The following is a 238,374-nucleotide window of genomic DNA, read 5'->3' as shown; positions in this document are numbered from 1 at the left end:
CTGAAATGTGCTTTTCCCCTAGGAAGAATTGTGGACTTATTTACCCCGTTCAGGGGGGGAAAAGAACAGTGCAGTTATTTTTCGTGAACCTTTATCTTGATTTACTTTATTATTTATTATGTAACAGGATGATCTTGTTTGCTAAACTGGCACCATGCAATATTCAGCAGTCAAACAAAGCACATTACAACTGAACCTGACAAACATGAAAATAACCATAACCAATATTTAGAGAAACGACCTTCCTCATAAAGGAAGATGTACATGTTTGAATGTTATATACAAAGCATTTCAAACTGAACGTTGTCCTAAAGTGTATGATATGAAAAAGCATATTTTAGGAGCACAGAGACTCCAGGGACAGTTGGTAATTGGAGAACATTGTGCTGGGAAGGCAGAGAAACTACCAAGAATTTGAAGATGAAAGGAACATACTGTATTAACCTTCAGCTCGATGTTAACACTGTGACTGAGGTCTAATTTTGACTTGTCTGGTTTTTTGAGGAAAGTTAGTTGCTGGTCTTTGTGACATGTCATGTTAGATTAGGGTTTGTATGTTTTGTAACGAGGATGGTTTATGAGTTATAACAAATAAAAGAGGGAAATTAAAACTCAGGGAGAATAATAAATAATGATGGAAACCAGGATAGTGGGGGGGGGGGGGGGGGGGTGGTTCTAAATTGACCATGTAAACACGTAAATAAAAGGATTTAGATTTATTATCAGTTGTTGAGCTAATGGAGAAATTGACCAATTGTTTCAGCTCTTGTTTGGACAATTGTGAACTATATTTCCTATGTTTACTTGAGCTGCACCTGAGTATGCAGAGCTTCCCTTTTTACTATTTTCAGATTACAAAACCCTATTCTGGGATTTGCATAATTTCTGTTACACTATCCTGACAGTCGTTTTAGAAGAAGACAAAGAAAGGCAAAAACTGTTTTTTATGTGGTGATTATTCGGTTATGACGTGATTAGAGGCCCATTAAACCGGAAATAAAGTATGTTGCTTGTCTGATATTTTATTGTTATACTTTGTCGAGTGAATTCTAGTAATTGTGCTTTTCCCCATCTTGGTAATAAGATTAAACCGGGCAAGTTTTCTGGAAACAGTAAGTATACAGCATTCATTTGGTTTCAGAAAAACCTCTATCTTTGTTCAGGTGCAGCAGCACAATGCATTGTGTATCACTGCAGAGATATTGAGGCTTCAGAAAGATTGTGTGTTGTTGAAGGCTACATACAGCAAAAACCATTGGAATTCTCTTGCAGCTAAAAAAGCACGGATAATATACAGAAAAAGCAAATCATTTGTGTTCCTATAACAACAATTTAATATTGTTACTTGTGTTCAAAATCTAGTAATTCACATTTTTTGGTTTTCATTGTTCGTATATGAAGATATTTTGTCTGAACAGTGATGTCGACTAAACCCTACCTAATAAAATATTCCTCAAAAGATTTAGAAAAATAGTTTGGGTTGTTCAAGAAATTCCTGAAGCTTACTCAATTTTTTAACATATCGAGAATGTTCTAAGAATTGATAAGATGTTTGAGACACAAAGGAATAACTGTTTGTCTCTTCCAACATGGAGCGAAAAAAGGGCCTTTATCCAGAGTATTTCTGAGAAAAGCTTTAATGGCCTGGAATCAGCAACATAAATCCATCTGCTGGTTATTGAGAGAAAACTTTATTCATCAGCAGAGCTTTGTTCACGGGGATCAGAACAAAAGGCTTGTTGTCGTCCAACAATTGTAACTATAATTTGGTTACTTTCATTTGTAAATAAATGTGATAACGACAGTATACTACACAATGAACAATAAACAGATTGACAGTGGTATTTTTGCCCTAGTTGCAGCTTTGCTCTAGGAGGTGATAGCAATGGAAATTAGTTTGTCCATCACTTTATTCCAGATTGAAACATTTGAACTAATATTGGGTTGTTAAAAGTTATGAAAGCTAGTAGTAAAAGTCATCATCCCTAAAGATGTATTTAACAGCTTTTTGTGTTATCCTTACTTTACATACAGAACAACCATGAAGCCAAAAGTTGACTATGTCCATTATTTTAGTTTATAAAATCAGTATTAATCAAATGAAACTCATCGGCCTGTATTAGTGCCTGTAGCAGTTGTGTTCAGTGCTAATTATCAAATCATAAACTATAGGCGGTTGACCTGGTAGTTATAATGCCTGATCATAACGTGATTGTGAGCATGTGAGCACCCCTCAAAATAAAAGCATATACACATCTAATCAGCTTAAGATTTCTTAGTCAACCAAGAGCCTTTATGACCAATTAGTTGACTAACAGCCTGAGAGAGCCTCCCCTCTGCTCTGTGTGCACTCATTAGTGGCAGACTACAAGAGTGTGTCCAGTTCCTCAGAGGTTTTGCAGAAGCATGTTGAAGAAGTATGCAGCATCTACACCGATTGTGAAGATTTAAAAAAAACAAATTGAAAAAGAGTGTCTGCATTAAAAGAGCCCTGAAAAGTGATTTTGTAACTATTGACCTTTCGTCGTTTGACACGGGCAGAGTTGCGCATTGTTTTTGTATTCTGAGGCCACATTAGCCAGAACTCCTGCTGATGTTGTTAAATCAACACGGTGCAGCGTTTCAAAGACTGCAGTCTCACTGCCATGACCAGAGGGCTGTCCCCTTGGTGGCTCACGACTGTTCGTCTAATTTAAAACTCCTATTCTTTGAGATTTAGGCCACAAACAACACAAAGTCCATGGATTAACCCTTGTGCCTTTCTTGGAATAGTTACGGCTTTTTAATTTTACAATAATGTTGGCCAAGTTAATGCATTAGGTTTCCATGTTTCTAATGTGGCTTCAGTTTTTGTGCAAAAACAGCCACAGCAACCACAGCTCCAATAAGTCTATAATGAACTGTGAAGCTAAATACACTCCGGGACTAAGGACAGAAATGTCCCGTTAAAAAAGACATTTGTTGACCATGCCATTACAGCATGTACCTATGCACTTGTATGTATTTCAATATAGAGCACTGGCTTCAAAATGGTATTTTAAAACGGCTTTATCATGTTTTCCCTGTGGGAAAAACAAATGATTTTGTTCATGGTTTCCACCTATTGCTGCTGTATAATGTCAGTGTTGTTGCTATCCGTGGCAATATGTAAACAAAATAGAACTTAAAGGGTTCAAATGTGAAAACGAAAAATATACATCTGTTTGTTATGATCAAGACAGATGTTAGTTTAAAGATTTAACTCAGTGTTATATATATATATATATATATATATATATATATATATATATATTTATATATATTTAGGGTTAAACATTGCATGCTGAATAATAACACACACATTTGTATCAAGAAGGTCTAATATCACAGTATAAACAACATTTATTTGGAATTTCCTTTCATATTCTCATACAAACATTGCTGATACAAAACTTGTAATCTGTATGTTGTAAACGGCAGAAATCAATTTTTGACGTATGAAAGAACCAGACAGATTAGCTATACAACAACAAGCTAATCTGTCAGTGTGTAGCCTGATTGTTTTTTTATTAGGGATTTGAGTCATGTTTTCTTACACATGTTATCTATAGTTTGTCTTTATAAGACTTGATATGTCTGTGGGAGAGACATATATTTGACCATTATTGTATCATCAAAAACATATTTATAAAGCACAAGTGTTGTACACAAGCAGCAGAGGAAGTCCACCACTGTGCTCGTTCCTCTGGGCCTATGGGTGTTAGCGGGTCTGGGGACTATGGGGAGGAAGGGGTCCGCCTCTAACTGTTCTGTAGGGTGCCTCCTGTCCCCTTAATGAGGCGCTTGTGTCCCCTTTTTCCTGCCGGGCCGCGGGGCTTAGCGAAGGCCTGTTTGTGAGCATGCTGCTTGGGATGGACCTCGTCATACAGGAAGTCCTCAGTCAGTTCGTCTCCGTCATCGATCTCCAACTGCACAAGAGGCAGAACAATGGAAACAAGCATGCAGGTGAATGAGTACTCAGTGTTTAGTATGAACATCAATTACATTTAAAGGTAGTGAATACAACCAGGACTGAAACCAGGATTTAAGAAATGCTGAGGTCATGGTTTCTAATCCCCTAATGCAACCATCCCCTCCTTATTTGTTTTATTATTTATATATCAACAATTCAGTTCAACTGTAAATTCTGTCTTCAAATCTGAGTGTCTTTCAAAGCCTTTCACAGGGCTAAGACAACAACTCTGGAGGAGAAACACTGAATATCTTTTTTTCATTTCGTTTTTTAATGAAAATATTTCAGAGAACATGACCAGACTGTTATAATGGATACTACAACCATGCATTAAACTGTCTTAAATGATCGTTGTATCCCTTTGTTACCTTTTTAGCAACTTCCAAATGGTAATCTTTCTCCACGTCCTCCAGTAGTCGACTCTTGCAGCTTGAATACAACATCCGCTCCTTAATGCTACAGCTGTATCCTGGCATGGAGTATATGAACACTGCATGCAGGAAAAAAAGACAAAATATTTTTGAATATGTTATGTTGATGTGGATCAGGGAACAAACACCCAAAAGAGGTACCTAAGATCTGCATGGTTTAAAATGAATTTATTTTACATCAAATGTGTCCCTAAAGTCTGGTTTTATTCTTGTAAATACAGACTATTTCACCTCCCAAGGCCTACACAAATTCATCAAGGTAAATAAATAGAGCAGGAAAAATCGATATTCAGTTGAAATGCTCACAGCAGCTATTTTCTGTCATGCAATTTACAAGTAACTGTTGCTTTATTTTAAGGCGTCAACTAGGCAAAACAGTTGGGAACCACTGATGCGGATGAAGGCATGTACTCTTGCACTCTCTCTGAGCATCTGCAGTCCAGGTGTACATAACCTAATCGTGCCTGCGTGTACATATTGAAACAGATGTGAATAGCAGAGGATTTTCAGGAAATCAGTGACATACCAACAGATTCCAGGTAGTCTCCTTCGTGAGAGTGCTTATAAAGGAAGAAGTGATATCTGGGAGTGTCTTTGGGAACTCTGTGGGGCAATTCACGAGTTTCTGTCGGGTTGGAGTGGACCAGCTCGATTGTCTCCTTCTGTACATCCAACCTCTGGAACACATAAATAATGCACAGTGTACAGGATGTGTTTCTTAGAATACAACCACAGAAGCACGGGGGAATTAATTGCTCCTGATGATAACTTTTTTTTAAACTGGAAAAATGCCACTGGCTTTTTTACGAGGTAGCTCATTTTCATACTCTTGAACTAATCCCTACGGCTCACCAGTTGAATGTAGTTGATGCGTTTTTGGGAAAGTTGCTGCAGGGCTCTTTTGGCAGTCTCCTGCAGAGGGAAAACTAGACCCTGAAGTGTCTGGTGCTTACTCTCCACGCTGATCTCTGTCTTCACCTGCAGGGGGCAGCAAACACACACACGCACACACACAAAATAGTTGACTATCTCTTCAAGCGTCTTAATTAAGCAAATATTTCATTGGATAACATAGCCTCACATTTCCTTTATGACTTACCTTATAGTATATATCGTATATAAATTGACCACTTATCACAAACAATGGATATGTTCTCTTTGTCTTTCCCCATCCAGCTCAAATGTGAATTTATAACACTGTATCAACATACCTGTTTAACCCGGCACTGAAAAGAATAAAATCACATCAAAGTGTTACACTTCAAAGAAAGGAGGATGTATTACGAACACAAGGCATGTGAAACAATGCCAACACTGCAGAGAGTATGGCGACCTCTCACCTCTGTGATTTTAATCCTCTGCAGCTCTTGTTCAGCAAGTGTGAGCGGGGCAGGACCTGAGCAGGAGGACACATGGCGCTGGTATCCCAGCAAACAAATGTCCTCCTAGTGTTGAAAACACAACAAGAAACAAACAAGAGTCAAACACCACACATCATTAGGCTACACTTTTAAAAAACAATCTGTCACAGTAGATCAGGAAGAATTTCAAATACTTCTGACCTCGGTTGTGCCAAACATCTCGTACTTCACATGGCCACCTCCAAACTCCTTCTTTACTGTGGCACGGGTGGCAGCATACAACATCTTCTGTTTCACCTGCAGCCAAAGGAGGAGAAAAGATATGCACTGTGTGTATACTGTGTGTTGCTGGTGAGTGTTGCTTTCAAATGGTTTGCACTAAGGGAAAAGACAAAATTGCTCAATTAATTGCTAAAGATTACTCAGGGGTGGATGAAGTATCCAGATAGCATAAGGTAGGATAGGTGTAAACATACTCTGTCACAAGTAAAAGTCCAGCATATCAAAATCTTACTTAGTGAAAGAACTAAAGTATCAATATAACAAAAGTATAAGTATTTATTTTGCAGCATGGGCTAATTTGAAATAATATAAGTAATATTTCTGGAATATAATTAGGGATGCATTATTTTGTGTCCATCAGTTTTTATTTTCAACTGTTAAATATAGAGCTAACTCAGCACTGCTCAGCAGGTGGGTATCTACAGTAATACACCATAGTTGGTTGGATGATTTATATTTTGTATTAATGATCAAAATCTGCAAACAAACGAATAACTTGGTCTAAAATAATGCTAGGGAATAAAAGTGAACATTTTACTCCTGAATTTGGTTTAGTATGAAATATTGAAGTAAACTACTTCAAAGTACATTAAAGGTCCCCTATCATACTGTTTTTCATCAATATATTAGAGGTCTCAGATATATACAAAACATGTCTCTGAAGTGTTTGGCTAGAAATACCAAACAGATCACCCATTGTAGCATCCCATAATCCCCTCTGTTTCAGCCCTGTTTCAAAAGTGCTGATTCTCTGTCTGTTACTTTAGATGAAAAATAAGGAGCCACTCCCCACGCCACCAATGTGATAAACCAATGGTGCTCTAGGAGGAGATTCAGGTGATAAGGTGTGGGGGGGGGGGTTACCTTGGTTGGTGATTGGCTAATGGTTACACAAGATCGACAACCGTCTCAGCACAGCTTGACTGAGGTGCTGTTCTATAGAACTATTTCCTTAAAGTGTGTATATCTGTGGCTTTCTTTATCAACAGCAATGTATGCATGCATCTTTAGTATTTAGTGCAGAATTAAAAATATGCTCAACGACATACTGGAGACTGATCAGGAGACCACGATATGAAGATCCACTCGTAGCCCTGTGCATTCTGGGAGTCGAGGCGGTACAGGATGTAGCAGGGCTCCTGGTCGTAAAGGAGAGAAAGCAGGAAGTGGTCATAGTCCTGCTCCCAGCTCTTTTCCGGCTCTCTGCAGGCCCCCAGCACCAGCTGCTCTGAAAATCAGACCACAACGTATCACATACCTCACCCCCCCATATGGAGCATGCCCTGTGCACATTGACACAGACAGTACAGCCACAGACGATAATCATTTACATGTAGGAGGATAATTAAATATGTAGCCATTTAATATATAATTTCAGACAGAATGTCATTGTTATTTGTCATTGTTTGTTGAACATGTACATTCATACTAACTTGGTCAAATACAATTAAAAATCTTTAATTAAGTCATTTACTTTTGATAATAAACATAATCTCAACAAACCATATACTTTTTTAGTGAAGTATTCATATTTTAGAGTAACCAACTTAAGCATATATTAATGTGATGGTATTCAAATACAATAACAAACTCTCAAAACTGTCTACGTAGCCCTTGTCAATCTTTATCCTTTTATTTAGGAAAAAAACAGAACTGCAACCAAAAATGATTTTGATTCATGATTAAATTGCAGATTATGTTTCTTATAAATAGATGAATGGCTTATTCTATAAATTGTCAAAATGCTCACTTTTCAAAGTCAAAGGTGATACTTTCAAATATCATTTTTATGTCGGACCAAAATTCCAGTTTACAGTGTTCAGTACACTGTGCCATAACACTGACAAAAGCACATCTTCACATTAGAGGAGCTGGAACCTGAAACAAGTTTGGCATTTTTGGTTGATTATGAACATATTTTCGGACTGACTGTTTCAGCCCCCTGTTCCATCAGAAACAAACACGTATCATTTGTCACTACCTCAAGTCTAAACTGATAACATCTGAAAACCTGCTGAGAGTCCACATTGTTATTTCATGTGGTGACCCTCACCCTGTGGTGGAATAAGGTCACTGATCAATGTCTGACTGCTTTGTCAGGATGAGTTTTTAACATGAACTCTAGGCTTGGAAATCACGAATCATACACCTAAATGCTGTCCTTGTGGGGTGCGGGGGGATTTCCTGACTGTCTCTTGGGGCTCATTTCTATTCTGAGCCACAACACATTCCTGCTCAGCCATACGCTCAATCTTTATTGGTCCATGTCAGTATTTAACTGAATGTAAACACATGACTTGTGAAGTGTTTCTAACTTCAAGTTTAAAACAAGGTTATACAGTCATAAGCTATCAGAGGACTTTTTGTCCGAGTCGCGTACCAGCTGTGATAAAAATCAACCAGATGGACCTTGTTTCTCTTTTAAAAGTGGAACGAACATGAGTGTCAGCTGGCAGCAGCAAGCAACCAAGTTACGTCACGTGTCGCTCAAAATAGTCGAGTGACGCCTGGAAAGATCCCAGTGCTTCAGTAAGAAAGTGAAGGAGGCCTGTCACTCTTTTTGCCACGAGACGGGCTGTCTCTATAGCAGCAAACTCATATCTGTTGACATCAATACTTCAAAATATGAGGACACATATTTGATATGGGAGGCACAGTCCACAAAGATAGCCCCAGAATGTGTCTGCCATGAATCAGATTACAGTGTCACATACCAAAACAAGATATAAACATCTCACGAACATATCAGTCCTCATCCATAAGCTGCCATGAGACCTATTGCCTCAATGATCATTTCTCACTGCTCAGCTGACACTCTGAATGTCTGTTTTCACACGCCTCCACTATTCTCCTACCAGTTAGATACGGTCTGTAACTCCGGTTAAGCAACTTTGTTTTTGTTTCGTGACCTCATTTATATGAAGCCATACATACATTGGATACCTTCATTCCATCTTTACATAAACAAAATATAACAGTTATAAAATGATTCTTAGGCTTCTCATGATTTGCATGATAATAAAGATGTTTGACCGATAGGTTACATTAGTCAATACAGATGTTAAATATGTTTTTTTCTTTTTGGGAACCATAGGTCTATAGTTTAAGAAAAGTTTGCAGCTCATGAAAAAGGGAAAACTTGACTTTGCCTTTTGAGCCACTCGAGGTCACTACAGACATGTTTTAATTTATAGTATAAAGTTGTTGGTGGGACCCCTGAAGGGTCCCAAGAAAATCTGAGGGGTCACCAAATTATCAAAGGGATAACAGAGTAAAACCAATGTGTGTATTACTCTTACATAAAACTATGTTTACATTTTCATGCTGTCTTTGCTTTTTGTCCACACAGAGGCAACAATGTGTGATAAGTTGACACGAGCAGATATTTCTAGAAATTGCAAGACAAATGGTTAATGATATTAATTAACAATGAATTTAACTGTCCTTCTTTTAGTTTTTTGTATTGTTGTTTCTTAAATCGTTGTGACATGTTTTTAGATTCTGGGATTGTGTGATTTGTTGTGTCTTCTTTGTCTGCTAACATCTTGGGACCATGATGAGTGTTAATGTAACATGTTATCCTTTGACCACCTTAGTTTCTTCGTCTGATAATAACTAAAAGCAATCAATCATGGACAATCACTACTTGCATAAATAACTTCTTTTTCCAGATGACAGTGATTTGTTGAGTGTCAATTTGTAATTTGAAAGCTCTGGAAAGTTGCTCAGCACATTGTGTCACATGTTTTTTTTCACAGTTTCAAAGTAATCCACCTACAAGAAATCAAAAAAATCTTTCCAAAACAAAAAAAACTACCACCATGAATGACCTATCTGCTATCTCACTCTTCACACTGAGGGTCAACTCATCTCCATGTCGCCTGCTGCTCTGAGACTCACTCACCGTCTTGGATGCACACCTTGAGGAGGCGGAGTGCTCCACCTCTCGCTCTGGTCAGAAACTCCCTCAGCTCTGGCGTCACCACTAGTGCGAGGAACATCTCGGGTCAGCGGTGTCTTCCTCCCACCAAGCACTAGAGTACGGGTGTTGAAAGACGGGTGAGGAAAAAGCAACTCAAAGGACTGGAGCTCCACAGCACCAGGCCCAAATATTCAGTCCAGTCAAGAGACACTGAACTCCAAAAAGGGAAGCCTGTTAAAAAAAGTTATTTACTTCAGATGATCAGACTAAATTCCGTTCTGAAAAAGAGGTTCGCCGAGTGTGTCTGCTCTTGTTGAGAGTGTGTTTGTGTGAGAAGGGGCATCGCTCAAGTAAGTAGGACGGTATCATGTGCACAGACCTGGAACCTGATCACCTCTCTCCCAAATTTAGCTCCCAATGACTGAGTGTCCAGCCCCGGGTCCTAGTCTGTGACACTCACACCCATCCCCCACTCAGCAGGACCTGTAGGAAGTCACTTTGACCTGCAGACCTAATTACCTCCGTGCCAAGAAGTATTATCACGAGCAAGTGTTTGGTAAGATAGTACTTGTTGGGGAAATATTTCCCAAGGCCCATAACTTTGACCCAGTTTATCAGTTCTGACCTGACTGAGCACACGCACCTGTAACCTTGGCTGCTGTGCTCAGTGTTTTGTCTCCCTGTTCCTGCCTGTTGGCGTCAGCTGATAGAGGTGTTATGATTCTATCTTGTTATGCACACAATGTTGATGATTCTCTCTGAACTAGCTAAATACATGGGTCTGGGGTAGAGTTCTTCAGAATTTACCTGGCAACTCTACCGTGAAGTCAGATCCTCTAGCTCTTGTTTTGTGAATTCTCCGGCCGAAGCTCCTAAATAAACCATCAGTGTTTGACATCAAAGCTCCAGCTTTCCCCGTGTCTCCTTCCTGAGTCGGTGACTCCGGCATTGCTACACAGAAGTTTCCCCCACAGTACGTGTTATGTCGGAGGCTTTCTGTGGTTTATGATTTAGAAATCACAATGATTTAGGATGAGAAGGAAAACATCTAAAAGAGGAGATGCTTGGTTTTATTTCAAGAGGAGCATACTGTTTTGGAAAGTTTACCCAACATATTTACCTTTGTCAATCTCAGTTTACTATACGCATAGCAACCTTGATAGTCAACAGATTGTGTAAGATGTTTTTCCGGTGTAAATCATGTGAACATGGTGACAGTTTTTTACAATCTCTGATCCACAAATCTAAAACTAACTTCCTAGTAACTCCTAGAAAAATAAGGCTATACACATTAACTGTGAACTCAAGCTGAAAAAAAAGTAATCTCACAACTGGAACTCATAAGACTTATCAAACAAACAGATTTAATGCTTGAATAAATATTTTACGAAAGAAAAAACAATATGTACTTTTCAAAAGTGTTGTAAGATTGTAATTTAAATAGCATCGACATTTATAGTAATTCACTATTTCCTGTTCATGTGTCAACCATTTTTTTTTTTTTTAATCTGACTATCTAAACCGATACCAAAGTGAATCAGGACAAAAATACAAAACATATTTAATTACATTTTCTTTTCTTTGAGTCAGTGGCTCAATAAGATCAATTACTTCTGGTAACACTGGACTCTCTCTGACCTGTGTAACACACACACCACAACAACAACAACACAGCAATGAAAAAGACAAACCCAAAATCTTACAAAGAAACAGTTTAATGTTAAATATAAAATATAAAAAAAAGAATAGACAACTGATCTATTTCTGTGAACTTATTTACAAATTGTATTGAACAGACAGCACTTCCTGTGAAATGTACACCGTGCTGGCTGTGCTGACCCCTGCTGCTCGCTCGGTCTCTGGCCTCCAACAGAAGCCTTCACTTTGCCTTCATCAGTCATCGATGGTCGGGAGCCAGAACGCCTGAAAGAAGAAAACGTTTTTAAAATGTATCGTCACATCAGAACCGCTTTGTGTTTGCTGGTGATTTTATGTGGCGAATCAAAAAATACGAGGTTTCTCAGTTTTCCAAAAAAGTATTTAGCTCTCTCCATTTTCCTGAGACAAAGATTGAAAGTCATGACGCTCTCAAAGTCACACAGTTCTATCACGCGTGTACAGATTTAGTTTGGAGGTCAAGTTTTATTAGTCATATGTAGGTTCAGAGGGTCAGCGGTAATGAAAGCACCAGTTGCCGGTGGGAGTACTAATCGTAAAAAGATGAAATCATTTTAAATGACACAAGGATAAAATGACACTATTCAAATTGAAAGAGAATGATAAAGTGACAGTTACAAAATAAAAAGGTGAAAGCAAACATTATATAGTACTGAATACATTTGTTTTATGTACACAACAGTAATTATGAGCTTTAAGGATGTTACAAAACATAAGTACATTTTATATTAATGTTACTAAGAACAAGATGATTAAGTCCATGAGATGCTCAGTGTAGTGACACCATTTTATATTGACTACATTCTCCATGTATTGCATCTACAAAGGTTCTGGAATCTTCAACAGTTACACTCTTTCCTCCACACTCACTCACCATGTTGGAGCAGGCACTTGCAAACGTCATGAACTTTGGGTTGAACTGCAGGCAGGTGATGGGCCCCGTGTGCTTCCCGTCTAATAAAGCCACCTTCATGCCGCTCTCTGCATTCCACACGTGGATCTTTCCGTCCTCAGAGCCTAAAAATATATATGAACAAAAGAAAAATATATTTTATGAAAACGTGACCACAGCCCACAGTATTTCTTTGGGGTACTTTCCTCTCCTGAGGCTTTTTATGATTGTTATAATGCTATTTGACCTTGTCCAGAGGAAATGGGGAACTTACCAATCATTACAAACTGAGAATCCGGCGTGAACGATGCCTCCAGCGCTACACATTTATTGTTGTTGTAGCCCTGTGGGTGAACGAACATTCATCTATTAGAAATGATTATGTGCACATCAGAACAGCAAACAACTGGTAGGAAGTTTAATGATCCTCATCATTTCTTAAAAACATAAACGGTCAGTAATGTATGTGATTGACCATGTGAGGGTTTTCCAGATGCTTTGAATTTAAAAACAGACACACTGTGCAAGTGTGTGATTGAGATGTGGATTCTGTTTACATTTTTTTTTTACTTTTAAGTGGTAAGTGTTTTCAGACACTATGTGTATCAATGAGATGTGTCTTACCCCAAAGGAATGTATAATAGCACCCTTAAAAGCATCTAAGACACGAAGAGCTCCACCATTTGTAGAAAGAAGAATGAGTTTCCCGTCATTGCTAAATTTGAGTCCCGTCCACTCGCACGTTCGGTCATACTGAAGCTTGAAGGTTGCAAAAGGACCCTGTGGACAAGAGATATCATAAATATGTTTAGCTCCTTTAAAAATAAAGCTAAATATCAAGTATTACATTATGGTAAGTCTCTGTCACACAAACACTTCTTACCTTGTCAAACGACCGCAGATCATAAAGTTTAACCATCTCTGAATTTATTCCGGCAGCAAAAATAAGACCCTCTGGATCAAACGAGCACACTGGCTTCCCCTGGAGGTGCATCAGGCCCTGAAATTAAAAGATGAAAAGAGCAGGTCAATATCAACTTTTTCCAGCCTAAACAATTTAATATTACATATTAGTTGAACAGGGTGGATGCTACAATAAAAAGATTCTCACCTGGCAGTTAGGTGACCGCAAATCCCACAGTCTGATTGTTTTATCTAACGAACCAGAAATAAATGTGTCGTCCACAGGAGACATGGAGAGCGAGGTCACTCTGGTTACACACAAGAAAAGAGAAACACGTGAGAAAAGAGGAAATTCAAACTCCTAACATCAATTCAACACATCTTTGTAAATCTAGTCCTCACCTTTTGTTATGCCCAGGAAAGTAGCGGATGTATTTGTTGTCATGAAGGGACAGGTACCGGATTGTATCTTAACAAATATTAACACAAGTTAAAAATGACAATGCAAACATCCAACTTGACCAACAGCCGCAACAATTAGGCCGTGATCCAAACAGGAAGTGGGTTACAGGCTCTGAGGATGATGAGTAGACTCAACCGTGGGCAAGGCAGTCAGTTGTACAGTTAGCTCCTGTATGGGGCAGAATCACAGACCCTCAAACTGTACAAACAACTACCTCAGACCAAAGTGAGTAGGGTGGCACGCGGGTGGTTGTTTGCAATAACCGCAGAGCGATGATAGGTCCAAAAGTCAAATGTATTCGAATAGGAAAGACATGATCATTTCCAAAATGTTTTATGCAACACAATACTCTGTTTTAATCAGCATTTCATGATGGTTAGCTTTTCAAAAACAACATTTCCGGTGTAGTCAACAAAACAGTTTCCCCAGTAGTTATGAACACACATTTCACATTATAACTAGAGTACAATAATTCATTTAGTATTTGCAAAACAGAAACGTTTGGCATTCTTCAATTACAGCAACAATATCACATGACACAACATAACAGATACTCATGCTACAAAAACTACAAACAAGTCCTCGAGGCTTGAGCATCAACATACCATCAATTTTGTTGGAACTGTAGACCACAGTGTTTGCAGCATGTGTGTATCTGATCAAATCCACTCCATATTTTTTGCTGTAGAGGGTCCTCTTGGGTCTGCCATAAATCAGAGATGAGAGTAAAAAAGAAAGCATTAGATCATTGACTGGTATTAAATGAATCCTTGCAGATGCAGCACATCAAAGTTCCAGCCCAAATTCAAAGACAGTCGTTTTTTTTGGACTGCTGATCAACATTCTTGACCCCACTTAATGATTATTGTAAATACTAATAGATAAGTAAAGCTCCAAATGTGGGTGTCAATTTATTTTTCTGGGCATCAACTCATTGATTCAGAAATATTAAGCTCATTACTCAATTTAACTGATAATTCGTGTAAGTAAATAATATGTTAGAAGCAGCCCATATCAACCAATAGGGATTGCAATAAACTCAAACGGGTCAAGATTGCTACTCTATGCAACGTAACGGCACGTAATTTAAAAATTAATTCGTAGCCTTTTTCAACAATACGATGGCTTGATATCATATAAATATTAACTAAATAATAACCCTAATAAATAGGTTACCGATCAGAATCAATTTAGGATTTCAAACTGCATGCAAATACAGACATTTAACATGTTGTCTTCACAACATCGCTGCGGAGCATTATCGTACCAGGCCCGCTAGCTAGCTAGCTTAGCATGTACCTCACGTCAAAAACAATAGAGCAAAAATAAAGAGAAACGGCTCTTACTTTCCCTCTTGGCAGTCGTACAAGACTAGGGAATCGTCGTCGCTGCTGGAAATAATCGTTTCTCCGTTTGAACTGAAGTCGAAACAATTAATTTTGTCTGAGTTTTCTCGGAACACCTTAGCCACCCTGAAGCTCCGCAGCACATTGTCCGTCAGCTTCATGATGGCCTCTACTGCTGAGAGGAAGCAGGCCCTCGTTCTACTGTAAATCGGTTTACGATTGTCAGTTATTAGAATTCGGATATATATATGTGAACTGCAATGGCGCTAACAGTTATTTTTACAAGTATAATAGTTCAAAAACAACTACAAAAGCCCGCCTGTAATACTGGTGATCCTCGGAATAGGAGGGAGGGAAAAGACGCACCGCCTTCATTCCACACGTCGGGGACGCGCATCACCTGACGCGCGCATTGTCCGGAAACTACGATAGATATCGCGATAGTTGCATTATGAAGACCTAAAAAATAATCCATGTTCCGTAAATTCCTCCATAAAGTAGCCATGAAAGAACCCGAATAAAGTGACAATAACTTGCTCACACAGCCAATTAAGAATACAATTATATCTTACAGTTTATTCCTCTCTTTGCCTGTCTGGTGAATGGACGTATAAGGTCTGTGTTGTGTCAACAGTCTGGTCCAGCACTTTCGGCCAATTTTGTTTGCCTGCTCTAAAACAGAGTTTATTGTCTGTTCTCTTTTCTATCAACTTCTAGGTTTTGCCCTTGGTAGCGAAATGGACACAGGAGAAGTGAGGAAGAAAACAACACCAGGGGATTTGTTCTCACAAACAAGACATTGTGAGGTAGGAATCCATTTTACCTTATCCGTTAGCAGCCCGTGTATTTGTCATAATGTCAAAAGTGCGAAGATTTACACAGGTGCATAGATATATTAGAGGTTCCTAAAAAACAACAACATGGGACAGTGTAAAATGTCGACGGCGATCATGGTAACGTACAAACTCGTGCTCGAGAACTCCTCAGGTTCAGTTCTCTTTCACCAACATCTGTGACCCATAAGGGAATTGTATTTTATTTATTGTACTCTTATCTCATACAATGACATACGTAGTTTGTTGAATTAGTAGTGCATTCATTAAATACTAAAGAGCATCTTGTGGTTAATCGGTTACACAGTCTATGGTTCAATCAGTGCGAGTCACTGTGTGTGTGTGTTTTTCTTAAGGGATAAATAATTTGTCATGGCCTATAATAAACTACACTAACACATGTATTTAATATGCTTATTTGTGACTTTACCAATTGTGCCTGTAGGGTATATTGATACAATCAGTTATAATATACGTTATGTCAAAAAACAATTCCTGGCAAACTTAGAGACAACAAGACTTGTCACCAGCATGAACATGAATTCAGTGCAAACTAGTTATACTGTAGGTTTTGTAATCTTTGAACTAGTATGAATGGCTCCAAAGTCTACTCAGTGAGATACTACTCTTTCTCGTTCGCCTGGTCCTGAGGGACAGAAATAAACAACTACAGGGACTGATGCACAGCTGGGTGGTCAGGGGTCTGATGGGTCCTGTGGTCTATTAAGTCAATCATTACCCACAGGGTAAACAACTCCAGTAAGTCTCTGGTCATATTTCCGTACGCTGCCTGACTGCTGAGCTGGAGTCTACAATACAGGCTTCAACAGAAATCCACAGGCTTTATATCCCATTTACAACCTTTGCAGGTAGGCCGTCTCATGAATCTTTGGAAAGCTTATTCCGGGAAATGTGTTACTGGCTTATGATGATAACAGCTATTATCTATGTAGGGTTTTGTTTGAAGGTTCTGAAAACCTTATTTTCAGCCTTTTAGTAAGCTGACAAGCAACACATAAATAAATGATACATGTATGTGAGTAGAATAGGTACCACACTTATCATGAATTCTTTAGATTTAACCATGGGTAATATTTAATAAAGCCAGAAGTCAGTGGACTCTGCAACATGATATTTCAATTTGTAAGTGACCACTCGCCTTAAATGTATTACTTTACTGTTGAGTTCTGAGCCAATTATTCCAGTTATAACTGCAGAAATAGTAGTTCTATGGGTTAGGGTGCACAATGTTGAAAACTCAGCAGGTTCACTGTAAATAAACAATTGCCCTGTTATTTTCAATATTTACTTGAGTTAAAAGTGGCCACAATTTTTTTTGTTGTGAAAAACTAAATATCTGACATTTCCCTCTCTGCACATTGCTAAATTCTATGTGGCATTTTAAAATAAAATATTTTGTGGGAACCGTCTTTGTAACTGTTATTTTTTTATTTCCATAGGCAATTACTGCTCAGAGTAAGTGAACTCTCCATGGCCCGTGTTCTTTCCCTGTTTCGGCATCAGCCTTTTCGGGTTCACGTGGGCAGGCGAAAACCTGCGTTGTGCAAAATGTCAATGGACTCCAGGGCACGCATGGTGTTTGCAGCTGCAGTGGAAGCTGTGCAGCCAGACACAGTGGTCCGACAGAGTATAGAGCGCAAGCAGGACTCGGTCATTATCAATGGTCACACATTTACACTCAAACACAACCTGCATTTGGTGGGCTTCGGAAAAGCTGTACTGGGTATGGCTGCAGAGGCAGAGAGGATTTTGGGGGATCATTTAGTCAAAGGAGTAGTAAGCGTGCCACATGGGATTCAGCAGACATTGCAGCAGAACGGAAAAGAGTAAGCAAAAACCATAGGATGTAAATAACAACGATTCTACAAAAATAGGAGTAATCAGAATATTAAAATGTATCCCTTCTATCCCAGCCACCTGTTGTTAAAAGAAAACAGTCGCATCAGAGTCATGGAGGGAGCTAAACACAACTTGCCTGATACTGATGCCCAGAAGGCCGCTGAAGTAATCAAGCAATTAGCCAGTGAACTGACGGAGGAAGACCTGCTACTTGTACTGATATCAGGCAAGAATTAGATATTTTAGTTGCTTTTTCTTTACAAAATGAGACCTTGTAATGTAAATCACTGATGCAAAGTGTCAAAACTGTGTCTAGGTGGAGGTTCAGCGCTATTACCTGCACCCATCCCACCAATCTCGTTGCAAGAGAAACAGGATGTTACCCGCAAACTTGCAGGTGCTGGTGCCACTATTCAAGAGCTGAACACTGTGCGACGCGCCCTGTCTTTGTTGAAGGGTGGAAGACTTGCGCATTATGCTCACCCTGCCCAGGTAATACACCTTTCTTTAATCCACTTTTTATCATACGGAACTCATTCTCCACTTTAAACATCACTTCTCTAATTACTTCTTCACAGGTAGTTTCACTGATACTGTCAGATGTTATAGGGGACCCTCTGGACTTCATTGCCAGCGGCCCCACAGTACCAAGTGAGGTGTGGCCTGAAGAAGTTTTATCAGTCCTTGAACATTACAAGCTGTTGAACTCGCTTCCAGCCTCAGTAAAGGAGGTCCTTGAGAGACCAAGTCCAAGTAGGAGCCATAAAACAAATGAATCCAGCAGATCGGGGCGTGTTCTCAACACTGTCATTGGATCCAACAGCATTGCCCTCAAGTCGGCAGGTCGCCGTGCTCTAGAGTTAGGTTTCCGCCCTCTTGTGCTGGCACCAGGAGTGTGTGGTGATGTGAGGGCAGTCTCCAAACTCTACGGCCTTCTGGCCCGCTTTGCATGTTCTCGAGAGGAACCTCCTCCAGAGATTGCTGCTGAGCTGCTGAAGCTGGGGCCTGAAGTTGGAGTGGAGAGCTGGGACCTCTGCCGTACCATGCAGGTTCTGGGTGAAGGACGTACAGAAGGATGGGGATCCACGTGTCTGTTAGCCGGAGGTGAGCCCACCGTGGAGCTGACAGGCAAGGGTCGAGGTGGTCGTAACCAGGAGCTGGCTCTGCGAGTGGGACTGGAGCTGAGAGGCATGCAGCTCCCGCCTACCGGCCCCGTCTTCCTGAGCGGTGGAACTGATGGTCAGGATGGACCCACTGATGCAGCGGGGGCCATCACGGACGGGGGGTTGTACGAAGAGGCACAAGCACAGGCGCTGGACGTCAACAACTTCCTCACCAACAATGATTCTTACACGTTTTTTTCACGTCTTTCTGCTGGGCAGCGCTTACTTGTACCTGGCTTAACCTGCACCAATGTGATGGATGTGCACATGCTGCTAATTCCACCAATCCCTATTAACATAGGATAAAGCTCACAAAATAAGAGGATCTAGTTCTAGGGAATACATCAAATAAATAAAGTAATTTACTAGTCTATCTGGCTTGGCTTTGTAGTATCTGTTTCTTCCAAGTCAACTTAGATATTTTACTTGTGAAACTATTAGTTAGTTATTATTAGTATTATCTACCTGAAGGCAAAACTAGTATTGCTGTTTACATTTTAACGGCCACAGAGTGTATACAAAACGTTAAATGAGAGTTGCAATGACGTCAGTATTTTCAAAAACAACACATTTAATATCAACCAAGCATTTACATAAAACTTGCACAGTTGTATTTTCTTCTCAGGAACTTCAAGTTATCTCAAATATGCTGATGATTTTGTAGTTTAGTTCCTTTGACTAGGACTATGCACATCATTAAACATTTCTGTAAATACACACTGCAGTACATTGTCTTATCTTCACCATTATAACAGTATTATAACATCAGTTATAATAGCTGATGGTAAGATGGCTCATTCAATGCACTGTGAAAGTATTCAACTCCCCTTTGAATTTCTCATGTTTTATTATTTTACATTAAATCCCAAGTGGATTTAACTAATCTTTTTGCCACTTAACATAATTTTTTTTCTAAATGGTTGATCACATAGGAAAATGTTTTAATCCTCAGGTAAAGGAAGCACCTTTGGCAGCAATTATGGCTTTGAATCTACTAATTATGGATAGATTTCTTTCAGTTTTGGAAATCTGATGACCAAATTATTATCTAATCTGGACTGAGGTGTGGACTCTGAACTGATCACTAAAGAACTTAAACATTGTTGTTTAAAGCCATTTTGGCTTTGTTTTCAAGCTAAATGCAGCAGTTTTTCCTTCAGGACTTTTCCTGTATTGTGGTTCATTCAGCTGAGCCTCTCCCATCATAAGCCACTAGGGCCTCCTGTACAGAAACATCGATACAACGTGCTGCAATGCTTCGTGGCGGCTGGCACAGCCCAGATCTCACGTATGTTTTTCCTGCTGCAGATGTTATACTAAAACTGGTGAAGTGCAGTACAATGCTGCATTTCTTAACAAAACAGTCAAAGTATTTAATATCAGAATCTAATTTTGATCCGTTGTATCTGATTTGTTGTTTTATTTTGGCACAGGAGTTGGCTGAGTGTTCAATGTTTAATAAATGACATGGAAAAAGTCAAAGAGGGGTAAATACTCTAATCAGGCACTCTGTATCTCACATTAGGTTCACACAATGTTCCTCTCAGGTAATGAGAAACAGTGTTAATTTGCTCTGCGGTAAGTGTGTGCCACCGTGTCCGTGTTCTTAAAGCACCTCAATTCACACACAATCCCATCATTGTAGGACCCATTTGTACTGAAGCCTCTTGAAAAATAAATAAACAACTCAGAGCACTATGTAGTTGATACAGTGGATATCAGTGTGACACTGTTGGTATGCATAGCAGATGTTTCTTCGGGCAGTTGCCAGAATGTGCATGCATCTTGAATGCATTGAAGCAAAGTCTGAGGGTGCATTTAATGTCTCATTACAGGAGTCCAGCTCTCACTTGGAAAAGGTCCGACACCCATGTCTTGTTAATCGCGATGAGTCTTTAGGGTATCTCCTGCTTTGCCTTCCCTGCAAGAACAACATAATGCTTTTGCTAAATCAAAAAAGTATGATAAAAGACCTCAGGCTCTTATACACTTTTTCCCCCACCCCTATTAGTGATCTGTTGGCAATAATGTATTACGTTTAGATTACACTTTATCCTTTCAACATTTTTAACTAGGAAATATATATCCCTTAATTATTAGGTATTCAATAATAATAAAGAGCAAAGATCGTAACTGTTGCACTGATGCTCAGTTCTATATAAACTGAAGCTTTAGAGCAGCAGATACTATAGTGTGAGGAGGATCATCTACCTGTGTGTAGCGACACGGATGCTCGGACACCTACCATCCACTCAGATGAGATGCTGTTTCAGGAGTGCCTCCATTCTGTCCAGTCCCTAAAAATCAACACAAACACACCAGAGATGAAGCCAACCTGGCTAGCGCTAGTTTAGCAACTGATACAGATACGCTCAAAGAAAACGTACCTTGCCGATAATACATGTCGTTGACTGTATTTCCGTACACTTTCCAGGCAAAGTGAATGGCGATAAGACTTACAATTAGCCAGCTGAGTAGGATTTTGAATATGCAAACTCTCATATCGTTGGCGAGCCAGTCGTCAACAAATTCTGAGAGGAACGACAAGCAGCTGTCAGCGATGCGGGACAGAAACTCAAAGTCCCACGGTTCCTCCATAGTGTCCGGTTATTTAGCTTATGTGAAATCAACAAGGTAAACTCTTTATCTGATGGGTAGTTTAAAAAACATCACCTTGGCTAGGTAACGTTAGCGTTTGACATACTGGTCGCCATCTCTTCCCTGTCCCTACCGTTACGTTGTTTGTGTCAGTGGCGAGGATTGGAGAATCGGATATGACGTAGGTTACGTTCATAGACTGATGTTACGTAGTTTAGCCCTGCTAGCTTACAACAACATACATCGTTCAAATAAACGGTGTCTTCTCTAGCCAACTTTGCATTTAATAAATATTATACTGGAGCATGTATATGTCTACAGCACGTCCGGCTGTTTAGTATGTGTTTCAAATTAAATGTAATGCTAAAACCAGCATAAATGTGAGTTTACTTAGCTCGTAGTCACATTTGTGAGCCCAGCACTACCATAGAGTTTGCTTAACCACTAATTTCAGAATCAGAATTATAATTCCTTTAAACGGGGATATTTACAGTGTTGCAGCAAAAGTCGAAGAGCAGTTAAAAAAGGCATGCGATAATAAGTGTGTTAGCTAACTTAATATAGAGAAGAAAAACACACGTTAGTAATAGAATAAAACAAGTTAAAATTAGTAGCCTACCAATTTAAAAAACGAAGGGACATAACATATTAAGGTGTTGAGACATTATTAAAAAGGTTGGGACATTTCTAAAAAAATATTTTGTTCACATAACAAGTGATTATTGTGTATATTGCACATTGCAGGTCACATAAGTAAGGGTATCAAGTAACCCTTACTGTTGCACGTGAAAGTATTGTATCGATCCGGACATACAGGAGACTGTATGTTTATTGTAAAAAATATTGCTAGAGTTCAAACCCACAGATGTATAATACAAACAAATGTTTATCTCTCTAAGATGTTGGTAGGGAACACTGCTGATCACATACTCGTAGGGAGCGCTGATGGCACAATGTGGCTAATGCTGAAATAGCAAGATGGGATTCCTGTTTTAAATGTATAAAGTATAAACTTTAAATATTACGCGCATCCAGCTACAACCATAGACTGTACTGTATGTATAAAGGCTACAACGTACATTGCTCTCATACGCAGTGCATAAGGAACACAGCGTGAGGGGGCGGGGCTAAACCCGCCGCAGAGCAGCCTGATTGGTCAGATTAGCTTGTCATCAGAGATTCCGGATGTCTGCTGTCGTAAGAGGAACATTTGTTTTCTGCTTCTCATTCCTGACAGCTTGTTTGGAGCCGGGCTGTTGATGAAAGTTGATGTAGTGAATTAAATATTCAACTCAACGTTTGGACGGCTCAAAATCGTAAGTATCTTTCTTTTCCTTTATCTGTCTGATTTGAGCTGATCACGATTACTGGCATGCTGATTGTTAAGCCGAGGCCATGAAATTGATCTGTGAGTGTCGCTTGCTAGCAAGCAGTGTTAGCCATGTAACTGCAGAGTGCAGACAGCAACATTTCATTAGTTGCATCGGAATATACAGTGACATATTTATCAGAATGTTAAGGTAGGCTTTCTTGATTGTGAAGGAGTTCGTACACTAAGAAACGTCTGTTCTCTAGTTCTGGCGGTCAAACACCAATTACCGGTACTCCCCGTCCTTTTAACCGACTGCCGTGTGTCTGCAGTGTCACATTAGCCAGGCTGCTAGGAGATTAAATCAGTGTAAAATGTAAGTCTGTTTGGTATCTTGGAGTTGTAACCATTTTTTCTGTTATCATGTGACCTGACCACTGCTCCAGTATGACTGCTCCTATTCATAAGAGATTGAGATGTGCATGCATGCTTTAGCTACAACCACCTTTATACATAAGTTAGCTATACTGCTGTTCATTTCGAATTGTTTTGTTGTAATATAATACATAATAATAATATTGTAATTTATTTTAAATCTCCAGTGACTGGGATGGTATCATGGAGAGAGACAATCATCAAGTAGGAGAGACAGAGGGAGTGAAGATTTGTGATCCGCCCTGTGAGAGCAATCCACCTGGTAAATTATTGTTTCAAGCTATTCACATTTTAAGCTGCCATGTCTTTATCATTCATGACATAAACTAATTGTTGTTGTTTTATTTTAGCTGACACTTTGGCGACTTCTCTCTCCCTCTTGGGGAATCACATGTTTCCTTATCCGTTGGAGACAAAACACAGGAGCGCTGTTAAAGAGGAGCCTGCAGATTCACTGTCAGACGTTACAGCTGAGGAGGAGAGTCTGGATGGAGAGCCCCACTCTCACCAGGTAACACCGCTAGAGACTGAAGAGACCGAAAGCTCTGAGTGTCAGAACAATGTGTCCTCCCAGCAGTTGGACATAGAAAATGAGGATACTGCCACGGACAATGAGCGGAGCGACTCTGGGGAGTTTGTCGTCACAATGCTGGCCAAGGCCAAGCTGGAGGAGCAAGGACTAGGCGTGAAGGGAGGGTCTTCTCCCTTATTGGAGGCAGAAACCCAGGAGCCTCCTGCTTTTATGTCTCATCGTGATGAGGATGTGACAGCTGACAGCTGGAGGCAGCACAGGAAGCATGTTTTTGTTCTGAGTGAAGCAGGCAAACCCATATATTCCCGTTACGGCAGTGAAGAGGCTCTTTCTTCTACAATGGGAGTCATGATGGCGCTGGTTTCCTTTGTGCAAAGTGGAGATAATATCATCCGCTCAATCTATTCAGGTGAGAGCATTTTTTGTTTTCTTTCATATAACATTTGCAACTTTGTTATAGATGCAATTTTCTATTTGTATTCATTAAAGCAAGTGTAACCATTTTTCAGAGGAAGTGGGTACCAAGAGCAGTCGCAGTGACTCTAGCTTGCCAAAGTGGACAAGAAATTATTACCAAAAAAATAATCATGACATGAGCATGGAGACGTTAATATCAACTACACATTTAATCAACTATTTTACATTCATTTTGTAAGTAGCACAGCAATTTATTTTGGAAGTTTATACTACTATTTACACAAGTCCACAACATGTCCAATATCTTTAATTTTAGACATGTGTTTTTTTGTTTACAATGCATTCTTAAAAGACATCTACACGGTTGCAATATGAATATGCATGCACAGTTAAAACAACATAAAATGTAATTGTGTGTGTGTGTGTGTGTGTGTGTGTGTGTGTGTGTGTGTGTGTGTGTGTGTGTGTGTGTGTGTGTGTGTGTGTGTGTGTGTGTGTGTGTGTTGTGTGTGTGTGTGTGTTGTGTGTGTGTGTGTGTGTGTGGTGTGTGTGTGTGTGTGGTGTGTGTGTGTGTGTGTGTGTGTGTGTGTGTGTGTGTGTGTGTGTGTGTGTCGTTGTGTGTGGTGTGTGTGTGTGTGTGTGTGTGTGTGTGTGTGTGTGTGTGTGTGTGTGTGTGTGTGTGTGTGTGTGTGTGTGTGTGTGTGTGTGTGTGTGTGTGTGTGTGTGTGTGTGTGTGTGTGTGTGTGTGTGTGTGTGTGTGTGTGTGTGTGTGTGTGTGTGTGTGTGTGTGTGTGTGTGTGTGTGTGTGTGTGTGTGTGTGTGTGTGTGTAAAAGCCCACAAAAGACACACTTCCTATTATTATTATTATTATACTAAAACTGTTCCATGAGATAAATACAACAATACACAACTATCATATTTGTTTGTAGAATTTACCAGTACTGACATTAACGCTTGGTGATGTCTTTTTTCCTCGTGCATCAGATGGGCACACCGTGGTGTTTTTACAGAAAGGGCCTCTGGTGCTGGTGTGTGTCTCCAGCAGTCGTCAGACGGAGAAGCAGCTGCGTGGAGAGCTCCTCTATGTCTACTATCAGATCATCAGCATGCTCACACAAGCCAGCATATCTCGCATCTTTGAACACAAGAAGAACTACGACCTGAGGAGACTTCTGGCGGGCTCAGAGAAGATTCTGGACGGTCTTCTCAACCTGGTGGACTCTGACCCTAGCTTCCTGCTGGTAGCTGTACAGTGCTTACCCTTGGCCTCCTCTCTCAGGGACAATATCAGCCAGATACTGCAGAAAGCCATCACCCCAAATCTGGTTTTCTCCATCCTCATCGCCAACAACCAGCTGCTCACCATCGTCCAAGAAAAGACAGTCATCGAGGACTCCAGGTTGGAGCCCGCTGACATCCATCTCCTGCTCAACCTCATCGGAGCCTCCTCTGCCTTTCAGGCTGGGGAGATCTGGACTCCCATCTGCCTCCCCCTCTTTAATCCTGACTGTTACTTTTATGCATACATTTCTTACCTGGACCCTCCGGAATGCACTGTTTGCTTGCTGCTGCTCTCGACAGACAAGGAGGCTTTCTACGCTGTAGCTGAGTGCAAGAGGAAGATAGAGGAGGCCATGATGGCGCAGAACTCTCTGAGCCTCATTGCCAAAGTCCAGTCGTACAGCGTGAGCCAGGTGGGCGTCTCAGACCTCAGACACTTCATGTACAAGCCCTTTGACGTGCCAGACACCTACCAGCAGCTCACTCAGTTCACCAGGTGTGTGTGGGTGTGGGTGTGGGTGTGGGTGTGGGTGTGGGTGTGGGTGTGGGTGTGGGTGTGGGTGTGGGTGTGGGTGTGGGTGTGTTTCACTATTATTATCTATGCAACTACAGTGGGGACATACACTATTCTAAACTGGTGCATTATGTTTTACAAATCAATTAATTTGTCTTTTTATGATTGAATGTGTCTGTGATTTTTCAACCAAGAAAATGAATACAACTTAGTGTGGTTAGACGTTAAAAATGAAAGTGTCCTTTTCGAAAATCTAGGAAAATGGAAATTCAGACGGTTCTACTAATCAGGCCAATTCACTCTACTTATCTCCCTAATGAGATTAATTTAAATTAGTAGGTGTTAAATAGAAAAAGCCAATTAAACCTTGATAATAGAAGGAAAATCATTCACATATTAATAATACTTAAGAACTAAAGGACAGTTTTTTTAGACTGCAAGTGTATCTCACCAGGTTTAAGATTCAATTATTTTAGCGATAGAAAAAATAGCCGTTGTATTTTACTGTGTCTTTGTATTTGTAATGCTTTGACTGCTTTTTTGTTGTTAACCTTTACTGTGCAATGTGTTGCTGCATGTAGCCCAGAGATGGAGGCCCCATACAGCAGTGAAGAGGAGAAGATGAGACTGCTGGACCTCTACCGGTATATGCACAGCCGCATCCACAGCACCTCCCGACCCCTCAAGCTCATCTACCACGTGGCTGAGAGGGAGACCCTGCTCGCCTGGGTATGTAGCACTGTCGCCATATACATCTTCTAAATACTGTCTTAGCCAATATTCACTAATGTTGACATGAGGGTGTGAACTGTAGATGTGTTTGAAGGATTACTAAAGGAAACATTTTCATAGATATGTTCATCTGCTTCCTTCAAAAAGATTAGATTAGATAAAACTTTCACTCTTATGTGTCTGTTTAAAATGAAGCTGGAGCCAAGAGACTGTTAGCTTAGCTTAGCATAAAAACAAATGGAAATAAGGGGAACAATTAGCTGTTGTGGTTTTACTGGGGGTTAGGTGTTGTACTTTTTCACGGCTGGACACTGTCACTAATACATATTTGGGATGAACTATATTTATGTGGCCGATAATGGGACAATTACATTATGTTTTATTCTGATACAATACAAAGCCAAATTGCTTTCATTGACTTAAAGCTATCATTTACACATTCTGATACAATTGTTGGTAAAGCTGGTTTAACATCTGCAAATAACCGTTTTTATAGTTTTAGAGGAAGACAATACGATATTGCAATTTTCTTGATGAACTGTACTAGAGGGGAAAAAATGAATATTTGAACTCTATTTCTTTTTTTGGGGTAATACAATTTGAACAATAACACTTTAATAATAAATACCTTGATTTCCTTCAGGTGTGTAGAAAATACAGTTTATAAACTTAACAAAAAAATACAAACATCTGAAAATAGCATTTATCTTATTGATAATTTCTCATGAGAGACAGCAGGTTATAATTGATTTTCTCATAAAACCTGTTAGAGAGCTTTAAAGTTGCTTGTATGTGGATTTGTTGTAATTTGCATTTATGCTAAGCTCAGTTATCTTCTGGTTGTAGCTTTATATTTAAAGAACCTATATATATTTTCTCATTTAATTCAACAAGAAAGTAAAAAGTATTTTAAAAAAAAAAAAAAAAAAAGTCAAAATATTCTCATAATGCAGACCGTGACTTAATTTGTCTTTTTTCTTCGCTGCCGCAGGTCACCAGTAAGTTTGAGCTGTACACCTGCTTCAGTCCTCTGGTGACAAAGGCCTGTGCTATCACTGCTATCACCAAGCTTCTGAGGTGGATTAAGAAGGAGGAGGACCGTCTCTTCATCAGATACCCCCCAAAGTATTCAACCACCCCGAATCCCAGCAAGAGCTCTCGAGGTGGTAAATCTGACCAGCAGGACTCCACAGATAACGGCTTCTTATCTCTTCTATAGGACTCTCTCTCTCAGCGCTCCGCCTCATTCAACAATAGTTTGTACACTGGTTCCAAGATATTTTCGAAGCCTCTTTTGAAACATGTTGGACTAGACAAACATCGACTACTGGAATCAAACACTACAAACGTTTTACAATATTTAAGAAGGAATGAACTCTTTCAATATAGTAGTATTTCTTTACCTGAACAAGAAAGCATGTCATTGCGCCACTGCTTTTGATCAGAAACAGTCAGGGCAAAACAGCATTAGTATGTTTTAAATTGAACTGTGGTAGAAAATAATTGCAATGATATTTAAATGTTTTTATATTGTTTTATTACTGCATTAAGACAAGAAATTCCCTCGCGGACAGTGAATGTATCGCAGATGACAGGCTATTCACAAGTTATAACTATTAATAACAGTAAGTAAAGATGAGGAAGTAAAAACAACTTAAACTACCTTTCGAAAACTCTGTAATAGAGATTTATTTCATGGAACAAAAGCACCCAATGTAACAAAACAGGATATGCAAGGCATGAATGCGTGGCATGTTTTCGGGCTCAGTATAAACTGGAAAAACAACAACTGGCTTCCAGAACAGGGATGGGCCTCCATGTGTCATTCAGGCTGCGTTACGAACAGGCAAATTGCTCTCTGTTGATTTGCACATCCCAGTGATGGAACTTTATATCCCAGTCATTCAAATTTTAAGATGATCAGGTTTCATTCATGTTACATTTTGTGCAGAAAACAAGGAGGAGATTCAGCCTGTTACTTGACAACGTTATTATTTTCAGCTAGTGTTTTCATTGTCATCTAGTCTGGCTAAGAAGATGCCACTGAGCTCATTCAATGATTATCAGTCAACACTCGATGTAGTGACTTCAGGCGACTTTTTTCGATGACAGTTTTGTAAAGATGGTTTATAAACAGTAGCCTCATCCTTGTGGATTTTCTTGTCAATGCAAGTCTTAAGAGTACGTCTATAGTATTATGAAATAAATCCCAGATTGCACAAATCTATACTTGTCCTGATTAAGTAGAGATGTTGTGAACAAGCATAATTTATTACCTAGCAGAAAGACACATTTTCATCGCATTGTAAGTAATGTCTGATTTTCTGTAATATTTTCTGAGACTATCAAAATGTGACACTAAGGCTGTCAGGATATCACATTTCACTACGATTATGGTGGCAAAAAGAATTTGACACCGAAATGTGCGCAATACCTAAATACAATTTGTAAAATGTAATAAATAATGCTAACAAATTCATCTTTAACTTTTTATCATTGTGCACTTTGCATGAATTGGGGTAATTGCGTTGTTTAATCCCAAATAATGCATGTGTCATGTAATGAGTATTATTTACGTTAACGAGGTAAATAGGCAAAAAGAAAAACATGTTTTCCAAAAGAACACCTGCACGGCACCTCCAAGGTGCGCAATATATTATTGCGCAATCTATGCCTGTGAGCGTGCTGCGCAAACCGAGATGATGTGTTATGTGGTGTGCGTTGCGTAGTTGAACCTTTTCATATTTAAGTTTGTAGCAAGTAGAGGGCTGCTGTGTGTGTGTGTGTGTGTGCAGGCCTTAGTTTTAAAGACCCCCATAGAGCTCAGTTTATAACTCGAACCCTGCTTGAAACGATCATTTGACCTAGAGGAAGATGTTGGACAAAACATGTGAAAAGTCAACAGACAACACACAGGAAGTTGTTTCAAACAGCATTTATTCTTGTGTGAGAAAATATTGTCTCAGATTATAGATCCTGCAGAACAGTTCATGTGACATGATCCAAAACGTCCTGCTGTAGACGGTGCGTTCACTGCTGCCTACAGAGCTCTGTGCCTCCTCACTCCTACAGAATATATTCTGACATGTTGGTGAATACCATCACTATTACAAAGAGCTACTTAGCATCATACATAAATCTTTTCAATATTTTACTTTTTAAATAACACTCCTGCCACAAATTATAAATTAAAATCTAAATTTGATTTTCGCATTCCTTAAATTACTTCATGTAAGCCAATATAAACATAGATTTACATATTTACAAAACTATACACATGCACCTTTACTACACTGAGGTTGTATTTATATATGTATATACACTCTCTCACACGCACTGTAATGCCACATACAGTGTATGGCTCCACCAATCCTACACGTTTTTCTTCTTTTTTTTTTTTTAACGAACCGATTGTGCTTTTCAAGTCATTTCAGCCAGATTAGCAGACAACTTGCAGGTTCTCCAGTGAGTGATCGCAGTAGACTTTGTTATGAGCACAAAATAACCAGCTTCACTGTTGTAGTGGCTTCACATCTCACTAACCAAGTAGCTGCACCAGGTACTCCGACATTCTAGTATCATAACACAGTTTCACAATATGGAAAAATAAGTAAAGACCTCTTAAGCCCCACCGACCACACATCTTAGCTGGACAGCAAGTTGAAGAATTGGCAGCCGAATTGTTCTTAACATCCATCTTGTTGTATCTATCGAGCAATTTCGCTAAATGAGTTCACACTCGAATAGGGTCTGTAATTCAACGGAGTGCAGATCACTCAGAAGGAAATGTCTTTGAATTATCTTCCAAAGCCAAACTTGCAGTCCAGATATGACGTGAACATTAATTGGGACTTTCACACCCCATCAAACACAGTGACATTTCAATGGCAAATACAATCTAAATATGTTTTTGAATCAAGACGATCCCTTTGACAATTTCATATTTACACTTTTTTCAGCTAGTCTTGACTCACTTTGCCCTAAAATAAAAACTTTATATGAACACATAGCAATAGTGGTTGTGTAAAATCTTTTACAAAAATTACAGGAATAAATGAACAAATTCATCTAGGAAAATGTCTTCAAGCACTTTTTCTATCCATTTTATAAATCACTTCTATGCAGGAAAAACCTTCAAATACAACCAGCTTCCCCACCTGTTCAAATAGCATTGATAAAGCTTCTATGCATTTAAACTAAAATGTTATATAAAATTGGAGGGAGTGAAGTTAACATTTCCCCTGATGTGATTTAAATGTACCATGGCCCGGTCGTACGCAGTGTGCACAGATTTGCGAACACTGGGTTTCTTGCCTTCCATTAATCGCAGCTTGTCCACGGTGTCGTCAAGCCCCATCTGCAGAAGCTTGTCCCGAGGTAGCCATTGCCTGAAAAGCAGAAGAGACAAAATGACCAAGACTGCTCATGATTGATTTGAAACTCAGTATGAGGTTAAGCCGGCTTGTCTGAATCTTACCAAGTTCTTTTGGTGTCAAAGAAAAGCACCAAGAAGAGCTTTTCCCCTTCTTCTGTTTCTCTCAGTTCTCCCAGTTTGAGCACCTCCACGGGAGGCACTGGAATGGGGATGCCGTTGTGAAGAAGCCCTTCCTGGGGCATGTCTGGGTCAACGATCTGAAACAATGAATGTCAGTTTAAGTTACATGATTATCACGCCCTTCTATAGGAAGCAGGGAGGCTTTTCTCTTTATGTCAGCTTTGAGACTGATGCACCATAACTCCAAGACAACTACATCCTCACCATCGCTGGGTATGATGGGTACCCTCTGCATTTGGCCCAAACTAGGTCCAGGGGTCCGAGCTCGGTCTCACTTTCTGAACACAGAAGTGTAGACTGTCCTGTGAACAGGATATTCCCATACATTCAATTCATTTGTATTCAGGACATCTTAATCTTATTTTCTTTTTTAAACTGTATGGCTCATAGAAAGCGTTTCCATTAGGATCCAATAAACACACAAAAAGCAGAGGCATTTTAAACTACTTAGATGGTTACAGTTTTTAGTTGCATGCCTTATACACACACCAGAGCCACAGATGTCTCCGTTCTCACTGCTTGGAACTTTTGCCAATGCAGGTTTTCCACGACTTCGTTTGGGCGGGGAGACGCTACAGCTGTCAAGAGGAGAATTATGATTAGAAAAATGTATGGTGAGACTATAGCTAGACTTAAATGGCTAAGGATGTCAAAGACAAATGGGCCTCATGCAAGAATAATATGTTTTGAATTTTTGTGCTGAACATTTAAACTTTCTCTTTTTGGATTTGCTTGGACGAGTGTTGGATTCACAAAACTAAACATGTTGTAAATATCTTATGTTAGCGTGATAAATGCAATCTGTTCATGACGAGGTGCTCATTTGTGAGATTCAAGAATATTCAAGAGAAGTCTGAGAGGTTCTTGCATGGGGTCCACTGCCTGTGTGGCTCTGTACTCACTTTAGTTTTTGGTCTTCATCATCATCATCATGATCCACAGAGGTGTGCTTTCCATTTGTCAGGCCTGGCCAAAACACAACTGAATTAGTGACAAAAGTGGACGTCTTAAATTACCTAGCTGTAATTTAGTCAATATTTAGTTCTTACCTTCTTCACTGGGTGGTGTAGGGAGTTTATCAGCATCACTTTCTGAGCTGGGGCCTCTGGACCTCAGGTGGTGTGAGGAGGGGGAGGGGGGTGTGGGGGAGGCGTTGGGGGTGGGAGGTAAGGTGGTGATGTTGGTCACACTGGGGGGTTTTGGGCTGACCGGGGTGCTGTCCATCCCGTTGGTTTTCCCCTCAGATATTTGCCCGTTCTGTTGAGGCGGAGACTTGTTTTTGACCATCCGCGCTCCATTCTTAGCTTTTTTGAACAGAACAGACGTACGGCGACCGACTCCAACCAAAGGCTGAGTCGGGGGGGTTCCCAGCGGAGTGACCTCGTGAACAGCCTCTGTTTGTGAAGACGGTGTTTCACCAACTTCAGCCTCGTCTTCACCTTGGCTTTTGCTTCCGCTGCGGGATGACCTCTGACGCTTGTAGGAGCGCCCAGGAGACCGCCGCCCTCCAGGGGCGATGCCCAGGACGGGGGGTTCCAGAGGAGCCTCGCCAGGAAGAGGTGAGGACACTGGGCAGGTGAGCTCCAGCACAGGTGGAGAGTCATCTGCATCAAAGACAAATGTTATAGAAGAACCATAAATACAGCTAAAACGATTACGTAATAAGTAATTTATTAACTCAAATATCGAGACTTCTCTGGTTGCAGCTTCTGCAATATCAGGATATAGTGCATTTTATTGTATTATTCATAGGGATGTAACGATATACCGAATATCGCGATAAATAAACGTCCCAATACCGTCGTGAGTCCCAATACCGCGATATACATTTTTTTTTAAAAAGCCTTTATTTAACCAGGTGGTCCCATTGAGATCATCAATCTCTTTTTCAAGAGAGACCTGTCCAACATGGCAGCAAGTAGGTTACAACGTGAACATAAAACAACAGAACACAAAAGGACATCGTATTTACACGGCTACATGTACACACCTAGAGACATTGACACGTACCAACAGTATATTTATATCTCGCCCTGTCAATAAGCCTCACCTTCTTGGCAAAAACTGTATTGTTTTTGAAGTGGTGGAGAGACAATGCACAGTTTGACCCACTGCTGTCACCCATGGCCAAATCATATCTCTCTGTCCCACTGAGGTGGCGTTAGACTTTTTTGCTGTCCGTCATTTTGACAGACAGGATCGTAAAATATCCGTCATAATCCCTTATTACCCGTCGGGTCTGAACTCGCCACTAACGTGTCGCGCTGACACGGGGGGGTGGGGGAGAGAGAGAGAGCACGCTCGTGAATTGTCAACGGGGGGGGGGCGGGCGGTGTTATGCCGTGTTATGCATGCCCACCGAGATATGCATGCACCTCGCGGGAGCGCGCACAGCTTAAAGCAAAAACTCCCAGACATTTCAATGATCTGTACGGCAAAGTATGGTTTGGAAACTATATCATTTCCATCATTGGAGGGCATGCATAACACGGCATAACACCAGAGCCTCGCTGCGGGGAAACTTTGGCGCTGTTCCGAATTTGTCAAAATGACAGACTGCTTTCAGATTTTTCCGTCATTGTTAAAAAGAATATTCGGTTAACAGCAACATCAGTACCAAGCGAGAGAGTTTTTTCCACAGCAGGGGATATTGTAAACGCCCAAACATCCCAGCTTCTACCTGGAAATGTGGACATGCTCATATTCCTAAAAACCTGTCTGATGATGCTGAGTGAGTGACTAGTGAGTTTTACTGGTTTTTTTGTTCCAGTCTATCACTTTGTTTTTGACACTTTAAAATACTGCTATCCTACTAAAATGCTGTACAAATCAGATTTATTATTTAATAAAGAACACTTTCCAAGTAAAACATTTTTAAATAATTAAAAAAAAAATTCCTTTTAAAAAAAATGTTTTTCTTCTTTATTATTCAATATCGCGATAAATACCGTACCGTGGACTTGTTACCGCGATATTATCGTACCGTGAGTTTTTGGTATCGTTACATCCCTAATTATTCATGAACAATTTGGTCTTGAACTGTTGATAGGACAAAACAACACATCACACTGGACTTATGAAGTTGCAGCTCGATTTAAATAAGGCATTAACAGAGATAAACGACATGAAAATCATTTTTACCTGATGCAGAGTTTGAGACGGCTGTCAAAGGTCCATTTTTAACATTTGTCTTCTTTTTCTTTTCTTTCTTTTCCTTCTTCTCCTCTTGTTCCTCCTCTTCCTCCTCTTTCACATCCTCCTCCTTGTCGTTACCGTTTACAGACTGAGAGTTTTGCTGCGGCTGGTTCATCTTCTGTCTGAGACTGTTGATCTCTCGCCGCAGCAGTCTGATGCGTTTGGTTCGACCCCCACTGGTGCGCATGGATGCAACCACGTCCAGTTTGTCCAGCAAAGCCTTCAGCTGCTCCTCTGTGGTCAGGTGCAGTCTGTTGTCTGGGTCCAAGAGAGAGTCCACTGTAGGGAGGACAAGAAGACAAAGGAAATAAACACAGAGATGAGGCATGAGGGTGATTATTGCAAAGAACTAGCATGTTCCACACTCAACTCACCATCATCCCAGGTGCAGTTGGAGAAGCCATGTTTGTTTGGAGACTCTGGGAGATGCATGCCAGTGCTGGGGTCCAGGCCGATGCTCTGAGACTGCCTGTGGGCGTGACGGAGAACAGCACCGCCCACCTCCTTGAGTTGTAAGGCTGTCTTGTGAAACATGGTGTCCTTGGAGTTGTACTTGAGGCAGTTGGAGATCATGAGGTTAAAGTCCTTCTCTAGGTCCGCGATGGAGCAATAGGCATGTCCCTCCAGTTTGGTAACCATCATGGAGAAGTCCATGGGTTGGGAAACAAACTCCAGGTAATCTGGGACCTCGGAGGATGATGGGAATAAGACTGTTAGCCGGAGACAAAACAGATGCAATGCTTGGTATGAATTGTGTATTTAAGTAGTTTTCTAACTGCACCAACCTCTGACTGATTGACCGGCTGAGAGAAGATTTTTGCCGTGTCCTTCTCCTGCAGTTGTTCCAAGGTGGATCGCAGAAGCACCAGCGCAGGGGTCAACTTCAACTCAAGAGCAGCCTGCTGAATTTTCATCTAAAGAGTGATGACGCAACACACAGCAGAGAGAAGCGTACACCAAGGTTACTCCACAGGGTCATATTAATAACAAATGCTGAATAGAGCAGAGACTAATGCTGCATCCAAGCACTTTTTCGTTATTGCTTCATCCGCCTTTTAATTTCACTTACATGATTCATAGATGGTAAGATTTTAGAAAATAGACAAAAACAAAATGCGACTACTTCCAAGGTTGCAAGGTTTTCAGATTGAACTGTCCCATCAATCATGGATGGGAAACAATTAGCAAGTATTCACGTTTGAAAAGCTACATTTTATGGCAAAATGGCAGAGTAGTTCTGTAGCTCTGATATATACGTGCTTATTAATGACAATACAGAAGGGTGTAAAAAATACCCCCAAATAATTATAGCTCGTCTACACTTCCTGTTCACCGCACCTGTTCTCTCTTTAGCCTCTCTCTCTTGCGGATGAGTTCCACCAGAAGCCTGGCTCTTTCCAGGTCTTGCCTCAACTTTTGCCAGTATCGTAGCTCCTCTCTTGCAGCACACAGCTTCTCATCAGGCTCCCTCTGAACACAAAAGAAACAAAACCATCAAGCTTTTATTCATCTTTCAAATCCATCACAATCAATCTTTCTTCCAGCTTTGCGTTGGAGAGCAGTGATGAGATTAAAGTGTGCTAAAGGTATCAGACGCCTTTTGAAAAGTGATTGAATTAGTCCCTTAGGTTTCCAGAAAGAAAGAAAATAATAATGATCACATCGCACACTCAAGTCTAAATCCATGCAATGAGGATTTTTATGTTAACAAGTTTAAGTTTGTATAAAAAGCTAACATAGGGACATCAGATAAAAAATGTACGATGTCATACAGATGTATTTTATAAACCTGCGGATACGTTTAGAGAAAATATTTAGTTTAACCTGCATTTTATGACCCTTAAGCAGCTCAAGTCATTCCCTACCATTATAAGAAAATTGGCATTAGATTACAAATAAATATCCATAAATTGTTGCACACCTCTACAGCTGTGAGAGGTCCACAGCAAATATGAGAGAGCTGTGAAGGGTTGTGTGGAAGCCTGCCATGTATTTAAATCAGCCATTGCAAGTGTGATGTCTGGGCTTATGTTTTAATTTCAGTGTGAGAACACAAACATGGTGTGAAGTGCTCAGCTCCTAGTGACTCCACTGACTCAGAGGACTTCATTCGTTCGCTGAAGGTCTGATCATCTAATGACTGTTAATTTGATAATTAAAATTGGTAATGTAGTTATATATTAACTTATAAATCCATATGCAATCAACTGACTTTTTTATCCAGACGGTGGTGTTCTTATACTTAAACGGTGTTTTCGAAGTTAGATACAAAAATTGCTATATGCAATGCCTTACTTACAGCATGGCATTATATTGAATTATTACCCCTGTATGTCATGATACTAATTGTCCTGTTGAGTTACATTACATTTAGCTGACGCTTTTATCCAAAACAACGTACAATAAGTAAATAAGTGAGTTCTTGAAAGCACCCCTAAATTAAATAATAGTTTATTTATATTTTATCAGAGTATTTTTTTCATGTTTTAAACACATAAATACATTATCTCTCTCCTCACCTGCTCTGCAGTCTTGTTGGCCTGTAGATGGGAATGAAGTCGGCGTATTAAAGGCATCCCATTTCGTGACTGTCGTTTCAGCAACCAGTAGTTATGAAGTCTCTGCATGAACTGATTCTTCCTCTGGACTTCCACTCCTGTGCAGATCTTGTTCAGCCTGTGGAGATGGAACAGTTTTACATAAAAGAAAACGGTGCAGCAGTACTGTCAGTGATATGGTTAGGCCATTTAAATATCAATTCATAAATATACATAAAATACTTTTTTAATGCACTGGATCCAAACCTACAACAATACTACTAATACATATTGTAACACAGCAGAAACAACAGTAAATCAATAAGGCATGCTTGGTATGTAAATGTCAACAGTATGCAAATGTCACACCTGTGAGATGGGATCTGAGGCACGAGCAGCACAGGCACGGTTGAGCGGCGTGATGACCGACCCTTCGTATTCTTCTTCTTCTGGCCCTTGGTAGCCTTCTTGTTTGGTGGTGTTGGTGGGGGGCTTTGAGTGTAGGACCTCTGACCCCGATTTCCCCTTCCCCCCACCAGTCTCCCTTCAACCGATTCGTCCCCAGACCCGTCCCGTCGGGACCCCACCGGAGAGTGATGCTCACAGAAAGCAGTTTTCTTCACAGAGAAGGTGGTACCGTTGACCCCAGTCTCCCGGACTGGGTCTATCTTCATAAACAGGCCGGCCTTCTGGGCGCAGGTGACATGAAAGGCTCGGTAACAGTTGGCTTTGTGGCACTGGATGGATGCTCCTCGGCCTTTCTGCTTACACAGGTAGCAGGTGAGCTTCCAGCGAGCAGTAGGGATGTTCTTCACCCCCTCAACAGGCTCCAGAAACACTGTGTTGGCAAAGCACACCTCCGGGATCCATATGGCGCAGACAACATGGGCCCAACGTCCATCACTTGTCTGTTTGAAGGCACCTCCTCGGTTGGGACAGAGCACACAGTCTACAGGACGGGAGGGGGACTGCAGGCAGCAGCGGCACAGCCACTGACCCTCGGGTACGTAGGGCACACCGTAACACTCCTGGTGGACGGCCAGATTACAGATGTCACAGAACAGGATGACATTACTGTTCAGACATTCGTCGTCCAGGCAGACGCAGCAGAAGGCGTCCTCGTCCACGGCGCTCTGGGACAGGGCCTGGTTGCGGGACTCCAGGATGGATTCCCTCTCCAGGCGATCAATCAGCAGCTCAAAAGTGTCTGCCGATACAGAGGCATACCCGTCACACACTCTCTTTTGATTAACCATCTCCAGCCAGGCCAAGTCCTCCTCGTCCATGTCGTACTCAGCCACACTGTCCTGCTCCTCCATTGACTTTTCTATGTATTGATAGTAGGCTGTTGGGAGAGGAGCTGCCTCTGACGGGGTAACGGAACTCAGCACACGAAAGACGGGCTCGGGCAGAGGGATATGGTTAGATGGTGGGTGGAGGGAGTTAGTAGGTCCTGAGTGTTGCTGGGAGCCGGACCGTTGGTTCTGGTGAGATGTATTTTTACCACTCCTCCTACTTTTACAGTTTGAAGGTTTCCTGCATGATCTGGTTTTGCTCTGCGTTTGTTCACTGTTCTCCTTGTTGCTGTTGCACTCAGCAATGTCTTGGGCCATCATCTCGTCCTCGGTAATAACTGGCAGATGATCTGTGATGTTAATCCGATGAAGCCTTCCTTCAAGATCCACTTCCACTATTTTCTGTGCCTGAGCGTACGTCAAAGTCTCCCTGGATGGAGAGAGCTGCAGTCTGTAGGGCGAGGGGGGCCGCAGCTGGCCAGACGATCCCCTGCCCCTTCCTCTCCCTCTGCCTCGGCCCCTACCCATTTTGAGTCCGCTTACAACTGTCTCACATTCCCACCTGCTCACCTTCCGCATGGGAGTTTACACCAGCTCCCTGACAGATACAGAGAATTTTTTTTTAATGATGAATTAAAAATACAAATTAATCATTTATGAATTAATAAAATAGTTACAAACGTATGTAATAATTGCCCTCCGAGATTGTTTATCTGTTATTATTTTGGTGTTCCTATGCATGATAAATCTTACCCTTATTAATCATACTCCTTGAAGAGAGCTTTTATATTTTTGCATTTATTGACTAATGACTAAAAACTCATCTCTTTCGACTCCACTTCGAGCAATACAATTACCAATAAAGCACTTACATACTAATAAAGGGTTATCTAAAGTTAGTTGAGTAGCACTTGAAATGTTTTGGCTCTATGAAACCTGATGTACTTATATGATTCAAGTTTGTATCTTCTTGGTCGAATGCACTAATTGTAAGTCGCTTTGGATAAAAGCGTCAGCTAAATGCAATGTAATTGTAAGCCTTGTTGTGATTCATTATCAATCCTCGTCACAACATTTAATAGGTAAAAAGGGGTCAACTCAGTATGACACCTCAAGTACTCTTACTGCACAAACACAACTACTGTGAGTTGCACTGCTCGCATGTATGCACCTCAGCTGTCTCTCCATTGGTCCAATCTGGTGCCTGATCACTCCCTCATTTCCCTCAGCCCAATCATATGTCAGTATCCTCTATTTTTTTCCTTGTTGCTGTGCGTAGTTAGGTTGAAGAGCGCTAAATACCAACCCGAGTATCTAACATCTGTCAGCCATTTTAAGCGCACAACAGCACAGACAACATTTGGATTGCAAGTTGATTAGCAGCCCAATTATACATGCCAACAGAAACCAGAAAGCAGGCGCACTGTATGCACCGAGCCTGAATTCAAAAATGACTTGCATGTATACATTAGTTCACGTCACTGCAAATATGCAACGTTTCGGCTGCAGCTTTGTACTCCAGACCCCTGCAAAAAGACTATCTCTCGCTGATGTGATAACGTTACTCGGTCGGACAGGACACACTAGAAGTCGTTTAACAAAACGGCAGGTTTCCTAAGCAACGCTGAAAAGGCCGAAAATATCAGAGTGCTTTACCTTACGAAGTCGTCCTCTCCAGTGCGAGTGCCAGACAGAATAATTGCACCTAGCCAAATGTCAGCTAGTGACAGACTACAACCAAGGCGGACATGCTAGCCGTTAGCTTAGCTAGCCGGTAATTCAGGAGCGACAGCGTCATCTTCAGCCCTTCACTTCTCCGCTGTGACTTCGGTCATACACACAAACTCGACCCGGTTTCATAGTTATGTTTTAAACCTTCCAAATGGTGCTTGTTCCCAACTTAAAGGTAGCAAAATGCCGAAGATATCAAATTAATGTTCCTTGGATGGGGCTAAATATTCAGTCAAGATGGCTAGAAAAATACGCCCCTTTGGAAAAAAAACACCTCAGCCAATTGTAGGAAGCCGATTCACCTCGCGCGCAACGCGCATCGTTTTTCGATTGGTTGAAGAGATAAACCGAATTCATCGAAGTCAACAAGTAGATCATAACAGAAATAAGCGATGAGAAAAACAACGAAGCATATATTGCGCGCCTTATATCCTGGTCTTTATTTCCCATAGGTAGGCTTACCTGTTATACACCTGCTATCTCTCGGGATACATTGTAATTTAAACAATCCAATATCGAAGTAATGACCACATAAAATACAAAAATAAACTATATAAAATACGAAAATACTAGCTTATTTTATATGATAATAATGTATTAATCTAGTTAACTATTTAAGCAAAGTGCCTGTACATTCCTTCTATAAATCAGTTAACAAATAATCCAGATCCGAGTCCCCTTTCATGTTTTTTGAGAGTTTCACACCTGAATCACACCGTATTCATAATCAGTGCACTTGATTTCTATGTTTTTTTTCTTTCGTTCATTGGTCTTGACCATAGACTGTATATATAAAGGTCTTGACCTATGGATATTGTAGCTCTATGTGAAGATTTATTTAGACCATTATGTAAATAAAATGAAACATTGCCGAACAGTTAAATGAATAAATATATCCTAATTCAGGTCAAGTTTCACCCCAGGAGCAACATAATTCTATAAAACCATAACCAACTCCAAAAAACATTAACCAACTCATTCACATTCAGTAAATTAATCTCAGGAAATTAAAACACGTGTCATGAGTGAGTGTGACAAGAAGGACTGTTGCAAAATTGGCGCCTATATCAATAAAATGTATTATTATTATTACTATTATTGATTTCGGAGCTACACAAAATACAATTCCTGGCTTCCTTCCTTGTATCCATTCCATGATAAAAGATTATTACTCATTCAACATTTTTACTGAGCCTCTAACACCTTTCAAGGCCGTCTTCCAGCTACAGCACATATATGTTTTGTTTGGTTTCTGCACAAATATGTGAACTCAATATTTATTTTCTCTCTACATTTTTGCAAGACTGAGAAACCTCCATGGCCTCACAAAGTCATCTGCCTTTCAGTCAATTCTGTGGTCGAATTCTTTGCTTTTTAAAGAGGTACTAAAGCTTGTTAACCTTCTCATTCCAAACTTGCACAACACCTCCAAAGAAATGGTTACATATATATTTATACATTTAATCTTAATTAGTTATTCATACGTATTTAATCAATATCAGTAACAGTTCTAAAGAATGAACTTTTTCCTGAACAAAACACCAAGCATGACAGCTGCTTTGATATTCAGGAGCCATAATTATTCAACTTTGTTAACATGCAATAGACATTATAAAAAGAGTGATATTAATTTTCATTGAAATACAATTGTAATGTTACTGTTACAACATGATCATTTTATTATTATAAAATGATTCTTCAAGGTCATATTAAGTATTAAATCCACATGATGATCCACAGTGGGAGCTGTTTATGTGCACCTCCTGCTGCTTCTTCCCACCCCTTCAAAATCCTTCCTATTTCTCCACCCACAAAAACTTTGCTGGCTGTTTCCATAACACATTTGAGTCTGAAAAACTTCAGATCACACTGCATCAGAGTCGAGATCGCCCAGGTCGGTTTGAAGTCTGACGTCCCAATTCAGAAGCCACATCTTGGACTCATCTCAGGTACATCCATCATATTCTCTCCTTAATGATTGTTGGTGGCACTATTTGGTGTCTTGATTTAAGTCACATCTTTTATCTTCTAGGATGCAAATCAAGAGTATCAGGATGCTGTTTGGCTTCTGTGTATTGTCTGTTGGGGTTTTCCTGGACTTGGGAGTGTGCACTGCAGGTAAGGAACTTTATTTATTTTTTATCACTGGTTTTACTTAGGCAGAAATAATTATGATACACCAAATCAAAAGATTTAACACGGCTTGTAAGATAAAACAAATACGTTTTTAACCTTGAACCATGTTGAAATTGACTAAATGGGCTTTTGGTTATACAAGTTGGCTGGATTGACAACATTGGAAAACTTAGGTTTGTCCCTTTTCACCAATATTTCATAGTTTGACCCGGTCACTGCATTTTGTTATTCAGTGTGGTGACAGCTTTCTTTTTATCCCCTGCCAAATTCCTCATGTTTTCACTGCTGGATTTGGTAGAAATTTCTCAGGCTTGAGGAGACATAAATACATAAACAGCCAGCTCGGATCAATATCAAAGTGTAGCAACACATCCTGTCCAACTCTTCTTGAAAAACAGAAAGGGAAGCGAGCCAGTTGTCACTCTCACAAAAAACGGTAATAATTTAACTCTATGGAGCAAACAAAGGCCTTGTGTTTCTGAGTGGCCAAAAAGTCTTGAAGAGCTTGTATACGTGTCATCTTTTGAAAAGGAGGATCTGATGGTTGTCAGGATCACCCTGTGGCGATGGATCCCCGAGGCCTTGGCCTGAATCGAGGGCTTTTGATACTCTTTGACTTCCTTCCCATCTCACAGTGCCATGGCATTGAGAGTCTTTGAATTAAAACAATGCTCTAAACAGATTATGGTGTTCAAACCGTTTTCAAAAGAGGAGAGAGGCCAGATCTCTAGGATACCGGAAAACAGTTGTGACAAGAAGGTCAAAACATGGTCACCCAATGTTAATCTCAGACATCTCTGCATGTTACAGTCAAGTCTAAAGATGGCCAATGCACAAAAGAGACCTCTGATCTTTCCATATTTAGCTGTGATCAACCTTTCCTAGATAACAATATGTATCTACAGTATTTATTCCAATGGTTCCCATGCTTTCTCGCATTTGACCCCCTTAAATTGGAACAGCATGCAATTGTGACCCCATCAAAGTTTGAAATTCAATCAAAGGGTCACTTTTTTTCATCTTGATTTAAAGGATGCCTGAAGAGGTAAACACTTTTTTCTTTCTTATCCCTTTACTCATCTTGTGACTCCTCAGATTATATGTTGAGAACCAATGGGTTTATTCCCCCTCATATCTTGTCTCATTTCCAAGCTTTCATAGAAAAGATTAACATGCTTATGTGTAAGACTTTTTGTACTGACATGTTTCTTACTTTTCACCCTCAACACCAGTGCAATCAGAGCTGAGAATTACAACCATAAAGGTATTTTTATTTTAACCTCCATGAAATGTAAACTATTTAAGATGCAACACGTCACTGATTGTCTTTCGATGTATTTTATTTGTATAGCAAGAGCCATATGCAGTGTCCAAAGGCTCACAACTGGAAGGCTTTTGCATGGACTTGCTCTCTGAAGTAGCCAAGAAACTGGGCCTCAAGTACAAGGTGCACCTGGTGAAGGATTCTGCATACGGCAGACAGGATGAGAGCGGGAACTGGAATGGGATGATTGGAGAGGTGGTGAGAGGGGTGAGTGCATGCATCAACACTGACATTTGGAAAGGTCAAAGGGCAGCCATCCTCTCTGCTGGATTTAGAATGACCCCAGCTGGTGTCTGTGACTCACAACGGATACATTCAAAATCAGTGAATTTGTAAACTTTATCAGCAGGGTTGCTGGTGCATTAAAGTCTCTTAAGCAGTTTCTATAAATTAACAGTAAGTATTTATGCGTTCTCTACAGGAGGCGGACCTCGCTATTGCTCCGCTGACGCTCACTGCAGCCCGGGAGAAAGCGGTGGGGATGACCAAACCATTCATGCAGACAGGAATCAGCATCCTTCTGAGGAAGGATATCTCAGAGGGAATGGGCCTCTTTGATTTCCTGTCTCCCTTTACAGCCAAGACCTGGGTCGGCATACTCATCGCCTACCTCGGGACCGCTGCTTGCATCTTTTTAGCTGCCAGGTTAGTGATTCAAGTATAATCTATTAAAACAGTGATATTAATGATTTATTAGTGGATTTGTATTGATGTGATGTGGATTTGAATATCTTGTCTGTGGATATTTTCACATTTCTGCTGGCAGTGGAATTCCTTTGAGTGCGATCGTATTAATAAGTAATATTTGTATGCAAATGCAGACTCAGCCCATGTGAGTGGAGTCAGCCTCAGAGTGAGAAGAACAGATTCAGCCTTCTCCACAGCCTGTGGTACACAGCTGGAGCTCTGACTCTACAAGGTGACACATTATGTTGTACAATTGTTTCCCCTCAAATTGAGATGGACAACAATATATGTACTTATTGTTTGTGTTCTATAAAATGATCTCCCTCAAATGTTTTTGTCAGGTGCTGGCCCTCACCCCAAAGCTCTTTCAGGACGTGTCATCTGCTGCAGCTGGTGGTTATTCACCATCGTCCTCCTGGCATGTTATTTCTCTAACCTCAGCTCCACTAAGACCTCTGAATCCACTCACCTCACAGTGAAAGGGTTTGAAGACTTGGCCAATCAGGACACCATCGAGTATGGCTGTCTGGGTGGCTCCTCCACCCTTGCCTTCTTCAAGGTAGACTACAGACATTGGATTATTTATGAATCCCCTGTTTCTCTGCTGTTTCTCTTATTCAGTTTTTTCATTCATGCAGAATTCAAACAATCCAGTGTACCGCAGAATCTTTGAACACATGGAGAAAACCAAGAGTTTTGTCTCGTCTATGGACGAAGGGGTCTGGCGTGCAAGAGAAGGAAACTTTGCCTTTATTGGAGAGTCTGTTTCTTTGGACTTGGCAGTAGCACGTCACTGTGAGCTGGTCAGAGCTCATGAAGTGGTTGGAATGAGAGGATACAGCATTGCTGCCAGCCTTGGTGAGCTTAAGCATATTATAAAACTAATAGAAAATGACATTTGAAAGAATTAATAATTAAAATTGTATAATTAACAATAAACCTATACATTTCCTCAAGGCTCACCCATCATAAAGAACCTCAGTGTGGCAATCCTACAGCTGAGCGAGGAAGGGGAGCTGGCTTACCTGCGGAGCAAATGGTGGGCCAGCAGCTGCATCGCAGACAAGGCCAAGTCGTCAGCTGTGCAGCCACACAGCCTTAAGGGGATGTTTCTGATTCTTTCCCTGGGCCTGGGTCTGGGAGCACTGCTGGCTGTCCTGGAGCTCACCTCCAAGAGCCGCAGAAGTGCAGCTGAGCAGAGGGTGAGTGCAAGTGCATTCAAATCACATTACTTCCGTTAGGCGGAAGGAAAAAAAACATCCACAAACAAAACTTCCTAACCTTTCAGAAACTAGACCAAACAGCCTTGTTCTTTGCTCAACAGTGTGTACTTAAATGTATCCAAAAGGGGGTTTGAACGGTTTCATAAGCCTGTAGGTCTGCAGCGTTAACTTAACCATTTGAAAACAACACATATGGTACAGATACAAGCATTAACCAATTGGTTTTCATATCAGCACAACAAGAAAATGCAGACTCTCATTTGTCTGAATAAATCTATCTCATCTAAAAAACGATTGACATTAAATTAAACAACATAGATGAATTATTTGTTTACCTATTGTTTCTGTTTATTTGTCGATCCTACAGAAATCCTGCTGCACCGTGCTGACTGAAGAACTGACTCTGCGCTTGAGGACAAGTAATGCGAACAAACCCCAAGAAAATGTTGTCATAGATAAAGAAAAAGCATAAAAAACATGAACATAGTTTTATTCTTAGGAAATCTGACAATAGTTACTTTTAGCTTTGATAGCTGAGCATTTTCTTAAACATTTGACAGAAGTGTTAACTTAAATGTAGGTCTTGAACTCCCTTGCTTGAATATATATCAGATTCATCAGAAAAAAATAAATAATATTTTACATCGGCATATAAAATAACAGGACTCACATTTTATTCAAATAAGCAATTTATTGATTTTAAAATAGTACTACTAACATTTCAATAAAAAAGCAGACAGATTTTATATGATAAAAACAATCAGTGATCAGTGTTAACAATAAGACTAACAAATATTGCTAGTGTGCTTAGTTTACTGTTACTTTTATATAAGTGCTTTATGCTGTTTTGTACAGTTGGCAATGGCGTCAGATGATTCAACAATGTATTTAAAAAAACTATTTCATGCATACAAACTGTGTTAATTGTAAACATTACAGCGGGCCTATAACAATAAAAAAATATATCTAATTGTGTACATTTCGTGGTATTCTCCTACTGATCTATAAAGAAAATCTCAATTATTTCTTGGAACAACCGTTTGTGGTTGTATTGTTACTCTCTTCATTGTCTTCTGAAGGACCAGTCAAATCTCAGCTTGTTCTAACGTAAAGGGGAAAAAAACAGAAAAAAAAGAAATGCATGATTAATACTGTCAACCAAATTTGTATCTGCAATTCTTTTGATTTACTTACTATGACCATAGAGTGTATATATAGACTATGACACATCATTTCTGACTCACCATTTAGAAATATTGGGGATTTACAGCCAATCTCCCTCATCTTCTGGTCAAAAAGGGCCTTCATCTCCCTCTGCAGGGTGCCTTCACGTGACTCTGCCCCAGCTGGCACACAGGACGGAAGAAACTCCAGGCTGTCTGTGCTGCCGCCGCTGCCGCTGGATGTGCTGTCAGACAGGAGGAGGCCGTTGGGGATTGGTCTCACCTGGTTGCTGTAGCTGCTGTAGTTGTGTGCTCCTTGGGTCTGCCAGGGGACAGCAGGCCTGCGGGTTACCATAGGTGTCTGAGGAGATGCAGTTGATTTTCGAGGGCAACTGCGTGAGCGGGCCTTTGTTCGTATTGGTGTAAACTGTCCAGGTGTGGCTGGAGCCTCTAAAGTCCGTCTCATCCTGGCAGGGGACAGTGGAGCAAAGAATTTTTCTTCGGGCTGAAGCAGATGCTGTCGCTTGTGTCTAGGCAGAGGCTGAGGCCGAGGCAGAGAGAGTGTATCAGGCTGACTTTGAGTGTCTGTTGGTTGCTCAGGTTTAATAGCAATGAACTTGTCTGGGTCTGGTCCTGTTGGTAATTCCTCAAACTGTTCAGGATGCTTTGGCTCAAGCCTCTGAACTGTCTCCTGCTTAGCACAGTGTGACTCTGGCGGTTCAGCAAGTTCATTCTCCCACTCTTCTTGAATTGAGTTTTGGCTGTCAGGAACCTCGCAGGAAGCCTGGGGTGAGGTCTCAAGGTCAAAGCTGTCCTCTTTTGCACAGGGAGCAGCCCCCGTGTGGTAGGAGTCAATGGAGGACACCCGGCTGAAGATTCCCCTCCTTGTCCCCGATGTTTCATGAATTTTAACTCGGTGCGCCCGCCTCAATGGCTCACTCATGGCCCCTTTTAGGATTGCAGTCTTGGCTGTTGGGCCTTGTAACAGAGGAAATATTTCTCCATTCCTGCTGTCCTGGGAAATGGTATCCAGATCCTTGCGGAAGAACAGACCACGTCCGTCTTCTGAGGACTGGACAGAGGAGTCTAGAGAAGGCTGCTTTTGAGGACCCTTCATATGCTTCTGAGCTGCTTTTTGGATGTGTTTTCTGGCCGCATGCACCGCATTTCCAGGTTTCATCTGTGTCATAAAGGACACCAAAGGTTTAAAGACAGAGTTGTCAGATAAAGATGAAATTTGATTTGACTTAATTAAGATAACCTTACCTTTAATGACATGTCATTGACAGCGACATGAACAAAGATGGATGACTCCGCCATCCCCTCCAGGTACACATGCCGATAACCTGCACATTTTACATTACATTTTTTACGTTAAGCCACATTTATTTTATTTTATTTGAATGGTTAATTTACTTTATTGCAGCGTGGTATTGTTTGTCACATCGCAAAAGTCTGCATATCAGATATCCCATCAAGTAATCTACCTGGCATCAAGCTTCTGAGAGCAACAGTTCTCTGTCCGATGAATTCTCGTCCAAGAGGATTATGATCCCACACATGGAAACGCACCAGAGCGATCTGCGGCATTTTGACGTTATAGACAAGGGTCTCCTCCCACATTGGATTGAAACCTGAATGACAGTTAAACAGTTGTCACACAAATAGAAAAACTATTGGGACGATGGTTGTTTATGAAATAATGAGATAAGACTTACCATTATCATCCACCACCTTGGTCTGCTGCTTGGAACAATCCACATTTATACCAACTATCTCAACCTCAACATAGGGATCAATAATCTGCAAGAGGAGAAACATGAGTAAAAGAGCATTTTAGTGATGAGAAATATATTTTTTAATGGTTTGTCCAATTGTCTTAATAGATATTCTTAAAAGAGCAGCATGTTCACCTCTCCTCTGTCCCCAAACATTGAGTCTTTGGGTTTAGGAATCTGCTGTCCGCTGATGATCTTCAGCACTAACTGAATCTTTCTGGTTCCTTGTAGGGGACTTTCTAACATGGGGTTAAAGGCACCTGAGAAAAAAACAAAACTCAATTAACTACCCCACAAAGACAGTTGTCTTTCACTTTAGGCAATCTGTATATGCACATACCTTTACACATGACCTTTGGCCTTAGAATATATCCACAGTTCCCATTGCTTGAGAACTTGGCTCGGTTCAGATCAAGCATCCGGCCCTCTGTTTGATAATTCAGTGCAACTAAAATAAAATACATGAAAACAAATGAAAAACTGCTGCAGGACTTAATACAACCTCTCACTGTAACTTTAAAGTAGGCATCATTGTAGTCTCTGTGACCATCTTACCCATATGGCATCCTGCGTTCCAGTACAGTTGTGGGTTGAAGTTGCTTGAGTCCACTCTGTAGTTGGACGGGTAGACTCTTATAAGTTGGCGTTGGTTGAAGCGGACCAACTCGGCTGCTTTCAGCTGTAAGATCTGGTTCATAACAGTCTCGTTGAGGGATGATACCTGCCAACTGTTTTCAAATGCTAGCAGATAGAATAAACACAGCATCAAACATTCATTGCTTGAATATTTTATTGACTGTAAGATTTGTATGTATGTTTTGATGTTCACATTTTTTAAGACCCTTTACCTTGTGTTTCTATGTCATGCACATGGACCGATTTTGTGTACTTGACCAGGTCCGACAGATGTCGGGACAACCTCATTGTTTTCCTCTTCCTGAAAGTAGAGATATAGACATACGGTAAGTATAACTCACAATATTAAGAAAAGGAAATGACTAAAAGTGTTTAATTCTATGACCAGTCTTACTTGGGATGGTAAACTATTTGTGCCTTCTCCTTGCTGTGGTCTGACTCGCCACCAGGTATTGTCTTGTTTTTCACTCGTAACCTTTTTTTCCTCTGAAAAAATAAACTTTATTTGCAGTATCTGTAGTAGCTGGGAAATTGTAGAATGGGCCATTTAAAAAAGCGTTTAGAGAATAAGCAAGCGGCTGACCTTTCGTTTGAAGCTCGCTATGATCGATTTGTCAAATCGTCTTTTCTTTTTTCTTTGATTGGTAGGGTTAACGATACTACCGTCCCTAAAACAGTCAAACATAATACATTATTTCACCAATCAAGACAGTCTGTCTGTCTGTCTGTCTGTCTGTCTGTGTTTGTCTGTCTGTCTGTCTGTCTGTCTGTCTGTCTGTCTGTCTGTCTGTCTATCTGTCTGTCTGTCTGTCTATCCGTCTGTCTGTCTGTCTATCCATCCATCAATCCATCTTTGCCTGTGAATTATCATCATCATCGTCATCTTCTTCCTCCTCCTCTTCCTCATCACCAGTGTCTTCATCCGACACATCACCCTCCTCTGCACTAGGATCTAGGTTTGCTGGTAGCTTTTTACCCTAGAAAACATAAATGAATTAATGAATATTACCAGTCAGTTTTGTTTGTGTGCTTTGTTTAATACTCCTGAGCAGTATTTGGCTGCAGATGTTGCAAAAACAACTTACCTTGACCAAAACCTTCCCTTTAAGAATCTCAGGGGAAGGCAGCCTCTTGGATTCATGAACGTTGACACCGGACAGATCCAGTTTGTCCTGCAGCACCTCCTTCAGATACTCAGCCATCTTTTTTTGCTGAGGCACAGTGCAGTGGTTCTCTATGGACAAGATCACTGGGTACCTGGAGGGGCGAGGTGATGACACCTGAACCAACATGAAAGATGCTGTTTATTGTGAAAGATTGCAAAAATCAGTACCCCACTTACGGTGATTTTGTGAAGGCATATTTGTTAATTGTCTCAATGACTTCTTTAAATGGAATCTTGGATGTCAAAGTGTAGCCGTGATGAATAATGGGCTCCCCGTCAGGCCCGTCCCAGCAGTCCACTGCAAAGGGAGAAATAAATAAGAGAAGAAGAAATAATGAAGGATGAGTGAGTCACATTGTCTGTAATGTCCTAAAATAACAGTGAAGAGAGCTGCAGTTCTGTTTTTAGGCTCTTACCCTCCACACAGCGACAGCCTGCCTGCAGAACATAGGCGTACATTTCCACTCGAGACTGAGAGAGCAGCTGGTCTCCTGTCAGGTACGTGTTGTGTGAAGTGGCAATGAAGTAGTTGGTCAGCGGCTGCGTCATGTCCTGGTTCACCTGATTGTGCTCAGGGTTGAAGATATCACCTGCCGGACTCCTCATGAAGTTAGTAAAACCTAAAGAAAGGGAGATTCAGTGCAGGTGTATTATTTGTTTGTTCATTGCATGTCAGGTTTAATTGACACATGTGAAATTACTGATGCATTGTTATATAGTTGTAATAAACTATTTACCCATACCATCAATACCCAGCACTGTTCGCTGCAGGTTCTCAGGACATGGCTCAAATTGGGTTACTATGTCAACTAGATACTCTTTGGGCAAACCTCGCATCTGTAAATAAAACATCAGGAAATGTTATTTTTGGCTTACCTCATCTGACATTTTACACGTATGTTAAATACATGTTTTGTGAAGTAGGAAATGTTCTATAATGATCATTTGAGTTATTATGTATCAATCCTTACAAATAATATTTTGTTTGCCATGTTTGGCTTTTAATATATTATTTTGGAACTAAACATTTGTATCCAACAATGAACACTACAATACGGAATGTAACTTCACACCAAAAATACATTGAATGGCTTTAGAGGAAAACCATGAATGTGTAAGTGTCAAGTAGAGTTGAACAACTTTACATGATAACACAAATGTTGTTGGTATACCTTCTGTTCGTTTTCCAGAAAGCGTGCTAGGTCGTGAAGATCCAGGACTTCTTTCTGATTGCTGTAGGAGATCATTATCAGGTAGAGGTCTCTGCGAGTGGAAATCATCTTGTAAAACGCACAGAATTCTTCAAAGCCCAGAGAGCCCTGGTTCTCGTCTGTGTCTGCTTCCTACAGATAACGACAACAAGTATTTTATGAACAAGAAATAACTCACATTTTGTGATTTCAGATAACAACCCTGCCAAAGAAAACATGTACCACTGTAGACTCATCTGAAAGATATATGTATCTCTCTCTCCATCAAACATGATGGAGCTCTTTCACAGAGATTATCATCATTATCAGGAGGAGAGGACAGAGAGCTACTGAACTAAAGCAATACTGCAGTGAAACTAAAGCCATCTGTTCAGCGGAGGCCATATGGCTTTCCTGTGGCACTCTCTTGCAATTTCATGCCAAAATACTGTAATTACATATTTGTTTGCTGGTTTTATCACCATCCTTGTATCTTACCGCGTCTATAAAATCATGTGAAGATCACACAAGAATAGGCTTCTTAGGGAAACATCAAAAACCTTCTACCACTTTACTTTCCGGTTTTACTTTCTGTAGCCAGTTTGTACATTCAGAAAGTGTGTCTGCCCATAAAAAGAGTACATAAAAAAATAATTGCTTTACGGTCCTGTCTTGCAGATGCTGTCTGGGTTTAAGTTATGTTTGAAAGCATTTTCTGTTGGATGCAATTTATTTGCCATCCACAAACCTATTTTTTTATTTTATACTTCGATCCAGACTGAAATATGTAAACAGGTATCAGATGGATTTACACTACATTATGTACAGACATCTATAGTATCTGTAGTCTGTAGTCATCTGTAGTGTAGCCATGAAGCCACAATTGAAAAAAGCTATATTTCCAGTTATGCAATATGCATTCTGAAGATATAAAAGTAGGCTACAGAGATCGCTTTGACTTTGGGTCATGCTCAGTAGATATATGTAACGTAAGTTTGCATAATCAACCTTTGTCTTACTTGAAACATCTGCCTGACTTTCTCCTTGGGTAAATTCACATTGAGTTTGTGGAGCAGCTGGTGAACCTCTCCAATGCTCAAGGTGCCATCTCCGTTTTTGTCGGCCTCAGAGAAAGTCTGCTGTAACCATGTGAGGATGCACTTAAGGAGAACATAACAAAGCCATGATCATGAATCAGTTTATGTCTGCTGTTCTTCTACAAGTGGCTGTGTTTACCTCTATGATAGCCTAGACAAGTAGTGATGTATTTGTAATAATTAATCATTTAAAAACTAAACATGTGCATGAGAAACTGGAAAAAGGATATTGATCACGGGTGCGTTGCCTCCTCGTAAAACTGTCCTCATCACTGATGCCAGCCATGAGGTATTTGAGCCCGGTGATCCAGGTGCGGGCCTCCTCTGCGTTGTTGGAGACCAAGTCCAGGGACTTCACTCGCTCCCCGTAGTAAATACTAAAGCAATAGTTTGGGTCGAAACGGTTGTCTGCGTACCGCCTGAACATCTCTGACTTTTTCCCCTCACATACTTCATGGATGGAATCGATAGTTACTGAAACAGACGATAAAATAAATGTCTTGGTGGTCAATCAACTAAACATCAACATCTCCGAGCTTCCTGGTAAAACTACAAGAAACTGGTTGCTAAGAACATCATCATAACCAAAGAAAAACATAGGCGAAATATGCTAAAACAGAAGTTTAGAGAAGAACATACGTTTTCACGCCATGTGATACACTTTCAATAATTGTAGCCTATCTATAGGTCTAAATCCAAACACCAAACCCACTCAAGACAGCCAGCTGTACTGTATGTTCAGCTCCGCCAAAATAAATATTGAAACTCAGTTTGTTCATGACTCACTTTTAGCCTTGTCATGTTTCCTGGAGGGCCTCCACCGGATGCAGGACTTGTGTTCGTCTAGGTAAAAGAATCGGACAAGTCCTTTCTTCTTCCCCTTCATTTTGGTCATCTGAGTGCCGATCTGCATAGTGCACATACACCTCTCCACTACAAGGACGCACATGGAGACACATTATGTATCGTCTATTAGTTGAGCTTGACTGAAATCCACACGGATCATCACATTCAATCAGTAATACTATGATAAAATGTATTATTGAAACATTTTGCTGAGAGAATTATTGTGATTGAGGCTTCATAACAAACAAGGTAGCAGTGGAGACAAGCAGAGGTTTACCATCAAGCACTTGTTCATGAGATTATAGGCTGCGTCATACAGGGATTTAAGTACAGTTGCAAGAAAAATGTGAACCCTTTGGATTCTCCACACATAGCGTTGTGTGTTCCTTCCAAACAACTCAACTTTGGTTTCATCTGTCCACAGAATATTTTGCCAGTAGTGCTGTGGAACATCCAGGTGCTCTTTTGCAAACTTCAAACGTGCAGCAATGTTTTTTCTGGACAGCAGTGGCTTCCTCCGTGGTGTCCTCCCATGAACTCCATTCTTGTTCAGTGTTTTACGTATCGTAGATTCGTCAACAGAGATGTTAGCATGTGCCAGAGATTTCTTTAAGTCTCTAGCTGACACTCTAGGATTCTTCTTCACCTCATTGAGCATTCTGCGCTGTGCTCTTGCAGTCATCTTTACAGGACGGCCACTCTTAGGGAGAGTAGCAACAGTGCTGAACTTTCTCCATTTATAGACAATTTGTCTTACCGTGGACTGATGAACATCAAGGCTTTTAGAAATACGTTTGTAACCCTTTCCAGCTTTATGCAAGTCAACAATTCTTAATCGTAGGTCTTCTGAGAGCTCTTTCGTGCGAGGCATGGTTCACATCTGGCAATGCTTCTTAAGAATAGTATTAGTAAGTATTTTTTATAGGGCAGGGCAGCTTTAACCAACACCTCCAATCTCGTCTCATTGATTGGACTCCAGGTTGGCTGACTCCTGACTCCAATTAGCTCTTGAAGAAGTCTTTAGCCTAGGGGTTCACATACTTTTTCCACACTGCACTGTGAATGTTTACATGGTGTGTTCAATAAAAACATGAAAACATATAATTGTTTGTGTGGTATTAGTTTAAGCAGACTGTGTTTGTCTATTGTTGTGACTTAGATGAAGATCAGAACACATTTTATGACCAACTTATGCAGAAATCCAGGTAATTCCAAAGGGTTCACATACTTTTTCTTGCAACTGTAGCTGTATGTGTTCATGATAAAAGGGAAAATAAGGGAAAAGATCCACCACCGTAAAATTATCTTTGCCAAAAAAAACAAATCTATTAAGACCCTCACTGTGAATCAAAGTATGTTATACTAACTACAGCTGATATTTCTTGGAACTTTTTAAAGCTAGGGGTACAAAGTGCATCTACTGAAATAACATCTCAGATCAAGCAATTAATTATCATGTAATGCTCAGGCCAATGGGAAAGTGGGGTGTTTGTTTTGTGTGCTGAGAGCAGGTAACCCATGTAATCTGAAGCTCAGATGCATGTGACGCAAACTGGTACTTCAGTTAGGCTAATCCCAAAGGATTGTCTACAGTCCATATGCTCACAGGCTTCCCTGGCCTACTCTGTTATGTTGAGACATGCACTAATTTAAAGGAAAATTGTATTGAAATATCAGGGTTAAAGTTCAAAATGTTTAAAATTTCATATATTGTGTGAACAAAATATTTTTAAAATGCTACTTAACAACCTTTATCTGCAGTATTTTTGTGTTTGAATATTCTTGAGTAATTTACAAGTCTTACCCATCTGACCCAGTCTCCATGTTGGCTGTGCCACCACACTGCCACCAATCCAGAAAAACTCCTCCGCCAGTCTGGAGATGGACGCTTTCTGCCAGAGTTTCGAAGAGGTCATTATGGACGGGTTGGATGAGTTCAAGGCAATCGAAGCCTTTCTTGCCTGATAAGAGGAGCCCTTACTAAGCGAGGGGGACATAACTCCTGATGTCAGAGACCCCAAAGACTGAAAGGTGCTCTTCTTGGGTGACAGAGGCGAGCGTGGTGGGGTGTCACTCGGCCCTGGAGACAGAGGAGCCATCGCTGGGGTGCTGTTCATCCCTGAGCTGTACATTTGAGTCAAACTCTCCTGTCCCATTAACTCACCTCACTCTGCAAGACTCCTCAGGGAAGTTTGTTTATAGCACAGCTTCTCTCACGCAGCATATCCATGTCTTCCTGTTTAAATCTTCCCATATTGGATCAGGGAACAATATTCCCATCCTGAAGGTTCATTCCTCATCATGAAATGACCATTGATCCGGTGTAGCAGCCATATGTTCTTCTGTGTTTATTTTTTGCATTCAGAGGAGGTTCGCAGAGAAAGAGTGTGCAACATGTGTCAGTGACTAAATCTTCCTCAAGCTGTAATCCTGGAGTAGGCTAAGGCTTGTGCGTTGCTTTCATGCAGGGATTTTCACGCAACCAGTAAGCCTCTGAAGAAAGAGAGTGGGGCAGAAAGACTGTTAATATTCATTTAACTACAACAATGGCAGTCCTTATCATTAAATAGTAAAGCAATTGAATTTGATTCAATAGGTGGTTTTCAGGATATACAAAATAATGATTTAGGGATATTTTCACACTGGTGCATTTGACTTAACAAGCACTACATTATCCACCCTTCAATTGTGTGCAATGATCCCCCCTAGAGGAAATGTGTGACATACAATATAATGTATAAAAAGACACGCACATTTTTTATTTCAAGCTTTTTGCTGTACAAACTCATCGTGAAAATTGGCAAAATAAATCAGGCAAAAGTATGACATGCTTGCAATTATTTTAGGATAACAAAAACTAGTTTTCTCTTGTGATAACTGATAAAACCGGATTTTACTTAGGGACCATCAATAAATTACCAATTGGAAGATACAAGATCAATGTTATTTTCAATAACTCCATTCTAACCTGCCCATATCAGGGGAAATTATACAATAACGTGTGATATGTGGCACGCCTTTTTTTTCTTACTTATGTGCTATTGATTTATTTATAAAGATATTTCAAAAGAAAATTTACATTACATTTCATTTAAGATAATTTCAGTATTTTAATAGCTTTCATGTCATGTGAAACAGTAACTTAAAATAGTGACCAGATATTATTATTCACTTGACAAGGAAGACTCAACTCTATGTATTGCGTTTAATTGATTCCTCTATTTCATACAAACGTTGTAAATATTACAAAAATGATGCTGTTTCTTTTTTTCTTGGCCAGTTTAGCCTTTATTGAATAGTGACAGTGTTGAAAGGGAGAGACAGAGGGCAGGACATGCGTAAATGGTGCGAGGTTGGACTTGAACCTGTGTCCTCCGCACGGAAACCGAGTCTCAATACTTGGGCCGCCAGCTGGTGACCCAAATCATGCTGTTTTTTATGGAAAGTATTTTTCTTCAATAGCTTTCATATCATATATATAATATTAGTACGATGCATCTCTTTTTATTGTATTTAAGTCTGTCTTCTGGTTTATATGAAGATATTCATGAACAAATTCAGGAGTGATCTGGTAAAGAGAGGGCTGGGATGTGAGCTAACCATCCTCTGACTTGAGACGGTCTGTGAAACTGAGGAAACAGGCTGGAATGATTTCTGTCAATTACCCAACCTTAACCTTTCTTAACCCGCTGAATGTCTGTAATACATTTCGGCGTTCCAAGTTGCGAGACACAAACATGCACTGTAACACAGTTTCCATCGCAGGCACAATAACAAAAACACTTCTCAGAACGATTTAGGATTGATTTAGATTTTAATGGGTATTATACAAGTTTTCCAAAGGAAAAGAAAACATTTAAACAAGAGGCAAGTGAAACCCCACATCCAAACCAAAACTACAACAGCATCAGCTAACAAAATGGATATTGCTATTACACTGTACCCAACAAATACTGAGCAAGGGTATCATAAGTAATGATAAGACATAAAAGTGTTTCTTGTCTCAAATACACGAGAGCACCTATGGATGAAACCGATAGAAAGTGTCGCTTCTGGTCTATCTGTCGAAGGGAGCTGGAGGTGCAGAGATTTCAAATCCATTTTTCAGTTTTTGGTCTGTAGTGTAATATATACTCTATAATTCATCAAATAATAAAGATCTTTTCAAATAAACAAAATCAAGGGACAAATTATAATAATCTGTTGCTGTGTCAAACCTAGAAAAACTATTGATAGGTTTATGACCTTTGATGGTTTCCTTCTCCTCGTTCAAACCAACAGGTCCATTCATTCTGCTGAATGCCCTGTGATCGCAATGATGCTCAGGGATACAACAACACAATTGCAGTTTTTAAAATCCAAATATAGTCTCTTTTTGGTTTCAAGTAAGAGCAAAAAATAATATTCATAATCAATTTAAGTCTGGAGCAAGCAAACATACCGACAAATATCTTATTTACAATATCATTGTATTTACATCAGAGGAAACTGAGGGAAAGTGTATTTGAATTCAAAGTTTCTTAACTTGTGTTTAAAAATGTAACAGGGAGTACAATGCTCAATGCAAGGTTATTTTCTTTAAAAAGTGCAATTCCTTTTCTTAAAGTAAAAAAATATATATCCATATTTTCGTATAATATGTAGAAATGTTGTTCATATAAACAGCATTTGTTGATTTAAGAGCCCTAAAACCAGTGACTAAAAATGAATGCTTTCTGTTGATAGGCAGCAAATTATTATTATAGAATATAAATTATTTTACAATACTCAATAGAAAATCAGAAGTACCGCATGTCAACGAAAACAGACATCTCTTGAAGTCTTTTTCTTTCTTTTAGGAGGGCATTTGTTGACCTATCTGCACTAAGGTGGGCAAGAATATTTGCTATTTATCACATGGTTTGGTTGCAAAAACTGGAAAACAACGCTCAAACAACAAATAAAGTTGCATTATAATATTAAAAAGTAACACTTCCATAAAATATCTAAGCATAAAACAGTGGTGGACCTGAAGGCAGCCCACGTAACCTCCAATACTTCAGGTTTATAAAATACAAAAGGTAGACAAGCCGGTATACATGCGTACATGTTTGTATATGGATGTTTTTTCTTGCCTGTGGAATAACAGTGCTGCGCAAGCATTATTTCTTAAAAAGTACATCCTCTACACAGTTATAAAAAGCAAGCCGATATTAAAAGTACATAGTGGTAAACTGGTGTCTCTTGTTTCCAGTGGTCTGCAATGACACCTTTGAGTGTACCAATATTTTGTGGCACCAAGAGTTTCATCATCCACTCAACATGTTTCTTCCCTTCATATTCAAGTAGTGTTATGTGGCTATATTTGCACATCATAGAATAGCTTATACCAAAATAAAATCCTTGGACAGCGTTATGTGTCTCTGACGTCACTGGAGAGATGTGGTCATCACTGAAGAAGTCTTTCTTAATTTCACGCTCTACAACATGCTCAGACATCATGCTACTTTCCAGTTCATTTCATAAAATTCATATATTGTCATAATAATATTGATTTGTATCATACCATATTATATATGACTGATTTTTCCTCTCCAAAACTTTGCAGTTTGTTGAGTTCTCTTTTCCCTAACAGGAGGTGCAACAAAGTCCTTTACCATGCTCCTTTGTTATTGAGTCTCTTTCTCCAGTTTTGAATGTGAAACTTTAAGATCCGTTGGTGGGTTGTGTGGTCTGTCTGTGTGCGTCTGTGTTTGCGTCCATGGGCTCTGCAGGAGGGCTGCTGTCGGCCTGCAGGGCCTGCTGGGTTTGCAGGTCTTTAACAACACTCTCCAGGTTCTGCCGAGCTTCTCTCTCCTGCTGAAGCTCTCGTCTCAGCTGCTCACGGTCAGCTTCTGCCTGCTGGAGCTGCACATGCAACTCTTCAATCTGCACAAAACAACAGGTGGCAGTCAGTATACAAATGAAGCAAAGGGATACAAAAAATCACAGATCAACAGAGTATATACAGGTGGTTGTGTTGATTATGTTGCAGACATCTCACCTGAGTGGAGTACTTGACCCGGAGACGTTCAGCCTCGCAGCCTTTGTCACACACTCGCAGCTGTCTCTCCCTCTCCAGCTCTCTTTTCAGCCGCCCACTAGACTCCTCCGCGTCCCTCATCTTCCTCTCCCAATCCACGCGAAGGCGTTCGATCTCCTTTCGCAGGTTTCGCTTGGCTTCGATGGCCTCACGAAGACGGCCTTTCTTTGCCACCCTCACAAACTCCAATTCCTGGTAACAAAGACATCAGAATCATTTCATGTTTAAAACACAGAGATGACTCTCATTCCTGCCACATAGTATTTCACAGGAACAGGATGTCATACCTGCTGAAGGCTTCGTTTCGCTTGCAAAGCAACTGCCAGCTTCTCCTCCTGCTTCACTCTTATCTTGATAATCTCCTGCAGGAGTTTTTCCCGGGCCTCTTTGCTGTCTGTGCCTCCATACAGCATCTGTCTCAGGGTGTCCATCTCTGGACAAACCATCTCCGACTGCCAGCCGGGTGCGTCCTGAGGTGGAGGGACGCTCTGAGGGGTCAGAGTCTGAGACACACTGCTGCAGGCTGATGGGGGAGAAGCCATGGAGGAAGCTGGCACGGGACCTAAGAGAAACATAGTTTTACATTAATAAGAAGACCATACCAAGAATATGGTTGTGTTTACTATTTTCACACTTAATTGCAAACTTGATGTGTTAATGTGTTTCAAGTCGACTCAATGTATGGATACATAACTTTGTATTCATGTATTTTAATTGTAATTTCGACTTTTTAAGGTAAAAGTACCTCCTGGCATAAAAGGTGGAAAGTACTAGCTACTTAGTTATTAGCTAGATCTCAGTTTTAAAACATGGAAAAGTAGAATGTTGGGGTTTGTTTTTTTGGCTAATAACAGCAAGATTAGCATGCAACTTGTATTTTCCCTGTATTTCTTCTACTAAACACCAGGGGGCGGAGTTGTACAGGAATCACCCTGACCTCCTGTCCAGTGGGGCTCACTGTGTAAAACCAGTTGTAACTGTAAAACCTGTGTATAATATCAACTGTATACATCTTGTCATTTGTCAAGTTTTCTGTTTCTTCTGATTATTCCAACTCACGGTCATCACAGTTGTCCACATCGATCTCTCCGTCTGTGTCCATGTCCTCCGGTTGGTTGGCAGGACTGCAGGGAGGCGGTTTTACTTCAGGTTGTGCGTCTCCATTATGCATCTCCTGTGGTGGCCTGGAAATGACTGCTGACCCCCTGCTAGGAGTGTGGCTGTCCCTGGGATTGACTGGAGGGGCCAGGGGAGCCGCTGTCAAAGTCTCGTGAGTCTTTGAGTAGGACCTGTGTAGACAATGAAGATCAATATAAAGATTTCCATGGTTGTAAGTCTGATATTAACAATTATATTGTCTCTTTAAAACTAAAACTACCACAGCTTTCATCAGATGACTCACCTATCCACCTCCTTCTTAGTGGCCGGCTTTTCTTTTTCTCCTGCTTTGGGAGACCAGGGGCGGAAAGCGGAGGGCCTCTGTTTCATTTGGACCTGTTTCAGATCCTGCAACAACAAACCAAACAAACTCACAATAAACTACCACTAGAATATAAAGTAATCTGTGGTGAACACACTCGAAGGCCCCTTTTCATTTAACTAGGCTGAATGTTGAGAGGCCATACATAGGTGATAATGTGATGATTCAAAAAGACAACGGCTTATAAGTTCCCCCTTTGACCTTTGCGGCAAATCCGGTTTTCACACTAGCAATGTGTGCATACAAACCTTGTGTGCAGACTTTGACAGCGATTGTAGCCAGTCGGGTTTCCTGTCTTTGTCAGCTGACGGAGATTGTAATTTGTCAAATTTGGACCTCTTGGCTGGGGCCGGGCTTGGAGACTGGGGAGAGGAAAGAGATTAGACGGTTAATCATTGTGATCCTTACAGAGATAAAGTGCACATATTACATCATGGAGTACAGTGGATATTTCAGGAGCCCACGACTTCTAAAAATGCTACTGTATGACTGTTAATGGCATTATTCATAGGCAGCACACAGATATGTCAGAACATGGAGTGACTTTTTACAGCCAAGAGCAGAGCCTCACAGAAAGCAAGAAAATCCAACCAACAGAGAACAAGTCACAGAGAGACAAGGGGGATAGAAGATGTGTCTGTGTAAGCGTTCAGTCTTGAGCTTGGCATGTCTACATGATTGTGTGTGTGACTGTGTGTGTGTGTGTGTGTGTGTGTGTGTGTGTGTGTGTGTGTGTGTGTGTGTGTGTGTGTGTGTGTGTGTTTGTGTGTGTGTGTGTGTGTGTGTGTGTGTGTGTGTGTGTGTGTGTGTGTGTGTGTGTGTGTGTGTGTGTGAGTGGGAGCAGGGCTTTGAGCTGAGCAGACACTCAAGCTGGTCTGGCTGGCAGCCAGTAGGGCTACATTGCTCCCTGCCAGGCAGAAGAGGCGCCATCAGGTGGAGCAGATCGACTGCCCGAACCACAGAAATATTGCAGTATAGAAACAGAGGGAGACAGAGAAGGAGACAAATTAAAGTAATTGCACTCAGATCTGACAGACGATTGAGTTGAAGTGTTCAGAGAGAGTTCAGGGAGGGCCGCAGAGGCATGAAATGTTCCAGCGAAACTACGCTTAGAAAACCCGGGGAGGGAAGCATCTGCCTTGTTAAGTGCTACAAAATACAGAATCTCCAGAGACCCTGATTGTATATATTGTAGGGTCTGTGTGTGTGGCAAGCTGCAGCCCCGTGTTGAGATAGCTTCTCCTCAGCTCTCAGGTCTGCACTTGTCAGACAGAGGATATGTTTACCTATGCAGGCGCGGAGGCCAGCACAGACCTGCCTGCTGCTCTCTTACTCACTACTATGACATTCTGCCTCCAGGAATGGCAAACACTCCCATCTCCTCGTCTGCCTGTGCGATTCAAGACAAATGATTACTCTGTCTACATTCAAAATCCTCAATGGAAAACACTCCTGCGGGGTTGCGAGTAGTTGTGAAACCTTTATCGCTGCTCCACTGTAATCACCTCAAGATGGAAATTAATGACAAACCTCATTTAGCATTAAGCGAGAAGCCCGGCCGGTAATGATTCACGTCTCACAGCTTTGCTACACAATGCCAGCCGCTGCATGAGTGTGTGTGTGTGTGTGTGTGTGTGTGTGTGTGTGTGTGTGTGTGTGTGTGTGTGTGTGTGTGTGTGTGTGTGTGTGTGTGTGTGTGTGTGTGTGTGTGTGTGTGTGTGTGTGTGTGTGTGCGTGTGTGTGTGTGTGTGTGTGTGTGTGTGTGTGTGTGTGTGTGTGTGTGTGTGTGTGCAGGCAGCTATGAGAATGAGTGGGAGTGGGGGTGCGTGGGGAGTTGGGTGGTTGGTGGGTGTTGACATGCATACAGTATGTGTGTGTGGGAGTGTGTGTGTCTGGTACAGTGTGTTCAAGGGTGGAGGTCTGGCACTGTATACCTGAACTACAGATAGCCAAATTATCTGTAGCGCTGCAACAAAATAACTAAAAGAGTTTCTACAAGAGTTTTATTAATCATTTTAAATAATAGTGTAGGTAATTTATCAAGCAAAAGGAAATCTGAAATGTATTATCTTAGTTAAACGGATAAAACAAGCACTTTGCCTTGAGATCTAGGAAATAGTGATCAATTGGATAAAGGACTGGCTTTTCTAAAGCCAGTTGAGTAGCACTTGAAATGTTTTTGCTCTATGAAACCTGATGTACTTATATGATTCTGTTTTCTTCAAGTTGTATTTTTTGGACGAACGCACTTATTGTAAGTCGCTTTGGATAAAAGCGTCAGATAAATGCAATGTAATTGGTTTCACTTTTGTCTGGTACTTTTTAAACAAATTATAAAATCACTGCTCTTCATTTCATAATCCTAGATCAAATAAAATAAAACTTCATATACTTAAAACATTTTTTGAATTCATATTAGCTTCCAAGTCTCCGAGTGTTGACATATAAACACTTTAAAATCCAAATGTGTCAATTAAACAAGAGAAGAAAATATAAAGCAAAATATAACAAACATTTGTAAAATACAATAATAATAATAATAATATAAATAACTTCTACCAAAACATTTTTTTACAGTTTTAGTTTCTCGTCCGAACATATTGACTGCTTTTAAAAGCCTTATGTTAAAGTAAACTGTTACCAATTACCCCCCCCCCCCCCAAAAAAATATATCCACAATCTGATGACTGATCTCTTTTTTCTAGTTTTACTTCATACAGGTGTTTGTTTCATGACATACACATGACATGTTTGTCTGGACACTCCCCTCTAGTCTCCTTGTCTCACAAATCTGTCTTCCAGTCTAACCTGTAACCACACACAAACACACACACAAACACACAACACACACACACACACACACACACACACACACACACACACACACACACACACACACACACACACACACACACACACATACACACACACACACACACACACACACACACACACACACACACACACACACACACACACACACACAAAAACAGCCTAGTGTTTGTTTTTGCTTCTGTAGGTTAATTATTTGAACCCAGACCTCCAGCTGACTGCATCCCGCTCAGCAGTGATCGTCCACTCACCTGCCTGACTCAAGGCCGGTGGTTTTCTAAGAACTGCTGCCCTGATGTAATCAGACTCTGTAATTACTGGCATGACTGTTGTTTTCCCGACAAAAGGATGTCTGCCTGTCTGGTACTATTTCTACCCTGAGGTTTACAGCTCCAGGAAGACTAGGAGTGCTAGACATAATAGAGTCAGAAAACAGACACTCCCAGACACCACTGGGGACCTGCTGGCTAAATCTGACACTGACCTCACAGGAGAGCAGTCGCACAAGCTTAACTCACCACCACATCATAGACATAGCATGGCCACAGAGTCATAACACCCTCTGCGCACATCCTACTGCCTAGCAGGACCCACTGAGCCAGATGATAGGACATCCCTCTCTCACTGCTAAGAGAGGGAGACTTCCTCTGAGGAGTTTGCTTTGGCCCAGTCCCCTGTGGGAACAGAGTCTTGAGTAGGAGGGGGGTGGGCCAGGGGAGCGGGACCACAGAGGAAGCACTGAGCTGAAGGAATGTATACTTGAAGGCCAAGTACAGCCTCTCCTTTAAGACTCCATTCAAGCATTGCCCTTTTCAACTCGCTATTGTATGATATTTCTTTGAGGCGCTGTAATGAGGGAGCGTTTCAAAGCAAACCTGTAGGCTAAACAGGGTCTAATAGCAGCTGGGCAAGAGTAGACCTGCTTTATTTTTTAATTAGTGCCATATAATAGCATGGTAATACCGGGATAAGCCCCAGCTATTTTCTTGCTGGCATGGCAGATAATCACTGAGAAACACAACACATTGGAAACATATCAATGTCAACGAGCGTTTGACCTGCTTGAAGAATAATTTGTCAATATTGTGCTAACTGGAGCGTGATGGGGATTGTACTGTTTTTTTACTTGAACATGGAGCTAATCAACACTATTTGTTTATTGAACCCTGGTGCAGTTAATCTAGGACCAAACTAGGGCTGCCATTTGTTGTTGAACTGAGAGTGAATTTCACTACAACACTACAGAGAATACTGATTGAAGGGGGCCCTAAATCCAAACCTCTACCATGTGTTGTTGTGAACCCCCCCCACCCCCCAAATTATCAAGAAATACAACATGGGGTAGCACTCATCTGGTGAGACAAAAATAGTTTCCCAGCTGAACTTCCTCGGGCAAGAGTCATACAATACCAACGCATGCTGCATGATAGCATGGCATTAAGAAAAGTGCACAGCAACAAGACACAACAGTTTCAGATTACGGCCTCTTTTCCCGTCCTAAACCCCTGAATGTAATCCCCAGATCGACATGTGCTTAGTGGGGCGCTGTCTCACTCAAGGGCACACCAACTGGCATGGCTCACTCGGGTGACAGCCTTAGTTGGAAGTGAGAGAATACTAGTTTTAGTAATCTGATCCCTGTACAGTGTAGTTTGGTGTGGATGTTCACAAGGATGCCTTGAGCTCTCTATTCAACTCTCACTGCATAAATTGGACCTCTTGATTTATATAAAGCTCTGTGGTAACTTTGTAACAGCTGGGGGAAAATTATTGCTGTCTGCCCAAAATATCCCTGAAACCTCATCCGTGCACCCACACCGATACAACTCAAGCTCCCATTTCCCCTCGCTAAATCTTAGCTTAATTTATCAATTTATTCTGTCTCCACTGCTGTGTCCATTTTTGAGGATATATTGTTTATGTAGCTGAACCGAGCCATGACAGTTTGGACACAAAAAGAGAGCTGTAAAGCTGTAAAGCTTATTGGATTGCCCTAATTGTCTTTAGGATTGAGACTTGATGAGGTCTGAGAGCGACTGCTTCCCAAGGTGGAAAACAAATCATAAGGTCCGCACAGCTTGACGTTTATAGCTTAAAGGCAGTGTTAGAGAACTGCCATGCTTTTGTCGTGCATTAATAAAGTGAGCTGTGTGTGGAAGATTAATGCTACACAAGATCTAGTGACCACAGATGCATAAACGTCCTTATATCGGCATCTCGTTGTAGATTGGTTCCACCTCGGTTACTCTTCCTGAGGTTTTTTTCCTAAGTATATAGAGTTACGTCTGTTGTACATATGTAAAGACTTTTTAAATTATTGTTATCCATCGTTAAGTCCTTAAACCTCAGAAGAATTATTCATGTCTCATAATTTAACCGAATGTAGCAAAATGTACTAAACGTTTTAGAAGTATGCTCTATTGTAAAATTAGATATAATTGCTTAATTTATTATATTGTATTATTATTATAAGCGTCTTGTTGTTGTATTTGGTCGAGTTGGAGCTTATATTTTATGTACACCGTTTGTACAGTATATTTCACAAGTGAATCATATATTTTGGTGTCAATTCCTAAATAGCTATTGAATATTTAGCAAAGTAAAAATTATATTATTTAAAGCGTGCCCAAATATGAATTCACACTATTAAAATAAACCCAACTCTCTATAATACTTTGCTAGCATGTTTCATTTCTACCTTCTGCGTCACGAAATAAATATGTTCCTGATTGAAGTGAGTTCTCTGAAAGACCATCTCCCTGGTGAAAACAAACAAAAAGAAAGATTATACCGTACTCACACGGGCGGGAAATGAATTCCAGTTCAGGTCCAAACATGGCAACCGTAATAACATGGACATGCCTGCCTGCCTTTCTTACAGTATGTTGACAGTAGCATCCCAATCACTCTCTCTGTGAGGATGACCTCGCAGTACAAAGGGCTCATAAGTCATTCAAACAGACATGGACACCCGAGACTAAAACACACGAAACAGATATCGCCGCAGATTATACATTATTAGCATGAGCATGTTTGGTATGGTTGTGAGGCAAAGTTATCTTAGGAAATGAAACGTGCTCTATGACGGGTGTATTTATAGGAGCACATAGCGCCAAATTCAGCAGATAGTTGTCTGAGCCCCCCGCTGTACTATTACAATAAGAGAATTAAACTCCAGAGCACATGATCTGTGAAGACGCAAGGCTGTGTCTGCAAACCAAGAAAGGCACACACACACACATACACATAAACACACACAATGCCTTTATGCTTCTATTCACATCTAGCACACTTATAATGTAGGAGCAGCTGCAGCGCTAACCAGGAGGCTGGAGGGGATGAAGGTTAACGAGAGAGGAAGAGCAAAAACAGACTCGAGTTGACCTACGTTTATTGAATTTCATTTAGTGCTCCTGAAGGGTCAAATGAATTCTTACTCAAAAAGGATTTACGAAACTTTCAGGAACATCATGAATAAAACAAGAAAAAAGACTTCTGCTAAATCGTGAGGAAATTAGATTCAAAAGCCAATTACTACTTTGGTTTTGGTCGATTCTGGGTTCAAAACCTCACACGGAAAAGGAGTAAAGTGATTTTCTTTTTGGGCTTCAAGCCAAACAAATGAAATATTACATGTCATGTAAATATTGTTATTCCTTTTCTTCAATTCTTTGTATCCTCTATTCAACAGTATCCATTGATGACCGTAAAAAAAAACGCTCTGTTAAATTAGCTTTAGCTGCAACTCTACTGGAACACACAGCAGTGATAAAGAGTGTTTTTTTGCTCCTGAATTGAATTAAGGGAAAGCTGTGAGAAAGTCTTTGTCGGGGCCACTAAAATGGTTTCCAGGTAGGCGTGTGCAAGAATACTTCCCACGCCTAAAATAGTGAAATTCTTTCATAATGAATTCCAGCTGTTTTTACCATTGTTACAAAATGTAAAAGTTATCATTATTTATAAAGTATCATGCAGCCGGGTTGCAGAGCGTGTGCGACTGCATCCTGCCTCACATACATGTTTGCGTGCCTTCACAGAACTTGATCTCCGCTGTGCAACAGTGCCAACGCCATCTTTGCCATGCTAGCTTAATCCCTTGGCATTACATAACACTCATCTGTGCCGCTAATGCTTCTCTGTGTATTTAAATAATATATAACTTACATGTATTTAAATGTATCATTGTGACATAATTCTAAATCAAATTGTTAAAAATACGTCATAATATGTTGTAACAATCAGGTTAACATCTGTTAACAACACAGCTTTGGTTCAATAAGTCAAATCTTGGACATCAGTGCCAGTTTTGTGGTCATAGAGGGACAGGCAATTGATTCTAAAAGTAAAATGCCCAGTTTGCTATGAGGAGTTTAGAAAAATCCACAAAAAAAAGTATTAAACCTGCTTTCATTCCAATTATAATTATTGGGATTTAAAATTCCCCAAATCTAATTCATATTAACAAAGAAAAGAATATTTTGGATTTGTTGAAAATACAAGTTATTTTTTCATTATTTTCTTTGCGAATACGGTTCCACTTGTGGGACCACAATTCAATTTCAACAAGGGTCACTTGTTCTTTCTTCTGCAAGAAGTGGAACAGAATGAGTTTCAAATACAGCCAGGATAACATATCTGAGAATATTAAAAATATTTCTTTTAAAGGGGCATTCAAGTTTCACATTCATAATATTGGGAGATGTGCATAACGTTTTTTTTAACAAAATAATCATCTAAGTTTAAGGTCGACATATCCTGATTTTAAGTGCACAGTAAGCACCGAGCTTTAAAATAAATCTGTTATTTCGCATACTGTAATACAATAAAAAACTTTCATCGTCAGTAAAATGCCCTTGGCTGTCTAACTCAATGCCCCGGTTCATAATGCAGGTTTTCGGTCAAATATGAAAGAATTTAGAAAATTCCTCCAGGGCCGCAGAAAACCCTTAAAGACGGTTTTTACGGGCTTAAAAAATGATTCCTTAGACAAATTACAAAAAATTATGTCTGAATAAAAGACAGCATAAACAATGAAAGAGAAAAGTTACAATCTGTGAATTTCTCGCTGAAAAAAACCCCCAACTCTGTCCTTTCTGAGACACTTGGGTGTGTTAAAAAACCATCCTCTCTTTTCAGAGCTCTGATGTCTCCGGACTGGAAACCTTGGTTTGTCACTGATAAGCACACCCCTGCCTGTACGCAGGGGAAGTGTGCGCCGCCGTTCCCGCTGTCAGCACACTCCCTCTGTTCAGTCCAGTCTGACTGGCTTGGTTTTAATCCTGCAGATTAATACTAATGCCACGGCAAAGAAGGCAGAAAGACGATTAAAATGTCACTGGATAACCTCTCCGCAACCCAAACAGTTACAGCTCATAATACACAGACCATTATATCACTCGCAGTACCTGGTACAGCACAACTCCTCTGCACCTCCCTCACAGGGCAGAGACGGTGAAGGAGTCAGGACAGACACAGGTCTGGGAGGGGGATGGAAGGGAGGGGGGGGGCAACTGCATGGGGACTAAATGTTCGGCCTCACCAGGGTCTAGACCTCCACTGAGAGATCCCCATGTTAACAACCGAGGACAGAGTCAAACAGGCCACCAAGAACACACTCTTATGCTAGAGAGTGGTCTTGTTATACTTGATTTATTTATTGTAAATAAATATATACATATAAGAGAATCAAAATCCCTGCTTAGTAATTAGATCATTCATTTTCACATTACAAACACATGTATCCTCATAGGCCTCCACTTTGCTGACTTCTCTAGAGTACCAATACAAATAACCTTTCTCTTCTTCATTAATGTATCTGACAATTCACTTCTTGATTATTCAATCCATTGTAAAATAACCAAACGTGCTGATCACAGTTGCTTGTTTTGTCTCCTAATAGTCCAAAACCCCAAAACAAAATCAGTAAACAACCAGATGAGACAGAAAAGCAGCATTTAAGATTTTTTTTTGGAAGGCTGGAAAAAAAACATTTGTTTAATTTCTATAAACAATTGATCCATTACCACCCAAAACCTTGCAGATATTCTTTTTTGTTTCAGCTCCTTAGTAGTCACTATTTCAGTTTCTTGGTCATAGGCATATATTGCAGACTAAATATACAACATAATAAAGACCCACTGCTTTAAATAATTAAAACAACAATAACCATCAGCGCAGTAACACTCGCTAATTTAGATAAAACACATGTATACGTGCTCCCTGAGCAGCCAGTGGAGAGGAGGGCAGGTGGCAGGTTTATTTGGAAAGATGAAAATGGGATGAATACCAAAGGTTAAGAGGTGTGAGGGGACGGGACGGGCAGAGGGGGATTTAGGGCAGGAGGTCATAAAATCTGTGAGAGGGCGAGGTGAAGTTAGGGTCACTGCTCACTCAGGCTCCCATGTGATGTCATTTCACCAACACAGTATAAGTCCTGAGAACTGCTCAGGAGCTAATTGGTTGAACCAAGGTAATAAATCCTGCTGAAATGTATAGATAGTACCATTCTAGTCATTCTGTTAAAATACTGCCTTCCTGGTCACCAGGTTAGTAAACCTCTTATCAACCACTGTTGTGTCTAAGACAATTTAAACAATAACATACTAACGAAATTAATAATACAGACACAGAATATGTCTTTTAAAGGCATTATTTTGGTTTGATTAACTTTGAACTTCAAATTCAGCTAAAAAGCCTGAGATCCAGGGTTTTTATACTGCACCACCACACAGGAGGTGTTTTACTAAAGCTATAAAGCAAGCAGAGAGCGAAAATATCTAATGGGTCCATTCAAATAGATAGAAAAAAGTAAGAATAAGAGACATTAAATTACAAAGCAATGGGCAACCTTGACGAAGGAAACTAAACAGTTTTACTAAAAATAAGTGTTTGACCAATTAACTGTGAACTGTGAACACATTTAAAAAACTACACCAGGGGTTATTATCTCTGAAAATGTTCACCTCGCTGAATCAAAGGAGGGCCTCACAGTGCGAGTGTGTGTATACAGTAATATTTGAAAAAGATCAAGTAGCATTTCACTTGTTTCCACTTGTTCAAGGAATTGTCTGTAAGGGAAATAGGGGATAAAACACCCACAACATCCGTTCCTTAGATCACACATTCCATCCTTAAACACTGGTTTTGTTTCCCTCCTCCGTTCATAGGAAAACATATCTGCTTACAGAAGTAAATAGGTGAGAGGGCTCGAGCCTCGAAGCTTCCATAAAATGAATACGAGCTCTCTAAAATGGAGGACTGAGAGGGGCGGGTGGTGGACCGCAGCACCTCATGAATTCTGCAATTTGACGTCTGTTTCTTGATTCTGAAAAATTCTTGGAAATGTCTTTTCCTGGATGATTTTTATTGCACAAGAGCCTGTGTTTTTCTCCATGGCAACCACATAACAGTAGAGCCCAACTAAGCTCTGACTCAACAAACAGAACTCCACAAAATACCCATTTCAGCGCCAGGGTTTTCCCCCTTCACCCGAGCTTTCCTGCAAACCCTTCCCGAGACGGCTTTAAACAGAGGCCGAGTGATCGCACTGACCATGAATGAAGACACATGCTTGGATTAATCAGGGCCCACATGTGACAAGCTACAGAAGGTATGTGAGGGAAAATTGACTCCTGGCGAGCCTCAGGTGCTGCATGGCTTTTCGCGAGCCAAAGCCCTGACACGTTTAGTACAGTAGGGCGGGCAGCAGCTGGGTACTGTTAACCTGCAGGAGCCCCACTTTGAGCAACAGCAGGTTCAGAACAAATACACTGGACAGCAGGGGCGGTTCTGGGGGGGGGGGGGGGGCAGTGCCCCCTAACACTGACCTCTGACCCCCCTGTGGCCCCCCTAACAATGAACATCTTTTTTTTTTCTTTTTTTTTAAATGTATATTTTCTGGTACTCGGTTTGCCAAAAACCGCAGGATTTGTTGCTGTAATGTGAGATTGTGCAGACACCCTTATGTAAAGTAGAGATGTAACTGTTCATTGCCTTTATTTTTATATAAATACAGTATCGTGTTAGTGCAAAAATTGCACTATAACTTAAGCTGAAGCTAACAGTAATAACTATAAGATCTATCTGAAATAAATAAGTGTACTGAAACAAATACCAATAACTGTATTGCATTGTTTTCTTATGCGCAATTACTTCATACTGTCTAGTTCTCTTTTTCGTCCTGCATTTTTCGTCCTCAGAAAATAACTGGCCCCCCAGTGGCCCCCCCAGTCAAATTGGTCTAGAACCGCCACTGCCGGACAGAGCATTACATAAAACTCTGTCTCTATATTGGTGGGCTGAGCTGGAAGGACTCAGGCGCTAATGTAGCCGCTAACGGGGAAAGCAGGCAGGCCAGGGATAAGTGTTGCAGGCAGGCACAGACCTGAGAAGGAGGGCATGATGTGTGTAACTATGTAATCTCCATGGCCTTTCCCAGCAAATCTCTTAGACAGGCAGGTTGGACGCTCACAAGATAACCTTCAAGAGACTAATTACACAAGTACTGCAAGAAATGCGAACTAGCTTGTGTTGCAACTAAGAATCTATTGATAATCTTCATTATATCCATGCTTTAAGCTTTCCTTTCAATTCAAAGCCGGCATTTACTGCAAAGACAAAGTTGTTTGAAGGAGACGTCGTCCTCCCACCACCTGTCCTTGAATCATACTCATCACTTAGCACGCCAGGAGAGGATTTAGTTTGCTGATTTCTCATTGGTGAACCGCCAACCTTCTTGTCTTGACTAGTTAAGGCCATTCCTAAGAAAACAGGACATGTCTGCTAAACTGTAACTTAAGACAACAGTGAGCTAGCCCGCAGTTTCAGCTGCTGTCGAGCAGCTGTAAGACTGTTAGCGTGTGTGGTTGCTCTCAGTCTTTTAGAGGCTTCACCCCAGCAAAAACACACAATCAAACTAAATGATCCTTTATTTGTTGCACATAGGGTCATTGCAAAGGGGCATGAGAGGCTGCCAACTTTTCTCTTTGCCTCTCCAGTACTCCCTATATACCTCGTAGTGAGCACAGAGGAGTATGCCGCAGGGAGGGGAGGCCCTACACAGGAACTCAATAATAACTTTCAGCAGTCTAGCCAGGAGGCTGGAAGCCCAGACTGCGGCTGTTCCCTCCTGTCCTCGTTCCTCCCTCCGCACAGCCCCACACTCCTCCCTTAACCCCCCTCCTCCTGCTGGCCTGTGTCTGCTCCACAGGACTGATGCATTCTGCAGACAGGCCAGCGCTCTTAAAGAGACACAGGCCACATTTTTATCCCCTGAATCACTGCAGTGGATGGAGCAAGAGCAGAGTCCTTCATTTCCAGCCTCTCAATCAAGGGCCTGGGCTTTATTTCACTCATTCTCTTAAAGCTTGAGAGTCTTACATTACGTGAATAAACAGGCCGAAGTATGTTGAGAGGCTCTCAGTGGAGATCTGGTTGGATTCTTTCATTGTCGCTGCCTTAAGGCGATCTCTTTGATGCTTTCTTTAAAGTTTGCAAGGGCAATCAATGTTCTTGGCAGTGGAAGTATATGTAATAGTACCATTGTTATGATTTTTTGAGACACTCCAAAATAAACCTAATAATGCTAATGCTGACTCTAAAATGACAATGCTACTACTGAAGTTGCTGCTATAAAAAAATTGCCTCTGGTGTTATCATTTGACTATATATGTCTTTTTTTTTTATCAACAATTAATCTGCAGGTTATATTTTTGCATTCAATTAATTGTTTGATATATAAAGTATATAAAAATCCATCGCAATTTGCAGGACACAAAATGTCTTAAAAATATCCAGTTTACTATAATAATAAAGGGGGACAAGCCGCTAATTGCTCAATTTAAGAACCACAAACCATTAAGCATTTCTGCTTGGAAAAAACAACTCAAACGATAAATGTATTATTATTTTAGTTGTTGATGGTTCAAATAGAGAATCAGGCAATACCTGCTGGGTGTATTTGTGTCTGTCAAGCCTACAAAAGGAAGGGTTGGTCTCCATGTGTTATATGTTGTAGATATATTTTTCGACACAGAGACATTTAGAAAAAGGCCAGGAACATGCTTCAGAAGGTTGCTATGTTTAATGAATGAAAATCTTTATCTTACACTATCTATTCCTCCTTTTTTTACAAGTTGAACCGAGCCTGAGATGCCTAAATAGCGTGTGACTGAGCAAAGCCATGTTGAGCTCTATACCACAGCAAGGAAACAATTAAAAATGTATTAGAGTTGAGTGACACAGAAACCTACAAGGGCGTGCCTGCCAAACACGCTCTCATTATTTTGCCGTCAGCACTTTCTTTCTCTTCATATACAAACTGTACAGAGCGGCAGAGGGTCTTAAGCCCCAACGCAAGACGCAAGGCGAGAGAACTAGGTCAATAACATTTATTCATAAGAAGAAAACATTGGCTTTACTCTTAATGTAATATATAACACAACAAGAATACAAAAACAATGACATGGAAGCGCTCAGTGGGTAAAACAGAACTTCAAATATTCTATTGCCTAAATATCTTAGGGGCTTAAGGGTTAACACATTTCAGCTGCAGCATAACAAAAGATGAAATCTCTATGGGAGGTTTCAGTGCCAGAGTCAGCAAAGCAGCACAGTCCTCTGCAATGATAACCCCATTCTGGAAAACCTATAAGGCTGAGCATCCAGCTTCAGATGGACCAAACAGCTCCAGCTCAGGCTGTTAAAACTGGGAAATAAATCTTCCAGCAGAACATAACTGAGACTCTCAGGAGTGTCTTCATTGCAGAAAATCTTAACGAGAATCTCACTGGCCCCAAACTTCAGTATATTCATGGGTTAACAATGCTGTGATTCCCGCTCAAGGCAGATGTGCAAATAAAGTAAAGCCACCACCTGACTGTTGGGCTGTTTCTGGACAAAAAGAGAGAGAACCTGAATTTGTACAAAACAACTTAATGTTCATTACTCTGTGGTGTGCATGGCGCTTTCGGAGGGTGACGCATACCCAAACAACACCAAGCCATTGAATCACCAGTGTTTACGCAGCTACATAATTCTGCACCATCTGTAGGACTCAGATCTGATCTTCTGCATAGCATAACAAGCTGACGGCTCTGCAAGAACAAGGGGACACACACTCCCTGAGCTACCATCTCCTGAAACACTTTTAAAAGACAGCCATCTCATTATAACACAACAAAGATCTCCTGCCCAGAATATATCTTTATTTGCAACAGTGATAACAGCTTCACGGTGACGTCCTCTCCTTTGCCCTCGAACTCTGAACCAACTGTCACCTCCTTCACCTTACAAGGCAGATGCAGGATGAAAAAAAAGGCAATGAACTTCTGACCTGTCATTCAGACTGCAGAGGAAGCTTTGCAGCTCGGGGGCAACCAAAGTCCACCATCCACTCTGTCTCTCCTCTCCCTCAATGTCTCACCCGACCATCCCATAAACCCCCACTAAAAACCTCCTGCTCCCCCTTTTATGGCTGCCAGATGGTGGGGAGGCCTCCGTGCCTCTGGACTTGCCTCTCCAGTCTAGTAAAACCAGTTGACCTCAGCAACATAAAAACTGCTATTTATGAAAAGGCTTGGAACAAAACACACAAACATCCTGCCACTGAAACAATCAAATGCCATCTCATCTCCTAAAGAGCCCTTTTACAAGATGAGAGCCGGACAGCAGAGACACCAATAGACGTGTACCCTTGCTCTGGTGGTGAAGTCCAGATGTAGCGACTACACCCAGGTACAGTTTTTTTTCTTCTCCTGTGTGAAGGGTTTTTTATTTGCATGCCTTGGGTGTGAGCGCAGGACTTTGGCAGCGTCTACATTTCTCCCTGAGAAACGGAGAAGCAAAACAAACAGAGCTGTCTGCATTCAGGTCGGAACTGAACCGCAGAACCACAGTCTGGCCTGCGGTTCACAACATTCTGTTCCAGCACTGACTTCACCTAAAACAAACACTCTCAAGACCCATCCACCTCAGCCAGAGGGAGAGGAATCTGAGAAAAGGTTTACATTTAAACTCCATTAACAAATCACACTCCTTTTTCCTGCTGCTTCTCTGACTGATGTTTTCACCAAGTGCTGGGCAAATGTTTTCACTCACTTGTCACTTGTGTAGGAGTTGTGCCCTTTGACGGCATGCTTGAACTGCGTCCAAGGTTTGTGACGTTGGGTGAGAAAGAGGGTTAAAAGGCCACAGATCGGCGTGTTATAAAAGAGCAGTCCAATCAATGGCTTATTTTTATTGCAAATCAATTTAAGTGATTATCTGCTCTTCCAATAACAACTTTCTTCCCCCTCTGCTCACCTCAGATGCCCCTCCTTCTTCCAGTTGGAATCTACCATTTATGTCCTGCAATTCAACCTGACCTCCAGGCAACCCCTGGCATGGCTGCCTAAGCCATTAAGGTAGCTGTGACTGTGGGTTATTAGTGTGATAAAAGTTTACTGTCCCTCCAGCCACTCTGCACGGCTGCTGTTCGACGCCTCTGAGGAACAAGTCTATCGGACCTTTCACACAGCAGATTGACCATGAGGGCATTTAGTGAGAAGGCCAGCACTCAAATACACTTAAGAGTGAAATCTTTAATAGAGACGAGAGACACATGCAGCCGGAATATAAGAAGCAAACCGGGCTGCCTCCAAATCAGGATGATGAATCAAAGTAGAGCATCTCCTGTGCTTTGGCTTTGTGGAAATATGTACACTGTAAAATATTACCATGATTTCACAATATTTAGCTGTAATATTTTACAATAAATTACTGTTTTACCACTTTACAGTCTTTACCTGTAATGTTCACAATATAATACTGTAATTTTGAATTTCACAGTGAAATCAATGCAGGCACAGTTAATTACTGTGAATGTACAGGATACATGATTACCAGGATTTCACATGTTACTGTATTATTTCACAGTAAAATACTGTATTCAGACCATCCTCTGTGATAACACAACAAATTAAGTGATTTTCTTGCTTTTATCGCTCTTGCTTGGCTTTAAACACTAATTTATTTCTTTGGTGCAGGTTTTACTTGAATTGAAAGGGGCACCGCTACATGTGCCTTAAAATAAACTATGCAACATATAAATCTATGTAAAATTGAAATTGTTGTCTTGGCTTATTGTTTTCAGGTGCTTCCTGGGCATTAATCCTGAGACGGGCTCGAAAGCCAAAAAGAGGCATGGCAATTTAAACCCCCATGTCAGCACATTCTTCAGAAAATTGTTGACTTCGAGTGGATGTCTGTGTAGACATGTGCTCCCCTCCTTGTTTTCTTTTCTGTCTCCCTGCTGCACAGGTGCACCTGGTCTGCCCCTGGCTCCGCCTCTGCCCAGGTGCGCCAGGGTCTGCCCCTGGCTCCGTCTCTGCCCAGGTGTTCCAAATTCCACTCAGCCGTGTATATAAAGAGAAGCTGGAGGAGAAGGATGTCTCGCCTATCCTAAAGCCGGGAGACACTCTCCTTAGAATACCTCTTTGCCATTTTGAGCTGTAGGCCATATTTTTGCAGATGTGTTTATGTTCAGCCTGGAGGACCTGGTAGTCCAGTTTTCGCGGCTTTATTTTGTTTCCCATAGGGTTTATAATTGATTTCTGGTTAGGGGGGGGAGCTCTGGGTCCTACGGCCCAGTGTGTGGCTGGCTCGGGTTCCCTCCTTCTGTTTGTTCCTTTTGGCCAGTCCTCCAGACCTCTTTTTGTTTCCCGTTTCGCTTGTGTGAGCAAACGGCTGATTATCAATAAATGCTCGTTACCAAGTACCGGTTATTGCGTGTATTCTTTCATGTTGCAGGTCTCAGCACGAGCCACCACCGCGGAGTAGAGGTTGGGGCTGTAACAACATGTCCAAGACACTGTGAAATATACTTTGCACTTCAATGGAGTAATACAAAGTTAAAATGGGCATTTTCTTTGTTTTTCTTTGTTGATTGAGCTGATTGAATTGTGGTAAAATCCCAGTTAACTAGTCAGATTTACAATATAATATCGTATTATTTACATTTTTATATTTACAGTAAATTACTGGCTAATGTGTTGCATTACTTCTACAGTAAAAGTGTGAACATACAAGTAATTACTGTAATTTATGTACAGCAAGGTACCATAATACCACAGCTCTGTACTGCTATATCACAGTAATTCCATGGGCATGGCAACTGTAAAGTCACAGTATTTAGTTGTACTTTTATTCTAATTTACTGTAAAATATCTACAGTAAATTACTGTGAAATATTTACAGTCAATTACTGTGAAATATTTACAGTCAATTACTGTGAAATCCATGCAACTAGTAGCCAGTAATTTACTGTAATTTTACAGCGAAACATTTTACAGTGTAGACAAGAGGGCTTAGGGGGTGGTGGTTGTCTGTGCTATGTTTTTTCCTGTGCGGCAGAAGTTGTGGGCAGCCGAGCTAACTGCAGCCTCAGCACTTCTCTCTATATTCTCCAGTTTCAAGCCAAGAGAGAGAACAAAGGCAGAGAGCTAAGCTGCAGCAGAGGTAATGAGGACAGAGGCATGCAGCACAGGAGTGTGTGCCCTCAATAAAGAGTGCTGCAGCAGTCTATGATGGAGTCCTGTTGGACAGCAGGAATAAAAATCCATGCAGCTGCTGCTAGCAGCCACTCTGCCTGTAGTCTACCCACAGACAGCAGTAACTGACTGACTGCAGCCCACCCCTTTTTACACTGCAGCTCTGTCTACCACAAAATGGAAACCACAGTGTGACTGGAATTTGCTTGGAAACACATTGAGATCCATGAAGTGAGACAGTAAAACAGTTTATTCCATTGAGATACTTAAGCTATACATTATGTGTGGTAAAATGTTTTTTACTCTTTAACTCATTGCAAACAGAACTGTGGTTTGAGTGCATTACAGCGAAAAATATAATACTTTATATAGATGGCTTGAAAGACATGTTACCATAAAATGAAGTCAACGTGACCGAACAATTCATTCATACCAAGCAGATACTAATAATGCACTGTCAAAGAATCAACTAAAACGTGTCAGATGGCGGCGCTGAGTTCTCACAAATGACACAAGCTCGGATTCCTGAGAATGACAAACACTGCGAGCTGTGGTGTGAAGTATTTGAAGGCGCAGCAGGGCATAGAACTGAGGAAATCCACATTATTGCTAAAGGAGAATCCCAATTAAACTTGAGGACACACCCTTTATCCAGAGTGATTGCCAAAATCTCTCCAGCTCGTCAGTTGGAATCAATAATATGATTAACAGGGGAAAAGAGAGTGAAGAATTTTGCAGCAAAAATTAAACTTGGAACGGAGGTATAAAAACTCCAAAAGGAGAAACATTTCTTTCTGGAGTTGCTATTCATTATACACTACATATCCTTCTGTAAGCCTGAACAATGCTTGCTTTTTTTCGCAGTTTCAAAGGGCCATGAAAGGCATGTTCTGCTCTGCTTTGCTGCACCATTAATTATAGGAAAAACACGTTAACATCCAACACGCTTAAAAAAGTAATTATAGTAGCTGTATCTTATGGGTAAATATAATAATTGTAACATTATTTTGCGCAAATGTCTTTCATTTTGAAGTCAGAGGCATTCCACAGAGAGGCTGTTTTGGCAGCTCTGGGCTGTAAAGTTGTGTCAGTGCTGGTCCATGCCAGCCCCACCCCATTAAGGCCGAACCCTGCACATCATGTGTTTCCACTTTACCGATAGGGTGGAAATGACCTCAACGCAGTAAAAGATGACAGGGGTGCTAGCGCTGTTCACCAGATGTGAGCAGAAAAAAGAGAGAGAGAAAGAGGAGGAGGAGGAAGGGGAGAGAAAACCATTCGCCTGAAGAATTTACTGCAAACCCCTGAGGAGCCGTGTGATTGAGGGTTCAAGTCGAGCTCCACAGGTTCCTGGTGTGTCTCAGCGGCACTGGGGGAGAACATACCCTCCTGGACGGGGGAGACGCAGAACTTCATGCACACACACATACATGTGGCCCTGTACGCATACATCCACTGCACCTGCTAGCCACACAAAAGCCACTTCCTCCCACTATGTCCGGGCCAAGCCCCTTTATCCCATTTAGTACAGCCTGCACCACAACAAAGGCAGAGAAATTAGGGAGCTGTGTTGATGATAGGGCGACTAATCTCTTTGGAGGGACTCATTATATCAAAAGCCTGTACAGTTGGGCAGCTGAAAGGCCTGAAATCAATGTGGACATGCAGAGATGGGCGTCTTTGTGAAGATGAATGCACCAACAATGCCCTGCTATTACCTCTGGAATAATTCATACATTCCATATGGGGCAGATGCCCCAAACAGACCATCTTCTTTGCATTTGATTTAAAACTTTGAATTGATGCAAGGTCAGGAGTGAATTGATTATATCCAAAATACTTGCTTGTTTTTGCACCATCAATGTATTTTCTAATCTAAAACTATCATGCAGGCTTCATAATTGTTCTAATCCTCTCTTGAGTAGATCTCGAAAGGACACTTGACCTTAACACATACTCCTGTGCAGCAGCAGCTTAAGACTGTTGGTGCCAAAAGGAAAGGTGATTTTGATGATAATCTGAAAAGCAGCTTTCCGTATTTTTAAAATGATGCGTGTACTGACACCGGCCATACTGTGCTTAAGACACAAGGCTTATAATAGTCCCCTCATTATAGGATAAAGCATTGGCCTGCTCTATTTCAGGCCATGGCTGTCTGTGTCTGCACTCGTCGACTATCTGGAAATAAAGCCACACGCTTGTCAACGCCACAAGCACAAGGGAGGCAGAAAGGCCCTGCTGGCCAGCCTGCTCAGTGAGCACACTGCGGGGCAACCCTGCAACTATTAGACACCTGCAAAAGGGGGTGTGTGAGCAACTGTGGCCAATCTGCACGCCTGTCTTTATAAATGAAGACCCTGCTGTATTGATGCAGAAAGAAAGAGCAAAATGTGAGAGCAAGGTGTGGCTCAAACTTAGAGAAACCAAATATGGATGCATTTGCTGAAATGTAGTCCATTGTGCTTTTCAGTGAAGTAATAAACAAGACTAGCAAGGTCAAATAGAAAAGCCATCTGACTAGATGATGCTGTGGCAAAGAGTGACCATGACGGATCCTGGGGTGCCTGTAAAACTGAATAAATAACTTTTCCCCCCCTTACTGCAATAGAGTCGGTTAGGACAGCTGTGCTGAATTCATTTGATACGGGTGCCTGCTGACAATGCTGCATTGCTCCGTCTCTGCAAGAAAGCATGTCGAGAGGGTCTGAAGAGCACACAGGGGCTCGCAGCTTTTCACCAACACTGAATGATTGTTCTGCTGTACAACCCAAGGCTCTGACCCCTGCGAAACCAAGCTAAGAGAAATAAACCATTTATTAAAGGGGCGGCCCCGGAGCTCTACAGTACGTGCAGATTGTCAGGGAAAATAATCCGAGCTCTAAAATCTGATTTTGAGATGTAATGTTCTGGCGGCAGAGCCGATACGTGAGATGATAGGCGTCTGCAATGGCACACAGCAAAATGTGTCGAAAAATGATGTGGATCCCACTCATTTTAGCATTTAGCGAGCTCTTGAAAGAAGGGAGATACAGGATGGTTCTATCTATCTATCTATCTCAATCAAACACAGACAGATTGCGAGTTTTCATCTCTTCATAAGTAGACGATCAGCCCTCGCCCCTGGAAAAGTACAGTGATACATGTGCGGCGTATGTAGGCCAGTCTGAATACAGACTGATACAGCATGTGCTCACTACAGTGGAGGTGGAGATCTAAGTATAATGCAGTGTGAGGGGGAGTGCAGTAGGAGATCTCAGTGGAGGAGGAGAGCCTGTGTTTGCATGTGTGTGTGTGTTTGTGTGTGTGTCCTACAGGGTCGAGGAGGTGTCAAATGGAGGAGGTGAGTGATGGTGGCGGGGCAGAGGAGGTGTCAGACATGGAGGTCTTGGTGATGGAGAGGGGAGTTTTGTACAGTACTGACCTGTGGGAGAAGTGTGTGTGATGAAGAGACAAGGAGGAGGAGGAGGAGGAGGAGGAGGAGGAGGAGGAGGAGGAGGAGGAGGAGGAGGAGGAGGAGGAGGAGGAGGAGGAGGAGGAGAAAGGAAAGCAGCAGCAGGAAGAGAGATTTTTATTGGAGGTCACAATGAAAGAGGATGGTCGGTGAATGGAGGAGGCTAAGGTCTCTGTACATGTAAGAGGTCTATGCACTGTGTGTTTATACATGCATGTGAGTGTGTTTTTTTTTGTGTTCTGGCGCGCTTCTTTGAGCCCACCAGCCAGAGAGCACGAAGTTCTTATTTAGCACAGGAAGAGCAGCTCTGCTTAGCAACCACAGCCGCCCTCCAATCACAAGCGCACGGAGCAGACTCCAACAGAGGACGAGTCCTTTTTGAGAATGTGTGGAGTCTGACAGAGACCTCTAAATGTTGAGGTCCACACCTGCCCACACTCACACACATACACAAAACCGGTCTGTAATGTGAACTATTTCTCCAGGATTCAACTCAAAACCTTTATGCCGCTGGCAGACGAAGACAAAAGTGCAGTCACACCCCTCTGCGTCTCCCCCGCGTCAGAACTCAGCAGAGAATTCAAAGTTAATCTAAACCATCCTAATCCGAACATTTTAATTATGCATATCCCAAAGAGCAAGGGAGACGTGTAAATCCTTAAAACATTCATTCCGCTTTTCCCGCAGCCACACAAGGCTCCGTGCTGCAACTTGGCACCGCACCAGTTGCAAGTGAACGATAGCAGCCCCGATTGTGATCTGCCAGCCATCAAAACAGGAGGCACGAGCACGATTTGGGCCAAATGCTGTCTGAACACTGAGCAGTCTGTTTGGTTTAGCTGCGTGAGCTAATCCTTATGATAGCTTTGGAGGTGGTCGGTGGGCGGATTGTAGGCGAGAGCAGCATGCCGATTTGTCATATGGCACCAGCAGGGCCTACTTCTGCTCTGGCTGGAGCTCCATTAGCACATCTCCAATGTGGTCTAACAGTTATGTAGCTTAGAGCTTAGGGTCATTAAGGAGAGACAGAGAGAAGATGTAAGGGAATAAATATTGCAATGTGTCTGGCCGCTAAAGTCAGGAAACATGTTGGTTTCTCCATGTTGCGCACTCTCCGCAGTACATCTAATTCATGCTCTAATTAGAAAATTCCACAGGGACTGGTTATAAATTGTGAGGATGCTTAGAGTAGGACGAAGAAGGAGGAGAAAGACCATGGCTAACATTCATTCTGTCTGAGTGTATCCGTGTTCCTGAAGACGCTTTCCAGAGGAGATGACGGTTTTGATGTGCACTGTGGTCTCTGCATTCCAGGGGTTATGTAGGATTATCAGAGTTTAACCCCCCTCCCATGACTACAGCAGCTTAGTAGCTCAGCCAGCAGCAGATGCAGACTCCAGGATTTCCTGTCTCTGCACCAGATGGGCCTGACTCTTAATCACAGAGCTGGAAATCAGGAGGTGATCGAGGAGGAATTGATGATGATTGTGGAATAACACTAACCCATACAGGCATCTGTTCTGCCACTAAAGGACCGACGGACTGTCTGGCTTGTTGACTGCAGTCACAGCCAGGGCTCATCTCCTTCCTCATCTCATCATCGCTGATCAACACTAATCATCCTCCTCCCTCACTCCAAGGGTTACACAAGAAGTCTTTCACACATTAGCACTGTGCTGTGTCATCGAGGTTTAGAGAAGATGGAGCAAAACACTGAAAATGAACTGATCAGAAATAGAGCTGGCCGGGCAACTTCAAAATAAAAACGTACAATATAACTTTGAAAACGTGCATGCATGTATGCATTTATATGGTGTTTCCTTCTGATTTTGTTCTTGCTATTTGACTTTGCAAAGTGCTATATAAATACACTTTTAGTAATATTTTTTAATTAGCTTCTAAATATTCAAATGTTATCTAAATTAATCTTAGTTTATATATGAAAATCTTTAACCTGATTATCAATTTTCAATACATGCAGATTTTACATGAAAAAACAAATGATAAGTAAAAAATACCTTTTTTTGCTTTTCACATGTGATTCTTAAAGTACATGTTAATGTCAATACTTTTACTCAATTAAGATTTGTAATGTATGCCGTTACTATATGTAGTATTTTTATATAGCATTTTTGCAATTTTTACCTTTTTTAAATGGTAAATGGACTGTACTTATATAGCGCTTTATCCAGTCTTTAAGACCCCTCAAAGCGCTTTACATACTACATGTCGTTCACCCATTCACACCCATCCATACAGAGCAGTGTATGTTACTAGGACCTAACATGCATACACACTCACACACCGTTGGCCATGCCATCGGGAGCAACTCAGCAACTGTAGTATTTTTAAAAAGTAGCGTCGCTATTTTTACCTAAGTGAAAAATCTGAACACTTCTTTCAACAGTGCAAACATGTATTAACTTATGGAGGAAGTTGGTAGAAGTATTTTTATTTATTTTTTTATTTGAGCTTTAATACATCTAAAAACAAGGCAGTATGGTTGAAATCAAGATAACATTAAAATATTAGATTATTAATATGAATATTTTCCAATATGGTAATAATACATTATATCATTATATATAATAAATGGGGCATGACTGCTAATGTTTTTAGAATTAAATATAAAATATCAATTTGATGTTCTCTGTTCAAAGCGGCCATAACACATTTGTGTAAAAAAGCTAAATTCCATAACTAAGATTTTAATTAAACATGGCCAGAATCATTGATATGGACACACATTTGTAGGACAATATCATTAAAATATATTATAATTACAGACAATAATATTGAACTATGGCCAGCCTTACTTCTATCAGACATGCAGACACCACTACAGGCTCCAATCTGTCTTTGAGCACCAAACCAGGGCAAACCGTGACAGGGCAAACTCTCAAGCATGGATTTCCCACCCTGGGAGAGGCTGGAGGTTACAGACCAATCCACACAGCATCCAAAGAAACAAGTCACCAACAAAGAGAAATGGCTGCACTTCACAGACTCTGAAAGCTCGGCCCTCAAACAAAGGAGGCGGCAGGTCTTTAGCACACATCACCCATGACAGAACCCCAGCTGACACCCTTTTAACATGGGGTCACCCCTCGCAGAATGAAGGCCACAACCCCTGGGAGAGCCTGACACTCCTTTGCCTTGACATGCCGTCCGTGCTTTGGCCAAAACACTCCATCCAGCAGCCACTGCATAGACGAGGTGATGGTCTATTGGGGGGGTTGGGAGGGGGGGTTGGTCAGTTGGGAGTTCAGAGGGGGTTAGGGGGTTAGGGGGTCAGGCGGCTGAAGTAAGAAGTAAGCAATTGCAACAAACTATCAAGAAAAAATATTGGCTGCAGCAGGAGAAAATTAAGAAACATGCTCAATCTGAGCTAAATGCAAATGACGCCATGTGTATCTGGGTGATGTGGGCGGATTGGTTCTTAGCTGACTGGGTCATCGCTGGGCAGACAGGCCCATCAAGGACCAAAGAGATGCACGCTGTCAGCTTTCAGGGCTTCTCAGAGGTCAGCAGACAGATGGGAATGGAAATGAGCCGACAGAGAGCTCATTTTAATCTGGCCCGCACAGCTGATCCAGTCATTACACTCTCCTGTTTACATGCAAACACAACTCGTATACTCGCTATACCTAAAGATGCACACACTGCACAGGCGCAGATTAACACACAGAAGCCCGATAGAGAGAAAGGTATTTTTCATTCACTTTCTGATAACAGCTAATAATTAAAAAACTGAATTATTTACCTTTCTACACACACATGATTGGTTTGCTTCAGGTTGGAAGCTAATTTTATCGAGTGAGCAGAACAATGGGATGTGAAATGGTATACATTGGCCTCAGTTGAATGACTTTAATATCCATCCCATTAAGAAGGGTCCACATGGTTCTCAAGAGTCCCCTTTTACTCTCCACTAAGTCAGATGATTGATCACACTGCCCACACTTCTTAGGGATTTGTTTTCAGTTAATGCTCAGAAGTATTCGACTTTGAAGGGAAAAAAAACATTTTTATGCATTTCCAATCCTTTTTCTTCAATATTGTCATGCTAATCAGAAAAGTTAACATTTGAATTATTTCATGCAAGGTTCAACACAATGCAAGAAGGAATTTGAATTGGACTCCAAGAAATTTACATTTTTTGTCCGTGTGTCAGCAAAATAATCATCCAGGATTTGATATAAAAAATACTGTAAGGATTTCAAAATGGCTATTTTTTTAATGCAATCAAGCTGCAGATGAGAGTTGTTTTATCAGTCCACTGTATATCCCTCCGTCCTTTATCAGACAGCCATCTGGCCAGTGGACTGGACACAAGGGCATGTGATTGGATGGTGTGAAAAGAATGGGGGAAGGTGGGTCAGTGTCTTTGGGGAAAGGTCAGGGGTCACGGCCCTTTGACAACACATGTCAAGGCCTGGCTCACACACACCCTGCATCCTATGAAAAGAAGGTCTGCAGCCTCCTCTCAGCAATCTGCCCTCATCTGCCCATTAAGCAAAGAGCTCAATGAGCAAATGCTGGATTTGATGCAAAACAGACACAATGGTTCACTGCTCTTATTCCCCCTTCTTATCTGGCTTCTACTTGTGTGAGGAGGCTGGTTATTTTCTCACACCCACAGCCTAGCAATAAAATAAACTATTAAAATAATTGTATATCACACTTAAATCGATAAAACTGAACTTTTAAACTATTCCACAGAAAAAAACACTTGCTTCATCAGCATTAATCTTCTCAGCAGTTTCCTGCACCAGTGCTGTATCTGCACCATTCCCCACATACAGTAGATGAGGTGGGAGTCTAGACAGATGACACAGGCAGAGGAGGCAACCTTCGAGGCTCTTTCTTATTAATAAAACACTCTGACATCAGAGGGAGGCTGAGGCAGGCCGATAACATTGAGTTTTTGTTTCATAGGTAAGCAGAGCCAAGCGTGGTCTGCGAACCCCCCGCCCGGCCTTTCAGCAGCTTGGCCTGTCAGGCTGATGTATGGGGGGGGCGCTGGTGTGCAGCTCCCGGAGGACCGGGCCTGTCTGCTAACTGGGACACGACTGACAGTGAACCACAGCCAGCGCACTGCCCCCTCCGCCTCGCACCCTCCATGATGCTCAGGGCCTGAGTATATCACACACACTGAAAGACTGTCAGCGCAGGACTCACCATTTTCAGAAGATATATAACTCACAGGTGATCCATCAAGTCCTGCTGACTTTAGTTAGGAAGAAATTAGCCACAGGTGCAAGACTTTTTTTTTTACATACATATTTTCTGACTGTACAAAGACTTTGTCAGGAGTCTGTGTTCAATTTGTGGGGAAAACATGCTATAAATCAGCTTTTTACGTCTGTGTGCAGCGTGTAGGACCAATAACCTCCCCCATGTCATTATTTCAGACGTGTTTCTATAAGCCAACAGCATTTTCTTGAGAATGTTTCGAAATGTTTCAAAGAGAGCACTGAGGTTTTCCCTGTGAGACATCTCCTGGCTCCTGCTCAGACTGGAGCAGCTCCATGGTGATGCATACAGAGATGCCCACTCATTAGCAGAGTCCCACACAACAGCTGCTCTGTGACGGAGGAACAGCCACCTCGTCTCCTGGCCCTTTGTCCAAAACTGAACATCTCTGACCCAAGCAACACAAACACATATCTTATCCTATCCTGACCAGCCACAACCCCTATCCTCTCACACACACACATTTCCATATCCCAAACCTCATTAAACTCTTATCCCCTTCCCCACCTCGTGGCACTATAATAGGCTTCCCTGCCCCCCTCTCCCCTCTCACACTAATAAAATATATCATTGAGTCTCCATTTATCATAATGCAGATGCCCTTGGGTGGGGGGTGGTCCGGTGAGTTTTGGAGGATGGGGGGGGGGGGGGTTGCTGAGGGGCTTCAGCTGATGGTTAGAGGCTTCCCTGTCACCTCTTCCAGACATATATGAGGTGAGTGAGGCTTCATATGAGGTGTTTCACAGTGCAGGGTTACACACAGAAAGCTGGGATGTGACATGTGATTTGCATTATAACTCTGCTGGGGGTGCCTAATAAAGTGGAAACAATAAATCAAAGAAGACAGTGACAGGCCTGATGAGAAGGAAGCCTTCTCCGAATTAATGTTAATTAATGCAGATGCTGTAGAATGCCTGGTCCTGTTGAAATATCCACAGATACAAACAACACACCTCAAATAAAAATAAGTGTAAGTTAATAACAAGGTGTAACGAAAAAGACTTACTCTGCACGATTTACTGGACCGCTTGCCCGTAGGGTCATATTTTGATTTTAACTCTTTGAGCAGCTCCTCCAGGTGACTCTTTTCCTCCTTTCCGGTGTAGTCCGGGTCCAAGAGCACATAAGCCCGCCAGTTTGCGGAGTCGAATCCCCAGTGGACCGTCCGGTTCTCTAGTCTCTTGTGACTGTGGACCACAAACTTCTGTGGAGGGAACATGAGTCTGCAATCCATGCACTGGATGCAGGTGGCACTGGGGCCGGTGTACAGTTCCGGGACAAACAAGCCTTTACACCGGCCAAAACATTCATGATATACTTTGAAGCTCTTCTCGGTTCGCTCCAACTCCAGGGAACCCAACTCCTTGTTGCAGTGTGGAGGGAAGGTGCCACCGTAGATGAGAGCGTTGCAGAGGCGCTCAGCATCCGTCTGGGTGATTAGCCCGCAGGACGGAGCAGAGAAGGGCAGGATGCCCACCACTTTGAGGATCTCCAGCTGGTCCGCTGTGCACCTGGAGCAGTAGATGTGCAGGTCGTCGCACACCGAGTTGATCTGCTGGAGCGAGAAATCTCTCAGGACGCTGTTGAGGATCTGCGGCAGGCACAGGCGCTTCTCACCGCCGACCGCGAAGCAGGAGATGGGCTCCCGCTCCAGGACCGTCTCGCACCTCTCCGTGGAGCGGTCGGACGGGATGAAAAGTGGACCTGACATTACCGGAGGCGTCTGAGCCGGCATGGTTAGCATCATCTCGACGGACTTTCCATCTTTACCGAAAAACGAGTCCTGGTGCCACCGAGCGGAGAACGCTGCCGGTCCGCCGAGAGAGCGCATGGAACTCAGATGAAACTGCTTCAGAGTTTGTTGAAGTCCGGGATGGGGCTGAAAGCTCGTACCCTCCATGTTGTCGCCGGTTGGAAAACACAGTTCAAAACTCAAAATGAAAGCTGAAATTGACTAATCGGATCGAGCGTCCTCAGCATCCGGCTACACGCTCAATAACGCGCATTTCCATGTCACCGGAGAAGCTTCCCAGCGCGTCCATTCAGAAAACTGACGGCTGCCGAACACACAGGGGCTGTTCCTGTAGGCAGACGCAATTAAAGTCGACAACTCTGCGACTCAAAACTCGTATTATCCAACGTACAATCACCGGGTACCGTGTTTCTATACGCTCCTGCGGTTTACGCACTCCTAATGTGCGCTCGAAATATGCCTCGTCTGCTCAGTCTGGCGTACTCTCAGTCTGTCTCCCTACTCACTCAATGTGTGTGTGTGTGTGTGTGTCTTCTCTCTCTCTCTTCTCTCTCTCTCTCTCTCTCTCTCTCTCTCTCTCTCTCTCTTCTCTCTCTCTCTCTCTCTCTTCTCTCTCTGTGTCTTCTCTCTCTCTCTCTCTCTCTCTCTCTCTCTCTCTCTCTCTCTCTCGCCCTCTCTGTTTGTTTGTGTCTGGTTCAGTCATTGAATCCCAGCCAGGAATGTGACTGACTCCCCGGGCTGGCTATTCCCTCAGCTAGCTGTTCCTCCCTCTGCTACATGGCAGCTGCACATTAAAAAAAGAAAAAAATCCCTCTGAACCGAGGGGAGGGGCTTAAGAAAGTATAGTGGATGTTGGACATTTAAAAATAAACTTTCTTATTTCATATGTTTAAGCCTTAGGATCAGCAGTTTAGTCATTTTTGGAAACTTTTTTGAACATGTTAATTTAAAAGAGGATCATGATAAGCTCTACTGTATTTTTGTTTATTTGCTTAAGAAGGTCAACCTGAAACTGTAGATGTATGAGCTGCCGGAAGGTAACATAGTGCATTAATAGTCACGTAGGCCTACTGTATTTAAGGATATGTTTAAATAACCCTACTTGAGTTTTTCCATGTTATGCTAATGTACAGTATACTTCAATTCAAGAGTTAGGCCTACTTATAAGCCTACGGTGTTACATGTCATCAAAAGTTATTCTACAGAAAAAAAACGATTTAATATAAAGATCTCAAGAACAACTGTAACAGAATAGTCATACTATACTATACTATAATCTGTAAACAAATATGTCGTAAAATGTCATACTACAGAGGCTGTCATAAGAATGTTCTACACAATTATCTTATGGTAGGCTACTGTATGTCATAAAACAAATCATACAGTTGTATATTATGGAAGAAAAAGTCATAAATAAGTCAAAAAAGTCATACAAATGTCATTGTATAGTATATCTTAAACAGCAATCAAGTCATAGCGAGGTAGGTCCTAAAAAAACATAAAAATGTCATATTACAGTATGTTACAACTATTTCATAAAAAAGTCCAAGTGAAGTATGTCGTCATAAATGTTGAAAATGTTGATAAAAAGTGATAATATAGTGTCTCGTAAAACAATCACACTGCAATATAGTAGTAGATATTAATAAATGTCATGGCATGTCATTAAAAACTTTTAGAAAAGTTGTAGTACTGCATGTCATAAACATGTCAAGCTATAATTATTTTTCAGAGGAAAATTACGTCAGCTATTTTCTCAACTACTTGTGTTTGCCAATTTCCTCAATACCCAGAAGTTATGCATTCAATGCAGGCTTTTACATGTACATGGATCGCGCAAGTAAATAATGTGAATAGTGCTGCCATTAATAAAATAAGTATGAATAGATGGATACTTTTCTTTAAACTGGTGCATCTAAGGGTTAAATATCTCCCTTTAAAACAAATATATGTTTATATATATATATATATATCCTTTATTTAACCAGGTAAATGTGTAATAGACTAATTTACTAATGGTAAATGTTAAATATAAAAGCATTCCAATATAACACCTATAGTATAACTAAAACTGACAGGTTTTAGACTTTACCCTTTTCAACCACTTGAGGGTGCTGAATATTAACCGATGATTATTAAGACATATCGCAGTTGGTGCAAACACAGAAAGTCAAATAAGGAGTTTGTCAATGTGACAAAAAATAAAACAAAGCAAACGTCTACAGTTAGATTTTATTAACAGAAATCACAAGGAAGATATTTATCTCTTTCAAAATAAATACAGCTTTATCAAAGTTGCAGCATGAAAAATCATCAAAAGTGAGTGGCACACATATTTAGAAGACCTACTTACTTCTACTGATCTTGGCATATAAGTGAGTTAATGTTTAAGCAATTAAACGTACAGAAGTATTTCTCAGTGATATTTAACAACAAAAAATATAAAATCTCGACATGATCATGAATAAAATAGAAAAACATTTATTCACCACTTTTTTTTACAAACATCATACAGCATATTTTAAACATTTAAACACTAAAAAAGTCCTGAAAAACAATGCATTGATATCACCCATGCCGTACCAGAATATCCAATGGTTTTTCTCTGGTTAGTGTTACAGTAGATTATAACTGTTTTAAGAATTGTACAGTTCACAGTCACACTACATCATACAGAGGGCGTTTTCATTTTAGGGAAACAGTTTGTTTAAGACAATATACTTAAAAACAAGCGATAACAAACATGGACAATACATTCTACATTTGTGGTCTCAGTGCATTACCAATCACATAAAGGTTGCACACTGTATGATACTTAATAGCAGAATTTTCAGAAATGTTTTTCCCTTCAGCCCTTTTGAATCACAACAATACGGTTTAAACTTCTCAAAACTAATCAGGAGCAACCCACCCGGAATATTTCGTTTTTCTGTCAGATGAAAAACAATTATATGAGTTAACAATATTGTCCATTAAAACACACAAATAGCTATTAAATAAAACTGAAAGGCATGTTTGGCATAAATGATGTCAGGACAAAATCTCAACTTTGACAGCAGAATCTTTAACACAGAGACTTAATTTTGCTTTATAACAGAATAAATATGCTGATCACAAGCGTCAGTAATAAAGACAATGTTCTCATTTCAGGGGTGTCTCTCCTACTGGGCCTCTATCACGCTGTCAGCGAGAGACACTACTCTAATTCTGGCACCTTGTTGTCATACTGCGGTGGCGGGGTGATGGGTTCAATGGTCACTGGATTTTGTGTGGGGGTGCGGATTTGAAGGCGGAAGTGCTTCAGGTGCAGTTTATCTGACTTGATCCTCCTCACCCGGAGGGGCCGCAGTAGACGGCTGGCCCGGCTGGTGCTGCGGGTGGGCAGGCTGGGGTTTGAAGTGAGGCCAGGGGGGTCAGAGGGGGGGTCAGCTGGAGCTTCAGCCAGAGCTGTTGCGGCATCATTCGGAGGAGCGTCTTCAGTGGGGTTGTCAGTGGTCTGTCTACCCTCGTTTTCCACAGCAGCTAGGATGTCCTCGTAGGACGGCAGCTGGGAAGTGCTGCTGCGAAGATTGCTGTGGCGGACGGGGTAGTCATCGCTGCCAACAACCTCCTCGTAGCTTGGCACGTTGAATGTAGTTGGGTCTGCAGCTCTGCAATAGAACGTCAGAGATGAGCCTCAGTAGGAAAGTGCAGTGTAAACAAAATACATAGGAAAATAATTAAAGCTAAAGCTGCTATGCATCGGTTTTTTTGCCACTAAGGGGGCCTCAGAAATAAGCTGCTAATACTACATTTCCAAATGATCCCTTTTTATGCGGATATGATGAGGTGTGGGCAAACCTTTTCAAATGTTCACATCCAGCAGATATAAAGCCACATTATCATGATCTTGTTTGTGTCCATCTATCAAATAAAGGTACATTATTCACTGTTTTTTATGAGTTTGTTGGCCTCTACCATGCTATAGTATTTCACCAGCCATCTGTGTCTTTGTGTGGTCTGGTACTGAGTGGAAGGTGTACAGCTGCCCACTGAGACCAGAAATGATGCTATGAGAGCGGCGAGACTTACCCAAAACAGACTGTGATTAGTACAAATAACTGATGGGCTAAAAGACACTTAAAGCCTCGTGGAGTTGTGCTGAACAGAAGAGTCCAGTCATAATTCTTTCAGACGTTGTTTCTTAGAAACCCTCCCATAATAAATATTTTAGTTGGACTTCAAACTATTAAATTATGTGACAACAATATCGGTCTTATTGAGCACGATAACTAATTTAGCCAGATCACGGTATTGATGAAAATGTAGGATTGTGGCTTTTAATATTGCAGGTAGAAATGTTTCAAGGCCTGGAAGCCTGTATATTTCCAATACAAAGTAGCTTTGTTCACAGTCACACCACCAGATATGAAACGTAAACACAAAGAAAAAGCCACTACTCACTGTCCGGGCACATTGATCATGAGGGGGACTCCTGTTGCCACTGCCTGGCTGCTTGCGTTGCCTCGCCTCCGCTTGTTCCTCACGCCAAGGAAAATGGATAAAAGCAACATGGCGGCACCAACTCCAACCAGCACCATAGCCACTGTAGAGGATTTTGCGTCTTTGTCCTCTTCTTCCGGATCAATGGCGGTAGGGTTACCGGTGGAGTTGCCGGCCGAGTTGGGGATGTCCTCTCCGTCCTTGGGTATCACGGTCCACACGATCATGACAATGCCCAGGGCGATGAGTCCCACTCCCAGGGCACACAGGGCATAGTGGGCCCCTGAGCCGGAGCCCTCTGAGCTGGAGGCTCTGTTGGGACGGTTGTCGTCACCGCATAAACCTCGACTCGAACACATCCCTGCAGGACAAGCTGCAACACAGAGGATCACAGTGAGAAGAGACTACAGATAAAGACTTACACTGTGAAACTGTCATTCTGTAATCATATCAAATGATTCTAGTAATGTGATTTGACAAAGATGTATTTTAACCATGATGAAGTTGTTATGCAAACCCATGTGAGCTTTTTCTTTTTCCAGAATTGAGCCTCCTTGACAAACGTCTTTTTTAGTAGGTTTACAATTGTGGATCAGTCATAACCAGCCATCAGCTATGCCTGAATGGACCCTCGTGGACGCTCAGGCAGGTAGATTTACAGTCACATGAATGGCTCCAACAATCATTATCCAATAAAATACTGATTATTTTCTGAATAATGGATTAATAGAATAATTGTTTCAGCTCTAATCATATGGTTTGTAATCAATCATTGCAATAGTTGGTGTATAACAAGTTCATTGTAAGACAAATGCCTTTCGGCTTTGTCCTGCATCAGGTTCCAGAAATCGATCAGTCACACATTTCCACAAAGGTCCATCTTTAACACTTTGTCATTTACACATTTGATAATCATTGTATCTGTATGCTGGACATTTTTCTCCAAGCGTTTTTCATTCTGCATGTGCAAGTGACAGTCTTCCTGCGGCCTCCACCTTTTCTCCATCATTTTGTTTAGAGCACAGTGTATGCGATGTTCAAAGTGTGACCTTGTCCATTCAAATGTTTTACATCTCAGGATTTATGGGGTTTGTTTCAAGCCTGCTCAGATTTGCTCTGAAAAGCTATTTATTGCTGCATCCAACAATTAGTACAATGTCCTGACTGAATATTTGCATTACGCCTGTGTTTGTCACCGTCACAAATATGCATTTGTGAAAAGATTATGTTTTTTTGAGCAACAAGAGTGAGAGAGAAGGATGAGAAGAAAACAGGTTACATTGAAACAACACATGTGGTAGCTCCACACATGTTTTAACATGAAAAGCGGGAAGACAGTTTCATGGAGCTGAGTGACTCACACTTAAAGAATGGCGACACACAAGAAAAATGGCCTTGGTGATGAAAAGAGCATTATATAATAATATGTGTCAAGGTTTATCATGCCACACACATTATTGGCCATTGAATCATTCCATCAGCCAGTTTAGTTGCATCAGGAAAATCTGCACTTAACAAACGGTCTACAACAAACAAGCAGATAAATTAAAGTACAGATTAAAAGAAAACAGGGTAAAATAAAAGTGCCAAAATCTATGGATCTACAAGGTGTGCATCAGATAGTAAACACGTTCAAACTGCAAACTCATTGTTTGCTGGTCTGAAGTAATGGTTGTTTCCAGTAAAATAAATTCATGGCTGCAGGAGAGAATTACATGTGAACACTTCAGGGCAAATGTTTGAGGTGACATGGATGATAAATGAGTTGACCTTGTGATACAGAGAGTCAGCTGGAAATACAACAAATAGGTTGTTCACAGTAAGTAGCCTATCTCTCTTTTTGCACCTATTGTAAAGTTTAAGAGTTAATCATCCTTACATAAACACGTTTAGGAGTTGCCATGCTTTGAATTTTAGGAACATTCTGTAGATTCTTCCATGCAATAGGTGCGGGAAAAAAAAGTAAAACACATTCTTTACTCAACCTGTCCTGACTTTGGAAACGCCATTTTCAATATTTTGAAACAAATATATAGAAGATAAGTAGCTAGCTAGAAAAGCTTTGGAAATAAAAACATATCAGTGTCTGAGGCACCTATTAAAACTGAACTACCTTTTCATTTCATTTCATTTCAAACCTTTATTTAACCAGATTGGTCCCATTGAGATCATATATCTATTTTTCAAGGGAGACCTGCAGCATATAGGTTCCACATGAAACATAAAACAATAAAGGACATCATACATTATATTTACAGGATACATTTACATAGTTATACATTTACAAGTGGCCATAGTATCAACGAGCATTTCATTTAGCCTAGCTTTAAAAACATGCAGAGGAATGAGATTGCTCAGTTTCAATTCTTGCTGAAGACTGTTCCAAGCAAGTGGAGCTGCTGCGCACATAAAAGCTGTCTTACCTACTGTAAAACAGTCCTTGCTCTTGGCACATCTAACAATACTACATCATGCGATCTCAGACAATAGCTGCTTGCAACTCTCTGTGTTATCAGAGAGCAGATGTAATACGGGAGTTTACCCAACAAAGCTTTATAAATAAACGTGTACCAATGACTGAGCCTCTTTACAGTAAGTGATGGCAGACCTGCCTTGGCATACAGGGTACAGTGATGAGTAAGTGCTTTACAATTTGTGACAAATCTCAGTGCGCTGTGATAGGCGGCATCTAACTTGTTCAGGCAATAGGCAGGTGCATTCATATACAACAAATCACCATAGTCCAGCACAGGTTAAAAGGTCACAGTGACTAGCCTTTTCCTGGCTTCAAAAGAGAAACAGGACTTGTTTCTGAAAAAGAAACCTAGTCTAACCCTCAGCTTTTTAAGCAGGTTATTGACATGAAGTTTAAAAGTAAGACAATCATCAAGCCTGATACCTAGGTATTTATAACTGGTAACCACTTCAAGTACTTGTCCTTGCATAGTAACAATATCCAAAACAGGCTCTGGTGTCTTTTTAGCTTTTGAAAATAGCATTACCTTGGTTTTATCAACATTTAAAATAAGCTTAAGTTCAGAGAGCTGAGTCTGAATAATGTTAAAAACAGCCTGTAATTTAACACCAGCCTCCTTAATGGAGGGACCTGCACAATACATCACGGTATCATCAGCATAAAAATGTAAAGTAGCTTCATCCACATTTTCACCTAAACTGTTGATATATATGGAGAATAAAAGTGGACCTAAAACAGAACCTTGAGGAACACCATTAGCAATGTTTAACCATAACCTTAAGGGTAAGCACAAACAATTACAGGGCTGTATATTTATAGTACAGAATATAATTATTCACAGATCCATCCTAGTGTTCCCCCAAGTGTATTAGCTGTGTGGTGGGATTAGCAATTCTGTAAACTGACAATGTGTCAAATAAAATTGTATAGATCTACTGTATGTACATCATAAATTAAAGTAAGTATTTCCGTTAAAAATTATATCATTATCTGGCCGGCAGCTGCTCTATACTCAGGACAGGATTGACACACAAGTTGGGTTTACACATGAACTGATGGCATTTTGATTTATTATTAAAGAGGAAAGTATTCAAGCAAGTGACCAATTTGCCAAAATGCAAATTAATTAGTCCAACCCTTAGTAAGGATCACACCCTGCAATTAAACTTCCTCTTATTCTGACAAAGAAATGATGGGAAGGGCAGGGAAGCCAGATAAATCTAATATAGGATCCTGAACTATATTGATACACAGGCACCAGAATCACAGTGTATTCACGTGTGATACTGAAGCTGGCGTTAGTTCCTTTCTTGCAGACTATTACATGTCTCATTGATATTGAAATGTCTATAAGATAACATAGGTCTGTGTTGTAAATACTAATAATGTGGTATTTTGTGTACAATATTAAACACATTAACTAAACTATTTTCTTGCTGTGTATGGCCATTTTTTAAATTATTTTAATATTGAGTTGTTTTAATTTAATGTTGTTTTAAAAAGTATTTTAAATGTATTAGATTGTTACATTTATTGGTTGTTGATGTCCCTTTGCCTCAGAGTGATTGAAGTTCCTCCCAGCTGTTGTTTGAGGGGGACAGTTGTTATTGTAACAACAAGGCCTCACCTGAAAACTAAAGTCAGGTGTTAAATGTCCTGCTGTTATTGTTGACTTAAGAAAATGTATTTGAATAGAAGAGTTTATTTTGCATGTGTGAATGTGTCCTATTGTAATATATCATGTTTTGATAATATTGTGATTCTCAAACACACTTTCTGTGGTTATTAATAAAGTACAATACCCGGTGCAACTGCTCTGATCCAATACACTACATTACTACATGGAGAAGTACCGTCTTTATTAAATAGAGCAAATATTAATTCTGAAATGACTACACAATTCTACAATCAGTCACTTTCAGGAAGTCATGGTTCAGGTTTTCAATGACATCCCTTTCCCACGTTTACCATATATAAATGTTTCATGCAAAACAGAGTATGTCTGTAACACAGGAAGTAATGCTATTGATTCAGTATTGTTAGGTTTCTCTACAGTAAATAAGACGAGAGAAAACAGCTGGATCTGTGCAGCCCTTCTTTAGTATGTCTGATCACTGAATAAAACACCAGGATAACTGATGGACTACATGCACTGTTGATGACCTGCATTTCATTTATAACCATAATTGCTGTACAACCTCCATAATAAAGGCAAAACATGGTAACCAGATTGTATGGTGCTGCTGTAGTCTGTCTGTAATTGTGTTAGTTTGCATGCTGACCTTCTGTATCCTTTATACAGTTGTTTTTCTTATCACAAAAAAACTTGATCTTTCCTGCATGTTAATGGCTGGGCGGTGTGCATGGGTGTGTCCTGTTCAACATCAGGACATTGCCAGCATTAAAAGCAGCATATCCTTCTATAATGACAGGCCTGCCGTCTGCTTCTTTTAGGCTTTCAAATGGGTAACATTATTTGCTACAACAAATGAAATATTTCTCGAGTGTTTACGTCGTTCAGCAAGCGGTTTTATTGATTGTGAAGTAGTAAGGGACCTCAGAGGGAGGACACGTCCCCTCAATGGAGCAGCACTAAAAACTAAATGTATCCGCACACAAACAAAACAAAAACATAAAAATAAATTCACATCGCATTTCTTGGCTCTGGTGAATCTGATAGTGTTGATCGTCTAACCTTGTGGAGGAGATCTGGAAGAGGCCTTACCTTTCCGCCGCTCACTGCCCAGAAACTTCACTCCTCACTGGTGAGTTACCTGAAGCACGCAGGTGTTTTCAGGAAGATCTCACGAGAAAAGAGGAAGACGACATAGACGCGAAAAACCGACGCCCTGTTCAACTGAGATTTTAAATAAAAAAGCGCTCTATTCATAAATAAAAAGTTAGCCGCTACAGGTAATAATGTTTTAAGAAGAACTTTGTTCAAATTCCAGTCGTAGTGAAACCTCCCTCCCCTGGTTGTACCGACGGTCTGTCCCCCGCATGGTCCTAGCGCCGCCCCTGAATGTCCTCTGGGGACAGGTGAGTGGGACAAGGACACACCCGGAAACAGAACAATTAAACAATATATTACAACAAAACAAAGATAAGGTAGTTAGTCAACACTTTAATGTTATGTATGACCTAATTTCATTCAGAATATTTCTAAAATAAACAATTATTATTATCTTATTTTTTTTGCAGTGATTTGCAGATATTTATAAATCCATCTATTGCTTTTTTTAATGCAATAGTCCATTATATACAACATATCTAAAATATTCCAGTAGTCTTCAACCAGCTTCTTTTGTTTGACCATATATCATATCAGATACATAAATGCAGCCAATATTATTCAGCTCATATTATTTATAGTATCTTCACGAACATCAAGAGTACACAGCTCACAAAAACAGTAGCTGTGGCTTCACATCAGATCGATGGTTTCACACAATCTTCATCAGCGGATGAAGTTGACACGTTTTTTTGGAGATGAATATGCTCAATCTCCCTTTTTTATTTAATTTCAACATGTACAGTATACAAATTATTGCTTAAAAATGTGTTAACACTAGGCAAACCACATCTGCTGAGAAGGAAGGTAGGATTCTATAAAAAGCTGGATATTAGTAGATTTTTTGTGGTGAGAATGATTTTGTCAATTGCTGTTACCAAATACATCCCATAGAGATCAGGGGACCAAATGGTTTTGGGTTTAATGTCTCAACTGTGGCTGTTAATAATTGAACTATGTTCTGGCTATCATGAGGTTTTTTGTGTGTGCAAAAGGTTCCTTTATATTTGTTTTTGGTCTTGTTTAATTAAAGGTATCCTTGATATGGTTCTCTAAGGTGTGAATGCGTCTCAGACTCACTTAAAGGTTAAACAATCATTCAATCCTATGTGAACAAAATGAAAAACGTATTTTTGATGCAATAATAAAGTCAAAATCTTTTCAAAAAGCTATGTGACTAACATGACTCTTGGTCACTTTCGGCCATGTTTCTGAAATAGCCCTATCTGCACTACAAATCCATGTCACTTCAACATTTTCATAGGATAATGAATCCCTTGGTTAATGTTTATGAGAGACTTAAATGAAGTTGTCTTGAAAAATAACAATGACAGGGCTGTGATAGATAAGTTGACCATCATTTCAGCTTTAATGTCGATGTACATGAAATCTCTGACAGCTGGGGAAGATAAACATCATAGCAAACACCATTTGACTTTCCTTCTGTTTCCATACAGGTTTGAACTGGTCTAATATTCCCGCTTATACAAGTTTGCCCTTGGTTAATAAACCAGTTGCCCAGAAAGTCACAGAAAACCTGTTTTCTATTTGTATATCTCACACGTGAGTTTTCATGCTCAGGAAGAAACGTTACTGTGTGTTGTAAAACATGATTAAACCTTACAAAATATACCATTACATTCTCTCTATTTACTTTATAATATAAGTCACAGAATTCCCTTTCTTCCGTGCTTACTGCTTATACAGTATAAACATGTATCAATTGCTTAAATCTTTACACATTATCACCTTCATAACTCAACATTCAACAGTGTGTTTCATCTATACTGTGGGATGTTCTTTCAATACAAATTTCAAAACATTTACATTCAATGAAAACCAAAAGAAAAGCTGTTCTTTAATTAAATGAAATCATATTGTAACTGTAAGAAAAATATGGATTTTTACCAGTTTTAACTTTCCAAAATATAAAAAATGGACTACTATTTGTTGCAGTATTAATAACATTTATGATTACAGATAACGCCTCAGTGTAGGGCTTCTGACTGCACAGTGCACACAGTTCATGTCTCCTCAAAAGAATAACAGAGGATATGTATCTCTACCGTAAAATGTGTTATGACTTTTTTTCCTACATCTCACGTATTATTTTTAATTTAATGTAAGAAGTAGTTAGAGCAGGACACAACAGTGCTGTGAGACCTGTTTGTATAAGGCATCAAAGAAGAACAACACTGTTTTCAGCTATTTTTGGAGGTTATCAAAATGTAAGCCTTTGTGATGCCCCTGTGGGTTCATCTAGAGAGGGTGTGGCTGTGCTGTCTTGATTGCCTTGATTGCAGTAACTCAGGGCACCTGGGTCTGGTGCCCTGCAGCTATTTAAAGCCTCTGCTCCTCTCTGTTTGCCCTCTGCTTTCTCCTACAGGCACCCGGTTTCGGTTGGGTATGCTATGAGTTTCTTCATTTGATTCACTTCGTGCACTTCAACACTCATACATGTCCATGCAATCCTCACCCTGAATTTACATTACTGATACCACTGACATCCACACCTCATGCTTTACTTGCTTTGCACTTAATTCATTTGGCTAATTTGAACCACTTGCTTTAATAAACATATTTTGTTAAACCGTTGATATGGTGTGTCTCCTCTTTGTTGTGGCCTTTTGAGCCAGGTCACAACAGCCTTCTATAAACTTGTCATAAGAAACTCATCCGGACATTTAGTTGGAAATCTAACAAACTAAATTATCTCCCTCTTCCTTATATTTACAATTATCAGGTCAAAATGATCTTTGTTTCTATTCAAGTTTTGCTTTTATATTGGACAAAATAATAATATATTGGAATTATTAAGGGGTACATCCCTTTTAAGACTTCATCTTTAAAGTCCAACGATGCCGAGTGTAGGTCACTCTCAGTAGAAAACAACTATAATACAATAACAATGTCAACAATGGTAACAGTGTGAGCAATCTGGATGGCTGATCACACGTTGGTGATTTCTACACTCTTGAAGGTGTGCATGGGGCTGCCTCTGGCCCGCGGGACGGCCTGGACCCGGGCCTCTCGGGGCGGGGAGCCGCAGCCACCGTGGAAGCCCAGACCGCGCTCCACAGATTGGCTGCTAGCACGTAACCTCAGCGGACTCTGGGAAAATAAAGGGACATTAAACAAAATGTGGATTTTATTTCTCAAAGTCAGAAATCAAATCAAGAAAATAATCAAATCCACATATTGTCAGTTAAATAGAAGTGAGACTGTCTAAAAACGAACACTACATTGCAGACTACTCACTAATGTGGATAAATAAATACAGTCATGGTCTTTTAATCACTCTACACGTACTTCTTTTATATCCATATTGTTAAATCATGCTGCGACAAACAATTCCCATTTCCTAGATTTGTCACCTTTCCAAACCTTGAAACATTGTTACTTCGCCCCCCTTTTCGAAATCCCATTGTCAACATCAACTCCCATGAGGAAAAACATCCTACATGAGGAAGGAACTTTCTCTAAAACTTAGACTTGCCTTTTTTTCTGTATTCATGCATGTGTTGTTTGGGAGGAAATTGCAGCTGCTAAAGGTGCATTAAAACAAAACTGAACAAATATATATTTGTATATGTATGCACAATATCTGCTCCTATAATATGATTTGATTGTGAAATGAAATGATACCTTGCCTGATCTTCTCATCGACACCCTCTCCTCAGCAAAGCTCTTTACAGCCACAGGTGAGGAAGAAGTGATCACTTCAGTGCCCTGCTCTGCACTGCTGTGAATACAAGGAATTACAAATGAATGTATGTACATGATGTTTAAATGTAATCCTTAGATAATAACATTAATTTCACAGGGTTACAAGATCCTGGTATTTTTGAAGACAACTGGAATGGATATATGTTTTATGGCATAGAACACAATCACATGTTGCTTTAAAGAGTAGAACAAAGAGTAACCATTGTGCACCAACACAGGGTTTTAATCTACCTGTTAGGGACAGCGAGGGATTTCATCTCTTCGTACAGGTGCCGATGCAGCATGTGCTTGTTGCTGGGGATCCCAATAGCTTTTGCCATGGCGTTTGAGTCAAAGGACGGGTCCAGAACCATCACAGCTCCATGAATCCCTTTACCCTGAAGATTGTCTGCAAACTCCTGAGGAGCACATAGAGAACCCACACACAGACGTCAGACTTTACATACAGTCCTGCAGGAAACAATACTGGTAGAAAGGTCACATTATATCGCAAATATCAGCCAACCACAGTCATGGCCGAGCTAAAACAAAACGTTTTGTTTGTTGCCAAGAGCTAAAAGTTAACTAAAAATAAGCTGGTCATAACAAGAAGAATGAGTGTCTAATGATGGGTAAAAAAAAACTCCAAAATGATTTTTTGCTATTTTCTCTATTGTGTTTTCTTCTGTATTGTTTCAGCAGTGATGTGGCAACACAAGAGGGTGGTATCTGCATCCAATCTGCACCAAAAATTTCCGGAGCAATGGGAGATACCGTCCCTGACATACCACCCACCTTGAGGTCTATGTCTCTGATCCACTTCATTACTCTGTGACTCGTCCAAACAATGGGCTCTCGGTCTTGGTCCTCACATTTTGCCCGCTGTGCCTGCAGGGCCTGCAAAAAGACAACATCATTTAATGCCCAAGCTCTTGTGTGGCCGTGTCTGAAGACATACAGAATGAGGTCAGGGTAGGATGAAGGCTGCGGAGATCATGCACTCAAGCTACAGGTCTGGTGGATAATAATGAAAATCATGTGTAGTTTTGTGAGGGTAGTCGAGGAACTATCAATACATTTCTTCTAATCTCATGAGAATTTTGTTGAATAATCTGACCTCTTTATCAAAGTTGAGTATCTGCAAGAGCTGGATAGCCAGGAGGAGACTGGTCAGGTGGAACTGGTCACTGATGTTGAGTAATCTCTCCAGGTCTCTGCGGCTCAGAGAGTTCAGCACCCGGCCGTCCACCAGATGGGTCTGAAAGGTCTGCGAGTACTGAGGCAACCCCACATCATTCAGCCACGATGTGGCAACCCAGTGATGGTCCAACTCAGACGCTTTGGATAGCCTGGAAGATGATTAGACACCACAAATGATGGTAAAACATTTAATATAATGTACTGAAGTGAAAGGAGCAACACAACACTGTGAAAAAACCCTTGACAAGGTTAAGTCGTGAATTACAAATATCATAAACTAAATATAATTACAGTCTCAAACAAGTGCCAATGATGCTTACAAATGGTCTCTGATAATGTTATACTATTAAATATGATATTGATTTTACTAATAATTTAATAATAATAATGGATTTATTTTGTTAGCGCTTTTACAGGTGCTCAAAGTCGCTTTACAGAGATAGTGAAAAGAAAAGAACAACAAATAAATATAGTTGAAGTCAAATTTAAATCAAGCAATATAACAACAATCACAGATTAAAAGCCAGATTGAAGAGGTGAGTTTTTGTAAGTTTTTTGAAGGTGGTGAGGTCAGGGCAGTCTCTGATGGGTTGTGGGAGTGAGTTCCAGAGGGAGGGGGCAGCAGCAGAGAAGGCTCTGTCCCCCCAGGTCCGGTGATTGGTGCGGGTGGGGATGGATAGGAGGTTGGCTTCTGATGAGCGGAGGCAGCGGGAAGGGGCGTGGTGGTGCAGCAGGTCTGTGAGGTAGGGGGGGGGGACCTGGTTGTTGAGGGCTTTGTGAGTAATGAGGAGGACTTTGAAGTCGATTCTTTGACGGACGGGGAGCCAGTGGAGGTTCTGGAGGACGGGAGTGTTGTGGTCTAGGGAGCGGGTGTGGGTGAGGAGGCGGGCAGCAGAGTTCTGGATATGTTGTAGAATTTAAACTATTTTATATGATAAAGTTAGGTTAATTATATTTAAATATCTATTGCACACTAAAGCTGTCAGATAAATCCAATGGAACAAAAAGGACAATATTTAAATCTGGATTGTATTGGAGTAGAAGTATGAAGTAGTATGTAAAGACAATGCTCAAGTCCTTAATTACAGTACTTTATTAAGTCTACTTTAATAAAGAAAACTTTTTATACAACAACTAAATGTTTTTCAGTGTTTCATTTGTTGCAGCTCACCCTTGGTCTCCTTCAGCTCTCCTGTAGTCCTCAATGGCCAGCCTCAGTTTTCTGCGATGAATTGGGTTACCGATACCCAGACCCAGCTCCAAGTCCTCATCTGTCAGGCCTAGCAGCACCTAGAGCACAAATACAGGTCTTCATCAAACAAGAACAGCCTGATACCGCACTCTCAACCACAAAGCAAACAAAAGCCACTTTTACCAAAGGCGTACCTTGCCACTTTTGACGTTTTCAGAGCAGGCTCGGATGTACATGGGCATCCCCATGACAACCTCCAGCCAGGCCTGCACTGCACCTGCCCTCCACTGCGACATGCATGTGCTTCTGGTGAGCTCGGCCTGCTGGAGGCGATCCAGCTGCTCCTCTCCGTCAGACAGGCTCTGCTGTGTGAGGCTGTCAGAGTCTGGATTGGTCAGGAGAAGTTATGGTGTGGCATACAGGAGGGGTTCAGGGTCAGAGGGATATGGAAATCAAAAGAAGTGACTCTTCTGGAGAAGGGTTAACATCAAAATCAGTGGGTGTTTACATAAAACAGACACCCCACTTCAAGGTGTAACGATACAGAGCCGCAAAATCCTTGCTGGAGTAAGATATTAGAATCTCTTGTCCACAGGCATTTGGATTTCTGCCTTCTGCTTGTGTTTATTTATTGATCAGAGTCAGAGTAAACTGGATGAAAAGTAGTTTAAACCGTTTTTAAATGTGTTAAGTGCCACCGAATTGCCACTAGGTGGAGCCAGAATAATTATTTGAAACTTCACTTCCTGTGTCTTTGAATGACGCTTATGTATTTTGAATTAGCTTACCAACTAAGACATCACATAAACAAAACGATATAGTTGTGTCCATCTAAACCTGAAGTCCATATGAAATACAACCCATTTAGATGTTTCATGAGAGCGTAGCGGTCCAGTGAGTTCTATAACAAGTGTAGTGAAGTTGTTAAAATACTATGTAACAAAAGTAACTATCTGATGATTATGAAGAGACTTTAGACCATTCGGAGAATGTATTAGAGACACAGGGATTATTCATATAACATCATGCTCCTGCCCATTAACCACCTTTCTCAACAGCAGGAAAACACTGATTCATACTGAACCAACAAATCCAGGATGAACTCTGCGTGTTTACCTGACTCGTCTCCACATGCTGACAGAAACGCTGCATGCAAAGTCCACCGCTTCTTTTATTTAAAGATAAATTATACGTTTGTAATACATGGATCTTTTTTTTTTTTTAAATGGACCTGAGTGATATGAATAATCCCCAGAGTGCAGAACAGACAGCAGGTATTCACAGATGGGGAGTTACTCACGGGCGGGAGAGAGCTGCCATTAGAAATGGCAGGAGGAGAGGGACAGACACATTAACACAAGAACAAGATTACTCATGGAACAGAAAACTGCCACATAGGATGTATTCAGTTACTAGTTTTATTTTTAAAATAAGATTTCATTTCAATTATAATTCATTTTTGTAAATGCTAAAACCTCCTCGACATCTGGCTGCAACAGCTGCAGCAGATACATATTTGAAGTTACCTCTACTTTTTGTCTTTTAAATAAAATACTTCAATAGATTTAATCTTTTATGCAACATCTCCTAAATTACAAAGCATTTAACATAGAATTATTAGAGCCACATTTGCATAAATGAGGAGGGATTCTACACAAAGCAACAAAAAAAAGGCAAAAGGGACCGTGCATTCATAATGCAAGGAGAGATAACTCAGCTAAGGGGAAAGGTAACACAGGAGCAACACAAGGTTGTGGATATTATTAATTTGATTGGCAATGAATGGACATCTAATCAAAGCAACAAAGAGGGATCATGCAGGTGTGTAATGCACATTCCTTCGTCTTATATTGGCATGTTAGATAGCACTCAGTAAGATATGAGTCAGACATAAACAATGATAGGCTAGTGCTAACAGTGACAGAATGATACGCAGGTCTTCTAAAGATGACTGTTTAACCTTTGGCACTTGCACATGTGTTTCTACTGCAGTGCAGAGCAGAGGTGTGCCTGACTAAGCATCACTGTTCATATTTTGTTTTTGCACTCAGGTCCGGGCAACTATATTTTTTAAGGATGTTTGCCCTTTAAACCCTTGGCCAGTTATTATTTATAGGAACTGATAATATGAAGTTAATCATAAAATTCAAAAAGAAACCTTCATGAAAAAAATCCCTGCCACCCACATATGTTTAAATACTGTGAGCCAGCATTTATAAAAAAAAATCTTGATAGCAACAATGTACCAACAATGCCTCTCAAACTAAGTATTATTTTTCATAAAACCACAGACTTTGGCCAATTATAGCTCCAAGTGATGAATTTCTTTTGAAGCCAATCAGGTAATATATTTTTCATAATAAGAAATAGGCCAAGAGTGGGAATAAGAAGAACATTAGATATCAATGTAGCAAAGCATAAAAAAAGCAACTGTAAAGTAACAAAAGCCAAATGATACTTACATTAAAAACACTAGATTCACAATAACTCCTACAGTATTTACATATGAACAGCAGTCCTTCAAGTCTCCAGTTATAAAAAAACAAAACATTAAAGACATTTGGAAGATAATACAGCATTAACATGTCTACACATAATAGTAACCCCATGTATATATTTATACGCATGTAAACATATATACATATGCATACATGTACATCTATAAATATATATCTAATTTACAAACATACAATTTAAGGGCGATATACTGTACATTTAAGGGGATAGCAGTCTCTTTCAGGCTTCTCTTTTAAAATGTACCCGCCTCCCACCTTCACACACAAACACTCTTTACACACAGTTAAAGCCAGGTGGATATCCACACACATTTAACACACACACACACACACACACACACACACACACACACACACACACACACACACACACACACACACACACACACACACACACACACACACACACACACACACACACACACACACACACACACACACGCAGGCTCACACACTCAGCATCACCAGTCGGCATCCTCCTCTATGTAATAATCAGGGGTGGCTGTACCATCAAACAGGCCGGGTTCCAGTGACTTGCGCTGCTTGCCTCGAGCGAAAACCCGCGACAGAGATCCCAGAGTCATCTTCTCCTTCTTCTTCTTACGCTTCTGGTCCTCCAGATCCTCCATGGACTGAACGGGGCAGAGCACACAGGAAGCTTGAATCTGTCCTCTCATACAGAGTTAAATAAATACTTCGACATTTTGGGAAATGTGCTTATTCATGTTATTACTGGTTGAATAAATGATTACTGTACAGTAAATATGAAGTCAGCAGCTAACAGTGGATTTGCCAGGAGCAGGACAAGCAGGCAATGAGCAGGGTAAGTAATATTAGCTAGGTTGCTATGTCTTACGTTGTTCCATTTGCTTTACGTTCGGCTGTGTATACAAAGTGATCAACTCTCTGTTTTTTTATCTTAAGCAATAAAGAAAATCATGACAAATGCCTTTGACGTTACAGCTGTCCTTATTTAGCTGTATAAGTGTATTGTACTCTGACGCATCGTAAATCACAAAAATCCAATGTCTGTTGCTTTAAGCTCACTGATTTACAAGTAAGTATCTAACACCTAAGTGTAACATCTGTATTTGTGTAACTCTCTAATGCTGGTTTATTTCTATTTCTATTTTGAGATGTTTATATTTTAGAATTGTTTATTTCTACTCTTAACATTTTTGTATTATGTGCAATGCCTTGTTTTGTTGTATGCTGCTCCAACGAAAACATTTCCCAAATTGGGATTAATAAAGTACATCTTATTTTATCTTATTGTAAAAGGAACCATATGTGTATTTCACACTGTTCTGTGCTGGACTGCTTCTTGGCTTTGCACGGTAACTACTTGGAGTCGGGCTGCTGGCTGTCTTCCTCAGCAGGAAGAATTATAAGCATATTTCCCAAAATGTCCATATGTTGCTTTCAAGTGACTTAAATGCAAAATAACATCAGCGCCACCAGCCAGCAGGCAGGCTGACACCCAGCAGGCCGACAGAACAGAGGGACAGACACAAACAGCAGAAGACGAAGAGGAGGGATGTACTTATAGAAAGTGTGGAGGTGTGATTACTTGCTCGAGGGGGCCAGGCAGCTCTTACATTGCAGAGGGAGTGCGTCCGGTGCCGAGGTGAATTGATGTCGCTGGGCGTCGACGAGCGGTCTCCATCGGCTGCCGAGGCGTCGGAGATGACAGAGGGCTGGCGAGAGTGGCAGGGGCTGATCCTGACCACAGCTAGATGTGCCACACACACATATTTTCACACATGTTGAGAAAAAACCCTGTTAGTATGGGAAATCTCCAGGAAAACCCTGTGTTAGTATGTTTAGCCTGTAAAAGCAACACCAAGCAGCATGAAGAAGCAGAGTGGAGAGGAGAGCTCACCCTGTCTGTCAGTGCTGTGTCCGTGGTAGAGGGTCTGTTGACTCTGCCGAATGGCGGCCGTGAGCGGCAGGTCGGCCTGCATCACCCACTCCTGACTGCCGTTCACCACCGGCTCCATAGGGATGGCAACCGAGTGGCGCTTAGGTACGTCTTTCGTCAACGTTGCCAGAGACTGCTTTGCCTGGGAAACACAAGAAACAGAAACTAATACATGAAATTGCTTATATTTTTTGTAGATTAAAAATGTAATTCTATGCATCCAATTAGCCTTTCCTGGATAATAATAAAAATAACAATATTGTAAATTCCCAATAGAGCACCAAATGTGTTTTAATCCGCTGTTAAAAAATTGTTTCCAGCCAATAAATCATCTCCTCCTGGTTTGCCCGTTTCACTTGTCTATAAAGATTAAGGCATCCAACAGAAACAACTTGGCTTGAGGCTAAGAGCCACAGCAGGGAGGGAAATGGAAGGTGTTGAGAAATGGAGCGACACGTTATTGGTTTTGGTCTTTTCATGGGAATGTTGACAACAACAAAATATTGTATATTGAATAACAGCAGCTCTACCCTTTGAAGTTAGCCAACAGGCAATATTCTAATCCTACTTCATGTTTTTCTCAGGATTCTTTTGTGAAAGCTTCTAAATAAAAGCAAAGGAAACATTTGTAAACAACAAGATTATTGTTAGGGATAAAAGAAGTGAAGATGAGGGAACACAATAGAACAAAAGAGGAGAGAAGAGAAGAGTTGGTCGAAAAACATTGTGTGGTTCTGTTTCTTGACAGCGATGCAGCACTGATTTACCAACAAATGTGATCTGTGCTGCAGCTTGATGTGAGGATCTGTGGGTGGCTGTGACTCGCCGAGGGAGGAGAGAGATTAATGACACACAGACTGACAACTGTACCTCCGAGGGACAAGCAACACAGGAAAAGAGCCCGGAGAATACATGCTTTGAGAAAGGGAGGATGATTGCAAACACCTTGTTTACATTCATGAACCAGATATTGATGTTAAAGGGACATTTGTGTGTTTGAATTGTTAATTTAACCACGCTGTTACTGTGTCTATGTGAAGGTGACTCACCATGGTCAGCTCGGCCTCCAGTTCTTTGACCCTGTTCTCCTTCATGTCCATCTGAGAGCGCAAGATGTTGGCCTGCTCCGTGGCTTCTTTGGTCTGCCTCCTCAGGTCCCACTTCTCCCTCTCCAGCATGTCCTTCTCCTTTGCCAGGACTTTCACTGCGTCATCACTCTCCTGCAGAACGAGCACACACAGAGACACACTCAAATTCAAATAAGGGTTTTTAACACATCATGTATTTATGAAGTGTCTTCATGTACGTAACATTTCACAGTAATACATTCTTCAATGAATACATATTTATAATTGAACAACTTTGTTTGTCCTTCTTATTTATACATCTGCCATCTAATCACAAATACTCTATAGTGTGTTATAAACTATTCATGAAACATGTATATAGCTTAAAAAGGTGGACTTTAGGTACTTTATTTGTAGGATAACTAATGTGACGGAGTGTTTCTTAATTCTTCTGCACTTATATATACACCTATAAAAAGTGTAAGCCTAAAATAATGAATGGAGTGGGCTGCTACCTTTCGATGTTGGTCGTAGTTGCGTATGAATTCTCGCAGCTGTTCTTCTCTGCTCTCCAGTGTTGTGTACAGCTGCTGCATCTGACTCATCAAGTCTGACTTCTCCACTTTTAGACGCTTCCGATCACCTTTCATAGCTGCGACACACAACAATAATGCATTCACATCCTGTTAATCATGAAGCATTATAACAAAACAATCTCACTGTCAAATTGAGATGAGATTTGGCTCTTTTAAATCAGAAATAAAGTTTGGCAGATGCAGCAGGGAGCCACTAGATGGCCCTGTGTCTTCTGTTAATGAGAACGATGGGTTGTTTTCAGAGAAAAATATGTAATCACTTCAAAGATACTGTAGGTGGTACATTAGCACTTATTAATTCATACATTGAACTGTTCTGGCTGTCACGTGGAGACTCTTTCCAGAGAAGACCAATTGGATCAGATTGCTTTCAACTTATTGCAGAGAAAACTCAACAGCTATGATACAACTGCTAACGCTAAAAACAACGCTCTGACAGTGTAAAGGCAAGACTGGAACCTGTACTTTCATAGCTGAACACATGTGTCACTCAGGAGGCATTCCTCCAGGCAACGTTCATAATTTGCACTTGACATTCAAACCTGTTTTGCAGCAGTTACACAACCCAGTTTACGAGTTTGAAGATTACCACCTGCAACTCAGAGCAGCGAAGAAATATGCTAAACAGGAGCTGTAAACTAAATCAACCACTGAGTTTCAATCCTAACTTGTATTTTTGTGGCAGGTAATTATCCTTAATGTAGGACTGATTTATTTTTACTCCCCTCCCGACAGAGAAATGTTGGAGAAATCGTTATGGTCGGATTTGTTTTCATACAAGAAATAAAAACAATCCAATACAACACAATCAGCGCCACATTCCATTCCACATCGATACCACATTAATATTTCAGAGTAAAGCCTCTATTGCATGATTGATGGATGTTCATTAAAATTAGGTGAACCTGGAGTCTACTTGGCTGCTCATCAGGGGCGACACCCATCTCTGAGACTGAACAATGTCGAAACACAGGAACACACACAGTATCTCTGGTGAAGCCGCACAAAACCAATGAGATCCAAACATGAAGGATCAGGTTTCTCTTCTGTTGCCACTTGAGTAAACACATTTCTAAACGTTGGCACTTACAAGACACAACTGACTGAGAGATTCACCCTAAAACTGATTTAAAAAGACATTTTCCCACAGTCCAGAGGTTTTTTGGTAAGACTTTTTTTCTTGTTTGATAAAGTTAAGAAAAGTGAGCGGACTGAACCACAATTGTGTGTACATAGCGGGAAATTGTGTGTTAGAGAAAACGGTTTTATTTATTTTATGTAAGCAGAGCAAATATCTTGATGTGCTAATACCACTGGTATTTTGCTACTCAATCCTAAAACTGGAAGCTAGTCAGAAGAATTTGCACTATATATATAGTACATAATTATGTTGATCTTAAAATGGGTTAAAATATCTTCATTAAATTATTATATTTTGTTTGTTTCACATGAATTAAAGAACATCTGATGCTCCAATGAGAACAAGATACTTAAAAAAAAGAATTTTGATCTTGTTAACTTTTGGGGCAAACTGGGTTGAATGAAGCTGACTTATCGGACATATTTGCATCGATTGTTTGGCATCTTTAATATCAAGAAATGTAGCATAACAGTGAGAATGTATACAATTCATTATGAAACATTTAAGTTAGGTAGTTAGTGGGAACACCTAGATGATTAACAAAAAAGTTTGACATCAGGATTCGGCAAATAATGAATTAGACTGATGATGATTTTATTTAATTGTGTTATAATTGTCACAATATGTTTCTTCTGGTTTACGTATTTAAATGTTTTAAATAGCTTTTGTCCATTGCAATTGTGACTGATTTTCTTTTGTTAGATAAAGTGGATTTCATGGCATTACAACATATGCTGGCTTGATGGAATTCAAGTAAGGCTAGCACTTCAAACTGAAAGCTTTGGCAGCTGTATATGCTGTTTTTTTCTAGTAGCTGTTGGAAAGAAGGGACACTAAGGGATGGAGTAGGTGAGATAGATGCTTGTGTGGGCCCCTGACCTTGTAGGGCCTCCTTGGCGCGGTCCAGCTCCTGCTCCCTGTCCCCCAGCTGCACGCGCAGCTCGGTGGCTGAGAGCAGGTTGGCGGAGCAGCCTCCTTGGGTCTCCTCCAGGTCCTTACTCAACATGTCCTTCATCTGCCTTAGCAGGTGGACCTCCTCTTGAAGCTGGACCACCTCCTCACGCAACAACACTGAGGGAAAAGGAAGCAGAGAGAGTTTGGGTATTTAGAGAACGCAGACGAGGAATGAGTTACCTGAGAGGGCTGGATTGCAAATATAAATCAGAAGACAGAGAGATGAGTAATGGAGACATAAGAACAAGCATAGGGAGAGAGTAGAACACAGGAAAAAGTAGGAAAGATGGAGGGAAGAGAGGAAAAGGACACATGAAGGACCAAAATAAGCCAAATGTACAAGAAGTAGGAAATTATAACGTAGTCTTAAACATCTGGAATTAAAGAGAGAAGGTGTTATTATGCAGCAGCAGCACATAAATAACCGCTCGAGACTCAATGCTCCCACTTCAGCTGTGGCCATAGGGGTTTAAGAAATTCAAATAAATGCTGAGTGACAGACGGAAACATGTGAATATTGTGTGTAAGTGAGAGGAAGTAGTCTGATAAGACTACATCGAATATCAGCGATACACTCTTGAGCCGTGCTCGTCAAAGTATTCCATGCACTATGACATTCCTCCCAACACTCGAGGAAAATGTAAAACTGTACTCTGATGATAGATTTGTAATTCAACAGCAAAAACCTATATGATACTCTAAAAAATACAAGACGGAAGAGCAGAGCAAAGAAAAGTAGCAACTTGGATAGCGCAGGAAAGAATACATGATTAATAAAAAGATAGTTGCTCATTAGAAAATGAACTTCTTCAATTAACAAGGATACAATTAATTGATCAACTGCTCAAATAGGCAGATTTGATTCTCCTTGTGACTTGGAAAGCAATAAAGTTGGGTTTTAAAAAATTCGAAATTTTCATTTCAAATTCTGGGAATTTGTGTTTCACTGCATTGTTAAATTGTATAGACAAAACCAATTAATTAATTAACTGAAAGTTGACAAATAAATCAATAATGAAAATAAGGAATCTTAAATAAAATGTTTATACAATGCATCAATTATCCAACTGCTGTAGCTGAGTGTTAACTTGTTCATCTGCGAAAGATTTCATCGCAATCCTTCCTATAGTTATTGAGTTATTTCCGTTTGACCAAATATTGCCATCCCAACATTAAGGATGCTCGTCTGGCTTAAAAAATGAAAAAAAATGAAAAATGAATACAAAAGTGAGCACCTCATTTTATGCAAATCCCTACAAGACTCATGCAGTTATGTAAAATTCAACAGCAAGTGTGCATGCAACAATGTGTGTGTGTGTGTGTGTGTGTGTGTGTGTGTGTGTGTGTGTGTGTGTGTGTGTGTGTGTGTGTGTGTGTGTGTGTGTGTGTGTGTGTGTGTGTGTGTGTGTGTGTGTGTGTGTGTGTCTTTGGAGAAGGAGAGAGGCTGTCTCTGCAGGCGTGCAGCCAGACCTTATGGGGCTGCAGCAGCTCCGATAAGAGAGGAAGGGACAGTCCATCGCTCTCTGTCGACTCAGGACTATGGGAAGACGTGGGGCAGCTCTGCGCTGCGTGTGACAAAAATAGTTTGTTTCCCTGCGAGAGCTATCGTTCACGGCATTCTTGCAGCCTAAATCCGCTTATTCATCTGTTTACCTACAGGCTTCCGCTTTTTTTTCCACTGGACTGAAGTGTGCATTTTTTAGGTGCTTTATTGTGTTTGGCTTAATCTGCAACTCTAAACAGGATGTTTAAATTATCGGCCGCTCTTGCTGTGCTGTGAAGGTCGTTATGCTCTTGTCCTTAGCGGGCAGAGTCGTTGTTTTTAGCAAAGAACCTGTTTATTAGAGTGATTCTCAAATGGTGATTAGCATTTTTATTCATAATATATTAGTATTTCACAAGCAGCATGCACTTGGCTTGTGGGAAATATACTGTAAGTGAATTAAAAATTGAGGAAAATGTACACTAGATTGACTGAAAGTGTGTCTAATAAATAAATCAGTTTCATAACTCTCCTAAATCCAATTTGCAATCATTTCCAGCATCCTCAGTGATAAACACATTAGATGTAAAATCGAGGAACATATCTCGGGAAATCTTCTTCCCCTGAATTAATGGCCGGTTTACATTCAAGAAATGTGTGAAGAGACACACAAGCTGCTCCACTGCACACTGACTTGAATAAAGCTGAACCAAAGGCACTGACAGGCGAAACCCACCTATAGATGAGGAGGATCCACATGCAGTTTCATGCAATCATATAAACCGTCCACTGCACTCCACAGTATCGGATGTTTAGGGCTTGAGAGGTTGTGCAGGATGCTTGGTCAGAATATTATGGTCCTAAGAGAAGCCTACTCTCTCCCTTTGCATTCAGCTGTAACCTATTCCATTTACTTCTCATCCAAGCCTGATGAGAGTGTCCATCAAAGCCAGTCAGGACAAGGCCATCACTCCAAGTCCCCCCGCATAGCAGAGCTGTCACAACGCAACACACACACACACACACACACACACACACACACACACACACACACACACACACACACACACACACACACACACACACACACACACACACACACACACACACACACACACACACACACACACACACACACACACACACACACACACACATACTACTTGTGTGTATTGGCTGTTGGCTTAAGATTAGGTTTGAAAGTAAGCAGAGGTTTTGCTCGCTGCTCGAAGGGGAAGTGGGAGCATGACATGTGTGGATTGGAGGTCAAAGACCTGAACTAGTCTCCCGTATATAAAGCGCCAGCAGGATTAGAGTGGAGCTATTTATATACATGAATGATCAAAGATGCTTAATGTGAGCTGTGCTGGAATATTGAGTTTGCATGAGAAGTTAAATTAAAAGTTAAAGTTCTCATTGCCAAAACCCGTAATTTTTTTAAGGCACTTTCAGATGTACTATTCTCAGTACATCCATATTCATTGGCTCTTACCATAAAGCCATCACTTTCTAACCAGGCAAGTTTAGAGCAAGTGCTTGAAAAACTTCTATCTAATGTTTGATCTGAATCAGACATGTTTCGTAGTTTTAGTTTAGTATTCTGAGCTTCTTTTGACGATGAGGCCTGCAGTCTCATTTCAATTCAGCATAAGAGTCTGTCAGTCAGTTCACCCAAATGACACAACACATTTGCTAATATAATATACTTATTTACTATCCTCCGCCTTTCCACAAAGATCTTTTTTTTTTGGACATGTGTCTGAGGTGTATTCCACCATCCCCATAAAACAGGGCTGAAAGACATTTAGTATGTGTGGCTCTAAACACTGAATATCTTTTGGGCTGCTGCTAATTTACATTTTTGTATTGATTATGTTTTGATATGTGCGAATGACCTTCATGATTAGCCTATACTATTTCAGAACATAGTGAAAATAGGGTCTTGTCAAATCAATAGTCCAAAATAAGGATAGTAAGTCTACAATGACAAAGAAGATCAGTAAAATGAGTCACTTTTAAGAAGCAAGGATATTTTGTTGTAAAATGTTATTTAAAAAATGGCTCAAACGATTAATTAATTATCAAAAAACAATGTCTCTCTTACTGGATAAAAGAGTATAGTTCACATTTTTCGAGTAAAACAAACAGTTGAAATCTGAGACACACATAACTAGAACAACAACAATAAAAACTATCTGCATGCCAAGATACCTCTAAAGGGTAATAGATCAAAAAGAAAACTTCCTTCATTTGGGTGAACTGACCATTCAACTTTACTTAACTGTCCAATCAAACACATTAAAACAGTTTCAATAGACCACACTCTATTTGAAAGCAAACCATGAAACTAAAACGGTATGATTGAGAGGGGTGTCGAAACTCACCTCAGTGACAGCAGCCGACTGATCTGCCCGGAGGAGATATGACATGTTTTTCACCGCCCCCCCCACACACACACCACAACACAGACTATAATAACACCCTTTGCTGTTAAATACTAACCAACTATGTGCAATATGTGCAATATGTGCTATATGTATGTGTAATATATATATATGCCGGTAAAACTGTGCTATATATACCTATATTCCTAAGAACTAACAGGATGTGTATTTTGAAAATGATGTAACTTTTTATTATATCATAACTTAGTACTTTTTAATGCATGTAACATATGTAACATTAAGCTGTCTGTGGCTCTTTTTTTCTGCTGTAACTACATACATTTCCCCTCTGTGGGACTAATAAAGGTATTCTGATTCTGATTCTGATTTACTACCTCCGGTCTCTCTGGCAATTCAAATCTGTGTAACTTTAGTTAGTACAGTGGTATCGCTCAGCTATTTCTGTCCAATATAAAGCCGGAGGCCATGCTGCTGCCTCCTTCTGTCCTCTTGTTTCTCAGGTGCAGAAATCCATGGTTTGATAATAAGGTGGTTCAGTATTTTACAACTTGACTGCTGCAGAAAGACATACACTGCTGACATAACTGTCATGTTAAAACAATCATTTAAATATAAGACTCCTGTGCACAACCAAAGTGTATTAATGCTGTCCTGTTTCACTCTGGAGGAGTTAGGAGCATGAAACACATCTTCCACCTCATTCATCTTCAAATACCTAATAAACATTCATGCATTTAATAAACCATCAAACTGTGGGCTTTTTTTAAATACACTTCTTTCTTACACTGTCAATTCCTAACATGTCTATTTTTTACAGAACCTGTACACAATATATGACACACTCATACTGCTGCTGTGTGTCAAAGGGATGTGTTAACAGCTTGAGCTGCCAGGGAAAGATGAAGTCACTGTTCAACATATGGCTATACAATCAACTGTTTAATTATACTACAGTACTGAGATTTGTTTTGAGCCTGCAGACCTTAAACGGTTTCTTCTCCCCTGTTGGCTCTCAGTATCGGTGCACCGCTCTAATATGCTACCTTTAAGGGGGAGAGGGGTATCTATAAGGGGAGGAGGTTCAGGTGAATGGGAGCTTAATGGCTTTCTACAGAAAGTCTGAGAGGGGGTGCAGCTAAGCACGTCAAAGCACCAATATCAACATTTACTTTAAACAAAATTCAGAGCAAATTGACAAATACTCATTGGGAATGTAAACAGCAACACAACCAAAGCTTTTCTTTAACTCTCTGATACGTGCACACTAAAAACGAAAGCCTTTAAAATGCTTAATCAAAGCCCCATTCGACTTTCATATGCTCATTTATTTATTTATAAGAGAGAATGAAAAATAAAAACATTAGAAGTTGTTACCCAGGACAGAGGCTTCCTGTGAATGAGTAAACATGACGTTGGTGAGTATCTGCAATGCAGGTGATTGTTTTGAACCAAACTGTCAGCCTCCCTGAGGGGAAACAACCCACCATCGTGTTTCTTAACGACTAAGGGACTAAATACAAGTGGGTTACCACTTGAACAAATAAGTGGTTCATGTTTACCTCAATGACAAAATATACCAACGGCTCTCAGAAAAAAATAAGCTCAAGCTTACTCTCTCAGTTCAGTTGACTAAACATAATCTTAGTTAAATGACTACAAGCAACAGGATCCACAGACAAAGAACATCTTCTATCTGTGAGGTTCATCTACATTGTATGATTCTTATTAGGCTGCAATTACACCTGCAGATCTATCTTACTTTTACCTGATGAGTTACATGTCTATCATTCTAATGAAACGAATCAAGGTTAACATTAAACATTTTCTAATTAACACTGAACACTTTTAAATTAATTTCTAATCATTTAATTAATCAAATACAGACAAGCGCTTATAAAATTGAGTGGATAAGGCAGCGAAGAAAAGCTGACCCATTTCACTCCAAAGTCCCATACTACACCAATAGGGCAATCAGTGTTGGCATCATACTGTATATGTAATATTAAGCAGTGAGGAGCATATACTGATCATTACATCACTCTGTGTGGTGAGGTCTTTCCCCCTGTTGCTGCTGGATTACTTGATTTGCATTTGTGTGGGTATGTATGTGTATGAGCGTGTTTGTGAGTGTGTGTTAATGTAATGGCTCTTCCTGCACAGTATTATGAGAGGAGTGTATGTCTGCTGAGCTCTGGCCTACACTAATTACAGTATACAGATCAGTGGAGATTGATCCAGGAGAAGACAGCAGTCTGCTTTAGCTCCTGATTAAACTCTTCATGGAGGTAACACAATAGCCCTGACAAGAAAAATAGAGAGCGAGGATGGACTGAAATAAACCCTGCAGGCTGTGTATTAACCAGAAGCAGGCGAAAAGCCTCATTTTATTAATCTGCGTTGCTTCAGAGTGTTTCCTCATATGTCATAAGAGATTTAAGCTGCACAGGAGAGGATATGTTTAATATAACACAGATAGCACTTGTCAACACATACCATCTTCTGTACTTCAAGGTACGCCCTGATGTCTCAAAAGTTATCTTTAGTTTTAAACCCCTCCAGCGTCATAGCTCTCAGGTTTGCGATATCGTCGATCTGCCCGTCCACCACTTTAGTCAACACCAAAATATGTGTGGCTCAGAAAATAAATCCTCATGACTTTGATGATACTCAGAATTTTTGTCTAGCACCACCATGAGAATCACGTGCAGTTTTAGTTGATTATTCTGGAATATTACATGAAATTTGGTAGGCTATAAACATTCCTATTTCCCTTAAGATACGATATTTTGACGATGGGTTTAAAACAGTGATCGCTGTCGACTAGTGCTGTGAAACCTTAGGCCTAGAATATGGTTAACATTGTACCTCCTAAACATCAGCCTGTTAACATAATCATTGTGAGAAGTATGACATGCTAGCATTAGCGTTTAGCTGAAACCTGCGCTGTGACAAGTTCAGCCTTACATAACTGCTAGCATGGTAGAAGACTAGTACAATTACAAACCAAAGTAAGAAAGGGCAAAACAAAACAACTCATTTTATGAAACTGAAGAGTTTCCTGACATGATGCTGAAAGAAACATAGCATTCTATGATCCTTGAGCTCTCTGTTTACCTAAGCATAATACTTAAGGATTTATGAAAGAAAAGCATCAAATCAGCACGAAAACCAAATCTGAAAAAAGACAGAAGGAGGGAAAAGAAGACTGAGTCTCAAATCCTAGAAAGACTGGGTAGATGTCACAGGAGGCAGCAACTAAAAGTGCTGTCTTTCGTCATGTCACAATAAGGATTTTATTTAGCATTTTCACTGTTAGTTTTAGCTAGTGACAAGAGGAACTTGTGCAATAATGGTACAGATGTTGTATAGACCTGCTTGGGTTGTATAGTTTCAGATTTGACATGCTTAAACTACAAACAGCGGTAAATCCAGTGACAAGTCTCCACTTCCTGATGCTTGTGTGTCCCTTATCCTGAAAAGGCCCTGCATGTAAGGGTCAGGTCAGTTTCCTAGTCAGGGTATTAGTCTGCCTCTCTATAACACATATGGGCATAAATAATTCATGTTGCCTGCTCTCAAACCTACCTGACCAAAGTATTCACCACTTAATGGTAATTCATTGAGGTCTGCAGAGAAAAAACCGTGCTCCACTTCAGTACAGCTATAAAACTTTGATATAGTGGTGATAGCTTTATCTTTTTTCATTTAAAAGAAACCTTGCATACTGTACTTGAAAGCAGATACAAAGTTAAGATGGTTGAAACATACAGTATGTGTCCTGCATATTGATGCATTTGAATACTGTATCTTTGCGTTTCCCAATACACATGTGTACAGTGTATCTGTGCCACAGTATACAGTATCTATTAGAAACAGCTTCTAATAATTAATTGCTTCTGGGTTTACATTACAACAGAGGTCAGTGCAAGAACGCCAAGAGCAGATAGCTGTAATTGATTCACACGTTTATTATGTGCAGATTAGGCCCGCTGCCAAGGATGTGCCACTGGCAGAGCACTGAGAACTTGGACAAAGCTAGATAGATTTCTAATACTGCTGTTGAGAGCTGCATTTTGAAAAACATACCCTCACTGTCACTCGACACCGGCATCATTCACTGTGCTTGGGTTTGGTTAACATGAGGTGAATTAGCCAGTGATTAACCTGGCTGACTCAACGGTTATGAACAGGAAACAGATAATCATTTGATCTGTGCAAGGAAAGCCAAGATAATGAGGTGAGTTTGTACAGTAAATGTAGTATTTATGAGCATTGAATATTCAAGTTTTCAGTGAAGTCAATCAAGATGACCCTTGTCCCTCTTAAGCTCCACCCTCTCATTTCCTACACTTCTCATACTGCAGGTGAGGTGTCTGAGCATGTCTGTTTTGACTCAAATATTACCCTGGTCCCAGTATCCCCCCCTAAAGCCCTAAGTAATAAAACCTCAAACACAGATTTACCTGTGCCAAGTCTCTGATTGCAGAAAAATGTGTCGACTGCAGAATATTTCTGTGAGGTACTTTATGATGTCATGTTATCTGGACAGAGGCTGTTAGGCAGATATTTAGTCTAAAGGACTACTTTAACATCTTGGAAATATTATTATTATTATTATCCTACTGTGCTGTTTTTAGCCTTATTCTAAGCTAAACTAACTGTATTCTGGCTGTAGCTTCATATCTGTACAGACACAGATGTTAATTCCATGTTAATAAGCAAAGTAATACTGTTCAACCAAACATTTGGAAGTCATCATCAAGCCTTCATTAAAGCCCTCTAACTCTTGCTGATTTCACAGAGGGACAGTCCTCAGCCCTCGTGGATTTGTGTGTTAATGTCTGTAAGTCCATGAAAGCAAAAACCGAACTGATTTCAACCAAATTGCATAAGCCAGTAAGGACTAAAATGCCAAAGGCCACATTGTCCCTGTTGAATCTGTAGTGGGGAATTAACATCTGTCAGAAACCGCGGGATCTGTTCTGTGGAGGACTAGAAATCTCCATGATTTGAAAAAGGGCCTCCCCCATGTCCCCAAGCAGAATAACTCCACATCAGGCCAGAAGCTGCCTCTAAAGCTTCTGTATGACACTTTAAAAACCTTACTGAGGAGTTTGAATAATGAAAAAGGGCAATAAATACTTAGCTCATTAATATTCAGCCTAACACAGTGAACATGTCTTTGATTAGCTCATGGAAGCTTGAGCTCAAACAGAGTCTAAATAGAAATGATTCTTGGAAAAATGCAACAACAAAATGATGCTCTACATGGGGATGTGCAACATTTAGTCTCTTATGGTCGTGTTGAAGGACTTTAAAACAACGATCTTAGTTTATAATGACTCTACCATCTGTCTGTTGCACTGCGAATTAGTAAAACTCATTATCTTCTGCAGTTTTGAGTGGTGACCTCAGGGTACATCGGCTGCAGTAGGAGTCACGCAAAACCCAGTGGAATCAAACTCTTCTCATTCATACACCACTTTGACTCAAACAATAGATACACACATATACACAAACAGAACTTCATAACATCTTAATAAAGATAACTAACAGAGGACCCGGGGCTGAACGCTAACTTTTAAAAGAGGTTGCCAGACTCGCAACAAGTCATCAGGTTTTGGTTGCCAAACTGATTATATGGTTGCCATTATAAGTTACTTTATATTTTGAGCAAGTAAGAAAATGTGCAGATTTACATATGCTTATTACTCAGTGAGTAATGTAAAATTGAAGAAGTTAAAAAGAGGATAATCTTCTATTGTTGACTTTACAAGCTGTGTGTTTATTTTTCAGCTTAAAACTCAAAGAGAACCGTTCGAAACAGTTAACATTATATGTTTCCATGGTAACACAGTGACACTTTCCAACTGTCACAAACTGTCACAAGCTGTATACAGTTCCAGTAGTGCAGCTGGTCACGGGTCCCTCAAAAATGAATACAGCAAATCACTGGTTGCTTGATCATCCGGTCTCTCCCTTTCCAAATGTCTTTTTCTAGACCTTTGAGCATATTCCCATTACAGAACCCATTAGCACTTCAGCTTTGAAGTCTTGAATGGTGGGTAACTCAAGTGACACCAACACCAGCGTGTCCATCATCTCTACTTTCAGTGTAGAAATCTGGGCTTGAACCCCCTCTCACGTTCAGATGAAGAGACTGGTAGAGCCAACCACACATTAAAAATAATGATGTTTTATCTATGAGTTTCAGTGGGCCCCTTCTCGCCATCAAGCCCTCTCTTTATATCTTCAATTACCAACAATACACGTACTGGGTAATATGCATTATTCAGAGAATATTGACAACACTAGATCCAATGGATATATTATTTTCCCTCAGTAGTATTTTCCCTTAGTTTCTAAGAGCTTTAGTATTTGTTGGTAAGCCACTAAAATCAGTTACACTGTACATTATCTCACCAAATACCACTATATTCATGTACAATGATTATAAAAGATTAACAGATTATCATGTTATCTATATGAACATGTCATATCTAGGTCAGCATATAGTTCTTATTTTAAGTAAAAACAATACGTAAGTCTCTGCTATGGAATAGATTTAAATAAATCAGCACTTACTGTAAAGGGCTGTGCCAAAGAGTACACACATTAATCATGTTAAATAACCTTCAATATATATTATTGTAAACAAATGAACCATGGTAGAGGCAATGTTTATTTACTTAAACTGCGTGAAAATAAAACATTGTCTGGTATTCAATATATCATTTGGAACATTTTCAGGACATTATTGTTTTATATGGCATGATGTATGTCATTAAGCTTATTTTTTTAGATCGCATTAGAGCAGAAACTCTAGATACATTAATCGATTAATTGATAGTCAGAAAATTGCCAGCTATTCTTCATATAATAGGTTGTTCTCTCAGTCTTCTAGAATAATACATTATTTACATTTTAGGTGGTGGGCTAAGAAACTTTGGATAAGTTTAAAACCTCAGTATGGACTCTGGGAACTTTTTTTTTATAGAATCAACAATATATTGATTAATGAAAGATAAAAGGTAGATTATTATTCAATAACACTTGTAATCATTCCGGCACTACTTCACATACTGTTTACTAGGTACAAAATGTATTATATTAAAAAACTGAGCACATTTAGATGATATCTGATATGTAGTATGGCATAATTTAAGCAGACACATTTGTACACAATTGTACTTGATTAGACTATATATATATATACTATATTACTGAATAAATGTATTCTCCAAGACTGTTTATGTATCATACATTTTTCTCATTCCACTCAAATTCCTCTCATACAATCCAAGCAGGCACCCATACACACCCACATGTGAACTTGAGCTCGCTCACAACGCAAACACAAGCCATTTTTATGGCCTACACAAAAACAACGTCTCTATCTTCTATTCTGTCTGTCACTCACCGGCCTTCCCCTCCTCCTTCTCAGACCTCATGTCCTCTCCAGCACAGGCTCCGCTCGACTCCACTGTCAACTGTGGTTTGAGCTCTCATAGCAGGTAAAAAAAAAGGAAACACACACACGTACTGTATACGTACAGACCGGTGAACGAACGCTCAGAATGCACCACTACAGCCGGCCGCTCCCAGCCTGTGAGGCTCCACCCAGACAGGTTACTAGGAAGTCGTCTCCTGGGAGCCACTCGGCTACATTTCCTGCTCCTTTAGTTTCTTTCTTTCCTCTCTATGTGCCTCTCTTTAGCTCCCACTTTCTATATACCTGTTTAGTGACACGCCCTGTGGCAACCAGGACAACTTTCCCCCCACGCCCACTCCTGCTTTTCATCTTTTCCCCCCTTGTGTACAAACGTAAGCAGTAGGAGGGGGAGGGGAATACAAACTGCACCTTAGGCTTCAGGTAATGAACCAGGTGAGTCCATGGAGCTCTCACTCCACCTGATGGCCAACAGCTAGCAGAGGAAAGTGTGTGGAGTTACACTCTGTGACTGAAAGGAGAACAAAACAGCCCTCAGTGTGAGAGCCCTTTGCTCCCTCTGAGCCCACACTGCCTTTGTAGCCTACATGACTTTACAATACTCACTTCCTGAATGTGAAAGTGTGTTTTGGCCAGAGGAGGTAGGAATGTAAACCCTACATAAAAATGGACCATGACAGCAGTGATGTGATATGAAGTTCATGCTTCTCACCAAACTGCTCTACACACTCAGATTGGATTATTAATAAGAGCTGCCCTATGTTATCTTTAACCCTGCAGGGATTTCTCCATGGACAGCTCTTCTGCCTGTCTGAGGAAGGACAGTCTGTGTCATGTGAGATGGGAACTCAGATGTGTGCAGAGTAAATAAGGTTAAGGCTGGTCCTGTTTGCCTGCCAGGGCTATTTAGGCCTGAACCCTGAGGCAGGTGGTACAACGAAAACAGATAGGGCTGCAACTGAATTAATTCAGCCTGCAGAGCACGGCTGGATATAATCTTATAATGGAATTTTTGGTTTATGAGCTCTTGAGTGCCATAACTAGCATACTAAAGCACGAGTGTATGCATAAAGTGTGTGAGTGTTTGTGCAAAAAAAAGGCGAGTTAAACCTCTGGCACTTGAAGACGTGACAGCAGTTCAGAGCAAGCATGCCATTTATCCTGCCTGTCAGAGGCTGGCGCTCAGTGTTCAGCTCCGTCCACAGATCACATGTGCTCTAACTAGATACTTGTCACATGAGGCAATGGATCTGTCCATCACAGGCTGACACCTGAAGGACTACTGCCAGGCTCGTTTCTCTCTGACTGATCAGAGCTGAGACAAAAGATTGAAATCTATCTCTCTTATCGTGCATACAATCAACTCCCAATTGAAGTTAATCTACATATTGAAGCTATATGTTTTTCTGTCTGGTCATCATTGTAGTATTACAGTTATAATATCAAATGGAGCCAAATTATTAGAACTTGTAGAGATGCTAATTACTCCCACTTATACTTGAGCATGTCTGATTAAAGCTGATTTTAACTTGTCTTAAGAGCTACAGCGTCTAAAATCAGATACAAATTGGTATCAAATGTAGCACTTCATAATTCCAAGGTCACGCTGTAGCCCGCCTCTCAGCCACACTGAATTTTATTCAGAGCTTTGCTTTTATCCTGACAGTTCTTTAGTCTGAAATGTTCCAGCCCTCAGTGTCCTTATTCTCAGGCTTAACTCCCTGTATCACTTTGTCATTAATTTGCTCACATTTAAGCCAGAAGAAATCCTTCTTTTTCTACCCTACACTGTATTGCTCCAGCTTCTCTCAGCTGCACGCGGTTGACCTGTCAGTCTGCATTATCAGTGCTGGGGAGCGTTGATAGAGAGCCGGGGCTGAGTGGTATTAAGATATTAGCTAGCCTTGAGAGAGAAGAAGGTGAAATTAAAAAAAGGAGGAGGGGGACTAAAAGCAGCTATAGGCACTGTGGGAAGAAGAGAATGAGCGACTGAGGTCAACGCTGTCAGCGCCGCCTATTGTTGGTGGAAATGACATTAGGCTTGTCTAATAGCCGCTGAGCAAGCGCTGTCGACTTCAGAGGGATAGATGGGATGAAGAGACTGGAGTTAAAATTATTACAACAATTACACTGCAGACACTCGGGTTTGGCATTGGTGTGAGAACAATAGAGAATAACAGTGGTGATTATCATGAGAGAAAGGAGTGAACAACAAAACAGTTGCGATCGATATACTTTATGATCAATACCTTTTTGCGGTGTGTAATATTACAGGCAGGCCAGTTTGATTACTCCACACGAGAGAGACTATTACCCCGAGCCACACAGGCCTCTTTATAAAGAAATGTGTTGTCCAACTGATGGCGGTAATTGGAGAATATAACTGGCCTTGCTACAATGATGTAATTTGAGATAAAAACCGAGCTCTGGTGCAATAAGCTTCAATAAAGCTCTGTTCAGATTAAAGCAATCTGCAAAGTAAAGTGCTTTTCTGCGGCAAGTAGTCAATCCAGTCTTGTGCATCTGTGCTATGCATTGGTTGACAAAACATGTTATTCAGCTGTGAGCTGTGAGTCACCAGGTACAGGGAGCTGTTATCTGATTGTTCTCACACATTAAGCCTGTGCAGGCCTTTGCTCCAGTGTTAACCTCCCAGTCAAGCTGACAGCTCTGTGTCTTTTAACTGCCATGATGAATCGCTGTGCACACTTCCTGCTGTCACCAAGGCAACAACTTGTATATTTGGAGCCTCACCGTACCTTTGCCTAGCGAGCAGTCCGGGGTGCCAAAGTCCATCAGGCTGGATATCTCTGTCGGGTAGCACATGTCCCTCACCACCGTCTTCTGTCTGTGGTGCATCGATGGATCTGCAGGGGGTAGAAATGAACATTTACACTCAGAACATCCGATCAATCAAATGTTTATTCTATCGTCAAAACGTCTTATTCATATTCTCACAGCCAGGTTGTTGTAATGTGTTGGACTCATACTAATAGTGTGTGGGCAGGGCACAGCCGTGAAGCAGGCCTGTGGTCTTAGATGATTCATTCTGACATGATGTCAATTCGACACGCACTCTTGAGCTTTCAGAGATGTTGCAAATATGAATCTGTCCTACAAATCACTGCAATTGTTTATGGCATTTCAAAGCCATAATGAGGCAAACATTGTATTAGTAATGATCCAGGCTTGTTTCATTATTCAAAAATGCTTGTCCAATTCTTTTTCTCCTTTTCGTCCTTTTCATGATCAATGATTTTTTATATTTCATTCAATTTCCCTTCTCTTTGTCTCTATTTTTCATCTATTTATGTAACTAATATACTCCACTGACCCTTTTCTATACATGCAGCTAAACACACTGACCAAGGACTTCTAAGAGCTCCAGTAACTGAGGTTCAACATTTCCTTTCCTCTCACTCAGTAATTTATTTGCAGAGTTCAAGAAGAAGTGAACAGAACTGGTTAGAAATCATCAAGGTCCATTGCTTTTCCTCCACCTCATTTTCTAAATGTTTCACCTCCATTTTTAACGAATGAAACGCTACAAAAACAACAAGGATTATTGGAGGCAACAATATATAATGATTTTGTAGAACAGATACCGTAGCATTACAACGAAAATGATTTCCTCCTGAAAAGGGTTACAGACGCCGCTATTGATCTGACCGATCTTCTAACCAAAGAAATGTTACAGCTGTTGTGAATCCCTCTAATGCTACAAATGTTGGATTTCATGCCAGATGAAGGTGTGGCAGCACCTACTGGTTAGAGCAAATCGGGCCAGGGGGTTAAGTTTTGGGGCAAATGGCTCCTTCCTTCCCTACTTCTGGCGTCCTTGCTCCAAACTCTCAACTGTACACCTCATCGTCACACGCTGCTGCTGCTGCTAATGAAACAAGTTGATTAGTTTAACCATGAACCTGTCCATGAGTGCAGCAATTTGCGTCTGGCTTCAGGTGCCTTATGAGTAGTGCCATCTGCTCAACCACTCATCCTCAACAATGATCTCATCTTCCCTCTAATCTGCATATTTTGACAGTTTCATTTTCCTGACCGTATCAGTGACCTGCCACTCCCTACTCCCTCCTCCGTCCTCCTGACCTGTCAATAACTGTTAAGGTGTGAGGTGTTGACCTTTCCCTTCAGTGTTTAATATGGAGATTGGACAACGGGCAAGCTCATGCTCGGCCGCTCAAAAGCTGCTTTACTTGGCACAAACAATAATGAGAGAGAGAGAGAGAGAAAGAGAGGGAATAAAGCTGCTGGCGGGCAGACAAATAAACAGGCAATCTATGCTTGCACTTATTTAAATGTATTGATGCTTTGTGCATTTAAAAATAAAAACCTCAATACGTAAATGTATGGTAACCCAGCCTGGTTTGGGAAGGCAAATGTTTTAAAAGAGCATCCTGTCAAATGAGAAAAATAAGCAAAAGGATTCATTTGGATATTTGTCCATCATTTGATGAAAACACATCACCCTGGTGACTTCTACAGAATTTAGTCATGTGAACTTTTCATTGGTTTCAATAACCTCCCATTCCCAAGGGGTCCGTTGCATTTCAAGGGGAAAACACCCTGTCATTGTGTCATTGTCCTTGCTGGAAAGCAAGTGAATGGCCAAAGAGAGGTATATCCTGAGGAGTGCGCAGTATATCTTCCAGCTCTTTTCTGCCTGGATAAACCTCTGCAGTCAGAGGTTAAACGTTATGGAAAGGCTGTGCAGGTCTATCTTTTATCTAACTGACCAACCAAAGCAGAAGAGGAGCACAAACAACAGGACAATGATGCCAGTGCCAAAACAATCTGCTGGATTTTAGGCGTCTTTTAGAGATATTTATTATCTCAAAAGGCCTGTTCTCGGGTATCTTAATCAAATGCGAAGTGCTATAAAGGTGACAAAATAAAGCTTTTTTGCACTCAAAAGTAAGGTCAAAATGTTAACTTATTCATTTACATTATTGAAGGGAATAAAAGGATTTGTGCTGACTGGTCCTGAATTACAGTGATATGTACCATTGTGTTATATGGAAACATCTTTCAAAAATAAGGTGTTCACTTCGATCGATTAGTCCACCTTAAATCAAGACCTATTTTGAAGCATATATTGACAGGTAGTAGCAGCTAGGGTGTATTAAAGTAATGATAGCCTAATTCACTGAAGTAGGGCCATATAGAAAATAAAACTAGGACACTTCAAGGTTAAATTGGTAACTTTTACAAAAAAAAAATGTTTTTATCATATTTGCTGAAAATGCCACAAAATCCCAAAGGAAGCAAGACGGATAATTATGAACATTCAATTCCTCTGCCTCTTCCTCCTCATTAAAACGCTGGCAAGGAAAACAACCAATCAGAACCGACGAGTCTCTAACAGTGTCAATAACAAACACAAATATGTATCCAAAAACATTTTCTGCAAGGAAGTGGGCAACACAGTAACAGAATATTGATTCATTACAATTAGGTGCAAACAGCCTTTTATTAGCAATTTGCAAATAAATTCTCCATCTCGAGATGTTTTCCCAATTACACACTGAATAAAGTATGCACAGATAGTGTCAAACATTATTATGTAAATGTCTCCCTTTTGATTACTGTATGTTTTTTCCTCAAAGGAGCAAAACAAGATATTTCATTTATAAATCGGATCTATTTGTCTGTGGCAAAAATATGCATCTCCATTTATCTGAAAAGTGTGCTTGCCAGCTATTTAATAAATAACAGAAACTTCCTTAAAGACGGCGAGGGAAAAACCCAGCCCTGACAGCATCACGGGGGAAAATACTCACTAGATACTAATGAGAATATGCCGCGGGTGTGTGACTGCAGAAACACCCCTGGGTGTGGAAGAAAGTCAGAGAGGCTATCCAAACATCTGACACAACTTCCCTTCCTCGCCAACACTCAGCAGAGAGACGCAGACGACACCATGGAAAGAGGAGACAAACGCTCAGTGGGAGTTATAGCAGGTATTCAAGCAGAAATGCGAGGAAACTATCATTGGTTGTGCAGACAGCTCATCATTGCCCACCCTCAGCCAACCTTTAATTACAGTGGCATTCAGTCTGTCATGCAGGCAGCAGACACACTCCTTCCTGTATCAGTCATCGCACCGGAAAAAGACAAGAACATCACAGTGATACTGTGGAGGCACAACACGGAAACGCAGTCCTGCTGAGTGCAATAACAGGGCTGTGTGTGTTGATTCTCTCGGAGACAAACATGTTTAGCTACCACTTACAAGAATTTACAATGACTAAAAACATGCTGTAATCAGACTGCGTGTGTTTGTATGTGTGTCAAAGAGTTAGCTTTGCGAGTTGATTGGCTTTTAGCAGACTTGAAGAACAAAAGGTTATGTAATGTTCTGTGTTTCCACATATTAACGTCCACTAAAAGGTTTTTGAGGAAAGGAGAGCTATCGTTTAGTGTTGATTGGGGGTTTGGTGCACATTAAAATAGAGCAATTCAAAGCTTCTACAATGGATTATAGGGAAATATTTAACTTGTGGTATGTACTTAGAAAAGAGATATTAAAAACAGAAGTATCAGAACAAAAGTGGTGGTGAAAAGCTTGAGTAACCCTGGTACAAAAAATATAAGAGTTGAGATGTTTTACAGGACAAATTATATAATTTCTTAATCAGAAAGTGTAAAGCCCTTAATAATGTTACCCTTTTCTCTACTACACAGTAATTATTCCCCATTGTCATGACAATAGCCACAGTGTTTGAATGTCTATTATTTCTTGCTTTGAAATTGGCACAGTTTAATGTGTGAAGAATTTGAAACGCTATCTAAATTAAATTTCACAGCACTGAATACATTAACAATGCTAAATGATGTGATGCCTTTAATGATGCTTCTAAACTTTGGCGCACGACAGAGCCAAAAGAAACCCAGCGTGGTTACATAAGTCAACAGGATGGAGTTTGGTTGCGATATTAAGTGTTTGAACATTGGCAAGGGAAACTGCTCATCCCTGTCCTTGATGTTCACAGGTCTCTTCTGGTATTATCAGGCTCACACACATGGAGCTCAGCCAAATCCCACCGTACAGAGTGCTGACAAGGCGCTCCCACAGCACAACGCATCTCCACTGGTTGGTATCACTAAAACAGGTGGCAACGATAATTTGCTCCTTCAGCTATATATAAAATCACAAAACTCAACAATTGTGCTAAACCAGAAAAACGACAAATTGAAGCTTCCATAAACACAGGCTGTGAATGTGTCAGACCACAGCATTGGAAAGCTTTGTGTGAAAGTTGACTTAGTATTTAACACGCTGTTTACACTGTAAGAAAAGCAACATGTCTCCCGTGGGAAATATTGCATATACTATGTATGGGAGGTCGAGCTGTCACATCTCCATTATACCACCCCAACATGCAGAGCCATAACACTACAGCAAAATGTCCTCCCTCTGATACTTTCCTTTACCCGGAGCTGTAAACTTCCTGTCTATTAATCTGTGCTTATAATCATACATGTCACAGGGAATCAATACTCGCAGTGCTCACAGAACATTAGGCCTGAACGGCTGCTCCAAGGCTGTGTGATCCATAGCCATTGGAGTTGTTGGCGTGCTGCCGTTAAAAGCAAAAGAGCAGCCAGCCCTGAGGAAAAACGTACAGAGAAAAATAAGTCTGTTCAGGGACATAGCTATTACATCAGTGATGAGGAATTGTTGTGGAAGATGAGTGTCCAGCGTCACCGGTGTTATGGCTGCGCTCCACTCTGCGAATATGTTGCATTTCTCTTGCATAAAGGATTTCAGTGTCAAAGGACGAAATAAAGGCAGTGTTATAAAAAGCAACATGTAAAGAGATGGGTTGTGCTGAGAGGCTCTCACTAACCTCCAGAAGTCCTGTTCAGTGTCAGTGTTAAAATGTAGCTGCAGAAGCTTAATTACTAGACTGAGAGATGGGCAATAGGAGAATATATTGTGTAATAAGATGTTTTTATGTAGCTATGGATAATAATAATAATAATAATAATAATAATAATAATAATCCATAATATCTCAGGATGTATGAGGGCATTGTGGCTTACTGTGGACCAGTTGAATGGCACTTTGGATTTTCTAATCGATGTGATAAAGTTTAGTTTAGATTCATTGGTCCAAAGCAACATACACACAAGGTAAAAGTTAATTTTGTAAAAAGAAAAGCAAGGCAGGGCTTTTTATGATTTATTTTAACATTTAATTTGACTTTAAAACCACTTGAAGCCTCCCTTTAATATCTTAATTTCTTATGTTACATTGTCTCACCTGTCTACGTAAATCTCAGTCAAAATAATTTTAACACAGTCCCTTAACTGTTTCTCAGTGGATTTTGCAAGATGCTATGACAATATGCATTGGTATAAAATTGTAATGTGAACATGTTTATTCATATCACATGGTCCTAACAAGTCAATGCAATCATAATACAAATGCAAGAGGAAAATTGCAGAATAATAAGAGTATCAAAGTCTGTGCATGGAATTTTTTTTTAAGCCTGATAGCTGACTAATTGGTAATTTTGGTCTTAGTCAAATAGGACATTTTTTGAATGCTAAGACTGATTATTAAGCAATGTATAAGCACATCTTTGGTATAAAATCTTAAGATTAAATCAACTAATTAAGCAAAAAGCTGAACAACTAGAAAATTACTTTCTGTAGTCGAGGAAAGCTTTACATTGTTTATATTCAAGTAACCAGGGGAACCTTGAATGAGTATCCCTTTAATCAATAGTTAAATGTCACATACCAAATCTGTTCAAAACAATATAATAATGGTACAGAGCTCAACCCTGTGATTACACTGAGCTTTGTGGTGCTGAAAGCAAAACAGCTGAAGGGCTCAAGAGAGCAGAACGCACCTCAGTTGATTATTCATAACCATGCCATCAGGAAAACAAGGTTAAGGTGTATGCACAATCTTGGCGTCACTATGGGAAGGTGTACATAGCTACGGTAGTGATACATCCTCCCATATGACTGGTAGGATGATGTCGGTGGCTGGTGAATAATCACAGAGGGGCTGGCTTGCCAATAGGGAACAGTGAGGGACTACAGCTTAACGACGACTGACACTATGTAAAAAAAAATTACATTATCCTTCAAGATGGCTACTGTATATACGAAGACATGAGCCAGATGTAGGCATCAGGCATTTGTAATCATTATTGTGGCTCAACCAGTGAAAAATGTGGAATCCATTATGGCCTAGATATTAGATGTTTCTGTAACCCCAAAGGATTAACTACCACCGCCCCTACGCTAGTTAATCCAACACAGCCTCCTCGAGGAGAACCACAGTGAGCTCAAGGCTCGGTTGGACTGTGATGATGGAGAACAAATTCAAAACTGCATGTGGGATTTCTTTTACCTTTAAATACTCAGTCAGCATATTTACTGAAGACAGCACTGTACAGTTGCCAAAGAAAAGTAAGATTAACATTAAATAGATGAAACGAAAAATCAACAAAAATTCTGTTATTTCTATGCCATCTCTAAAATGCCATGAATGCTTCGAATTCCTCACACACTGTGACCAAATGTGTGTAGGTGCATGTGTACAAAAAGAGATATAGATAGATAGATGGATAAATACTCTATTGATCCCAATTTCAGAAATTATTTTGTAACAGAAGAAGCATCAGTGTGTTCAGACAAAAAAAAAATACTTAAAAAGTGGAACAGAAAATGTACAACTAAAAATGTAAAGTACAAATATTATATAAAATATAAACAGTATTATTCGCACACACACAGACACATACACTTCAGGACTCATGGTGGATACTGAGGGTCACAGCTGGTCAGAGCAGGGACCGTCTGCCCTGCCGTAACCTACAGGCTTTGCCGGACCAGCAAAGCTACTGTAGATGAGGGCGGATTTAAATTGAAGATTAAGCAGAAAAATCTGCCTGGAAGAAATCCAGCACTGACACAACTAAAACAATTCCTCCAGCTCCTTGTGCCAAGGCCTTTCCTGCTTTTGGCCAAAGTTGTGATGAGGGCAGCAATGGGCCTGGCCTCGGCTCTTTAATATTGTCAGAGTGTGCGGGGACATTTGGAAAATGTGAGACGTTCTGCTGACCTCTATCCCCTTATGGGCATGGGAATTGATTAACAGTCTTTTCACACATGCCAGTCCTGCCACGCCCGCCCCATCTGCCTCGGCAAGATCCAAGCAAGACCCTCTTCTCTCTGGAGAGCAGGGCTGGGACCGAGGGCCGATACTGGGCATCATCTCCCTTGTACTAAAAGATGGCTAGAGGGTGAGGCTTGGCCGCAATAGTTGAAAAGATTGATCTATGCTTTCTAAACTAGCCCATATTTTTCACTCCGGTCTTCACAAACAAAAGGTGGATTAAAATGTTGTTTTATGAGGTAAAGAAGAGTTTGCAAGAAAAAAGAAACAGCTTTAAAAAACGAAATAACATCCCTAAAATGAAAGATTAAAGGGCTCCAGTGGAAGAGATGAGCCCTTTCTCCAGGGGAAACCTTCACTACTCATCAAGTCGAATAATAAAACACAGTAACGCTGCCCTTGGAGTTAGTGGTGGGTGCAAAACATAGAGCAAATTATTTTCTGTTGGGGCTGCTATAGTATAACAGCTAGCTATAGTATTTTAGGCATAGTTAGAAGTGCTGACCATGGGAGAAGCTGGGTAAAGGTGTGAATAATAGAACTAAGACTACCATGTTCACTGGGCCCAGAGAAGCCAGCTGTACTGATTGAAGGACGGGACTCACTCACACAGGAAGCCGCACCGTCAGCTCTACCAGCGTACCACGTCTTCAAATAGAATTTAATATCATCTGCAATGTACAACCGCTAAATGTAGCATAGCTTAACAAGCAGCTATATCTCTGCGGGAGGAAAAATTAAAGTCAAATAAAAAAATGGTACATGATTTATTTATTTTAAAGGATGCTATTGGGGTTTGACATCTTGCTTTTGTTATAAATAGCACTTGCTTGGTAGAGTTGCCACTACTGTCTGTTACACTTGCTAATTGCAGGAGAAAAGCAGAGAGAACACAAAACCATGCTGTGCTTCTGGCATCAAGCAACATATGAAAAAAACCCACAAGTGCTCTTCTGCTGTCTTGGACCCGACAACAAAGTCTTGAGCTATTAGTCAACATTTGTTCTCATGCTGTAACACTTCTCAAACTGGGCAGCACAGAATTAGGTAGAGAGGTGTGAAATAAGTAATTTATGATGAACACATTTTCCTGGCAGGTCTGCAATGTAATCAAATGTGACACAATTTTCCTGTTTACTGATTATTTAATAAGGTAAACTCCTTTAAAATGTATTTAAAAAATCATTTAGATGTTTCTGTTGGCATTAGAACTCCTCAGCTTGAATCATTATAGCAGCAGGGGTGAGGAATACATAAATGTCTGATTCAAATAATTATACATGATATTCCCTGAGGAGAATCTTGGCTTTATTTCAATGTAGGTTATCCCTGATTACAAACAAACATGTGATTAAGTATAAAGCACGAGGTAACTACAAAAGTAATGAACAAGTTTGTACAAAAGTTTATGAAAAAACACACACAGCAGCACTTTCAAGCAATTTAATCTAATCTACTCGATCTCAAAACCCAAGTGTTTTCTCAAGTGGCACTGAAGAAATCTTGCACATCCCCTGCGGTCAGCAACGTCTTATTGTTATTTTAAGTACCTTGACTGCCATGGGAATCAATAAGTGTTTATAGGGATTTAGCTCACACTGAGGTGACCCAAGTGTTTCACCCGTAGGTAAAGGCTGGAATTTAGCTGAACAGGTCTCTCACACCTTAAGTGCAAATTCGACATTATGCCGAGCAATGTCAAATATTTCCCATGTAGAGCGAGCGTCTGTGCTTCTTTATGCAGCTGCAGGAGCCATCGCTGTCCACATATTTGCCATAGTTCAACTTAATTAAACGCTGACCCTAAATAGGTTTACCTCCAAATAGTTGGTCATGACGGGAGGAGAAAGTTAAGCTACAACAATACTGAGAGAGAGAAGGTGGAAAAGTTCAGTTAATATACAAATTCTGCTGATATTTTACAGTTTGATCTTATTGTTAAACCTCTCAGGTACATAATGAGAGAGGAGAAGGACAATACAAGATTAATCTATGTATATTGTGTGTAGCATCCTACTGTAGTTAGCTTTCTGGTGCTAAATCTTTGCTAAAAAATAAACAATCCCGATGTTGTTTCCAAGCTTGGAAGTAAACGGTAGCAAACATTGCAATTAAATATCCATGTTATATTGTTATCCACAGTGCAATTAATGCTGGATTTTAAACATATTATTTAATATAGATATTCTTAGCCACGTGTGGATTTAGGATTTAAGGGAACGTGCCCAGAATGCTCTTCCAGTAGAGAAAAACTTGATTTATTGACCTCTTGGGGGCCTTAAAATGAAGAGAAAGGCTGCTCTACATAGCAGTAAACTCTCTGCACACTGTTGCAACACACATGTAGCAGGTGCCCTTTTTATCTTTCCAAACTAAAACTAAACATAATATGATTAAATCTCAACTTCTTATTTAGAATAGCGAAGGTGGCCTGACAACATGTCCTGAGTGTAAAGGACTTTACAGCATAAAGGTAATCAACAGCAACACACTGTATACCCAGGATAAACAATGCATGGAGAAAATACATAGCTTGATTTAACAAGTGCGTCAGTGTGTCATGACGCCTTTGGGGGCTTGTTAAATACAATCCTGTTGTTAGCAGTCAGTTTGACACTGCAGTAAATGGGACCTGCTCGGTTAAGGAGGAGGTTTTAGAAACATTATAAAAGATCATAGCAGGAGAAGATCCCTCCGGTTACTGCTCATATTACAACATCTGAATTACGTAATAAGCTTTCATAGAGAAGGGACGTTTGAGGGTGAGAAATACAAATAGTCATTTTGTTATCCTTGGAGGAAGAAATATATAACACACAGGATTACATCCCCCTGGTGAGGGGATGAATTACCCATAGTGGTGGCGAGTTTTACAGTAATGGTGAAGGATTCAGCAAATGAAAAATTACCCAGTAAGCAATCCACGCCACCTCACAGCTAGTGTTACAATAGACACTAAAGTATTTAAGGTCATCGCTTGCAATACCTTACAGTTCTATAAGAACCTGAATCAGCTTTTCGCTCAGCAGTATGCGATGCTCAGAATGAATAATGCCTCAGCACGGGCCAATTTTCGAGAAGAGAGTTGACCACTTACTCCTCTCCTACCGCATCAGAGCAGCACAGAGATGAGTTCCTGTGAAGCACAGCAGCCACTTTTAAATCTAATCACCCTCTTCTCTCTGTCAATGCTACAGCCTACACAAGACTGTAATTACTGGGATGGCAGTGGAGGGGCTAATTAGCATCTCAGCTAGGTTTTACGAACTTAACCACAGTGCTTCATGCCCATGTCATACATACATAACACACTCTTCTTAGCACTTCACACATCTACCAATTACTGAAGATTTTCATACCTGCAGCTCCAGCACTAACATTGGTTTTGATTTAATGGTGACCTCTATTCAGGGTCGTTGAGTTTGTTGAAAGAACTTGTTTTCTCTCCTAACAGACCCTTTCATTTTAGAGCAATTCAATATGGAAGATGTCCTGCTTTTATGCAATTATGGCTTGTTAATTTAACGGCAGCTACTTTGTGGAACAAATTGTGAAATGGTAATGTTCTGTGACTCTCTGATCTACTCTTCTTCGTTAAGATGCTGCCATATGGCCGACCAAGGCAGGTCAAGGGAAACGGTGTAACACCTGGGAAGTCAAGTCACCTTTTCTGCCGGGTGTGATTGAAGCCAGTACAGAAGGTCTGGGCATGGCTGGCTTGTTAGAAGTGTTTGTTGTAGTAATAAATTATATGTTAGTTTATTTAGAAGACTGTACAGTTCATCTAGGCGTCTGTGTAGGTCGTGTGCAGGCATGACACATGCATTACATACTAAATTGTTAATGATTGATGCACGGTTATTTTTTTCCAATATAGATATTAAGCAATAATTAGCAAAAATGTAACACGCTACTGTTTTGTTTTATGTGATGTTAACACACATTCTAAATGTTATCAGCAGATGTAAAGGGTGTTATGGGTGGTTATTGCTATCACTAATGCCACTCCCAGTAGGTTTAACATAGTTAAAACAATCATATTAATGATCATGTTCAGTCGTCTCTCTTTCGGTTTTATGAGGTTTTTTCACAACCAATTTTACTGGTTAGAACCGAACACAGATTTATCTTTTGTAATATCAAGGATCATAATAATCATAATATAATATAAGTGGCCTGATTCTCTTTATTACTTCTTTCTTTATCATTAAACATTCAACCCTTTAATTCAGCGTTATTAAAGAAGTACATGTTAAATATTATTTTATGCATTCTTATTTCTTTTTTTATAAATCAGTAAATACTCTTTTATGTAAGCCAATATAATTTAGTCTATAAAACTGTGGAAACCGAAATCTCATTAATGAGAATGGCCGGCCTGAAGCTAACTTTCACTGATAGCAGCGAGACGTTCGGATGAAAGCAAGACCCAGTAAAGGTCATGTGAGATATACATTTGAGGAAGATTGAAGTAATTGAATGTGTATGTTTTATGTCCAAGTTTAAAGTGGTCTTGTCTGATGAAACTATGTCTCAGTGGAAGACTGCACAACTTCCCCTGCAGCTGTCAGTACAGTCTGATGCAACCTGGTGTTGAAGATTTCTGTTCAAAAACCAGATACATCATTGTTGGAGGGATAAAATCACTACAAACTTAATAATTCAACATCTGTAGGATGTAGACATTATGATGTGAAAGAGTTGTTTTGATGTTTTGTTAAAACCCTGATGTCTTTCCCAGGTTCATGCTAGTTTACAGATTATGTTTATTTCCCTACATTCCTGCTTCAGGCTGTAATGAAATACTGATATGAAGCATGATAAGTAGGCAACAGTCCAAAAAGCTCGTCCACCTGTCGAGGAAGCTGACCTTCTGTGGGATGCTGTACATCACAAGTGCAGACAATAGCCAACTGGCTTTGTGGTCCACTGAGTGATTAATGTCATCTCATTAGTTATAGAAGTTGAAACTGCTGAGAGGGACACAGGCACTTTTTCTCCGTCTGTCAGTGTGTACACTCTTTATCCACCCAGCTTTTCTCTATGTCGCCGCCAACAGTGCAATTGTGCAGAGGGCCCAACAGCCTATCGTGTTCCCCACTGCCCTCTCTTTCCCCATCCTCCTTCATCAATCAGCCTCTTCTGGAAGTTTTACAGCCCCCAAATCCCTCAACTCATCTAGCTCTTACTCTCTTAGGATTTGTTTTCCTCATGATTATTAAGATTCCCTTCCTGCCTCTGTGCTGTAGCTCCTGCAGTGATAGTTATTCTCGTCACAGTTTCTTCCTCTCTCTTTAATGTTCCTCCGCCACCTCATCCCTCCAGTTGTTCTGCGTCACTGATCACCATTGCTTCGATCCGCTGGGGCCACTTCCCATGAGAGTAGCTGCAGTAATAAGAGCAGAGAGGCTCTGAGATGCAAACTGCCAGCGCCCTGCTGCAGGACAGCCACTGAGAGCAATGAAGTCACTTAAACACTGAGAACAGAAATTAGGTGAACGTTTTTTTTAAAACTAGACTAGAACACTCTGTCTTCCACAATTCATTATGATACCAATAATTCATCAATATGGCCACTGCAAGGCATCAGCATGGCATCGTTTCCAAATCAAAAACAATGAAACAACAAGTTCCTGTGTGTCCCTGAGGCAGTGCACTCCCCAGGGACAGAGTTAGTGTGACTGGAGAACTTCATCGGTTCCCTCTTCCTCCACAGTGTTGTTTGGTTAATAACGAACAGTCAGCTCAGAGTCTTGAGGCGCCATTTTGTTTCCTATTTGCACCATATTTCTATAGGAAGGCCTCCCAAGACACTCCTGAGCATCTGGCCGACCTCATACAATAACCGATTTTTTTTCTCTTTGAAGAGCTATTGGAAGCTACTGTTTGCACACCGGAGAACAATTTACCATTGAAGTTACTCTGTGAGAGTCTAGAGGAAAGTAAGCTTACTTTTGTGTGCAGAAGAAGATTACTTTATAATTCACAGACAGGAAAATGTGTCTGAAGTTCACAAAGGAAATAAGGAAACTGGAAATATGAAAATGTAATTGTACGGGTCAGTTCTGCCCTGTCTCCTCACGAGTTATATGTATCTCTGTTTAAAGGATATGAGTTCTGAATCTTATACATTCTTAAATATTTATTCTGTTTCATAATGATTCAAGATACCCATATTTAATTCTGACTTTAATGTATGCTCAGAAAGACATATTGAGAAACATGAGTCCTCCTCCCACACAAAGAAACAAACATATGGTTTGGATTGAAGATCATTCAAATGACTGCCTTATCAATCCAACAATTTATGAGTAATTCTGTAATGTGACCTTGTTCTCAAGCCATTAAACCCCCGCGCAATACTAGAGACAAATCTAAGGACATGTTGTCAGTTTCCTCAATCAGAGCTACGGCCCTGACTGCAAATTGTTCCAGGTGGACGGAGCTGCGTATGTGAAAGCAAACTCTGTGTAAACTCTGTAAATACTGTGTATTTGCTGTTGGAACCTGAAGCCGGTCTGCAGAACAACTTTAATTCGTTTCAAATCACCTATTGAGAGCCCAAGATAAATTAAATGGTAGTTTGTTTGGAAGACCTTTATCAATATGCAAGAGATAGTCATTGTTTTCTTACATCGATAGGTCGCTGCACCTTTTGAAAATGTGATTTAGTTAAATCTTATATGTCAATGTTTAAATTGACAACAGTTCAAAAGTGACAGAATAGAGAGAAAATAACTAAATCGCCACGTTTAAGAAACGGGAGCCAGTGAATGTATGGTATATTTTCTTGATTTAACAACTGAGCGAGTATTTGATTATAAAAAAGTTGCCATTCTTCCAATGTATGTATAGTTTCAGTATCTGCAGTATAACTTCAAACGGTAGGTGATTAAGGTTGTAAAATTGATATCAGATGCTGTCTTACTCATTGTAATTTAACGGATCACACTTGGACGTAAACACTATCCTAGAACCAAAATACTTACGTGTTTTCTCTTGGATTGACTGAAAGCTACTGGCAACTTCAAAACAAACAACTTGGAGAGACCCCGACATCCATTGTTACTCCTTGGCATGCAGTCCTAGCAGGGTTGCTTGGTAACAGTCGTACAGGCAACCTTTGGCTTAAACTTTAATCCTTTCTCTGAAGAAAACGTTAGCAAGCCAGAGAAAGTAGAGCCTCTGAATAATACAGCAAAACGATTGATGTGAGGAATGAAAGTCAAAAGTCTTTATGCTGTATATGGTTCAGAAACATCACGGTCATCACAAACAACGCTCATTAAACTGTGTAGTTTAATGTATGCAGTCTAAGCTCTGAAAACATGCCCACCATGATCACAGAATCTTTTTAAATACATTTTCCAGCATTTTAATAAGACATTTTCATAATGTATGGAGTGACACTTTTTGCTTTCTCAGTGCTGACTTGCTATTGCATTTGTGTGCCTCTGCATCAGTTGTTTTTGATGTTTAATACTAGTTGAACATTACATCTTTACATTTGTATGTGTTTTTATATGTTTCTAGTTATTGTGCGTTTTTAATTATTGTTTTATTATTGTACTCCCATTGTGTTATTTTATATTGTAGTTGCCTGTACAGCACTTTGGTCAACTGAAGGTTGGTTTAAATGTGCTATATACATAAATAAAGATTGAGATTGATTCATAGCAGGCTAGCTATCATATTATCCGGTTTTATTTGAAAGTATAGAATATTTATAGAATACATACTGTATATATGGAGTTGATAGAAGCAGGGTTTTAAAGTGTAGGTGGGTATTCTTGGCTGAAATACAGGCCAAACAAATACATTACAGAGGGTGTCGTATTGTCATACTGATATTTTGTACAAACTGTAAAGTCCACTGAGACAAATGTAACATTTGTGATATTGGGCTATATAAATAAACATTGATTGATTGATTACCTTAAACAGAAAAGAGCAAAGGAGCTATTTCACACAGTCGATGCCATATATGTTATGTGTGTGACTTTTTTTTACGGTCTAATATACTAACCACATTAAACATTAGCTAATATGTGTTATGATCTCAGCTAAACAAATATCTCTATATCTAGATTGCCTCTAGTTATAGGTCATGTCGATTGTATAACTGATTTGCTTATACAATAGAAATAACAGAATTAAAAAGGGGAAAAATACATACAAAGCCACATTTACAGATAATTTGAAAAAGTAATTTAAAATACATAAAACTAGCTCTGCTTAATCTCCTCCAGCGAGTCTCTCAAACACCTACTGTAAGTGCTCTGAAATAACGAAGGCAGTGGGTGGCTGGCCTTTCTTAATTTAACCATTCTTCATCTTCATACCTGATGCTGGCCTAGAAATGTCAGAGCAGCTGGCGGCTGTTAGATCAGCAGGACTCGAGCTAAACAGGCTAATTTAGTGCTTAAAAATGTCAGGAAATGACATTGCCACCGAACGCATAAATAAATAGTATTGAAACAGGTTTGGAAAGCTCATTATAACAGGGCAACAGAGCTGACAGAATAAAATACTTCATAGATTAAGTTCTGCTAATTGCTGGATTGAAACATAAAGAAGTTGTGGGATCAACTTAAACAAGACATATTCAGGGAGGGATTCATTCATTCACTTCCTGTTTCACAATGTGTCTGCGCACCCCTGTGAGACAAACATATTCAATCGAAACATATTACCCAATTGTGTGCATTCATCCAAGCACGAACAGACACACAGGCATTGCCCCTTGGCCTCAATATCCAATGGCCACAAATACTAGTCAAAAGGTTAAATTATATGTATGTCCATATTCAATCCTAGCTCATTACAAGTTGAAACACAACCCCATGAATCAAAAGTTACTGCACTGCAGCTGCATGACACCACATAGCAGCTGGTGCATGCAGAGCATCGCTGCATCTCTGAGCCTGGTATGTGCAAAGTAATGCATTGCTGCTGTACCTCCATTAGTCATAGGTCCATGCAGTTCCCATGGTATACAGTACAGCTGGGACGCAACATCTTCTCAGCCCTCAACACAAAGGAAAACATCCATATATTTCCTTCCGGATTGGCATGTTCTCCTTTAGACACTGCATCAGTGTACTGATCGCAGGATCCCAGAAGACGGATTGGGACACAGATTTCCATGGGGATCAATCCACGCCCTCCCATTATTCCCATCCCCCACTTTATCCCCCTTATCAACAATAAAGCTTACCCTGTACCACCCTGTGATGTCCTTGCCAACCCCCTGCTGGTTCTACCAACCCCGAAGACCCCGCTTTGCCATCAATCCAAGTATGGCAGATGGGACATTCCTGTGCAGGCCAAAGACACAATTTCACTGCTGGCTTACAGTCATTCTTAAGCCGGGACCTTCACCCTCCAGCTGTGTAATCAGACAGCTAAAGAAGACTGTATTAGAAAGCTAATATGAGACAGTGACACGGAGACATATGTAAGGCCTGAAACAATCTTGGTGTAATCCTTTGATATCAGCAGTATTAAAGGATCCACTTTGAACATGCAGCAACAATGTCTCCACTTCCTCTAATAGCAAGAGCACATTTGACATGAAAACGAGCCACTCTTTCAGTCACAGTGTGTAATTTAACAGCCACTTCAGTACCTCACACCCTGTCAGAGATATCAAATGAGGTCAATAGGCTGTCTCCCCTGATCGTACTTAACCAGCTCTGAACAAGTGCAGAAATCAGATGAATCAGCCGAATGTGTGCAGAAATACAGTAAACAATGTGACAGACATGCCTGTTTTAACAGTATAGGCAGATTTTTCATATACAAATTAATGTACAGTACAAATATTACAACATTATAACAATACGGTATTCTGTTTTTCACATTTGTTATTTGTTATTTTTTAATCTGTTCGAAATAAAGACTGAAAGAAAGAAGAAGAAAGAAGAATGTGATGTTGTAATTATATCTTTATTTTTAATATTATGGAAATGTAATTTTCTGGGAACCCTCCGACTTCCTTTTTAAAATGATATTTTTTTCCTGGCATTTCAGCTCTTTCTTTTATCGGACACCTTTCAGTGACTTCCCCTCAACAACAACAAATAAAAAATCTATAGCTCACAACTTCCACTGTTCATGCACAATTTACTCCAGCTGCTGTCAGAGCTTACACTTCTGCTGACTCTGCAACTGACACCTTCCTTTGGTTTACACACTTGGGCGGGCACTCATTTCTTTCATGGCTTTCACTTCACCTGAATCTTCCAGCTCAGTTCATTGTCCTCACTCCGACTGAATTTGCAACTCCCTTCAGCACATTCACTTCAAAAGAAACTTTGATATTGTCCTCCAAAGAACGACACTATCAGTTTTTCAGCAAGAGCCCTCAAATTACACCCCGTAAACATTTATAGACTTCTTTTAAAGTTTACGTTCCCTTACTTTACTTATTTATTTCAACTCTAACCTTAACCTTTCCTAAACCTAAGATATCTTTGTGCTTTAATCAAGCAAAAGCATAATCATTATGTTATCACATTATGAAAGAGATACAGTAAGGATAACAAAACACACTTCAATGTTTTCTCCTAGAGGGGTGGACAAACAACATAATATGGAGGACGTTTTGCTTTCACTTAAATTCACAGTTCAACTTCTTTCCCTCCTCCAACTTTAGCTGCCATGTCATCTACTTTCACAATCTCATTAATGTATGAAATCAACATTTTCAGCAGCAAGCACATGTCAATGATGCCAAAAGAAAATGTGTCTTTTTCTAGATAATATTGAAATCTGTCATAATAAGAAAAATAGAAAATATCTTGGCATACATATAGCTCATTTAAGCCTAGTTTATTAATGTAAGCACATTTTCTAAACAAGCACATACAGATCTAAACAGTGAGGGTTGGGGTCTGCAGCAGCCCACCCTGTCGACCACGTTGCCAATGTTTCTGTCAGCTACATGAGGAAAGACAGGAGTCGTGTCTGGAGGAGAAAACCAATTAGTCCACTCCTCTACGGCTTGTCACCTGACAGTGTGCTCATCCACCGCCTGATGGAAGAGCCTCTCCAGCCTGCTCATTCAAACCAATTACGGTCTGGAGGTGTATTACCACACACTCATTACCTGCATCTCACAGGGCTCTGCTGCTCTTCACATCCCTTCCCCGGTCTGTTGACAGTCTAAAAGTTTTTACTTTCCAATCATCTTCTCTGTTTCATATCATCTCTTTTTCTAGATGTCTCAGTTGTCCACTGTGTGCCTTTATCTGTCTACTTCCTTGTCTCTCTCTCTCTGCTAAAAAATATATAGTCCTTGAGAATACAGTAGCATCTGTGCCTGTGAATTTTTATGAATGAGTTTGGCCACAGGTTACAGTTTAAATATAGTTAGCACAGGGACAAGAGATCTTAAAGAGGAGTGTGTTGAAAGATGGAAATACCCTACACGCATAATGAAAACAATGCAGAGACACCCATAAATGCCCAGACGCTGACTAAAGGCCCGCCTTGCAACATTTTCCCTTTCAGTTGGCACACAGAACAATAAAACAAAACACTGATGTTGGGGTACAAAGGGCTGAACTGTTGTCACAGGCAGGGTGTGTGTACTGCATGGTGCTGCTTAAGCTGTCCAAACAGTTTATCCGTGTGAGATGGATGACATATCTGGAACGATTCAAATTTCCACATTCCCTTTTGCAAAACACGCTACAGACCCTGTAACCATAAACCTCTCTGAAACGAGCAGTCATTTTGGAGCACATTTTGACTCAGCAGCACTGAGAGGGTGGGAATTCCCCCACGACTGAAGCGGTGCTGGGAAAAGCAAAGAAAAAGAGATTATTTCACTACAGGCGCTTAAGGGAACAGGAGAGTTTAACAAAAAATGAGTTTTACTTCCACAAGAGCAACCTTATGATCATTTCCATTTGGTAATCAGCATTAACCGTTGCTATAGGTCTGTGAAGTGAAACTAATTACTGTGCAGCTTCCCTGCTCCAGGTACCTTTTCATTTATTCATAAAGGCGGCTCAGTGTGAGTAGAAACCAGTTAAACCCCTACTGGGCCGCTGTTAACTTGTTGAAAGGTCAAAACACAGTTAATAAGAAAAGTTGTATCTATTAAAAGATATTAATGGTCAGTTTAGCTAGGACCTTTAATTGAGTCCAGATGGAGCAGCAAAACACAGTCTGTGGAGAGAGACTACGCAATTAAGTTTTTGTGGCTTTTTATGGATTTTAATTCTAAATTATTTTATTTATCTTTCTCAACTAATAAAGACATATTGTAACCATTAGATGAGAGCCGGGGACAGACTGTACTGGTGTTGTTTATCTGTATTGTTTATGCTCTTAACCAGAAAAAGAGTGGAAATGGAGGATTTAAAACAAACCCTCTTTGAATCAGCACACAAATGTACCAGCAAGGCTCATACAGTGATTTAGTCTCTGCATTTACCCCATCCTTTTATTAGAAGAACAGGGCAGCTGTTGTGGGGTTTTCTTCCAAAACTGAGCTCCTGCTGTTGTAGTAGGTTTTAAACTACTGTATATAATGTATTATTTTAATTATTCTACGATGTCTCAACACTGCTGACAAAACATGTTTGTTTAAACACTGATTAACGGAAATTAAAATGTAAATAAATTGGATTTGGATTGTAAACGAGTGCCTTTGACAACTGTGTGGATCTCTAACACCAGGTGGTTAGTGATGTACAGTAACTAAGTACATTAAGTATTCCCTTTTTTGCTACTTTAAACTTTACTTCAAAGAGTTGTACTTTTTACTGCATGGCAATTATTTAATGAACTAGTTTCTCTTGGGTAGAGCAAAGAAAGCATACGTAGCAGAAAATGAACATGCGTAAAAGAAAAAAACACTCACACTGTACACTCTGAAGGTAGTTGGCTAACAGCAGCGCAACAGAAGAAGTCTGACCACCACCTCTTTGTCTCTTTCTGGAACAGCATTTGTTTTTAACGTACCTGTAAATTACTCCCACATCCCTGCCAGCCTCCCCCTGTCCCAGTCCCTCCCCTCTTCACTAATAACACCATCATGATGCCACTGTTAGTATGCTGAAGCACGGTGCTTTATGGTCTGACCTTAAAAATCAATTCAGCAGCACACAGGGTCTATCAAAGGATCTAGGTCTGAAACTCCCCCTCTCCTCTCTTTTCTCATAATCTCCAATATGTATCCCCTTGCCCCTGCTCACCTGTTCTTTGTTTTTGCTTTAGGACCTCACGATGAACAGTACATTACACACACACACCCAGCTCCTCTTATTCAGACCAGTTCTTTGAAAAATCAGTGGATATTCTGCCGCCCTGTGGCACACATTAACCTCATAAAGGGAAAGTAATAGAGCCTGCCTCTGCTGACACACAATAGCAATGAAAAAATGTATCATAGCAGCAGTGCCTCCCTTAGACCCACAGGTAAACTAGAAGCAGTAAAACTCACAGGTATGGCAGGCGGCTATATCCCTCCACAGCAGATAAATGTAATGGTCCAACTGTGTAAAAGCATGAAATGAACTTCTTTTGTTTTCATTAGTGTCCCTGCTGCACATCATTTACAAATAGGGGGGTTTTGCTGCAGCGATGGAACTGAGGCATACTGGAGGTTAGGAGCACATTCCTGGACACAGAGAGGAGCTGAGTCTCTTTCCATCGTTAATGAGTGGAGTCTGTGGGAAACCCCTGAATTTGAAACCTCCCACCAAAAAAACCACACCACTTCAACTGACGGCGGCCATGTTGAATGGAACTCATTGTGCGGTGGCCAGAACGGAAGATTCCATCACTACGTCCAGTCGTCTGAACTGCCGTCCTCACTATGAGAGGGCCAATAGCAGAGTTAAACCAGATGACAAGGGAGGGAAAAGAAGAAAGTTGATAATTGAAGTACTCACTGGGAGTACAACACAACCTGTGAAAACAACTTATTCTGCTCTAGAGGCTCTGTCAAGTCTAAAATACCCTTAGTGACAAGGCAAAAGGCAAAAATGAGCTGTGCTATTGGCGAGGGTTTCTAAAAAGTTGTTGTGTCTATCCCCACTCTGCCCATTAAGTTGAAACCACACCACTCTACAAACTTCTCAAAAAGGGAGGAAAAACTATTTACTGCTTTTCAGTGGTCCATAAAGGTACATTAATAAATACATTTATCAATAAATAATTTTTCCAATAACTTGATAGAGAATGAAGCTGGGGTTTGTGGGGCCTCTGAGGGTCTGTGGCTCCAGAACAGATGCCCGCACTGCCCGGTTATTTACCAGGCATTTAAGTTGCATTATGCGTAGTGCAAGATCTGCATTATTCATAGCTCAACCAATACTAACAACTAGAAAGCAAGATGTCTCAGCCTATGCTGTTAGAACCAATACTTAACCATTTTAAGTACAAGCATTGGGTGTGTTCAAACATGACTCATAAAACTGTCTGACTCTGTTTTAGTCAGGACTGTCACACATAATAATTTAAAGTCCCGTTGTTGTGGGGGGTGAAACATGTTTTCTCGGCCTGAGATATGAAACAGTGATAGTGAGAAGGAAGGTAATACAAATGTGTTGTCTACAACAAAAAGCATATTGATGTCATTTCCATGACAACCATTAAAAAGGTACTTTAAAATAATGAATGGTATTGAATATAACTTTTTAATCATAAAATCATGTTTGAGAGTGACTCACTAGGATGACATGCCATTCAGTCAATAAAGTGAATCACTGCAGCGTGGAGCCATGCAGATTAATTTGTCTTGTTGCTATGCATGAAACTGAAATCATGTTGATACAAATGGCGAGTCTATATCAGCCTGCTGGGAATATTAACGCAGTTTTCTATATTCTTGGTTTACCCTATTAGTCATAATGGGAAGCAGATACTGTAAAGCTACAGAGAAATGCTGAATAGAATAGAAAGTGCTGATTGTTTCTTTCTCTTCATTCTAATTTGCATAATTCTGATCAAATAGCCCATGGCAATTTCAGTCAGTAGAGTATGCATAGATTTAGAGTAAATTTGGAATTATAGTTCCATCATCTGAAATAGGTTGGCAGGTTTATTTTTGGTTTATTTAAAAGGGAACAAAGAATGTAGTTAATCTGTGGCATATTGGAGATTAACAAGAGGAAGGTAATCAGATCCATTTATGTGGAAAATTGGGGTTGAAAATAGACGTTTTTAGGAGAAAAAAAGCAATCTCTCTGGACATTGAGCCCACTGCTCGCTAGCTGTGAGCAACTTTAAGAGGCCTGGTGATAAAGATGCCTTTCTGAATGGCCTCATCTAAAACAGGAATGCACAAACATGCCTCTAACAATAAACACAAGCTTTAAGAAACACCACCCTGTCTGGCAGGACATTTGGTATGAGATAGATGTATCCAGACCCTTATTGCAAACAAAAAACAAATTGACTGGTATGCATATACACAACCTTCTACGCAGCGCGTTTGTGTGTATATGCCTAAGCACACAGGGTATAGTAATTGGCGACCTGATAAATATTTGTGCAGAACCTCCTTAGCAGGAGAAAACAGAGAGGCATGCTTTCAACACTAATGCCTACAGGCTGCAGACCAAATATAAGTCAGGGATGGAGCCCACTTACATGCTTCATGTCAACATTTCAGGGGGCCTGGGGAGATGATGATGATGATGATGCGTCAACAGAAACATACACATTTAATTTCGAGCTGTTTTGTAATAACTGGTTATGTGATTTTACCTAAGAGAATATGATACATTAATTATATAACTAAAAGAGTGTACAAGAGTTTAATCAGCTTTTGTTAATTGTTCTGAATGAGAATGAGGCGTTTTGCTTGCTGCTATTGCATTGCTAAGAGCCTTACAATTTTCTGAGCTGAAAAAGGAAGAGCAGAAAAACGCTCCACATCATTAGAGTTTTTCTCCATTGTCTAATCTAACGGGAGATTGAGAAGTGGGCCTTATGTGGTGATAAAAAGGTGTTTTTAATAGTAACAGCAAACTGTGCTCGTTCTGAACGAGGCCTTGTACTTATACTGTGGAGATCTTTTCTGGTTTTGGTCGATAATGGGTTCCCATTAAGTGGCTTTAATAATAATAATAATAATAATAATAAATGATATTTATATAGCGCCTTTCAAGGGACCCAAGGTCGCTGTACATGGTGGACAAACAAAACAAACAGACAATCAACGGGCAAACCAAAGAAATAAATAAAGGATGCCGGGGGGCCAGAAAAGGGCTAGGGCCCGAAGGCCAGGGTGAACAGGTGTGTTTTTAGTGATGATTTGAAGATGTCCAGGGAGGCAGCATTACGGATCTCGGCAGGAAGTGCATTCCAGAGGGTGGGGGCTTTAGTCCAGACAGACAGACAGAGCCATCCATCCATCTTCTCCCGCTTATCCGTGGTCGGGTCGCGGGGGTAGCAGTTCCAGCAGAGAGCCCCAAACTTTCTTTTCCCTGGCGACATCAACCAGCTCTGACTGGGGGATCCCAAGGCGCTCCCAGGCCAGCGAAGAGATATAAGCCCTCCACCTGGTCCTAGGTCTACCCCTTGGTCTCTTCCCAGCTGGACGTGCCTGGAACACCTCCCTAGGGAGGCGCCCAGGTGGCATCCTAACTAGGTGCCCGAACCACCTCAACTGGCTCCTTTCGACGCGAAGGAGGAGCGGCTCAACTCCGAGTCCCTCCCTGATGACCGAACTTCTCACCTTATCCCTAAGGGAGACACCAGCCACCCTGCGGAGAAAACCCATCTCGGCCGCTTGTATCAGACAGAGCCAGATAAATGTTATTCTATTTGAACTTTAATGGCGTGCTTTGTCAGCAGCATGTAATCTCATTTGTAATCTCAATCCATGTTCTCCCTAATGATACATTCAAACACTGAATTGATTCATTTCAGAGTAATTGGAAACAACCGGAGCAACGGTGCTCAGTGAAATGCCATCAGAAGGTAAACAGTGACGTGTGTTAGAGTGAGACATCTGTGATTGTCTGCCGCATGGAGACAAAGCCAAGATATATGCAGAGGAACAAGGAAAGTGGACCATAACAGCTACTTTAGATAAAGGGTAGCAACGAAATATTGTTTTTGTGGTCCATTCAACTAGTTTGGTTGCAAACTGTTACAGTTGACTTACAATGAAACATCAATTTCCAAAAGCCAAAAATTACCTATTTAAAAGGGCTTGTTTATAGTAAGACCCTCTTAATTTTCAAGGATGTCACAGCCCAAAAAAGGCAATAATTTGCTCATCATACTAACTGCAACAAGTCATCTATTGCATTTTGCTTGAAATTTTTTTTTTTTATTTAGTCGGAAATACATTTGTAAGTAAATGCACAAACATGAGTGTAATAATAAATGGATGCCTGCAGAGCACTTGAAGTTCAAGCTCAAGTCCTGCAGTATATCTTGACAAATGATTTCAGTTTTATATTAAGAGTAAAATGATAGAGACAGAACTTCTATGATTTGAGAGGAGATAACATTACAGTGCAATGCAAACGATTTGCCATTTATGGTTTGTATGGGTGTTTAAAAGCACACAGTAATGTCCTGATGTTCAGGATGTCCTCATCCCATCAGTCTTTTGTGAGGCCTGCGTGAACCAGATGATTCGTAGCAGTGGCAACGTGTTCTGCTTATCCTCCGCATTGCAGGAATGTCACGCTTTGCGTCTTCTGGGTACAGGGGGTGCTCTGCACTTTCTCAAAACTAATTTTCCTCCATGTGTAGTCCGTTCTCTTCTGGGAATGAATTTACACTGCAGCCAAGGCAACAATATGTACCAACAGCGATAAAAAGTCTCCGCTGCTAAAGCAATGAGGCGTTTTAATAGGATGAGCTGGGACTGTTGTGAAGGCTCCCTCACTGTCTCAACCCCCCCTTCTAAGAGATGCAATTGTTTGGAGTTGGGGCTCAACAGGGATTTGGATGATTTAAGGTGAAAACGAAAGGGTTAGATGTTTATAGTGGAGGCTTGGGACGACATGTTTTTAAAGTCTGATCATTATCTGCACCTCTTGTTGCGAAGCGGCACCACAACACCCAGGCAGTCGCCTTGAAATATCCCACTTGGGAGAATTATACTAAACACTCTGTCAGAGCTCATTTTTTTGTCTCAGCGCAGTACAGCGAATGTCTTTCAGTCATGAGTCCAGTGTCATTAAAGGAAACATACAGTATATCCTGTGCTCTCATTAAGCTAATGACAGGCTTCAGTACTTTAATCAAACCTACACAGCATGATGTGTTTTGTACTACCGTAGACAGAGTGGAGGAAATGATCTTAAATGTTTAGTATTGAAGGGGATTGATTAGCAGAAATTAAATACATAATATTTGCAACTATTATTCCATTAGTGTACAATCACCTTAAACTAAGACACGCTGTATTTCATTACCCTAGAGTGAAGTCCTCTTTCTTGGATTCCGCAACGATGCACCGCCATGTTTCTACAGTAGTTCAGAACATACAAACCAAACCCTGGCTCTAAAGATGTCACCTGAAGGCTACCTTAGTTTTTAGCCGCAGGCTGAATCTTGCTGCTTCTGAAGTAGTATAAGGATTGCCCCCTGAGCGAGGCGAAGGTCTTTACAGATACCACAGTGTTACCACAGTTTTGCAAATGCGGTTAATAACCACAGTCTTGTAAAGGGGGGGGTACTCATTGGGGGCAGTTCGCTGCAATATGCTAGCAAAATGCAAGATGTCGCCAGATCTGACACACTGTTGTGGAGTGAGCTGATCGTTGCAAGTTTCCCAGACCTGGACTTACAGTCTGATCCTTTCCAGATGCATCATGTTGTAGATGAAACATTCCCCGGTAAGTCCATAAAACACAACCAGGAAGCAATGCTTCACCCAATACACAACATGAATTTTCTACTCTGACATATGGTGGTGATAAATACAAGATACCCACTGGAGATATGCACATTTCTTATTTTCTACAGTCCATTTCCCATGAAGAATTCTGAGTATTTTGCTGCATCAAAGTTATAAAGAGGGGCCCACATGAAGGAAATATCTAGTGGAGGGAAATATCTTCATTAGTCAATTCCTCTCTCTATTCCCCAGCCAATCTCATAATGTGCTCTTAACCTCAGCCATGACCTAGACACAGGAAATCCATATAAAACGGCGTCTTCATCAGAAATCCTGTGGGAAACAAGGCTGGTCTGAGCCGGTGGGAAGGAAACAGTTAAACGAGCACTTTTTCTTGCATGAGTCTAGTTAGCATACATAGACATATCAGTCTCACTGATAAGGATAACATCATCTCAGAGGCAGAGTGTCACACCCGAAAGCAGCTCAATGCTTAGTGTCACTTCCAAAGTACTCCTCACTTCTCCTTGAATCGTCTTTCACTGGCTTTCTCTGCAAAGTTTCATTCAGATAAAACTCGCCTGGCAACTAGAAGTGCAGAGGAATGTCTGCTGGAGATGTACGCTGTCTTAGAGTTGGCGTCTTCCTTACAGCTCGCATTTCTGTTTCTGCTCCAATGCCTGTCCCCCTGCCTGCCTTTTTGCTGGTTCATTCTCCCTGAAAGTGGCACTTTACATCAGAGGTAGTGATGCCACTGCGGCCACTTGCCTCCCAAATTGAAGAAATGCCACCGCAGCTGACGCTTCTGTCACCCCTGCTAATAGAGCTGAGACACACAGGGGTCAGCCGTCCTCTGTCAAATCTGACCCTTAACGAATGCAGTGACATGAAATCAGAAGCACTCTGCTGTGCCCTCCTGGTGAACCACAAACTTGGAAATATTTCAGAGTGATTTGAAGAATACAGGCCAGCTTCCTCTGCCCCTGTATGGACATGAAAGTGGATACGTGCCACACAGCTGTCCTGCCGCCTCCCTATGCAGCCAAGTCCAGGAGTGGAAAACCTTTCACAAGTCAAAGTCCACAGTGCTTCAGCTCCCACTGACAACCTGCACTGCTCTGTGAGTTCATTACCTGGGTTTGCATTGCTTTTGAAGCAACACAAAAAAACTAGAGTTGTTAATTATTTAAGGCCATTACCAGCGACTGTAGAACAAAGGGAGCCAATGTGCCGGTAAGTATTTCGAAGCCCTGTTTAGCCATTAAGTGCAGGAATACTCAGGCTTACATTAGAAGAAAATACAGAAGACAAACTTAATCCAACACTGCAATAATGATGGGATGTTGCTTTAAACAAGCCAAATAGCAATGTGTTTATTGGTTTTCTCCTTACAGTGTTTACATCTGTCACATCTCTTTTGGTCAGTTTCAACTTGAGCCTTTTTTTGCTGTTGCAGTTTCTATTACATGTCATTTGTTAGATGCTTTTATCCAAAGCGACTTACATACATTCAGTACTGTGGGCAATCCCCACAGGAGCAATTTGGGGTGAAGGGTCTTGCCCAGGGACACAACGACATGCTGACTGCAATGGGACTCGAACTTGCTACCCCCTGATTTGAAGTCCAGCGCTCCTCCACTGAGCCACAGCCGCCCATTCTATCCAAGTGCATATGCTGTCATACTTTTGTCAGGTTTCCGTGCCTTATTAATGTAGTTGATAATCATTAAATGTTTTGTATTGGTCTATGTTTATTCTAATTCAAAAGTGAGCACTCTAGGCCAAACGTTTACCAGCAATTCAGAGAATAATGACACATTGTGAGACCACTGCCTCTGTCTTTTTGAAACACTACAGTCCTCTAAATCCTCTTTAAATGTAAGCGTAAACCCTCTCACCCCCCTGGTGCCGGTATTCTCATCTGGTTTTGGAGAGTCCTAACTCTGCCATGATTAGTTCTTTACATGAGGGAGTCTAATGTGGAAGAGGAAGAGAGAGGGGTGAAGTGTTAGGGGAGTGAGGGGCTGCCTCTCTCTTGCTATTGTTTGGACACAGTTCCTCTCATGCTGCATTGACCACAGACAGGGCGTGGCTGCGGGAGGCCAGGCAGGAAATATGAGGAGGGGAGGGGGTGAGGTATTCGGGTGGTGATGGATACAGGGGGAAGGTTAGAGCCCATTGCATACTTTCCCTGCATGTGGACAGCGGACAGGAAGGCGGGTGGTCCCCTGTGAGCGTTACAGTGAGAGAAAGAGAAAGAGCTGGAGTGGGTGGGATTCTGCCCCAGTAGTTTGGCGCCCTGTTCCCAGCCCTACTCATGTGCGCGATGAAGTAATGAGAGACTCGGGGCCTCTGACAAACTCAGGCCAGATGGGGAGAGGATTCTTACCCACAATTACTCTGCAGCAAAGAGCATTAGAGTGCAGCTTCTCCTCTACTGAGAAAAGATAATCACTAGTTCTCTTAAGAGAACTCTTAATCAACAAGTTTTTTTCGCATACTGTACAATTTGGAGAATGTCTCAAAGCCTTAAGCTGTGTTATCTCTCTCTTCTGCTGAATTAAATAGACTGCCATGCTCTCCATAGCACCTTTAATAGGGTTGCAGAGTTGCAGAAAGTACTTTTAAACCAATCTGAATTCTCATTGTAATGTTTACTTTAAGGTTATGTCAATGTAAAAACAAATAAGGACAAAACTGGAGGGCATTTTACTTCCTAAACTGTTTTAAATGTTGTTTTAGTCACACTTAGCAAACAATACTGCTTAGAGAGTCATGTCTTTTGCAAATAATAAGGACAAATCCAAGGCACTTTTAGTCCTGATTACCATAAAAAGCACTTCATATTTAATAGCACTAACACTTGATAGCATAGAAACGCTGAGTTTCCTAAATGAATTTAGAATACCATAATGGCTGACCTATCAGTGTTAATTGTTTAAATGTGTTTATCAGAATACAAGAATAATAATGAGCCTCTACCACTGTCACTATGGAGAGGAAGCCGAGCAAGAAACACAACTGTAACAAATAAAATAAATAACGCACACACAACTATGAGTGTTTCATTAGGTTTCTGAAAAGTGCAATCTTTAGCTTCCATGCGCACATCAGAGATTTCTTTCATCTGACTATGTTTTATATTGTGTACCTTTAGCTTTCTATCAGTAAACTAGAGATTTTAAAACACAGGTGCTCATCTTTTGTTTCATCCCCTTTCAAGGCCTGGAAATGCTCCGAATGCAAGTCACCAAACATTGTCTATTTCGAAAATTAAATGTATTCAGATAATCCTGAACATCCAAAATAACTCGCCCTGAGCCCCTTGTTTTACCTTCACTGTGACTGACCCTGATGCTCAGGGACGAGTGAAACTGTGTCATCCATACTCCCCAAGCTGCATGAGTCACCAACGTCTGCCCCTGCTTGTGTTTTAGAAAGGTTTATGGATTAGTATTGGCAGATTCCCATGAGTGTGTGATGAGCCCTTTCTCACCGACAGACCAAGAGTATGTGAGTATAAATAAGGTAATATTCCATAATGAAGCACACATTGATTTTAGAGGACAACATTTTTTCATACAGACTCTGTTTCCTGAGACAAATGAAGTGCAAGCTGGATATGTTTCCGCCACAAGACGGACAATAGATATTGCAGCAATGCAGTCGATGCTGAAACATCCGCGTTGTTTGGGAACGTTAAACACAGCCTCTAAATCAATGTGATGGATTAAGAGGAAGGACTAATAATAAGAGGTGTGTCATCACCCCGACAATGAATACATAATGTCAACGGCTTGAATAAACAGAGGCAGGTCGTTCAGCCAGCTTTCCATTGACTCTAATATACTCGAAAAATAAGACATTAAACAAACACCCTTTTGTAAAACGATATATGCTTTGAGATATTACACAAAATATACAAAAGCAAGTTAAATCCTGATGCAGGGTATAGAGAAAGTTGCATTGACTGTATATAAAGGTGATTTAATCTCTTGTTTCTCATTATTACAGACCGAAGGCCAAAGGGAACAACAGGCTGAAGTGTTGTGTTTAACTTTACAGCCTTATTGGACATCTGTCAGAGACGTTATTGAAGCTCCAGAGGGAAACTGCAAAAATCCTGACATTTTGCCACAACATTAAAAAACCAGGTCTGTGGTGGCTGCTTTGATCCTGCACAGGACAGAGCCAACATTTGGACCAACAAACAGCCTGGCCTTGAGAGGGATGCACACCTAAAGAACATTTAATCTCCCTAAGCCACTGGACGCTGACGCTGGCTCATCTGACACCACACTGCCTAACCCGGCCGACAGATCTCTCAGAATCATCTTAAACTAAAAATCTTTAAAAAAACATCCTTAAGCTAAGCGGTTCCTCGGATCATCCCTCTTTATGCAGGCGAGGTGAGAGCTATGTGTGACTTTGGTGGAGAGGAGGGTGGCGGAGGGCTGAGTGGCTGTGTTTGGTTAAATCAATCACCTGACTGCTGGCCTGGCCTCTGGGAACAGGAAGTATGACATCACTGACATTCAGGAATGTGGGAATGTCAGGCTGCATGTTAACAGCAGAGAGCAGAGAGCGAGCCGGATGAAACGACAGATAACTCACTGCAGCCGAGTTATTCCAACTGTAAAGACTAAAGGCCAAGCTTAGCCCTGTGGTGTAAAAAGGCTACCCCTCATCTGAATGGGACCACTCTGTTGACCCATTGTCATCCAGCAAGTAAATTGACCTGGCTTTGCTATAGCTGAAGCGAAATAAAGGCTAATGCATCGGCCAATCAAATGCATGCAGATGGACATTCCTAATAGTTTACTTGGTAATATGTCTACTTCATCCTACTGAGGTTTACATCTCTCTTTATAAACTGTTTAATATTTGGGCATATATTAACCCTTTAAACACATACATCTATCACTCAACCTGTATTTTCTCAATATGACCTACTAACACAACCATTATTCTGCTGTTTCTTCCTCAGGCCAACAGATAGAGAAAAACTACTTGTGAGTTTTGTTACTCACTTAAAAAAAGCATAGACCACAACTGTGCAGCAGGATGCCTTGTCTGTGGACTATATGTGTACCTAGAGGATTAAAAGTATATTCTCTAGTCAGCAGAGTCAGCCCTGCTCCATTCTTGATTATGTACATTGAAAACTTCCAGTTTGCATACAAAATTCCTCCTCATGATGGTTGCTTTTGTTGATGAGGGCTCAAGAGAAAAAGCAGTAACAACAACGACATTCTTTTTCTCTCCAATAACTTTCAGCTATTGTTGTTGTGGTTTGTTCCCTGTGTGCTGCTGACCTTACACCACATCCTGATTAACTTCCCCCACTCTGCATGTGCTTAAAGGGGTGTAAAATCGAATAGTTTTTCAATCCCATAAACTTGGGGGACTGCAAGACACAATAGAGAAAGAATGCCCAATAACAAAGTCGTAAAGACACACATGGATTTAACCCGAAAATCACTGTGTCGTCGTTCACTCCCCATAATGGCAAAATGCATTCCTACTGTGAGATGACTCATTGTAAAATCAGTGCAGTTCATTTTTACTTGAAGACACACTAATGTTATACATTTTGAGAATGTGAACAAGCAAGACTGAGGAAACGCAGGATACACACACACGCATGCTTAGTGTAGCATACAAACAACCACAACAACACTCTCAAACCACATTTCACACAGATCAGCCTTTAGGGCCAGCAGCAGATATGAGGAGTCACCTGCTGCTAAACTACATATGCCCGACACAGGGAAGCACTTAATGGACAGTGACAGCCAGCTGCCTGGCAGGGTACGATCTCAATAACCTCCAGGCTGCATCACGTATCTGAGTCAAATACAGAGCACAGACACCCAGAGGCAAAAGACTAGCAACGTGAGGCCTTTTTTTATTCAGTTGCCTCTTCTATACTTCAGAAAGCCAAACTTTATGTTCAAGCAGCCAAAGAAAAGATAAATCTGCATCCCATCCCTCAGTGTATTCTGTTGGTAGCGTTAGTCTCTACTCGATATATTGATTTGATCAGACAAAGGGTAAAAGACAAACAAAATCAGATTAACTTCTCCTGTTCACAGTTGTTCCAATCATTACAAAATAAAATCCATCATTAACTAAACCAAAATGTCAGCTGTATAAATAAGCTTAACAGAATTTGTCATACAAAAGTTTATTAGAGACAGCCCAATCGTTTAGCCCAAGCTGAAGCACACATAAAATAACTATAAAAAAGCAACCGTCTTTAGGTCTGCAACAAATAAATACAATACAGTATTTATTAGCAGACTTAGGTTATAACTTAAAGGAGTAAAAGCAGTGCTATTAGAGTATGTAAGTATAACATTTCAGGATATGAAGCCAAAACGTCAACATTCCCATGAATACTTCAGTTTAAAGCTCATTCCACATTCATCACATCTCTTTCCCAGCTGAGTGCCATGGTGTCGGCAGCCCATCAGAGATGTTGGCATACAGTTCCTCTGCCTTAGGCTCAGTTTTAGACTCCTTGCCAGATTCGGGGAGAGCAGAGAGGGGGCCAGAGCTGGAGGGAGAGCAGCCCCAGAGGAGCCCAACTGCAGCCTGGGAAACCAAACCGGGACCGGCTCTGGCCCACGCTCTCTAACCCCAGCCCCTCCCGGCTAATAACAACACTCAGTCTGGCTCTTTTCCACTGTCATTCTGCTGTGGACTTTTGGGAAAAATAAGTCCGCGGTTGAACGGTTGGAATGATATTAGTCTCCCTGCTGCACATTCCTCAAATACTTCCCACTGTTGATTTCCAAACACTCACACATGTTCATGTTCTCACACTCACCGAGAGGCAGGGGATTAGGTGTGAGCGCACACACACTCACTCACATTCATTCACATACATACATGCACATGCTGTGACACTCACCCCGGTAATGGAGGCTGTCATCGTGGTGGTTGTACTGGTGATGGTTTTCTAAAGCGGGGGGGCTGCTGGCACCCAGTTCGGCCAGTCTGCGGCTGGTGGCGGAGAGCTCAGAGCGGAGGTTGGTCACTTCCTGACTGGCGGACTGGATAGCCCCATCAATCCTCTGAGCCAGATGTTTGTTGTCTTCCATCATTTTAAGAATTTTCCCCTGAGGACCAAATCCACACAGAGCAGCATGATGTCAAGTGGAGCATCAGAGGGGGTGAAGCTTCCTCCTCCTCTTATCCACCTCTCCTCCTCCTCCTCTTCCACCTGTGCTTCTTCTCCTACAGTTAACTTTGCACATATAAAGAAGAAAAAAAGCCAAAACGCCAGTCCCTCTTCTTCTGTTCTCCACTGAGCAGCACAGAGATGATGTCTACCTGTTACTGCACAAAGAATAACGTCTGTGTGGCCAAGCACCACACTGTCAGAAACGCATGTGTGTGAGAGATAGAGCGCGGGAAAAGAGAGGAAGAGAGAGCGTAAAGAGAGCAGAGGGAGAGAGAAAAAAGACAGAGGAGAAAGAGAGATTTAGCTCAGCGGGCGGAGGGGAAAGTGAGTGCTCCCGCAGAGGAGAATGTGCTGTGAGCAGCTGCTCTCAGAGAGGACCCAGCACACACTGAGATGACATGCAGCCTTTTAAATGGATTGTACCATGTGCTGGAGGACCAGGGGAGAGGGGGGGGACGCAGTTGGACTGAGCGGCTTTCCAGTAACTCTCTAACTACAGAGAGTGTTGTGTATCACACACCCTATGGAGTCTGTAATGAGTTAGCAATCGAGTCTGTAATCGGGAAAAGAACAGATTGTTTCTCTTTACTTCTTCCTCTCGCCATGTCCCTGCACTCTGAGCTTGGCAGCCGTTTTGAACCCTTTGACAAGAACTCATCAAACCCCGTATATCTTTTCACTCTCCCTTCCTCCCTCTCACTAACACACCCGCTGTCTTTTTGTCTCTCCCACCCCCTCTTTTTTCATCCCATTATATATTCATCTCTTTGTCCTGGGAAAGCTCACCCCCACATCAGTGGAAGGGGAAGGGGGCTGGCTCAAGGCGCCCAAGGGGAAAACATTTCAACTCAGAGAGCAAACTTAGCAGAGGACAGAGGCACAGCCCTCTAATGGGCTAAACAAAGAGGGGAGGCCCGGAGAATTACAATCGAGCTGTGGCGAGAACATAGTACAGCTTTACTACTTTGATCAAAAACTGTTGGAAGGATGCTTATCTGAAGGCACTGAAAACAAACACTACCACTATGAAGTCTTATCTGTAAAGCTGTACAAATTCCATCACACAAACACAAAAAGGTTATAGAGACGGGGTAGGCCGTTCATCTTAACTTAAAACAATTCCAGATATTGCTGAGCCATCACAACTTTGAATCTGCATTTGACATTTCATTTCCTAAAAAAACACATCCTGTCTCTGGCAAGAAACGGAGGCAGATGAGTGATACATCACTGGGAGGCTGTCATCCCGGGCTCGGGTGATAACGGCTCAATGCTCATTGGTATTCACACAATGGCAGGGAGAGACAAACAGAGATGGGACTGCAAGCGTGCGAGACTGACACAATGAGACACACAACTTGTTGGTTACACTGCTGGTCTGTTCACTGCTTTATGATGAAGTCCACACAGTGATGTTGTTACAGATCAGATCACGTCTACAACTATCATACTGGGGCCTGTTAGTGCGGCCCCTTTGGAGAATAATCCAACCTGCATGCCTTAACTTATCAGCTCCCTACAGTACATATTGTAGTGAATAAGGGTTGTGAGATATACTGTAGCAGTGTTGCAGTGAAACATATCTATGAATAATCTCCCAATAACATTTCCGAACCATTACTATACAACAATGTATTTGCTAGAGCGATATAGAAAAATACATATTCTGTCCACGAGAAAGGGAATTGATATCCCCAAAAAGTTTAACAGAGTCCATTATCGTGGCTGCATGGTTCAAACAAGAGCAATACATATCAATCACTCTTTCTCTGAGTCAGACTGTCACACACAGATAAGTGAATAGTACAAGCAAGCAACAATTGGTCCGCTCATTACAGGGAGATAATAATAAAACATATGTTTATAATGGTTTTTTTATATCCAGAATATATGATAAAAAAGTTCTCTGTACATTAAGACCAGGGAAACACAACCTAATTGTATTTTCTAAAATAACAAGTTTTCAAATTAGTAGTCTTGTTATTAGAGATAATTTAAAATCATATAACATTGGAATTTATACAATTCATCAACAATTTGAAGATGTCATCCCTGTTTAATTGTGCTTTAAATGATGTGGACCAAAAATATTATCAAAAAAAGAGTTAAAGATTCATAAACCAACATTGACCTGTTGGTGGCGCTACAAGAAAGATGAGAGAATCCCCAAACTGGAGGGATGACCAAATATCCTGGAAATCCATAGTTGTCCAGATATTTTCAGTCCGCTTGTTTTATCATCTGTCCTCTTCTTGTCTCTATCCTCTCTATTATATAACCTTTCTGTTTATATAATCCCTGCCATTCAACGTAAAACCGATGACAAGCAAACAATTATTTCAGTCACTCGAAAAGACATACTCCAGAAGTGGCATGTTGGATCATCACATGTTAGCAGATCATTATCACCGTCTAGACAGACACGTCCCTGTCCGCGATTAGTGCACTGGCCCTGATTTTAGGCTGATTAGCAAAGGACAAATGTAGCACGATGTGTAGCTCAGGGCGGGGAGGAGGGCCGTCTCCATGTCTCGATTTACACAGAAGGGTCCCGTTATTCCAACTGGTTCTGTTAAACAATGTGACTGTTAAGTGTTCCTTCATGTGAAGCCACAACCACAGTCTGCTGTGAGCTATGCGAGTGCTTTCAAACGCTCAACTGTGGAATGCGAGGAAATGAATGATTTTGGGGTCGAGGGTCAGGACATGTCCCAGATACACATCAATAACTAGATGGATACTTTGACGATGTCAAAGTCCTCTTCTGTCTTCACAACTTCAGTGAAAGTCTGTGTGGACAACAGACCAGTGCAGGAACTTGGTTTACTCTCTTAAATAACCAGTTCTCCCGCCAGTGCTTCAATGGATCTGCTTCACTCTTCCAAACTTAGCCGAGTGTTTGTGTTGTTAGTTTGCTCTCTTGTTTGATGCTTTTAAATGGGAAGTTTAATGAAGTGTGCCAAGGGTGTGCAGTTAAAAAGAGGTATTGATAAACAGTCACCATGACTGTCTGCCTGGGTTAATTGAATATCGACTAATCCTCTACACCAGTGGTCCCCAAACTAAGGCCCGCGGGCCGGGTACGGCCCGCCTCCACATTTGGCCCGGCCCCCTGAACAATACCAGAGACGCATTATGATTTTTATTTTTTTTATTTCTTTTGTATTTCTTTTTTTTCAGTCTGGCCACGCGAATCCTAGACTAGCCCCTGTCAAAATGTTGTGACCTGCTCTATCGAAATCAGTCGCATTGACCCGAAGACACCTTTTGAGTTGTATACACTGCTGGAAAGAGGATATTCCTAGCTATCTAATGATATCAGGATTGTTTTTGTACTTCAAATATTAAGCGAAATATGTCACATTATATAATGACTGTCACCGAGTCATCATTTTGAGAAAAAGGCCTTCAAAGTTGTCTCTTCTCTGGAATCCATCGATCTGATTGATTATTAGCAAATGATCAAAATACTACAGAGGGAAGATATTTTCGTTTGGAGGGGAAGCTCGCGAGTGTGTGTGTATACGTGTGAGTGTGTATGCTTGTGTAATTTTGCGTTTGTGTGTATTGTGTTTGTTTCCCGGGGAAAACACTCACGAGAAACACCGGCTGTTGTTATGCCTGCCGTTCTCCGCTTGTAATTATGCCGAAGCTTCAAAGTTGTATTTATCATCTGAATTTGCCGAAACAATTTTAATATTCTGAAAGCCAAGACTTTATTTAATTGAAATCAGATGAAAACAAACTGTAACGGACCCTGCCGTGTTATCTATGATTACTATACTCTTACATTCATAATTTCAGCGGAGTGAGGGGGGGGGGCGGCGCTGCGGAAGAGCAGATTGCGAGTGAGAAATAAATAAATTGGAAATAAAAGTTTCATATTCTGAAAGCCAAGTCTTTGTTTGTTTAAAATCAAACAAAACACCCGAACCCCGAAAAAATAGTTTTTTTTACGTAAATCCACGTTTATTTTTGAGAGATTCTGCTCTGACAACTAAGCTAAACTTTTACGTGTTAAGATTGTGCACGGCACAACAGAAAGTTACAGTAATTTTCAATGGACTTTTTTTCTGTGAAGAACCCAGAGAGGGTTATTTGGTTGTTATTTATTTCATTAATAGTGTTATTATTTATTTCCTGACTTTTTTTCTGTGAAGATCCCGGAAAGGGTTATTAATATTTGGTTATGTGTGGCTTTCTAGAAAACAATAAATGTTTACGTTTAGACACCCATGCGATCGTCACACTTTTTCTGTTACAAACTGACCCGGCCCCCATCAGAGAAGGGAAAAGTTATGTGGCCCTCACAGGAAAAAGTTTGGGGACCCCTGCTCTACACACTGGAATGCTTTCCATTTTTTCCCAATTGGAAAGTAATTTAGGGCCCTGATCAAGTATTTATACAGGTCCAATGAGGGGCCTGGGGAAAACATCCACTTCACTCTACTAGACTCGTAATGTCCATCAAATCCGATGAGTAAAATAAAGTTAAAATGCCTGTCAGGGTGTGAATATATGTGAGGAGGAGATGTCTCATTAATATCCAGAAAAAATAAATGTGTTAGCAGGTCTATTATGTCACCCCATTGAAAATGAATGAAATAATAGTAAAACGCAGCTATAATAAAATATGTCTTCATAGGAGAAAGATTCATTTCTAAAGAATGATGTGCATGTATAAACACTTTTAAAATACATGTTGTATCTATCATGTAGTGTGTAATAAAAGGGAAAGGAAAAGTGTTTCCATGTAAGGCTCATAAGGACTTCAGAACATACAGTGAGATAGAGTATGTCAAATACTCACAGTTTTTACAGATGTACCAATACCCTACACCTAATTAAAACAATTGTTGTGGATAAGCCTAACAAGCAGTAAAAACAACATTGATTATTATCACCTTATAAAGTTAGTATTGCTAACAGTTGCAATTATGTCTGTAAATGCTCTTGTCCAATAAAATATATTTAATGATTTCTAAATGAAACCTCATTTATGAAATGGAATTATTTGGGGTTCATTCCATGGTCAAATAATAACAGGCCTCTTCGCTTAATTGGCTCCAAGAATGGGAGAAACGCTTCCACTAGGAATGAGGCCCCTTCAACAGCCAAGGAGCATCTCTGGAGGGCTTATATAACATTATGTCTGTTTATGTATCTCAGATAGATACTTGAGAAAGTATGTTGCAGCCTTTACATAAAGTAGAGCTGCTCTCAATCCAAAACGTCACAGGTGGCAGTTCTGAATCTCACAATCTTCAGTGTACTATGGACTGAAGCAAAACAGCAGGTTTCAGGACATTTTATTCTGGAACTGAAATGATCTTGGTACACAACACGCCATCTGCCAACATCAGAGAGAACAAGACTTTTGACTTTTACTTAGGCAGGTACACTTGCACTCTGCATTTAGATTTTACTTGTGTACGTTCACCAGCAGTGTAGTGTGTTTATATGTGTATGAAAACAGAGTAAGAAAATGGAAAAAAGTGCTGCATCAAAAGGACGAGAGGAACAAAGTGTCCTTTTAAAAAGGACCATTTTGCTTTCTTTTGTCCACATTCGTGGCAAACAAGACACTAGTCGGATCGAAAATGGCACCACTATCCCACAGCAATAAGGCAGCACGGACACGGGTGTACATCATCTTCAATGATGGTTGATTATTTTGTTTACTACAATATATGCAGATGTAAGACACAACAAGATCATCAAGCATGCATCAGTTGACAGTGAGTAAACATAAAAAGCTATAGAAAGCTGAGTTACTGTCACTTACAGTTCAATGCTTTGAGTCTTCTCAGCAGATTTATCAAAAGCGAATGTCAGTTGGAGGAAATGGGTATTTATGTCTGTGCAAGTGACGGGGAGAGAAAGCATTTTGCCCCGAGTGGTGACACGCAGGGACAGAGGGCCATTGATGGAGTAAACAGTGAATGGCAGGGAGCAGAAACTAAACTCTTGTCTCTTTGTCTGTGTGTCGCTTTTCCTTTCTGTCTCTTTCTCCAACTCCACCAGCTGACTTATTAGTTAGATAAGAACTTTTTTATGTTGTGGAAAATTTGACGTAATGGACTTTGTGTTTTATAAAGTGCAAATTATTTGTATTAGTTATTGACTAAAACAAATGCTGTTGCATGCTGTTGATGGTTCACCATCACAACCTTTGAAGTGACAAGGCTATAATCTGTGTACTGCCCTATTATTTTATTTAGCTGGAACAATTTGCTGCTTAGGTCTTACTACTTAGTTTGGAAGGTACAGCTCTGGGTGTAAAGTCAAAGTCAACTTTATTGTCAATCTTTCAGTTTGTGTGTACAGACAGAGAGATCGAAATACCGTTTCCCACAATCCCGAATACAAAAAAATACAAATATATATAAAGATATGTATACAAATATGTATATGCCTATATACACACAATCAACAGACACATGAAAGCTTTAGCGCAAGTTCAATAAGGAAGACCTAACACGAGTCCCTTACACGTCACTCTATGGCTCCCTTCCCCCCTCATTAAATATGAGGGCGTCACCCCTCAGCAGCCAATAGCTGCACATGCTAAATGCCTTAAATGGTTAAGTAGTTGCAATACAATACTCCTTCTCGTGAGAAAAACCGTAAGAAACAACTAGCTCAAGATGTCCAACTCGGACAATTCGGAACACGAACCTTCTCTGGAAGTCTCCGATCCCGGTTCGGCTCCCCACAGCGGCTTATCAACAGAGGCAGACTTCCTCATCGCTCGGCTCCTGCAGCAGGGCTTTCCCACAGCCCCAGGCCTCACTCTCTCTCAGCTGCGATAGCTCTCGGACCAGGTCTCCAGCGTAGCTCCCCAGTCCGGCAGCAGCTCCAGTCAGCTCCCCAGAGAGCAGGACGAGGCCGCAGCCGCGGAGGTAAAAAAGGGCAGGAAGTCGAGCCCTCCAGGATCCCGTCCCCCTCCAAAAATCCACCCCTTCTCAGGCTCGCCAGGCAGGGAGTGTCACACCCCTTAGGAGAGTAGCGCGGCCGGCTCCCTGCAATCCCTGGCTAGCTCCATGATAGCTATCGATGCTCGCCTCCAGGCTCTGGAAGACTCCGCCACAGGAGCTTCAACTTCCGTTGCACTCAGGTACTAGTTTTAACGAAAATGTTTGCACTCACCCTTACACAGGGTTGGGTTGTAACGGAATACATGTAACGGTGTTACGTAATCAGAAAAAAAAAAAATCAGTATATTCAGCTGGTGTTACATTTGAAAACGAGTAATCTGAGTGCAGTTACTTTCGTAAACCTGAAGTGAATACTTATTGGAATTATTGGTGGAAAGTTTCCTCACAATGTAATATTCATTACCGGCAGAACCGTGTGCACAGCGCTGCAGCGTATCTGCGAGCAAGAGATGCAGCGTGTCCGTGAGACCCCGCCCCGCACGCAGATGAGAGAGAGAGAGAGTTCTCTTTCAAAACATATTGGAAGGTAGAAACGGAGATGTTTAGATAAAACGTGGAAGATAACGTTTATGTAGCATTTATTTATTGTCGAAATGATGACATTTATAACGGGATCAAATCTAACTGAATGGCCTGCTGCTGCCGAATGCAAAGTTTTAAAAGTTATTACATCGTTTCAGATAATAAATAATAATGATAATGCATTCTATTTAGGGGCGCCTTTCAAAGCACCCAAGGACACCTTACAATGCATAAACTTTTCCAAAGAAAGGTTTTAAGACAGTACAAAGAATGCAGTCCGGGTGAGTTTTTCTTTTTATGTGCGGTGCAGATGAGAGAGCTGTCCAGAATGACACTAAAATGTTGTGTTTGTGCTCTTCATAAGCCATTAAAACAGTAAAATACGTGTCTCCCGTTCACCAAAACATACCCATCTGTTATGGAAAAGAAAGTATTCTAAAGAGAAAGAAAAGATAAAAAAGAAAAGATAAAAAGAAGAGGAGGAAAGAAAAAGAGAAGAAAGTATTCTAAAAGTAATCTGCCACCGGTACCGGCGGGATTGTGGTTAGTTTCTGATGCGCAGAAGAAAAATCTGGCCCACCCTATATTTTTACAGGCCCACCCTAAAGTACATTTCTGCCTACGCTACTGGTCCGCACAGCAGCAACAACCAATCACATGAATCTCTTGCCCCCGACACACAAAGCAATAGCAATGTTAAAACTAAGTAAACTGGAAGAAAAAGAAAAAAAATCCCCAACAGGCGAAAACCTACCAGTTTCACCCACTGTCTCTGCCTCCTCCCTCCATGCCTCGCTCCTCTGGTTTGTATCCCGGTAGATGAACAGAGACTGATCATACAGCACCGGGTGATTCACTACCGCTATAATGAATTTTCCCTCAAATTTTCGGAATATGAGGAATGACCTGCGTAGTCTCTCCCAGCATACACACGGTCTGATTGGCTAGCGCTTGTACTGGCAGATTTGCATAAACGGGATTTCATTGGCTGACGCTCCTGCCGAGGCGCCAAAAGTTGAACATTGCTCAACTTTTTGAAGCGAGCAACGCCAGCAAACGCTCCACGTCGCTTCCCAAAATACAGTTCTGCTAAAAGTGACGTCACCCCATTCAAAGTGAATGGGCAGAAGCGTTTGGAAGCTCTAACGCACGCCATCGTGTGGACGGGCCGTCACAGTGGCTCTGCGCCAGAAACATAAAAAAATAAAAAAATAAACTAAAAACATTCTGGAATATCACCCCTCCACTCCCATTAACATCCCTCAGCTAGCAGCTGCGCTATCTACTCACCCAGATTCCGTGTTTGTTGACTATCTCCTGTCAGGGCTCTCCCAAGGCTTCAGGGTAGGGGTCCTCCCATCTCCCACAGTGACTTTCGTAGCAAGAAACTTACAGTCAGCCGCTAAAGAACCCAACATAGTTTCCCAGCTCATCGACAAAGAACTTCTCAAAGGATATATAATCGGTCCTTTTAGCTCCTCCCCCTTCTCAGTGTTCCGTTCCAATCCCATAGAAATAGCCACACGTAAATAAAAGGCTGATTTTCGATCTGTCCGCTCCCTGCTCCGGCCCATTCTGCAGCGTCAATAGCAACATCCCTCCAGATCAGTTCTCCCTTCACCATGCCTCAGTGGATAATGCAATAAAGATGATCAAGTTCACAGGGCACGGAGCTCGGCTCTCTAAAGCGGACATTACCGATGCCTTCAAACCATCCCCATTCATCCGTCTCAGTGGAACTTGTTCGGTATTAAGTGGGAGTCCAAACTCTATCTTCGCCGTTCGCCTGACCTTCGGGTGCAGAAGCAGCCCCCGCATCTTCAATTCCTTCTCGGAAGCACTCTATTGGATCCTGCTGAACATCGTCAGAATCCCCTCCGTCCTTCACCCACCGGACGACTTCCTCCCCATAGACCCGCCACAGGACAGCTCAGGGATCTCACTGGCCAAGCTTAAACACTGCTTCAGGAGTGAGGTGTCCCTCTCTCCAAAGAGAAAACGTTAGGTCCCGACACACGCTTAGAGTTCTTAGGCATCATCCTCGACTCCATAGACATGAAGGCGTCTCTCCCCTCCGACAAATTGCAGCGCATCCGGGACATCACCAAGTCATACTGCGAGCAACAAGTTATCACAAAACAACAGTTGCTCTCCCTTCTCGGACACCTCAACTTCGCCATGCACGTCATCCCCCAGGGGCGCTCGTTCATCTCCCGCCTCCTGGACGCAGCATCAGCGGTCGACAACCTCCATGACTACGTTTTCTTAGACGAAGGCTGCCGCTCAGACCTACGGTTCTGGTCCCTCCTGCTCGCCCACTGGAACGGAGTTACTTTATTTTACGATGGCCTCGTGCGTTCCTCTGACTCAATGAGGTTCTTCACGGATGCCGCCCATCCATGGGTTTTGGGGGTTTCTTCCAGGGAGAGTGGTTCGCAGGGTCATGGCCCCGTCAATTTCTACCTCAAGCAAGTTCTCATTAAATCCGGCCTATCACCCATATCATACCCGGGGCATTCCTTCAGGATAGGTGCAGCCACCTCCGCTGCTAATCAAGGTCTCTCTACCTCATCCCTACAACAACTAGGACGGTGGTCCTCCTCCGCCTTCACAACCTTCATTCGTCCGGACATCAGCGCCGTACGGGCTTCCCAAAGATCTCTCAGACCCTAACTATGGTAGTTATACATATAACTGGTGGTGGCTCATAAACACATTCACAAGTATACATGTCTCACTAAGGTTCCCGATATTCAAAACTGCATTCCTGTCCTAATTCCGCGGCCCCCGCCTACAGGGAATAATGTCTCGTCTCACGCTGCAACTACATGTAACGGGCTTCATCTCCGGCACACAGGTATTTCATTCCCAGGCCTTGCTCAAACGCATCAGTGTAAAATGTATTTCCTGCAGTCTGCGTGGACTCGGGCCACCGTACACTCCGGTGTCAGTTACAAAACAAAGGAAAATAAAGAAAGAGAAAAGAGTAAAGAAAAAGATATATATATATATATATATATAGCCTGCGAAGTCAGGCGTGGCGGAAGGCCACCGTACACTTCGGTGTCAGTTACAAAACAAAGGAAAGAGAAAGAAAGAGTAAAGAAAAAGATATATATATATATAGCCTGCGAAGTCAGGCGTGGCGGAAGGCCACCGTACACTTCGGTGTCGTAGCTTCGGGCTACCGTACACTTCGGTGTCGTGGACGTTGGGCCACCGTTACAAAACGAAACCGCTCGCTCCTCGGCGTAGTCAAGCCCTGCTGGCCAGGCATGTGACCTGCAGGTCGTTTTCAGGTAAGACCGGCACTGATTTCGGCAGTCAGAGTCTCAGCATGACCCGTAAGCTCCGGCAGTGATTCCGGCACTATGTCGCTCATATACGTGTTAATCTATTATCTTTCCTTCCCAGATCACCAGTCACCCCACAAGGTAAGCAACTCAGTTCATCTCAGTATTCATACTTCACTGGTTTTGGGGATTTCATCGGAGCGGTGCTTTCCCTCCTGAATGATTATCCTGCAAACCGGGGCCTAATCGCCAAACACCATTACATTCTCCTGTTGTATTATCATGGCAATCATTTCATTCATATGACGTGTAAACAATAAATATGTAATTCTTACATCACGTCTCTCCGGTTTGAAATGAAAGCTTTAGCGCAAGTTCAATAAGGAAGACCTAACACGAGTCCCTTACACGTCACTCTATGGCTCCCTTCCCCCCTCATTAAATATGAGGGCGTCACCCCTCAGCAGCCAATAGCTGCACATGCTAAATGCCTTAAATGCCTGCTCTTCCTCCCTGTCAGTTGTCATTTGCAGATGACCGCAACCCGCCTCCACCCCTCTCGCCTCCTGTCTCCTTCAGGACAAAGCTAAACCTTCCTCCTTCAGACTGGTCTCACCTACTCAGCACCACCACCAGTGTCTAGACCCCGGGGATTTCATCGGAGCGGTGCTTTCCCTCCTGAATGATTATCTTGCAAACCGGGGCCTAATCGCCAAACACCATTACATTCTCCTGTTGTATTATCATGGCAATCATTTCATTCATATGACGTGTAAACAATAAATATGTAATTCTTACATCACGTCTCTCCGGTTTGAAATGTATGCATTATGCACACATTAAGACATAAATAAAAGCACAACAATCAATATATACAAAATAACAGTCACTTCAATATCTTTGGGGATTACTTTACAAATGATCTGAATATCTTTATATTTAACTTAATAACACAGCCAAAGAAAAAGACTTTGATTAAGTCATAGCATCTTAAACAAGACACTTGATCATAAGGAGTACTTCTCATCCTTTTAACCTGGTCCATCAAATGCACCCATCAGCTTCTGACCTCGCTATACACTGTGGTCTTTAATCACTGAGAGCTCAAACTATCTGCCGTTTACCATCAACAGGTAGCTAAACAGTAGAAAGCAGCTGATTCACTCCTCTGCGGCTTGAACTCTGGCTGAGGGCTTAACTCTCCTCCCTTGTGCCGGCCTATGGAGACTGAGATAACACCTGCAGAGCAACGCCTATTATCTGCTGTCAAACTCTGCACGTCTGTCCCCCAAAGTCCTCCCTGAGTTCCACTCCAACGCCTTGCAGCCACGTCCTTCTCCCATCTCTGATAGTCTGGTAATAATAAACCGTTTGACATCCTCTCCACTTGACGATAGCAGTCGACAGGGTTGTGGATGAAACGCAGTGCCAGGGGCCTTGATGAGGATCAAGATAAAGGCTCGTCTGCAAGACTCTGAGGGAATGGACGAGAGAGAGGAGGATCTGGCTATAATGAAGTAAAATACCTTAGGGAAGGGAAATATACGTCTGATGTTGGAGAAAAAGAATACAGAAAATGGTATTCCTCCACTGTTTCACACTTTTTGCTTTTCTTCTTGACCCCTCGATCACACTTCTGCTCCCTGCTGGCTGTTTTCTGTCATTGCCTCTTCTCCCAGCGGTCCCCATTATACACTGCCAAACCTCATCCCATTATGTCTTCTCATTTCCACTCTCCCTCCATCATACTTTTGTATTAACCATGCAGACATGAAAGCTGCAGTCACATTATGGCATTCAGATCGTGGCAAGGTAAAAAATAGGGAGGGCATTGATACAAAAAGGTGCATGTTTAGCACGTAGCGTTTCCCATTCAGCCATTTTCCTGATGTCTAATTGAGTTCCTCACCCCTGTCCTTGTTCTCTGCTCTCTTCTGCAGAAGTCGTTATTACACTGTGATGTTGAGGGAATGAGAGATGTACTTATAGCTTGCAAGAGATGGAAAAGATAGCTGACTGTGTTATAATCATCAACATAATTAAAGTGTCATTTAAATTAATCAAAGTAACAAAGAATTGTTGGCGTATCTTTTGTCAGATTTATCACAGTCCTGATACAAAGGAGAACAAAAACAGCTATAACTATTGACCAGCTGTTCAATAAAACAGAAGAGATGTCTCTACACGAGGAAATCTCTCAAGGTAAAATATTTTCTACAACACAAGGAGAGCCTCATTCACTGCCAAACAATCCTCCATCCATCTCTCTCTCTTTCTTTTCAGAGCAGCAGAGTGAGCTTCAGAGGGCAACTGCAGTGGAAATCACCCCGACAGAGCTCTCCCTGTTGATTTACGATATACGTTTAGTTATTTAATGGCTAATCATGGCAGGACGCTGGGAGCAGGTTAGAGTACACCTCCCAAAAAAACTGGGCAAGTCTTGGATAAAGAGATGAAGGGGCAGGACTGCTGTCTGGCTTGTTCTGTAAATAATAAGAGAGTTTGGGATACGCTTGTATTCAAGGCTGACATATTAATCTCATACAAATCGAAGAAAGGAAGCTCATTTAAGGGAGTAAGCCTAATTGAATGTTGATAAAATAATCTAATTTGCTTTCTTGCTGAGGGTTAGATGAGAAGGTTGATACCACTTTCAATTATGTACGGTAACTATGAAGCTATAGCCAGCAGACTGTGACAAAAAACACTAACACAACTAAAGCTAACACAGTGTTTGTTAATATTAAAGTGGCGATAAAAACGTTTGCTTTAACTTATGATTATGAACTTTATGTTAATTGCAATGTGTTATAGCAACCACCAGCACTAAGATAAGCCTTGGTTCACGATCTCCCTATCACAATAAGAGCACAAGACATACAGTATATACACTGCATTTTGTCATTAGGCATATAACAAATAGAAACCACAAGGTATTCTCAGGTAACAAAATAACTACAGTAATGTTTACGATGTAAACTCTACCCTGCAAAAGAGATGCAATGGTGGAGAAGGAAAGGAAGGTGAAGAGGCAAAGGGATAATGGCATTAATTATACTAAGCTACATCAGTAGGTGACAAAACCTGCCGACTTGGGTGTTTTACTCTGCCTTTATCACAGCACTGAGATTGGGTTTTTTAGGTTGAATTGCATTTCTTTCAGTTATTTCAAGCTTTGGAGAGTAGACAGGCTGATAACAGAAGCCATGTTTTTTTAAGTAGATCAATCAGAGTATATCTTCTTGTTATAAGAAAAAACAACTGACGGAATTTTTTTTTGACAATGTTTAGAAACAAAAAGTGTGTCCTGTGTTGTTGATAGCGATATCAAATAGCGAAGTGTATTTACCAAATGTTAAGCAATGGTTTTAAGTGAGCAAAGCTTGTGAGAAGCATACAGTTCCAGATGCCATACAGTCCATCTACAGTGCAGTCTGCAGTGAAAACATTTAAGCTGAGACCAAACAAGAATCTTCTGCACCAAAAAAAGGCTTCTCCCAGGTTTAATGTAGCACTGCAGGCAAATAACTGACTGACAGGGTTAGAGGGAAGAAATCCATGGAGTGCTGAGGAACAGATTAATCCATATCTGACGGAGAGCTGCCTCGGTACAGTGTATTGATAAGGAGCTTATCCCCTTGTCTGTGTGTGTAAAGGCACGTCTGCAGAGCCTATTGATTAAGAAACTCATCTTACTATCATGTGTTCCCACTTCAGAGGACAGCTCCAATGAATAATAACACTAGAGACAAAAATCACTCCATCACTGCTTTATCTGTGTCTTAAAGAGGCTACTTTGTATGCAAACCGATACACTGGACACTTTTTCCAATTTCTTCAGTGACATACCTTCAGTCCCCTTCTTATCAAAAATGCATATTGCATAAGCCTGTCCATTTACTGTCTCAGTTGTGTCTTTATGCACCACATTTTCCCCCAAGATGACAACAAACATCTCAAAGTTTATTAAAATTGACAACATAGAGACAAATTGCTGTTTCATTGTTAACGATACAATAAAAGCCCTGTGGCACCAAGAGAATTTTAAATTGTTCCTAAGAACTACAAGTCGCTATGTGCTGGGAATTAGTTCCATTATTTGCTGAAGCTAATACTACAAGATATGGACGTGTTGGAACAAGTTGAAAAATGAGCAACAAGGGAAGAGGAGAGGAAGATAAATAAGGCAGAGAAATGGAAGGGCACGGTGTGAAAGAGACGAGGATGGAGCCAAAAACATGTGAAGTTGCAAAGTCATTTATTATATTTCAACATTTATCTCTGCGAGAGAGAGAAGAGTTATCAGGGAGACTAAATTGAAAGACATTCAAGCGTGCAGTAGGAGTCAGTAAAGGGAACATTGAAGAGCAGACCGGAGCAAACTCTCTCAGTATTCCAGGCTTAGCATATTGTGCTGCATGGAGTGCCTGTCATGCACATATATGCACTGTGTGCACACACACACACACACACACACACACACACACACACACACACACACACACACACACACACACACACACACACACACACACACACACACACACACACACACACACACACACACACACACACACATACATGTACCCACATACATGTACCCACATACATATGCACAGGCAGGAATGGTTCAAACATTAAAATGCAAAAGCAATTAAAGTGAAGCCACAACAGTGCAGAAGAAGTGCCAACCTGACAGCAGGACTTTGATTGTTTTAATTAGCAATATGGCTGACTCATCCATGAATATAATTGAAGGAAAAGGAGGTTCTTTTTGTCTGCCCATAAACCTGTTTTGAGCATCGACTACAGTAAAAGGGGTACAACTACTTTACATATGCTTTAGTGCAAAAGGGCAAAGCATGTATGCAAATGTATTTGGATAGACAAAGTGTGCTGATGAGATACTTTTGTATTATGTGTTTTATCTATTGGCTCCAACTTATTCTAATTGTAAATGTATGTGATTTAACTGCATGTAATAAGCTGGCTCCTGCAGGAGCTGGGAATTGCATTAATCTGCATGCTAAATTAGTTTGAATCCGAAACTTGTCTGGCTCAGGGAGTTGAGCCTTTGTAAGGGATTATAGCGGGGCATTAATACTAATATCCATGGAAAGAGAAATCCATGAAATGTTTCTTTCTGTTTCTAAATGTGTTGCATGTGGGTAAACTAATTACCAAGGTATCATTTTACATTCAAGCTGAAGAGATAAATATGCTACAGAGTATGTACCCAAACATTTTCCTTGCAGTCATGTCCCTGTGTGTTTATTGTCCTTGGTGTTTAGCGTGTTTGCATCTAATAAGACTTTGTTTGAGTGCTTTGTGTGTGCATGTGTTTGTGTAAATATGTATGCTGCCTCGCTGTTTGTATGTGTAGGTCAAGCAGGAAGGACAAGAATAATATTGGTTTATCCACAACCAAAGGCAGTTTGTTTACCGAGGACTGCAATTTTTCAAGACCTTAAAATCACCTTTCATAACACAAGCATGTGAAATCTTAATGGTCATCCTGCTAATCCCTGAAGGGAAACCCCATGCCTTGACAGAACCACAGATCAGACAGAGAGGCTGCAGAGTGCAGTGCAATTACACTCAAATACATGTCCACACTGTAGGTCCACCTCTGTTTGCAATCGCATAACATTTGATAAATACAAAAAGATTTTCACCCTCTAATCTGCTCAAATGTATACATTGTGTATATGTTTATATATCTATAAATGTTGTAAATAAAGTACATCATGCTGTAAAATGGCATCTATTAAAAATGTGTAAAACTCTGTAAAAATTCATAAATCTTTGAGGTTTTTGTTCCCTGTTATTTCCATAAGGACTTATATGTTCTGCTCTACTCAAATGTCTACCTTGCATTATTCCGTATTCTTCATTATAAACTACTAAATTGTTTTTCTATATATATTGTAGAAATAATTGTCATTGCCTGTGTTATCTTCTTGCAGCGCACAAACTGCAGGGAGGTGGTAGGCGTGGATGGTGGGAGTACAATGTCTCCTCATTATGTTGATAATAAGACTTCAGTAATGTTTGCAGCTTTGTGAGGCTGTACTGAGAAACAGCGATCCTTCAGCTAAATGATCCAAACCTCAGCACGCTAACATGTTTAAAATGACGATGATTACATGCTGATGTTTAGCTGGTCATTTTTAGGAGAGCCTATGATATGATCTTGAGCTGCTAGGATGAATTGATAAATCAATACTTGGAACAACATTTAACTTATATATATATATATATATTTAACTCATATATATAACAGTAAACACTTTATCAGGTTTGGGGCATCCGAGATTGATACAATTCCAACTTTTAAAGCCTAAATATATTTATTAAACATCCATGCTATAAAATGGGTATTCACTTGTAAGTGTACTGACATGCATTAACTTAACTGTTCCAGTTTTTGTAAGTTTGACACAGTTTGATCGAAAAGTAGAGGAAGCCAGAAGACTAAATGAAGCAGCGATTTTAGCCATTTAGAGCTCCTAAATTGTCCCACTAGAGGTCCATTTTCAAAACAGCTCCAAATCAAACATTTCACTTTTCTTTATTGTGAACGATGTGAACTGCTTTAAGCTAGACACAATGGAAACCTGCTGAGTCTCATTTAGCAGGAAAACCTCATGGAACATGAAAAGAAACATTGTAATACAAATGTTAATGTGGAGACTCAAAAGAATGACTTGAGGCTACATGCAAGAATAGAACATCTTAAACTTCTGATGACCTACACAGTGCATTAAGTCGGATCCTATGAGATCAAAATATGTAGATCCTAATTTTGTTTCATTCATCTTTAAATTATAACATTAAAAGTGAATTTAGACCTCAAACCTGATTACGAAGTTCATTCACAGTGGGTGACAGAAATGTCGAGTATCACCTTGCCTCCAAAGAACAATTAGAGCCACTTTTTTAAAAGCACTTGCCTGGCAGTTTATGTTAGGGTTGCAATAGGACAAGTATCCCATTAAAATATCTTCTGCCGAGTTCATTAAAATACCATCTGCTCAACAACAAAATAGCAAAGATTCATGAGAGAGCAGATTGCTCTCCAAGGAATTGTTTAAAAAAAGTTTAGATACAGTAATCTGGCAACAGCTCTGAATGATTATGCATGCTGATGAGCTTTCAGCTGAGATCGCTGGAAACATGTTCTCACTGAAGCAGTCAAACTGCAATAAGCGGAGCATCCAGGCAGAGCAAAGTGCTGCAAACAGCCGGCATCATACGCTTGCAAATTCATACACGAAGAACCGAAAGAGAGCGTAAGAGGATTCAGAGCAGGAGTCGAGGAGAGCAACCGTAATCATGAATACTAACAAGGCTGGAAAAACCAGAATAGCACATTAAGAATATGATTCATTAGCGCACAAGAAGACAAGCACAGCACAATCACACCCACTGATTCATTTTAAATAATAGGCTTATAGAAACATACCGAAATCAGCTTTTTCCATTATGAGCATTTGTGTTTGACATTTTGATCCTATTTCCTGCATTTACACTTTGCCATGTAAATCTTTCCAATGTACTATTTGTGGCCTTGTAGGCATTAAGCCTGATGTTCCGAGAAAGCGATGAGATGAAGCGGAGAGTGCTAATATAAGAGCAAAATGCTACATTGATAGATGACGAATTATATACATAATAATGCATCCAGAGTACTAAGTAAACACACTTAAAAGAACTGAGTTTGAAAGACCAACGTGGAATCCACACCGCAAGTTTAGCTTTTTTAAGCTGTCACTGTGGGGACTCTAAGCTCAGGGATATGATTATGTCTAGGCTTTGCCGGCTGACTGTTGTAGCACTGAATTCATTGTTTTCCTCGAGTAACTTAATTATACAATCGCTCTCACGTTTACTCACGGATATATTGCATTCAGAGCAGAAGAAACTATTTTTTGCATGCTACATGCAATCCTTTTTGAAGGAAATGACGTTTGGGATTCATGCCTTTTTTGTAGTAGTAATAAAGTAAGTACATATCACTTTATCACCTTCCCCTCCGTAACTGATATTCCTTAGATGTCAAACTGCTATAGAAACACGCTTAAGAAATACTTTGATAATAACAATTAGTGTTTCAAAATGATAAAATTATGAAAGCTACAGTATAAATAAACACAACAATACTCAATAAACAAAACTCTAGCAGACAAGAAACACTTTTAGGGATTTGAAGGACACACAATGGGGGATGAGTGAGGACGAGAACAGAGTGTTTTCTTACGACCACCCCGTGGCGTACTCTTCACAGGGCAGCCGTACTGCATCACTGTTTGTGGACCCATGAGTTGGTGTAATGAGGCTAATCCTGCGCACCAGTGCAGAGCTCTGGTGATCCATCGCACTCTGCACCTCCTGAGCCTGATTTACATGGCGGGATTACAACCAGATAGTCTCTCTGGGTAATTGCATTAGTCCAGATAACAAAACCAGATTACAAGATTGTGTTGCGGTAGACTGCGAACCCTGTGTGGGTTCATTAACCAATTGATGTGATTTCATGTTTTTTTTTCTGCGTATTATGTGTTAAATTGCTGGATTTATGTTGTTTTATTATTTCAAAACGTAAAGTAAATCACCAGTGTGATAAAATAAAGATAAAATAAAGTCTTAAAGGTCATTTTGAGTCAAATTCTGTCTCAACCTTGTTCAACCATCAATATTCTTTAAACTTTAGTCAACTGGTGTTGAAAAGAACACACAACATGTCAAACAACATGTACAGTGCCTCCCATAAAATGTTTTATTATTCTCTGCAGTATAAAGAGAATATTGAAAGGAAAACTACAGGTAGTCTTTAAATATAGAATTGTAAACTTAAAACTGATCAATCACACGACCTGTGAATACAAGAGGTGGTGATATCTTAGATGTTTCCTACATTAAAAGATGTAGTCACAACTATACACTACAACTTTTTATGATGAATAAAAGCATCAGGACAGCAGATAGCTTGCACATCTTCCGGCGCAAACTGAAAACTCATCTCTTTCGACTCCACTTCGAGCGTTAGAACTATTAACGAAGCACTTTTATACTAATAAAGGACTGGCTTACCTAAAGCCAGTTGAGTAGTACTTGAAATGTTTGGCTCTATGAAACCTGATGTACTTATATGATTCTGTTTTCTTCAAGGTTGTGTCTTCCTGGTCGAATGTACTTATTGTAAGTCGCTTTGGATAAAAGCGTCAGCTAAATGCAATGTAATGTAATGTAATGTAATTTCACAGTAAAAAGCAAAGAAAAAACCCGAAAACGAATAGAGTTTCATGAAAGGGTAAGTGTCGTGGCCAACTGAAGGTTAGACTGAAGAAGTGTGTATGGGTTTAAAGGAGAAGGTGTGTGTGGAGCAGCTCTGGGCCAGATGCCTGCCTGGCCGACTCCTCAGAGCGATTGCTTCTGGCAGACTATCAGATCGAGGGGAGAGTCATTTATATTTCCTGCACCACCCCACCAGCTGTGGAGGCAGGGAGCATTTAAATCTCTTCTAAGGTCAACAGGGAACTCAATGGCTTTGATAACAAGTATCCCATCTTTGATTCCACACTCTCCTCGTCTCTGCAGAAATTCTGCCTTTGATGAGGGGGCTGAGCAAAAACATTTCAAAGTAAACAAGACAACGGCGTAGAGCAGGCTCATGTGACATGTTTGAGATAAGGAAAACAAAAGGCTTGCCAATGTCACTCCATGTCACATTCATGTCCCTACTCATGTCTGCTGCGTACACAGAGGCTGATTTCTCCTCATGAATTATTCATGTTTCAGTCCTGAGGAGGCGACTCCAGCAGCAGCACTACAAGGAATATCACCTAAGGCTGAATGCTAAATAATGGACTCATATATCGGTGTTATTTCCTCAAAACAGAATAAACTTGATTGTGGGCTCACATATCTGCTGTGAAAATCTCTCCAGGAACTCTGGGCTGTCTGTGGTGCTTGGCAGAGAAAGTCACAGGAGGGTGCGGAGACACCTCAGCACCGACCCTAACCATCCTGCGTAAGAAAGCCAAACCTAGACACTTATCCACATCAGACAGACACAAACAAACCCTGGACAAAAGGGCTCCAAAGAGCACAAACAGTCTGTCACTCAAGGGGAGATTGACAGGGAGAGAGGCTTTTTTATATCACCCAAACTCCCCCTGAAATTGAGGTGAACACCTTTGTTCAGCAGAGAGATGCGTGTAGTGATCCGGATCAGCTTTGTGACAGTTCTGGAGGTTTCCATAGAAACATGCACGCACCGAACACGGCAGACTTAAACATCTTGAATCGCATCAACAGATGGTTTGTGCAGAGGCTGAAGAATGATGAAGTCTCACAATCTGGCATGCATCATTTCATCTGAGTGAGGCCATATTTTCATCTTTAAAATATCCACAGTGAAGGTTTGATGCCTCCTTTATTTACAGAAATACCATGTATTTGATTGGATGAAAGATAACTGTGTGAGGGTATAATCATAAGGTCCTGGTGGTCCAGCTGTCTCGCAGCATTTGGAAAAACAATCTCATTTGTCATATCAGGAAATATAAATCTGCAGTCATAACACAATCACTCAGGTTTACCCCATCATCAGCTTTGACAGACACATTTAAAATCTCTGCAGTTAGCTCCGATATGGCCAGTATGGTTTTAAATTCATGAATCTTTTTTGTTATTACCTGGTGTTTCTGAAGGTGGAAATGTGGGAACTGGTTCTAGTCTAGACAATAAGAAACTGCAGTTGAAATAAGAGCAACCCCAGCTCTTTGAAGTCCAGCCCACTTCAGCTCCCAATGCAACACAAAGGATGTAACGTTAAAATTGATGCAAAGGATTAGGGCTGGACTGATTTCCATACAATAGGGTAAAAAAAAAAAAAACGAGGCATGAGATGAAAGAACAGACAGAACAAAGACAGCTGCACATAAAGAGGATTTCACAAACGATAACCTTCTATTCCTGCAGGCACTGAGACTCAAAATGGCTGAATAGAAATAACAGAAATCATACAACGATTTCAGGATGGGGCTACAGTTTTACTGCAGTCCCTGGTGCACCTTTGTCTTCTTTTCCTCTCACTATTTCTCCATCCCTCTGTGTGAAATAGATTATTAGATTAGTATGCACTAGATCCCAACAGATCTATTTTCTCACTAACAACTGCAGCACAACCCAAATCCTTCTGGATCACTAATCTAGCCTCCAAATCTATTTCACTTTGGACTCAGACTCGTATTGCTCCTTTAATTCCTCTGTGGTCAATAATGAATTAAGGTAGACCTGCCAACGTTGTAATTGAAATGGCTAAACTGGCAGGTTACTGCTCTGCCACAATCAGATATGATTTCTGACTCATAGAAACTTTTAAAGTTTTGTTTCCTGTCAAACGTTGCTGAGCTGTCTTTTGTACCCAGAGACTGAAAATTAGGCCTCTTTGAGGCTGCAAACAGAAGAAGAAGATAAGCTGTCAGGTGTAAGGCGCATTGCAATGCTGAGTGTGTATGTATACATTATAAATGTTAATATAAATAAACAAGGTGGGTTCACTTGACTTAAACTGTGAAAATGAAAGCTTCCAGTAAATGACGATAACAAGACGTCAATTATTACTGTTTATATTATGGTTTTATATTTGTAAAACTTTCGCAGAGCCTAGAAAAGCATTGCAAGGGAGAGAAAACGATATGCATGTGCAGCAGGTAGCCCAAGCAAAGCAGGAAGTGGAAAACATTTCCTGGTTTATGCACTGAGCAAACAATTATTATTCAAGTTAATGGCCGCCATTTTGGATTCTAGTATCCAGTTCTTATAAAACATCTCTAAAGAATCTCCAAAGTAAAAAAAACATTGAATTACAAAATATCACAGCCATCCATGTGGAAGATAAACCGCTGTTGGCACTAGATGTAAAGTTGGGGGTTACCAGATATTGTATTTATTTATCATCTGCCTGAAGTGGATATCTGCACACAGTTAAAAATAAATTCATCCAATATTTGTTTAGATGTTTTAACTATTTATTTAAAGTCAGAGTCTTCTTTTTACCCTGGGAGAGTAGATCAAATCATGACAAAAGGACACTTTTCTGTGCAGTTTTAAAGACCTACTGTATGATGAGCATGTCTCCCCTGTCATGCCATCATCTGGCCACCATTGTCGCCCCGCTGACTCCTTCGACCTAATGCAGTGCAGCATTCCACTACATCAATTCACAGCTTCCACACACTCTGAAATTTGATTAGTCACCACAGCACAGCAACGGGGACATAAATAATTCATCTGTGCAAATGACAAATGAGGCAATCAATCCTGGGACAGCATTCAAAGAGAAGCTATTCAAATCCCCTCTAAATTCATTTTCTGTCTTTTTGTAGTTGTGGAAATTTGAATGCTGAATTCCTCAGATTATGTTTCCACCCTGATTTCCACAAACTACACCATTTTGTTTCAGAAAACGTTTTCCAATTAAAAGACATAAGTCACTATAGTGCCTTTGATAGTTTTCTCCGACCAGCAGTAAAGTCTCATCACACCCAGCGGCACTAAATGCTGGACATCAGAGCCTGAACTGCACAGGGAACAGCCGGCTCTTTGAAACAGGACATTAAAGAATGAATAGAAGATAAGGAGGGCTGGTCTAATTTCATATTCCATCTGACAGCAGATACACTTTCCATTAATGCAAAACCCTTTTGGATTAGCTGAGCTCCTCTATGTGGGATGAGATCACACTTTACTCTGACCTGTGAGACTCAGAGAACAAAGAAATCTGATGTATAATCTGGCCACAATTATTCTGTCCGTCCATGTTAGCCTGAGTGATGATAGGGAGCCTGACAGCTCAATCACAGAGAAGGCAAATTAGGTACAAAGACAAGCACAAATACATCCAAATCTAGTATCAACTACAATGATTGAATATGAATGACTTCAAAACATATTATGTCTGGTTAACATTAGCTGATAACAAAACCCTCTGAACCTGTATCTATACCAACAAGAAAAAGGCTACATTTATACTGTAAGTGTTTGGTGCTGAAAATGTACAATTAACATATTGTTGAGATACTGAATGAAGTTAAAGATTAAGTGGCAGTTGAGTTATAATTACTGAAAGAGTTTGACACAGCGTTTAAATGGAAGGTCTAAAAGAAGCAGAAATGTCAGCCTAAGTGTGTGAGTGCTGAGTGAAGTGGAAACAAACTTTAAATACAAAGACAAAATCGTCTGTTTCTGCATGCTCTCACAGACGCAGGTCACAGATACAGAAGAGATTTCTGACGCCTTTATCAGGAGGCAACATTCATTCTCTGGGCCTTCCAAAATGATAAAAATGAGGGGCAAACACTGCAACATCAAAATATGACAGCACTAGGGTTCATGAAGGTGAGGTTTTGGAACCAAAAAAAAGTGATCTGTTATGGTCAGAGAAACAGAATACATTTATTTGTATGTATATTTCATTTATAAATATTAAAGATGTTTACAACAGCAACATGTTTACATTGAGCTGTTAAGGAATTTCCATTATTGGGCTACTAGTTATCTCTTCAACAGGCAACTATATCCTTACCTCCAACCATGGAGGTATGACACAATGTTTGTGAACAGCACTCATGTGGTAGAAAACATCAACTCAAGATCAACATTGGAAAAAGCTGCCAAATCCATGAGACTCTGTGGAGCACACACAATATCAAACAACAAACATATTTCTATAGCAGCTGTCAGTCCTGTTGTCAAAGCAACAGGCCCCCATTCGACAGAAGCCTCCATCTTGCACTCCTTTGAAGGAAAACACTTGAAGAACATGTAAAGGTGGTGGATGTACCGTCTGACACAAACAAGGCCAACAGGCAGAGAACTCTGTCATGCTGACGTGTCCGAGTGCTTCACTTAACTCTAAACTGCCGGCAAACTTTTATTTTGTCTTGGGGAGATAATCGGCACTCTGTCCGCGGCAGAGGTTCCCGCTCATCCATCATCCCAATGCTGTGTTCCTGACTAACAGGACAAAACTGACTGCGGACTAACAATCTTTCACTCCAGCCTACATACGACTGGACTGAGGTGAAAGCATCGGCCTTTTGCTGAATTACCTTCCCTTTAATCAATGACACCACGTCGGAGAAAATATCTCCAGGAAAGTGGCGGGGGGAATCTGTATCCATCATGCACGTCTGCCATGTTGCTAATAGATGACCTAAATGCATCACTGTGTCAAGAATCATCTGACATTCATCAAGATGTAGAAGGGATATAAATAAAAGGACAAATGAGAGCAACACTATAAACATGAGTTATCATCTCATCTGAAGCAGAGCAGAGAGACGAATAGATTTGAATATATCTTTTTAAAGAAAACTAAAACACACATGCTTTTTACCCTAAAGACAAAGAGTGCATAAATCACCTACATTCAGGTTATTTGACAGAAACAAATCTCACATTGATTGTGAGGATTGACTGAGGAAAAACGCTGTGTTCACTTGTTCATAAAATTACTGATGAGGATGCCAACGTTTTCCCAAAGATAAGATAACTTATAACTGAATTTATGAGGCAATATACCTTCTTTTTTTTTGTATGTGGCCCTCGGTGAAAAAAGTAAATTTGAATGGTAGGTTTATTTTAACAGTGAGAGTAAGAATATCAAAAAGAAAATCCAGAAATGTGCATTATATAAAAGATAAACATTGATTTGCATTTAGCTGTAGATAATAAGTATTTGATTCCCAGTGTTGAAGTGATTGTGCTTATCGCAAACGTTTCATTGTAATTCAGGGATCAACATGCTGTGTCTTCAACCGTGTCGGTACATTTCAAATTAGAGGGCAGAGGCTGTACCTGAGCGTCCATTAGCAGGTGTCTCATCAGAGTCATGGACTTCCTCAAGGTGTCCCTCTCTCCCGGCATGAAGGACTCGTCCTCATGAGCCAGGCTGTAGGGTCTGGTCACCATGAACTGAGCAATCTGGTCGTTCAGGCTGTTGAGAGACTGCACCGCTGCAATGGAGGAGAAGGACAGTTGTAAAACCACAAATGCTAAGACACAGGAACACAGTATTAATGGCAGTCAATTTTTTCCTCTAATGCCATGTGGGCCGAGGAGCTCCAAAGCTTGCTTCATCTCTCTCTAGCGGGACTTCCTTCATCAGCGGCCTCAGTGGAGCAGCAGCCTTCATTGTTCTCCTCTTTAGAATAATCCCTCTTTTGGACATTGGGCATCATTAGCCTCAATCCATTACCAAGACACAGTAACTCGGAATAATTCATCATATAATCCTTTTGGTATGGAGAGAGTCTCAGTGCTAAGGTCTATTGTGTTGGGTTTGTTCAGAGGCTACAGCGACACAATGAGGAGCTCAGAAGTCTCTTTGGTCACAGCCTGTTGGTGATCAAGTACAAAAAAATTAAAACAAGCCATCGTGGGGGACATTTTGTAAGAGACGTATTAACAAATAGAGTAACGAACATACATAAGAGAGTCACTGCCAATGCTGCAGCTGTCAGTTATTTAGATGCACAATTATTTATTGGATTTTCTTTTCAATTAAAAACAAGCAGCTTTCTGATACAGTTATATTAACTCAACACATAGCTCAACAGAGACGTTTATAATAAATATTTTAGATTCACAATTGATTGGTGATTTATTGATTGAAAAAAGCCTCCATTTATGCATTGCTAACTTCCTGAGAGCATGATCACTACTGCAGAAGTAGCTTGCTTAAGGTTGCTTAGGTGTGACGAGAAGTAGTTACATGCAGGTAGATTATATATATTGCTTCAGTTGTTGATGGTATAAATCAGGAAATGAAAGCATCAAATCCTCTTTATTGTGAAACAAAAATTGGCAAATATTTGGCAGGTTTGTGTTCTCAGTATTATTGTTGTTTTAGTAGACCGAAAGTACCAACATAAGTCACCACAGGTAGAGCGTGTTTGCAAGAGGACACTTGCTTCAAGTCAAGCATCACTCTGTTTCTCTCTCACAAACAGACACTAAGAGGCTAAGAGGTCAATTTGAGGCGAGAGTGACGGAGAGACCGAGGCAATGTGACTCACTGACATCATTCAAGGTCGGCTTTTCAACAGAATGATCAAAGATTCATGGCAACACCTTTCAGCGCCTCTCTTGAACTGCAGCAGCATGCAGACAGAGGCATGTTTACGAGCAGACTGAGCCCCGCAGGCAGCGCGGCATACATCAAATCAAGGCAGGGTGTGTCGAGGGGGGGAAATAAAATGTTTACAACGGAAGGACGCCGATTGGATTGTAATTTCGCATTCAACATTTACAAGGTGTACCTCTCTGCTCCCAAAGATGGCCAAACACAGGTAATGGCACATTGCAGCTGCTGGAAATGACATGCTGTCAAACTGTGAGAACAGACACACCTCCTCTCATCTCTGCTCCACTTTCAATTTGTACTGAATGCATTCTGTCACACACTGTGATACATCATGGAGATCGTGAGTGGGTTTCTATGATAACAAAGATACTTTGACTGCCCTGAATGTGTCAACATACAGTACACCACAATCAAAATTCAACAGCTTCATCTCCAAAGAAATAAAGCACCAAAAAGACCACTTGATGCTTAGTTTGTTGAACCCTTTACAAAAACAGATTGCTTCTCACTCGTGACATTACAACCAATACTCAATCTCCAGGCTGCTGACATGACTGATAAGGGTTGGACAGCGTTTAAGCCATGAAAATACATCTGCACATACTTAACACTACCATTTTCACGTTTATTAATATTCTTCTGGTAGAGCAAACCAGATGAGGCGCCAGCGTTGAGATAATTCTCTGCTGAGAATATGTAATTGAGGAAACATCAAACTATGCTTTCACATTGCTGATCACATACACAGTGTATAGTATTCAAAATGGCCGGTCGAAGCTGACCTTATGTGAACTGAGAGATAACTATTCCCTTTAACACTCTGGAGTCCAGGTTCATTTTGGTTGATTGATGGCAATCTTCCACGCATTCATTCTCTACAGGACATATATATGCAGCAATGTTATACTGTATGTTGTATGATTGTCTAAAATGTCTCTCATTGATTTCCCACAATGTTTCATGATTTTAATTATTTCTTAAACCTTTTCTGATGTATAAAAATACTTCATCATCAGATTTCTTCTTTATCTTTTATGTAAAATGTACAATACTTTAAATCAGAGGGATATTGTGTTTTTGTGAAGCGGCCTCCCACACACAGGTGGCCCAGTGCTGCTGGTGACTGTGAGATGTGGACCGCTCATTACAATCTTCACCCACAGGAACAAAACAACATCAACAATGAACTCTAATGAGGCATGTTGGGGTTTTGTCAGACTCCGCAGTACTTGTGAAAGGAGAATATAATGTGCATATAAAAAAAGAAAAATCAGCTCACTCTAAATGCAATCTCTCCTTGGGGAAAAATATCAGTTCCAGTTTCTGTATATGATTGTTTTTAATTTGCGAAATCGTTCAAAATATGAACAAGGGAGGGCTTATGTTTATATTCAGATGCAGTGGAATAAAATAAAATATATTCAAATGAGCTCAGTCAGCTGTCCCACCAGGAAGTGTGATGAGAGAACATATTAAAAAGACTCTTTTGCTTATGCCACGCTTTGGGGACCGACTGTTACAGCCGAAGAGTCACAGCAGCCAGAAATCTTCTGCCAAAGCAATTTCAGGAAGCTCCAAGAACTTCACACTTTGGGCCCGAAAGACCCAGAGTGGGATAAAAGGGTGAGGAAATCTGTGAGAATCTGAGGCAATCCCAAAAGAAAGACAGTGAGGCTACATTTCAATTACAATGATGGCAGATAAATACACAACACAATCTTGTTGAGGGACAAAAGTCTGCAGTGAACCTAGACCAGGGCTGTAACTCCACAGGGAACGTTTCTTTTGAGGCTTTTAAAAACATGCCGCTGTAAACAAAGTTTGTTCAAATGCTGAGATTTGGACGGATCAATTATAGCTTAGCAACGTTTGCTTTGCATAAAAATAAGTGAATCTCTCTGCGTGTCTGACAGCATCAACATAGGCCTGTAATTTTGCTGTTTGCCTCATTGTTCCACTCCACTATCTGCAGCAGGGCCCAACACCCGCTGATGCTTTTCACTATGCAATTCCCCAGATAAATTGGACACTTTTCCCCAAAGCAATACCACTCTATCCTGTACATTACAAGCATGTTACAGCATGTTCCACAAACCTTTTTCTATCTTTATGTCCGGCATACTACACATTTCACTCCAATGTCACGCTTCCACACTTCCTCAAAATACATTTAATCTTATCCCTCTGGCTGGTGTCGACTCATTTCCGATGCAAAGCAGATGGAAGCGCGTGTGTGCGAAGAGCTTTGTCTACCTTTATTGGCAAAACTGGGAATATGTGAACATGGGAGTGCATAATTGTGACAGTGGCTTTAAAGAGATTGACCCCCCGTGAAAAAACACGGCTCTGGGTTTGTTTGTGTCGTCGTGTTCCCCCAGACTGAGAATTTGAGAAATCACAGAATCTGCCCAAAACAATCAGACAGGCAGCATCTGAGGCAGACTGCCAGTCGTCTATCCTCGGTCCCCTGCGAGTGAGAGGATCTCTCGAGGAACCATTTCTCATTTCCACAGTCAACACAACGCAATAGGCATGTTTCGGCTTGTTGAGATGCTCAACTGCATCTGGTCGGATAAGTTCTTCATCCAGACACTTCCAATCCCAACTCAATCCAGGCAGTTCCTGGGAGTAATACCTCACACGCCTATTGTGAATATTTTGAAGCCGGTTGTAGTGCATGTAAGCAAGCGGCATACAGATGTAAGTACAATAGGCTTTTGGTTGCATTTGTGTTGCCAATAGTACAGCTGCTAAGTCAATAAGCTAAAAGCTGTTTTGAGGCTGTAGGGAAGAAATGTGCACATAATGTTAGGTAACATGTGTCACGCCCTGGCTCAAGGACGGACAAAAGAAGGAGACCACACATGATTCATCCAATTGAAGTGCATTTATTTAAAGAAACTAAGTTAACTATGAAGTCAGATAATCAGTAATGTATGTAGTGTGTGGGTGTGTGAACATGCATCAGTATATAAAGCAAAAACAAACACACCAAGGTCCAGTAGAGCCAAGCAACCCAAGAGGAGAGAGAGACTGACTCTCTGCTCAGGCACCCATACTTGTAGCTGAGCAGTCAAAATAAATCAGGTGTCAGCAATCTCTCCTGATTTGGGGGGTGGCTAACCAGGGACCTGAGGCTAAGGCCTAGGGGCCGTCACACATGCTAATATCAGTGATAATATGCACATGTCTTGCAGCTGTAATGTTTAAGATCGGTGTGTTCAAAATTAGTGTTTCCAGATAAATTATCAAGTGTGTCCCAATAAATAGTAAATATATAGTCAAATGCAGTATGCAACCTTTTGCGACTATTCTGACCCACAACCTCCTCCACGGCAAATGTATGAGCAGAGCAAGAGGGTCAAAGTTCAAGGTGCAATGTTATGACAAAGTAGTATGTCTCAATTGATTGCACACTGCATGCGACAGTAGATTTACATTCTTTCTAAGGGCAGCTGCATTATGAAAAGATGTCTAAGATTTGGAACACAGCACATCAATGTCCATACCAAATTTCATCCTAATCTATCCAATAGCTGTTGTGATATTGCCAATTAAACCATAAATGATATCCCATACTGGCACAAGAAGAACATATAAAAGATCTCTACAGTCATTAGGATTCATCCCAAGGGGACCAACAATGTTTGTACACATCTTACATACATGATTCCTTATCAGAAGTTACCTCTATTCATGTATACTATGTGTTGTAAAGAGATATAAGCCGTGTTTCTGTGAATATGACACCCACATCCAGATGTTGTTTAGGAAAATAGCCAGTACAAAAGCAGTACCTTATCTTATCTGCAAATAAAATAATGCTTGAAAAACATTTTTATTGTATCGTTTTTCAATAACCGGTGTCAACACGTAAATATATGTTTACTGTAAGTTTCAACAGCCAATAGTATTTCAATAGAGACATCTTTTCAACTATGAACTAATTGATCCTGGTTTCTATGGAAGAGTGAATTGACTGTTTATGCTAATGAGACAGCTGCTTAAAATAATTACCTAATTTGCCCTCAAACAGGTTATTTATTTTTAATTTCTACTATTCAGTTTATGAACAAGTGAAAGATGTTAAAGGTAAGAAAGTAAGGATGTTGACAGCGGACTGCAGGGCAGGAAAGTGTCTGCTCGCCCCGCAGATCCTCTGCACTGCAGCTTCAGCAGGAGACGGAAAATCTAAATTCAAAATAAAAAGAGAGCGATGAAACCTTCCTTACTTTGTTCATACATCCCAAAACTGATTTTGTCAGCCAAATCTATTTCAAACTAACCTTCCTTTCTCGTCTGTCAACAAATAAACACACAGACATGTATTTTCAAAATTAAAAATGCTAAATCATACTAATAATAATTCAAACAAAACAAAGGAAAACGTTTGATTATTGAAAGTCATTTTAAACCACCATAGGATAATCTGTAGCTTGCTAAACTTACAGACAGTAGCTTGTTGACAATAAACACAAACAGATGAAGAGCAAGATGATGAAGATGATATGATACAAATCTCCTCTCTTGAATGTGGTGGCGAAAAGTATTTTTGACACATGAAATGACACCCATATGTTATTCTGAATATCTCATAGAGGATTTTTAAACCTCACTGCAGAGTTTATGTTCCCATTGAGCCACAATGAGCAGTCATTAGGCCGGACACTGACTACATTTCCTATAATGAACTAAAGCATCATTCACTGGACCTCACTGCCCTGCCATCTGCTATCTTTTTTAAATCCTTTTAACTGCAGTTTGTAATGAAGGCTTTTTGTTCAAACTTCAAAGTCTCTAAGCCAAAACTGAGAAGACAAAGTGAGGGTTATTTGTATTTAGCCTTAAAAAAGCTTCTCCGTAGCTTTAGATTATACAAAGGTGTGCATTTCTGTAGATTTCAGCTTCTGACTAACAGATCAAACACTTCTCTCAAGTTTTCAACAGCCTGCCACATTATCCTTAAACCTTGATATACATTTCTCTTTTACCTGTTCGAGAAACAGTCATCTGAGGTAAATCCCTTTAAGAAACATTGTGATGTAGAGAGCTGCATCTCACTCTGTCAACCCGCTCTGCATCAGAGCATGGAGCTCCAGTGTGGAGACAGAAACTGCAAGAGGGATAGCATTTTGCCCACAGCAACATTGCCACCGCCTGGTAGCTTTGATTCATGCTGCAACCGCATGAAACCAACATGTACCTCTCTCAGACGTCTCACAGACTGGGGCTCACACAGCTGCCAGTGAAGAGGTGACAAAGATGGCTAAATACCCTTTTGTAACATCTGCCACTGCCTTCACTGAGTCAGGTTGACGCTGATGATGATGACCTAATGTTTTATTTACAAGAAAAATGTACGATAGAGGGGGTAGGAGTCGAGGGTTTACATGCCCGCCTCTGATTTCTTATAACTTTGATCAGTGTGCCACCTAGTGAGAAGTACAAGAGATCAGCACAGAACGATCTAGGTTTCCCTTTCTTCCTTTGACTCAAAGACTTTAGAAAAACAAATCTCAGGAGGGTCGATGAGCCATCGGGCGAACATAAAAGCCTCTGAAGGCCCTTTGATAATCTGCCTCAGGCCTCCTCTTCAACAACTAATGAAACCACTCCGAGAGGATTGTGGCTCTCACGGAAATTCTTCCACTCACGCAGGTAATTCATTCACAGATATAAGGAGTTACTCTGTATCTCTGCATCAGGTGTAATGGTTTGTGTAATTGAAACAAAAAGAACAACTAACTGTCAGCTTTTACAAATAGGTCAGGAGTCAGGAGACTGTTTGAATAATTAAGATGGATTGCCAGGGTTAAAGGTAGATTCATGTTATTATCAATTATAGGATTTTACAACAGCTTGATACAATTATTGAACAGTAGCAGTTCTTTGAGCGAAGTAATGATAGTAATCCTTAAACAAATGCATCAATGTATGAGGAAAAAAAATCCACAATAAGGTCGTCTCAGGTTATGTGCAATAATTCTAACGCAAACTGCCTCATCTACTCCCAAGTCTCAATGGGTAATAAGTGTAGGTGGAGATATTTAGCATTAGTGACAGCAGCAGGGAAAGACAGACGTGAGCATTTGCATTCTTTTCATTCAAATCTATTGTTGGAGAGAAACTGAAGCCTTCTCCTCATACAATTACTCTCGCTCTGAATCACCAGCAGATTGCTTAATTCTGTTCTAGCTTTGCTGCAAAAAGCCAACACAATGTCACAGTGTCTACATTTAGCTGGAATATGAAATATACAACTGGACCCAAGAAGGCAAAGGTGCATCACTAATACTGTGGCTGCCAGCAGCAACCACAAAGCATGGAAACGAGCTTCAGGAGAAACTTTGAAGATGCCACTGACAGACAGCAGAGGAGAAATGTCCCTGCATCAGCTGAGATAAGGAGGGGAAATGAGGGTCCTCTCCTCTTCTCACTGAGCCGAGGTAAACACAGCTTGTTAGTAGAGCAGACCTGTGTGAGCTCAAACATGACATTTCAAAATCCGGAGGCTGCTCGCTGAAGTGCCTTTCGAGAGCCGGGGCAACAAGCGACACTGGTGACAAGGTTGCAGCCAATTAGGACTGTTTGTGAGCGGGTGTGTGAACCTGTCTTTCAGGAAGGATGAAAGTGGGTCGAGCCGCAGCGTACCTTTGTACCGGAGCACAACGACAGGTAACACACAACTCACAGACTTCAAATGAGACAGATGGGGATTAAACAGCTGAACTTCAAATCTGCTCTAATATGGGGCGACAGCTCTGAATCCATTATTATTATCAACCACTTTGATGCTCAAAATTCATATTCGGAGCAAGTTTCTGATAGAAGATGAGCCACACTGAGTTCAGGCTGCGGGTATAACCGCATCAACTCAACATATTAGCAAGTGAGACATTACCGTGTGGAGAAAACTGTTGCCTCCATATTTCGTGAGCTTTTTTCCAGAGAGGAGAGAGTGGAGCTGTTTAAGCCCCTGTCACACTGTCCCGAAATTGACACCCGATGGACACACGATAAAGGAAATGTTCAAATTCGGCTGTGATCGTAGCAACATCGGGCCATTCGTGAGGGCATCTTAAGCCATCGTATGACCGCCGGTGGAGTTTCTCAGGCTCCGGCAGCAACTTCGTGAGCGGCAACTTCGTGAGCGGCAACTTCGTGAGCGGCAACTTCGTAAGGCACTCGTGAGGGCATCTTGTCAAGTCGTGTCATCTTCGTGTTATCATCGGTGCCATCGGGAATTCGCCCTCACTCTGATCGGGGCGAATGCCCGATGGCACCGATGATAACAAGATGCCCTAACGATGGCCTTACGAAGGGCAAAATGTACACACAAATTCAACACGAAAATGAACCTTCGCAAGGTCCTTCGGCTATTTTTTGGCATGTCAAAGATTTTGCCACCGCTCACGAAGTTGCTGCCGGAGCCTGAGAAACTCCACCGGCGGTCATACGATGGCTTAAGATGCCCTCACGAATGGCCCGATGTTGCTACGATCACAGCCGAATTTGAACATTTCCTTTATCGTGTGTCCATCGGGTTGTTTTATTGCACAACAAAATCATGCAAACATATTATGTAAATAACCCAATTTGTGTTCTGTGAAACTGAAAAGGATATAATATATTGTTTTGAAGGCGAGTTGACAGGAAGTTGTTGTTGCTATGGAAACAACAACATGACGGAGAAAACGTAATATCTTCTACATATAAAGACGGATAAAGTAAAGAACAAAGTCTGAAAATATCAGTACAGTATCATAGTACTTTAACATAATTGTTTTTGTTACTTTCGTTGCAGTTGTATGTCTTAAATGTAATGTAAATGTTGCCTTCGTGTGTGGTTTGGGGCCATCTTCGTGCGAAATTCACAATTCCATATTCGTGTGTCCATCGGGTGTCAACTTCGGGACAGTGTGACAGGGGCTTTAATGATGGCGAGCGTGTCTCTCCAGGTTCACGTCAGCGGAGGACAGCTCAGAGCTGTGATGCAAAAACCACCTGACATCATTGCATGTAGGATGTGGTTGTGAAATAGGAAGGGGGCCTCTGTCTCTCTGATGTTAACTCTGATCTCAGCTCTGTCCACATGCTTGGTACTACTCGCACACAAGGGTAGACAACATACCACGAGACATGAATGAGAAAGGATTTTATCCTTGCATTAACTAAATCCATGGAGCAAGTTGTGCTATAAAGGTAAGCTATTTTAGCATTCATTTCTCGTATCTGAATACCTTTGGGTTTTGGACCGTTGGTCGGGGGAAACAAACTATTTCCCTGTTTTCTGGTATTTTGAATATCTTTAATATGTAACAGTTAGCAGATTTAACCATCAACTAACTGGCTCATAGTGGAAAAGCACTTCAGCAAATGATAACGTGGGGAGTGGGAAAGGAAAATAAACAAAACATCATAGTAAAGAGCATAAGCATGTATTACTTTCCAAAACATTTTTGACAGATGCACAAGCAATTTAGGAGCAGATGAAGCCTAGTTAGTTATCTTGTAGCTTCTAAAACATCACTTATCAAGACCCTCACTGCCATGCCTAATGACTATAAAAGATGATTTTAATTGAATGTATTTGTTCTACCTTAATTTGTAATGCCATAGTCTTCAGGAGAGATGTTGCTTTTTGTGGCCTGTATAGACTGGCTTTGTTAGCATACTATTAAAACTATTGTGGTATTCTGGTGGTAGGTGCTGCAATACATTAAGAGGTTACACTGAAAATGGTCCACTAGTGAGTTTGAATGCTTTGCATCAGTGTCAGATGGAAGCAATAGGTATGCAACAAGCTTAAAGAGGCCTCCTCACAGCGCTGTACACAAATGTAGGATCCCCCCCGAGACATTTATAGGAGCATTAAGTGTTTGACATTGGACCTCAGTGAGGCGTGGGCTCTGGTGACTCTGGTGTCAGTAACAAATCCCACAAGAAAACTAGCAGCTAACCTAATGTTGTCTGACAAACTAGTGACTTTATACCCGCATTAAGGCGTATTACCTGGGGGCATGAATACAAAGCAGGCATTGAGCCTGATAAATCTGTGGTGGTTTCCTGGTTCCTTAAAACACATAGACACAAAAACAGACATACTGTACACACACACACACACACACACACAGACATTTCAAAATGTTCTTGTAAACTCAATCCTGCAGAATGATGGACTCTCTTCAGTGTGTTTCACAATGAGCCTTTTCTTATGAAGAGCCGTTTATCACAAGCCCGGCTCGATTTGATGCCTTTGTGATGCATCAACTTGAATTCAATTCAGCTCCTCTCTGACATGCACACTCTGTACACATCTTAAGAGCTTCTTGGCATTAAGTATATGCCTTCCTTTGTGGTATAAATTGGTAGCACGTACAGTCAAGCTTCTCAACTTGCAAGCATCAGATTTATAGAGCGTAGGTTCAAACGTAGCTTTGACACTGTCAAAACAACATTGAACTTTTAGATAGCAAACGCGTCATGCTCCTTTTCAGCTATAACAAATAGAAAACCTTTCAGGAGCCTTTTTCTTCTTTCCTATTGCTAATGGAAATTAATTCTAAGTGAAAATAAATGCTTCCATTGTTGTTAGTATTTTCTGGTCAATCCAACTCTCATTCTCTCAATGTAACATTGACGTGCACACAGTGTGCACTGTCACTCCCGTCCGTGCACGGCGTGCCCTGCATGTTAAGGAGAAGCACCTGGGAGAATAGGCTATATTTCATCACCACAGGTGCGCCCACACTAACTACTAATGCAAATGTATACTGACTCAGAGCACAGCAGATTCTCCTCAAGATTGCTTTCTGCATCACAGTGTGTAGTGCAGTGAGGGATGGGAAGTGGGATGTCTGATGAATAAAGGATATTATATACAATCACACTGAGCAGTATAACAAAGCTTACATTTTTCAGCTCAGGTAACCTATGTTTTGCAGATAAGACTATAAAATGTATTTTATACAATTGTTAGTTCTCCTCAATTTGTGTGTTGACGGTTATCTTGTCCGAGCCTCCCTCTCCTCCTTCCCCTCCTCTCTCTGTCTACTCAGTGGTGTATTGTAGCAGATTAACACTGGTGATTGGGAAACAGCTCAGCATGTGTCTGCAGAGGGCTGAGCTGTGTAACTAAGGGGTTTGTGGCAGGTAGAGAGGCAAATAGAGGCCAGCAGTACTGGGCACGGTGAGGCAGATTCGCCGAGTCAGCAGACACTCAGGCAGAGGGTTCAATGACGCAGGAAACACGGCAGGGACGTGGGCTGCAGGCTGGAAGCTGCTCTTTGAATTCATTAAGAACATCTTTCATCAGGGCGAACTGTGTTTTGTCTTTCCGACCTGCAGCTGATTGACAAAGAAAGTGTGTGTTTACACTGGTACTTAAACTTACACCACACTTACTTCATTCACACAACATTACACAAACACCCAGGGATACACACTTGTAAGCATTGAGACGCCAAGATGAGCAGGATTAGCCAGACTGTAAAAGATTATGTCGTTTATACCTTTAAAAATCTCCTGCAGCTCAGGACTATACCCAGCAGATCGAGCAGTGACAAATATAGCCGCTTTAAAGTGGAGATGAGTGACTATTAAATCCGGGAGATGTGTTCGCTGAGCGCACAGTGTTCAGCTTATGTGCATCCACTTCAAATTGTGCAATAATCTCACTTTTGTATGAGTGTGTGTGTCAGAGAGAGATAGAGAAAGAAAGAGCGGGAGATTAAGAGGAAGAGGAGGCACAACAGTTTAAAGTGTGGGAATTACTAGAATCCTTTGAAACAATGCAGCAATGTATGACATGCCTCAGAAATAGCAAAGCACTTCGCCTTCAATAAATCCGGGAGACACAATAAAGCACTTTGAGTTTGGGGGAGTGCTGCAGCAACAAATTGCCTTTTGTGAAACACTCAGGGATAGCATTCGTCAGGTTGAAATGAGTTTTGTAAAAGCAAGTGAAGCATTATGTTGTGCCCCCTGTTCAGAAATGTTACATACATTAATACAGTATTTGACCAAAACAGTAATGCGCTTAAGCTCCAGCACAGACATTTATTGGACCTTGCCTTGTCTTTCTCGCCAATTATCTTTTTGCAACTTCGTTCTAAAATTCCCCTTTGATAATAAAAGGTTGACCATCTTCACCTTGTTTTCTGAACCTAGTGTTCACTTTCATGGTTCACATATATAAATGAATGGGGAGGGAACACTATGATTAATACACTATACAATTTAAACTTCATGTGTGCTTATTATTTCTGACGGTTGAAAATAATTATTAATGCAAGTATATAAGACATGCATCAGAAAGAAAGAAAGGAAGTGGTAGCAGTCCATTCCTGAGGGTTGCTTCCCTTCCCAATGTGTTGGATTTTCCACACCATAAAACCCAGTCAGAGTCTGTTAGGAGCTCCATCATGCAGCACATGTTGCATCATATTCCTCTAGCCAAGTACCTGTCTTCTTGTCCCGCTGTGAGTAACAGATCAGGAGTTCATGAAGCTCAACGCAATACACGTTCTACTGTCAGTGAGGAGACTTGTGTCAGTCAAGAAGTCTGTCGAAGAGCAAGCACGTCGAGTCTGAGAGAAAACACCAAACTAATGCAGTCAGCTTACTCCCATCGGTTTATTGATCACCCCGAGGGAAAGTGTGCTAATGAAGATACATATGATCCCCTGCCATTAAGAACTAGAGGAGCGTTTGCAAATAAATACATATAATTAAAACTTAATCAAATGTAGCACGCTGCTACACATCAAACAGCCCCTACATGTATTCAACCAACATGGAATATAACTTTAACAGATACTCACAGCAGCTATTGTAGACTAACAGAATCAGTTTGACTGACCCGAAACTGTCGTAGCGAGTCGGGGGGAGCTGACTGATGACCGACGGGGTCTGCCACTCTCAGCTCTACTGGGGTTCTTTAATGCAATATGGAGATTAGAGGAAGTGATTTTCAGTGCTGCTGGAGATACCCAGAGACAGGGATCAATAATGTAAGTAAGCATACATAAACCATTGAGGCATTGACTGGGCCAATTGAGCATCGGTCGCATATCTTTTTCTTTTTTTGATGTATTTTATTACTTCTACCAAGAGTGGAAGTTTAATACATTTGGCCAAAATGATGTTAGCTCTTATTAGATTAGATTCAGTAGACACCTGCACTGAAAAAATGACTCAATTAAAGAAGCCCTTTAAAGAGCCTTACTCCCTCCGAATCAAATACTATTAGGTTTGATAGCCGGCAGCTAGGGAGTCTAATAGTGACAAGCACATTGGCCGAAAGCCAACACCTTGACCTCCCTGAGCAGAGACACCAAGATGGCTCGACACGAGAGGGAGAATGGAGCTATTCAGAGTTTAAGCCTCTGTAGACCTCACTGCGGCGGACAAGCTCACACTGCACCCGATCCTCACATTACTTTGGTTCAGTGGAGCAGAAAGGTGACTGAGACAGGATATGGTCATCTGGGCAAGAAGGAGGCCAGTCTGAGCATGCAGAGATTTGTGCAAACGCAGTGCAAATTAAGCTTTTTTTCATGGAGCTTCTAGCCAGTATAAACATCTTTTTTGCTGCAGTTGGTTTAGGGGCAAGAAGTAGGACAACATGTTAGTAAAACTAAAAGCAAAGATAAAGAGGAGAGAATTCTACCAGGGATGAAGAGGAGACAAAAAGAAAGTCAAGATGTAGTTAATAATGCATGGAGTTCTCAGAAACAGCAGCTTTACTTGCCATTCGCCCGGGGGAAAATTATAGAAGAGGCAAAGATCCACTAAGGAAAAAAAGGCTGTTTGGACCAAAGGACTCTCTTGCTTTAGATTTGCTTAATATATGTGTCCATGTAAGAATTAGTCTTAGCACTTATATGGCTCTGCACAGCGGGAAAATAATGTTTTATCTCTAAATGGCTGCAAATCATAGAACACATCTATCATTTCAAGATGCTGCAGTGTTTGTTCACAAAAAGCTCTTTGTTTTCATCAAAACATATTCTCATAAAGACTTCTCCTTTTTTTTTGCAAAACAATGTCACTCACTTAGAATAAAATCTCAGATAAATACATCAAAACACAACAGCAGCCTAACTGGAACTGTGATTTGCTCCTCTTGCTTGTGCGTGCATTCTGACAGCCAAGCCGTTCAATGTGGCCCAATCAAACAGAATTTGCATGAGGCAGATATTGTATACACATCACACTTTCATGTGGCCTTTCATAAAAGAAGAAATAGACACAGTGATCGGAGTGAAAACAGATACTGTATGAATATTTTACAAATAAGTTATTTTGTTTTAAGAGGATACTCAATCTAGGAGGCTAGGCAGCACTTTATATTATTTAGATTTACGTTTTACTTCATCACTAAATAGTTAATACAATATACCAGTTGTAAACCCCAACATACGGGATGCATGATAAGTTCTGAGGGTCCGAAAAACAAATGAACAAACACATTTTTTACTGTAAAAAACGGAATACTAAGATGTTTTAAACGATGCAGTTGCTGCTGCTGTTAAATGCAAAGAATGATACATGTGTTTCTATTATTTATCACAGAACAAAATTATAGAAAGACCGGTCTGTGTAATGACTTACAGACACAACACAAACTGCACCCTTTCAAAATGATACAGAACAAAACCAAACAATATAACGTTTATGTAGGGCGGATTTAAGCAGTGTTGTTTTGTTCTGCATTAGTTTTAGCTAAGTTTACCTAATAAAGTGGCACCTAAGTGTAGTTGATCTTAAGTATATAATCTATTTATTCTCCTGTGTACAGAGGTATTTCAGAATTTTATTTTAAAGGCTAGACAGACTCAGCCATGATGTGATTTGATAAGCATCTTCAACCCTGCCACACCCTACTCTTGTTTTACCTCTCTTGTATACAGTGATGTCCTCTAGATAAACTGACCATACATAAAGCCCTGCACGGCATGCTTTTAGATTAATACAAGGCCAGTATATTTGAAAATCACGACTAATATGTTTGACTTTCCAGCGTCTGAATACAAATGATTTACACATAAATTCTGCCAGGATGGCCCTCCCTGTTCGCGATATAAAACATCAAATACAGATCAGCAGCACTCCAAAAGCACTCAGTTAGCAAAGGTGTTTCCAGGGTTTCACTTGTATAAAGCACAATATCCATTAGGGGCGTGCAACCCCTTAACAGTAATGTGTCCTTATCAACACTGTATTAAGCCAACATAACTAACTGCATTATTTATAAAAAGGGTGCAAAGAGGAGGAAAGGAACATCAGCAAAGACAACAACAATCCACAGCGCAGGATACTCTTGTTCATCCTCTTAAATACCTCTACGTATCAAATGTGAATAATAAATCCCAAAAGATTAAATCCTGCACCACTGATTATTAAGAAACACGTGTGAAAGGAGAATGCATTTTTCCAGCTCAGGATATGACTGACGTGTTTCCATTATTAGCACAAAGCGCTGTCTTGGCTGGGTTATTTCTGATGACACACACTTTGAAACTGCACTCAGACACTTCTCTCTGCAGGTGGTAATGAAGGGAAACACAGGGAAATAAAACCGATGTGGCAAAGCCAATGTATGGGATGCAATTCTAAAGGCAGTTATATTTTGATGTCTGCCCTGGGCTCGCCTCATTAGCCATCATAACACTGTGTGAGATGTGCATACTGTAGGCATCAAAGGCATTGACTAAGTTCTCACAGCACGACTCTATGAGGAGCGATACCAGGTCAGATGAGGGAGGAGGCACCAGACACTTTCATTCTGGAAGCAAGTCAATCACTGCTCCTCTTTCCTCCACAGGGAAATATATATTCTGACCATGTGCATTACATAATAAGATATCAGTCGAAGTATGCTTCTTTGCAGCGCTCCAAGGTTGTGTTCAATGTTCCTGCGGCTCTGACAATCTTGATAGATTTAGTTTTCAATAATTCAGCTATCAGTCTGAGCTCTGAGAGTAGTGTCTCTGCCTGTCAGACTCAACCTCGCTAATACCGTGCACCTGCATTATGAATACATTTCAGCTAGCATCTGTCATACTGTGTATACAACTGACAGTAAAAACATCTGGATTTGCTACTTTCGAATTCAATGAAATTGGTAAATGACATGCAGTGTTCTTTGCTAACAAACCTTTAAAACTGTAAACACAACAACAAATACAGAATTTCTGATTTATCTTTCTTCATCAAGTCCTAAAAAGTGCAATGCGACCCTTAGCCAAGCTTAGCCACAGCCCCAAGTTCAACCTAAAGAAAATCTGAAAAAACATGCCTTTGTAGCTCCCCCCTTAAAATAAAATAGTTGCCTGCACAAGTTCATGTATCCAACCTTTTTCTCAGCAACTTCCAAGCCAACAGAAACATCAACAACAATCACAATAGAAATAAATAATAATGTCTTCTTTCCCTATACATAAGCATGCACATCTTCCCACGAATAACCCAGTTTTTCTGTTTTACCCCCAAAGAAACTCTGTTTTGTCGCAGCAGCAACAGCCCAGAGAGATTTAAAGCTATCATCCTCTTATCTTTTTGTGTACCTTCAAAAGATGTTTGTTGCACCTCAGTATCACACTAAATTAAACTGGCAATAAGATTGGATCAGGAAGAAATGCTGAGGGTGGAGATCAGTTCCGCTGACATGTGGGACACGCAGCAGTCTAATGATTTGTCAGGAGGCACGAGGTGTAATTGCGGCTACTCACTGGCGTGCATGAGCTGTCCCTGGCGTCCAAACACCTGGGAGAAGGTGGCATGGCTGCAGGTGAGGGTGTCCTCCATGGCTGTCCCACTGGCACACGCTGACGAGAGAGGAGGGGGATAAAGGAAGGTCAGCAACACTGCGTCACATCAAGATGGAAAAAGAGCAGAGGATGAGGGAGGAAAAAGAAGAGGGAGAAGAGGGGGGTGGGGCTTGCCTTCAGTTGTAGAAGCTGGTGTGTGATCTCTGGTGATGACTGCTTTCCTCTGGACCCGTCCTGCTGCTGCTGCTGCTGCTGCTGCTGCTGCTGCTGCTGCTGCTGCTGCTGCTGGGGAGCCAAATACAGCCCCTCGCTGCTCACACCAATATGAGCAGAATTGCTCGCCGCACAGATAATGGGAGGGGGTGTGCCTGCCTGCGTGTCAGCATGTGTGTGCGCAACAGAAAGTTCTCTGAATGTGTGTGTGTGTGTGTGTGTGTGTGTGTGTGTGTGTGTGTGTGTGTGTGTGTGTGTGTGTGTGTGTGTGTGTGTGTGTGTGTGTGTGTGTGTGTGTGTGTGTGTGTGTGTGTGTGTGTGTGTGTGTGTGTGTGTGTGTGTGTGTGTGTGTGTGTGTGTGTGTGTGTGTGTGTGTGTGTGTGTGTGTGTGTGGGAGGGAGGGAGAGTAATGTAGTAGAGCAGGCAGCTGGGCTGTAGGCACAGTTTCTGATCTTGTGCTTCGTCTGTGCAGGCTGACAGTCCTCTGCGGCTCCAGACAGGCTGGGTTGAAGGGGAAGAGCAAAGAAGAGGGGAAGACAGGGGTGAGCACAGTGACTATGGAAGGTAAAAGTTAATCGTCCCTCCTCCCCCCTCACTCTGGGTGTGAGTACACAGCAGCATTTGTGCTCTGGGAGCAGGACAGGACTGTTGTTTTCTGGTAGGTGTTACTATGCCCCCTTTTCTCTCCTCCCTCTCTTCAGCCCTCATTTGCAGAGCCTCAGCAGTAACATCTCTCTCTGCCTCTCCTGTTCTCCCTCAGATCTCTTACTCTCTCCACCCCACCCCATGCAAATCCCCTCGATCCATCTTAAGGCTCGGGCCGCTGCTGGGAAACAGATTCTAGCAAACTCGAGTGCTTCATCTTCCCCCTGTGCTGAGGGAAAAAAAGGAGGATGAGAAATTGGAGAGGTTGAATAGAAAGGGAAAAGTAGGGCTGGTAGTACAGCTGGTGGTTTCCAGAGGCTTCGTCTTGAAAAGGAATTGTATTTATAACTGCTGAGTATAAAATAAAACTGAGCTCATACTCAACAGAAAAATAACTCTTGTAAACTGCTACTTGTTTTGCTATGTACCTTAATAGCCACAGTGAAGCAGTAAAAAAAAAGAGACATACTGGCATGTGTGAAAAAAAACTCCACACGGTGCAGCTAAGCGACACACCAAGGTGTAATAAAGGATTAACAGTGACATGAGATCAAATGAGCACATATTACGAGATCCTAAAATACCCTCCCAGGCCTTGGAGGCACAGTTAGTTATATTGTACCCATTGTGCAGCGGTTGGCATGGAGACCTCTTCTACAGACAAAACTCCAACATGTTAGTATCACACTAAAGCCATTGCTGCACTGTCTAGTCTCTCTGCAGTGGGTACACTTGAGTTAAACAGACAATTTCCTACCAAGCAACAACAAGAGAAAACATTGTCAGGAAGCCCATTGTGATAAAGCCATCTCTCACACCACTGCCCTGCAAGGCGAGCACATCAGGGACTCGACCGCAGCACTCACGTCCTCGCATCACATCCTCCTGTTTTGAAAGGAAATGGCAGGAGACTGGGCGGATGGCTCGGTATTTGGCTGACTTAAGCAGGTGGTTCTGCAGGTGAAAAGATAACAGCAATACAGAAAAACCATACCCCCTATGTATTGACAGCATTAAGCAAAAATAACTGACATTGATGTGTTTCACAATGTCCAAAGCAGTTTAAAAAAAGAGCATGACGTAGAATACAAACATGATGAAAAAGCAGAATGCTAAGGTCAAACTGAAGCCAAATGTAACAAGGAGAAGACTTGATACTTCACTTTCAAGTCAGAGAGATGAATGCCCAACAGAATGAATCTCCTCTCTGTCTTCATTAGCTTTAATGACATTCTCTTTGAACAGGAAGTAGAGGCAGAATTAGGTTTTTTTGGAGGCTGTATATTGTCATGTATGAGCAGCTGTCTCTCCCTCCGACTCTGTCTCCCATCACTGGCAGCTATCTTTCTGTAGAAGACAAATAACTTTATAATTTAAAGCCACTGATCAAGTATGATCAAGCTGCCTTTTTCAAATATATATTTTGTTGTAATAAAATAAAACACTAGCTTATTTTCGAGGTGATTCATCGATTAGTTGATAGACAGAAAAAATTATGAGGCATCCATTTTCAATAAATGTGTGAATAATTAAGATAATTTGCAGACCACAATGCCTCCAATCCAGTTTCTTCAACGTAAGAACAATTGAAAATAATCTATTATAAATGATATTGCACCAAGGCTAAATATCCTGTGGTATAATTTAGGGATTTAATGTAATCAAATTAGAAAACAATTTAGCACTGTAAACATTCTTTCACACACACATACGGGTTTTGGGCCGAGGGCGACACCGTACATCCGGCATCAACCATTTCACGCGAGGTGCATACAGAATATCATAGTCGATTGCCTTAATATCAATATAGTCAACTCTAAAATACCACATATATGCATTGGCATGATAATATTATTGTGACAAGTGGGGTATTCACCTGGTGTTTCCAGAAGATAGACGTAGATGCAGCCAAAATCGACCGAAGGCCACTTTTGAGGGTCGTAATTCCATACATTGTACATCCAACAACCCACACAGCTCTAGTTTACGCTGGTAACGACCTAGAGCACACCCCTCAAGTCCAGAGATGTAATCCGAAGACATGCAGCGATTTCTTCGGTCGTTAATTCAGAAAAAAAAACCTAGTGCGCTCTGCCTGGCAACATAAGCTAGCTGTTTATATTAGCATTGCCAGGATTTTTGCACCTCCAGAAAAATGGCGTCTTTATAAAAAAATATATGGCGCGCGTTGCATTGTGGGTAGCTGTGACGTCACTGTGTGTGAAAGAATTACAGCAGCGTGTCACCATGTTAGCTGTTATTAGCATTTAGCTCAACACACTGTTGTGTCTCAGTACAGAGCTGCATGTATGACTGTAAACCGTCATGTTTAGAGACGTCAACTGGGTTGTAATGTTTCATTTAACTTCAGGAGTCACTTACCAATTCGGACTGTCATTATTTTTCAACCTGCTGCATTAAAAAGTCAAGATGAAAACCAGGTGACACTCCTGTTGATGGGTGGGGTTGCAGGTTCAGCAGCAGCACGATGACCCACCTCACCGATCAGTGAGAGACCCCGGATGTAGCCTATAGTGAGACAGGCTGAAAAATGCACAAACCAGAGAGAAAAAAAGCCCTGCTCCTTAACCTGGTGTTGAGTCACTCTTCATGAAGAACAGGTATTTTCCCAACTTGTAGTTAATAGTAGTTGATCCAGCTATTTAACATTTGTAGGTGCATTAGGTTTTCAGTAAACAATATCTTGATAATCAGAAATAAAGTGATGCGCAAAATACAGTCATGTCCAGTGTTGCAATGTAATATTTACTCAAGAACAGTAGCCTACTTAAATAGAAAATGTAGGTAGGCTACCGAGTAGCCTACTTTGGCATAATGCTACACACAACTTTTACTTCACTACATTTTGAATACAATATTGTACCTACTCCACTACATTTATTTGACATAAAGTTACTAGTTACTTTGCAGATGTAGGTTATTAATACAAAATATAAATCAACACACATTATTATATTATTATAGGTTAAGTTGTGTATAAAGTAATTCAGTAATTCAATTCAGTAATTACCGGAAATGTAAGCTCTAATATTACACTAGATAGTAAACTAGAATGCTTTTCAGCCATAAATCTTGAACAATTAAATTCAACGATTCTTTCTTCTAAACCATCAACGTGTATCTTAGACCCGATTCCAACTAAGCTGTTGAAGGAAGTTTTTCCATTAATTAGCACTTCTTTATTAAATATTATGAATATGTCTTTATTATCAGGCTATGTTCCACAATCATTTAAAGTTGCAGTAATAAAACTTCTTCTTAAAAAGCAAAACCTCGATCCAGAGGTTTTAGCCAATTATATAGACCTATTTCTAATCTCCCATTCCTCTCCAAAATAAAGCGGTCGCAAAACAGTTGTGTGATTACTTAAAAAGCAATGATTTATTTGAAGATTTTCAGTCTGGCTTTAGAACACATCATAGCACAGAGACAGCTCTGGTTAAAGTCACAAATGACCTTCTAATAGCCTCTGACAGGGGACTTGTCTCTATTCTTGTTTTGCTCGATCTCAGTGCTGCATTTGATAATATCGACCATGATATCCTATTGCAAAGACTAGAGCACTTAGTTGGCATACAGGGAACTGCTTTAGGCTGGTTTAGGTCCTATCTATCTGAACCCTCTCAGTTTGTGCATGTCAACGATGAATCTTCCATGCAAACCAAAGTTAGCCATGGAGTGCCACAGGGCTCAGTGCTTGGACCTATTTTGTTCACACTATATATGCTTCAGCTAGGCAATATTATAAGGAATCATTCTGTAAATGTCCACTGTTATGCGGATGATACTCAACTATATTTATCCATCAAGCCTGATAAAACCAATCACCTAAATCAAATTCAAGACTGCCTCAAGGACTTAAAAACGTGGATGACCTTAAACTTTTTGATGTTAAACACGACCAAAACTGAAGTTATTGTACTCGGCCCAAAGAATCTACGAAACAAACTATCTAAAGATATACTAGTTATGGATGGCATTAATTTGGCCTCCAGTGAGACTGTAAGGAATCTTGGTGTTATATTTGATCAGGATTTATCCTTTAACGCCCACATAAAATCAATCTCAAGGACCGCCTACTTCCATCTACGCAACATTGCCAAAATTAGGCATATCTTGCCTCAAAACGATGCAGAGAAACTAGTCCATGCATTTGTTACTTCTAGGCTGGATTATTGTAACTCTTTATTATCAGGGTGTACCAAGAAGTCAGTTAAGTCGCTTCAGCTGATTCAAAATGCTGCAGCATGTGTACTAACTAGAGTTAGGAAAAGGGACCACATTACTCCTGTTCTGGCTGCCTTACACTGGCTCCCTATAGAACACAGGATAGAATTTAAAATTCTTCTTCTCGCCTACAAAGCCCTTAATGGGCAGGCGCCATCTTACCTTAAATAACTCATTATACCCTACTGTCCTACTAGGGCATTGCGTTCAAAGAATGCAGGGTTGTTGGTTGTTCCTAGAGTCTCTAAAAGTACAATGGGAGCCAGAGCCTTTTCTTATCAAGCTCCACATTTGTGGAATCAGCTTCCAGTTTGTGTTCGGGCGGCAGACAGCCTATCCGTTTTTAAGAGTACGCTTAAGACCTTCCTTTTTGATAAAGCTTACAGTGATAAAATAAAATAATCTAATAAGAGTGCATTGACGTAGATACGTTGTGCCTCTTTTAGTTCTTACTCTTTCACTTAAATCCTAAAAACTTAGATCTTATATTTAAAACTTTATCCAAAACCTTTCCCCTCTCTGACTTCTCGAGGTTCTAATAGAGGGTAACAGGTTGCAGAGAAGGCCTAGCCCGGCCCGGGAGTGTGGAACGTAGCCACAGACCTACTCCTTACCTCTAACCAATTTCAGGTTCCAGTGGGGACCTCTCTCCCTGTGTGTGCCTCTCCACCTCTGTTTCCTACTTCTTACTTGCTACCCTTTTCCCTCAACCTATCCTAAGGGAGTGCACGTTAGTTTAGCTGCTATAGGCTTGGACTGTTGGGGGGGGCACCTTACTCCGTCTTTCTGGCTGTTTACCTGTGTACTTTCATGTTCCGATTAACCCAGCTTCCCCCAAATCTCTTTTTTGTGTCCATATATACGCCGGGATCCTGAGTCGAGGCTAATCCTGTTGCTGTGGTCGTGTGTCCTGGATCCTCTATCCTGAGTACTGGATCTGAGTCCTGGACTTCGAGTCGTGGCTGAACCTGTCTCTGCGGTCCTGCCAGACTCTCACCATACTACTTCCCTGATGGCTCCCACAAGATTGCTGACATCCTCGTGGATTCATCTTCTTATTATAGACACATGCATTTCCAAACATTTGGTCTACCTATGTTGTAAATGTATTATCTTTTCGATTTACACACGGCATCTATTGCACGTCTGTCCGTCCTGGGAGCGGGATCCCTCCTCTGTTGCTCTCCCTGAGGTTTCTCCCATTTTCCCCTTTAAACTGTGAAAGTTTAAGGTTTTCTCTGGAAGTTTTTCCTTGTACGATGTGAGGGTCAAAGGACAGAGGGTGTCGTATTGTCATACTGATATTCTGTACAAACTGCGAAGACCACTGAGACAAATGTAACATTTGTGATATTGGGCTATATAATTAAACATTGATTGATTGATTGAAATAAACCCAACTTTACCAAGTTCAACAATGAAGTGATGAACACATTAATGCACCAATCATTTAAAAATATCTGGTGCTCAAAATGGCAATTTTGCATAACGCATCCTTTTACTTTTGCTAATTAAAGTATATTCTTGTGCTAATATATTTTTTACTTAAGTACAATTTTGAATGCAGGAATTGTACTTGTAAACTAGTATTTTGTACACTGTAGTATTGCTACTGTTACTTAAGTAAATAATCTGAGTACTTCTTCCACCTCTTGTGATGTCAAATTATGCTGGGGAAAATGGTGTTAGTGCATAGGCTACCAGCCCTACTTGAGTGTATTTTCACATGCTTGTCCTAAACCGTCTGGGTGAGGTAATTGAGCCTCTACTACGCTTTAAATCTGCCTCTCTGGGGTGTCGTAGTTTATTTAGTCAAGCCAGGCACAGAGCTGCATGGAATTGCATTTTTATGAATAGGGCTGAAGCCCCGTACACAGCAATCAAGAGAGAGTGCTGTGTATTTCACCCTGACAGCATGAGTATGGTGCAGCACTCTTCCAAATGCCCAGCCCTCCACACACACAGCTCAACACCCATAAACTACATCCAGCCATAAACCAAACCATCATGGCACTGAGGCAAATAAACACGTCTCCCCATCCCACTGAATAAAGAAAAATCCCGCCTGTGGATCACATCCAACATAGATATTGCATTAAATCCATAACCCCATCCATCAACATGATAACCTCACGTGAAGATCCAGGCCACAAGACATCCCATCTCTGAATTTGTTCCCGATGACAGAGGCACATTCCTGATACACAGCTTCTGTCCGCTGAGCTTGATAGTTCATTAATGTAGGGGAGTGTGATGGATGGTTCTGGACAAAAATAATCTCAGCAGATGCACATATGCCAGATGAGACCCTGAAAGGTATTCACGAATGCAACATCAGAGATTTTGAGATGTTTTGGTCTTCTATCCTGGTTATAAAAACACTTTTTATACTAGGTCGTGTTCCAGAAACAAACAGTATATTTCTAAATGTATTATTTTGTAAGGGAAAAGGTTTATTTGAGCTAAAAAGGTGCATCTCATGAATATTTATCAATTCAGGAGCTTTCTCCAACATAACTTTATTTGGATTTAATTCATAAAAAAAAAGAATTCTGGCATTAATTAATAATCTACTTCTAATAGTTAATTTTCATTTGTGTTATAAAGTAAGATAAGAGTTTCATATTTTTTTATCCAGTACATTTCTTATTTGTTTAAACCAAAATCGGATGCACTTTTCGATATGTGGCTTTACAGGTTGGATGTTGATAGGTTTTCTGTAATTAATTTTATTGTGCTTTTCCTCTGGATTACAAACATTTAATCTGCTGCTGCCATAATAAGGATTGTGTGCACAACACACCATGTTAGTCCTATTGTGATTTATGGCAGTGGCCAATAAGAAACCAAGATAAAGCAATAAGAAACCTAAGTTGTTTTACTACTATGATGCGAGAGAGCCAGGCAATTACACTAAAACTCAAAGTAGCACAATGTTTCGATAAAGGCTGCTCCTTTATATATTATATTCTCATATTTTTGAAAGATAATATCTGTGGATGACAAAATACACCTGCCCATTTGCTGCTTTTTCCCTTTACACAAGTGAAGCTACACAGCAGATGTAAGAATGTAACGTACTGCACGACTCACATATCAACCTCAAGTGCACTGCTCCCAAAATAGATACAGATCTTGCAGCAACTAGCAAGCTGACGATGGCCAGCAGCTCGCCAATCTGCAGCGTAAAGGCAATGACTTAAACTCAGATTTATGTTTAACTACTAAGTTATATCGCATCGCAAAAAATAAGAAACTAAAATTCCTTTTTCATATCTCAGAAGAACCGTGCTTCATCTATTATATTAAAATAAAAGAAGACTCAGTGATTAAATAGCCCTTAGGTGTCCAAGCCAGTTTTTTATACAACCAGTAAACTACATCATAATAATGTACACACTATCATTAACTTCAAAACTCCTTTTACAAAGAGTATGGACATTTAATGAGTGGGATTGGAACTGGATCAATGTTAGAAGACAATTCATACCCATTCAATTTCTATCTGCTTGGATTCAATCTCTTATGCAGATTCAGGTATATGGAAAACCCGTAACAAAAACAATTGAAACCTTTACACAAATTGAAAAACCTTTTTTTATTATATCAATTACAGCAATGTTTTACTTGAGGTCATTCGGGATTGTTGTCTTTGTTCATCCTTAAATACATAATCTTGATGCTGAAAGGCAAACTTGAAGATTTCTCGTGGAAATATAAATTAGCTTCAAATCATATTGTTCAATTTACTTTTTCCATAACATGCTACAAGCGGTTAAGCACTGGCTGTGTGTCTGCCATCTCTGTGGTACTGATTATGAATATGGAAAAGGGTGAGCAATTGTGGTGACTACAGGAGAATATAAATCAAAAATATAAAGCATTTGATTGGTACAGAATTACCAAATAGATTAACTCACAATGATGACTTTATCCTAAAATGAATGAAGGTTTAGTTACATTACGGTGACACGTCTCTTGTAAAGAAAAACAACACATGAAACAACTTTTCACACGTCCAACGGACAAGAAGAATAAAAACACGGCTGCATTCAAGGTATTTGAGGATTTGAGTTTTCGTGCATATGGCATACAAAAAGTTGTTCGTGTCATTTTTTGTGTAAAATTATTACAGGGGCCAAAAACGTTGAGATTCGATTGCTGTTCAAGTTGTATTTGAATTCAGATTAATGATTTGAACCAATTTGGTGCAAATTACCAGGGTCTGCAAAGTGCAACAGACCTGAATACATTCCATTATTCACGCTTAAGTAAGCCAATCGTATTGATCCAGCTAGACATTTTGGCAGGTTGTTTTAAAGTGCTGTGAGAAACACTGGGCTCAATGAGTGATATTAAAAAGTTATTTTCAAGAAGGACAATATTTTAAGGAAACTACAACACAATTCCCATCATTTTACAACTGGAATTAACTGCCAACGTCAGATAAACAAGAGTATGAGACGGCAAGTAAAAACATGAGACAAACTTGAGATTTATCCAAAGGAATAGCTGTCAGGCCACACATCCAACTATAATCATACACATACTTACCACACACATATACAGTGTTCCTGAGGACCAATTGTTGCAGTGATTAACTGCCATTTTCATTTTTGTTTCCCAAACAAAATATGCCAATAAAGATATAATCTACATAATGACTACAGAAATTTAAATCAAAACATACATACTTTGCAAATCATGTATAAACTGAAGTAGGTGCCCATAGGGAGAGACATGGAAATTGGCTTAATCTAGTTTATACTCTATTCTGCACATGCATTAAGAGACTCTGGAAGCATCCAAAAATCTAATCAACAAAAAGGGGAAAATACAGAACAAAAGAATAAACAACTTTCCCCAACCCTAACTGATACATGATTGCCATTTGCAATATATCAGCTTCCCAACATAACGGAGCCCTAATTTTACTGTTTTGGGTCAAGTTATGACACGTATTGTATATATTAACTCATTGTCATTTACAGTTTATTTTTCCTTTTTTTGCAAGGCTGGCTAAAATTGAGGCTCAGTTCAGTTCAGAAGATCGGTGGAAGATAAAGAGTTCCCTCCTTAAATCCAGCAAAGGCAGTTAAGAGAAGCAGACTTCACTTGCTATGAGTGAAAAAGCCCACCACAGAGGTCTCCCTCAGTGCCGTCAGTGCCGTGATTAGTCCAGAGCGTTGCCTGAGAGGTGAGCACCAGTGACCCAGGAAGAGCTTCAAAGTGTCCACAGAGCTCACTTCATCAGCACCTCCTGCAACACAACACAAGTTGATCAACAAAGAGCTATGTAAAGTTGCAATGATAGTACAGACTATCACAGAAAGAAAAAGATACACAATGTATGACACATGGCACGTTAACATGCTTTCAAAATGTGTTCATAAATTCAAAACTCAAATGTCAAAGTGTGAAGATTACAGCTTGACAGGTGAAAAAACATGTTTCTGTGAGACAGCTCCATCCCACTGTTTAACTTTAAAAATGTATTTATTAAAACGTTTCAGTACGGGACTTTAATCAGGCATAACCAAAGTTTAATTTCCAAATATGAACCCATGAGGAACTACTTTATCCACAACCAGCACTAATAATCTATTTATTTTTATATTCTATTTAACTTTGTTAAAGAATTACAGAATGTTGACAAACTGAGCAGGAGATTTTGCATTTAAAAAAATGTGGTGATTGTGATTATTTAGGTAGACAATAGGGCTGCTCAATTAATCTTATTTTAAAATTGCGATTACGACTTGCAACGATTACGAAAACAACGTAATAGAAATAAAACGATTTATTTATTTTTTGGTTTTTCAGTTGAATTATACTTAAAGTTCAGGGTAATAAACTGTTAAAAACATACTGTTCACATATTTTTTCTCCAATAAATGGATGTTTTCAAAGTTAATGAATAATCGCATTTAATTATCGCAATTACAATTATTGACCCAAATAAATCGAGATTATGATTTTTGCCATAATCGAGCAGCCCTAGTAGACAAACTATGTTTTTTTTGTTGTTGGTTTTTAAATGTCAAAGAAATGTGCGATGTCTCACCGGAGTCTCTTTTGGCTCTTGAATTGGTGGCTCTTCTGCTTTCACCTCAGCAGAAGGAGCTGTGTTGACCATCTGTCTCCTGGTGACCGGACCCCCTACTCTTGTTCGAAGGGAGAACCGCTCCTCTTTCTTCGGCTGTGGTGGAGATTTGGCCTCTGATAATCTCTTGGGTGCTGCCTCTTTGCCCATGCGCTGCATCCTCATGGCTGGCCGTTGTGGCGCTGCTTCGCTGGGAGTGTCTGGGTCTGAGGGGGTGGGAGGTAGAGACTGAGCTTGACTCTTTTTTGTTTTCTTGCTGGCAGAAACTGGCACTGGGAAGGAGGCAGGCCTCTTTAGTTTACCCAGCGCAGCCGCAGGTTTTGCCTTGCTTGTCTGAGAGGGTTCGGGGTCCGCTGCCACCGAGCTACGGGCTCTGGTCTTTCCCAGAGGTTTGGGCTCCGGCTCTGCCTGCGGTATTTCACAGTCTGAAGCTTTCTTTCTAAGATTCATGTTTTTATCAACCGCAGACACTGGCTCCTTTTTCACCTCAGCTAGACCTTTCTTGCCTCTTTTAACAACAGGCTTCATGGGACAGCTGACTGCCATATGTTTATTGAGACTTGCAGGATAAGTAAACTCCCGACTGCAGTGGGGGCAAACATTAGAGGCCTGCTCTTCTTCAACCTTAACAATAGCCTTCTTTGCAGTAGTGGCAGCTTTGTTTTTCTGTGAAATTGCCTTCTGGACAAGCTGGTTTTTCTTCTTACTGAGCGCACTCATTTTTGTTTTACCATTATCTTGATTAAAGTTCAGTCTCTTTGGCTGACCCATCCTACGGAAAGGACTCTGGCCTGCGATGGCTGCTGAGGGCGAAACCACTCCGTTGGGACTCTTTACTATTTGCTTGAGGGGGATGGGGTTTTTCTTGGGAGTGTAGCGTTTTTTATCACTAGCAGTGGCACAAGCCAAAATGTGCTTGTGCAGTTCGGGCATGTTGTCGAAGCTGTTGCCACACTTGGTGCAGCGTATGGCAGTGCTGAAAGTTTGTGGTATGTTGTGGGTGGTGAAGTTCGTGGCCGAGGCTACAGAGCCAGCATGGGAACGGCTATGATAAGGAAAGGGTGGGGGTTTATAACTGGGGTAGTGTTGGTTAATGCCGAGGCGAACATCAGGGCCTTTAGGCTTACCTCCTTCTGAGGCCATGATCTTTATTGTAGTGTACAGCTCCTCATTGGGGTCCTCCGCCACCTCTTCTGCATGATTGCCATTAATATCGGGCTCTTCTTTTGCTACATCAGCATCACTGTGTGGAGCAGCTTCATTTGTTGTCTCTGGTGCTGGTGTTGAGGGACTGCTCTCCTCTTTGGCTCTGGATGGATCCGTGTAGTTCTGTGGCCTAAGCTTGCCGCTCTCCACAGTGGTGTGTGAACACGTCTCGCTTGGATGCAGATCTTTTTGGTGCTGCTCGAGGTTAGAGAGAAATGCAAACTCCTTTGAACAAACAGAGCACACACAGATCCTGCCCACTCCGTGTAGTGCCGAGCGGTGAGCCAGCAGGGCCGGGGCGTCTTCAAACAGCTGCACACAGAATTCACACTTGAAGGGCCAATCAGCAGCGTGCTCCGTGATATGTCCACTGAGCTCCTTGATGGAGTTGAACGGCTCCTCGCAGACGTTACACACAAAAGTCTTGCAGTATGCAGAGTCAACCTTTTCTGCCTCCGAGGTTTTATCAGACGGTTTATTGGGAGAGTGAGGTGAAGAGTTGACTTCATCCTGAGGTGCGTGATTCATAACTGGCAGCTCATCTGTGCAGTGCTGAGGCTCTTCTATCTTAATCTGAGGCAGGGCCTGTGAAACCAGTGATGGTGATGGATCATGTGAGGCAGGGGGAGGAGATGATGAGGGAGATGTGGATTCTGGAGAAGCAGGAAGAGATTTCTCTGCTTCCGAGTCTTGGTTTTGGTTAATTTTGTTATTTAACAGACTGTTGCAAGTCAAAGAAATATCCTCCGTAGTGGACAGATCTACTGATGTCGACTCAGGAGGGCTTGATGCCGACGAACTATTGAGAGGATCTTTAAGTGGAGTGTTTGGGGAGTCCAGTGGCTGAGAGATATGGTTATCTTCCTCTTCTTTGTTTTCTTCAGCAAACAAATTCTCCTCCGATTCTGACACGTCTTCAGATGATCTCGGAGACATTTTCGGTGAGAGGACAGGAAGAGGTCTCGCTGCAGGGGAGTCTAAAGGTTGAGAAAGAGGCGAGCTAGGCATAGCCAGTGGAGAAGGTATGGTAGGCAGTAGAGGTGGAGGTGGAGTAGGAGATGTCATACTGGAGTTGCCAGGGGAAGAGGGGTTCATGGTGACAGGGGTCAAAGAGGGTGGGGAGGGGTGGGGCGTTTCTAAAGCAACGTTTGGAGAGCGAGTGGGGAAACAGTTTAAATTGGGTATGGCTGAGGGTCCCTCCTCTCCTGGCAAAGGCAGACCTAAATACTCATTCATCAGCACTTTTTCAAGCATACTGGTGTTTGGCTTTCTCTTTTTTGTCGGGGGCTGTGGAGCTGGACTTCCCTTGGATTCAAGCTCAGCGTTGCTCTTCCGATGAAAGCTTAAATCCAGAGCTGAATCCCCCAGCACCTTCGTCGAGCTGTCCCTCCTCCTACTGACGGAGTTCGACAGATCCAAGGGCTGCTGATTACAAGAATTTCCACCGCTATTAGATGAGGTTTGGCCGTGCATATCGTTCTCAGTGAGGCTCAGGCTGTCTCCATCTTCCTTGTCCAGTAGAATCCCAGGAGGGGAGGCGCAGCGGCTCTCCACCTTTGGCACCTTGAGGACGAATGAGCTCACCACGTCGGGTTTACAGCTCTCTGTTTTACATGCAGGACTAAGTTGTGGAGACGAAGGGGGAGAGGATGTTCTTCTTTTAAACCTGCCTGAAGCCCCTGGCAGCGGCGTCACCGACAGCGGGGAGGCCAGTCTATGGCTTTCTGTTATCAGGGCGAGGGTGGATTTCTGAATGTCTTGTGTCTGAAGGAGCTGTTTGAGCTTAGGTGATAGATACACAGTTTTCTCTCGTTGAAATGCTGATGAATCGGCAGCTTGTTGAAACAGACTGCTCACTAGTAGATTAGATGAGGACGATGTGGAGGAGGATGAGGAGGATGAAGAGGCTGTGAACGTCGCTGATTCGGACTCCACTTTAAGGCTGGGAACAAATGGGGGCGTAGATGTTCTTCTTTTTGCTGCTGGCTGGCCGATGTTGGAGACATGCTTTGCGGCACTCGTTCTCCCCTCCACCTTTAGCGCCTGACTGATCTGATCAGGGCTGAGGATGACCGTGTCCAGACCAAACAGAGCTGCAGATCTGGAGTCCACCTCTATCACCTCGCAGCTGCTCACTGAACTGGTGGACACAATCTTGCCGTCAATGTAGAAGCTCAAATTCTCCGATATGTTTTTGGATATGTCAACTGCATAATCATCCCTGTCTACCTCATCTTCTGTGTCCGCACTGGGCACGTAGACAGTCGGGGGGCTGGTGCTGGGGGACTCGTCAGGCTGCTGCTGTTTCTGCACTGAAGCCTCTTGAAGCAGCATGCCTTTCCTGCGAACTCCTTTAGGTAGCAGGTGCCTTTCATGTATTCTGCGTTGATGTCGGCGCATGTTGGTATGCGTGCCAAATGCTTTATTGCAATACTTGCAGGGATGGAGCTCCTTTGACTCCCCATTTTCATCCAATATAAAGGGACGGTCAGCATAAGGCCCTATTTCCTTTCTCTGCATGTCAGCGTTGTGCAGAGGTACTCCAGTAAACTGGGACCCTATGGCTATATAGTGACTTGTTGGACTGGTGCAGTCCGGACTTGAACCATCAGTCTGCATCACAGGACTGAGTAAACTGGCTGTTCCTGCCAGAGAGCCCGGCTTTTTCTTAAGCCCACTCTCATGTCTCCTCTCATGCCGCCGCCGCCCCACCTGTGAGCCGAAGGATTTGCTGCAGTACCGGCACTTGAACATTTGCGATTGCTGATTAGAGATAGCATGAATGTGTATGTGACGCTCCAGACCCTGTCTGGTGGAGAAGTGACGCTCACAGTGCTGACAGGGATATGACTCACCCTCTAGGTCACCCTCAAGGTCGGGGTCGAGGTCAAGATCAGGATCCGGCTCTGGTTCTCTAGAATCTAACTTTCCCTGCGAGTAATTATGGCTTTCTTCAACACCGGTAAGTAAAGAGCCAGGAGGCTTATTTTGCATGGAAACAGCCACATGTGAATGCTGAGCAGTTTGCTGCTGCACTTCACCCGATCCCTCGTAACCATCAGCATCCTCCTCCTCTTCTTCTTCCTCCCCATGTCCCCTGTCCGTCATCACTGCTGACATGTCCTCCACCTCCTTATGGTCAATGCTTGCCTTCGGATGGGTTGCCTGGGGTTTATGTGGGGGTGCTAAAGTTGATGGCCTCTCATCCTCCTCCTTCAGACCTGTAAACAATTGATCAGAAGTGTCACGGTATGCTATTTCATCAAATCATTTCAGGAATGTCAGTTTACAGTTAACCATCTTCAAACAATAAGTAACCTCCTAAGACATGTTAAGTGGGAGAAGGTGATCAAATCAAAAAATTAAGTCAACTTACTTTTCCCCCCATCCCACATCTCCCTGACAGATGGTTTGGTTACTTTTGTTTTCTTGTCTCCACCCAAACCAGCCTGCCTGGCTGTATCCAGCAGCTTTTTTCTGGCTGCAAGCAAACACACACATTGCGTTGTATTAGACTTGGTCAAGAGCAAAGACATGAAAAGTGTAGACAACAATTATAAGTAAAAACTGACATTTTGTGTGTCTTTTGACATTTAACCTTGGTTTCCTTCTTCGGTATTCACTCGATGTGTTTGATTTGTGCTAATGTGATGGCTGAACTTTGTTCTACTTCATTACAAATGTGACGTTGACGCATACTCAACGCATTTCAAGAATTAAATCATTAATTCATGAATTACTATCACAAATACAGACTGGCACTATTTCTAAAATAAATAAATTGATAAGTCAAAAGGAGCTTCTTATTTTATTAACCATTTTAAATAAACTGGCCCTCACCAGGTAAAATGAATTACCATGGCCGTATAACCAAGTTAAAAAAGCCCCCCTTTGTTATATCAAATCTCTGACTGTAGGCTCAGTATACCAGCCTAACCCACTAAACGCACTTTGTGGTGCACTTCTCTGGCTTACAAAGCCCAATTCATACCAGAGAAACACATGCTGCAGGTCAGTCATCTGACCAGCATGGTCACAGGCTTTCTGCTAAATCTACAGAGGCAGCACAACTACCTTAACATGTTATACTGAGCTACCATTAAAGGGCCCAAGCCTTTACTATATTATAATCCACCAGGCACTGCACAAATTCACCAACTGAAATGATTATGTAACATGAATTGTGTGTGATAGTCAGATGAAGCTAGGATAGGTAGGCTAACTTCATCACAGTTAACTTTAAGTACAGATGCGAGTGTCATTGGTGTGCTGGAGGTTGCATAAAAAGTACACAAAACACATTGAAAAGGCATGTACATTTAAAATAAAAACTCTGCCAACAGGCCTCATATTGGGTTTTCAACACTTTCTATTAGTTGACTGTTGATTTGAATAATTAAACTAAACAGAAATAGTGTCTCTAAATAACATTTGTAAGCATTTAGCTGCATATTATCTATACAGTTTTCGCAGTACCACATTTCGCAACAAACTACACAACACATATTGAAGACAGATAGTTTAACCCTGTATACAAGTCCAGCAGATACTCCAGATAAATATGTTCACTTTGTTCTCTAGTTCATGGTCCTGCATTGAATACCCCACATTATCCAAAACATCAAAACACCATGTCCAAAGTTCATTCTTTCTTTTTTTTATTGTGACATAAAGCAGCCATGTTGACTTTGTCTTAGAATTAATTAATTGTATATATTGCGTTTTTCAGTATTCATTAATATATTAGAAACAACATTTACTAAAAAAGACGAAGCACTGTTCGAGTGGCGTCATTAGTCTCAAGTGTTGTTTTGATGTTGCAAGTGTTGACGCTATCAAACAAAGCAAACACCGACCTATTATGAACCATTGTGTTAACCTGTATTTTCAACATATCGATTAAATGCACAGCTTTTTTAATAATAACTATAATTTACTCCACACAGTTTGCCATCTGTTCCTGTACACCGGGACATCCGTGTGTTCAGACATTAGCCCTTTAGCCTCATGCTAGCAGGCAACACCAAGTCTGACAACTCGATGAACTGGTTATTCTGGACCCAACACGACGTGAGAGGTAATTTTAACATCTCCACAACATATAACAGTTAAAGTATAGGTTGTTATCCAGTACATGCACTTACATTAGTCTACAGTTGGATACATGCAGCAGGCTAGTTAGCTAACCTGCTAGGCCATCATCAAGTACAGAGGCTCGCCGATGGATGGCTTTCATGCTTTAGGAACTCAAGGAAGGTCACATCCTCGACAACGTCAGGACCCAGAGGAGGAGGAAAAGCTGCCGAAAAGTTGCCCAGGTGCTCGTATAACTGCTAAAACTGTGTATTTTTTAGAAACGAGTTGGCTAATCGGTCGTTATTTAGAGCTACATTACATATAATGTCGGGTATGAAAGTAGACAGCCCCACACATCGCGTTAACGTTAGCTACCACTAGCCTTCCTTCATTCGTAGCTAAGCTAGCTCGCCTGTTACAACTTCGACTGGGCTGCAAGGAAATCAAATCGTGGCTAAGTTACTGTGGCATATGATCGGCACACACGTAGGAGGTTAATGCCGAGCTGCATCTCGGTTAGAGTAAGTAAAGGCCTCACCTCGCTTCGCCTTGGGTGAGTTGTTCCTGATCAGACTGCTGGCTCTTTCTTCCTCCAGTGCAGCTGTTATCTCGGGGTTGTCTTCCACAGTGTACCACACCAGCAGCTCCTCTCCTGGCCCGATAGGCTGCAACAATGAGAGATGAGGTCGGCTACCAATCACAGCCCGGCTTGCTGAGAGGCAAGGGGGATATCAGGGCCACTGTGCATCTTATCTGTCTAGGGGGGTATGGGGATTTGACAGTGTTTTCACCATAGTCTGCATTGTGTATGTTTCTGCTATTCTAGTAAACGTCTTTTTTGTTTTGGTATTTTATAGAACATTCTAAATTATGCAGAATATGTTATATTGTGTATTCTTCGTGATGTAGCCTATATGTTATGTAGATATGCTGTTTGAATATTTGAATGCCTGAAGACATTGCTGCTGTAACAATATCATTTCCAAATGTAGCATGAATAAAGTATCTATCAATCTATATTATATAATGGTGCTCGTATTTTTTTTGATGGCACGTTAATTATAAAAAAAGGGATTAGACAACCGTAACTGCATTAACCACTTTTAAAATTTGCATTAATCTTATTAGGTGTTAAACTGTATACAACACATCACAGGTAGTAACTATAACCATTCTTAAATGTACTTTTAACATAGAATGAACTGATGATCAATCATGTTTACTGATTAATAGTCATGTTAATGCTCAAATTATCATCGAGATCCATAACATTAATTGACAAATTATTTACTATCCAAATAATGTCTATAGATGCTTTACAAACTATTTATCAAGCATTTACCAAGGTATTTTAAACACAATTGCAACTTCATAACGGCCATCCAAATAATGTTTATATATGGTTTAAAAACCACTTATTAACCACTGACACATTATCATCAAAATATGTAATGTTTATATGCGTTATATATCCTATTATAGTACTTCTAATATTTGAATAAGTAAATTATTAGGGAGAGAAATGCGTCATGATTTATGAGATGGAAAAAAATGCTATAGGGTGTAATGCAATTTTTTTTAATTACTTAGATCACAATAACAATCCAAACCAAGAATACTTTTCCTCCATCTGCGTATCCATTATATAATCCTCAATATGGCCCTGGTTGTAGGACCAGTAGGCTGTACAGTATGGATGTCTTTTTCACCCACCCTCAAAACTTTGTAGTAAATGGCTCTGTTGATCTCCAGAGGGAAAAGATTCTGCTCTTCAGTGGAGCGAGCCCAGTTGACGTATCGCAGCCAGTTCCCCTTCATGGGGTCTGTGGCGTCAACACACATCCATCCTCGTGCTGGGAAATAAACCTACGGGACATAGATACACAAACAATTTGATATAGCTCTGCAAAGACCTGGGTAGGAGGGATGTCATAGCAATGTAAGAACCAAGGGTTTCTTCAAGTTCCTTCAAAACATTAGTTCAAACTTTATTTGTTTGTATTAATTCATCATTCAGCGTTTACAAGTGACAAAAGTATGTAAGAATGTAGTTGGGCTCGTTTTAGCTACGTAGTGACTACGTACATAACGGTGTAGGAGAGTTTTTTTGGGAACGAAGCCAACAGAACAGCCTGTAACATACCTCCCACATGTATACATTACTGGTCACCTGGGACCTTTTTTTCTTCTCTCCGACAAATGGGCCAAACTTCTTGCCTTTAGGGATCGCCCGAGTGGCCCAGACACCTGAAAATAAGAATAAAGAAACAATTTCGATTTTTATATATTGCTAAAGCACATGATACATTATGTTGACATTTAATCAGTGTATGTACACATTAAGAGAGTGATTTAAGACTTAAGTAGAAATAAATGGATCTCCAGGATTGGCAGGATAACGTTTATGAAAACTAAAGACTAGAAACCCTACATTTAAATAATGTACTTAATGTTTGACAGGAGATGAAGGTGAAGAGTTTTTGTTTTTCAAGGTTTTGACAATGATGGAAACAAACTCATTTAATGTCACCACATACTTTGTCTCAACTGGGTATATTGTGTTAAAAATCATATGTAATGAATATACTTGGGCTTATGTCATTTATTATGTTTAACTTTCTGGCTTATATCACTTGGCAAATAGTTTTACAAAAGTAACAAACACACAAGGTGTTTGTTACTTTTGTTTTTGCATGTGTGGCCTAACACGGCCTGGCCTGCTGTTTACCAGGATTTAAGAGTAATATATCCAAATATGCTCCCTAAAGTGTGTCTGAAAATACTAAAAGCCTTTTGACAGAACTAACATTCAAATTGACTTTTGTTTACACTCTCTCCATATGTGTAAAAAGTTCATCATCATCCTCCTTTTCCGACACAGTCTGGTCTCACTGTGTTTCACTCATCTGCTGCTGGAAGTTCTTTTCAAAGTTGTACATCATTGAAATGCAGATGCACATCGACATTTTGATAAAACGGTTGTTAGAGTTGTTGTACTCACCGACACGGCTTGGATTTATAGCGGAAGGTCCCAGATGCAAGCAGTCAGGTAAACCCTTCCACACATGAGCTGGAATTGTATCCCGACTTTCCACCGCCCCTCCAGTACAAGCCATGGTCTGCAATGCCCACAAGAATGGTATGTTAATAAATGCTTTGCATCATAGATGATAATCTAATTTTATAGAATACAACAGGTAGATATTTTTACCTGTAAAGATAGGTTTCCACAAGACGGTGTGCAGCAAGTCTTACTGGAGTGTCATCACGTAAACTGTAAGAATAGTGTAAAGTTAGCGGTTAAAAGAGCAACAATGTTGAATTCATGCTATCAAATTGTATGTATTACAAAGGTGTATAACTGCAACCCTGTAAAGGCAAGCTAAAAGTAAAAAACACTGAAAACATAAATTCACTGAAACATAAATGACACCAGAACAATATTTACTTTGACTTATTTTCACATAAGACCTGACAGCTGGTCCAACAAACTGTAATGAGAGTTTTAGGAGGCTTTTTGGAACCACCACTTATTGAAAATGTTGATTATGGATTCATCTTTAAAGTCATTTAAAAAATAAAGTACATTTTTTAAAAAGGCAGAAAAATCAATTTTCAACTTATCAAATGCGGACATTTCCCTCTTTTCTCACATAATGTCTCCAAAATGCCTTTTTTCCTAGAAAGCCCAAAAAACAAGAGGAGCTCAGCATCAGTTAGAAAGGGCTTAACATCATGATATTTTCAATAAAGCTAACAGCCGTCAAGATCTTTTAGATTTCTGCCTAATGCATTTTGTAGAATTCGCTGTATGAAATGTATTTTTTGTTAGTGCAATTTAGTTTGAATTGATGTCTTTCTTTATTAAAGGATTATTTTCTTTTTTTTAATAAGTGATGATAGACTTTCAATTTACCCTGTCACTGGCAAGTAAATGGCTAAACAACTACCTGATTATCAGAAGATTCAATACATCTTGAAACTCTTAGTACATTTAGAAATACTCTTACTCTAATTGAAATACTAATGTTTCAAATGTTTCCACCTGCTTTAGTTACTTGATTTTGGTACCAAATGGCAGGAAAGCCAATTGTTCAGAAAGCCAATTGTTCAGGAGCACAATAAACTGGTCCATGTGTTGAGGGGCTGGGCTGTGAAATGATCTTAAAGAGCAAATAAAGCTGAGTAATCTAAGACAATAAACCTTATTGTCTTAGAATCGTGATGCTCGAGCTTATGTAGGCCTATCTAACGCCCTCATTAAACAAAGACAATAATGCATGGACTTTTTACTGACCAGTTCATTTAAGTTCATTAGATGTGTCTCTCTATACTCCACTGTTCCTGGAGTTGTGATGAGACATTTTTAAATCCGTCCAAGCTAAAGTTCAAGGAACAAATGGAAAGATGTCGGTGTGAGCGTAAAGCAGATTTTAAAGCGTTTTGCCTCCGTGCATCAGAAAAAGTTGACTAAAACCTAGAAATGACCGGGTTTGTAAACCTTGCAGCGCCTGGAGGATGCAGTTTATTGTAACCGGCCTTCCCTCTCTTTCTCCTTCCCGATGCTGGCCGGAGTACGGGCTTTTTCTCGCTAAATGTTGCCTGTCGGAGGTTTTTTGGCGGATTAGGCTGTTCACACGCACACTTACCTGCTTTAAGTAACCGGGGGCTTGTGATTTTTGTGCTCTACCTGCTTTCAATCTGCTGAAAATGGCGGATGGAGGCATGAGTCGAAAGCATCTTCTGCAACTCGGATCGTACTGTGGTTGGGGAGAGGCAGCCTGTCAGAGCAGCTCTCACAGCGATGGGGCAATAATGTTCAGCCAGCAGAGGGTTTTGTAGACGACAAGGCTCCCTGGTGTCCTCTCCTGCAGGCAGTGGCTCCAGCCCTGTCCACAATGCAGCCTGAACGTGAAACCATGCCAATTAAGTACCTTGCTTAGATTCATCTGTGAGCATAATGGGCCTGAGGGCTGCTGCCATCTGTGCATCTAGTTTAGACGAAGTCAATAAAAGCAGGCAAATTCAGGCTGGAAAGTGTTATTTGGTTCTAAACTTTAATATTTGTATTTAAACTAAGTCCTTTACCTGCTATGTGTTGCTGTATTTTTATTATTATTGGTGAATTCTTTGCCATCACATTTTTTAAATCTTCTTTTTATCAAACGACTCCTGACTAAAAGTGAGTAAGCTAATTTATTAATAGGAATAAATGACTGGATTGTCTGAAAATATGCTGCATAAACACTGTTTCGGTATGATTCAATTCAATATAATTGGAATTCCATTCATCGTATTTTTTTAATATGCCCTATAGTACTAATTGATTTCAATATATTATAACCAACAGTAACGGTATAACGGTACAGTCTGTTGAAGTGAAAAAATATATGACACACTACATTTTAACTGTGGGATAACACAAAACATGCATCTATACCTTCACATAAGTCTTTGCAATACATTTTCACTTCAGTTTCTGATTACTGTTGAAGAGAGGTGATTTAACTGTATTTGACATTATTAGAGGATGTAGTTTGAGGTGCTGTTGAACTGTATTGTGTCATACAGAGAGGTGTTTCTATTATTTAGCCCACTCATTGATATAATGTGATGATGAAAATGCAATAGTGGCCTATCATGCATTTAGTTTTGCTTATGTGTGCCTTCAGATTCAATTAAGGTCAAGAAAATCGTAAATGAGTAAAAGTTAATTTATTTTATTGGAGCTATTATGGCTATATTCTTATAGCTTGGAGAAAGAGTGGTTCTTTTTAGAGGAACCACTGATGGTGACTGATGGCTTGTCACATTTACTCCAGAAATTGTTTGTTTCTTCCCCCTTTCTTTGTTCTACTTTACATCTTCTTGAGATGTGATGTTATGGTAGCCTAGTTTTGGTTGATCATATAAATACACAACAAATTAAAGTCCCCCAGAGAAGTTTAAGAGAGGATGTAGCTGCCGGCTGCCGTGATGCATATAGCAACAGTTGCAAAATATTCGATGGTATGAAATGCACACTCTGTTCCTGATATATCCTCACATTTTCCAACATAGCCTCAAAATAGAAAAACTAGAAATAAATCTAGTTGATAATACGTGGACAATAAAAGCAGCTCAAGCTAAACAAAATGACATGCATGTACAGTATATGACCTCAGTTGATACCTGGATAATGTTCAGCAGCATTCTGTTCCTGTTTGGACATGGTGTAACTTCAGTGGTCACATTGTGTCTCAGAGGGCATGCTAGGTAATCCTGACTGTTCTCTCTACAGGGGACGGCTGTGGCCACTAGAGGCTGCTGTGCAACCACAAACAGCCTGTGTCTTCTTTAGATGGAAGTCTGTGCCTGGAGGTTTGTAGTCAGAACAGGACTGATACAAAAAGAATTCATCTGTCAGCAGCGTTACCAGCAACAGTTCTGAGTTTGAACAATACATGTTTGATTGTGACAAAACATAAAACCTTGTCTGCATGGTGAACATCAAGCAATGTGGTTGCTGGTTGTGTGTTCTGACAGAACATGTTATTATGTACAAAATAAAACATTAAACATTCCTCTTGTAAGAGGTTACGAAATAATCTGTGTACTTCTTAAGGCGGGATCTCTTGCTACATTACTATCTGCAAGTCTGACATTGTGTACACTAGTGGGTACTCACGGTTTGAATATTAATTACATCTCATGTTTGAAGTTTTTCATTATTTTATTTGTTCCAATATATCATAGCAATGTTCTCTCACTGCGGATCTTTTGCGTTCTTCAACTGCTCTTTTGTTCATAACCTCATATGTAAAAAATGTCTCCAACAGATGTGCTGACCCCCTTTTTCACAAGCTTTCACCTTTATTGCTCAAACAATGCCAGATTCCTCCACCCCTACTCCACCCTGCTGACCTTCACATGTCCATCAGGCTGACAGCTGCCTCAGGTCCTCCTCAATCCTGTAACTCCTCGTTTCCCCCTTTGAAGATGCCCATCAGCTATTACTGCTCATTCCTTTCTTTTAATGACTTTGAGAGAGTAATACATTGTTGTATATCCACTAAACTGGATTACTGCAATGCTCTGTACATTGAAGTAAGCAAGGCTTCCCTGTCTCGCTACAGCTGGTCCAGAATGCTGCTGCCCGCCTCCTTACAAGGACAGGCAGGTGTGAATATATTACGCCTGTACTCGCCTCTTTACATTGGCTACCAGTCAATTTTAGAATACAATTTAAAATGTTACTGTTTGCATACAAAGCCCTAAACGGTTTAGCCCCACCGTACCTGGCAGATCTTTTAAAACCATACACACCCACACGGTCACTGAGGTCTGCTGACAGCCTCCTTCTGGTCGTCCCTAAATCGAGGTTAAAGCAGCGAGGAAATGAGCCTTTGCTGTTGCAGCTCCAAAATTATGGAACGAATTACCCCTCCAGGATAGACTTGCTCCAACTCTGCCTGTTTTTAAATCTCGTTTAAAAACCCATTTATTTTCCCTTGCATTTACAGACCAGGTGACACTTGTGCTGTTAAATTTGGGGTTTTATCTTACTAGTGTTTTGTATTGTTTTTACGTCATGTATGAGAGTTTTTCAGTCTGTGGCTTCTGCTCTGGTTTAATTGTCTCGTGTTTTACATTTGTTTCATGTCCTGTCTGTTTTTTATGTATTTATGCTATGCTAAATGTGCTATAGAAATAAAGTGGATTGGATTGGATTGGATTCCTTCAAGTATGTCTTGAGAAAATATTCAGAAACCTGACTTCAACTCAAAGTTATATTATCCTTTAAATAAAGTGGATATGTTTCTTTGGTACACTACTAAATCCCCTCCTTTTTATAAAATCACAAAAGGAATCACTGTCCAATAAAAACAAGGTGTTTGTACTAAAACAGAACAGAGATTTGTGGATGAACATTTTATTTAGCTAACTTTGCTACTCATATGAGCAGAGTTAGATAAATAAGCTTGTTCTAACTCATATTCCAAGATTCTTTGAATCTTGAATCTTGAATATTAGCTTTTAATAAACAATTATTTAAAAAAACCTTCAGTCTGTTTTCAGCACGACGTATTTGTGTGAAAGAACTTAAGTAATGAACGTGGATGATGATCTAAAAAGAGACCAAGAGTATCAAAGGTACATCAAATTCAACCTAAATATTAAATACTTAAATTAGGTATTTTAGCACTGAAGAACAAAAGAGACTGAGACTGGCATTCATGACAAGCACATTTCATTCAGATTTTCACAGAGAATCATGTTTGTAGGCAAAAATATAAAACAAATAATAATAATAATAGGGCTATTCTTGTCCATTAAAAAAATAGATTATTTGTATAATGTTCACATAGCAAATATGTTTTAAATATACATTTGACTTGTGATTTAAAGTTTTACCAGCCAATGCTTCAAGTTAAATGTGTCATGCTGTGATGGTAATCTTCTCAACATTATTCTATTCAAGTCTTTTGGATTTGTAAATCTGCATTTATTTCACACTATATTTTAAAATTAAGAGATTAAAAGTGGACCAGAATGACAGCAGCATACTGTACTGGGGTGCAGTTTTAATACAGGACACTGTTTAAAGGTTTCATTTGGAACACCATGTACCCTTCACCATCCTAAATATATTTACTGCGTGCAGGACGAGCCGGGGACATATAGCTGGTGCTACAGCATGCCAACGTGTGATAGATATCATGCTGCTTGACAGCACAGGGAAAGTGATAGGCCTTCTTGGCTCTTCAACAGCATGAAGGAGCATGTGGTGAATGTATGTATGAGCCATAGGGCCAGTGGAAATGTACTTCTTGTATGTAAAGAACATTTTGTGATTAACTGCCGGACTGTTTTTGATTGAATCACTTAACAACTAATATATTGACTATACCCACACTGACCTTTCTTTTTAAATTAATGTTCCACTATCTAAAAAGCTCAACAAGTAAAGTTACAAGTGCATTACAGTTTTCATCATCCATAAAAAGTTCAAAATAACAACTTGACCTCTCAACTCATTACACATCACATGTTATCACATCTTAAGTAGCTAATAATCTACTAAAAACAGCCATTTAGTTAAAAAAAAGGGCAAGACACAGTTCTACAGTATGATCCTTGTACTTGGCTTGAGTATTTCCATTTTGCTACAAAACTGTGGCAACATGTTGATGTTTTCTTCTCACTGCTTTAGTTAACACCTGAGCTGTAGTAACTAACAACAAATAGGAAAACACTGTATACAAATTAATATTATTGGAGCCATTCTGCTGCCAAATGAATACAACCACCTTCATTATATCTTGCTGACATACTCCCACATCTTTACCTTTTAAGTCAAATATGAACAGGTCTTTGTCTGGTAGAGTATTATTGAAGTATATCTTTTTCAGTAGACAATCTTGATTCCACTTCCACTTCTAGTTTCCATTTTATGGCGGCTTTCTGGCTGTCCAAACCATGTATAAACTGGAAACTTTCTTAAGCCACGCAATCCAATGCAGAGAAACTTGTTCGGCTCAGTGCTTCAGTTGCTCCATATTATCAAACAGCTTCTTTCATTTGTTAATATTCAATTTATTCCAGTGTCCTAAAAACAGGAGAAATAATTGTAAGTGCAAGTTTAAAGGTAGAGTTGTTGAACAAGCTATCACAAATGAATACCAATCATGTGTTATGCACTGAGGCTAATTTAACATGGACACTGTCTGATGTACTCACCTGCATTCAGCGCAGTTTCTTGTATATAGTCATCCCAAGGAACCCGGAAATAATAATAGAGATCAGTGTGAATAATGCTGCACTAAGCACTGCACCTCTGTTCAGAAGAACTAGGAGAAGAAAACTGTCGTTAGTGAAATCAACAATTTACTAAATGGCATGCAGAGATACAAAGAGACACGTTTATGTTCATTAACACATCAACTACCTCAGTGTTGGGGTCTTACCTACAGGTTTTTCTTCTATCAATATAGCTGCAGCTTTAAAACCTTCCCCGTGTGCCTTCATGCTGCGGCCATTTATTGGGACTTCCTCACTTGGATATGTCTCCATGGTGTCATTATCAGATGGGGCCTCAACGACAATGATCTCTGCATCGCTGTCATCCACTGTGTCCCCCTCCAGGTCTGTTTCAGGATCTGATTGGACAACTTCTTCTTCTGTGTTGTCCTCTGAAGTGTCCTCTTCTAGATCTTCCACAGGGACGATGAGGAGTGGCTCTTCTGGAGACGGTTCCTCGCTGGCGGGCTCAACAAGAACATCAACAGCAGGTGGCTGTTCTAGGGCTGGTTCTGTTTCCTCCACAGCAGGTTCCTCGTGACCTTCCTCTTCTGGGTCAAGTACAACAGATTCCTCTTCTTCTGGAGCAGCAGGAAGAGAGTCTTCACTAGTAGCAGGGTCCTCTTCTGATTCTTCTTCTGGGACTATTGGGTCAAGCACCCCTGCATCTTCTTCTTCTGTATAATCCTCTGGTGCTTCATCTTTTTCTTCTTCCAGTTCATGCTTATCTTTAGCAGGATCTAAAGCAACCTCTTCCTCTTCCTCTTCCTCTTCGGTCTCTAGATCTAGAAGTTCCTCTTCCTCTTCGGTCTCTAGATCTACAAGTTCCTCTTCCTCTTCGGTCTCAAGATCTACAAGATCCAGGGCAACAGATTCCTCTTCTTCTGGAGCAGCAGGAAGAGAGTCTTCACTAGTAGCAGGGTCCTCTTCTGATTCTTCTTCTGAGACTATTGGGTCAAGCACCCCTGCATCTTCTTCTTCTGTATAATCCTCTGGTGCTTCATCTTTTTCTTCTTCCAGTTCATGCTTATCTTTAGCAGGATCTAAAGCAACCTCTTCCTCTTCCTCTTCCTCTTCGGTCTCTAGATCTAGAAGTTCCTCTTCCTCTTCGGTCTCTAGATCTACAAGTTCCTCTTCCTCTTCGGTCTCAAGATCTACAAGATCCAGGGCAACAGATTCCTCTTCTTCTGGAGCAGCAGGAAGAGAGTCTTCACTAGTAGCAGGGTCCTCTTCTGATTCTTCTTCTGGGACTATTGGGTCAAGCACCCCTGCATCTTCTTCTTCTGTATAATCCTCTGGTGCTTCATCTTTTTCTTCTTCCAGTTCATGCTTATCTTTAGCAGGATCTAAAGCAACCTCTTCCTCTTCCTCTTCGGTCTCTAGATCTAGAAGTTCCTCTTCCTCTTCGGTCTCTAGATCTACAACTTCCTCTTCCTCTTCGGTCTCAAGATCTACAAGATCCAGGGCAACAGATTCCTCTTCTTCTGGAGCACCAGGAAGAGAGTCTTCATTGGGGTTAGGGTCCTCTTCTTCTGGGACTATAGGAATCAGCCCTAGATATTCTTCTTCTTCTTCTTCTTCTTCTTCTTCTTCTTCTTCTTCTTCTTCTTCTTCTGTGTATTCCTCTGGAGCTGCTTCTTCTTCTGGGGAAACCTCGGGGATTGCTTCTTCTATTACCTCTTCTTCCAGCTCTGGTTCCTCTTCAGATGGATCCAAATAATCAACTGGATCTTCAGGGGCTGGCTCCTGTGGTCCTGTTTCCTCTTCAGCGAGTTCCTCTTCCTCTTCCTCTTCGGTCTCTAGATCAACAGGAAAGAGAGCAACAGTTTCCTCTTCTTCCAATGCACTGGGAAGATCTTCTTCGTTGGTTGCAGGGTCGTCATATTTTTCCTCCAGGGCAACTGCTTCGTCTTCTTCTAATGTACTGGGAAGTGTTTCTCCATTTGCATCCTCTTCAGCAGTGTCTTCAAGGACTACTACTGCGTCTTCTTCTGTTTCTAAAGAAATGACAGAGACAGTTTCCTCTTCTTCCCTGGGTCCCAGAGGAACAATAACAACATGGTCCTCTGGGACGGACTCTTGTGCTACTGTGTCCTCTGCAGCAGGCTCCACTTGAGCTTCTTCTTCTGTTTCAAGCTCCACAGGAACGAGAGCAACTGCTTCGTCTTCTTCTAATGTACTGGGAAGTGTTTCTTCGTTGGTAGCAGGGTCCACTTCAGCGATGTATTCAGAGACTACTGGGTCAACTGCCTCGTCTTCTTCTGCATGTTCGTCTTCTGTTTCTAAAGAAATCACAGAGACAGTTTCCTCTTGTTCACTGGGTTCCACGGGAGCCATGCCAACAGGTTCTTCTGAGGATGACTCTTGTGCTGCTGTGTCCTCTGCAGCAGGCTCCACTTCCTCTTCGGTCTCAGGCTCCACAGGAATGAGAGCAACTGCTTCATCTTCTTCTGACGTAGAAAGAGGTTCTTCATTTGTAACGGGGTCAACTTCTTCCAGGACTACTGGAGAAACAGATTCTTCCTCTTTTGCATGTTCCTCTGGAGCTTCGTTTTCTTCTGAAATGGCAGAGACTGTTTCATCTTGTTCAGGCTCCTGTTCAGCAGACTCCACGTGAACAATAACAGGAGGTTCCTCAGGGGCTGACTCCTCTGCAGCAGGTTCCACTTGAACTACCTCCTCTGTCTCCTTTGGCTCTGCAGGGACAAGGACAATAGAGTTGTCTTCTTCTGGTGTCACAGGAAGAGCAGTAGGTTCTTCTTCAGTATTGTCATCCTGGACTACAAGTACAGGTTCTTCTGCAGCAGCTTCTTCTTCTGCATTTTCCTCTGTAGCTTCAGGGATAATAGGGATTGGTGCTGCTGGAAGGGGATCCTCCAGATCATGCTGTTCAGGGGGTGCATCTTCCACAACAGTAACAGTTTCTTCTTCAACATTTTCCTCTGGAACTTCATCTTTTGAAGCTTCGGAAGAAATGACCAGGATTGGTGCTTCTGGGGCTGGATCCTCAACATGTGGCGTTACATCAACAGCTGGGGCAACTTCTTCTGTGGTCTTTTTTGGAGATGCCTCTGCTAAGCCAGCTTCTCCAGGGACTGCTTTCTCCTCTGAAATGTCTTGTGGAGCTTTAGCCAAAGGCTCATGAGAGACCTGGTATTTTACAAATATTGCTTCTGGCTCTTTTTCAATAACTGGAATGTCTTCTTGAATGGGCGGAACCTCAGGAGCTGGAGTTGCTACCTTTACTGCAACTGGAATGACTTTCTTCACTGTTTTTCTCAACACTTTTACGTGAGTTCGTGCTTTAGTTTCCGGTGCTTGTTTAACTGGTTCTGGTCCAGACTGACCATCTTTGGCAGCTGAAATATACGATAGAGACTCAGATACAGCTTTAGCTTCCCCCCTTGCATCAACAGCCTATGTTCTCTGATTATATCGAAAAAGCACCCTCATTAACCTTAAATATATTCTAAGGACTCAGCTTTACTGTATGGTATGCCAACTCAACCAGTATACCCCATATCGTTTCGTCCACCGTATGTTTTAGTTGATAACTTGAAGTTAATTTATGGACGTTTTTATACTAAAATTATTTTTATCATTTTAGATTTTTCCAAACTTACGTATTGCTGTAGAGGCCCAAACCTGACAATATTCTGAGCTCACTTTGATACCATACAGTAGTAGTTGGACATAATACATGTAGAGGTTTTCCACAAAGGAAACCTAGTGCACTATATTGACGCTCTGAACGATGGCTGATTATGTAACCATTCAAATCATCTCCAGGCACCTGATACAACATGGAGGGTGTGTAGTGATCCAAGTTTAGTTCAAATATGTCACAGGGTTGCATGCCTACAGGAGCAGGTGTGTCATCATGAACGCAATTAAACTATTTTGAGAAGTTTGGTTGGTAATTACATCAATGCGGTAAAGCACAGGTGTTTTATTGTCAATTTACTCAGGTGACTGAGGTGACTGAGGTCCTTTCCTGACTGCATTCTTCTTCTTGTTTTATGAATAGCTAGAAAACACTGAAAGCCATATTTGCCTTCCCCTGTCTTCGATTCTGCTGACTGATAGTCTACCAATCATAAAACAACAAACACAGGTTTACCTTATGAAACACATTTTGAATGAAGCTGTATTCAGACATTCATGTTATCATTAATGATCAAACATAATGAATTGTAGCTCTAACAATTTGTTGAATTATATAGTTAAAATTCAGTTCAGCCATTTAATTTCTAAGAATTCGATCATGTCACAGAGTTTAGAGGAAAAGCATGGCTTACGTATTGGTGCTAATGAGCATAGCTGAACCGTTAGGAGCAGGGTCAGCAGGAGCAGAGAGGAAGCTTTGAACATGATGTCCTTCTTGTCACAGTCCCTTCATTAGAGTCAAATAATTTCCACTAACTCCCACACAGCAGTGTGACCGGTGCCCCCACTGAGAGGGAATATCCTGCAGGGGGGCAGTATACGTGTAGAGTGTCACTGTGGACACATGTCGTGAAGTGACACACCATATGGTAATTTGGGGAGGGTGCTTTGAGGATGGGTATGAGAGAGTTATGATCACATGGACCTCTTCTACAAGACTACACCAGCTGTTCTAATCCTGGATTAAAAGGTCAACATGTCTCTAAAAACACCTTAAAAAGGTCCTTAAGAAACAGATATATGAAGTTACACCATGTTATGGAACATAACCTTTTTTCAAAGATTTAAAAAATAGTTTGAATTTATATTAAAGGTCTCCTATTATGCTATTTTTAGACATATATTATGGGTCTCAGATATATAAAAAAATATAAAAAAACATGTATGTGATGTGTTTTGCTCAAAATACCAAACAGATCGTGCATTTTAGACATTCCTCATATCCCTCTGTTTTAGCCCTGTTAGAGAACTGCTGATTCGGGGTCCTTAGCTTGAAAGAAAAAAGAAAAAAAAGAGGAGGTGGAGCTAATGCCTGCTCAGAATTACACGGCAGATTCAGCTCAATGCTGCCGTGACTAAATGCCATCATGTTCCAAGCCACATCAAGGATTATTTCTGAAAGAGTATGGAGCTCAAATGCTTTTTCGCTTGGCGGTTTACCACAAGGTGAGTTCCTTTTTTTATTTCCTGCTTTTTTACACGTGTTCTCTCCAGTAGGCTACTGCATTAGCTGTGAGTGTTAGGATGCTTGCTAATGTAAACAAAGACCATATTACTTCCAAAACAGTCGGGCATTGTTTCTGATAGCAACTTTCTGATAGTTCCTAGGTCCACATTTCCGTTATTGCGTCATATCGGAAACCCCTGTTTTTAGAGATTTGGGTAGGAGGAAAAGAGAGAGGGTTTTATTTGCTTACGCTGCGTGAGTTCCCCGACACACCGGGGACACATATTTATAAAAGACATCAAAACGTGCATTTTGCACAACAGGTCCCTTTTTAGATATTTGCTCTGTGAATACTATATCACATGGCAGACAAAATGACCCACTCATAGTACATGAAGTATTATTTGGTACAGTTGGGATAAAGGACATACTACCTTTTAATTCTCACATCAACTGAAATGAAGCTCGTAATAAAGTTGTTGGCATCTCTACAGTAGTTGTACTCGGGATAATCTAGGAATGCTAATACATTTCTAGGTTTTCTAGCTGGTAGGCATGGTTTATCTATTATTATAGGATAATATGTGCTGCTTACCAACAGTTCAGCTTCAACCTGATGAGTATCATTGTTATAATGAAGACTGTACCTCACAAGTAGGACAACAGACAAGAACTAGAGAATGCAATTCCTGAAGAAATTGCTAGTGGGAATGCTTTATGCTGAAAAGCTGATGCTAAACTGCTATGCTGAAATGTAATGTGTAAGAAGAAAGTGAAGAATTTAGATTGAAATGATACATGAACACTGGGCGCTTGAATGTGTGATGAGAGAAGAAAAGAAAGTAAAAAGGCTTGGAAAAGCAGCAGAATATTTGAACTGCAAACTTTTTAACTAACTTGATGGGGAATGATCTGTCGCCATGCCAACGGCATTTGATGACATCCCATAATACGCTTCGATGTGTTGATGGCTGCATCGTTACCAAACATGTGAAGTTTTGGGCCGTTTGGAGCATTTTCACTGAAGTTATGAGAAAACCGTGTTTCATAGCGAGCATTGTGTTGCCATGGCAACGGGCATTTGAAGAAATCTCAAAACTGTCCCGTAGATGTCTTCACGGCTGGACTGTTAGCACACATGTGAAGTTTGAGCACTTTTTGAACATTTTTAATGTATCGTCTTTTATGGTGAGGGATGCGTTTCCATGGAAACGGCATATGATGACACCCCATAATTGACATAGAGCTGTTGAGGGCAGGACCGTCAGTTGGAGTTATGACATCATCGTGTTCCTTGACACAGGTGTTTATATTTGAGCCAACGACGTGTCCAGAGATCAAAGGTTTCCAGACTTGTATTTACATAACATAGAGGGGGAAGCTTCCCCATTATGTAGGATTTATATAAATAATTCAAATAAATGTGGCAAAGGCTCAAATGTGTTGAAAAACACATTTGTAACAGGTTTGTTAATTGACCAAAAAATATGAACAGTTGGAAGATTGAAAATGGGATTATTATTAGGATTATTTGTAGGTCATTGAAAAGTAGAATCATTTAGAAAGATGTGAACATTGAAGTTTCTATTTTAGAAAAGCTGACACTGACACACTGTAGTGTGCATTGCTGGTTTTAAAAGTGATTTATAAGAGTCATGTTTAGAGATGTGCAATACTTAAAACGTTTATAAAGATCCTCTGAGTGTGTGTCATTAGTTAGCTGATAAAATGTTAGGGATAAATACCTTAACATATTGACTACAAGAGCTTGAATCAAACAAGCAACCTTGTATTTGAAAGATTAACTCACATAGCAACAGTCACACCTGGTATATAAGTGGTGTGGCTGAGTACTTTAAAGGGTTCATGAATAGAGGGGACTTGAATGTGAAATAAGAACAAGAAAATAAAAGTCTAAATGCATGAAAAAGCAGCAGAATATTTGAACTGAAAACTTTAGAACTAAAAGCATACGTCACCAATAATGTCTCAAATATGTGGAACATGTTGAAGTCAGTATGAAGTCTCCATCAGACGGAAAATAATAGGCTGACAGTCTGTTAAACTCCAGTGACCAGTCATTAGTCTGCTGCTCTAATTATGTCAATTGGAGTTATGACATCATCGTGTTCCATGACACAGGTGTTTATATTTGAGCCAACGACGTGTCCAGAGATCAAAGGTTTCCATGGTGATCAGTGAGAGGAGAGCATTTTCATTGTTCTGAATGAGAGATAAACCTCTTACATGTAAACGTTTTGTTGAAGAACCGTAACAGATATCTGTGAAATTTCAAAGCGTGAAGCATGTCAAGGAACTTGAGCATCTGAAGTGTACGTTTTGTGTACTTTCGGGTTAATAATGTTGCCTTTTTGGCAGATTAACTAAAAGGTGTGCAGCTGCTGTGGTGGGGAAAGGTGAGGCTGAATTTACAATGGAGTTTAATGGAGACATGTTGAAAGTTGTTGTCACTTCATGCCCTCAAGAGGCATTTTGTTTAATTATTTTGCATAATTTTTTGTATCTTACACGAATAATGTCAGAAAAATGTGTGACATTTTAAAGTTGGAATAAGGTTTCTGAGTGAAAGTATGAACGAGCAGTTAGCAGTTGAAGAGGGAGCAGTTAGCAGTTGAAGTTGCTGAAGATTGTTGAAGTCTGAAGAGTTCTCCATTGACTTCCATGTTAAAAATGGGATGTATTATGGGATGTATCTCTGGAATTATGAAAGTTATGAATGATAAAAGTAATAGCCATTGATTCCCGACCGAGCTGAAGGCTTTGATGTTCCAACTGAGTTTCTGCGATGTTCAATGTGGGAGAAGAAGCAGCGCAAAATAACCCGGCGGAATAATAAAGAATTTCGTGCGTAGCATAACAGATATATGCTGTGTCAGCATTCCCA

General features: G+C 40.8%; 12 protein-coding genes across 30 annotated transcripts; 3 read left to right on the top strand and 9 right to left on the bottom strand.

Moving 5' to 3' along the window:
- Positions 1–3,358: 3,358 nt before the first annotated feature.
- LOC117548056 (twinfilin-2) lies at positions 3,359–10,421 on the bottom strand. Of its 4 annotated transcripts, XM_034218996.1 has the most exons (10): positions 10,240–10,421; positions 9,970–10,099; positions 7,115–7,293; positions 5,985–6,080; positions 5,763–5,867; positions 5,634–5,648; positions 5,275–5,400; positions 4,949–5,099; positions 4,360–4,481; positions 3,359–3,947 (listed from the first exon to the last, which is right to left on the bottom strand). In XM_034218996.1, the coding sequence occupies exons 2-10, from the start codon at positions 10,064–10,066 to the stop codon at positions 3,780–3,782; spliced, it is 1,059 nt and encodes a 352-aa protein (XP_034074887.1). In that variant the 5' UTR covers positions 10,067–10,099; positions 10,240–10,421; the 3' UTR covers positions 3,359–3,779. The 4 variants fall into 4 exon arrangements, with proteins under 4 accessions (XP_034074887.1, XP_034074886.1, XP_034074890.1 ...); XM_034218995.1 differs by having other exon boundaries at positions 9,970–10,421; XM_034218999.1 differs by lacking the exon at positions 5,634–5,648 and having other exon boundaries at positions 5,275–5,453; positions 5,756–5,867; positions 9,970–10,421.
- Positions 10,422–11,331: 910 nt separating this feature from the next.
- On the bottom strand, positions 11,332–15,675 carry wdr82 (WD repeat domain 82). Its single transcript, XM_034219000.1, has 9 exons — positions 15,269–15,675; positions 14,528–14,625; positions 13,862–13,928; positions 13,668–13,767; positions 13,440–13,556; positions 13,181–13,336; positions 12,831–12,900; positions 12,539–12,681; positions 11,332–11,910 (listed from the first exon to the last, which is right to left on the bottom strand). Exons 1-9 carry the CDS (start codon positions 15,427–15,429, stop codon positions 11,881–11,883), a joined length of 942 nt encoding a protein of 313 aa, XP_034074891.1. The 5' UTR covers positions 15,430–15,675; the 3' UTR covers positions 11,332–11,880.
- A 15-nt stretch (positions 15,676–15,690) lies between these two features.
- On the top strand, positions 15,691–19,495 carry glyctk (glycerate kinase). 3 transcript variants are annotated; one of them, XM_034218993.1, is made up of 7 exons: positions 15,693–15,883; positions 15,986–16,074; positions 16,847–16,970; positions 17,562–17,948; positions 18,036–18,187; positions 18,278–18,453; positions 18,540–19,495. In XM_034218993.1, exons 4-7 carry the CDS (start codon positions 17,593–17,595, stop codon positions 19,428–19,430), a joined length of 1,575 nt encoding a protein of 524 aa, XP_034074884.1. In that variant the 5' UTR covers positions 15,693–15,883; positions 15,986–16,074; positions 16,847–16,970; positions 17,562–17,592; the 3' UTR covers positions 19,431–19,495. The 3 variants fall into 3 exon arrangements, with proteins under 3 accessions (XP_034074883.1, XP_034074884.1, XP_034074885.1); XM_034218992.1 differs by lacking the exon at positions 16,847–16,970 and having other exon boundaries at positions 15,691–15,883; XM_034218994.1 differs by lacking the exon at positions 15,693–15,883 and having other exon boundaries at positions 15,897–16,074.
- A 182-nt stretch (positions 19,496–19,677) lies between these two features.
- Positions 19,678–21,899, bottom strand: tcta (T cell leukemia translocation altered). The gene is made up of 3 exons (XM_034219001.1): positions 21,512–21,899; positions 21,370–21,421; positions 19,678–21,045 (listed from the first exon to the last, which is right to left on the bottom strand). The coding sequence occupies exons 1-3, from the start codon at positions 21,720–21,722 to the stop codon at positions 21,003–21,005; spliced, it is 306 nt and encodes a 101-aa protein (XP_034074892.1). The 5' UTR covers positions 21,723–21,899; the 3' UTR covers positions 19,678–21,002.
- A 1,010-nt stretch (positions 21,900–22,909) lies between these two features.
- Positions 22,910–29,422, top strand: mon1bb (MON1 secretory trafficking family member Bb). The gene is made up of 6 exons (XM_034218959.1): positions 22,910–23,038; positions 23,634–23,728; positions 23,817–24,407; positions 25,401–26,193; positions 26,793–26,940; positions 27,935–29,422. Exons 2-6 carry the CDS (start codon positions 23,650–23,652, stop codon positions 28,160–28,162), a joined length of 1,839 nt encoding a protein of 612 aa, XP_034074850.1. The 5' UTR covers positions 22,910–23,038; positions 23,634–23,649; the 3' UTR covers positions 28,163–29,422.
- Positions 29,423–29,863: 441 nt separating this feature from the next.
- Positions 29,864–40,502, bottom strand: brpf3a (bromodomain and PHD finger containing, 3a). 3 transcript variants are annotated; one of them, XM_034219247.1, is made up of 13 exons: positions 40,182–40,502; positions 37,600–39,123; positions 37,213–37,369; positions 36,032–36,163; positions 35,479–35,607; positions 35,068–35,380; positions 34,640–34,972; positions 32,548–33,102; positions 32,401–32,464; positions 31,988–32,076; positions 31,703–31,800; positions 31,421–31,575; positions 31,148–31,331 (listed from the first exon to the last, which is right to left on the bottom strand). In XM_034219247.1, the coding sequence occupies exons 2-13, from the start codon at positions 39,102–39,104 to the stop codon at positions 31,148–31,150; spliced, it is 3,714 nt and encodes a 1,237-aa protein (XP_034075138.1). In that variant the 5' UTR covers positions 39,105–39,123; positions 40,182–40,502. The 3 variants fall into 3 exon arrangements, with proteins under 3 accessions (XP_034075137.1, XP_034075139.1, XP_034075138.1); XM_034219246.1 differs by lacking the exon at positions 40,182–40,502 and having other exon boundaries at positions 29,864–31,331; positions 37,600–39,104; XM_034219248.1 differs by lacking the exon at positions 40,182–40,502 and having other exon boundaries at positions 29,864–31,331; positions 31,703–31,776; positions 37,600–39,104.
- Positions 40,503–42,067: 1,565 nt separating this feature from the next.
- si:dkey-183j2.10 (glutamate receptor U1) lies at positions 42,068–46,595 on the top strand. The gene is made up of 10 exons (XM_034219221.1): positions 42,068–42,205; positions 42,289–42,374; positions 43,625–43,656; positions 43,744–43,923; positions 44,138–44,361; positions 44,538–44,635; positions 44,745–44,962; positions 45,042–45,261; positions 45,361–45,605; positions 45,994–46,595. Exons 2-10 carry the CDS (start codon positions 42,290–42,292, stop codon positions 46,096–46,098), a joined length of 1,407 nt encoding a protein of 468 aa, XP_034075112.1. The 5' UTR covers positions 42,068–42,205; position 42,289; the 3' UTR covers positions 46,099–46,595.
- A 116-nt stretch (positions 46,596–46,711) lies between these two features.
- Positions 46,712–55,618, bottom strand: plch2b (phospholipase C, eta 2b). The gene is made up of 21 exons (XM_034219214.1): positions 55,576–55,618; positions 55,306–55,500; positions 53,442–53,588; positions 52,886–53,129; positions 52,578–52,707; positions 51,541–51,711; positions 51,112–51,205; positions 50,785–50,988; positions 50,546–50,666; positions 50,289–50,460; positions 50,061–50,180; positions 49,598–49,689; positions 49,416–49,504; positions 49,123–49,308; positions 48,908–49,015; positions 48,703–48,827; positions 48,508–48,592; positions 48,277–48,423; positions 48,056–48,135; positions 46,871–47,969; positions 46,712–46,728 (listed from the first exon to the last, which is right to left on the bottom strand). The coding sequence occupies exons 1-21, from the start codon at positions 55,616–55,618 to the stop codon at positions 46,712–46,714; spliced, it is 3,669 nt and encodes a 1,222-aa protein (XP_034075105.1).
- A 1,678-nt stretch (positions 55,619–57,296) lies between these two features.
- On the bottom strand, positions 57,297–89,377 carry skib (v-ski avian sarcoma viral oncogene homolog b). Its single transcript, XM_034219380.1, has 7 exons — positions 88,113–89,377; positions 61,291–61,404; positions 60,965–61,068; positions 60,622–60,851; positions 59,850–60,124; positions 59,524–59,754; positions 57,297–59,408 (listed from the first exon to the last, which is right to left on the bottom strand). Exons 1-7 carry the CDS (start codon positions 89,004–89,006, stop codon positions 59,187–59,189), a joined length of 2,070 nt encoding a protein of 689 aa, XP_034075271.1. The 5' UTR covers positions 89,007–89,377; the 3' UTR covers positions 57,297–59,186.
- Positions 89,378–91,077: 1,700 nt separating this feature from the next.
- Positions 91,078–98,824, bottom strand: tmem51b (transmembrane protein 51b). The gene is made up of 3 exons (XM_034218991.1): positions 98,543–98,824; positions 93,303–93,714; positions 91,078–92,509 (listed from the first exon to the last, which is right to left on the bottom strand). The coding sequence occupies exons 2-3, from the start codon at positions 93,698–93,700 to the stop codon at positions 92,056–92,058; spliced, it is 852 nt and encodes a 283-aa protein (XP_034074882.1). The 5' UTR covers positions 93,701–93,714; positions 98,543–98,824; the 3' UTR covers positions 91,078–92,055.
- Positions 98,825–99,952: 1,128 nt separating this feature from the next.
- On the bottom strand, positions 99,953–203,563 carry kaznb (kazrin, periplakin interacting protein b). 9 transcript variants are annotated; one of them, XM_034219234.1, is made up of 18 exons: positions 203,260–203,563; positions 203,047–203,142; positions 186,025–186,182; positions 160,131–160,338; positions 126,998–127,105; positions 112,826–113,017; positions 110,725–110,861; positions 110,192–110,362; positions 109,104–109,284; positions 108,820–108,953; positions 107,730–107,853; positions 104,900–105,090; positions 104,685–104,803; positions 103,431–103,662; positions 103,109–103,210; positions 102,566–102,732; positions 102,254–102,347; positions 99,953–101,719 (listed from the first exon to the last, which is right to left on the bottom strand). In XM_034219234.1, exons 2-18 carry the CDS (start codon positions 203,120–203,122, stop codon positions 101,558–101,560), a joined length of 2,556 nt encoding a protein of 851 aa, XP_034075125.1. In that variant the 5' UTR covers positions 203,123–203,142; positions 203,260–203,563; the 3' UTR covers positions 99,953–101,557. The 9 variants fall into 9 exon arrangements, 8 of the variants coding, with proteins under 8 accessions (XP_034075125.1, XP_034075124.1, XP_034075127.1 ...); XM_034219233.1 differs by having other exon boundaries at positions 102,254–102,350; positions 203,260–203,562; XM_034219236.1 differs by lacking the exons at positions 186,025–186,182; positions 203,047–203,142; positions 203,260–203,563 and adding an exon at positions 166,189–166,206 and having other exon boundaries at positions 102,254–102,350.
- Positions 203,564–211,768: 8,205 nt separating this feature from the next.
- prdm2b (PR domain containing 2, with ZNF domain b) lies at positions 211,769–225,467 on the bottom strand. Of its 4 annotated transcripts, none has more exons than XM_034219335.1 (9): positions 225,226–225,467; positions 223,788–223,850; positions 223,578–223,695; positions 222,720–222,823; positions 222,290–222,442; positions 221,115–221,241; positions 218,877–218,981; positions 214,256–218,721; positions 211,769–213,451 (listed from the first exon to the last, which is right to left on the bottom strand). In XM_034219335.1, exons 3-9 carry the CDS (start codon positions 223,690–223,692, stop codon positions 213,434–213,436), a joined length of 5,088 nt encoding a protein of 1,695 aa, XP_034075226.1. In that variant the 5' UTR covers positions 223,693–223,695; positions 223,788–223,850; positions 225,226–225,467; the 3' UTR covers positions 211,769–213,433. The 4 variants fall into 4 exon arrangements, with proteins under 4 accessions (XP_034075226.1, XP_034075227.1, XP_034075228.1 ...); XM_034219336.1 differs by having other exon boundaries at positions 225,267–225,402; XM_034219337.1 differs by lacking the exon at positions 218,877–218,981.
- Between the last annotated feature and the right edge of the window lie 12,907 nt (positions 225,468–238,374).

This window comes from Gymnodraco acuticeps, unplaced genomic scaffold, assembly GCF_902827175.1.
Source record: "Gymnodraco acuticeps unplaced genomic scaffold, fGymAcu1.1, whole genome shotgun sequence".
In the NCBI taxonomy this organism is placed as follows: Eukaryota; Metazoa; Chordata; class Actinopteri; order Perciformes; family Bathydraconidae; genus Gymnodraco; species Gymnodraco acuticeps.
This window is presented reverse-complemented; position numbering and strand designations above follow the sequence as displayed.

What these genes read in the sequence shown, in the direction of transcription:
- mon1bb (XM_034218959.1), top strand. Translation starts at nt 23,650, where the DNA reads ATGGAGAGAGACAATCATCAAGTAGGAGAGACAGAGGGAGTGAAGATT. An exon ending in CATCCGCTCAATCTATTCAG is followed by an intron (nt 24,408 to 25,400) that starts GTGAGAGCATTT and finishes CTCGTGCATCAG; the next exon opens with ATGGGCACACCGTGGTGTTT. An exon ending in CAGCTCACTCAGTTCACCAG is followed by an intron (nt 26,194 to 26,792) that starts GTGTGTGTGGGT and finishes TGCTGCATGTAG; the next exon opens with CCCAGAGATGGAGGCCCCAT.
- kaznb (XM_034219233.1), bottom strand. Translation starts at nt 203,122, where the DNA reads ATGGAGGACACCCTCACCTGCAGCCATGCCACCTTCTCCCAGGTGTTT. An exon ending in TACTCAACTTTGATAAAGAG is followed by an intron (nt 103,211 to 103,430) that starts GTCAGATTATTC and finishes GTCTTTTTGCAG; the next exon opens with GCCCTGCAGGCACAGCGGGC. An exon ending in TCAGAGACATAGACCTCAAG is followed by an intron (nt 102,733 to 103,108) that starts GTGGGTGGTATG and finishes TGTGCTCCTCAG; the next exon opens with GAGTTTGCAGACAATCTTCA.
- brpf3a (XM_034219247.1), bottom strand. Translation starts at nt 39,104, where the DNA reads ATGCGGAAGGTGAGCAGGTGGGAATGTGAGACAGTTGTAAGCGGACTC. An exon ending in AGCCGGTCAATCAGTCAGAG is followed by an intron (nt 35,381 to 35,478) that starts GTTGGTGCAGTT and finishes TCATCCTCCGAG; the next exon opens with GTCCCAGATTACCTGGAGTT. An exon ending in CAACTGCACCTGGGATGATG is followed by an intron (nt 34,973 to 35,067) that starts GTGAGTTGAGTG and finishes TCCTCCCTACAG; the next exon opens with TGGACTCTCTCTTGGACCCA.
- LOC117548056 (XM_034218999.1), bottom strand. Translation starts at nt 10,066, where the DNA reads ATGTTCCTCGCACTAGTGGTGACGCCAGAGCTGAGGGAGTTTCTGACC. An exon ending in GCATCAACTACATTCAACTG is followed by an intron (nt 5,100 to 5,274) that starts GTGAGCCGTAGG and finishes TATGTGTTCCAG; the next exon opens with AGGTTGGATGTACAGAAGGA. An exon ending in ATTTGGAAGTTGCTAAAAAG is followed by an intron (nt 3,948 to 4,359) that starts GTAACAAAGGGA and finishes CCTCTTGTGCAG; the next exon opens with TTGGAGATCGATGACGGAGA.
- prdm2b (XM_034219335.1), bottom strand. Translation starts at nt 223,692, where the DNA reads ATGGCTTGTACTGGAGGGGCGGTGGAAAGTCGGGATACAATTCCAGCT. An exon ending in TATAAATCCAAGCCGTGTCG is followed by an intron (nt 222,824 to 223,577) that starts GTGAGTACAACA and finishes TCTTATTTTCAG; the next exon opens with GTGTCTGGGCCACTCGGGCG. An exon ending in TTTACTACAAAGTTTTGAGG is followed by an intron (nt 221,242 to 222,289) that starts GTGGGTGAAAAA and finishes TCATTGTTGCAG; the next exon opens with CCTATCGGGCCAGGAGAGGA.
- wdr82 (XM_034219000.1), bottom strand. Translation starts at nt 15,429, where the DNA reads ATGAAGCTGACGGACAATGTGCTGCGGAGCTTCAGGGTGGCTAAGGTG. An exon ending in CAGTTCCAACAAAATTGATG is followed by an intron (nt 13,929 to 14,527) that starts GTATGTTGATGC and finishes ATATTTGTTAAG; the next exon opens with ATACAATCCGGTACCTGTCC. An exon ending in CTATTATACATTCCTTTGGG is followed by an intron (nt 12,901 to 13,180) that starts GTAAGACACATC and finishes GTTCACCCACAG; the next exon opens with GGCTACAACAACAATAAATG.
- plch2b (XM_034219214.1), bottom strand. Translation starts at nt 55,618, where the DNA reads ATGAACAGCACCCCAGCGATGGCTCCTCTGTCTCCAGGGCCGA. An exon ending in TCCTCTGTCTCCAGGGCCGA is followed by an intron (nt 55,501 to 55,575) that starts GTGACACCCCAC and finishes TGACATCAGGAG; the next exon opens with TTATGTCCCCCTCGCTTAGT. An exon ending in GCCAAAGGTCATGTGTAAAG is followed by an intron (nt 48,828 to 48,907) that starts GTATGTGCATAT and finishes TTTTTTTCTCAG; the next exon opens with GTGCCTTTAACCCCATGTTA.
- tmem51b (XM_034218991.1), bottom strand. Translation starts at nt 93,700, where the DNA reads ATGTGTTCGAGTCGAGGTTTATGCGGTGACGACAACCGTCCCAACAGA. An exon ending in ATGATCAATGTGCCCGGACA is followed by an intron (nt 92,510 to 93,302) that starts GTGAGTAGTGGC and finishes GTTCTATTGCAG; the next exon opens with AGCTGCAGACCCAACTACAT.
- skib (XM_034219380.1), bottom strand. Translation starts at nt 89,006, where the DNA reads ATGGAGGGTACGAGCTTTCAGCCCCATCCCGGACTTCAACAAACTCTG. An exon ending in TGTGGACAACTGTGATGACC is followed by an intron (nt 60,125 to 60,621) that starts GTGAGTTGGAAT and finishes TGTTTCTCTTAG; the next exon opens with GTCCCGTGCCAGCTTCCTCC. An exon ending in CGAAACGAAGCCTTCAGCAG is followed by an intron (nt 59,755 to 59,849) that starts GTATGACATCCT and finishes CTTTGTTACCAG; the next exon opens with GAATTGGAGTTTGTGAGGGT.
- si:dkey-183j2.10 (XM_034219221.1), top strand. Translation starts at nt 42,290, where the DNA reads ATGCAAATCAAGAGTATCAGGATGCTGTTTGGCTTCTGTGTATTGTCT. An exon ending in TGAGAATTACAACCATAAAG is followed by an intron (nt 43,657 to 43,743) that starts GTATTTTTATTT and finishes TTATTTGTATAG; the next exon opens with CAAGAGCCATATGCAGTGTC. An exon ending in CCACCCTTGCCTTCTTCAAG is followed by an intron (nt 44,963 to 45,041) that starts GTAGACTACAGA and finishes TCATTCATGCAG; the next exon opens with AATTCAAACAATCCAGTGTA.
- glyctk (XM_034218992.1), top strand. Translation starts at nt 17,593, where the DNA reads ATGGCCCGTGTTCTTTCCCTGTTTCGGCATCAGCCTTTTCGGGTTCAC. An exon ending in GCTACTTGTACTGATATCAG is followed by an intron (nt 18,188 to 18,277) that starts GCAAGAATTAGA and finishes AACTGTGTCTAG; the next exon opens with GTGGAGGTTCAGCGCTATTA. An exon ending in ATTATGCTCACCCTGCCCAG is followed by an intron (nt 18,454 to 18,539) that starts GTAATACACCTT and finishes ACTTCTTCACAG; the next exon opens with GTAGTTTCACTGATACTGTC.
- tcta (XM_034219001.1), bottom strand. Translation starts at nt 21,722, where the DNA reads ATGGAGGAACCGTGGGACTTTGAGTTTCTGTCCCGCATCGCTGACAGC. An exon ending in CGACATGTATTATCGGCAAG is followed by an intron (nt 21,422 to 21,511) that starts GTACGTTTTCTT and finishes GTTGATTTTTAG; the next exon opens with GGACTGGACAGAATGGAGGC. An exon ending in GCATCTCATCTGAGTGGATG is followed by an intron (nt 21,046 to 21,369) that starts GTAGGTGTCCGA and finishes TTGTTCTTGCAG; the next exon opens with GGAAGGCAAAGCAGGAGATA.